Here is a 243,793-nt window from a genome sequence, read left to right on the forward strand (position 1 = left end):
AAATAGTAAAGATATTGGTGGTGGTTCATCATATCCGGCAACGACAAGAAACTTGTGTGGGAGAGTTTTTAAAAGTAGAAAAGCCGTTGCACTGGGGCAGTTTCACTCTCTCCAACTTTGAAGTCTGGATCCAATGATACAAGTAACCATCACAATATCTCAGTAAAGATATTACTTAAAAATTTACAGACTTAGTTTTTACCAGATGGAACAAATGTGTAGCAGTCATTTTAACTTAATGCTTTCATGAATAATGTCTCATTTTTGTCAAAATATAGGCAAAGGCAAATTAAAGCCCAATCAAAATCTGACGAATTAGATCTCATGAGATGGTGCACGCAACTTTGTAGGAAAATATTTTAAATAAAAGATTAACGTAATAACAAAAGAAAAAAATCTTATCCTGGAGGATTTTTTAAAATTTATTAAGTATTTCCAGGCAGCCCCAATAATTTCATTGAAGGGAAAAAACATTTTGGAATGCATAGAACAATTTAAGTTATTTTAATGAAGTCAGCTATTTCAGGAGTGCAAACTAAAGACTGGAGCACTGCACGCTCATCGATTCCACTTCACCATGTTTGAGGCATTCCAGAGCACGATATCAACAAACCCAAGAGCTGATAACAGCCTCATGTTAAGAGCTAATGAACACCTGCATACTGTCCAGGCAAAATCTCTTAAATAAAGGCTTCTAACACAGGCTTGGGTTTCCTTTTATAGATTAAATTACATGTAGATTTTGCAATGAGTTGATACTGTGAACACAAAGAGATTAAAGGAACTCGTGTAGGATGTAGTTACAGTAACGCTAATGATTCTTAATTAGAACAGCAGTAACCAAGATGCCTTCCACTCAAGTTCCAGTGTTCATATAGCATTGGATATCTATGTCCACCTGACAGAACACAGGAGCTCTATCTTCAACTAGTGTGGGACACTTCCAAAAGAAAAATAGATTATTTACTTGCCATACAATCTGCACTTAAACCCATTACCACTCTGAATTGTTCAAACTGAATTGTTTCCTAACTCACACATTCCACTGGAAAAATATGGGTAACCAAACACAGTGGCCACTTTATTATATACAGGAGTGGAACCCGGTGTGGTCTTACGGCGTTACAGCCCATCCACTTCAAGATTTGACATGCTGTGCACTGAGTGTTTGATAGACTTTATTGAGTGAGGTTTTTTTTGAAAAGGGGTTCTATTGCGTTTCTTTGTTTTGTGGCTGCAAGAAGATGAATCTCAAGGTAATATACAGTAACACACATTGATAATAAAAGCTCTTTGAATCCTTTGAGACGATCTTCTGCACACCACTGTCGTAACACATGGTTATTTGAATTTCTGTCACCTTCCTGTTAGCTTGAGCCAATCTGGCCATTCTCCTCTGACATCTCTTATTAACAAGGCATTTCCACTCATAGAATTGCCACTCACTGCATGTTTTTTGTTTCTCATGCCACTCTTGTAAACTCTAAGAACAGTTGTGTGCAAAAATCAAGGAGATCAACAGATCCTGAGATACTGAAACCACCCCGTCTGGCACCAACAATCATTCCATGGTCAAAGTCACTTAGATCACATTTCTTCCGCATTCTGTTTGGGTTGAACAAGTGAACCTCTTGACCACGTCTGAATGCTTTTATGCACTGAGTTGCTGCCACATGATTACCTGATTAGATATCTGCATTAACAAGCAGGTGTGCAAATGTGCCTAATGTGAAGTGGCCTCCGAGTGTCATTCATTTATTATGTGCCATGTCATATTACATGGCTGATCATGGTCTTGACCGTGACTGCTCTTGGCAAATGTTTCCACAGAAGTGGTTTGCCATTGCCTTCTTCTAGGTAGTGTCTCTACCAAACGGGTGACCCCAGCCATTATCAATAGTCTTCAGAGACTGTCTGTCTGTTGTCAGTGGTCGCATAACCAGGACTTGTGATATGTACCAGCTGCTCATACGACCATCCACTACCTACACTCATCGCTTCACCTGACCTTGATCTGCAGGCTAAGCAGGTGCTACGCCTTACCCAAGGGTGACCTGCAGGCTAGCAGAGGGAAGGAGCACCTAACAACTCCTTTGGTAACTCGGCCACCCAAACTGCCACTGAGCTTGTAATAGGCTTTGAAGAGAAAAGCTGATCAAACTCTGTCGTTCACTAGCATCTGCAAATGCATGTGACCTCATTCACCTCTCGAAATATTTTAATTCAGTTCAATATATAGTTACCAGCTGAACGAACACCAGATCCATATCCCCCTGGCTGTGGAGCTCCATATGCCAGTCCTCCATATGGACCACCTGGTGCAGGATTTCCATAGGGAGCACCTGGTGCTGAAGGCCCATATCCACCTCCCTGTCCAGGGTCTCCATAGTACCCTCCAGGTGACGGGGCTCCATATGGGGCTCCTGGCACTTGGTTTCCATATTGCCCACCTGTCCCATAAGGTGCACTTGGTTGTGGGCCTCCATAAGGACTGCCTGGTGGTGGCCCACCAAATTGGCCCCCAGAATGGGTACCATACTGACCCCCAGGTTGGTGTGGCCTTGAAAAGTAGCTTCCTGGTGGAGCTCCTGGTGCAGGCCCAGGTGACCCACGGTAATTCTGCAAGGAAGAAAGCAAAAAAAAAGCTAATAAACCAAATAGATATTAATGTTAATACAATTTATTGCAAAACTGAAACCTAAGAGTTGAGCCCACATTTAATTATTTTCAGCGAATGAACTCTATCACTAAAGTTTTTAAAACTAGATGTTACATAGAGGCACACAATACACTGGTGAAACCCCAAGTAACATGAGCAACAGTGCCATCAATCTTATTAGGTGCAATCTGAAAATAGTTAAAGTACATGTTTTGAATTATTCATAACGCAAAATTATGGAGTTTCGGTGTTACCTGGTGATTTCAAAATTCTTATTTTTATGGTAGGAAATATATTTCCCCATTACAAAACGGTAAAAAGTATTTGGTCAGAGTATAGTGCCCGGGAATACAAGCTTGGTTTCTTGTCACCATTATAAAGTGCTGGCAGATGAGACCAAGATGAAATTTCATGATTTTAGTTCATGAACATTTGTTTTCTCTTCCCAGTGCCACTGGCCTGGCTGCTACTGCTGTGCCCTGATGGGTCATCCCCCCCACCCCAGCAGTGTCCAAAGGGGTATACTTGCTGCTAAGGGTAATGGTCACAGGGAAACCCTGCAATGACTGCTTACTCCCCTTACTTTCCTAGTGGTCACCCATCTTGCATCTGAAGTAAAAGGTGACCACCTCAGTAAAAGTTTCATCTATGAGGTCTAGATAGCTTGTGTTAGCTGGCCCAGAGGAAACGTTCCAACTACAGGTTCTAATTCCACCATTATGTGCTTTGCAGCTTAACATGACAATAAGAACACTAGAAGTAGCAGGCCATCTAGCTGGCTCCTCCATTTACTGTCACAGCTGATATTTTACTGAACAATCACTTTCCTTATATACCCTATATTCCTAATTCCCTTAATGTCAAAGAATCTTTGAACATACACAGAAATTGAAACTCCCCGGTCCTCTTAGAATAAGAATTCTTTGAATCAGCAAGTGAGAGAGCAACATCATTGTAGAGTGGGAGCCATTTAAAAAACAAGTCCCATTGGGAGTGAGTTTTATTTGAGCCAATAAAAAGGGAGGTTTAAGCAGAGTGGCTATTTTGGGAGTGGACCAGTGTTAGAGTGGCCAGGCTTTGGCTCAAAAGGCTTCAGTGACAACGGGCAGAAGCTAAAGGTGCCAAGAGTCATTTCTTATCATTTGTTTTGTTTACAGAATACGCGCTTCAGATGTTGGAGTTAGAGGTACAACAGGAGAGAAGAGACTGAGTAAGTGACCTACGTAGGTGAGTGCAAATCTCAAAGGTTTCAGAGAGAATGTACAGGTAAGAGCAAGTAAGTTTTTTTTAATTATCTGTAAATCCTTACTCCTTAGCTCAGTGTAAGCAGGATGGTTAAGGCGGCAGATTGCTCTTCCTGTGCTATGTGGGTTTTCAGGACACCAAACAGTCTCCCTGATGATATCTGCAAGAATCTGATTTCAGCTCCCAACAAGGTCAAGGAACTGGACCACCCAGGAAACTTTTAATGAGATGGTCACACGCATGGTGCAGGCTTCAGATGATAGATGGGTGACCACCAGGAGCACTAAGGGGAGTAAGCAGTCAGTGCAGGGTTCCCCTGTGACTATTCCCCACAACAACAAGTAAACCCATTTGGATACTGTTAGTGGGGGTGGTGGGGGAATGAAGACCTATCAGGGCACAGCAGTAGCAGACAGGCCAGCGACACCAAGGCCAGCTCTGAGGTTCAGCAAGGAAAGGTAAAGTCAGTGAAGAACGGATATGAGATTCTGTGGCTGAGAAAGCGAAGTGAGGATAGTGTATTGCCTCCAGGTGCTAAGGTCCAGGATGTCTCGGAAGATCCTCAAGAGGGAGGGTGAGCAATCAGAGGTCATGGTGTACATTGACACCAACAACGCAGGTAGAAAGGGGAAGAGGTCCTGCACAGTGAGTATAGGGAGTTAGGGAAGAAGCTGAAGAGCAGGATCTCCAAGGCAGTAATCTCTGGATTACTCCCAGTGCCTTGTGCTAATTAGGGCAGGAATAGGATGATAGTACAGATCATAAAACCAAGAAATTCTACAGATGCTGGAAATTCAAAGCAACACACACAAAATGTTGCAGGAACTCAGCAGGTCACGCAGCATCAATGGAAATTAATAAACTGTCAAAGTTTCAGGCCAAGACACTTCTTCAGGACTAAAAAGGAATGGTAAAGACACCAGAACAATAAGTGGCTGAGGAACTGGGGCAGGGGGGAAGGTTTCAGATCCTTAAGATTATTGAGATCACTCCTGGGGCAGTGGTGCCCTGTACCAGAGAGACGGGTTGCACCTGAACGGGAGGGGAACCAATATCCTGGCTGGGAGGTTCACTAGCGCTACTTGGGAGGGTTTAAACTTGCTTGGCAGGAGGATGGAAACCAGAGTACCATGGCAGGAAGTGCAGGATTGCAGAGGAAAGTGGAAATCAGAGCCAGTAACAACAGGCAGGAGCAAAGTAATAGATATGATAGGATGCATGATGCACAATTTGAAGTGTGTATGTTTTAATACTAGGGGTATTGTGTGCCAAGGTAATGAACTTAAAGCAAGGATTAGGGCATGGAACTGCGGCGCTGTGGCAATTACAGACACTTGATTGAGAGAAGTGCAGAAATGGTTGCTTAATGTCCCAGAGTTTTGATGTTTTATAATAGAGAGGTAAAAGAGGAGACAGCAGTTGCACTACTAATCAGGGTCAATATCGCAGCTACACTCAGAGGGGACATAACGGAGGGCTTGTTCACTGAGTCTATATGGGTAGAACTCAAAAACAGGAAAGGTACAATCACTCTGATAGGATTATACTAAAGACCCACCCCAATAACCACCAGGACATTGAGGAACAGATGTGCAGGTAGATTAAGGAAAGGTGTAAACACATTGGGGTTGTTGTCATTGAGGACTTTAGCTTCTCCAATATAAACTGGGACCTTCTCAGTGCAAGAGGATAAGATGGGGCAGAATTTGCTAGATGCATCTGGGAGGATTTCTTAAGCCAATATGTAGATAGTCCAATAAGAGGAGGGGCAGTACTGGATTTGGAGTTGGGTAATGAGCCTGGCCAGGTGAGGAGTTAGGGAACAGTGGATGCAAAGGATGTGGCTGAGGTCCTTAATGAGTTCTTTAAATCAGTATTTACCAAAGAGAAGGATGTGCAGGATAGGGAGATAAGTGCTCAGAGGATTAATACATAAGGGCATTTCAAAGTACAGTGGGGGTAGTGTTGGGTCTTTTAAAGAGCATTGAAGAGGATAAGCCCCCAAAACCTGATAGATATACCCTAGGTTAATGAGAGAGGGAGAGATTGCTAGGGCCTTGACGAACCTCTGTATCCTCTCTAGCCACCGTCAAAGTCCTGGAAGACTGGCAAGACTGGCAGTGGACTGGCAAGTTCCACTGTTCAAGAAGAGAACCAGGTATAGCCCTGGAAACTATAGACCGTGAGTCTCACATCAGTAGCAGGGAAGTTACTGAGGAGAATTCTTAGGGATAGGATTTATGAGCATTTGGAAAACCATGACCTAATTAGGGAGAGCCGGCACAACTTTCCAGAGGGCAAGTTGTACTTGACCCAGTTCTTTGACAATGTAACGAGGACGATTCTTGAAGTTAAACCTGAGAATGTTGTATACAAAGATTTCAGAAAGGCATTTGACAAGGTCCCACATGGGATGCTCATCTAGAAGACTAAGATGCATGGGGTCAATGGCGTATTTTGGTTTCAGAACTGGCTTACCTATAGAAGGCAGAGGGTGGTGGTCAAAGTGACCGGAGGTCTGTTATTAGTGACATTCCACAGGGATCTATACTGGGACTTCTGCTGTTTGTGACATACATAAATGACTTGAATGAAAATTAAGATAAGTGAGTAAGTAAGTTTGCAGATGTCTGGTGAACATCTCAAAGGCGAAATGTTTAAGAGGAACATGAGGGGAAATGTTTTCACTCAGAGGGTTGTGAGTGTGGAACGAGACGACAGCACAAGTGGTGGATGTAATTTTGATTTCAACGTTTTAAGAGAAATTTGAATAGACACATGGATGAGAGGGGTATGGTCTGGGTGCATGTTGATGGAATTAGGAAGTTTAATGGGTTGGCGTGGACTACTTGGGGCCGAGGGGAGTGATTCTGTGAGGACTATGATACAAACACTGGTGGTGTTGTAGATGGTATAGATGACTGACAAAGAATACCGTGGAATATAAACCAGTTGCAGATTTGCTTGGGCTGTGTTCACTGGAGTGGTGGAGGCTGATGGGAGATATAATAGTGGTTTACAGAATTATGAAAGGCACAGATAGACAGATCTTCTTTTCCCAGGGTTGAAATGTCTATTACCATTTAAGGTGAGGGGAGCAATTTTAAAGGAGCTATAATGGGCAAGTGTTTTTTTAAATAGAGCAGTCAGTCCCTAGAATGCTCTGTCTGGGTGGTGGTAAAAACAGATACATTTAGCCAGGTACAGAAACGTGAGGGAAATGGAGGAATATTGACAATGTGTAGGCAGAAGAGATTAATTTGGCATTTGATTGGCTCAGCACAACATTGTTGTGGGGTCCAGGACCTGAGCTACAAGGAAAGATTGAATAAATTAGGACTTTATTCCTGGAACGTAGAAGATTGAGAGGAGATTTAATAGAGGTATACAAAATTACGAGAGGTATAGATAGAGTAAATGCAAGCAGGCTTTATCCACTGAGGTTGGGTGGGACCACAACCAGAGGTCATGGGTTAAGGGTGAAAGGTGAAAAGTTTAAGCAGAATTTTTCCATCCAAGGGGTCAGTGTGGACATAGTGGAGGATTACAAATACCTGGGGATATGAATGGCCAATAAACTGGACTGGTCAAAGAACACTGAGGCTGTCTACAAGAAGGGTCAGAGCTGTCTCTATTTCCTGAGGAGACTGAGGTCCTTTAACATCTGCCGAACGATGCTGAGGATGTTCTACGAGTCTGTGGTGGCCAGTGCTATTACGTTTGCTGTTGTGTGCTGGGGCAGCAGGCTGAGGGTAGCAGACACCAACAGAATCAACAAACTCATTCGTAAGGCCAGTGATGTTGTGGGGGTGGAACTGGACTCTCTGACGGTAGTGTCTGAAAAGAGGATGCTGGCCAAGTTGCATGCCATCTTGGACAATGACTCCCATCCACTCCATAATGTACTGGTTAGGCACAGGAGTACATTCAGCTAGAGACTCATTCCACCGAGATGTAACACTGAGCATCATAGGAAGTCATTCCTGCCTGTGGCCATCAAACTTTACAACTCCTCCCTCAGAGTGTCAGACACCCCGAGCCGATAGGCTGGTCCTGGACTTATTTCCACTTGGCATGATTAACTTATTAATTAATTATTTATGATTTTATATTGCTATATTTCTTCACTATTCTTGGTTGGTGCGGCTGTAATGAAACCCAATTTCCCTCAGGATCAAAAAAGTATGTCTGTCTGCCTGGAACATGAGGAAAATTCTTCACTCAGAGGGTCGAGAGAGTGTGGAACGAGCCGGCGGCACAAGTGGTGCATGAGAACTTGATTTCAACATTTGAGAGAAGTTTGGATAGGTACATGAATGGTAGGGGTATGGAGGGGAGTAGACAGTTTAAATAGTTTGGCACAGACTAGATGTTTCTATGTTCTAATACAAAACGCTCACCCAGGTGAAAGAAATTTCCATTGAAATTGGTCCTAAACACCAATCCATTATTTTCTGTCTGTGACCCAAGGTCTAGAAACACCCAACACACACGCACCTGTTTTAGCTCTATTACTAGCATGAACTCAGCAGGCCGAGCAGCATCTGCTGGGGGTAGATTCCGTCACGAGGGTGTGTGAATAGTCCAGGAAGGCGGAAGTTTCGGATCAAAGGCTGATTCCAGCCCCACACATAGAATGGAGGGAGGTATGGGGTAGTAGAAGGGCAGCTCACGGGTCGAAATTGCGGCAGGCCGAGCACACTGCCTGGCAGCGGGGCATCGCCGCCCCCACGCCCACACTCGGCGGGCCCGCGTCTGAACCACACCCCCCAACTTCCAGCGAACTCCACCTAACGGGTATAGGGCTGCCGACCCGCGGGCACTAACCCTCCCCATCCCCGGCCACGTTAACGCTCTCGCACCCCCGCCGTCCACTCACCGGATCGTAAGGAAAGCTGGCCATTGCCTCAACCGCCGGCGCGCAACTACCCGCGTCTCCCGCCACCTGATTGGTTCCTTCTTCCGACGGAGCCCCGCCGTCGAGGTTTCTGATTGCGCAATGCAGCCGTCAATCAAACCGTGCCTATTGGAAAAGTCGTGGCGTCACGCTCCCTCTATGAGTCGTAACCTGCTTGTGTGTTGGGAAGTTCACTTTGTGTGAATACTGCGTAGAACAAGATCAGACCACGTCCCGGCACTAATACTGAAGACGTGAGCAGAAATATCTCTGCTATTACAATACAGGCACCTATTGGACAATGTGGAGGACTGCCCAGAGATGTGAGTTATACACAAAAAACAAAATCATTAATTGCTGGTGAACAAGTCTACTTTCAATCATCAGAAAGTTGATAGAATATATATTTCTGCAGCTCTATTCACTCTCACCTATGGCCAGTTTTGTTTTTGCCAGACACCATCACAGCCTTAGTTCAGAATCAGGTTTAATATCAAAGGCATATGTCGTAAAACTTAATGTTTTGCAGCAGTAGTAGATTGCAATACATAATTTAAAGAGTATAAATCACAACAATAAATAAACAAGTATCATATATATCATGGGTTGTACAGATGGACTGCTTTTCAAAGATTCTTAATCTTATGTTTTCAATATCTATTGCTTATTTGTTTTTCAATGTCTTCTTTCTCTTTTGTATTTGCACAGTTTGTTATCCTATGCACATTGGTTGTTTGTCCGCCCTGTTGGGTGCGGTCTTTCATTGATTCTATTGTGTTTCTTGGAATTAGTGTGCACGCCTGCAAGAAAATGAATTTTTGGGTTACAAATGGTGACTTTGATGATAAATGTACTTTGAAAAGAGAGCAAAAAAAAAGAAAATAGTGAGGTAGTGTACACAGATTCATTGTCCATTTGGAAATCTGATGGTTGGTTGTTCCTAAAAAATTGAGTGTGTGTCTTCGCATGTTAGAAAATGTAGAGGAGCTTGACCCAAATGAAGAACAGCAGAGATAATTCAGAGGTAGTGATCACTTTAATAATAAACTGCAAAATACCAAGCCACAAGGAACCACAAAGCAAGAGAGAATGGATAATTAACACCATGAGGCAACAAGTTAACTGAAAGCTAAGACAAGTGAGGGTGCGCAAAGATCAGAAACAAATATCACTGTGATGATTTTATGCTCTAGTACCAATTGTTTGGTGACAATAAAGTACAAGTGGTTAAGGCTGCCTGGTTTGATGGGTAAACGAGTACTGTGGAATGAGAGCTGGGTTTAAATAGGCTGCAGGTGATGTGTTGGAAACAAGTGGCAGGTGACTTCTGTTAGCCTGGTGGAGACTGGAAGGTTCTTGCCTGTGCAGGCCTGACAGGACCCCCTCCCCACTTCCCCCACTACAGCCAGCACCCTATGCTCAGGATGATCCAAATAGGTCCGGTGGAACTCTTCAGTAAGCAATGGATCCAAGATGAAACTGGGCCTCTAGACCGTACCCTTCTCAGTTGACCAAGAACTGCACACCTCATCCATGATGGCATGAATCTACCAACCAGTAAACCGTGTGCACTGGATCACCTGGGTTCGGGAGGAGCTGGCTGAGGTAGATTGAGTGGACAGTGGGCTTGAAGCAGTTCATGTGAAAGGCTCAGTGCTGTGCAAAAGCCTTAGGCACATACAGCACTATGACAAAGTCCTGGGCACATATATATCGCTAAGGTGCCTAAGACTTTTGCACAGAACCGTACTTGTCAACGTTGAGCAGAGAGTAAGTTTGTAAACGTGGCAGGATCAAAGGATGTTGGGAATGGTGAGGGTGGAGTGGTGTGGGACAGGTGGCAGAGAAGGAGTGCCGGGGGCAGGAAATGGGGCTGGATGTGTCTGCCTCAGTATTCTGCATTCCAAGGATTGTAAATACATGCTGATATTTAATTATGTACTTTATTCCACTTCCATTCTTTAACCTAAAACTTTTTTGGCTTTTTTTGAAAATATGTAATGTATATGGCAAATAAAGTTGATCCTTGATCCTGGGGTGCAGAGAGATCTGAATGTCCTATTGCATAATTCACAAAAGGCTATTGGGCAGGCACCACAATTAATTAGTATAGCTAATTACACAACAGAATGCTAATACTTATTGCTAGTGGACTTTAAAATAAATGTAGTGATGTTTTACTTCAATTATTATTGGTGAGACCACAGCCAAAGTATTGCCTTCTTTATGTAAGGTAATGTACTCAGTAGCCACTTCATTAGGTGCCTCCTCTACCTAATAAAATGGCCTCTGAGTGTATTTGGGTGGCGGGATGGAGATGTGTCTCTATAAAAGGAGGTGTAAGGCACTTTTTCCCTCCGCTAGCCAGCAGGTCACCCTTGGGCAAGGTATAGTACTGCTTATTCCAACGATCAGGGTCCCATGAAGCCACTGGAGCAGTTGGTGCACATCACAAGTCCTGTTTATATGACCACTGACGCCAGGCAGACAATCTGTGAAGAGTATTGATAATGGCTGGGGTCACCCATCTTGTAAAGACACTGCCCAGAAGAAGGCAATGGCAAACCACTTCTGTAGAAACATTTGCCTAGTGTAATCAAGTCATGGATAGACCATGATCGCTTATGTCATACAACACGGCACATAATGATGATGTTGACTGTGTGTATGTTCATGGTCTTCTGCTGCTGTAGCCCATCTACATCAAAGAGTGATGCATTGTGCATTCAGAGATGCTTTCCAGCACACCATTGTTGTAACACGTGGTTATTTGATTACTGTTGTCTTTCTGTCGGTCTGAACCAGTTTGGTTATTCTCCTCTGAACACTCTCGTTAACAAGGCGTTTTTGTTCACAAAGCTGCCGCTCACTGGATTTTTTTTTTGTTTTTTTGCACCATCCTCTGTAAACTTTAGAGGATGTTGTGCATAAAATTCCCAGCAGGTCAGCAGTTTCCAAAATACTCAAACCACCCCATCTGGCACCAACAGTCATTCCACAGTCAAGTCACTTAGATCATATTTCTTGCCTATTCTGACATTTAGTATGAACAACAACTGAATCCCTTGGCTATGTTTGCATGTGTTTATGCATTTTATGCTGCCACATGATTGGCTGATTACATATTTGCATTAATGAGTAGGTGTGTCAAATAGTGACCTCTGAGTGTACATTAACACATCGAAAGCAGTTCTGAGGTTTTTCAATTGATACCTGGAATGGGCAAGTTGTCCTGAGGAAAACCTGATAAACTAGGCTTGTATCTGGTGGAATTTGAAGAAAGGAAACTTGATTAAAACAAATCTGGAGGGGTCTGAACAGGCAGACATGTACAGGATGATTCTTGTGTGAAAATCTAGAACGAGGGACCTCTTTTTTTAAAAAAATAAGGGATTATGGCTCTTTAAAACTCTCTTTCTCAAAGTCCAGGGAGACATAGAAAATTGAAAAACAGGAGGGCGAACAGTTAACTGAGGATACAATCATGATTTTATTTAGTGTGGAGTTTAATAGACTGAGCAGACTATTCCAACTTCTTGATTCAAATGCTTGTACATTCATTTCTATTGAAAGTTCCTACTGCTAACTACTCCACATATATGACAGTCCTTTTCTAAATTGCATTGAAACTGCTCAATCAGGTTATTATTTTCTAAGTACCTCGATATTACAATATGTGTTATTACTTTCATGTTATATAATTCTGCACATTCCTAACTGCTAATGTAAAGCCAATGCGTCAGTAATTTTTACTTTTCTTTTTCCCCTGTTTTCTAAAACTTTGAGGTCATTATTACTGTCTTTCAATCTGCAGAAACCTTTACAAAGTTCCTTGATTCGGGGGTGAGGGTAGCAAATGTTGGAAAGTGTTTATTGGAGTATCTAATTATACAATTATCCCCATGAAAACTCTGGGACATAGATCATCAGGCTCATAAGTATTTCCTACAATATCCTTCTATCGCCTTCTATAAATGTGCTTTGGAGAGTATATCTCCTTTACTTTATTGTCACCAATTGATACTAGAGCGTACAGTCATCACAGTGATATTTGTTTCTGCGCTTCGTGCTCCCTGAAGTACAAATCAAAGTAAATATAATAAAAATTTAAATTATAAATCATAATTAGAAAATAGAAAAGGGAAAGTAAGGTAGTGCAAATCAGATCCAGATATTTGGAAGGTACGGCCCAGATCCAGGTCAGGATCTGTTCAGCAGTCTTATCACAGTTGGAAAGAAGCTGTTCCCAAATCTGGCCGTACGAATCTTCATGCTCCTGAACCTTCTGGAGGGAAGTGGGACAAAAAGTGTGTTGGTTGGGTGGGTCTTGTTCTTGATTATCCTTCTAAGGATGTGTGGTGGAGAGTATATCTCCTGTAGGTGAGTGGTGGAGGATATATTGACTACCTGCATCACAACTTGGAGTGGAAACATCTTGAATGGAAAATCCTACAAAAAAAGTAGTGGGAATGGTCCAGTCCATCACGGCTAAAACCCTCCCCACCATTGAGTACATCCACATGATACGCTGTCGTAGGAAAGCACCATCCATCATCAGGGATCCCCACCACCTCTCTCATTGCTGCCATTAGGAAGAAGGTATGGGAGTCTTAGGACTCACACCAGCAGGTTCAGGAACAGGCTCTTGACCCTCAACCATCAGGCTCTTGAACCAAAGGGGATAACTTCACTCAACTTCATTTGCCCCATCATTGAAATGTTCCCACAACTTATGGACTTTCAATGATTTTTCATCTCATATTCTCAATATTTATTATTTTCTTTTTTTTGTATACTTGCACAGTTTGTTGTCCTTTGCACACTGGTTGAACGCTCAAGTTGGTCGGTCTTTCATTGATTCTGTTATGGTTATTATTCTATGGATTTATCGAGTATGCCCGCTAGACAGTGGATCTCAGGATTGTATTTGGTGACATATATGTACATTGATAACAAGTTAATTTTGTACTTTCTTTTACACTGTGTACTAAATGTTTGATTCTGTGGTATTTCTAAGAGTTTTTTGTGCCATTTTCAACACAGAAGTATTTGTTTATTTTTATGGCCATCTCCTTTACCCCACCATGTAAATTCTACTTTTTGTAAAACAAGGATTTACATTTACCCTTGCTAATCTTTTCCTTATTTGGGCCATTATTTATTTATCTCTCAATTTGCACCACTCAAATAACTTAACTGCCCATTTATTACTGGGACCTTGTATGCTAATTATCTACTGCAGTTTTCCTATATAGCAAAGATGTCTACATTGTAAGCATCAACAATTCCTTTCTCCCCACAGATGCTGTGTGACCTGCTGAGTTACTCCAGGTGATTGTTGTAAAAATAGATCATTGATGATGAATGCTCTGTGTTGTGAATTGCCCCAAAAAATGTATTTTCCCATTCTTAAAATCTTTTGTTTCCATTATTAACCATTTCCTCTGAGAAAATTGTGGTTTAATTACATAAGATAAATATTGGTTCAATTTTGGATTGAATCCCATAAGGAGAGATAACATCCTGTTCACAATCTTAATAACATTAAGATTAGTCCTGATGAGAGGTCTCAGCCCAAAACACCAACTGTTTATTTTGTCTCCATAGGTGCTGCCTGACCTGCTGAGTTCCTCCAGCATTTTGTGAGTTTTACACTGGATTTTCAGCATTTGTACAATCTTTTGCACTTACAGTAGCAGTGCCTCATCTCCTGTGAATGCATGGAGTGCAGTGAGTAGAATGACCGGGGGCAGAACAAACCAGAAATCTGTAAACAGAATGATCATTCAAATTACTGGGGGAAGTGAAGGTATTGGCACGTTTGGTGGTGAAATCTTGCTGAAGCACATGAAAATTGTTCAGATTTGTGGAAGGCAGGGACCAAGGCAGCACTCTCCATCTATCCAAAAAGGGTTAGAGAGCAGAAGGGAGAGAAATTAATTATTTTTTAAAAAGGTGCTTTGTCAACAATGATAGAGGGAACGAAGTTCAGGAAGGAAAGTATGCCTGCAGCACCTCTGTAGAATATGACAAAGGAGCTAGAAAAATAATGTGGAGCTCCTTCAAGAGGCAGGGTAGAAGTATTGTTGAGAAAGCTATGGGAGTCCACAGGCTGTTATGGATGCTTGCCACTAATTTAACCCCAGGGGAGGTATATGCAGAATTTGAGATGGACTGTGCAAACATAAGTGCAGGACAGAAGTTGCTGCAGTGCAGTAGTCAACATATCAGAGTTCAAGAGGAGGCTGAACATCATTGAAATAAAGAATATTCCACATTTTCCACAATTTGGGTGTGGCTTAGTGTCCATCCAGGTTATCAGTTACATCTTTAATCTGCAGAAAATGAGTGAAATTGAAGTAACATTTCTTCAGTGTGAAATCAAGTTCTACCAAATGAATAACTGTATAAGGAAGGAAAATAGGTTGGGGCTTCTGTTCCGGTTAGCAGGAGGCCATCAGATTATCCTGGTAGGGGTTGGTTACTGAAGGACTGCAGCTCATTGCAAAGATGAACTGATTGGGAACAGGGAATTTGGAACTTAAAATGGGTGAGGCTACCAGAGATGTTAGGAATGTGGGTGGGAAAGAACTGGACAAAGGGAAAAACAATCTAATCAAGATACAAATGCAGCACTGCTCGAAATCTTGGGCAGGAGTTAAATAGGGAATGTATGGACTTCAAAGTTAAAATGCTGTTTATTCTCTTAATGGAAATTGGCATTTTAATTAACTTAACATTGCTTCTTTTTTCATTTTGCATTAATACAACTATCATTTCCCTTCGACCAGGCTGAAAATTTCTCAAGAGATTTGGTTTGATGCTAAAATCTTATGTCAGTTTTAACAAACTGACAAATTGACCAAGTTAAACAGATTTAAAATGTTTACAACTTTATGTCGGACCACAGAACCATTGATGTTAAGTCAATACAAAGATTTGGAAAAGATAGGACGTAGGCATATGAAATAAGGTCAAAATTAAGATTAAGCAATATTGCTGCATTTTGTCCAATTGTCACTTTTTCTGATTACTAAATCTAATTATTAAAGCAAATATTAAATATATTTTTATAAATCATTTTCACTAAATCAAGTATTAAAGAGGGACTGAAGAATTTGAGCAAGCACAGAAAAAAATGTCATTTTCAGAGCACAGGTTATACACCCCTTATCCAAAATCCCATTTTTTGAAATTAATTTTTATTTTTGACATGTCACAGTTTGAAAATTCACAATGCGCTGGGAAGGTTCCCACGTGATGTGCAGAACTCTACACACAGTTCTGAGAAGTCACCTCACATATGCACTGAGCAGAAGTTAATGAAAAATAGAGAAACTGCATAAATCGATATTCAGTATGAGTGGATTTATCAGCGGAGTTGGAATACAGACTGCTTAATGGTATGCTGATCATGAAACAAGCAAAGATCTATCACGACAAACTGAAAATTTAAGGTAATTGTGAACATTCAGGCTGGTTGTAGATATTTAAGAAATGGCACGGCATTAAATTTTTAAAGATCTGTGGTGATAAAATGTCTACTAATAACAAAGCAGAAATAGGTGTAGAAATTTTTGATGCCAAAATAACAAGTTATAGATCAATTGGCGATATTTCTGGGTTACATTCCTTGCCTGGATAGAGAGGGAATATATTAAGGCAAATCATATATTCATAAAGGATGGCAATACAAAAGCAAAATCTACATTTAATAATTGTGAAAGATTAACATTTTCAAGAATCAAAACAATGAAACAGAAAATCAGATCAGTTTGTGAAGAATGTTTTATTTGCATCGCATATTACTTTCAGTTACCAGCTTCAAACTTTAAAAACAAAATAGGGTAAATCCTTCATTAAAATTTTACATACATATAATTGTATATTAAAATACAGCACAGTGCTGGATTAAATACTGCCAATATTTCCACAATGACAAAACGACTGTCAAACCTGACATAGCATAGGTCCCTTCAAGTTATCAGTACTCAATTTGTTTTGTCAGTTTTCACCTCCCAAACATTTAATAGTAGAAAATAACAGCACATTCAAGATCTTGAATTGAATCAATAAGAAAACAAATTATTCCTTAAAACAAAGGGCACAGAGTATCTAACACTGCGTGAGCCAATAAGAAATATACCAAACTACTGTAAGCTACAGGAAATGGTTCAGTCAACATTTTGCAATTTTAACAAAACACTGCAGAATTTGACAGTCAGGTATTCTGTACCAACAGTAATTGTTTCTTTCATTCACCTAGCTGAAATCAGATTTCTTTCTTACATTATTCTGATCTAGTCTATCCTCTCTGTCCTACAAGGGTCAAGTTTTCACTAGTGGACAAATCTAAAAGACAGGCAACAGACTTGGTAGAATTGAATGCAAAAAGGTTTTGGCTGGTTTAAGCACTGGAATGGAAATGAATTAACCTATACATTTAGGATTATAAGCCCCCACTATTACCAGGAAGTAGGGTTGGAGTTAGAATTCTATTTCATTTGATATTTGCTTTAGAGATACCGCTTTTAACAAATGTTTCCCCCTACTTCAATTCTTCACTACCGCAATTCCTCCCCAAACTAATCCCTCCCAACAAAAACAAGACTAGTAGCTGCCATGCAATTTCCTTTCAGTAGGAATGAAAAGCAGTACAAAATTTTACCATAATGGGATTCCAACAAGGCATCTGAATAATACAGAAAACTTGATGAGTTCAGAGCAATAGAAGCTCTAGGACTTGAACCTGGATCAGCCAGTTCAGAACCCAAAATGTAAAATGCTAGATTACCAAACAGCTCCAAAAATGTTTTTTTAATAAATATTGATTCACCTTCAGAACCATGACACTCAAAACTGAAAGTACAATTTCTTTGGGTAAAAATGTGCTTACGTATGGCATACACCATTTGATGTATGTCAAAGTATGCACAAATTAAATCCAAACTATAAGCAATGGCTTGTGGTCACAAATAAAAAGTGATTCTCAAACACTTTTCATTGTGTTATGGATCTTTATTATTGTTTTACTCTCCACTCATTAAGCATAGCTGCTCTTGGCAATCATGGCAATCCTTTGTAAACCAAAAAGGACCTATGTCAACTTATTCACAACTGCGCAGCAAATTTAATCTCTGCTGTTTGTGTAGCCAGTGCTCAAATGCACACTACAAAGTCAGAACAATTAGCAAAAGAAAGCTAAGGAATGGCATTTGTTCCAAGCTGAAGATTTTCATAGGCTAAATTGTAGCATTCACATGTGCATCTATTCAATATTGGTGAATTGAGAAATTCCTTTTCTGGAATTGTCAGTGGAACACTAAGAAATGAAGACATGTAAAAGAGGATATCAGGTCCCTCTGTGCAGTTAGTTCTCTCCCCCTTCTCCACCATCTGCATCATCTGCTGCATTATCTGAAGTCCATAACTGCAAGAGAAAAATGTTAAATGTTTCAGCTTGCATTAAAACTTTTACATTGTACTATATTCTCACACAATTTTGGTAATCAAACTTCTTCCCTGTTCCAGGTCTCTAGCTCCGAATAAAATTGTGTTTTTTCCGCTTAGAATTTGTGTGTGGGGGGGGAGGGGGGGTGGGAGAGAGGAGAAAGAATCTGCAAGACACAAAGTGAATTCATAGCCCCTGTAGGAGCCAAGTATTCTGTACTCTGTGTTTACGGTGTGTATATTAGTGGGCTAGTGTTTATTAAGATATATTAGTCATATTAGTAGGGATATGATCAAAGCTAAGGGAATAAGTTTCATATTCTTGCTTATTTCATGGCAGTCTGTGGCTTGGGACTGCAAAGGTCATATCTTTGCTGACTACTTAATATCACTACAAGATTGTAAGTTTGCTAATAAAGGATTGAATAAAACACTCGACCCGTTAGAATAATTATTTTATTGGAGCTGAGGGCGAGTCCTGCAAGTTTAACAACTCCGTATGAGTTCACATGCTGTCAGCAATTGTTTTGTTTTGATTTTGGATTAATTTTTTTTGCTGCTACAGCCCCCAAGGAATACAGGTAAAATCAGTTTTAATATTTTATTATGAGTCTTGTGCTATATCCTAATTTCATTCTGCTCATACTAGAAAAAAAGTTAAAGGGTATATTCTATCCCAATACTTACTCAAAAAATCTTAGTAATGTGTATTCCTATTACAGACTGCATTCTACAATACCAATAACAGAGCATGTTCTCAAAGTGCTTTAGGGGAAATGATTAAGGTGATAACTAAAGATTAAATGATGAGAGCTTGGGCCAGATTTTCGATTATACAAGACAGGAGATGAAGTTTGGATCAAACAGAAAGCCAAATTTCATGCAATCTATTCCAATGCCCACAAGCTGTTAGGAGTAAGAAGCATGGATGCAGAGTTTTGAAATGAGAGGCTAATTTCTTCAAGTTATTCAAAGTGCAACAAACAAATTGAAGCATATTTTCAGAAATTATCCAATGTTCAAAATTGATGTAATTAGTTAAGTTTGTCATTCCTTTTGAGATTTTCCCATTTCTTATGAATTTTTAAACCACTCAGAATTCTTAGACAATTTTTCAATATAATTGAATATCAGCTTGCTTTAAGTTTGATTTCATATGCCTCATTCTTCTTCATTAATAACTATGTTTTAAAATATAGCTGCTTTATTGCACAACTTTACTCACCGTCAGGTTATCCCTGAGTAATTGCATTATCAGTGTACTGTCTTTGTAGGAATCTTCATTCAATGAATCCAGCTCTGCAATGGCTTCATCAAATGCCTGAAAATAACATAGTACAAAAAAAAAACAAAAATTGTTTTAAGTTAATGCATCTTTGCAAAAATGTTTGAAATTATGACTCATTAGGTGAAAAAATAAACCATTTAGAGTGAAATGCCATTACACTAGATAGCATAGGACATCCACATTTAAATTACTTCAAGGAATTCCAGCAGGAATGGCAAAATCATATGATGTATGGTACCAATAACAAAAGGAAAATGGTTTTAAGGTCCTAACCTTTAACCAGGCCTCAAAGTCTCTTTCTAGTGTTATAAAGTAACTTAACTAAACAATTTAATGTAATGTAATAAATTGCATGAGAAGGAAGTGGGGGACCACTCACAGAATCTTTCCTCCAAGACAACCACTTGAAAATTTTAAAAAAGTGGTCGCCGAGGCTCTGGCAGAGTATGGCACACAAAAAAGATAAATTGCAAGAGGAATTATGCAGAAAGCAAGGCAGTAGGATGGGTCAAAGGTCCTCATTTCACTTTAAAGGCTTTAAACTTCTGGCAGTCCATTGAGCATTGGAAAGAGTCATCACTGAATAAGCTGCATGGAGGGACAATATCTCAAGCTACAGAATACTCAAGAAGGGGAAAAGGGTGAAGGTGTATATTGATTGGCATCGCTGATCAAAGGATTTATTAGAGTTCAGGAGATGACTGAGCAGTCACGGACAGAATAGTTTGAAAAATTGAATAATAGAGGAACTATGGAATGTGCAAAGGTCTACGCCACCCTAAGCTTTTTAAATCTAATTTTATTTTAGATGTTTAGTTTTGTCTTTTGTACTAGTGTGTCAGTACAAAAGAGCAAAATTTTGATTTCCAACATTCATTTTTCAAAAAATTAAATGTTACAGGTAATCTTTTTGTATTTTGTGAGACGAGTGTAGAAGTAAACAAATTGGGTGAGGGACAACCAAACAAAAAGGTCAAGATGTGGCAGATGAAACAATTTAACCTTCAAATTATCAATGTTTACATCATGGCGAGAGTGAGCATAGCAACAAGACACAAAGTGATCCTCCTGCATCAATGAGGTCTTTCCCAAGTAGAAATTTTGCGACAGACAGGAGTTTCAAGATGCATTGTCCAAGCTCTTCTAAAGATGCACAAAGAACCAAGCAAAGGACCAGAAATGCAGTGGATGGCCATGGAAACTAAGTGCAGCAGATAAGAAATACTTCAAACTGATGTCCCTTCTAAATTGGAGTAATGGCACGCACTGCTATCAGCTCTGAACCACTGGAACTCATGTACATCCCTCTGCTGTTCTGACAAGTCTTCATTGAAGAGATGCTGCCAAAAATCCATTCCTCCAAAGTGGACACAAAGCCAAACATTTACCAATACACAGAAACACAATGTCTGGGGTGCTGAACAATGGCAGCGTGCTTGAGACTAAGGAGTCAAAGCTTGAAAATTTTCGCACAAGCAGGAGGCGGTTTATTAATGGAAGAGCTGGGGAGTGCTGCATAGATGAGTGCCGGCAGCTAACAGTGAAGCACAGCAGAGGCCTACAGAAACCCTACAGGTTTGGAGCAGCATTTCTATAAATGGAGTTGATGGTCTGGTCAGAATTAATGGTACCCTCAATGCTGAGCAGTACAAGCAGAATCTCATCCATTACACAAAACCATCTGATCAGTCCCAACTTTATTCTATAGCAGGACAATGAACCAAAACACAATGTCAGGGTCATAAAGAACTATCTTCAGCAACAAGAACAAAGAACTCTGCCACAGATGGTATTGCCTCTACAGAGCCCTGATCTCAACATCAGTTAGGCTGTTTGGGATTACCCGGAAAGACAGAAGCAAGAGAGACAGGTGTGACTTCACCAGTTCCCAGCATTATCACTCTGCTCTTAAATTCAACTCTTCAGATTGAAGCCAATGTGCCGCTTGTCTTCCTGAGAACCTGCTGTACCTAAAAATCAACCTTCTCTATCCATGCATAAGCACTCCCAAGTCCCTCTGCACAACAGCATGCTGCAATTCTTCACAACTAATCTAATCTTTCACTTTTCCTTCCAAAGAGGATGTCCTCTCATTTACCAAAACTATAATGCATCTGCCATACCCTTGCCCACTCACTTAAGCTCCCTCTCTCTGCAAACTCTCCAATTCCTCTACGCAAGTTGCTTTTCCATTCAATTTAGTGTCATCAGTAAACTTAGATATGCTAGACTCAATCCCATCTTCCAAATCATTAGTATATATCGTCAACCGTTGTGGGCCAGCAACAACACCTGTAGCCCTCTACTCATCACTGATTAGCATTCAGAGGAATACCCATTTATCCCAACTCTGCTTACTATTGGTTAACCAATCCTCTGCCTTTTCTTTTGGTGATAATAACCATTATAACAACAGTTTGGCATTGAAAGAATGGATGGGCTCTGAAGCTCGAGTAAGAGAATTTTCTTGATCTGTGTGTTCCAGCTCTACAAGAAGTTTCGGATCTAGCTCCAAAGAATGAAACAGGGATGAAACTTATTTCAAGTTGCAATCTGGAGAGCAATGATCCTAACAGTCTTGAACGAATCGAAGGTGGAGAGCATGATATACTTAAGCAAGTTTCAAGAGATAATTTGTTTAGGCAGATCAGAAAAACAAGATTGATAAGCAGAGGAGAGGTGAACATTGAAAGCATACAAATGTAATGATTCCAGTGTAGAGGAGACAAGTTATCATAAGGATTGTGAATGCACCCAAAACTAAAACTCCCGAGTTAAAGATTAAGGTGAAAAAAATATACCCAATGAAAATTGTGTTTTTTTTTGTTTTTCTGTGGAGGAGCAAAATACATTACAGACCTATAAAAGGGTATCTATATACAAGGACAAATTAACACAAGGGACCCAAGATTTTCATTAGTGTAAATAGCCAAAGTATTAAAAAATTTGGATGGACCAAATAGAGGATCCCATAGAGACATGAATATTCTTAATGAAGGGAAGAGGATTCAGTTAGCATAGCATATACAAGGGAGATATCTTTTCTACTTCAAGTCCCAATGTATGCTTGATTACCATGGAAAGGAGAGTACAAATATAATGAGCTCCAACTACAATTCTTATCTTCCTTAGATGTGGCAATGGTAGAAGTGGACCGCTAATGGTTGACCATTTCAAATTGTAGTAGAGGAGGAACAGGAGAAGACAGGAAGATAAAGCTAGCAATATAACTTATTTAACACTAATGCTAAAGTTTTTTTTTGAAAATAATACCAAAGAAAATTAACTGGCTCATATATAGCCTGATAAATGATATTAAAAGGGAAACTGATCAAAGTTCCCAGCTGAAGCAATACGAGAGTAGTATAGTTAATATCGTGTTCCAGGATTTCCAAAAAGCAAAGAATAAAGCACTGAAAAACAGGCACTGGAAAAGGAGAGGTATGATTAAATATTGCCAAGGCGCAGGAGATAAAAGTGAACAGCTGCTTCTCAGATTGGATGGAATGATCTCCCAAATCCAATTGTGATCACAGCTCCTTTAATTATTTGGGCAAGTGTACAAGAATCATTTCAAAAATTTACAGCAGGAAACATAAGCAGGAAATTAACTGCTTTTGCAGAGCCATATTAGACACAATTATATGTATATTTGGGGTTCTAACGTTTTTCTGCCTTTCATTCTTTGAGGTTTTTTCTGTTCTGTAGAGTACAGAACAGTACAAATCAGCTAAGAGTACAAATTCCAAGTTGTATACTGTATGCATTCTGATATTAAATGGAACCATTGACCCTTTGAACATTTCCAATTGGTAGTGAAATTGTATATCGTGTACCATTTTAAGTTGACAACAATGCTAAAGAAGTCTTCTCCAAAATTAGTCCAGCTTTGATGTAACTTTTTTAAAAATCAAATACTCACCTAACAAGAAATACTACATGCAAGTTGCATTAAAAAAACAAAGACTATTTAAGAAAACAAGTCCTTTGTTTACTGTTTACCGTTTTTGCAAGTGCACATGCTTGCTCTGGAGAGTTGAGAATTTCATAATAGAATACTGAGAAATTCAGGGCAAGTCCTAATCGGATGGGTTGTGTTGGTTGCATGTCTGTCTTACTAATTTCAAATGCTGCTTGGTACGATGCCTGGGAGTTCTCAACAGTTTCTGAAACAAGACAGAAGTCGGAAATTAGCAACTCTGAGCATCTGCGGCATTATCTGTAATAAATAAAAATTTTATTAGTTTGTTCCTATTGCAGTTGATAAGTTTTCCTCACAACCCACTTTCTGAATCCAAAGTTGACTTTATTCATCATTTGTTTTAACATAAGAATGTACTTTCTAGTGAAAGTCTCATCCACAATCATCCATGTTAATGCATGAGTTAAAACTCCTTAAAGTACACAATATTTGATTTTTCACCAACAACCAGAGTTCCACACTCAGCATGTAAGCAAATCATAGAATTATGTTGTTCTACCATTTTGCAGATGATATGCAGTGAATTCTAGTTAGTTGGGTCATTGGTTAATCAGGTAGCTGCTTATTTGGGACAGGAGACAGTCAGTCATGTTCATTTATGTGGCTGTCAGACACTACAGCGAGCTTTGAGCGCCCAGTTGTATATGCTTGTGTTATGTTATCCACTTGGGCTGACAGATAACAGTTCAAGAAGCAATGATTTTTGCCAAGTTTTTATGACTTTAAAAAAACTTTTCAGACCCTTGGCATGAAAAGATTTGACACTAGCCAGAAACGCTACCCTACTGGACTAAATTAAAAGCCATCACCTAAATACTACTCATCGTCAGCTAGCAGAGATAACTGGAGTGCTGAAATCTACAACTGCATGCTTGATACGTCAGCAAGATAAACTGTGAGAAGAATGGGCAGTATGTGAGGGACAACATGGGACATCCCAAAAACAAAAGTGTGAGTCCAGATGTTGAAGAGGTCCTCGGTCAATGGTTTTCTATTGTAACTGGACAAGGTAAACGTGTCAGCGAACCAATGTTAAAAAACAAGTCAGAGAGCTAGCTAAGAAACTGGGTCACAAAGATTTTAAAGCAACAGATGGTAGGCTGTCTCAATGGAAATGTAAAAACCCACATTAAATTCAAGAAAGCACACAGTGAGAAATGTACTGTTGATGCTCTAAGTGCAGAAACATGGAAATCCACAAAACTCTCAGACTTGCTTCAGAATTTTGGTGCAGATGATATCTACAACATGTTTCGTTTTTGATCATGCCATGCTGGACAGTTCCCTTGGCTATAAATATGCAATACTATCAGGTTCAAAGAAAGCAATGGATCGCATAACTGTGTTGTGTTGCTCAAGTATGTCAGGAATAGATAAAAAGAAATTGTTGGTTATTGGGAAAAGCGTTAAACCTCAATGCTTTAAGGAGCTTAAGAATGCATAGTTTACCTGTCAATGACTAGCCAGAGTACACTAGATGAATTCCTTTATCAGAAACTATTACGAACTAATGCACAATTTTATAGTACTTTAGTAATATTGGTACTGTTCTAATTTGTTCTGTATTTCATTTAAATATATTATTTAGAACATAATGTTGTGCCGGCCATGTAACCTACTCTAGAAATCTCCTAGAATTACCCCACTGCACAGCCCTCTATTTTTCTAAGCTCCATTAAAAGACCCTAATGTATCCACCTCTACCGCCTTTGCTGACAGTACATTCCACGCACTCACCACTCTCTATGTGAGGAACTTACCTTTGACATCCCATTGTACCTACTTCTAAACACCTTAAAACCGTGCCCCCTCGTATTAGTTATTTCAGCCCCGGGAAAAAGCCTCTGGCTACCCACACAATCAATGCTTCCACCATCTTATACAACTCTATCAGGTCACCTCTCATCCTTCATCGCTCCAAGGAGAAAAGGCCAAGTTCACTCAGCCTATTCTCATAATGCATGCTCTCCAATCTAGTTATTTGTTACTCAGTTAAACAACAGTTTGTGTTTGTTATGCATTTTTAACTATTTCCAAGAAACTTTAGATAATGGAGCAGCTGTTTAATTGGACCAACACATATTAGTCCTGATGTGTCCCAATTAACAGTAATTAATTAATTTATTATTTTGTGAAACAGTTTTTAAAATGGAAAAGCAACTGCACTAGGACAGTTCCTCTCTCCTGACCTCAGAAGTCTGGGTCCAGTGGTACAGGTAATCCTCACTTGGTTGCAGTGGACAACCATGACTTCTGTGCCTTATTATGCCCTTCACTCTCAAAGTGTTGCAAAACCACCTTTTTGGCAGTTGGATCTGATACACCCAGTCCGCTGGAGCTGACTTCACATGCTAAGACAGGCATGTTCCTATTTCACCACAGTACAAAGCCTGCCAGCTACCTTTACCTAGTTTAGCTTGCCTGTCGAAGCAGTGTACTGGGGTGTGGCCACTGTCACATAAAAGCAGCTACTTAGAGCCACAAGTGAGAACATATGTGAGTGCGCTGCCCTAAAACAGACACAAGCCCCTTCACCAGAGGTACTACCCTTCCTTGAACATTCCATAAACGGCACGTATATCAGATGAATTCCTCCATCAATTACTTTGTTTTATAGTATTGCCATAGTATTAGTTCATAACTTGGTTATTTGGAAATATAATTTCATAATACAGAATTTGGTACATAAATTGGTAGCTTGTCATTTTAATACCTTTTTAAATATTTCTATAAAATTTCAGCTAACTGGGGCAGCCCCTTAATTGGGCCAAAATGTACTGCCCCAATGAGTCCCAATTAACCGTAATCCACTGTATACCAAAAACAGGAAACTTACGTTTTTTGTTTTCTGCTACTGCTACTTCTGCAAGATATCGGTAATAATCTCCCTTCATCTTAAGGTAGAAGACTTTGCTCTCTGAATTGGTGGAATTTGGTATTAGATATTTATCCAGTAAACCCTGCAAGAAATAAAAGTGGTTTGAGTTGTATTAAGTTGTTTTTCCCAACACTAAAAAAAATGGAAGAATTGAAACAACAATAAATTTCTGAACCAATATAGTATACTGATACAAAATTTAAATACATTGATGAGGAACTTATGTATATATACAAACAATTCTTTACTACGTAAAACATTTTACCTACAATATAAATGACAGATTAATCTTAAGAATATCAAGGTTATATCTGATAAATAGTTAAAAGTCAGACATCAATTTTAAACAAACTTTGCTGTTAATCTTCTGAAAGTCATAAGATTTTTAAATGGTTTATTTACAAAACACAATATATCAAGATGCGTGTATGGAAAAAAAAGGATACTTTAAAAGGAGTGTTTTAAAATATCTCATAACAATGTATGAAGTATTCCATATCACTAGTGGTACTCAGCTATGCTAGAAAGGGAAAAAATTTCCCAGCATAAACTGTTTAAAAACAGCATATTATGTCATCCCATCATGTGCTTGCAACCTTCCCTTCCAAATCACTTCAGGTTTTCAGAAAGGTGGAGTAACTGCCATAACCAATTCTGGTTTCTAGATATACTTTTCCACAACCTATTTCCCAAGGAAATTTAGTTTTGTTAGAAATCATAAAACCATAAACCTTAAAACTTTTGTTGTTGTACTCAAGGGCATGATCTGATAAATCCTGTTGTTATAAACTTCAGCTTTCTATTAGAATAAGGAGGGGGAGACATACAAGGCATCAAAAGAATAGCAACTATATCTATATGAATGTACTTACTATTCACTTGATAATCTTTCTAATAGTTGCCATGATCACCAACAAGCAACAGTCTACTAACACTGAAAAGGTCAAACTGTTAGCATCAAAAAGATAACAGTGGGCAGAACCCTTCACATTTTGAGCCTGTTATTCAATTTCTACTCTTGAACAGGAGACTTAGTTACTAAATTAGGGGTGGTTATTTAAAATTGAAGACCGAATCACTGGATTTATCTACCTAGAGGATTATGGAGGGAAGATCAATGGAGGTGTTTAAAGAGTGGGTAGGTACGTTTTTGAAAGATCAGGAAATTGAAAGCTATGAGAAACCAGCAGAAGAAAATGAGGCTGGGACAAACCAGTGTGCTCACATTCAATGGACTGAAGGACCAAGTGGCTACTTCTGTTTCCTTATATTCGTTATTACATTTGCTGGTTCTTTTGCCAATTACCTTCACTCTAAGTCCTCCAGTTTTTGATCCCTCAATCAACGGAAACAATTTTTCTTGTTCTGTATTATCACATCATGATTTAATACTCCAAGATCCTCTTGTAACCTTCTCTATTCCAAGGAATACAATTCCTCCTCCAGTCTATTCACACAGATCCTTCATAACAGGAATCTTTCCCAGCCTCTAAGGTCTTCATTGCCCAGAAACTGACAAAATACTCCAGGTTATAAACCTGCATTTTATTAAGCTTCATTATGACTTCCTTGCTCTTGTATGCATCGAAGTACAGTATTTCTAAAGCCTGGTATTCAATATCCTTTTCTCACTGCTTTTTCAACCTATCAATTACTTTGAACAGTACATGCTATTATATCCCAGAATCATTTTCATGCAGCTCATTTCTGGAGCATCTGAGCAGTAGACACCCATGTTACAGTTCACTGACTACAGCTCCACCTTCAATTACAGAAAGATAGAGATCTGTGATATGGTGTCACAATTTTTCCTTCGATATCAGCAAAACATTGACTTCAGGAAAGTGCTCCTGTTACACTAACCGTGCTAAGATGGAGGATGGAGAATTTCAAGTTCCTAGAGAACTTGGAGTCAATATCACCAATAGCCTGTCCTGGTCCAATCACCACAGCCAAGAAAGCTCACCTGAGCCTCTATTTCCTCAGGAGTTTAAAAAAGTTGGCTTATCTTTTGACCTTATTAATTTTTACTGTGCACCATAGAAAACATTCTATTCAGATACATCAGTTTGGTGTAGCAACTGCTCTGCTCATGGCCACAAGAAAATGCAGAGTTGTGGGCACAGCTGAGTATATCATGTACACCTGCCTTCACCAATGGATTCTGTCTTCACTTCTTGCTGTGTCAGTAAAGTATCCAGCAAAGTCAAAGATCCCACCTACGTTGTTGCTTCTCTCCCCTCCCATTGGACAGAAGATGCAAAAACCTGAAAGCATGTACCAGCAGGCTTAAGGTTAGCTTCTATCCCGCTGTTCTAAGATTACTGAATGTTTCCCTAATACGATAAGATAGAGCCTTGACCTCACAATCTAGATCTTTGTGACTTTATACTTTACTGTCTACCTGCACTGCAATTTCTCTGCACTGTAACACTTTACTCTGCAATCTGTTTTATCCGGTACTACCTCAATGCACTGTTGTAATGAATTGATCTGTACGGATAGTATGCAAGTGAAGATTTTTGGTTTATGTAGCAATTTATTCACCAATTTCTAATACAGGTAATCAAATTTCATAGGAGCACCGATAGTCAACAGTGGCAGTCTTTCCAATCAGAGAACAAAACTGATCATGGTCTTGATAGTAACATGTATGACTATGACAATGACTCAACGTCTATGAAGAAGCATTTGAGCTAACTCAGCAATTCTCAAAATTAAATCTGGATCCGCATAGCATCAGAGGCTAAAACAAAACTACTCACTTCTAAGTTTATGCAATGTCAAATAAAACATCAAATCTTGGCAAGGGCAAGAGTAATACTGGCATTGAAGAAAGGGTTTTCAAATTTACAACGATCATTGAATTCTGAATGCAAACACAAAAACTGATATATTTAGAGGATTCCATAAGCATAATACGTAGGACTAGTATCGGGTCATTCAACCTATCAGATCTGCTCCAATATTCCACAGCAACATTTAAAGAATATCACCTACAGGTATACTTGATTTTCATACCCTCTGGAACCAGAGTCAACGATGAAGAAATGAGTTGTTCTACAAACATCTGTGTCTATGGACATTATGTCAACATCTTTATTAGTATGTTTTATTTGGCATTGCTAAAAGATACTAGGTACCTCTGAGTGTACATTCATGGTCTTCTGCTGCTGTAGCCCAACCACTTCAAGGATTAACATGATGTACTTTCAGAGACACTCCTCTGCACACCACTGTTTAATGCATGGTAATTTGAGTTACTGTCTCCTTCCTGTCAGCTTGAACCAGTCTGGCCATTCTCCTCTGAACTCTCTCATTAACAAGGTCTTTTCACCCACAGAAATGCCACTCACTGGATTGTTTTTCCCTGTTTTTCATGCCATTCTCTGTAAACTCGACATGGTTGTGCATGAAAATCCCAGATCAGCAATTTCTGAGATAAGGCATTCCGACTGGCACCAACAATCATTCTGCAGTCAAAGCAGTTAGATCACATTTTACCCCCATTCTGATGTTTGGTCTGAATCTCTTGATAATGACTGCATGCTTTTATGCATTGATTTGCTGCCACGATTAGCTGATTGGCATCAACGAGCAAATGCACAGGTATAACTAATAAAGAGTATTTGTTTTACATATCTTTATAGATATCTGTTACATGGACCTTAATTATAACTTAAATTAATTATGGAGATATTAAATTGAAATGTGCTGACGAATTCAAGGTACTCTAAAATTAAAAGTGCTAAACTGTTCAATAGATGAATCCAGTTTCAAGTGAGGCAATAAGCCAAGTAGATTAGGAAGTTCTGAGCACAGAATCTGATGTATTGGCTTGTGGTAGTAGCACTGTAAGGATTAAATGAATATTTTCCTGCATCCACAAGAGATGTAACCGAGAAAAAAAACAAGTCTCCCCACCTCCCCCTCTAATAATGATGTCTTACTGATGATAAACAAAATGCCCGCGATGAAACAGCTGAAAATGACTAATGAAAGATTGCATTACTTGTCAGGCAGTATCTATGAAGTAAGGTAGAGGAAGACCATAGAGGCCACAGATACTATGATACACAATAAAAACAGAACACTGGAATATTTAAGTAAACTAGGCAGCATCTGATTTAGTACAAGTTCCTTCATCCAAGACTCTGCAGAATGAAGCAGGAACAGTATAGTTCATAATTCCACGATAGCGGGGGGAGGGAAGGAACTGGTAGGTAATAGGTGCAGCCAGATGGGGAGGAGCTAATGGACAGATGGAACCAAGTATGGGAAGATGTTGATGGTTGGGGGAAGCATGATCTGAACAATGCAGTCAAAACGCTTACCCAAGTTTTGCTTAGTTCCATGAATGTAGAACAATAGAGTAAGTCATATTGAAGACACTAAATAGAGTGTACAGGTTCGAAAACGTGCAGGTAAGTATCTGCCTCATCCATAAAGGTCATTTAGGTCCCTGAAAAGCAAGAGTGGTGGTGGTGGTGGTGGGATGGAGTAGGTGAGGTGAAGGATAGTTTTATGCCTTCTTTTTCAGGGGACAGGGAAGATTGAGCAGATAAGGAAAACCAAAAAAGAGTTCCTCATTGAAAACAGATGGAGGAAGAATAAGATGGGACTGGTGGGCTAATATTGGATGGAGCTGCTGGAAAATTGTGTACAGAAGATGGTGGGTGAAAGGCAAAGACCAAGGGAACTCAATAGCTATTCTGCCTCAGGAAAAGGAAGTGGGGGGGGGGGGGGTCACAGCAGAAATGCAAGAAATAGGGAGGGTTCCATCAACTATGGAGTTGAGTAAACTCTAAAGCAAAAGGTGTCATCTTTGAGACATTAGGAGGAGCAAAAGCAAATAGTTAGGTTCATGTTCCTTCCTCCCTTGGCAAACCTTTCTTCTCTAGCAGAGGAACAGAAAGGATGTAACGTAAAACTACATCCCAAAAGGATCAACTGCTCCAGGAAAGGAAGTGAAGAGGAACAGAAAAGCAGAACATCCAGGAAATTAAACAAAAAATATCATTAGCTCTCTTACAGGTATTCCATCTTCCTTCACAATCACCACTGAAGTACTTCTCTTTAGGTACATTTCAAATCTAAAGTTAAGTCATTCTTAAGAGCAGTTCATTAGAAATGCTGGAGTAGAAAAATAGGCAAATGGCATGTGCAGTAACTTGGAATTTAAATGGAGCTCATGCATCAATACCAGTCTTGATAATATTATTCAAGATTCATTCGTAATGTACTGTGTCACGACTTGGGAGATCAGTTACCATGATCGTTCTTGACAATTTTTTCTACAGAAGTGGTCTGCCATTGCCTTCTTCTGGGCAGTGCCTTTACAAGAAGGGTGACTCCAGCCAGTGTCAATACTCTTCAGAGCTTCCTTGGCATCAGTGATCGCATAACCAGGACCTGTGATATGCATCAGCTGCTCATTTGACCACCTACTACCTGCTCCCGTGACTTCATGTGACCCTGATCTGCGGGCTAAGCAGGTGCTACACCATGCCTGGGGTGACCTGCAGGCTAGCAGAGGGAAGAAGCGCCTTACACCTCCTTTGACAGAGGTGTACTTATCTCCATCCTGCCACACTATTCAAGATTGGGCCCTCTATAATTTTATAATTTTCAACTGCAGATGTTTAAACTACTGTGCTTAACCTTTTTTGACCCTGCATATGGGAATCAAGAAACTAGTCTTCAGGTGAAATAGGTTTAAATGATAAGATTATTAAATAGGATATAATATCCATAGACACTTAACTGGTATTTCAATTTTTACTGCAGCAAAAACATCAGGAACATTCGGGTGGCTGACATATCAAGAATAATCTGCTAGAAGTACAGTTGAGGCAAATGCACATCGCAAGGAACTGTCAAAAATAACCTAATAAGCATTAATAAATATGACATATTCCGATGTACTCAAATCCATAAGTGTGGTGAGAGTGCATTAGTGTTTGAGTGTCGCTTTCACTAGAGCTAGATAAGGAGCAGTTCCTGGCTTCATTAAGCCAAAACCAATTATGTTTGGTATTGCAGACATTCAGAACTGCATTTGTGATTTGAGGAGCTGAGCAAGTCATTTGAAAAGGCAAGCAAAATACATTTGAAAACAGATTTAAAGGGTAAATACAAGTAGTTGATTGGTAGTAGTTACATTGACTGAGAAAGCCATGCAGCTTAGTATTACTAGCATAACGCCAAGAACAAAAGAGGCTTTTTTTTAATGTTCAGGTGTCAAAAAGCATAATCTGATCCTCAGCACATGATTATTGCAGATTTAGGAGTAGGGTCCATCTCACCTTTATACTAGAAATGAACAACACTGCTCTTAGTTTCCCTAGTCTGCTCTCTACTAAACTATGGCTGAAAAAGCAGTACTACAGCCTTGATCTGTTAATCAATCCAGTTAGCTTTGCATTATATTATTGTACATCAGACCTATCTTTTAAAGCCCATATTTGAACAGGCCTCAAGTACATAACATTTCTAATAATTTCCAAAATCTGTCACCCTATCTTGTTGAAATACTGTGTGCAGAAAGAAAATCCACCATTAAGCAAAACTCTTCTTCCCAATGTCTCACCATTGAGGCATTATACATCTTATAAAGAAAAGGAATTTATTTGTTTTTTGTTTATTTACATTTAATCGAATACCTTAAAATACGAACCTGTAATTAAATCTGTTTCATTAATAAAAACTAAATTTTATTGTTTTCAAAAGATATTTAATCTTCAAAAAGAGTAAATTTAGTCTTTATCAATGAAACTGATTTAATTCAAACATCAAAAAGTTAAGTTCAGTAAATTGGTAAGAAAAGGTTCAGAGCGGATATATATGCAGATGACAAGATACTTAAAACTTTGTTAATGAACTGTAGTACAAATGCTTCATAATGCAGTGCTACTGCGATTTTGGTAATCAAATGCTTCACTTTCTCCCGGCAAATCAGCATTTTGTTCCAGAACCAACCCGATCAACCAATATACGTTTCAACTACAAAAGCACATAGGTCATAGTCCATTACATAATCAATATTAAAAGGGATAAAGTAAAGATTAATCTTACATAACATCTTAGAACAAGTTGAATAATTAAATATGTGTGCTGATGTCCACCTTTTGGAAACCAGTACCATGCTAATCAACATGTACAAACAAACTGGATGAACTCAGCAGGTCGGGCAGCATCCGTTGAGACAAAGCGTTCTTTTCAGAGCACAGAACACTGTCTCAACGGATACTGCCCGACCTGCTGAGTTCATCCAGCTTGTTTGTACGTGTTGATTTGACCACAGCATCTGCAGTGTGCTTTGTGAGTACCATGCTAAGATTTAAACTCTTGAGTTTGGTGTGATGGTCCAGCTAATGCAAACTGCTGATAAATTTAAAAAAAAATAGCCCTGAAGATGTCTATGCTTGTTGCCAACATTGCCACCAATAATACAGGGCTTGTGGAAACAAAACAGAGGAATAGCCTAAAATGGCAGCAAAACAGTACTTCTGGGCTCTGGAGTACAGTATTTTAAGGATCCACAAATTCTAAATTCATCAAGAAAGGTGCTAGAACCAACTGACTTTCTTTAAGAATTAACATTAAAAATTAACAAATGTTGGTGAAATTCCAAATTCAGTGTCTGATTCAGACTGGATAGCAGAAGGGGAGTTACAACTGGCCTCAAATCCTCGCCTCTTAACACTACCTGCACAGCGCAAAAACAGAACCTAGAAAATTCATAATGTTTTTCTCATTTGCTGACACAGATAGAGAGGTGTTCCCTAATGCCAAGGTAATTTATTCCCTGCATTGAGAATGGATGAACATTTTTTTTCTACCCTTCTTTTTGTAATACATATTCTAATTCTATATAGGAAAGACACATCCAACATTTCAGATACCTTTCAAGGTAATCATGTTGAAGTTTTCACCTCCCGACTTTCTCAATCCATCCTCCATACTGCTTTACCACCTCCAAAAAAGCCTAGTAAAATTAATCCAATCCGACTGATCTTTTGAAACTTTTCGTTAATTTACCCATCATTGCCATTTCAACTTCCTCAAATTCCTCCCTGTGTTGTCTCCTCCAATCCTGCACAATACCAAGTTCCCTACTGTAACTGCTCTGCCAGTTAACTCCACAGACTTCGGCCAGATTTTAAATTCTGCAACTTCTTTCCTGGGAACTTTTATCATATCTCTCCCAGCCTTCATTCCCCCACACCCCACCTGTAAATCTTAATAGTGGTTAATAATCTCCTACCAAATTTAATCTAAAGCCAAGTACAAACTGTTGTGCCTGCTACACTTAGCTGTTATTAATTATTGACATTTTATATATGCTTTATCTAGAAATCATGCATACAGCATTTTTAAGATTCTCACAATAGGAGCATCTCAAATGGTTATATAAGTGCAAAATGAATTTAAATTTGCTATGTAAAGCTACAAAATGTGTTCAACAAATTCAAGATTTTCATATCTTCAAAAAGCAAATCTAGGCAAAGCATTCAAAGTAGTAAGGTAGAAGCAGAAAATACTAGGAATAAACTACAGCTCAGGCAGCATTTGTAAAAGAGACAGTATCTTAGGTGAAAGAATTTTCTGCAGAATATCCATTTGAAGATATTAATTTCATCTCTGTCACCACAGATATTGACTGACTAGTTAAGAATTGTCAGCATTTTCTGTTTCTCTTTTAGACTCCCAATGACCGCAATTTTTTTGCTCATTAAATATGCTGTTAGTTTAATTTAATGATACAATGTGAAATGAACTATATACATGATGAAAACTTTATAATTCAACAATCATAGTCTTGGTTATTTCAGTACATTAAATAGATAAAATGCAAATTAGTTTTACCAAGGGGCTATATATGACATTCAATAAGGTACTATGTATACACAGCTATTTCTAACAATCAGATGGCAGATGGAATCTCTATTGCACATGGATAGGTGGAAATTTAACAGACAAGTGCAAAGAGATATTTTGAGAAGTTAAACAACAGCAGATCATGCACAGTGAAATGTGGGGTTGTGGGAAGAGCTACTGAACAGATATCTTACGGTCCAAGCACATGGTTCCCCAAAAGTGGCAAGACAAGAAATTTAGGGCGGTGCTAGAAGGCATATAGCATGCATGTATTGTGAGCTGAGGCACTGAGTACAAGTGTCGGAACATCACATTACAGTTAGAAGAAACATTGGTTAGATTGTACTTGGAGCAAGATGCACACTTCTGGTTGCCACAGTACAGGAAAGATGTCGTGAAGCTCAGAGGGTGCTGTCTGGAATAGAGGCCTTGAGTATAAAGAGATATGAGCTAGGTTAGGTCTGTATCCTCTGGAGCAAAGGAGATTGAGAGGAGACATAAAGTAGGTAAATAAAATTATGACATAGGTAGGTTACTAGTCAGAATCTGCTTCCCAAAGCAGGGATGTCTAAATCTAGAGGGCATTGGTTTAAGGTGAGGGAGGAGGTATAAAGCAGAATCTGAGGGGCAATTTTTTTCTACAGAGCTGCCAGAGGAAGTGGTGGAGGTAGAACAGTACCTGCAATTAAGAGGCATTAGACAGTTACTTGAATAAGCGAGGTATAGGTGTTCCCAACCTTGGTTATGCCATGGATCAATACCATTAAGGGGTCCATGGACCCCAGGTTGGGAACCCCTGGTATGCAGGCAAGCGGGATTAGTTTAGATACATACATACATACATACGAGGCTTGCAAGCCTGGAAGAGATCATAAAGATAAAGGGTACAAAGTCATGGTGAGATTTGAAGAAAAGGTTAAAAATTCTCAATCTGAGACAACATTTGACCAGCAGCTCATAATGTAGGTCAGCAAATACAAGAATGTCGGGTAAAATAAATGTACGTTAGGACACAAACGTCTCCATTTTGGACGACCGCAGGTTTAAAAAAAAACAATAGTTAAAAAAAGGACCAGCCAAGGTAGCATTAGAACAATCAAGTTGGAAGTAACAAAATTGTGGATTCGTTTCATCTGCAGATGAGCTCAGGGAGGAACTGAGTTAGGTAACATTACAATGTCTTAAATAGGGTCAATTAAGATACATGACCCAGAATTCACTTCAGGGTTAAATACAACACCCAGAAAGAAAAAACCCTCAATCAATTTAAATAGAAAGGGGTGGAGATGGTGGCTAGGAAATAAGATGTGAAAATGACTGAAGACAATGACTTCAGATTTTCCAATAATCAGTTGGAAATTTCTTGCATTATTAAACACCATTCGCTTATCGCAGTATACGCTCTCCTGCAAAAGCAACAGTATAACAACTGCAAGCGTTTGGAAAGCTCAGATCAACCAGCAAAAGAGAAAGAAATGGTTAATGTTTCAAATTTTAAAAATCAGCTATATTTCTTAACTGCTTATGACTTTAATAAGTGAAGACCATTTCCCAGAAATACTGATATTTAATGAAATAGCAATTCACCTTCAGCCCCACTTTTCTACACCACCTGCTACTGACCTCTGTACAGGTCACCTACATACATTGATTGCCAGAATTTACAAGGAAATGTTCATTTGCTCGTCGTTCTTAAAACCAACAGAACTGGCTCCAAGCCATTCCCACAAAGGTGTTCTTTTCCACCTAAGAAAAACGACATCTAATTAAATTCTAAAGATCATCCTCCAAAATTGCATTTTTTAATCATGTAGATCAGACACAAAGGAACAGGCTGCAATTTTATGCATTTAAATATGATGGAAATCCTACGCTTGAAGAAAAGACAACTGAAATAACATCTAATTTCACATAAATGACATCTAGGTGCATCCTTGGCAATGATAAACGTGTAATTTATTTTTCTCTCTTTTGGAAACCGAGGTGAATGCATAAGGTGATTTTCTTTTGCTTGGTGTACGCTGCCTTTAATTAACCGCCCACCCCGCCCGATACCCGCAGCTCAATGCAGAGAAGAGGTTGTCCTCCTCCATTTTCTTACAGGTTCCTCATGTCTGATACCCAGAGATGATGGCGAGGAGCCGCTTTAATGCGGCAGATGGGTATCGCACAGCTTAAGCTTCGGTGCATGTCAGTGACAAGCAAGCTACAGTTCATTTTAGTTTTTTAAAAAAAATGATGCAGAGGTAGCGGAAGTGATTGGGAACTGCATTAATTTAATCAGCCTGTAAACCAGCCCCCTTTTTTTTCCTCACCAGCACATCATTGCAGATCTCCCTGAGCTCAGCCTCCACCTTCTCTCGGTACTCCTTCACCATGTGCAACTTCTTCTCGCTGCCGCCGCCCTCGCCGGTCTTCTGCTCGATACTGGAGATGACCCTCCATGCCGAGCGGCGGGCCCCCACCACGTTCTTGTAGGCGACCGAGAGCAGGTTGCGCTCCTCGTTTGACAGCTCCTCGCCCCACTCCGTTACCGCCTTCATGGCAGCCGCCATGTCCTCATAGCGCTCCGCTTGCTCCGACAGCTTGGCTTTCTGCACCAGCTCGTTCTTATCCATGGCCCCTCCTTTCTCTTTTTCTGCCTCCCTTTCTTCCCAGTTGAAGCGCACGGGACGTTTGGTTCAGGCGTTCGACGGTCCGTCGAGAGCGAAGCACTCCGCCGCTTTCTTTCCCTCCGTCTCCGTCCTCGAAACCAAATGGCGGTTGAGATCTTTCCCCCCACTGGAGACTCGGTCCGCGCATGCGCTGCCGCCGCTCGCCCCGCCCTCGCGATGACGTCACAAGTGACCAGGTCTGCAAAGCACTGACCTGACTCATCCTAGTCGGTCGTGATTTTGTGCCTTCGATGTTCTGACAGAGTAGCTCGATGTTTTGCGTACGAGTCCGACATGGCAAAACGTCGTGGGGCGAGGCTCTACCTATCGCAGTTAATGTGAGGAAAGGCTGAACAAGGTTTCAGCCAATTCTTGCAAACATTTTCTACCATAACCAGCAGAAGGGGAAAGGGGCAGTGGGTGGTATTCAGGCAGACCAGGTCCTCCCTCTATTCATTATTCATTTTTTGCTGTCAAGAGATGATTGAAGATTACAACAGAATGCGACCTGAACGGAACAAAATCAGGCGCACCACAACCAAACAGCTGGTTTTAAGTCTCTTGTCATAGAGAGCTTTTGATAGTAGCAGCACAATACAATGAAAGCAATTTAACAAACTTAACAGATTAAATAAAAACCTGAAATGCTGGTAGAACTCAGCAGGCCAGACAGCATCTATGGGAGGAGGTAATAACAACGTTTCGGGCCCAAACCCTTCATCAGGAGTGAAATAAATAACAGATTATTTGTACTAAAGGTGCATCTTTCATAGATGTGAATTGTTATATTTGTTAAGTACTGCATAAACCTCCTTTGTACTATGTTTTCATGATTTAAATAAACAATAATATTGCTGAGAAAAAAGATTATACATAACTTGTGCAAATTATACATAACGTGCAAATTAAACAAAATAAACGATACTGGTGCATGATAGAGACAAAAACCTATATAGTCTAAGTTAGTAGTAAGATATTTCAGGTCAATTCAAGAACTTGCTGGCAGTATGGGGAAGAAGCTGTTGAACCTTTTTGAGATGTGGGCCTTCAGGCTTGGATAATTCCTGTATAATGATGGGGTTCCTTGCATATCTGAGACACTATCTTTTGATGCCCTCAGTGGTGGAGAAAGCTGTTCCTGTTTTAAAACTTGATCCATCCACTTTCTCTAACCTCCATATTAGGAGTTTGAAGAGATTTGGCATGTCAATACACTCAAACTTCTGTATTTGTACCATGGAGAGCATTCTGACAGGCTGCATCACTGTCTGGTATGGAGGGGCTACTGCACAGGACTGAAAGAAACTGAACGTTGTAAATCTAGTCAGCCCTATCTTGGGCACTAGCCTACAAAGTACCCAGGACATCTTGAGGGAGCAGTGTCTCAGAAAGGCAGCATCCATTATTAAGGATCTCCAACACCCAGAGCATGCCCTTTTCTCACTGTTACCATCAAGTAGGAGGTACAGAAGCCTGAAGGCACACTCAGTGATTCAGGAACAGCCTCTTCCTCTCTGCTATCCGATTCCTAAATGGACATTGAAGCTTTGGACACTAACTCATTTTTTAAAAAAATATACAGTATGTATTTGTTTTTTCCCCCACATTTTTAAAACCTATTCAATACATAATTGATTTACTTGTTTATTGTTTTATTATATTATTTTTTCTCTGCTAGATCATGTTTTACATTGAACTGCTGCTAAGTTAACAAATTTCATGCCACATGCCAGTGATAATAAACTTGATTCTGAGCATTGGAGTTTCCTTACAAGGTAATGATGCAACCAATCTTTTCACTATACAACTTTAGAAGTTTGTTAGTTTCCTATGACACATCAGAACTCAAACATCTAAGAAAGCAGAGACAGAGACATGCCTTCATCATTGCACCTATATGCTGGGTTCAGAATAAAGTCCTCTGAGATATTGACACTAAGGGACTTGAAGCTTTTCAACTGAACCATACACTAATCCTGACTTGTATAAAGCTGGAAGGTTATTCTGTTAATAACATCATTTTACATTATTTTAGACTGAACCTTTGCATCATTGTTTTGCACATGTCATATTATTCCCAAAAGTGCATTCAAAACTTTCTCCTCTTGCTTATAACTCAAGAGATCAGTTTAAAACATTGTTACATTCAATTAAAAAATGTCTTTGGTCATTTTGGTTTTAATCTTGAAAATACAAAATTCAAAGTAAATATATTATCAGAGCACATATTCATCACCACTTTAACCCTGAGATTCATTTTCTAGTGGGTATTCTCAAATCTATAGAATAACTAACAGAATCCATGAAAGACTGCCCAACTAGGGCATTCAATCAGTCTGCAGCAAACTGTGCAAACATAAATAATAATACATAAACAATATTGACAACATGAGATAGAGTTCTTGAAATAAGTCCATTGGTTGTGGTAGCATTTCAATGATGTGGGGAAATGAAGAGCCTGATGGTCGAGGAGATGGTTGAACTGATCATGAACCTGGAGGTGTGAGCCCTGAGGCTGCAGTACCTTGCTGGTGCCATCAAGGAGGAAGAGAGCATCATTTACTTTCATAACTAATAATGGATAGTCCAGCAGGCTGTTTTCCAAAAGGCCATAAAACTAATAATTTGGATGATAAATTTATACAGACCCATTATATCAAATATAAATAATTTTTAAGTGGAAATGAGGTCAGGCAGCTGTGGGAAGAGAAACAGTTAACATTTCAGGTTGAAGACCCTTCTGAACTCTTCATAGAATGCCTGACCTACTGAACATTTACACTGGTATTACAATTATGAGTATCTATCTAGCAAGCAATATGCTGCCAGTGGAAGTGATAGAAGCAGATATAATAGCAATGTTCATTGTTTGCACCATTTGTCTTTTGCACATTGTCAGTTACAGTTTTTCATAAATTCCATTGTATTTCATTATTTTCCCATGCATGGCTGCAAGAAATTGAATCTCAAGGTGACATACACACTTTGATAATAAATCAACTCTGGGTTTGGTTTAAATTTAGAATTGTTCAGAGCTTCAGCATGACTTGCAAGTTTCTCCACTTGCCCTTGTTTCCAACTTATAAATTCAGATACATACACTCACACATTTAAATCAATGTCACATTCATATGCAAATTCCAATACATTCCTAGCTCTTGAAACTTTAGTACCAAAATGCTAGAACTTTAAATTATTTTGAAAATTAGTTTGGAAGAGAATTTCATGAGGAAGGCTCCAGGAGTAAACTCAAGGAAAAATCTGGAGCTGGAGTCCCAAGGCGGTCCTACATTGAATTGACTGTTGACTAGCAACTCTTGCAACACCGCTGATACCAGATTTTAATCAGTCTCTGCCCTTCCTTCGGTTCATCAGATGCATGGAGCGGGAGAGCTTGCTCTCCATATTGTACTGTCCAGGCTTGTGCATCCAGACAGCTAGGACGCAATATCCATGGTCAACTCTATCTGAAGGAGGCCCTCGCCTCACCTAGACATGGTGAGGAGAGATGAAATACAGAAAGTGCTACAAGAATTTACTTTAATTCAAAATTGATCATTTGAGGTTCTGCAGATCCTACCAGAATTTAAGCATTACTCAGCATTCATTTGGCTTTGACTTCAGACATTTCAATTAATAATGGATCAATTACTGGAAGCCTGTATATGCAGTACAATTATATACTATCTTAAAGTCTTGGAAAAGAACTAAATGCTGATGCATAAATAATGGGTTTTGTGAATATTTCAGTTAATAACATTTAAAAAATCAGTAAGATAGAATTAAATTGATTTATCTTGTAACTGTAGCTCTAAACTTATTACATACGTGATTAAATGTAAAGAATGCTCAGTTATTGAGTATAATCAAGGCAGAAATTGAATTGTAGAATCCAGTGAATACAATTGATACTAGTTGTGGTGTGGAAGGTATGGCGAATTGGAAGAAAAGTTGAAGGATGGCCACTTATCTTTATAAGTGACAGCTGTCAGTTGCTCATATCTTGTGATAAGGTCCTTCACAAGTTCTGACAAATAAAATCACATTGAAAGAGCCCTCTTAACACGAATGACTTCATTTGTTGTTGGATTCAGTACATCCAAGTGTCTTGTATTTTCAAATCACATCCTTCAATAAATTTAATTAGAAAAGAACTTAGTGATACTTAAGCTTTAAGATATGTCAACAATACTTCAGTCAATTAAAAAATGCATTCAAATAGACTAACTGCCCATAATGACATTTCTTTTGTGATAAACTATTGGGGCTGTGATTACCTGTATTATGGCATTAAATTTGAAGATCTAGACTTTCATAGCCGAGAGCACAAAATTTCAAGAACTAAATAAAGTCACTCCATAATTTTAATTATTCTCATCATTCTGTACTTCTAGAATCTAAGGAATCCTGTGATATCTTGTACTTTAATTTGAGAGTGATTTACACATTTTCAAACGAATAAACGGTATTAAGTTTAATAAAGAAGCAGCTAGCTGTTCCTAACATCGCAGTCCAACTGATCACTTAGAAGACTTTTTCAGGGAATACATTTCCTTTTATTGTGAAAGTAAACCACTGTCTGAAACAAGGAATGCAGGCAAAAGGCAACAGTGCATTTTGTCAAAACTCAGCAAGATGAAACAAATTTTTGTTAAGCATTTGGCATTTAAGGAAATGGAATAATATTATTCAAAAAGGTACATTTTGAAAAGTGCAATTGGAAAATTGAAAAACAGTCAGTGTTTTGGGTCAGGCCTTTCACCAGGACTGGAAAGGGAGGAGGAGAAAAGAAAACAGAAAATAAGATGGGAGAGAAGAGGCAGGAGTGCTTCCTCTTCTGCCATGATGAGGCCAATCTCAGGTTGGAGAAACAATATCTCATTCCATCTAAGTAGCCTCCAACCTGATGGCATGAAATCAATGTCTCCGATTTGCAGTCATTTCTTTCCCCTACCCCTTCCAACTTCAATCCCCCACTCTGGCCTCTTACTTCTTCTTACCTGCCTACTCTTCAGTCCACTTTTCTGATTCCTCCTTCTCCAGTCCTTTACCTTTCCCACTGATTTTTAACTCATCCTCACAGCTTAACTAATCCCTATTCCCAAACTACCTGGTTTCAATCTATCATCTTCTAGTTTATCATCCTTTGCCTCCACCCACCCCCCCCCCACCCTCCTTATTCTGGCATCTTTCCACCTTCTTTCCAGTCCTGAAGGATTTTGGCCTGAAATGTCAACTTATTTTTTTCCATTTCCGTAGATGCTACCTTGACCTGCTGACTTCCTCCAACACTGTTGTCAAAAATATAGTTTAGAATTTCAGTAACATATCTAACACATTATAAAGACGAGGAAGTCTGCAGGTGGCGGAAATCCAAAGCAACATAAAATGCTGGAAGAATCAGGTTAGGCAGCATCTATGGAAATGAATAAGCAATTGACATTTCAAGCAGAGACCCTTCCACTGGGCTTTTAAAAACCCTCAATAGGTACAAGCAATTGTGGCTAAACTTCTAGTGGTTTTTGAAAATTGGATGATCAGATACCATATTGAAGGCCAGTTTTGACCAAGACAGAATTGATAATAATGATTTGAATGCAAACACCAGCAGAAAAGATAAAAAAAAAAACCTCTAACTGTAATTTCAGTCTGTATGGTTACAGGGCAATCTTTTTACCCAATTTGTTTTATAACTCGTCTGACCTGGAGTTCTTGCACTGAACCTGCCGTATTAGTTGTGTTGAATGTATTAATAGTGTTCTGAAAAAATATTTCATTTCTTAATAGCTGCAACTTAAGACAGTGACCAAATCTGGAAAAATATTTCATTTCTTATTAGCTGCAATTCAAGACATTGATCAAAAATTACAATCTTTAAAGACTACTGAATTCACAGCACGTAATTATCAATGGAAATACGCTTTCGTTTCAATGTCCTTAGTATACCCAATATTTCCAATCAAAGCAATTATATGAGACTCAAATGCTATACTGCAGCTCAGAGTAGAAGTTTAGTTTAATACAGAAAAACTATTAAGACCATGATCAAGGGCTGCATGTGATAAACAATACAATGAGTCTAGCATAGCCACAAATAACATTTAAACATTAAAATAAAGGAATTCTGAGACATTTTAGAAGAAAATGTGCTTTTGATATTTATTGAAATCACATTGAGCTCCAGATAAATCACAAAATACTGCATGTATGATTAGGCAAGATTCTGGGTGAAATAAAAGCTATTGCAATCTTAAATATTGTAGTTTGAAACAGGAATTTCAGTCAGCGATAATTGGTTTATCTCTATATAGAGGAATCCCTTAAAATTTCATTCATGAAATTATAACTAGTTAATAGATTAATTATCAAACTAATTCCAAAAATTATAGCTACAAAACTATCTGTAAAGCTCTGAATAAGCACGCAAGTTTCAAGAGACTGTGTTCCTTCAAAAGTATCCAACATCTGTATGATAAATAGGTGTGGGGAATCTATTGATTCATGGAGCTGATCAAAAGATATTTTTGGGAAATCAAACAGAACAGTAAATGCTTAAAATTAGAAAGGGAGATCAAAAGAATAAATTGTCCTGCAATCACTTGGAAACATCCAGTGCGATAAACCCGATTATTTTTATGGATTGATCACAACTTACTGTTTGCAACAGGGATACAATTTTTAATATATTGCAACATCCCTTCTACAAAGAAGGTACTGAAGACAAGCTGAACAAAGAATACATATGCTAATATGGCTGACTGAGCTGCACTCAGGGAGGTCAAGAAATTTTTAGTCATAATCTAGGAATATGGTATCCAAAGTGGTTCTCACATAAACCACGACAGCTTTAAGCCACAGAATCAAACTCCCGTATATTTGTAACAGACTCCAGCAGTACTAATATCACAATGATGCCAGTGCTTAAAAGTAGTGAAGAAACAATATTAGTACTAATCTATCACAAGATCTGTACCACTTTTCCCACTTAGCCCACTTGAAGAATTGGCACCTTTGTAATGCCCAAACAAAAAAAAATCTTCAATGTTTCCTTGTCCCAAAACATGAAAAGATTAAATATATCAAAGTTCAGTAGTAAGTAGAAATTGAAAAGTTTGAAGAATCAAATGCTCTTCATCTTTTCCAGGCCTTATGTAGTAGGTTTCAGTGCACCGTGTCAGCAAAAATCCAAGTCTGAAAACAAGCACAATGTAACTTTTCAAAACTTGTCACATTAAAAACACGCTGAATATTAAGCTATTCTTCAGATACTACTAGTCGTCCAAATCAATTAGAATATCCCACTTACAGAAAGGAAGTAGAAATAAAAACAAGTGTAGACATGAATAATACAAAACTTTGATTCAAAACATTTTTATAGTAACACAATACTAGAACCAATAAAGTCTAAAGAAACAGATTGTTCAGAAGTCATTTTTTAAAATGAATAATTATTCTTAAACTCAACCAATGAAAGGGCAACCTTCCCATTACCCTAGGCCTGTTAGCTAGCTTTCCAAAAGCAACACATTGCCAAAGGCTGGTACTCTGGTATTGAATGATCACATTTCAAATAAAATCCTCTTCCAGAAGGACAACATGGTCTCAGTTTGAATGTTGAGACGAGTACAGATGGTTGAAAGCATTAAAATGATTGCATCTCAAAATGGATTATTTCATTAGAAATTCAATTATTCTAGAACTGGAATAGCATTTGAACACTACTTTTAGTGGTGTGGCTCTTTAATCCATATAGTGCAGGACATTAAGTAGCAAGCCTAAGATCAAAACAAGTCTGGCAAGCTGTACTTCAGTAAGTTGTCCCTGGGTGAAAAGTTGTATTTGTCATTGAGATATTATCTGAAAACTACGTTTAAAATGAACAGGTCAGTCAGTATCCCTGATTTCTAAGCACAAGCTTTTCTATCTAAAACTGTTAGAAGAGTATTTATTCCCAGATTGGAGCAATCCCATTCTCCCAATTTATGCTCCTGCAGTTATTCTTACATATTTGTCCATTGGTAAATTTAACCACCCTCACCCTCTCATGGATCTCCCACCAACCAATTATACAAGGGGAGATTTACAGTAGGCATTTAGCATGTCTTTGTGATGTGGGAAGGAACTGCAGGAGTTGGGGAAAGCCACGCAACTCAGGGAAAACAATAAATTCTACAGTTAGCACAGGAGATCAGATGCAATCCCTGGCCAGTTACTCTATCCGCATTGTCACCACACCAGTTTCAAAACATCCCATGGGATTTGGGTGACAAGATTCTCAGCTTTATTGAAAGATGCTTAATTGTTGCTGATTCTGGGCACCCTGTTTATAAACGATGAAAACTGGCTTGTGCAGACTTGTGCTAAATTTTTTTAGTCTGGTGACAAATTGTATAGCTGACCACTTCCTATTGGAGGAATGTATTCACGTGGTTTTGTGATGTATTAACAGGATGTGCTTGGGAGAAAGTCACCTTCAGCACCCTAATCAGGTTGCATAGAAGGAGATTCAAACAACACAATCATAGATTGATAAAATGTAAGATGACAGCTGATTTCTAAAGTTTTAAAGTAAGAAATTTTAAAGCAGTTCACAGGTTTAATCTATTTGTTTTAGATCAATATTAAAATCTGTACTAAAACATGGGTTCAATATCAGAACCAATTAACCCAAATAAACAGATTCATGTCTCAATTTTATGACCGAAAACAATTCAATTGCACAAATTCTTGGAAGAACTTCATCTAATTATGCAAAATTAGCAAAGACTTATTAGCACATAATGAAATAAGATTCTCCATCTTCCAAATTTGGTTTATGACTTCTGTCACCAGATTATTAATGCAAACCCCTGAAAACTGCAATAAATTAATCATTGTGCTGCCTCCTCATAATGAGTAATCTCAGGCATTCTGAAACCAAAATGCCAGACAGATTCCTTCTTCTTAGAGTAACTTTGGAAAAACTTCTCACCCATATCCAAGTTGTGCTTTTATTTATGCCTGTACATCTACCAGCTCAGGGGGCAAAGGAGACTTGGGATGTTTACTCTCAAAATGCTGTTTGAAGGTTTTAGGATCTGGCATCTGTGTCTGGGAAAAAAAAACAGAAAATAGACAGTAAATACTATGTAATTCAATTATCTCAATGTCCAGTAAAACTGAAGTCCAACAAAATGCTACAGTTACACATACTCTTGATAAGGCCACATTTGAAATATCGTGTCGTAGCTATGTTTACCATATCTCATTGACCTTGGAAGAAGTGCAACACATTCAAATGAAATTACAGATTCAGACTAAATTATAAATGCATTAAAATTATAGTTCAAAACTAATTAAAAGTTCAAAGTAAATTATAAAAGCACATAAAATCACTATATAAACCACGAGGAAATCTGCAGATGCTGGAAATTCAAACAACGCACACAAAATGCTGGTGGAACACAGCAGGCCAGGCAGCACCTAGAAGGAGAAGCACTGTCAACGTTTCGGGCCAAGACCCTTCATCAGGACTAACTGAAAGGTGAGATACTAAGAGATTTGAAAGTAGTGGGGAGAGGGGAAATGCGAAATGGTATAAGACCAGAGGGGGTGGGATGAAGCTAAGAGCTGGAAAGGTGATTGGCAAAAGTGATACAGAGCTGGAGAAGGGAAAGGATCATGGGACGGGAGGCCTCGGGAGAAAGAAGGGGGGGAAGCACCAGAGGGAGGTGGACAGGCAGAGTGATGGGCAGAGAGAGAGAGAAAAACAACTAAATATGTCAGGGATGGGATAAGAAGGGGAGGGGGGCATTAATGGAAATTAGAGAAATTAAGGGGCTTCCCTTCTTCCACCATCAACTCTGCTCTCAAACGCATCTCTCCCATTTCCCACACATCTGCCCTCACCCCATCTGCCCGCCATCTCACTCAGGATAGGGTTCCCCTTGTCCTCACCTACCACCCCACCAGCCCCCAGGTCCAACGTATAATTCTCCGTAACTTCCGCCACCTCCAACGGGATCACACTACCCAGCACATCTTTCCCTCCCCCCCCCTTCTGCTTTCCACAGGGATCGCTCCCTACGCAACTCCCTCATCCACTCGTCCCCCGATCCCTTCCCACCGACCCCCTTATGACACATCCTTGTAAACGGAACAAGTGCTACACCTGCCCTTACACTTCCTCCCTCACCACCATTCAGGGCTCCAGACAGTCCTTCCAGGTGAGGTGACAGTTCACCTGTGAGTCGGCTGGTGTGGCATACTGCGTCCAGTGCTCCTGGTGTGGCCTTTTATATATTGGCGAGACCCAACACAGACTGGGAGACCGTTTTGCTGAACACCTATGCTCGGTCCACCAGAGAAAGCAGGATCTCCCAGTGGCCACACATTTTAATTCCACGTCCCATTCCCATTCTGATATGTCTATCCATGGCCTCCTATACTGTCAAAATGAATCCAAACTCATGTTGGAGGAACAACACCTCATATACCGGCTAGGTAGCCTCCAACTTGATGGTATGAACATTGTCTTCTCTAATTTCCGTTAATGCCCCTCCTCCCCTTCTTACCCCACCCCTGACATATTTAGTAGTTGTTTTTTTCTCTCTCTCTGCCCATCACTCTGCCTGTTCTCCATCTCCCTCTGGTGCTTCCCCCCCCCCCCCTTTCTTTCTCCCAAGGCCTCCTGTCCCATGATCCTTTCCCTTCTCCAGCTCTGTATCACTTTTGCCAATCACCTTTCCAGCTCTTAGCTTCATCCCACTCCCTCCGGTCTTCTCCTATCATTTTGCATTTCCCCCTCCCCCCACTACTTTCAAATCTCTTAGTATCTCTCCTTTCAGTTAGTCCTGACAAAGGGTCTCGGCCCGAAATGTCGACAGTGCTTCTCCTTATAGATGCTGCCTGGCCTGCTGTGTTCCACCAGGATTTTGTGTGTGTTATATAAACCATGAGATTTTTTTTGACAATACTCAATAAATCCTTAATAGACTAAACATAATAGAATCAATGAAAGATTGCACCAATTGGGCGTTCAACCAGTGTGCAAAAGACACTGTGTGAATACTAAAAGAAATAATAATCAATGAGCAATAAATATCAAAAAGAGATGGAGTCCTTGAAAGTGAATCCATAGGTTGTGGGAACATTTCAGTGAGACAAGTGAAGTTATCCCCTTGGGTTCAAGAGGCCAATTTAAATGTAAAATATGATAACTGATGTTGATAGGGAAAATAGCGCCATACATCTCAGACTAGGAAACATTATAGCAGAACCCTTTCAGAAGTTAAGTACAATGGATTCCGGTTAATTAGAACACATTGGGACCAGTATATTTTGGCCCAATTAGCTGAAGTTTCATGGAATAGTTAAAAAGTTTAAAAAAGAAACTACCATTTAACTGAGTAACACATTATGTATTTGAATGAAATACAGAACAAGTTAGAACACCATCAATACTATTACAGTACTATAAAACTATTAGTTCTAATAGTTATTGACAGGAATAATGCAGTGCACTCTGCCGTTGTTTTGAATGACTGTAAATGAACAAAATCAGCGCAGACACCTAGACAATGGACTGCATTCATACAATGTTATTGACAATTGCAATCTCCAAATCTTTTTTTCATTATAACATTCCAGATGATTATTGATACCTTCAAATTCTTTGCAGTTCCTAACTTAAAGTACTGAAATTGTTTCGATTTTACTCCTGGCTGTTTCTGGCATCTCCAACCCTCAAAACTTGAAATCGCAGTGAGCAAAACAGATCTGATTTCTCATTTCTTACTGCTCATTTCTCATCAACCAGTGAGAAAAATCAATTCTTTTTGAATACAAGCATGCATAACTGATCCTACTTAAGCACAGTGCAGGATCTAATGGCCACACAAGTGCACTCGTCTGACGTTAGCTAGAAACTGTCCGACAACAGTCTCCCAGCCCAATTAAACAGCATAGTTGTTATTCTTTAGTTGTCCCAAATCATGGCAGCAGCTTATTAACTGATGGCCCAATTAACCAGAATCCAGTACTTATATTGAAAGATAGTTGGAGATTCTCATATCAAATGTTAATCTTTCTTTCTCAATCTTTTTATTGAATTTTTCAAAGACAAATACATAGCAGTCATAATAGTACAAAGGGAGTGGGAGTACATTGTTGGCAATTAACATGTGAGTAGAAACTCTAGGTAACACCAACATAATTGACCTCCCAAACTCTTAATATAGACAAGATACAAGGAAATAAAAAGATGGAAAAAACCCCAAATTGAAAAATCAAAAACAAAGTAAACTAAACAGAACTAAAACTAAACAAAGCTGGGCTATTCTTGGGAAAACCATTGAGATGTAGTTGGATGATTCATCTCTTTACAATTCAATAATGTTAATTCTAAATTGAAAAATAGTAAGCAAAGGTACGAATAGAAATGAGTTAAAATACGACATATAGAGTTAGATCATATCAGCCAATTTTATTGAGCAACAAAGGTGGCAGAAGGTGAGTAAATGGTAATGACAGAAGAACAACAATGCCTTTACAAGTTTGGATGGAGTGCAACTTGGCCAGGAACATGCAGTGAATGCCCTTATCCTTTTTGCAGATGTCACAGATTTGGGAGGTAGATGAACACGCTGCAACCACTTACTGCTTGTAGCCAAGGGCATAAACATTTATTGCAATGGATTGGTCATCATTAGCACCAACTACATCATCATGGATGGTGGAAAGATTCTAAGACAGGGTTCCCAACTTGGGGTCCATGGACGCCTCAGTTAATGGTAGGGGTCCCAAGTTGAAAACCCTTGCTCTAGGGTGTGAAGAGAAGAGGCATTCATCATAGCATACCCAGTCTCCAATCTGATCTTACAGCCACATTATTTGGCTGGTGCAGCTGTGGTCTTTAGCAGAACAATTACATGGGAGACTTGACAAGGGGTAACACCACTAATTAAGAGGCAAAGGCTAGACTCACTTGTGCAATTTGTGAATATAACCAATTAATCAGGTTGGTTTTTATTAAGCTTACACTCTTGAAATTAGTCAGGCAACTTTATTTTAAAATCAAAACTCATCATAATTTCAACACAAAACCATGAGTACTGCAGTTATTAAATACAAACACAAAACGCTGGCAGAACTCAGCAGGCCAGACAGCATCTATGGGAGGAGGTAGTGATGACGTTTCGGGCTGAAACCCTTCATCAGGAGGGTTACTGCAGTTATGTTCCTCTCAAAGACATTTTAAGCACAACTTAAATCGTTTTGTGAACCTGTTCTTCCCTACCTTGCAGACTGGACATGTGTGCACAAGTGCTGCCTTTGCTGCTGCCTTCTGATCAGATCCCCCTTTCTTCTTTTCAGCTTGTCTCTTGGCATTCTTCTGCTGGGCCTGGATCTTCTGCTGTCCACGAGCCATGATGAAATTCTGGAAATCTACTAAAAAGTAAAGCTTCAGTTACTCTTCATACTAGTGCAACAAGAGATACAGCAGAAACTAGAAAAATATTTATATTCCACTATTTAAAAAAAAAATTAAAATAGAAAAATCCCAAACTAAGCAAAATCACAAACATACCATGCAAATCAAAGGCACACTTTCACAGACAGTTCCCAATAAACAAGGTCCAATAGAAAGAAAAAAAATGACAAAATAACTTTAGGAATGAAAAACATGTGCATCGTAGATTACAAATGCAAAACTGAATAAGTTGTTAGTGCAAGCAGCAATTTTTAAAATGAAATTCATATAACCCTTGCGACACAACATCTTCAGTCAATATATGCCAAGCCTCTGCACAGAAGGGTTTTAAATAACATTTGACACCAAACCACAAGAAAATAATAAGTAACAAAAGAAAAACTTGATCATCGAGTTCAATTTTTAAAGGAGCATTTAATGCAGTTAGATTGTTTAAGGAAGGTGAGATTCCAGAGTTAGAAACTGAACATATTATGATGCTGGAGAAATGAAATTCAAATATTACTAAAAACCAAAATTGGTGAATAGCAAATCTAATGATTGTCGGTCAGGGAAAAAAATCGTAATAGGAAGAAAATAATCATCAAATCATAAACACTCTTATATAAGAGGATTTTTGTACATTGAAACAAAACTTGAGTTTTGTAATTACCTCCAGTAATTATACACACACACAACCCCAACAGGTACACAACACAGCAGGCCCTTCAACCCATCTTGTCCATACCGAACTATTTAAACTGCCTCCATGCCCGTACCATCCACACTACTTAAATGTTGAGGTAACAAAGAGGTCTGGATAAATGTTTCAGCAAATGATCTGAATGAGGGTCACAATCTATTTCAGCAAATTGGAAATAGGCATGCAGAAGATTCTTATTTATCATCACATGATCAAATATGACATCATGGATGGAATAAAAGGTTTAATATAAGTGGTATGGTGGCATAGAGGCAGAGCAATTAATGCTGCTGGTCCACAGCTCCAGCACCATGAATTTGATTTTGGTCACAAATATTGTTAGTGTGGGATTAATATTCTCCTTACGGCTACCAGGGTTTCTTCCAGGTGCTCTAGTTTCCTTCCACAGCCCTATTGATAAGTTACAAAACCACTGTATGTAGAAGTCAAAGTACATTATCAAAGTATACTTTATACAGTTTTATATATTACATGTAAATCACTGAGTTGGTCAAAAGGTTGGACTGCAATTCACACAATAAATGAACAGTCATCTACTTTATTTATTTATTGAGATACATGGAATAGGCCCTTCCTGCCCTTTGAGCTGTGCCACCCAGCAACACAATTTAACCCTAGCCTAATTACAGTTACTTGCCTCCAAATCAAAAGACTCCTTGAAAATTATGCAACATCACCACTGACCTCAAATTTTCGCTAGGGACTGCCCAAATTGTGCTAATTTTACTTTAAGGATGAGTACGTCAAACCCCTGCTTCAATAGCAGAAACAACCCAATGAGCATACTTAGCCCCAACTATGAATGAATCTGTCTTTCCCACACGAACATCTCAGAACTGTAATGGAAGTACGCCAGTCAATCTTCAGTTAATGCCCAATAAATAAAGTTATGGCTGTAATACAGATCTCAGTGGATGTGGGAAAACAGGACCAAGAAAACTAGCCAGCTGAAAGCAGTTTAAAAAAAAGAGCCAAGATAAGAGTTGATTTTTATCGTGTAAAGTCCTGTGACCTTAAACCACAATAAACAAGTCCACTCTGCTAAAAAATACATACAGTGCTTTATTTTTATTATCAGTATTTTGTCAGTGCAGCTCTGAGTCCAACCCTCCGTCTGCATCATGAGGGGTGGAAACAACAGGACTCTGGTGAAGCTGTATAGGCCAGTCCCCTGTAGAGTGGATGCAATGGATTACAGAAACACTGAATTCCAACCATACCATCGACTTTGGACAACGGAGACGGGAGGCCTATTCTCCAATGAGATAGCAGGGTCCAAGAAGAGAAGGCAACTTTGTGTGTGCTTCAGAATCACGCCAGAGTAAAGCACAATATACCCTCATCGTATCAACAGCCCTCACACACATAATCTTTCCAAATTAACAGAAAAAGCAGCAAACTATAAACTTGTGGACAGTGTGAGGACTTAGGAAGCACTTTGTGGTATTAGTCAAGACAGAAGCCCGTAGATTCAATACAGTCCAGATACAGGCTCATAACTTAGGGTCATTTTAGTGTAGCACTACATCATCCTTTCGCATCAGAAAGCATAGAAGAACAGAAAAGGCTATTACAAAAATAATGGACGATGCTCTCTTACCGAGTATTCCCTGCATTTATTTTAAAATTTCAACCTTCTGTTTAGAAAACAAAGCCAAAATCATCATGAACCTATTTAACTTCGTTTCACACACACTATAACTGCGCGGGGAATCTGAAAGCGAGCTTCATAAGGAAACAAAATAAACTAACAACATCCGCTCCAGTGTGGCAAGCTACTTTCCGAAAGGTGTATTAGTACCCTCTTAATTCAACCATAACAAAAGACAATGCTCCTCTCCTGTGGTACTAACATTCAAGAACCGGCAGCTCTCCAGAGACTGCGAATCGGCTCCCGAACAACGAGCGTGAAAGGCATCAAGCAACGCCAACGTGAAGCCGGATTACCGGGTGCACAGGCCGAGGCGCGGCGTGTGGCCTGCAACAGGGCTACAGCCCACCCTCCCTCACTAAAGGCACAGCGCTCACCCCGCCCCCGCGACTCGCAGCAAAACAACCCCGAGCTTCAAGCCCAAGAACTGACTGACCAAGTGGCCGAGACTCACCGGCAGACACCACAGCCCGCTAACGGCGCTTGCCCGTACTCGGTCAGCAGAGGCGGGGTCCAACGGCTCCGGAAGTGACGACATTAAGCCCAAGCCCCGGGAGGTGAAAAAAATGCGGGCACTCGCGCCGAGGATCACGTGGGCATTAAAGGCTGCGGAAAAGATACAACCAAAATTCATGGCAATATTTTGTCTTCTTATCCAATCGTATTCTTCACGTCTAATAAAATCACACCGAGAGATTCCAAAGCAATAAACTGGTTTAACGTCACTTTTATTGTTGCTGTACCGAAGTCTACATTTTTAACCTTTGGAAATTACGCTCCGAGACGTTCAACGCATGTTTTCATCAATGGTATTTGTCCAGAGCCCTGCCGCAGTACAATCAGTCGGAAAACATTTAGGAAGCGCCTTTTAAATCTGTATCCTTCTCAAACACTTTGAAAAGAAAGTGACGAAATCATTTCAAGGATAATTCTTCGGGTGCCACTGTAAGGAAGCTAGATCGGGAAATGTTGGTTGAGCATTATCGCAATACAAAAGCCGCACATGGATATTACATGTGAAAAACAAAATGTGCATTTAACATGTGATGTTATAGTATTGAAGGGCGAACAGGCGCCATTTATAAATAATACGGTAACAGATTGGGCTCCCTATTATTAGTTTTCTCTGGTTCGGACTGCCAACGACTGCGTGGTAAACAGTTTAAAGAGGCCATCCAATGTATTGGTTATATGGGGTTTTTTTTCACTTTTCTTCGCCCCGAAAACATCTACCTCCCCACCCACGAGAGATGCTGTCACCTCCCCCATTTAGTCTGCAGATAGACTGTAAGCTGATGAAAAAGAAATCTGTCATTACAGAGGAAACTGGGGGTGTGGGGGGAGTTAAAGGAGGGAGGAAGGGGAGTGGAGTTTAGGGGAAGCAAGTTCATGTTCACAAGCTGCGGACTTGCGTGAAAGCAAGTATTTCTTGTGCCACCTCTAATTGTCCTCCAAACATTCTGTCATGAAGTTTGCTCTATTATCGCTGTATCTTTCAAAAATCAGGCTCTCTTCCTGTCAAACAATATTCCTTGAGGATAACATTTGTCTGGGACACATTACCTCATCGGAGATTAACCTTGGGAAGTGGTCTGAGTTAAACCTGCAGGATTAAGGGACACTTTGACATCAGGGGAGTTGGGAATGTGGTTAAAAGTCCTGTTTATTGTCCTGTTTATATACATGTATACTGTCAAACGAGACAACGTTTCTCCGAACCAGGGAGTAAAGTACAGTAGTACACATAACACAATAACATAGCAAAGGAAGAATTAAATCTACAGTTGAATTATGCACAGATAAAGTGCATACATTAAACATTATGAGATACAGTACAAATTATCTGTTGACACATCAAATGTGATATAGAAGGGAATTCAGAAGCCTGAGGGAAGAAATGGTTTCCCATCCCAACCGTTCTTGTCTTTATGCAATGGAGTCTCCTGCTTGATGGTAGAAAGTCAGAGAGGATGCTGGGATCCTTAATAATACTAAGGGCCCTGCAAACACAGCACTCCTGATAAATGTCCCTGATAGATGGTAGGGAGACCCCTATGATCCTCTTGGCCTTTCTCATGGAAGGAAGGAGAACAAGAATTCAGAAAGTTAGAGTCCACATGGAGGTTCTCAACCTGATATGGCAACTGTCCATTTTCCTCCAGGAAACTGGGTTCGGATGGGTGGATATAACGTGGTTGGCATAGACACATTGGGCCAAAGGACCTTTTCTCATTTCTTGATTTCTCCTGGTATTTTTTCTCTTTTTTTTCTTTTCTCCTACCCCTTCCTTCTTCTTCCACTCCTCACTCAGGCCTCTTACATCTTTTCCTCACCTGTCTATCATCTCCCCTTAGTGCCCCTTCTTCTTCCCTTTCTCCTTTGGTCCACTCTCCTCTCCTATCAGATTCCTTTACCTCTCCTGCCAACCTGGCTTCACTTATCATCTTCCAGCTATCCTCCTTCTCCTCCCACCGCCTTTATTCCAGTGCCATCCCTTTTCCAATCCGGATGAAGGGTCTTGGCCTGGAAAGTCAACTATTTATTAATTTCCATAGAGGCTGCCTGACCTGCTGAGTTCCTCCAGCATTTTGTGTGTGTGTTGCTCTGTACCCTTCCTCTTGGTTTATAACCTGCTGCGTTTCTCTATTGGTTTTCCTTCTGGTGTGAGCTTGAAATAAGGACTGGGGAACAGGGTTGGTGCATTTGCCAAGAATATATCAAAGTTCAAAGTGAATTTATTATCAAAGTGTGTATATGTCACCATACAGAACCGTGAGATTGATCTTCTTTTGGGCATACTCAATAAATCCAAGAACCATTATAGAAACAATGGAGATTGTACCCAACAGGACGCACAAACAACCACAAACTGTGCAAATACAAAAGGAAAAAAAGAAATAATAATAATAAATATACAATAAATATCAAGAACATGAGATGAAGAGTTGTTGAAGGTGAGCCCATAGGTGATGCGAACAGTTCAATGATGGGGTAAGAGTACAAAATTATGAGGGGTATAGATAAGGTAGCTTTTTCCACTGAGGTTGGCTGAGATTACATCTGGGGATCATGGGTGAAGGGTGAAATGTTTAAGGGGAACATGAAGGGAAGCTTATTAACTCAGAGGGTGAATGAGAGTGTGGAATGAGGGGCAAGCACAAGTGATGGGTATGGTTTTGATTTCAACGATTAAGAAAAGTTTGGATAGGTGCATGGATGGGAGGGTGTATGGAGGACTGTGGTCGATGGAACTAGGCAGCTTAAATGGTTTGGCACAGACTAGATGGGCCAGAGGGCCTGTTTCTGTCCTGTAGTTTTCTATGATACTATGAGTCTAAGTGAATTTGAGTGAAGTTATCTCCACTGGTTCAAGAGCCTGATGGTTGAGGGGTAGTAATTGTTCCCGAACCTGGTGGTGTGAGTCCTGAGACTCTTGTACCTTTTCCTGATGGCACCAGTGAGAAGAGAGCATGACATGGGTGGTGGGGGTCCCTGATGATGGATGCTGCTTTCCTGCAACAGATTGATAATGCATTTCAGAGGCAGTGTACTAGGAGTGGAGCAGTGGATGTTAAATCCAGAATCAGGATCAGAATCAGATTTAGTATCACTGGCATATGTCGTGAAATTTGTTGTTTTTGTAGCAGCAGTACAATGCAATACATAATAGAAACACTGTGAATTACAGTAAGTAAATATATATATTAAATAGTTCATTTAAATAAGTAGTGCAAAAATAGAAATAAAGAAGTAGTGAGGTAGTGTTCATGGGTTCAAAGTCCATCCAGAAATCAGATGGCAGAGGGGAAGGAGCTGTTCCTGAATCATTGAGTGTGAGCCTTCAGGTTTCTGTACCTCCTCCCTGACTTGACTTGGGTGATGAGGGTTCTTAATGATAGACACCACCTTTTTGAGTCATCGCTCCTTGAAGATACCCTAGATACTACAAAGGCCAGTGCCCATGATGGAGCTGACTGAGTTTACAACTTTCTGCAGCTTACTTCGATCCTGTGCAGTAACTCTCTCCCCCCCCCCCCCACCCCCAATACCAGATGGTGTTGCAATCAGTTTGAATGCTCTCCTTGGTACATCTGTTGAAATTTGTGAGTCTTTGGTGACATACCAAATTTCCTCAAATTCCCAGTGAAGTATATCCACTGGCAGAACGTAGCATGGTGTTCGATTCTTATAGCAGCTGAACGCCTCTGAATGAGTACTAACCCCAGAGCATTTTGAGTGATAGAATTTGTCATCAGAACCCATCCAGGTCTATCAGACAATCCGCTTTGTACCTTAATCTTGTAAGATAGATTGACTTATCTCATGCCAAGGGTAATGCCAGAATTGTTAATAGTGAAGGATTCTACATTCATGATCGGAAAATATTTAAGTTTTATGTTGGCAAAATGGTCACATTGTCTGACACTACTGTCATTTCCCATTTGTTACAACATCAAATAAATTGAGTAAAACTGAATTTGAGCAGTTTATCCCTGTCTTGGGTGGCGGGGTAGAGCTACGTCTCTACCAAAGGAGGTGTAAGGTTCTCCTTCCCTCTACTAGCCTGCAGGTCACCCTTGGGCAAGGTGTAGCATCCGATCAGGGTGGCATGAAGCCACAGGAGCAGGTGGTGGATGGTCTATGAGCAACTGGTACATATCACAAGTCCTGCTTGTGCAAACACTGATGCCGGGCAGACAATCTCTGAAGAGTATTGATAATGGCTGGGGTCATTTGTCTTGTAAGGACACTGCCCAGAGGAAGGCAAAGGCAAACCACCTCTGTAGAAAAATTTGCCAAGAACAATCATGGTCATGGGTCCATGATCGCCCACGTGACATGGGACATACTGGTGATGATGTTGACTCCTGTCTTGGGCAGAACAATACTAGATACAGACTTGGTTTTCTGCGAAATTCTGAGTTAATTATCCAAACCACAAAACAGTCATAAAACTACTTAAAATTCTCCATTATTCTTTCTGGAACTCTTAATGTTCAAAATGTATGAATAGTAATTTAATACAAAATATTGTGTTCTTGAGTTACATTTATGCTATAAATATAATCTTTATATTTATAAATATAATCTCTTCATTACAAGCTTTATTTATATTACCGATTGAAAGAATATTTGATGTGCATGTACTAAAGAAGTCAAAGCAAGTCTAGAGGGAAGGTCTTTGCAGTATGGAGTAATATCTCACGGGGAAGGTAGATGGTTGTGGTTGTTTGACATCAATCACCTCAACTCCTGTATGTTGCTGCAGAGGTTTCAAAATCAGGTTTAATATCACCAGCATATGCCATGAAATCTGTTATTTTGTGGCAGCAGTACATTGTAATGCATATTAATAAAAGCCATAATTTACAATTTTATATATATATAAAATTAAATTAAATTTAAGAGGTAATACAAAAAGAGAGCAAAAAAAAGTGATGTAACATTCATGGGTTTGTGTTCATTCAGAATTCTGATGGCGGAGGGGAGGAAATGAAACGTGTGTGTGTCTTCTTGCTCCTGTACTTCCTCCCTGAGAAGAGGGCATGTAATGGGGGTCCTTAATGATGGATGCCTTCGTAGTCAGTGTGAAGCAATACGTAAATAATATGCTAAATGTGCATAGCCTGACAAATAGTAAGTAATATTACCTTCTCCACAAATGCAAAGCAATGATCATCTCCCCCCCTTCAATATTGCTGAGTTCCCATTCTGGCGTCACCAATAATCAGAAAGTTAATGGGGCAGGCCAGCGTTCAGCTCGCTGTTCAGCAAGGTTTACTCGTCTCTGCACTGAACTGAGGCTGTGGCCTGCAGCTAAGCGGCTCCTGGAATGGCAGCTGTGATGAACTGGCCTCGTGGCTGTGAGCTCACTTTCATGAACTTTAGTTCTGAGTGTTTACTTTTTATTGTTCGCACAATTTCTTCTTTTTGTTCGCACCTTGGATGTTTGAAGGTCTTTGTTAATGTGTTTTTATCGGGCTTATTAGTTTTCGTGGCTGCCTGTAGGAAGATGAATTTCAAGATTGTATATTGTATACATACTTTGATAATAAATGTACTTTGAACTTTGAACGGACCATAAACTGAGTATTCAAGATTCAAAAACTTTATTGTCATTCTAACCATACATCAGCTCTGCAGGGCTGAATGAGACAGCGTTTCCCAGGAGCAGTGCAATCATAACGTAACAAACGCAACACTAAATAATAAACATAACAATAAATAGTAAAACACAACAGCCACATGTCAGTTAAAAACAAGTTATAAGTGTCCAGTGCAAGTTAAAAGTGTCCAAAGCAGAGTCAGGTAGAGCAGCTATTTAGCAGTCTGACTGCCTGTGGGAGGAAGCTGTTTAGTAGCCTTGTGGTTTTAGTTTTGATGCTCCTGTAACGTTTACCTGATGGCAGAAGAACAAACAGTTCATGGATAGGGTGTGAGGGGTCTTTAATGATGTACCGTGTCTTCTGGAGGCATCAACTCTGAAAGAGGTCTTGGATAGAAGGTAGGGAGACCCCAATAACCTTCTCTGCTCACTCACCACCCACTGCAAGGCTTTTTTGTCGGCAGCACTGCAGCTGGAGTACCAGGTTGTGATGCAAAAGGTCAGCACACTCTCAACCACGCCTCTGTAGAATGTAGTTAAGACGTTAGTGGGGAGTGATGCTTGTTTAAGCTTCCTCAGAAAGTGCAAACTCTGCTGGGCTCGTTTCACAATCCCAGTGGTGTTCCTGGACCAGGTCAGATTGTCCAAGATCTGCATCCCAAGGAACTTGATGTTTTCCACTCTCTCCACTGTGGAGCCGCTGATGCTGAGGGGTGTGTGCTCAGGCTGACACTGTCTGAAATCAACGATCATCTCCTTGGTTTTGGTGACATTAAGCATCAAGTTTTTGTCACTGCACCAGCTCTCTAGGTGTTTGACCTCCTCCTTGTACATTGCTTCATCATTTTTGCTGATGAGCCCCACCACTGTGGTATCATCAGCAAATTTAATGATCAGGCTCTCCTTGAATCTGGCTGCACAGTCATGTGTTAGCAGTGTAAAGCACACAGCCTTGTGGGGATCCAGTGCTCAGTGTGATGGAGTCAGAGATGTTCCTGCCAACACGGACTGACTGTGGTCTCTCTGTCAAGAAATCCAGAATCCAGTGACACATGGCAGTGTTAACGCCAAGCAGTGACAGTTTCTCCACTAGTCTCTGTGGGATGATGGTATTGAACGCTGAACTGAAATCAATGTACAGGATTCTGGCATAAGTGTCTTTGTTGTCCAAGTGAGAGAGAACTGTGTGCAGTGTGGTGGATATTGCGTCCTCCGTAGAGCAATTTGTACGATAAGCAAACTGTAGAGGATCCAGCCATGAGGGAAGGCTGGCTGTGATATGAGGCTTGACAAGCCGTTCAAAACATTTCATCACTACGGGGGTCAGGGCAACGGGACGGTAATCATTCAGACAGGCTACAACTGATGTCTTTGCTACAGGGACGATTGGGGCAGTTTTGAAGCATCTGGGGACAATGACTTGACTAAGGGAGATGTTAAAAATGTCTGTCAGGACATCTGCTAATACATCAGCACATTCCTTGAGCACACGTCCAGGGATGTTGTCGGAACCTCCCGCTTTTTGTGGATTAACCCAGGCAAGGGTCTTCTGAGTTTGCTCTGAATCAATGATTGGAGCCGGCTGGTCAGATGGTAAGAAGGGACTGGCTCTCCCCCTTGCTGTAGTGTTTGATGCTTCGAAGCGTGCAAAGAATTTGTTAAGCCTGTTAGGAAGAGAGGCGTCACTGTCATCAGTTTTCTGCCTGATCTTGTAGTCTGTCAGAGCTTTAATTCCCTGCCACATCCGTCTGGTGTCACCTGTGTCACAGAAGTGTCCATGTATTTTGCCCGCGTAGGCCCTTTTTGTTTTCCTGATCCCTAGTGAAAGCGTAGACCTGGCTGCGCGAAGTTACAGAAGTTACAGTTCTGCAGTGAGTTACACATATGTGGATTTGTTTGATTTTTTTCCAGGATTTGTAAGGCATGAGTCAAGAGCTTTGTGGCTATGGCCTGCAATCGTCATTGTGGCTATCCCTCGAGGTCGAGGATGATGGTCTTGGTTCTGTTGATCTATTTATGGGCTCTCAAGTGGCTTATGAGTCCAATCTTAGCTTTGAAAGTTCTTCTGTATTCAGGACAGGTAGTTCCAGATGGCAGATCGGGCTTTGGTTGTTGCTGCCTCTCTTTCCATTTTCTTTTCTTCTAATTCTGCACATCTGTTGGCTTTGAAGTAGCTGCTCCTTCTCGGATGATGGCTTGCCAGAGTTTCCTGTCCTTGGCATTGGTTTCCCAATTGTTGTTGTCGATGTTACATTTCTTCATGTTGGCTTTTAAGACGTCTTTGGATCTCTTCTGTTGCCTTTTACGTTTGCCTTCTTTAAGCTGGGAGTAGAAGATTGTTTTGGCAGATGTTCGTCTTTCATCCGAACAACATGACCGCTCCACCTTAGTTGGTTCTTGATGACGTAGGCTTCAATGCTTGTTGTTTTTGCTTCATTTAGCACACTGACGTTGTTCTTCTATCTTCCCAGCTGATATTTAAGATGTTTTGAAGACAGTGTTGATGAAACTTTTCAAGTGCCTTCAGATGTCGTCGGTATCAGGCTCCTGGACCTGCTGAAGCACTGAACTCTCTTTGTGGCTATGAACTCACTTCCAGGGACCCTGCAATTCATGCTGTGTGTATTATTTGTTTACTTACTTTTATCTTATTTCTTCTTCTTTTGTCCATACTTTAGGTGTTTGATGGTCTTTGTTGTGTGGGTTTTCTTATTGGGTTCTTAGTGTGTTTTTTTTTGTTTTGTGACTGCCTGCAAGAAGGTGAATCTCAAGGTTGCATATGGTAACATACTCTCAGAGCGGCATGGCAGTGTACGGTTTAGCACAATGTTGTACTGTATCAGTGACCCAGGTTCAAATCACGCTGCTGACCATAAGGGAGTTTGTATGTTCTCCCCACAACTGAGTGGGTTTCTCCCACAGTCCAAAGAAGTACTGGTTGGCAGGGTAATCGGTCATTGCAGATTGTCCCGTGATTAGGCTAGGGTTAAATTGGGAGTTGCTAGACCCCTCAGCTTGAGGGGCTGGAAGGGCCTATTCTGCACTGTATCTCAGTAAGTAAATAAATAAATACTCTGAACTTTGAAGAGTGTGACAGAAACTATTCACTTGGTTGAACGAATGTGGCTCCAACAACATTCGAGAGCAACCACAATTATGCAGTCTTGAATTTCACTCATTCTCAACTCCAAATATTTACTCATACCACGCCAGAGCAACGTGACTATGGTGTCTATCAGGTACAAACTGCACTCTGGTTACTCACAAGGGCTATTTTGAAAGTAGATCCCAAACACTAAAAGGAATACACGGATCAGGAGACTGCTGGTGCTGGGATTGACAGCAAAAACAAAGTACTGGAGGAAGTCAATGGGTTGAACTGTATCTGAGGAGGCAAAATGATAGTTGTCATTTTCGTCTAGACTCTGTATCAGGAGTCAGGGGCACAACCAGAAATGTCAACTATCCCTCTACCACCACAGATGCTGCTCAACCCACTGAGTTATTCCAGCAGTGTTTTTTTTGTCACAACCTGCAGGTTCCTCTCTAAGTCACAGCCCATCCTGACTTGGAAGTGTATCACCTTTCCTTAAATATATTATTTTCCCCACACCTTCTACTCTGACTCCTCATCTTTCTTCTTTCTCCAATCCCGATGAAGGGTCTTGGCCTGAAACATTGACAATACTCTTTTCCATAAGACGCTGCCAGGCCTGCTGAGCTCCTCCAGCATTTTGTGTGTGTTGCTCAACCACAAACCACAAACTGTTCCAGCTGCTACCATCTGGGAAATGGTACCGCAGCATAAAAGCCAGGACCAACAGGTTCTGGGACAGCTTCTCCCACCTGGCCATCAGACTGATTAATTCATGCTGGCACTACTGTATTTCTATGTTATATTGACTATCCGTTGTACATTATTTATTATAAATTATAATAAATTGCACTTGCACATTTAGACAGAGACATATTGTAAAGATTTTGACTCCTCATGTATATGAAAGATGTAAGTAATAAAGTAAATTCAATACAATTCATTCTTTAGGGTTTCTTGTTAAGTGGATATCTGTGAAGAGCACGAAGTTCAGGCTGTACACTGTATACACTTTAAACTGTTTAAACACCCGATGACCCCAGGTTACATCTCTGATGATGTGTCTCAGCACATCGTTCTATAAATGTATTCAAAACTGTTTTAGGGGAAATAATAGTGAGGACTAGTAACTAGTAAACAGTGATGTGGTTTGTGCCAATGTAGTAACAGGGAACCACAGACAAAGCCCAGATGTAGAGATGTGAAATACAGTAGTGATGATGTCCAAGTTTAAGGAGTTTCATTAATTATGTTGGAACATGCACCTGTTTTTTTTAAAAATAGAATATTGGATTTACTGTTAGACCTGAGGACAATCATATTACTTTCTAATTAGGACCTAGTCTGTTACTTAATTAAGTCTCCCAAGACACTTCCTGTAGCCACCATTCCGCTATCAAAATGTAGTTTTACTGGTAATCTCATCGACTGGGAATGTAAAAGCTATACCAAATTTATGCTCAGGCTGGTCAGCTTTGGCTGTTCTCCTGCTGCACACTAGTTTTTTATAAACACACGCAAATCTGCAGAAGCTGGAAATCCAAAGCAACACACACAAAAAATGCTGGAGGAACTCAGCAGGCCACCAAGGGTAAAGAGTCGACGTTTTGGGCCGTCCCTTCATCGAAACTGGAAAGGAAGGGAAGTCAGAGTAAGAAGGTGAGCGGTGGGGGCGGGAAAGGAAGTGGAGGAAGATGTACAATCTGGTAGGTGAGAGGGGTGAAGAAAAGAGCTGAGAAGTCAAGTGGTGAAAGAGATAAAGGGCTGGAGAAGGGGGAATCTGATTGGAGATGATCGAAGAACATGGAAGAAAGGGAACAGGGAGGAGCCCCAAACAGGGCAGGTAATGAGAGAGAGTTTTTAATAAATTGCCATTATTTTGAACACCAACTCTGTGTGATCTTTCAGTTTGTTCCTACAACATATCTTTGTGTATGGCTTGAGTTGGACCTGAAGTGATGGTCCTATTATGTTAACTCAAGGCAACATCTGTAACAAAGTTAAACTTTCAGTTTTACATTTTTTGGCAGAACTTGGAACAAGAGAAAACATAAAATGAGAAATTCTGCAGGTGCTGGAAATCCAAAGCTCAGGAACTCAGCAGTTCAGGCAGCATCTGTGGAAATGAATAAACAGTCGGCGTTGCAGAACGAGATTCTTCTTTAAGACAAAAAAGGAAGAGGGATGATGCCAGAATAAAAAAACTGGGGAGACGGGAATGAGGACTAGCTGGAAGGTGATAGGTGAGGCCAGGTGGGTGGGAAAGGTAAAAGGCTGGAGAGGAAGGAATCTGATAGGAGAGGAGAGTGGACCATTCGACTTCCAGCTCTTTATTTCACCCCCTCCTCTTCTCCTGGTTTCACCTATCATCTACAACCTTGCAGTTCTTCCTCTCCTCTCCCCACCTTCTTACTGACTGCAAATCTCTTTTCTCCAGTCCTGATGAAGGGTCTCAGCAGAAAACGTTGACTGTTTAATCTTTTCCATAGGTGCTGCCTGGCCTGCTCAGTTCCTCCAGCACTTTGTGTGTATTGCCTTGATTTCCAACATCTGCAGATTTTCTCCTGTTCACAATTTTAGTATTCCCATTTATCATAAAAACTATTCATACTCCGAAATATTATGTTTTGATCTTTTTTCTTGTGCGGGGAGGTGGGATTTGGGGCTTGATGTTTGTGCTTTCTTTTCTTTCTTGGTTTAATGGTTACCCGGAGAACTGAAGAATTTCAGAGTTGTATACTTCGTTAACAGGTAAATCCTTTGAAGCCTTTGAAAACTCCTGTGATTCAGTCACTGTTGTTGTTGCACCCTCCAGCCAGTGGTGGCGCTGTATTTCCTCCAACGGACGAGAGGGCGCAAATGCAGCTCAGCAAGTTCACATTAATAATTTCCCACTATAACTTTCAACATCGAAATTCGTGATCGAGAGGCTGACAGCGAGGGGGATTTTTAAAACAAGATCTCATAACGGAAAATACTTACACATGTAGAATTTTTAGAATGAGATGCACAATCGAAAAGCCCTGGAGGATGCGTATGCATTGTAATCGGTGTCAAAGCGTTAACAGCCGGATCAATTTTAATCAGCGACTCAGACTCGGGAGCCGTCGGCGTTCGGGCTCTGAGGTATTTTAAATGAGGCGGTGACATCAATGAGCGCGCGGCTGCGGGCCAGACGCGCGACCGGGCCTCGCGTGGGCGCGCGGGGGGTGGGGGGGAGGAGGAGGAGGAGGAGGGGCAGAGACTGTGAGCGAGGAGGAGGAGGAGGAGGAGTGGGGGAGGTGAGAGGTCAGAGGTGAGAGCTCCTCACGATCTGTCATGGCGAATGATGGAGCAGGCGGTCGGGCTTTCGTGTGACTCGGAGCTCTGGCCGTAAGGAACGGATCGCCGGGCTCCAGGCAGCAGGACACCGGTGAGTTCCAACCCAAACTGCAGGATCCGGGCTGGGGGGGTGGAGGAGGAGGAGGCTTCTTGACCGATAGCTCTTCCGACATGGGAGTTCTTTTTAATGACGGGAGCCACGTTATTTGCAGTGTTTTGGTCGCTAGTTTTCAGGATAACAATTCTCTGTATGGAAACCAAAGGGATTCCCCTGCGCGGAGTTTACAAGCACTTTAAACGTAAGTAGATCTTTTGTGTAATGTTGGGATATTTTTCCTCACTGTACACTATTGTGTACTGAACTGTAATAAAACAATCTTTGTACAGTAAGAACCTAGATCCTCTGCTCGCTTGACGATTTATAGTGTCCCTGTCTTGTTTACAGTTTTCATCCTTTCAACATCTGGCTCTTTCAATCGCTTTTTAAAATTATTTTGCTTAACTATTTTTATTCCTGAAATCATATTCGCCATCAACAGAATACAGGGCAGAGTAAAAGTTAAATATCTCGATGTCTTGTGCGGAGTTGCGATTTTTCTGAATATTCCGCACAACCATGCTAAAGCATACCCGAAAGGTTACATGGTCTGTTGCATATTTTTAATTAACATTTGGCTCCGTTTCAAGAGATTACACGTTTGAAGCAAAATGGGTGATGGGACACGAAATGAATGAAGCTAGATTAAAATACAAAGTGTTGAAATCCATTGTGGTCGATAGGGTATCCTTCCCCCTTCCCTCATAAATGGTGAAAGCTGTAACAGAGTTTCAGATCTTTGAGATGCAATTCTTTAGATCTGCAGTGTGCGATATTTGAGTAGGTTGGTTCTATCACTCGTATAAAATCACTGTGTTGTTTCAGACCATTTTAAAAGCAATCATGAATACTCATTAAAGTTAGCTCTTGAGTACACAAAAGCATCTTTAATTTAAACACTTCGATTTCTTTCATATTACTGAAGTTTAATAACTGCTTTCACCATTATTTCTACAATGTTACTAATCCATTTAAAGCCAGTTGCCATCTCAATTACAATAATTAAGTAATTATACAAATTCTGATTTGGAGACTGTCATCTAAGGACTTCAGTTAACTTTATATTACATAAAATAAGTTGCTTTTAGTTTTTCTCCTTGAGTTTTGTTAGAATGTTCAAACCTTTCATTCATAAGTAGGTTGAGATTGGGTCTTATTGTTTTGCAATAAAACAGTACATTGAATTGGACTAGATATCAACTAAATCTAATCGTTTATACTCAAAATGAAATTAGAATATTTAAACAATAAAACACAATAAAGTCTCCTTCAGTATATTTGAAGGAAAATAAATATTTTAGTAGTTCTCAAATAACTAGAGATGGGAGAGAATTGTAGCTTTATGTTAAGTTAAACGATTACAGTATGGATTCTGTTTGGAAAGAGCAAAAGGGAAGTTAATATTAAGGTGTCAAAACTTTGTGTTTAATGTTGATAACCTGCAGGAATGTGCAGAAAAGAGAACAAATGTGAGTGCTTTTATAATCAGGCTACCAAAGATAATTAACTAATTTGAAATTAATAATAACTCCTTTTTGCCTACTGTACGGGGTCATTGATGTGGAGTGGTCTGGATCGGGTGACAGGGTTTGGACGTATTGCACCATGGAGTCACAGATGTCAAAAGTTAATGCATAAAAATATACATAAATTAGACACGAGATTCTGCAGATGCTGGAAATCCAGAGTGAGAAATGCAAAATGCTGGAGGAGCGCAGCAGGGCAGACAGCATCTACGCAAAGATGACATTTTGGGCTGAGGCACTTCATCAGGACTCATGAAAGGTCTCGAACATAATCCTTAAATTGTATTTGACCAATGTGAATTTTAACTTATGATTTTCAATATACTTACTGTAATTTAAGCAGAATTCTGGACAAACAAACTGTGCTGGAGTTGGTTGCTCAGATGTTGTACCCTGTACAATGAATAGCACAGTTTAAAACACATATGTAAGGGCATTGATTAGTATTTTGTTGGAAGATAGCCAAAATTCAAAATAAGTTTATTATCAGAGTACATGTATGTCACTATATACAACCTTGAAATTCATATTCTTATGAGCATACTCAATAAATCCAATAACCATAAAAGAATCAATACTTCCATTTAATATCAGAGAATGTATACAATATACAACCTGAAATTCTTGTTCAGGCATGCACAAAAACAGAAGAGTGCCCCAGAGAATGAGTGATAGTAAAAACGTTAAAGTTCAAAGCTCCCTACTGCCCCCTCCCATGCAGAAGCAGCAGCAAAGCAACGACCCCCCCCCACCTACTTATTTCAGCTAAAAAAGCATCAGCACCTACCAATCAAGCAATAGCAAAGCTCTCGAGAAAAAAACCATGATCATTCATACCATGAATGAAAAAACTAATCATTCACCCAACAATTCAACATACTACAGGCTCTCCTGAATAAAGGGACAGACAGGTGTCACACAGTAAGAGGGAAGACCAACAAGACAAAAAAAAAGTTATTGGATTTATTGAGTAGCCACAAGAAAATGAATTAGTCAAGTCTAATGAGTATATATAATTGTCAAATTGCTAACATTTGGCTCATAAGATTACTGGAAAAAGTTCTGGAATTAATTTCTTAAATACCTCCTCTACAACTGTCTCCTCAAAATATTCCTCTTTCAGATGACTTTTGGTCATCTATCTTAGTATTTCTTTAAGCCTTAGGATTTTTGTTTGATTAATATTACAGAACTGTTAATGGGATGTTTTACTCTGTTAGAAATGCCATTATGTAGAAGTTGCTATGTTTTATCAGCAAAATATCAGGTGTTTTTGATGAGTCAGAGGCAAACGAAGAAGTCGTAGTTTTGGGCTGGAACTTTTGCACACAGGGAGTTCCTGGTTTGTTCCTTTCTGTCAGAAATAGCATTGAATAATGATATGGAAATTGCTTTAAATAGTTTTGCTGTGAAAATCAGAAAATATCTGCCAGTTTTTCTGTGCAGTTGCATTTAGTGAGTGAAATATATCTCTTTTTTAGATAGTGTTCTGTTGGAAAAGTTGGGTTCTATTCCTGGTAATAAGTTAGCATTTGGGGATATGAAAGTGGATTCTTCAGGACAAAAAACCCTTTGGAAAGTTTTAAGAGACAATTTAATTCATTGGTATCTTTCTCCTGATTAAAGTAATTTGCAAACAAGTATACTGTGGATTCTGGTTAATTGGGCTATCAGTTAATCGGGGCAGCTGCTTATTTGGGACAACACTTAAAGATCAAAATCTAATTGAGAAAATGGCTGGTACCAGTGGATATAGGTAGGTCACTGTTTGCGGATGATGGGGCCTTGTGGAAAAGAGGCAGGAACATGGAGCATATAATCAGGAAACTACAAGGAGCAATTGATGAAGTGGTAGAGTGGGGTTATGATTGGGGATGTAGATTTTCAGTGAAAAAAACAAACTGTATTTTTCACTAGGAAAAGAATTGAAGTAGGGAAGAAGTTAAGGATGTATGGGATTGGATCATTTAAATTTCTGGGAGTTATATTTGATTCACGATTAACATGGGCAGACCATATCAGGAAAGTTGAGGAGAAATGTAAAAAAGTAATAAATGTGATGAGATGTTTGACTGGTAGGGAATGGGGAGCAAGTTGTTCAGCATTAAAGAGAATGTATGTGGCTTTAGTAAGATCTGTGTTGGATTATGGAAGTGTAGTATATGGATCAGCAGCCAAGTCTCTTATAAGGAAACTGGATGTGATTCAGGCTCAGGTTTTGAGAGTGTGCAGTGGGGCTTTTAAAACATCACCAGTATCAGCCCTGCAGGTAGAAATGGGACTAATGCCTTTGGAATTAAGAAGGATGCAATTGATGGCAAACTACTGGGTTAATTTGCAGGGACACAATGATTCTCACCCTGCTAAAGGAGTGTTGCAGGAGTCCTGGAAAAATGGGAGGTTTCAGAGGGAAAACTTTAGTCGGGTAGGGAATGATATTGCTAGATCATGTGGAGTGTTTGATCTAAGGATAAGTCCTTCAGTAGTTTATCCGATTGTAGCTCCATGGAAGCTGGTATGGCCTGACATAGACTGGCATTTGTAAAGGAAAGTATAAAACTGATTTGGTAAGTGCATTTAACTGTCATGTGATGGAAAAGTATAGTGATTATACTCAGGTCTATACAGATGGTGCTAAGGAACCTGAGACAGGAGTGACAGGGTTTGGGGTGGCTATACCAGCAAAAGCAATTGCAGTCAGCAGAAGAACATCGGATGTTAGCGGTGTATACAGTGGAGATGATGGCAGTGTTGGTTGCATTGCGTTGGGTGGAGAAAACTAAACTAGTCAAAGCGTTGATATGCTCAGATTCATCTTCAGTACTAGCAAGTTTAAGGTCTTCTCACTCAAACAGCCAGTAAGATGTACTTCATGAAGTCCTTCAGTCAGTCACAAGAGTTGCAAATCAGGGATGTCAGGTTAAATTTCTATGGGTTCCAGCTCATGTTGGGGTGAAGGGCAATGAAAGGGTGGATGTGTTGGCAAAGAGGGCAATAAAGAAAGAAAATCTAGAAATGCACATTAGTATCAGTAAAGCAGAGGTTAAGTGTGTAATCTGGGGAAAAAATTAACCAAATGTGGCAAGAAAGATAGGACAGGGAGGGGAAAGGGAGGCACTTGTATCAAATACAAAAAAGTGTTGCAGGTACTAGGGTAGGAAGTAGATACAGAAGAGAGGAAATTGTGTGAACTAGGTTAAGGCTGGGGCACTGTGCACTAAACCAAACATTGAAATTGATAGGGAAATACCAGACAGGATTGTGTGCGGAATGTCAGGAAGAAGAGTCAGTAGAACATGTAGTTCTGAGTTGCAGGAAGTATGGGATACAGAGAGAGGTGATGAGAATTAATCTAAGGGAATTGGGGGTGCAGGAATTCACATTAAAAGGGTTGCTGGGCATGGGTGAGAGAACACAGGTCAGGGTATTTTTTGCTTTCTTAAGGGGTACAGGGGTTTTTTTATAGGATATGATGGATAAACAGAAATAGGGTACTAGGATGGGGAGGATAAAGTGTAGGTTAGGGTATGTGTATGTGTGCAATTGGGTGCAGGGATTTAGAATGTGAGTCCATCGCATACTCCGGAACAGAAGGAGGCGGTAATGCACCATTAAGTTGGGGGGGGGGGGGGGGTGGAAGAGGAGAGGGAGAGAGGGAGGGAGAGAGAGCCTTCATTTATGTAGAGCATTATGAAACTTAATTGGGGCAGGAGGCTGTTGCCGAACAGTTTCTAACTAGTATTAGTCGGGTGCAGTTGTATGGCTGTTAGACACAATTACTGTGCTTTGACCAAACAGTTTTAAAATTGCATCAGTTGTGTGTGTTTGTGTTCAAAATACAGTGACTTTTGTCACTGGTAATTGGCGAGAAATAAGCAGCAAGACATTTCAGAACTGCTTTACTCACTGCGGTTTCAAGCATTCAGGCTTGGAGATGCCAGAAATGGCTGGGGTGAAAATGAAGTAATTTCACTACTTCATTACATGTTAGAAACTATGAAGAATTTGAAGGATGTGGTTGTTGACAATATTGTATGAAGGCAGTCCATTAGCTTTAATAGATGTCTATGCTGATTTTATTAATTTACAGTTAAAAGAAGACAATGTGGATGAATTCCTCTGTCCATAAGTATTAGGAACTAATACACAATGTTATAGTACTGCAGTATTATTACTAGTGTTCTAATTTGTTCTGTAATTTATTTACATACACAATTTCTTACTCAGTTTGACTTTTTTTCAATACCTCTTTAACTATTTTCCAGAAACTTCAGCTAATTGGGGCAACTTCCTAATTGGGTCAAAATGTTCTAGTCCTGAGGTGTCCCAATAAACTGGAACCCACTGTTTATGTAAAAGAATGTATGTATGGATGCTCAGTACAGACTATACAGGTTAAGCATCAGAGCTACTTTATGAAGGAGAAACAAATGTGGTGTGAATAAAGTAGTTACAAGGAAATTGGCCTATTTTTGTGTTCAAAGACTCTTCTTGTAGTTTTGCAGTGTGTTTAAGTTTGGAAAGTTGCAGTCTCTGGTCTGGCAGTGTCAGCCTCGTTGTATCTGTTAGCACAATAATGCAGTTTAGTTTGGGATTTGTTACTGATTTGGTCTATGCAAGGAAGTGCAGACCTCTGCTAATGTCAAGCATTGATTTTCTGATTATTTCATTTTGGTTTAGCACACTTTATGTGTGAAAATTGCTGCCTTTTTTTTCTCCCCCATTTTACATTCAAAGTAGTCACTATTGTCATTTATTTGTTGTGGAATACCTGTCTTGAAGTTTGGATAACAAATACAATTTTTTACAATTTCTGCTGTCTACATTTTTTAATATAAGAAATAAGAGCATTGAGCCTGCTCTGCTCTCTCTGGGTAAAGCATTTTCTCCTGTAATTGGAGGCTGTGTCCCCTGTTCTAGTCTCACCTACCAGTGGAAACAACTTTCCTGCCTCTGTCTCATCTATTCCTTTCATAATTTTATGTCTTTCTGTAAGAAACCCATTCATTCTGAATTACAGTGAGTATGGGCCCAGATAACTCAATCTCTCCTCATCGGCTTTGCCCCCTCCTCTGCAGAATCAACCTTCTGAACCTCCTCTGCACTGCCCCCGAGGCTTCTGTCTTTCCTCAAGTAAGGAGACAGGAACTCATGCAGCACTTGAGGTGAGTCGTCACCCATGCATTGTACAGTTGCAATGTAACCTCCCTCCTCTTAAATTCAGTCCCTGTGTATCATTGTGGCAGTTGTAAATACAAATATGGGTGATCATGCTTTTAATGTTTTTAATCTCCATAAAGTTTATTATATTGCAGCATCTCAGAAAGTGAAATGCTAAGATTTTGATGCTTTATTACCCAGATTTAACTCATTAAAATGTCACCTATTGCATTCATTAAATGACCTGCTATCACATTGTTCCTTTGGATATTCCCTGCTGCCTGATAAATGGATGTAATTCTGTGGTTAATTTTGGGTATCAGGATAATTTTGAGGTGAATACTGAACACCCACAATGAAGTTTGACCTACTTATTGTTTCTTTCCATCGGCTCTTCTCACTTTGCAAAATATAAATGATCATATACTGTTAGTGTTGCAAATGAAACCCACAAAAGTGCCACAACAATTACTGTAAAGACATTTGACCAAGTAAGTGGCAACTGATTTCTGAATGGATTTTGAACCGATGAATACTAGCTTATTACTTTTAATTATTATTTCTGCACTACTTATTTAACTTAACTATTTAATATATATTCTGTAATTCATGTTTCTTTTCTATTATTATATATTGTGTTGTACTGCTGCCACAAAGACAACAAATTTCATGACACATGCTACTGATAGTAAACCTTTTTCTGATTCTGAATAGCAACTACAAATGCAGAAATAGCTTAAAATATTGGTACACTATTTCAGCTGGGCTTATAAAATCTAAATTTGAACCTACAAAATTTCCAGCTGAACTATTAGGTAATTAATGTATCGTTTTTGTATCGTTGGATCAAAATTCCACCTAGTCCATATCTTGAAATGTACAAAAATATACAAAGGATCAAAAATGCAACATGAGATATTGCCTCTTCCTCTGGAAGTTACACCCAACTATTGATAACCAATTGACAAGCTTCTGGCTTGTATTGTTAAGTGACAATTAGATGCTTCCTAACTATTATTCTTGAAGGCCATTTAGGTCAAGAACCTGGAAGGGAAGTGTTGAACATCCTGCTTCAGAATGCTAACTCGTTTTAAAGTAATGATGTTTGTTTTAAACTCTTGAAAAATCTTAAAAGTTCCTTTCCTCAGGCAGTTAATCTGATCAGCCATTCTAACGTATTAACTTGGTCACTGTAAACACTTTAAAATACCTTCTACAGTACTGCTAATATTGTAAATGCATGTTGGTATTTATGCACATTTTATTCCATATCCATTCTATAACCAAAACCTATATATAAAGAAAATCTTTCTAATTGTTGAATTTTTTTTGTTGCATGTTGTGCCAACACACCGCACCAAGTTCCCAAAATATGTAAATGTATACGGTAAGTAAGGTTGATCCTTGGAGTTGAAGCAGACTGAGTATATACAGCTTATCCTGAATTGTAGAGGTACAATGTTTCAGATCTGTGTATGGTAGACTGTGAGTGGGAGAGTGATGGAGGTTTAGAAAGCAGATAGAAAGAAGAACGCCTTTCATGATACACCAATCATTTTGAATATAGTGCAGACTTGATGGGTCAGTTCTTGCTTTATTATCAAAGTATTGTGAGCAGTTTTGGGCCCCTTATCTTAGAAAGGATGTGCTGAAACTGGAGAGGGTTCAAAGAAGGTTATTGAAAATGATTCGGAGATTGAAAGGCTTGTCACATGAGGAGCATTTGGCCCTGAACTTCTACTCACTGCAATTTAGAAGGATGAGGGGTGATGTCATTGAAACCTATTGAATGTTGAAAGGCTTCAATAGAGTGGATGTGGACAGGGTGTTTCCTATGGTCAGGGAGACTAAGACCAGAGGACACAGCCTCAGAATGGAGATGAAGAGGAAGTTCTTTAGCCAGAGGGTGGTGAGTCTGTGGAATTTGTTGACGTAGGCAGCTGCGGAGGCCAAGTCTTTGGGTATACTTAAAGCAGAAGTTGATGGATTCTTGATGAGTTGTTGCATGAAGGGATATGGGGAGAAAGTAAGAGATTGGGACTGAGAAGATGATAGATCAGCGATGATGAAATGGTGGAGCAGTTTTGATTGGCCAAATGGCCAAATGGCCTAATTCTGCTCCTATATCTTATGGATATTTATTTAATAGACACATTCTTTGGACAGTAACAGGTTGCTATGGATACTGAAAATCTGAAATAAAAGTAGAAAATACTGGGAAAATACCAGAAGGTAAGGTGGGATCTGTGAAGTCAGAAATAATGTTAACATTTCAAATCAATGGCTTTTCATCAGAAATGCTGCAAAATGTGTTTCCCTATCCTTTTAATCCATTAAAAAGCATGGAAAGTAGAGGCAGGGGTAGCGCATTCATTATTTAATACAATTGTGGCTAATTCTCTATCTCAATACCACACTGCTCTCTTTCTAAACTTTTGTGTTCTGTATTTGAAAATGTATCTTAAATGTATTCAGTGTCTTGGCTTCTGTGGCCCTATATGGTAGATCTCTTCGCCTCAGTACTCAATGACTTAGCATTTTTCCTGTTCTGGACTCCTCAGTCAGGGGAAATCTCCTGCTTGTACCTGTCCGGATGAGTCCTGTCAGAATTTTGTATGTTTCATGTAAACAGTACAGCACAAAGGAGGCTATTTGGCCCTGCAGGAACCATGTACTTGTTCTCTGTCTGCATTGTATTCTGTGATGCACATTTATTGTGGTAACTAATCACATTAGTGTGGGTGTGGTTAAAGCAAAGGGAATAAGTTGCGTATTCTTGCTTATTTGTAGCTTGGGACTGGCGGAGCTCATATCCTTGCTGACCTCTTAATATTGCTGAATAATGCTGAGTTTACATTTAGGTTTGCTTAACTTCATTGTTTCAAGATTGTATATTTGTTAATTACTAATAAAGGATCAAAATAAAGTATTTGTTTGGAACAATCATTTCATTGGAGCTGAGAGTGCATGATGCAAGTTTAACAACCCTTTGGTGGTCGCAGGCTCGAGTAATTGTTGTCATTTTGGATTAGTTTTGCTGCTTACAGGCCCATTGTGTCCATATAGGTTCTCTATAGAGCAACTTTGTAGTTCCCAGCAACTTCATCGTAACTGTGCACATTATTCACTTCTGTTTTGAAATAATAGTGTTTGTGTTAGATCTGTAACCTCTTGTATTTATTTTCATCAGGGGTTTGTGATCTTTTTTATGCCATGGATCCTTGCCATTAGCCGATCTACATTATGCTGTTTACTGATCTACATGGGTCTTTACACCATTTATTTGTCCACTCACATAACTTTACTAAATTACTTTGAAGTCTCTTTTATCCTCCTCACAATTTCCAATTTATTTAAGTTTCATATCATTGTCTTAGAGAAAAAAAACATACTTGATTTCTTCATCCAAATTCTTGATATATATTGCTATCAGCTGGGGCTCACCAAATTCTGATTTCTTCTGTAGTACCCTCGAGTCACTGAGAAAGCCTCACTTATTACTTCTGTTTCCTGTCATTTATCCCTAGTTACATGTGTTTTAAATTTTGCATGCTAATTTCTTCTGTGATATTTTATCAAAATCCTAATGCAAAATTGTGGGATTGAAAGGCTAGTCATAAGAGGAGCATTTGATGGTTCTGGGCTTTTGCTCACTAGAATTCAGAAGGATGAGGGGTGATCTCATTGAAACCTATCGAATGTTGAAAGGCCTCAACAGAGTGGATGTGGAGAGGATGTTTCCTGTGGTGGGAGAGTCTAAGACCAGAGGACATAGTCTCAGCGTAGAAGGGCGTCCTTCCAGAACGGACATGAGGAATGTTTTAGCCATAGAGTGCTGTATCTGTGGAATTTGTTCCCACAGGCAGTTGTGGAGGCCTGGTCATTGGGTATATTTAAGGCAGAGGTTGATAGATTCTTGATTAGTCAGGGTATGAAGCGATATGGGGAGAAGGCAGGAGAATGAGGCTGAGAGGGTAAGTGGATCAGCCATGATGTAATGATACAGCAGACTCGACTCAGAATCAGAATCAGGTTTATTATCACTGGCATGTGACATCTGGCATGTGCAGCAGCAGTTCAAAAAAAAACATAATAAATAAACAAGTAAATCAATTGTGTATTGAATAGATTTTAAAAATGTGTAAGAACAGAAATACTGTATATTTTTTTTAAAAAAATGTGAGGTAGTGTCCAAGGATTCAATGTCTAATTTAGGAATCGGATGGCAGAGAGGAAGAAGCTGTTCCTGAATTGCTGAGTGTGTGCCTTCAGGCTTCTGTACCTCCTTCCTGATGGTAACAGTGAGAAAAGGGCATGTCCTGGGTGCTGGAGGTCCTTAATAATGGACACTGCCTTACTGAGACACTGCTCCTTAAAGATGTCCTGGGTACTTTGTAGGCTAGTGTCCAAGATTGGTAGCCCGCCCCCCCCCCCCCCCCCCCCCGATACCAGACAGTGATGCAGCCTGTCAGAATGCTTTCCACGGTACAACTATAGAAGTTTTTGTAGGAAACTTCTGTAGGAAAAATTTACCAAGAATAGTCATGGTCTTGGAAAGGCAACAGTCACCCACGTCATTTGACGCGGCGCATAACGAGCGAACGGGGTATTGACTGAAATTAAGATAATGATCATGACAGCATCAGCAGTAAGGACAATGAGAGATTGAGAACAAGACCAGTTTATGCAAAAACAATGGATCATGTATTATAAAATTCATTTTTTATTAATTAACATAAACATTTAAAATGTAAGTATCAGCATAAACTAATACATTTCAGAGTGACAGTGTATTTATTGAGAGTATCCTTGGGGCAAGAATCAATGTATCTACAGTGCAGTGTAGGGAAGTGTATGGTCGTGCACTGTCGTAGAAGGAATAAAGGTGTAGACTATTTTCTGAATGGGAGCAAATTCAGAAATCAGAGTTGAGAAGGACTTTGGAAGTGGGGGATCTCATTGAAACGTAGAGTGAACGTGAGAGGATGTTTCCAATAGTGGGAGAGTGTAGGACCAGAGGGCACAATCTCACAATAGATGAGCGTCCCTTGAAAACAGAAATGAGTAGGAAATATTTTTATCCAGAGGATGGAGAGTCTGTGGAATTCCTTGGCAGAGACGACTGTGTTTGTTGGCCAAGTCATTGAGTATATTTAAAGAGGAGGTCAAATGTTACGGGCAGAAGGCAGGAAAATGGGGTTGTGAGGGATAATAAATCAGCCTTGGTGAAATTGTGGAGCAAAATTGAAGGGCCAAATGGCTTCATTCTGTTCTTATATCTTATGGTCTTAAGTTAGCCAAGGGTGCAGTTAAACATGTGAATAACAGCAATGTTTTGAATTGACATTATGAGATGGCACCTTACCATAAAGTCAAACTTGATCTTCTAATTTATAGTTGAGCCGTCATTGTGGATTTTATACAAGGAATCCTTGCTGTAGAAACCACAAATTATTAAACACTAAACAAAGATGATCCATTCACTTTTAATATTATACCTGTTAGCTTTCAAATTTACGTTAGATTGAAAATAGAGCCTTTAATCTCCTTGGTATGAGCACGGGTGAATTTTAAATTCCCACTGTAGAAAAGCAGGACAACTGATGCCTTTGAATCAATAAGATCAGGAGCTCACTAACATAAAGGTTTATTTTAACAGTGAGAAGAACTAAGCCTTTTGATTACTATCATTGACTAAGTAACTTTCTGTGGACTAGCGCAGTTATTTAGCTGGTGCGGACCAAAGGAATTAGTTCAGAGGCAGAAATGTTCCTACGTCAATGAAGTGGGAAGATCCAGGTTAATCTCACAACCTCCTGTGTGAAAATTTTATCAGAAGCAAACTGTGTCCCTACAGCATAGAAAGATAGTACATCTTTCTTAAAAGGAATTTGTTTGGTGATTGAGATGATGTTGAGGAGCTTTGCTCCAATGAAAGCAGTAAATAAAATCAGTACTTGGCACACCAAAATTGGAAGTTTGATCTGAGCTTGGATTTCTTTAATGTAGTAAAATGCCCAAAGTTGTATAGGAGGGATTTTAGTTTGAAAAAAGTTGAAAGTTTAACTTGAATGTAAACTAACTGGTTCATCAGACAGTGAATATATATACTGTTGCAAGAATAAGTTTGTGAACCCTTTGCAATTACCTGATTTTCTGCATTAATTACTCATAAAATGTGAATGCTGCCTGACCTGCTGAGTTCCTCCAGCTCTTTGTGTTTATTACAAGTTCGAAACTGTTTGGCAACAGTCTCCTGCCCCAATTAAGCGATCATAGGGTCCCAAATAAACAAAGAGGATCCTGGCTATTTTATTGATCAGTTTTTGTTCTTTAAGAGTTGTCCCAAATAAGTGGCTACACCAATTAACTGATGGAGCAAACTAACTGGAATCCACTGCATTGTCATATGAAATTCAGTCCAAGCCCTACTTTGTGTTGTTAACCTGTGCTTCAATATTTCATTGAATTAAAAAAATGTATTTTTCTTGTATGCGTTTTTAAAACTAAAAATTGATACTAAAGAAAAGGTACATATTGGTCATGTGATCTGGATACTGATGAAAGACTATTTCATTAAACTGGAAATGTGTATAGTTGGTATCTTTTTACCTCACAACTGCAATATTAATTATATCAGATTAAAGGTAAAATATAAAATATATTTACATCAATGAGTTGTTTACAACACCAGTACCCCTGTAATATCACAAGAAAACAGGAAGAACATGAAAACCACTAGGTAGTTGGTATAAAATTTTACTGAATATATTTTTCTGCATAATTTTAATGCAATAATTTCTTCATTGGGACTCTATTAATAAGTTGTGCATATGTTATATTCTTGGTAAACTACCAGAGACGTTCAAGGTTAAATTATTATCAAAGTACACGTTACTCACTTATTGTCCGTCCTGCCGCTGGTGCTTAAGGCAGCAATGAAGGTCCTCCATTTTCATTGCTGCTTCTGTAACAATTTTCTTTTGACCAGCCAGGGTTGTGAGCCCTGAGCTGAACCCCTGAACCTGGAGGACAGGTAGACCCTCTTAGTCTGGCCTCTACCTTTTGATCTGCTTGGCATGGGTGACCCTACCAAGAATCAAAGCACAAGGCCCTGACTCTAGCCAACATAGCTCCTAGGTCATTGAGGCATGCAAGCCTCCAAACCTTATGACAAGGTTATGGTCCTCTTAGAGAAAAGTACTATATGTCACCATATATATCCCTGAGATTTGTTTGCTTGCAGGCATACTCATTAAATCCAAGAAATCAATACAATCAATGGAAGACTACACCCAACAGGATGGAAAAACAACCAATGTACAAAAGACACCAAACTATGCAAATAGAAAAGTAATAATAAATAAGCAATAAAAATAAGGAACATGAAATGAAGACTCCTTGAAAGTGAGTCCAAAGGTTGTCGGAACAGTTCAGTGATGGAGCAAGTGAAATTGAATGAAATTATTTAAGTTCAAGTTTAATTGTCATTCAACCATACATGAACACAGCCAAACGAAGTCACGTTATTGTTATCCCCACTGGTTCAAGAGCCTGATGGTTGAGGGGTAATATCGGTTCCTGAAGCTGGTGGTGTGAGTTCTGAGGCTCCTGTACTTCCTTCCTGATGGTGGCAGCAAGAAGAGAGCATGTCCTGGATGGTGGAGGTCCTTTACCCGTGAAGGACTGAGCTGTATTTGCTGCTACTTGTAGGATTTTTTTCTACAAATCCTTTCAGAGTCCTGTTTATTTCATTACTTTTAATTAATATTTTGTATTTATGAAAATATTGCATGATATTCAGTGGCAGCTTGATCCTTGAAAACTGCCTGTAATATGCAATGCATTATAGCACTTAATGGCCTATAAAATTAGTTTTCAGTTTTGTTCCTTGACCACAAAGACAGTGGACGTGGTGGAATAGGGAGGACACAAGCCACTCTCTAGAGTCACAAAAGTGTGTTTCAAAGGGTGTATTGCCTGACAGGACATGTCCATGAGACTGGAAAGCATTAGAATCCAGTGTTATGGTCCAATAATATAAGAAATAAATTAACAAAAGGATTTAGCTGAGAGAGTTTAAGGAGCCAAGGTCTAAGTTAACAAGCTGAAGAACAATGGTGGTAATGCCTGTATTTTGACCGGAAATGTTTGTAAATTGCTAGGGTGTCACACAGATGGGAGAGTTGTACTTGTGGCTCAAAGTGTAGTGTGGAAGTAAGCTGTTTTGATTCAAGGGACACTTGGACCAGTACTGGGAAAAGGAGCTGTTTCTTTTGGACAGGCTCACTTGAATTGTACTGGTTAGCCTAGTAATTAAACAATTTTGTCCTGAAGTTTCTGGATGATGAGACCAAATATCATTCAATAATTTTTAATTAAATTTTGTGTAACCTATTCTGTTGTATTTTTAAGGCAATTATTGACAATGGGAACTTCTGCAGAGGAGTTAGCAGTTCAGTAATTGAACATGTGACAGTTTGTTTTGTACCATACTGTCTCCAAAACTAAACTTCTTTCAGGGCAATTTTTAAAAATGCATTTAAAGAATAAATCTCACACAAACTGGGCTAAAAACCTATTAACAAACACTAAAATAAAACACTTTTTGAACATGCAGTTAATCCGTTGTAGAGTAATATTGTCTCAGCATCTGTTAGGAAACTTATTTCTTTAAAATGCAATGTGATTTTTTTTTTTTCTCTGCACATTGGGTGTACGACTGTCTTTTTCTATGGTTTCCTGTCTGTATATTGGGCATTTGGATTTTTTTTATATATGGGTTCTTCTAGGTTTCTTCATTTTGTGGCTGCCTGTTAGGAGCGATCTCAAGGTTTTATAGTGAATACATACTTTGATAATAAATATACTTCGAGCTTTGCATTTTCATTCTTCTGGCACTCTTTTTGCAGTGCAAAACTGCTGCCAAATTATTATCAAAAGGTGTGCAATATGTGAAGTTCTTCTGCAGTGAGTTTTAATATTGAAAAACAGCAGCTCCTCTTCACTGGCTGAATACTCAACAATGTCCAAAGTGCAGCTATACGGGGAAAACCAGTGATGTTGTTACGTGAGCATCACAATGGTAGCATTGTGGTTAGCGCAGCACTGTTACAGCTCGGGGCATTGCAGCTTTGAAACTTCAATTCCAGTGCCATTTGTAACGAGTTTGTGCATTCTTCCCATGAACCATGTCAGTCAATTGGTCATTGTGATTGTCCCGTGATTAGGCAAGAGTTAAGTAGGTGGGTTGCTGGGCAGAACAGCTCACTGGGCCACAAGGGCCTGTTCCACGTTGTATCTCTGAATAAATAAGAAGGGGCACCATGGCAGTGTAGCTGTTAGTGTGATGCTATTGCAGTTTGGCCAGTCAGAGTTCTGAATTCAATTCTGGCATCCTCCATAAGAGGATGCGTGTTTCCTCTGGGAGCTTTGGTTTCTTCCCACAGTCCAAAGATGTACTGGTAATTAAGTTAAATGGTCATTGTAATTTATCCTCTGATTGGGCAATCGTTAAGTAATTCTGAATAAAGAGTTGGGTTGCTGGGCAGCCAGGCTTGTTGGGCTGGAGGGGGTTTGTTTCACACTGTATCTCCATGTAAATAAAATAAAATAGTATGTCTCATCTGCTGTTGTTACTCTTTGTGCAACTTTAAGAAGCAGTGTTACAATAATGATCATCGGGGTCTCTCTCGCACCCATCAGATATATTTATCAGGAGTGCTGCCTCTGCAGGGCCCTTAGCATCCCATCCTTCCAACAATCTTTCACCCCCCCCCCCCCACCCACGTTATCGGGCCGGAAGTACTGTAGCATTAGGACATGAACTGTTACGATAGGAAACAGCTTCTTCCCTTAGACCGTGCGACTACTCCACCCAGACCTCATCATGTTTGAAGTGCTACTAGTCTTACACTGTTTATTTTCTAATTAGTATTGTACAGGCACTTTGTGTTAAATGTACTGTGTTGTGCACCTTGATCCGGAGAAAAGTTGTCTCGTTTGGTGTTATAAATGTATACGGTTGAATGAGAATAAATTTGAACTTGTTTTAGGCCAAAAAAAGTGGCGTGGAGCTTTTGTGTATGTTTAGGGTAATTCACATTAGACATTAAAATATCTTTGCCAAGTTGAAACAGAAGGTTTTAGGCAAACGTTTAGAGTGACTTTCCTTCAGTCGTTCGATCCCAGTGAATTTTCTGTTGTAATTTTGCAGCATTCTGTTGGGTATAATAGATTTGGATGACAAAAGATTATTGAATCCCACAGATTTGGATTACTTTCTCCATTGTAATTCTGTGGTTGTTAGATTGGATTATAATGAGGTCGGACTTGAATTCTGGTGTTGCAGCATACATTGGCCACATCCTCAAATGGAAAGCTAATCCACAATATCTTCTCAGTTTCATTATATCGATGTCAGCTGTTACTATCTTTTTCCAATTACTGTTCTCGTGGTTAGTTAAAATTAGTGGTTACAAGAGGTGTTTTAAGTTCTTTACCTGTTCATTGTTTTTCTTTTTCTGACTCTTGAAAGGTTCGGGCATTGTTGGTATTCTCGACCACTACACAGGTGCTCATTCATGTTTGAGTCTAGACAGAAAGTGCACTATCCACAAAATGCTTGAGGAACTCGGCAGGCCAGGCAGCATCATGGAAAAGAGTAAATGTCGACTGTTATCCTTTTACATTGAGGCTGCCTGACCTGCTAAGTTCCTCCGGTGTTTCGTGTGTGTTGCTTTGGATTTCCAGCATTTGCAGATGTTCTTGTGTTGAGAAAATGCACTATGACTAGTATGGTTATCACAGCCAGAATAGACTCCATCCTCAAGTTAGTCAGATTTTTTTCCATGGTTTCTTGCCCACATTGCTCTTCAGGGTCTGGTAGCTTGTGTGTATCTTCATCAGAATGCAGTTTTGTAGACCTGGTCAGGCTCATAATAGTGCTGAAAAAGATCATTTGATCCATATAGTCCAACACCATGAATTTAGTGAATGTACTTAATTTGATAAAATTTAAAGGTTTGCCTTTACAATTTAGCCGTAACTTTATTTATATTTAAATTTTATTTAGAGATACAGTGCAGAATAGGCCCTTCTGGACCTTCAAGCCACACCAGCCAGCAAATCCAGATTTAATCCTAGACCAGACATTCCCAACCTGGGATCCACGACCCTCTCGGTTAACGATAGGCTCTATGACATTTTAAAAAAAAAAGATTGGGAACCCCTGCCCTAGCCTAATTAAGAAACAATTTACAATAACCGATTAACATACTAACCAGTGCACCTTCAGACTGTGAAAGGAAGTCAAAGGATCCGGAAAAAAAATACACATTTCCCAGGGAGGACGTACAAACTCCTTACAGGTGACTTCGGAATTGAACTCTGAACCCCAATCCCCGAGTTGTAAAAGTGTCGCAACTTCTAGCTTTATTTACCGTGTTAGTTATTTACAAGCAGCCTGCCAGTTGTGGGTTCAATGTCAGCTAGGAGTCCGCTCAGATTGGTTGTTTGAAAATTACATTCAGCAGAGGCCGAATCACTACTGGTGAATTTGGGAGTATGTAAGTGAATAGTTTTACTGACTATACTGTGTTGTTTTCCCAGACTGCAGCTTCATCTGAATACAATATGTACGAGGTGAGGTCATTTGGTGAGCATAAGAACTTGGGGAATGAGTTTTTAGAATTGAAACAAAAAAGAAACTAGCTCGAAATTAGCAGGAAAATTTTGACTTAAACCAAAATTACATGAGGTTAAAAGTGTAAAATTTATGTTCATAATTTGAACAAAATTATTAATCAATTTTAAGAACTATAAATGGATAATTGAGTAATAATACTTAATAACATATCAAAACAACATCAATCAGTTAAGTAAGGAAAATAATGATTTTAAAAATAAGAAAGAGATGGCCAGTAATGTGCTCTGTCTATAGCGGACAGGAGATTATACAGCAACACACCAGTCCTGCTGAAGGGATTTGGCCTGAAATGTTGACTGTACTCTTTTCGATTAGATGCTGCTTGGCCTGCTGAGTTTCTCCAGCATTTTATGTGTGTTTGGATTTCCAGCATCTGCAGATTTTCTCTTGTTTGGGAGATTGTGGCAGGGGATTCTCCCCCCTTCCTTTTCGGTCCTGAAGAAGGGTCTCGGCCTCAAACGTCGACTATTCATTTCCATAGATGCTGCCTGACCTGCTGAGTTCCTCCAGCTTTTTGTGTGTGTTGCTTTGGATTTCCAGCATCTGCAGACTTCCTTGTGTTGATGATTATGGAGACATTTGAGTTTCTCAGCAACCACAATTGCAGCAGTGTCTACAGACCTGAGGAACCTTAGCTCAGAGTTTGTGAACAGATGTCCAAGCTTCAGATATTGTCACGCATTAGGGAGGAGAGGAAGTTAACAGAATATAGGTGTGGCTTGGGTTATGAATGACCTGACTTACTAAAATCAGACTTTATGCAAAATTTCTTTTGTATTTTAAAAATATTTTTCAAGTTAGCAATACTAATAATAAACTATTTCATGGTACTGATTTACAACTGAATACAGTTTGTATTCCATTAGTCGAGGATAGTGTTTGTGTGATTACACTAGACAACAAATTTTGTCGAAAGTGTTGCTTCCTCAGAAATATTCTGTGTATAATAGAACATGAAGTTGAACATAAATATAACTTCAGACTACTTGTATGATGTCAGAATTTGGAGAAACAAGAAATTTAACTTTTATTGAATATAATGCATTTAATTGCATAACAGTGCAATAGTTCAACTAAGCTAAAAATGTTTTGTTGGTGATCTTCATTTGTACTCGGTGTCTGAGGCTTCTTGCTTAAGTGTCCAACAATAATCAGCCAGCATTGATGGATTTCAGTTGCCCTGATACCATTTTTCCATGACCACAATGTCCTGGTGAAACCTTTCATCGTGCATGTCACTCATGGTGCCATGATTTGCAGGGAAGAAGTTTAAATGGTTTGTATGATTGAAGCATGTTGTCAACCAGCTGCACATAGTTTGGTGCTCTATAGTTGCCAAGAAAATTTTCAACAATGCCTTCCATGTGATTTTTCTCTAGTCCCACTAGAAGTTCTTTGAATTGCCTGTCATTGATCACCTTTTTGATTTGTGGGCCAACAAAAATGCCTTCCTTAATCTTGGCATCAATTATTTTGACTTGAATTATGAATTGAAATAACAAGTATAGGTATTTCCAAAAAAAAGGTGCATGATAGGGAAATTTCATGGTGATTTTCATGACCAGCTGCCCAAAATCCATAAGGTACACTCAAAAGTATTCAGGAAGCAAAATCTTTGTTTTCCACTGTTATCCAATGAAACAAAAGATCTCTAGCAAGTGTGTATCAAATATTAGAATAGAAAGTTAACATGTCTGACTTGCAGAGAAATTTGGCTTGTAGACAGTTGTTGGGAACAGAACTCTCTTGTAACCTGGGCACTGCATGTACTTTGTTTAAGGAGGCAGTCATAACTGAGGTACGTTAGATTTGGTTAATGGTCAGGAACAGAAGGGTGTATCTGGTTTTCCATTGTTGACTTTGAAAATGCTTAAAAAATGAAATGGAAGTTAATTATTGAATATCATTCTTAATTCTGACTTTAGTAAGGCTTTCTCACAATTTTTTAGTAATACACCAGGAGTGTCTCAAATGTTTCATACTGAAATGCCCAGAACAATAGTGTGATCTTGGAAGTGTACCAACTACGATAATGACCTAAGTGCTGGAGTGACCTTCAACTACTTCTGAAAAGTCCACTATTGTGTTCATGAGTGCTGAATTTCTCCTCTACCTTCTGCCACTGTAACTGGCTTCTTTAAGATAGTACTTCTCAAACTTTTGTTCAACTGACCCACTTTACCCAAGTGGTTCACTCATATGACCCAATAGTAGGTTATCTGACCGTTGTGAATGTTAAGGAGCAGAGATAGTGACCTATATTTTTAGCATTGTGGTCACAGCTTTGAAAACAAATGCTTTAAGGTGCAGTTGTTATCCCCCCCCCACACACAGTGTTACTGCCATATTACTTCACCCACATGCCTTTAGAAGTGATAACCTTGGGATTTCTTCAACGCATTTTACAAATTCAAGTTGAAAACCGCAAGCAGAAAATTGTGAAGTTGTTTGACGACCTACAAAATGCACCATCTGTGACAAATTTATGACTTTGTAGCTTATTTAGAAAGTAAAGTTGATGTATTTCATACATTCTTGAGGTCAATTCTTCTCTTATTTTGTGTAAAACTGAAAGAAAATGGCATGCAAGGCAGAAAGAAATTGGCATGCATGATATAAAGTTAGTAAGAACCTGTTTGTAAAATGACAAGAAAGTTAATGAAGGGAGGCTGTTTGGTCAATCAGGTCCATATTCTTTTCAAACAAGAGAAATCCAATATTCCCTTTTCCTGTTGTCTCTCCATAACTTGATAACATTTCCCCCCCAATGCTAGTAGAATACTGTGCCGTGTTTAAATCTGTCTCACAACCCTTCTCTATTAGCACCACACCTCCACCACTAGTGTTTTCCAGATCATTTTGCAAAAAAAATTTTAAGAAGAAGGGTCTCTGTCAAAAATGTACTTTTTGTGTTTTGCTTTGGATTTTCAGCATCTGCAGGATTTCTTATGTTTAAGTTACTTTTGATACTTTTGCCATTCACCTTTGTTTGGTTCTTGGTAACAGGAAAAGTTACCCTACATCTGAAGCCCTTTCAACATACTCGTTCTAAGAAGAACTATTTTGCCTTTAGTCTACACACAAATCAAAGATCCTTATCCCTGGAATCATTCTAAATCCTTGTTTTTCCTAAAACATGGTGCTAAGAAATAGATGCATCCTCCCAGCTGAGGCCAACCCAATTTTTTTTTTAAACAAAGGTTTGTCTTGATCTTGTCTCTAAATTTGTTTATTTTATGTTATAGTGGCAATGAGTGCCACATTTAATACAGATAAAAATTAGAAAGCTACTTCTGTTTAGTCACAATGGTATCAACAACTATAATGAACAATAATCACCATACTCTCTTTTATTAGTGTATAGAGATTATATTGTAGATCTAATGAAATGATTTTTCCCACAACAGCAATAGAAGGAATGTAAACCTGTAACTCTCGAAGTTATTTGCATTGGTCTGCTGCCTGAAATTTGGTCACGTTTCAAAGCTACTGACTGGTGTCAAGGAGAGAATACTTCGGGTTTGTGACTAGGGCTCCGTTATTTGGATTTGTGAACTGGTCGAGAAAATGTTAGTAAGATTGAATTTGTTTTCTTCCTTTTTATTGATTTCCACGCGGCACAAGAAGGAGCAAGAAGACTGAAGCAGTTTAACATTGAAGGAGGCCCAATGTGGAGAGCTGTAGTGACTGGACCTCCTGCACTTCAGGTTAGTTATCCATTTTCAGTTCTAAGCAGAACCATCTGCAATGGTTGGTGACCAAGCAAGGGCTGCTGTGTGGTTTCTTCACTTGTACTGTACCTTGTGAGAATGTAATAACACTAACATGATGTTGCTTGGAAAGCCACTTCCTCTGTAATAGACCGCTGCAGCGTAGAACAGTGGCTACAATACTGACTGAACAAAGTTTTCACCTGTTGGTATAGTCACAGATACCTGAAATTCTGACATGACAGTCATTTCAAGCTCATCTTTTTAAAAGCATTATGGTTTTATAATTTAGAGTTAAAATGGCAGTTTCCACTGAAGTTGGGTGGGACTACAACCAGAGGTCATGGGTTATGGATGAAAGGTGAAATGTTTAAGGGAAAACTTCGTCACTCTGATGGTGGTGGGAGTGCGGAATGAGCCTCCACAACAAGTGGGAAATGTAGGTTTGATTTCAACACAAGAGAAATTTGAATAGGTACATGGATAGGAGGGATATGGAGGACTATGGACCGAGTGCAGCTTGATGGGGCTAAGTAGTTTATACAGTTTGGCATGAACTAGATGGGCTAAAGGGCCTGTTTTTGACTCTTGTTATATTTTAGAGTAAGAAAGAGTACAATCAATAGTTCAAGTTAGTTCTGCAGGTGACACATGTCACTTAAGTTCCTTGTCTCTGGTCACTTGTGCAATTCACTTAGAATTTGAAAAAGTAAAGTAAGTTTAAAAAGCTGGATTTAACTGTACTTCTCTGGATTTACTAAATTGCAGATAACACCTCTTTCAAACTTGTTTTTCTCTGCAAGGTGGATCATTCACAGGTGGAATAAATTACTTTCACCTTTGACTTTTATACAACCCAAATACTAATTGAAACATTTTTTTAATGAATAGGGAAAAACTTTAAAATAATTGGGGCAACAATTTTGAGTATAAAACCATTAAAATCACGACATGTGAACTTGCTAAGAAAGTCAATTTAGGGGGAATGTGGTCAAGTAGTATTCTGCTGATCAGTTAGTCACTGTGATTTGTTCTTTCTCCCATCTCATTTCCTGATTCAGTATTTATGGCTCCTTAGATGTGTGCCAGTAATTGCATCCTCGTTGATGCACGCTTGGAGTACTGCAGTGAAGCACAAAGCTTGTCTGTTTGTTTATTTATTTATTTTTAATTAGAGATACAGCAAGGTAACAAGTCCTTCTGGCCCAACAAACCTGATTACACCCATTTGATCTATTTGCCCACAAATTTGTGTCTCTTTGGAATGTGGAAGGAAACTGGATCTGTTAGAATACTCTTGAACAGACCTCTTGTGCAAAGAATCAGAATCAGACTTTAATCACCAAGTACCTGTGCACATACAAGGAATTTACTTCTGGCAGATGTTGTCTCTCTGCTCATAACAATAATAATGATAAATATAAATGAAAATATAGATTATACATACAAGTAGTGCAATCCAAGTAATAGTTAGCCGACAGTTAACTGTTCAGCAAAGTGATCGCAGTAGGGAAAAAACTTCTCCAGTGCCTATTAGTCTTAGTCTGGAGGCACCTGAAGCGCCTACCAGACGGAAGCAGTTCAAACAGTCCGTGCACAGGATGGAAGGAGTCCTTTATGATGTTCCCTGCTCTCTTCTTCAACCTGGAAGAGTACAGGTCCACAATAGAGGGCAGGGAGGCTCCAATGATGCGCTCGGCAGACCTCACTGTGCGCTGTAGTCTTGTTCTATCCTGCTTGGTGGCGGCTCCAAACCACACAGTGTTGGAGGTGCACAGGACAGACTCAATGACTGCAGTATAGAACTGCAGCAGCAATTCCTGAGGCAGACCTTATTTCATCAAGAACCGCAGGAAGTACATCCACTGCTGGGCCTTTTTCAGGATGGAGCTGATGTTCTGCTCCCACTTCAGATCCTGAGAGATGGTGGTTCCCAGGAACCTGAAGTTCTCCACGGTGGACACAGGGCTGCCGAGGACTGTGAGGGGAGACATAACGGGGGGGATGTCTCCTGAAATCCACTATCATCTCCTTTGTCTTGAGCGTGTTCAGCTCCAGATTGTTCCAATTGCACCAGAGCGCCAGTTGGTCCACCTGCTGTCGATATGCAGACTCATCACTGTTCTGGATGAGTCCGATAACGGTGGTGTCGTCTGCAAACTTCAAAAGCTTCACTTAAGGGTTGGAGGAGGTGCAGTCATTGGTGTAGAGGGAGAACAGCAGTGGAGAGAGAACACACCCCTGGGGGTCGCCGGTGTTGGTGATTCGAGTATCTGAGGTGATCTGTCCCATCCTTACCTGCTGACTTCTGTTCGTCAGAAAAAGACCCCTTCATCTCTCAGCCTTGTTGTGGTCCTTGTACCTTTCTGTCTCGGTGCACTTTGCCTTCTCTGAAACTAGCAGCATACTTTCATATCTTCTGCAAACTGCCTATAAATGCCAACGTACAAAGAATTGGGAAACTACCCAAATATTTCCTGTTGTGTTGGCTGATCAGTCAGAGAGATCAGCTGCTAACTCTACTGGTCTTGTCGCAGATGCTGAAGGCTTCCAGCATTTTCTGTTTTAATTTAGAATTGCAACATCCACAGTATCTGCTTGAAGGAACATGAAGCCAACAAACTTGAAGTAAACATCCATCTCTGCATTGAATTTTGGCTGGGCAAAGCAAAATTTCTGTACTCTCATTCACATACAAGAGTCATTAAGCTGAAGAGCTGATGGCATAATTGGCTGTTTTCCAATGTTTTGAGTTAAATTGTACAGAGTGTGATAGAGGTCAGCAATTTAAGAAACAGCAAAGCTAAAATTAATGAAAATGCTTGGTTAGAAGTCTGAATATAATACAGTTTACGGACAGACCCAGACTTGTTGTCTACTGAGCACCGATCTGAGACACGATAGAAGTGTTCAGAATCATTCGGGGTACAAGTAAGGTGGATGCCAGCTGCTACTTCAGAATTGATCTGCCAACAAGGACTCAGGGCCATAGGTGGCGACTGGTTAAGTGGAGATTTCAGACTCCCATCAGGAAGCATTTCTTTACATGGCGAGTTGTGGACACATGCAACCCAGTTGTGTAGTTGAGAGTAGTACCTTAGAAACTTTCAAATCTAAACTTGATAGTTATTTTAGCACACTTTAAAAGTAAGAATTTAGCAAGCTTTGTTGGGCCAAATGGCCTTTTCTTGTCAAAAACATTTTAATGTTCTAATTGCATTTTTCTTTGTAGATGACATCATGTCTTACTACAATGACGAGCCTCGATACACCATTGAACAAATTGATCTCCTCCAACGCCTGCGCCGATCAGGAATGACTAAACATGAAATAATTCATGCACTTGAAACGATGGAGCGGCTTGACCAGGAACAAAGTGAAAAGTTTGTTAGGCGGCCGAACTACAGTAGTAACTACGGAAACAATGTTTCTGCATCCTCTTCGACTGCTTCTGCTGCTACACAGACTCAAAGTATTGCGCAATCTCCCTCGCCTAGTAATAGCTATGACACATCACCTCCACCCTACAATACAAGCCACACTGGACGGGAAAGCATAGCAAGTGAGAGGCTTGTTGCCAGTGGAACACTATCTCCGCGGTACCAGAACAGTGGCAGTCAGAGGTCTTATAGTTTTGACACAGGAGATGACGATGCAGACTTGGAAGAGAAGGTGGAGGAGTACATGAGGTAATGTGGTTAAATAATTGTTGCAAGTGATGACAATCTCATAATACCCCAGATGCCAACAGATCGTGGATAGGGTTGTATCCATCGATCTTAGTCTGAGTTTTATTATTTCTTGGCTAGCCTGTTTTAGAGAAATTGCAATGCAGAAAGAGGTGTTTCCATTTTAGGGAGAGAGAAAAGGAGATGTCGTCTGCAATGCACCACTTGTTGGCCAGTGAAGGGGCAGCGTTGATGGTAGCAGTGTATTAAATGGAAGCCATGACCAGAATTGGCTTGTTTGCCAGCTGCAAGGAACCAGGTGGGGATGAGCTGTCTTAAATGGGGAGTGGGGTGGGGGGGGGCCTACTTCCTGGAATGATAGGAGATAAAGAAACATGCTTTTGTTTTTAAAGTTTATTTTTTTTTCCAGAAGAGACAGCAATGCAGTAAAAGAAGAAATCAAAGCATTTTTAGCCAATCGGAGGATTTCTCAGGCTGTAGTTGGGCAAGTCACAGGTAAGACAGAAAGTGCTAATGAAATGAGTTATTTTGAAGAGTTTTATATTATTTGCGATTATACTCCTCTGGAAGTGGGCTTAACACTAAAATAAAATAAGTAAACTGCATGTCATGGGAGTGAGGTATTTTACCACGTGTTAATAGAGTACTACTATACTGAGCATTACACTGTATTAATAGAATACTATCCTGAACATTAATGAAATACTATACTGAGCATTCTTTCTTTTTTCCTTTTGCCAAAAAGATATAAGATAGTGTTATATTAGCGTGGCTTCACAGAACATTTCCCTACCATTTTTTTTGCTCAGTAAGTGAGAAAATCTTGTTTGTTGGGAAGTCTGTTAGAAGTTCAGATGGTTCAATTTAATGTCCCAGAATGTATACAATATGCAGCCTGAAATTCTTACTCTTCACCGAGACATCCACGAAACAAGAAACCCCAAAGAATGAATGATAGTAACTTCAGAAACCCAAAGCCCCTCTCCCCATTCCATGCACACACAGCAGCAGAATCATCGACCCTCCCCCTCCCCTCCACCCATCTGCAGAAGCCCCCAATCCCCACCACCATGCAAGCAATAACATAAGCCCGAAAGAGACCTTGATCCAGGGTCCATCAAAACTACAGTCCATAACCCAGCACTTCGATATCTCAGACAGGCTCCTTCTGACCAGAGAGGGAAAGAGAGGTTGCCCCTGCAGTGAGAGTGGGAGGTCAGTTCTTGCTGTTCTGATTTTACAAACTTCTGCATTGCTTCTGCAAGTGCCCCGACTCAGCGACGGACAATGCACTAATTGGTGATGTCGTTTTCCTGTAGCTAACCAGCTTCTCAACAAAACTCACTCAGATGTAACGCCCTAATTGTCCCTGTGCAACATCCATTAAATGGTCCTTCCTGCTCTCCTTGCTCTGTTGATAATTATTTAATCTGTTCATATGTTCACATTTATTTGATTATTGACATTTGGCCATGTGTCCATTCTGTCTAAGTTGCATGCCATCTTGGACAATGTCTCCCATCCACTCCATACTGTACTGGTTAGGCACAGGAGTACATTCAGCCAGAGACTCATTCCACCGAGTTGCAACACATATCGTCATAGGAAGTCATTCCTGCCTGTGGCCATCAAACTTTACAACTCCTCCTTCGGAGTGTCAGACACCCTGAGCCAATAGGCTGGTCCTGGACTTATTTCCACTTGGCATAATTTACCTATTATTTAATTATTTATGGCTTTATATTGTTATTTCTACATTATTCTTGTTGTTGCGACTGTAACAAAATCCAATTTCCCTCGGGATCAATAAACTATGTCTGTCTGTCTGTCATTCTGCTAATTGTTGATTAGAGTCATAGAAAAGTACAGCGCAGGAATAGGCCCCTTGGCCCTGTCTGGGTTGTGCCAAATCGTTTAAACTGCCTACTCCCATTTACCAGCACTGGGACCACAGCCCTCCATACCCCTACTGTCCATGTACTGCACCTACCTGAACATCTCTTAAATGTTGAAAACATGCGTCACTTGCACTGGCAGCTTGTTCCACACTCTCATGAACCTCTGAGTGAAGAAATTTCCCCTCATGTTCCCCTTAAACTTTTCCCCTTTTACCCTTAACCCATGACCTCTAGTTGTAGTCCCACCCAACCTCAGTGGAAAAAGCCTGCTTGCATTTACTCTATCTATACCCCTCATAATTTTGTATACCTCTATCAAACCTCCCCTCAATCTTCTACGTTCCAAGGAAAGAAGTCCTAACTTATCAATCTTTCTTTATAACTCAGGTCCTCCAGTCTTGGCAACACCCTTGTAAATTTTCTTTGTACTCTTTCAAATTTATTTACATCTTTCCTGTCGGTACGTGGCCGAAACTGCACACAATACTCCAAATTAGACCTCACCAATGTCTTATACAATTTCAACATAACATCCCATCTCCTGTACTCGATATTTTGATTTATGAAGGCCAATATGCTAAAAGCTTTTTTACGACCTTATCTACCTGTGACACCACTTTGAATGGATTATGGATCTGTATTCCCAGATCCCTTTGTTCTACCACACTCCCCAGTGCCCTACTGTTCACTATGTAAGACCTACCCTAGATGTTTGCACTATTGTCGTGTAAATTGTTGGAATTTATTGTATCGTCTTAGGGTAGTCTCCTGTATTTTATGTTTGGCAGCAAACCACAATCAATTCTGATGTTTCACATACTGGCAATAAAGTGATTCTGATACAGCTTGGATTTCTAAGAGTTCCTCCTTACTTCCACTTCATGATCACCTCTTGCTTCTTTCCAGCCCATTGTTTTCACTGTCTTTCCTGGTTCTCTTTGCCTCCCTTTGCCCTATAATTTTATAGTGCTCCTGGCACTTTTCCCTTGTTTACTACACTGAACTCATAGTTTTGGTGATTCCTAGAATTATTACAAATCTGGGTTTAAAAAATGCAGCAAAATAATTGCAGTCAATATTGGATACAAGTTTAAAAAGTCTGGGTGACAACTTTGGAAAAAGTAATAGTGTGACAATTTTCAGCACTTGTTTGGAATCCGAAGCTTTTAATAATTTAGGACATGAGTGAGTTGTTGACTGATGAGATAGAATTTGTACTGAAAAAATTTCCAAAGACTAAAAGAACACACAAAATGATGGAGGAACTCAGCAGGTCAGGCAGCATCTGTGGAAATGAAGGCATTGCTCCTCCACTCTGAGAGTGGCCTCATCTTGGCACAAGAGGAGGCCATGGACCAACATATCGGAACAGGAACGGGAATTGAATTAAAATATTTGGCCACCAGGAAGTTCCACTTTTGGCAGATGCAGCAGAGATGCTCAATGAAATGGACCCCAGTTTACGATGGATCTCACTAATGTAAAGGAGACTGCATCAGGAGCATCGGACACAATAGACAACCCCTGCAGATTCTCAGGTGAAGTGTTGCCTCACCTAGAAAGACTGCTTGGGGCCCTGAAAAGAGGTTGGGGAGAAGGTGAATGGACAAGGGAATCAGATAGGAAGTGATCCCTGTGGAAAGCGATTGGGTGGGTGGAAGTAGAGATACGTTTGGTGGTAGGATCCCTTTGGAGATGGCGGAAGTTGTAGAGAGTGACGTGTTGGATGGTGGGGTGGTAAGTGAGGACAAGAGGAAGTAAGACTTAGCTTTTGCTCTTGTACGTAAAGACACAGAAATATAAACACAAGAGATTCTGCTGATGTTGGAAATCCAGAGCAACAGACAAAAAATGCTGGAGGAACTTAGCAGGTCTGGTAGCATCTATGGAGAGAAATAAGCAGTCGAACCTTTGGCCCAAGACCCTACATTAGGTCACGTAGGTGCTTCCTAACCTGTTGATTTCCTCTGGAGTTTTTGTGTGTTGAACAGAAATAAAAAGCATTTATTTCTAAATCTCTAATAATTGTGTTTTTGGTTTTTTTTGCAGGTATTAGCCAAAGTTATATATCTCAGTGGCTATTACAGCAGGGTCTTGATATGAGTGAGCCCAAGAAGAGAGCATTTTATCGGTGGTATCTTCTAGAAAAAAATAGTCCAGGTGGGTTATATTCAGACTGAGGATTCTTTGAATTTGTTGCTGTAATGGTTAAGTAATGTAAAAGAAAATCAGTCAGATTTTCCCAATTTTTTTTCCTTTTGGGCTTTGAATACAAGATGTGAGATGATACAATGTCAGGTGGGATTTTAGAGTAGGGATGAGGATATAAAGAAACTTCAAAGGATGCATTTATGCTGGGCAAATATGAAAGAATATGCAGGAGGAGTAAAACGTAGAATAAAAGTAAGATTTTTTTTGGACAGCAAGAAACTGGGCAAAGTTGATGCTTAAAGTTCAAAGTAAACTGTCAGTCCAGGAAAGGGGTAAGCTAAAATATATAAACTAATTAAACCAAAGTTCTAAGTAAATTTATTATCAAAGTACGTGCATGTCACCATTTGCAACCGTCAGATGCATTTTCTTGCGGGCAAGCTCAGTAAATCCAAGAAACATAATAGAATCAGTGAAAGGCAGCACCCAATGTGATGGATAAGCAACCAATGTTTAAAAGGCAACAAACTGCAAATACAGAAAAAAAATTATAATAAATAAATAAGCAATAAATATTGAGAATATGAGGTGAAGAGTCCTAAAAAGTCCAGAGGTTGCAGGAACTTCAATGATGGGGCAAGTGAAGTTGAGTGGTTATCTCCCTTGGTTCAGGAGCCTAGTGGTTGAGGGGTAATAACTGTTCCTGAACCTGGTGGTGAGGGTCCTGAGGCTTCTGTACTTTCGATGGAGATCTAGATTTGCTTGTATACAATTCATTGAAGCAATCAGAGGATGCTAGTAAGTGTAAGGTGCTACATTTTGGTAGGAATAATCCAAATAGGACATACATGGTAAATGGTAGGGCATTGAGGAAAGCAGTAGAACAGAGTGATCTAGGAATAATGGTGCATAGTTCCCTGAAGGTGGAATCTCATGTGGATAGGGTGGTGAAGAAAGCTTTTGGTATGCTGGCCTTTATAAATCAGAGCATTGAGTATAGGAGTTGGGATGTAATGCTAAAATTGTACAAGACATTGGTGAGGCCAAATCTGGAGTATTGTGTACAGTTCTGGTCACCGAATTATAGGAAAGATGTCAACAATTTAGAGAGTGTACAGAGGAGATTTACTAGAATGTTACCTGGGTTTCAGCACCTTAAGTTACAGAGAAAGGTTGAACAAGTTGACAATAAGTACTCATGTTTGAGTACTGTTGGGGGGGGGGGGGGAACAGCCTACCTGGTGGAAGTGACAGTGGCCGGGTCTCCGGCACAGAGGACAGCCCTGTAGCTCAGAAGGGTAGGGATAGAAGAAAGAGGACCATAGTAATAGGGGACTCGATAGTCAGGGGTTCAGACAGGCGGTTCTGTGGAGGTGATCGGGAGTCCCAGATGGTAATTTGCCTCCCTGGTGCCAGGGTTCGGGACGTTTCTGATCGCGTCCAAGATATCCTGAAGTGGGAGGGTGAGGAGCCAGAGGTCATGGTACATGTAGGTACCAATGACATCAGTAGGAAAGGGGAAGAGGTCCTGAAAAGAGAGTATAGGGAGTTAGGAAGGCAGTTAAGAAGAAGGACCGCAAAGGTAGTAATCTCGGGATTACTGCCTGTGCCACGCGACAGTGAGAGTAGGAATGGAATTAGGTGGAGGATGAATGCGTGGCTGTGGGATTGGAGCAGGGGGCAGGGATTCAAGTTTCTGGATCATTGGGACCTCTTCTGGGGCAGGTGTGACCTGTTCAAGAAGGACGGGTTACACTTGAATCCTGGGGGGACCAATATCCTAGCGGGGAGGTTTGCTAGGGCTACAGGGCAGACTTTAAACTAGTAAGATGGGGGGGCGGGAATCAATTTGAGGAAACTATGGGAGAGGAGGTTAGTTCACCAGTAGAGCAAGTAAATAGACAGTGTGTGAGGGAGGAAAGGCAGGTGATGGAGAAGGGATGCGCTCAGCCCGAAGATGTAGGGGAGAAGAAAGAAAAGGATAATAAATTTGAATGCATTGTTAGGGATGAAAAGAGAGGAGGAGGTGGAGAGTACCTTAAATGTATCTATTTTAATGCTGGGAGCATTGTAAGAAAGGTGGATGAGCTTAAAGCGTGGATTGATACCTGGAATTATGATGTTGTAGCTATTAGTGAAACATGGTTGCAGGAAGGGTGTGATTGGCAACTAAATATTCCTGGATTTAGTTGCTTCAGGTGTGATAGAGTAGGAGGGGCCAGAGGAGGAGGTGTTGCATTGCTTGTCCGAGAAAATCTTATGGCGGTGCTTTGGAAGGATAGATTAGAGAGCTCCTCTAGGGAGGCTATTTGGGTGGAATTGAGGAATGGGAAAGGTGTAGTAACACTGATAGGAGTGTATTATAGGCCACCTAATGGGGAGCGTGAGTTGGAAGAGCAAATGTGTAAGGAGATAGCAGATATTTGTAGTAAACACAAGGTGGTGATTGTGGGAGATTTTAATTTTCCACACGTAGACTGGTAAGCTCATTCTGTAAAAGGGCTGGATGGTTTAGAGTTTGTGAAATGTGTGCAGGATAGTTTTTTGCAACAATACATAGAAGTACTGAATAGAGATGGGGCAGTGTTGGATCTCCTGTTAGGGAATGTGATAGGTCAGCTGACAGATGTATGTGTTGGGGAGCACTTCGGGTCCAGTGATCACAATAGCATTAGCTTCAATATAATTATGGAGAAGGACAGGACAGGACCTAGAGTTGAGATTTTTGATTGGAGAAAGGCTAACTTTGAGGAGATGCGAAGGGATTTAGAGAGTGTGGATTGGGTCAAGTTGTTTTATGGGAAGGATGTAATAGAGAAATGGAGGTCATTAAGGGTGAAATTATGAGGATACAGAATCTTTATGTTCCTGTTAGGTTGAAAGGAAAGGTTAAAGGTTTGAAAGCACCATGGTTTTCAAGGGATATTCGAAATTTGGTTCGGAAAAAGAGGGATGTCTACAATAGATATAGACAGCATGGAGTAAAGGAATTGCTCGAGGAATATTAAGAATGTGAAAGGAATCTTAAAGAGATTAGAAAAGCTAAAAGAAGATACGAGGTTGGTTTGGCAAATAAGGTGAAAGTAAATCCGAACGGTTTCTACAGTTATATTAAAAGCAAGAGGATAGTGAGGGATAAAATTGGCCCCTTAGAGAATCAGAGTGGTCAGCTATGTGTGGCCGATGGAGATGGGAGAGATTTTGAACGATTCCTTCTCTTCGGTATTCACTAAGGAGAAGGATATTGAATTGTGTAAGGTGTGGGAAACAAGTAAGGAAGTTATGGAACCTATGACAATTAAAGAGGTGGAAGTACTGGCGCTTTTAAGAAATTTAAAAGTGGATAAATCTCCGGGTCCTGACAGGATATTCCCCAGGACCTTGAGGGAAGTTTGTGTAGAAATAGCAGGAGCTCTGACGGAGATCTTTTAAGATGTCATTGGAAACGGGGATTGTGCCGGAGGATTGGCGTATTGCTCATGTGGTTCCATTGTTTAAAAAGGGTTCTAGAAGTAAGCCTAGCAGTTATAGACCTGTCAGTTTGACATCAGTGGTGGGTAAATTAATGGAAAGTATTCTTAGAGATAGTATTAATAATTATCTGGATAGACAGGATCTGATTAGGAGTAGCCAGCATGGATTTGTGCGTGGAAGGTCATGTTTGACAAACCTTATTGAATTTTTTGAAGAAGTAACGAGGAATGTTGACGAGGGTAAGGCAGTGGATGTAGTCGATATGGACTTCAGCAAAGCCTTTGACAAAGTTCCACATGGATGGTTAGTTAAGAAGGTTCAGTCGTTAGATATTAATGCTGGAGTAATAAAATGGATTCAACAGTGGCTAGATGGGAGATGCCAGAGAGTAGTGGTGGATAATTGTTTATCGGGATGGAGGCCAGTGACTAGCGGGGTGCCTCAGGGATCTGTTTTGGGCCCAATGTTGTTTGTAATATACATAAATGATCTGGATGATGGGGTGGTAAATTCGATTAGTAAGTATGCTGATGATACTAAGGTAGGAGGTGTTGTGGATAATGAGGTGGATTTTCAAAGCTTGCAGGGAAATTTATGCCGGTTAGAAGAATGGGCTGAACGTTGGCAGATGGAGTTTAATGCTGAGAAGTGTGAGGTTCTACATTTTGGCAGGAATCATCCAAATAGAACGTATAGGGTAAATGGTAGGGAATTGAGGAATGCAGAGGAACAGAGAGATCTAGGAATAACAGTGCATAGTTCCCTGAAAGTGGAGTCTCATGTAGATAGGGTGGTGAAGAAGGCTTTTGGAACGCTGGCCTTTATAAATCAAAGCATTGAGTACAGAAGTTGGGATGTTTTAAAATTTTAATTTTAATTTTAACTTTAACATTTTAAAATTGTACAAGGCATTGGTAAGGCTAAATTTGGAATATTGTGTACAGTTCTGGTCACCGAATTATAGGAAAGATATCAATAAATTAGAGAGAGTGCAGAGATGATTTACTAGGATGTTACCTGGGTTTCAGCACTTAAGTTACAGAGAAAGGTTGAACAAGTTAGGTCTCTATTCATTGGAGCGTAGAAGGTTGAGGGGGGATTTGATCGAGGTATTTAAAATTTTGAGAGGGATAGATAGAGTTGATGTGAATAGGCTGTTTCCATTGAGAGTAGGGGAGATTCAAATGAGAGGACATGATTTGAGAGTTAGGGGGCAGAAGTTTAAGGGAAACACGAGGGGGTATTTCTTTACTCGGAGTGGTAGCTGTGTGGAATGAGCTTCCTGTAGAAGTAGTAGAGGCCAGTTCAGTTGTGTCATTTAAGGTAAAATTGGATAGGTATATGGACAGGAAAGGAGTAGGGGGTTATGGGCTGAGTGCGGGTAGGTGGGACTAGGTGAGATTAAGAGTTCGGCACGGACTAGGAGGGCCGAGATGGCCTGTTTCCGTGCTGTGATTGTTATGTGGTTATATATGGTTAAGTTAGGTCTTTATTCTTTGGAGTGTAGAAGGTTGAGAGGGGACTTGTTAGAGGTATTTGAAATTATGAGGGGAATAGACAGAGTTGACATGGATAGGTTTTTTCCATTGAGAGTAGGGGAGTTTCAAATGAGGACGTGAGTTGAGAGTTAAGGGGCAAAAGTTTAGGGGTAACACAAGGGGGAACTACTTTACTCAGAGAGTGGTAGCTGTGTGGAACAAGCTTCCAGTAGAAGAGGTAGAGGCAGGTTTGATTTTGTCATTTAAAAAAATATTTTAGGTTATATAGACAGGAAAGGAATGGAGGGTTATGGGCTGAGTGCAGGTAGGTGGGACTATGTGAGGGTAAGCGTTTGACATGGACTAGAAGGGCTGAGATGGCCTGTTTCCATGCTGTAATTGTTAAATGGTTATATGATTTGTGTATAGTAGTAAAGAAATTTGTGCAGTTATGTAGGATGGGTGTGGCAATAGCTGGAAATCTGTGTGTGTCTTTGTCAGCTTATCTAAATATAAGGACTTTCAATGGAGGGAGTGCAGTGAAGATTCCTTAGACTGGTTCCAGGGAGCAGGTTTGGTATCCGAGGATAAATTGCAGCAATCAGACTTGTATTCATCGAGGAAACTTCATTGGGTGAGAGGGTGGGAAACTGGAACTTGGGACAGAGGATGGTAAATCTTGGAATTCCTTATCCTGGAGAGCTTTGGAGACTCAATAATTGAGTTTATTCCAAGCGAGTTTCTGAACATAAAGGGAAGTGAGCAAACTGGGAATAATGCAGGAAAGTGGTAGTGATGTAGATCAGCCACAAATTTGTTGAAGGAAAAAATGCTTCTGTTTCTTCTTTTCCTATTGTAATTAATTAATAGACTGGAAGAATAAAGGAACTTGTGCTCATTTGGGAAGTAAGTTTAGAAGATTACCATTGAGAAGGAGAGCATTTGACCCACTGTGCCTGTACAGGTTGAAAGAGCAGTCCTCTTTTCCGGCACCAGGGCAGTAAGTGGCCATGAGTGCCACAACTTTTCAGCTGTACGCCACACTGGTTGGATGAGGCTTTCTGCATCTACTGCCTGTTTTGCCACTGATTTTCAGATTCCTCCTGCCTCTGAGTGAAAATACTATTCATCTCCCCTCTAATTTTCTCAGCGGCTGGTGTGCTTCTGTAACAGAGCCAACATCAGGGTAATGCTATGAGAACTTCTAGGCCAGGGGTTCCCAACCTGAGGTCAAAGGAACCCTTGCTTAATGGTATGGCATGGGAAGCCCTGCTCAAGGCTGTCATTGAGGATTATGGCAGAAATCCTGACCAAACTTTGGGACAATTCTGATGGATCTCTTGGGCTGGAATTGGGACAATGCTGATGGAGCTGTTGGACCACCGGCAGAGTAGCTGGATATAGCTAGAAACTGGGTATTAACTTTCTCATTAATACTAGACAGCCTGGGGATGATATTGATATTCATCTTTTCTATTATAGACTTGACTTCTTTCCTCACTTTAATAATTCTGTGCTCTATGTTAGAGGAAAATACTTGCATTAAATCATGAGAATAATGCAACTACTTACTAAATTCCGACAGGGAGGGATCGGAGAATTGGAGTTATTTCTGACTCCATGTCCTTCAAGCTACTTTATTTTGACTGCATATGTGCAGAAGTAACCCATTTACTGTGTGTGTAGCACTAGATTCCAGGCCCCCTGGTGGTCAGCGTTCCCTTTAGACTATTAGAATACAGTAACAGCGAAACCTGGAACAGCCATATACAGCTATAGATCGTGTTGCCTTCCATTACAATACAAATAGATGTAAACATAGTCATATCATGCTTCACAGTGTAAGACAGTATTTTAATAAATAAAAGAAAACTGTCAGAGACAAACATTTCATCAATGACTTGTTTCTCTATAACCATAGTTTGTTAGAATCTGAATCAGCATTTAAATCAGATTTAATTTCGCTGGAGTGTGTTGTGAAATTTGTTTGCAGCAGCAGCACATTGCAATACATAATAAAAACTATAAATTACAGTAAGTGTGTATATATATAATATAAAAATGCAAAAAAGGAGAGGGGGAAAAATACTGAGTTAGTGTTCATGAGCTCATTGTCCATTCATAAATCTGATGGGACAGCTGTTCCTGAAACATTAAGTGTGTGTTGTCAGGCTCCTGTACCTCCTCCTTAATGGCAGCAATGAGAAAAGGGTGATGGGGGTATTGCCTTTTGAAGGTGTCCTGGTTGCTGGGTAGTGCCCTTGATGGAGCTGACTGAGTTTACAACTTCCTGCAGCTTTTCTGAATCTGTGCAATGGCCCCTCCATACCAAACAGTGATGCAACCAGTTAAAATGCTCCCCATGGTACATCTGTAGAAACTAGCGAGTGACTTTGTTAACACACCTAATCTCCTCAAACTCCTAATGGAATATCGCTGCTGTCATGTCTTCTTTGTAACTGCATCAATATATTGGGCTCAGGATAGATTATCAGAGATGTTGATGCCCAGTAATTTGAAACTGCTCACCCTTTCTACTTCTACTCCGTCAAGTAGGTCATGTGTGCTCCCTCAACTTCTCCTTCCTGAAGACCACAATTAATTCCTTGATCCTACTGACATTGAGTGCAAGGTTGTGGCTGCGACACCAGTCAACCAGATGATGTATCTCGTTCCTGTCCACCTCCTCGTCAACATCTGAAATTCTGCCAACAATAAATGTGTCATCGGCAAATTTATAGATGGCGTTTGAGACGTGCCTAGCCACATAGTCGTGGGTATAGAGAGAGCAGATAGTTAATGCTTTACGTCTTCCTCTGTGGCAGGTTTTCCACGGGCCGTTTGCTTAATAGTATCGGTCCAGGCATTAAAAAAAAAAGGCTGGGAACCCCTCCTTTTCGTGCTTTGTCAATTTTTCCCTATTATATGGAACTCAACTATTTTCCGTCATTAGGACAATGTTTGAAATAATTTAATAAAATCAACATAAATATAACCCTCAGTCAATGCTGTTTCTTTTTCTCCACTAAGGTGCTACTTTAAGTATGAGGCCAGTTTCAACCACAACAACAGAAGATCCTGAGTGGCGATCAAACGTCAGTCCAGTGACCGGAAACTTTCGTCTCAGAAGAGGAAGTAGATTTACCTGGCGTAAAGAGTGCCTGTCTGTCATGGAAAGGTTGGTAGGAGGAAGGGCAGCAGTTATTTTGGATTCGTTTTCCTATAGTTGGATGAAGAATAATAAGTTTCCAGCTGCTGGCCAGCGAGTCATGTGTGTAAGGTGATAAAGGTTGGTTGTGTTTACAGATTTTCATAAGAAGAGCAAAAGATGAATGATATTAATGGGTTTGCTCCATTTATGATATTGTGCAACGAGAGAGCAGAGCTAAGCAGTTTAAAAATACAAGGAGAAATTACAACTTGTCACATTAATGTGATTGCTAATTACCAATGCAATAGCTTAATTTTCCTTGTGTCTCAATAGCATGAAATCTTGGAAACTTGTAGCTTAAAATGAGGCAATTCATACCAGTCATGTCTATGCCACCTGAAAAATAGATCTTAGAGACATTTAAGAGATGGATAGGGACCTGGATGAAAGATAAATGGAGGGTTATGTGGGAGGGAAGGGTTAGACTGATCTTGGAGTGGGTTAAAGGGTTGGTGCAACATTGTGACCCAAAGGGCCTGTACTGCTATAATGTTCTATGCTGGAGGAACTCAGCAGGTCGGGCAGCTTCTATGGAAAAGACCCCCAAAAAGTTGACTGTTTACTCTTTTCCATAAATGCTGCCTGACCTGTTGAGTTCCTCCAGCATTTTGTGTGTGTTGCTTTGAATTTCCAGCATCTGTAGATTTTCTCTTGTTTAGAAACATAGCAGCATAGAAAACCTGCAGCACAATACAGGCCCTTTGGCCCACAAAGTTGTGCTGAACATGTCCCTACCTCAGAACTTACTAGGCTTACCTATAGCCTTCTATTTTTCTAAGCTCTATGTACCAAGTGCAGTGCAGAGAGTTTACTGCAGTTCATTATGATGTTCCAAGGGAAAACAGTCGAATTTCACACAATACTGTTGACACAAAGTAAGAAGATACTCCCCTCTTCAACAGAGAGGTGCACTGATCTTGGACTGTGTCAGTGGACAACTCCTGTCCGGCAGTCACATTCTTGGCTCTATTTCGGGTATTTCCACTTACTGACTTCCGATCTGTAGTTTTGTAAATTGTGTCAACGTAAGACAACTCAAATCTATTTGTGAAAGTGTGGTAATGATTTCCTCCTTTACTATCCTTTCAAGTACCCACCATCCTAGGTGAAAAATAATTTCCTTAAATTCTTTGCAATCTTTCAAGGTAAAATCTAATGACGTTGTCCTCTAGAAATTACTATTCTGGATAAGAAAATTAGGGCCTCCTTGATCACTGCCTCTTAATTTTATAGACATCAATTAAATGTGCTGTCAGCTGCCGTTGTTCCAAAGTGTAGACAGTGATAATGACATGTTAATAATACTGGTGTTTTGCTTTGTAGACGAGTTAGATTCTTTTTATTTGTATTTAAACATAAATGATCAGAGTGCTGCTTGTGAAACACTAAAGCTTATTTATACAAGATGAGAATTTAAAAAAAAAACACAGATATTGGAAATCTGAAACAAAAACAGAAATTACTGGAATCACTCGGCGTGCCAGAAAGCTTCTGTTGAGAGAAATGGAGCCAGTGCTTTCAGGTTTGATGCCTTTCATCAGATCACTGCATTATTTACAGAAAAGCATGAAGTACTGCTTCCTGGATGACGGCTGGGCAGAATGACCGGACTGACTCTGAGCTGGTGACACGACAGAGCTCAGTCAACTGTGAACTAACTTTATGCAATGATTTCTAGTCACGCTGTGCATACCAGATTGTTGACTAGTTGTGTGTCGATCATGTGCTTTTGGTCAAAGTGTCATGGCTGCCTCTGACAGTGCAGAATTAGTGCCTCAGAATTCTCACTTACCAGAGAAAAAAAACACTTGAGAACTCAATTTACTTCGCAGTTGGAGACTCACTGAACCTAGTTTGAGCTTTATCCAGCAGGGACATGTTTACAGATACTGCATAACCAATTTTGCATAAGAGTCACAAAGCATTTCAATATTCCTCTGATTTAATTACAGTGGTCTATACATCATAATTAAAATACTCCTGCTTCAAGAAGTGCATCATTGTACTTTTTCATTTCAATGCTTTACAGTTATTTTGGTGAAAATCAGTATCCTGATGAGGCAAAGCGTGAGGAAATTGCAAACGCTTGCAATACAGTCATACAGAAACCAGGTAAGCAGCATCTGCAGCCATTCATCATTTGCTGTTATTTTGAAAAAGCAAGAAATCGGTGAGAAAAATTCATGAAGTGCCTAGTTTAATTTACGAGGTGTTGCAAATGTCATTAAAATACACAGCAGTAAGCCTTACTTATGAAAATTTGATTAGTGGTATGGTACTTATGTTGAACACTTTGGAAATTACCTATATAATATTTAAAGTTCATATGTTGTACATTTCCAAATTAATTATTGTTTGTGGAAAGATTTATATAATCAGTATATGGAGAAAATGTTATAACAGTGATGTATTAACATTTCTGGAAGATATTATGTAATGCTATAATATATAGGAGCAAAATTAGGCTACTTGGCCCATTGAGTCTGCTCCACCATTTTATCATGGCTGATCCAATTTCCCCCTCAGCCCCAATCTCCTGCCTTCTCCCTTTACCTTTCATGCTCTGATCAGTCAAGAATATATCAACCTCTGCCTTAACTATACATAAGGTCCTGGCCTCCACAGCCACCTGTGGCAAAGAATTCCACAGATTCACCACTCTCTGGCTAAAGAAATTCCTCTGCATCTCTGTTCTAAAAGGACGCCCTGCTATTCTGAGGTATGTCCTCTGATCTTTGACTCTCCCACCATCATCTCATCCACTCTATCAAGACCTTTCACCATTTGATAGGTTTCATTGAGGTCACCCCTCATTCTTTTAAATTTTAACAAATACAGGCCCAGAGCCAGCAGATGCTTTTCATATGACAAGCTATTAAATCCTGGAATCATTTTCATGAACCTCCTTTGAACTGTCTCCAGTTTCAGCACAACCTTTCTAAGATAAGGGGCCCAAAACTGCTCACAGTACTCCAAGTGAGGCCTCACCAGTGCTTTATAAAATCTGAACATTATATCCTTGCTTTTATATTCTAGTCCTCTTGAAATGAATGCTACCATTGCATTTGCCTTCCTCACCACTGACTCAAATTGCAGGTTAATCTTTAAGGAATCATGCATAAGGACTCCCAAGTCCCTTTACACCTCAGGTTTTTTTTAATATTTTCTCTCCATTCAGGAAATGGTAAACCCTTTCATTTATTTCACCAAAGTGCATGACCATACACTTCCTGACACTGTATTCCACCTGCCATTTCTTTGCCCATTCTCTTAATCAGATGTCTAAGTCCTTTTGTAGCCTACTCCTCAAAACTACCTGCCCCTCCACCTATCTTCATATTGTCTACAAACTTTGCAACAAAGCCATCAATTCCATCATCCAAATCTTTGACGTATAACGTAAAAAGGATCTGTCCCAACATAGATCCCTGTGGAACACCACTTGTCACCAGCACCCGACCAGAAAAGGCTCCCTTTATTTCCACTCTTTCCCTCCTGCCAATCAGCCACTGCTTTATCCATGCTAGAATTTTTCCTGTAATACAATGGGCTCGTAGCTTGTTAAGCAGCTTCGTGTGACACCTTGTCAAAGGCCTTCTGAAAATCCAAGTACACAACATCAACCAATTCTCCTTTGTCTATCCTGCTTGTTACTACTTAAATGAATTCCATCAGATTTGTCGGGCAAGAGTTTCCCTTGAGGAAACTATGCTAACTATGTCCTATTTTATGATCTGCCTCCAAGTATCCCGAAACCACATCCTTAACAATCGACTCCAACATCTTCCCAATCACTGAAGTCAGACTAACTGTCCATAGTTTCCTTTCTTCTTCTTGAAGAGTGGAGTGACATTTGCAATTTTCCAGTCTTCTGGAACCATTCCAGAATCTAGAGATTTTTGAAAGATCATTACCAATAATCTCTTCAGCCACCACTTTCAGAACTCTTTGGTGTATATCATCTGGTCCAGGTGGCTTATCTACGTTCAGACCTTTCAGTTTCCCAAGAACCTTCTCTCTATTAATGGTAACTTCACACATTTCATGCCCCCTAACACCTGGAGCTTCCACCATATTGCTAGTGTCTTCCACAGTGAAGACTGATGCAAAATGCTTTTTCAGTCATCTGCAATTCATTGTCCCCTATTGTTCCTTCTTCAGCATCGATTCCCTGCAGTCCGATATCCACTCTTGTCTCTCTTTTACACCATATGTAACTGAATTAGATATACTTTATGTATCTATAAATTATAGTTATATAAAACTTTGACATAATTTTTAAAAAATTATTGAGATAACAGCATAGAATAGGTCCTTGTAGTCTTTCAAGCTGTACCATCGTAGCCTAATCATAGGATAGTTTATAATGACCAATTAACCTACCAACTGGAACATCTTTGGACTGTGGGGGGGGAAACAGGAGCACGTGGAGGAAACCCACGCAGTCATGGGGAGAACGTACAAGCTCCTTATGGGCAGCGACAGGAAATGATCCTGATCACTGCTACTGTAAAGCATTGTGCAAGCCACTACTCTACCATGATGCTGTGAACTCCCAGCACAAAAGCTGCATTTAAATTTCTGTAACTAAATGTTTTTTTTTAATAATACTCCAAAAAATGTACATTATCACAAAGGATTATGGATTTAATGTGGGCAAACATCTACAGTCTGCTATCTTGGGTGCTAAGAACTGGAAAGATTAGCTGACGATTTCAATAACACTGCTATCTTCAGTTCAGTAATATGATATAAAGGAGAAGCCCCTTTATGATTGATTTGATAGTTAATCTAAATTAATGCAAATTCTCCAATATATTTTGAAAAATCTTTCTTAGTCTAATAGAAATAAAATATTTTGTCGTATTCATTAATGATAAGATACAGTTTGTATTCCATTAGTTTAATTATGGTAAGTCTAAGGCTGATTATTCAATAAACTAAAAGAGCAATACAATATGGGTTAGAATAGAAAATGGACAGTTAGCTTATGGATTCTCCTTAGCAACAGAACCCTAGTGTAGCCTGGGGACTGCCTTATGTTAAATTATAGTTTATAGAAGAATGAAGATTTTATGTACAGTAATCATAAACAGAATAAAGTAACAAGATGAAAGATTAAATTCGATCTACTTGCTAATGTGCACTTAAGTTTCCTAAAATATTCATGACAAAGTTCCTTTGAGTTCTGATGTGCAAACATACTTTGGATTAAACAAAAAGATACATATCTGTCAGTGTTCTAGTTTTAGTCGAGCTTTTGCTGGTGCAGCAAACAGGGATATTCAGGACACAAACGGGAGCTAGGAGAAATTTTTAGATGGTTTGTGGTTTCAGAGTGGGTTCCTTTATACACTTAACGGATGAGGAGCAACACACACAGAATGCTGGAGGAGCTCAGCAGGTCAAGCAGCACGTATGGAAATTAATAGATAGTTTCAGGCCAAGAGCTTTCTTCAGGACTGGAAAGGAGGAAGACGACAGAATAAAAAGGTTGGGGGGGGGGGGAGGAAAGAAGCTAGCTGGAAGTTGATAGGTGAAGCCAGGTATGTGGGAAAGGTTGGGGGCTGGAGAAGAAGGAATCTGAGAGGAGAGTGGACCTTAGGAGAAAGGGAAGGAGGAGGGGACCCCGGGGGAAGTGATAGGCAGGTGAGAAAAAATAAAAGGTCAGAGTGGGGAATAGAACAGAGGGGCGGGGAAATTTGTTTGCCAGGAGAAATCAATATTCATGCCATCAGGTTGGAGGCTACCCAGATGGAACACAAGGTAATGCTCCTCCACCTTATGGACTGAAATGGGCATCAGAATTAAAATGTTTGGCCACCGAGATGTCCTGCTTGTGGCAGTTGGAGTGGAGGTCCTCAACAAAGTGGTTCCCCAATTTATGACAAGCCTCACCAACGTAGAAGAGGTTGTATTGGGAGTACCCGACGCAATAGACGACCTCCGTAGATTCACAAGTGAAGTATTGCTTCACCTGGAAGGACTGTTTGGTGCACACCAGCATTAAGCTAGGATAAATTTTAGATGATTCGTGGTTCCAGTGTGGGTTCCTTTATATACTTAATGGATGAGGAGCCTTAGAATAATCATTGAGTCTATTCTCACCTTCAAGTTCGATTCATCAGAAACAAAATAGAGAGCTGATGACAATGGATAATTGCAGTACTAAATTTGTACATTTATTCTGTGATTTTTGTTTTAATAGCTGTCTTTCTCTGTATTCTTTACTCAGGTAAAAAACTTTCAGAATTTGAACGAGTTACTCCTCTGAAAGTGTATAACTGGTTTGCCAATCGTCGGAAGGAGATGAAGAGAAGAGCAAACATAGGTAATGCAATTAGCAAACAGTCTTAAAGACAAATGATTATAAATACTTCTTGTAATGGTTGAAACCTCAACCAGAGTATTATTTGAAAACTACTGTGATAGGATACTTGTTTCACACCTACATTTGTGGATTTGAATGTCTGAGTAGGTATTCAGTTTTTGATCTCGTATACAGCACTGAACAAAAGTCATAGGCACCCTAGGTGTTTTTTTTCTATATGGTTTCAGAGGGTCTGGCATCTATAGAACCCTGATCTTAATATCATCAAGGCTGTCTAGAAGCAAACGAGACTGCTAAAAGTCTGCAGAAGAACTGTGGCAAGTTCTCCAAGGTATTTGGAACAATCTACCAGGCAATTTTCTTATAAAACTGCACAACAATGAACCTAAGAGAATTGATGCAGTTTTAAAGGCAAACGATGGACACACCAAATATTGTTTTTTTTTTTACTGTTTTCTGCTCTTTATAGTAATTTTTTTGATATTTTGAAACTTTTAATATCGTTACTTTTGAAAGCATCTTCACTTTACAGATTTTTTTTTTACATGTGCCTAAGCCTTTTGCACAGCACTGTAGTTTCGGCAGTTCTCCACTGATGTTCAGGTGAAGTATAGGCTGTGACATTACAAAATCAGACAGAGGTTCAATTCGGTGCTGAAATTAAAACTGCACCAATGAGATGTGAAGTGAGACTTGCCATTCTGGTGAGAACCGACTCCATTGTTAAAAATGGCTGCTTGGTAGCAACAGCTTCTTGGTGAAAGTTATATTTTCTTTAAAAATTAAACAAGCTGTAGACAAAAGCTTGAGGTAGGCAATAACTCAGTTGATAAAAAGAATCTTAAGTAGATAATCATAAGTTCCAAGTTCAGTCTGCACTGATGCACTTTCTTTTAGCCAAGGTGATAAAAGAGCCAAATTGTTGGTCTCTGAACCTCTAGGGCTCTATTTATCACTTGTATGAAATCAGAAAAGCTATTTTAACAGATTCAGAATTTGATTTTATTTTTAAAGGGTACTTATAGTTGTCTTTGTTTCAAAAGTTAAGTTTCGTTTCTGATCAATCTTCTTTCCAAAGAAGCAGCAATCCTGGAGAGTCACGGGATTGACGTGCAGAGTCCTGGTGGACATTCCAATAGTGATGACATTGAAGTCAACGACTACTGTGAGCAAGTGAGTCACGACTATTAGAGGTTAGAACGACAAAAGTTACTTCTTTAAATCTTTTTTTGAAACCAGGAATGTTGAATAAATATGTTATAATTAATTTATTATCAATGTTCACTCAATGCCATTTATCTGCCTTTTGTATAATGACAGACTAAAGTGTTTGATTAGATCTAATTTAAAGGTTAAGATGAAATCACTCATTCCTTGGTTCACAAGAATTCTGTGACTCTTCTCACTGTTCTTGGTTAACTGTTACTGTTACTTTATGATTTTGCACATAGCTTATGTTATTGCAGATCAGAGAAGATGCACTAAGTTAAATACTGGAATAGGCAAGTTATCCTGTAAGGAAAGGTTGGGCATTGTTGTCACAGGCAGACTTAGAGGTCAAGTCATTGGGTATATTTAAGGCAGAGATTGATAGATTCTTGATTAGACAGGGCTTGAAGGGATATGATGAGAGGGCAGGAGATTGAGGCTGAGGGAAACTGGATCAGCCATGATGAAATGGCTGACTCGATGGGCCAAATAGCCTAATTCTGCTGCTATATCTTTAAGTCTTATGGCTTGTATGTGCTGGTGTTTAGAAGAATGAAATGGCTCTTGTTTCAAATATACACAGTCTTGTGGGGTTTAGATATGTTTCATGTGTAAGAATATAGAAATGAGATTGCAAGGGGTTGACCACTTAAAGCAAAGATGTTTTTTTCTCCAAAGTGAGTCTTGGAACCTTCCTCAAAGGGTGGTGGATAGGAGAGTATTGAATAGTTCCAAGGTGGAGATTCAGATAGATTCTGATAAGCTGGGGATAAAAGATGACTAAATGTAGATTGGAATCTGGAGTGGAGTTTGCAGTCACATTGGTGGTGCAGCCTTGCTGACTGAGTAGATGACACCTCTTCCAGTTCATGTTTGTAACCACTTCAGTTCAAGGAGTTTCTGGCATTCATGGTACTTGAAGGGTAATTAGAGGAGAAAATAAAATAATTTATTTTTTTTATTGCAAACCTTTGAAATAACTTGGGTAAGGTGGAAATGTATATTTTAACCAGTAAAGATACAGCAAGGTACAATTTTAAAATCTTAAGACACACACTGGTATGATGTCAATTTTCGGAGCTGAGTGTATCTGCAGACCAGTGACTTTTGGTTTTGAGGTGATGTTGAGTTAAATAAGAAATCTGAGAGAATGTATTTTTAATGAAAATGGTGAAGAAGTTCTTGTAGTTGGTGTCATATGTTAACATCTTCAAAAACATGTTGGATTGGAAATGGCAACTGATATTTGGGCCAAAGAAGCACAAGGTTGTCGTTTTTGATCTTGACACAGTGAATAATGGTTAAAAAAAAATAGAAGCAGGGTCTGGAGGAATGTGTCGCCTTTCACGGTTTAAAAAAAGTTGATGTTCATGCATAATTGTTGAACATTCCGGAAGGTTGGGTGGGTCTACAACTAGAGGTCATGGGTTAAGGGTGAAAGGTGAAAAGTTTAAGGGGAGCATGAGGGGAAACTTCTTCACTCAGAGGGTCGTGAGAGTGTGGAATGAGCTGCCAGCACAAGTGGAGCATTCAAGCTCAATTTCAACATTTAAGGGAAGTTTGGATAGGTACATGGACGGTAGGGGTATGAAGGTCTGTGGTCCTGGTGTAGGCCAATGAGAGTAGGCTGTTTAAACAGTTCAGCATGCATTAGATGGGCCGAAGGGCCCATTTCTGAGTGGTACTTTCCTATGACTGACTGTGATGTACTGTATGCTCCTCCAGAAATGGAGATTATGAAATTCAATTTGATGGACACAAGTAAAAATGTGGTGAAAGTTATTGGATTATTCAAAAAATGCAAAAGCTTTGTTGATATTCCTGGAAGAGTGGAATTTGCTGTTTCTGTTCGTTTTTGCTTGCATATGTTCAATAATGGTCCTTGTGAAATAATAAGAGGTTGCAGATACTCTTCACAATCTGGTCCTGTAGGCTGGTACTTTTAAACCAAAAATAGTACTCAATTTGGAGGACCATTTAGATCCTGACCTCTTATGGAATACAATTCAAATACATTGCACCACTTCCTTGGCCAATGACATTTTAAATTACTTCCATCAGATGATGTTTTGGGAAACTAGTTTAGCAGCTGGCCTGACACAGTGGAGCAGAATTTCACCGGGCCATGCTGCTTCTTCCAGCATAGCTCAGTTGTCAGCTCTTAGCACTTCAATGTGGTGGTGTGAAGCATAGGGAGTCTCTTAGCACGTGTAGCTGGTTTTGACAATCACGGAACAGTGAGGTCTTGCCCTCAACCTCACCTGTCGTCAAAGCTGAGACTTCTATTGAACATGAAAAATCTCTAAAACACAATGGGAAAGTGTTTAAGAAATTAAAACTTATTTAAAGCATTCAAATTAAATTAAAACATCATGCACAACCTCCCATTAGCTGATGGGATTACTGTAATTGCACACGGTTAAACATGAGAGTTGGGAAGTTATGGATGTTTTTTGCTGTCCCTCTGGACTTTGAGGATTTCACTGGCACAAGCGGTGTGTGGAAAGTGCAACTGAGTTGCTGACAACACCCATGGAATAATATGGGTGTGCACAGATGTTGCTGCAAATGCTGAATGGAAAGATTCACCCATTGATTGGTTCAATGTTAATAGATCAAAATATGCTGTAATTTACAGAATAAGATTAGAACCTGTAAACCTCAGCAGGCCACGGCCTAACTAATCACTTCCTGCATAGCTGCAACATTTGCCACCATTGGGCAATGTGCATTGTGGCGCAGGTATGTCCAGTCATTATCAGGCCCAGTTGATTGTAGAATGCTTTCATGCCACCGTTAGTCATCAACTTGATGAATGATTTTAAATATATATTTTAATATGCAAGTCCTCATTAATGACATGCAATCTCTGCTGCAAATTGTCAAGAATTCTCAAAGAAACTGGAATAAAAGATTGAACGTAATCACTTTTTCTATAATCCCTACTACTCTGGACAGAGATTCTTTTGAACATTTTACTCTTTTGTGCTAGGAAGTTTGTATGCTAAAGCACTATTCAAGTACAGCTCCACTGTCATATTTAGGTTTACTGACGACACCACTGTCATTGGCCAAATCAAAGATGGTGATGAATCAGCATTAAGCAGGGAGATTGAAAATCTGACACATCAACAATCTCTCACTCACTGTCACAAGATCGAGGAATTGACTATAGGAGGGGGAAACCGGAGGTCCATGAGCCAGAGGCGGAGAGGTTCGGCACCTTCAAATTCCTCAGTGTATTACAAAGAAAGCAGGGCATTGCCTGTACCTCCTTAGAAACTTGTGAAGATTCGGCACATCATCTAAAACTTTGACAGGTGCGGTGGAGAGTATGTTGGCTGGTTGTATGATGGCCTGATGTGAAAAACCAATGCCCTTGAATGGAACAGCCTCCAAGATCATGAATAAACCCCTCCCGATCATTGGGCACATCTACATTTCGCAGAAAAGCAGCATCTAACATCAGAGACCCCACCATCAAAGACATGCTCTCTCCTCACTGCTGCCATCAGGAAGGAAGTATAGGAGCCTCAGGACCCATACCACCAGGTTCAGGAACAGTTCTTACCCCTCATCCATCAGGCTCTTGAATCAGAGGGTATAACTTCACTCTCCCCAACACTGAACTGTTTCCACAACCTATGGACTCACTTACAAGGTCTCTTCATCTCATGTTCTCAATATTTATTGCTTATTTATTTATTATTATTATTTTGCTTGGTTTTCTTTCTTTGTATTTACTGTGAATGCCCACAAGAAAACAAATCTCAGGGTTGCATATGGTGACATAAATGTACTTTGATAATAAAGTTTACTTAGAAATTTGAATTATGTCAATATCTCCTTTTGGTTAATAATCATGTAAACTGATTTTGTCCAAGTTTGAAGTCTGCTTCTTCAGCAGATAATCAGTCACGAATCAATTGTATTCAGTCTGTGTAGTTGAATCACGAACACCTTATTTGATTACTCCTTCGCTGAGATCTATATTTAATATTTGCAGTTTTGAGAAGTGGGGAGTTGCTAATTGAGTGATTAACAGCTTTGACTGATATTTTTATTTCTTTAATCACGCTAGTATGTCATATTCTGCATTTTTTGTATCACATTTCACACTTCAGCTTCTCAATCATGATCTTTTGAACAGTTTAGCTAACATAGATCATTAATTTGATATCAATTTGTCCACATGGTATGAATAATTATTTTAATGATTTAGTCAAATATTTTGTTTAATGACATTGACTAATTTGTTAAATGCAACTTGGTGTTAAGTTTCACTTAGAAAATAAGTCAAAACCGGCAGCTCCTGAATCCTTGAAACTTTTATCAACATGTGGACACCACTGTCATATCAGTTTGGCTTTAATAACAGTTGCTTGTATCACAAAGCCCACAGCACGGTTGTGGAGAGAATTAGAAAGATTCATTGTCCTGTTGGTGGGTAGAGGGGTGGGGTGTTGTGAGGGCCATGGGATTGTGAAAGGCTGACTCCCTTATTTTGAGGTTGCAATCCTCACTAAAGATATCCATACAAAGGGAAGGAATTATTTTGACACAACTTAAAATTGGGCAACTATGCTTAATTATTCCTTGTATCTTGTTGGAAAACAACACTGAGTTGTGTAGCTTTTGTCATCATTATGAAACAGTTGAACATACACTATTACAATGTGAAATGTGTAAGGTTGAAAGAAATCAAATACAGGCTTCATTACAATCCTGGGGGGGGGGAGGGTTGATGGTTTTTATTTTAAAATTTTGTTAAATTATAGGAGTCTTTGATTCACAACATCTTTTTTTTTAACTTAAAATCTACAGTGCTTTTGGGGGTAATTTAGTTTTGATTTGAAAGAGAAGTAGCAAGGGTTTTTTTCCACAATTCCAGCTGGTGGTGGTAATGCATCTTTAAGCTGGGCTACCAACCTCCATTAAAAGTCAAAAGAAAAAGAAGAAAGACATTTAATGAAAATATTGTCCTTGCATCTACCCAGGCAAATTTCAACTGACCTTTGGTTCAATAAGAGCGCTTGTCATGCACTCTGTAGTGCATGTCCAATCTGCTTAATCTTGCCTTGTAGGGTGAATTTGCCATTCCCAACAACACACACTCTCAGCCAAAGAACAAATCTTTATACTCTCTGTCATAAGAATATCACACATTAGGGAGGGAGAATGGGATATTCAAGGACTCTACAGGGTAGGAGTAAGACATCTTGAAATAAACCATTTGCTCACTTAATTGCAGTGTCTCTCATTGATTTTCAGTAATTCCCCCAGGCAACACCACCATTGTAAACAAAATAGTATTCCTATTTCACTTATCTGTGTGGGAGAACTCGCATTTTTCCACATCATATTCCATCTTTCACATCACTGCCCATTCACTTAACCTAGCCCTATCATCTGAAACCTCTCGGCATCCTCCCATTTCACAACTTTCAACGCTCAGCTTTGTAGCATTGACTTGATCTCCATATATCCAGCCCAGAGTCTGTATTTCTTCCTTTTTGTATTTGCAGAGTTTGTTGTCTTTTGTACACTGGTTGAACGCCCAAGTCGGGCTGGTCTTTCATTGATCTTATTATGGTAATTGTTCTTTTCTGGGTTTGTTGAAAATGAATCTCAGGGTTGTATATGGTGACATATATGTACTTTGGTAATAAATTTACTTAGAACTTTTGAACTTTAAATGTACAAATCATTGATGCGGATGGTGCTCCAGCTCTGATCCCTCCAGCAGCCGACTACTCACTGCTTCTCAAAACAAAAGTGACTCATTGAAGCCATGTTTTGTGTTTTCTGATGATTAGAGAACTGTCAATCCATAACTGTATGTTACCCCAATCCCATGTGTCTAATTTTGTTTCACAACAACTTATGTGGCATTTTCAAGTTCAAGTTTAATTATGATTCAATCATACATGAATATAGTCAAACAATACAGTGTTCCTCCAGGCCAAGGAGCAACACACATTACCAACAGCATAGAGCACACACTGTAGCACAAATATTATATATGGTTACGATTTCAGAAAAACATACCGTCAGAAAGCAAAAAAAAATCAAAGGCCTTCAGAAAGTCATGATCCACATCTTTAGGATCTCCATTATGTAATCTGCTGGTTACAGTCATAACAGTCTCAAGCAGATTTACTAAACATGATTTTCCATTCATAAATTTCTGTTGATGTAGCCAAAGCCTATTATAGTAGATTGGAGTTCGGAACCATACTGGAATGAAAATCAATCTAGATTGATTTTTTTGCACTATTTATTTAATTAAACTATTTAGTATATATGTTCATATTGCAATTCAGTTTTTTTCTTCTATTATTATGTATTTCATTGTACCGCTGCGGCAAAGTTAATAAATTCACGACATATGCTGGTAGTTTCAAACCTGATTCTGATTAGAGACTTGAAGGTGCACTGTTTGAAAACTTGTCTTTTTACAAATTATTAGAAATTTATGAATATGATTTCTAATAGAGTAAATGTCATAAAGCAGTGCCAACAATAGACATTAGTATTTGTGTTGCATGAAATCAATATGTAATGCTTTTGGTAGTTTAAGGCGCCAGGCAAGCATTATTATAAAAAATGGAAGCTGTGATGGTTTCACCATAGTATGTATTATCAAATCTGTAAAACTTGTTTACAAACTTAACATCCACTCCTGGGTACTCGCCAGAAACCAATCTTCATGTTACTTGGTTTCAAGGAATCGAATTGGCCATCAATGAAAATATTTGCACAAGGATACCTGAAAACTTATATTACATATTAAAAAAAAACATATTTTAAGTTTGGTTGGCATTCTTAAGTAAGATTCTTTGTTTCCCATAACATGTAATTATTAACATAGAAAACTAATTTTCAGGTGTCTTTCAGTTGATTCCATTCCTGAGTGGATACCTGAATTAGATATTTATTTATTCATTTGCTTGTTCATTCAGTCATTCATTCGTTGACATGCAGTGTGGAATAGGCCCTTACGGCTCTTTGAGCCAAACTGTCCAGTAACCTCTGATTTACTCCCAGCCTAATCATTGGGACAATTTACAATGATTAATTAACATACTAATCAGTACATCCTTGGACTGTGGGGGGGTGGGGGAACCAGAGCACCCGGAGGAAACCCACGCAGTCACAGGGAGAACGTACAAACTCATTGCTGGCATGGTGGGTCACTGGAACTGTAAAGCATTGTGCTAGAATGCTATGCTACCTGCCGCCCCACGGTATTATTTCATTTATAAGAACACTGTTGGCTTATTATTTTTCTTTTACTTTTAAAACAACACATTCATTGATTTAACCACAAAACATTACAAAGCACCCAGAGAATATTTTTGATAAGCCAGATTTTTAATATTTAAAATTTCTTTATTCAGCTAGCAATTGGTGGTATTTATATATTCAGGATCAGATAGTATATATATTTGTGACTTGGTACTATTAATATTTATATATTAGGTATTTAATACATTGGTGGTATTTATATTTGTGTTAAAGAATTTTGAGAATTCACAGCCAAAGTTATCCTCAAAAATGACAAGAAGTGATATGAACACAGAACAGTGCAGCACAGTATAGGCCCTTAGGCCCATAATGTTGAGCCGACCTGTCCGTCTACTCCAGATAAAGCTAAGGCTTCCCACCTGCACGGCCTTCTACTTTTCTTTCATTAATGAGCCTATCAAAGAGTTGTATATATGTCCCTAATGTATCTGCTTCTGTCTTCTGCAAACTTACTGACTCATCCTTTCACTTACTCATCCAGGTCATTATAAAAATCACAAAATGCAGGGGTCCCAGACCAGATCCATGCCGAACACCACTGGTCACCAACCTCCAGACAGACTATACTCCATTTATTACCCTCTGCCTTCCGTGCACAAACCAATTCCAAATCCACACAGCCAAGTTTCCCTTGATCTCATTCCTCCTGACTTTCTAAATGAGCCTATCTTGAGGAAGCCTCACTAAAATCCATACACACCACATCCACTGCTCGACCTTCATCAATTTGTTTTGTCACTTCCTTGAAGAATTCAACCAGGCTCATGAGGCATGACCTGACTCTCATAAAGCCATGTTGACTATCCCTGTTGAGACTATGCTTCTCTAAATGCTCATAAATCCTGTCTCTAAGTATCCTCTCCAATAGCTGCCCACCACAGATGTGAGGTTCACTGGTCTATTATCCCTAACACGTACCTTTTTCGAACAAAGAAATAGCATTTGCTGCGCTCCAATATGCTGATACTGCTTCCATGGCCAGTGAGGACACAAAGATCATGCAAACAGCACAACAATCTCTTCCCTCACTTTCCACAGTTACCTGGATTAAACCTAGGGACATGACTATTCTAATGTTTTTCAAAAGTTACAGCACATCCTCTTTCTTGACATCATCGAATTGTTCCAGTATATTTAGCATGCTTCACACTGTCCTCACAAATCTCAAGGTCCCTCTCACTGGTGAATACTGAATCAAAGTATTCACTAAGGACCTCCCCTACCTCCAGCATGCTTATCCCTGATCAGACTTATCCTCACTCTAGTAATCCTTCTCTTCTTCACATATGTGTAGAGTACATTGGGCTTTTCCTTAATCCTACTCACCAAGGCATTCTCCTGCCCTCCTCCTAGCTTTCCTAACTCCATTCTTAAGCTCCTTCCTGGCTAGCTTGTAACTCTCTAGAGCCCTGTATGATCTTTGCTTCCCAAACCTTATGTACGGTCCTTTCTTCCTCGTCACTAGCTATTGCTCACCCTACCATCCGTTCCATGGGACAAACCCATTCAGAACCCTCAAAACAACAACCATATTTCCATAATGCAGTTCCCTGAGTACATCTGTTCCCAATTTATGCTCCCAAATTCCTGCCTAATAGCATTATAATTCTCTCTTCCTCAATTAAATACTTTACCATAGCCTTGGAGAGGGACAGGAGCAGACAACATGGGAAAAGTCAGGGAACTTCAGTCACTGTCTTTGAAATGTTCACTAACCGAGAGATCTGACACAGGAACCAAACACCAGATCCTGTCTGGCCACTCCTCCAGTCAGCCTGTCAGGAAGCCTTTCTGGTCACACCTAACAATTCCACCCCTTCGAAATCTTTTGCATTAAGAAGGTGCCAATCAATATTAGTAAGTTGACCCATGACAACAGCCCTGTTATTTTGCGCCTTTCTGAAAATCTGCCTCCCAATCTGCTTCTCGGTGCTTTTGCTGCTCTTGGGTGGGAGGGTGTGTAGAATACTTTCAAAAGACCGATTGCTCCCTCCCTGTTTCTGCCTTCCACTCACGCTGACTCAGCAGTCAATCTCTCCATATCTTCCCTTTCTGCAGCTGTGATATTATCCCTGACTAGCAATGCCACTCTCCCACCTCTTTTGCCTTCCTCCCTGTCCCTTGTTAAGCATTTGACCCTGGAATATCCTGCATCCATTCCTGCTCTTCTGACAGCCAAGACCCAGTAATGGCCACAACACTGTAGTTCCATGTACTGATCTACGCTCTAAGTTCGTCATCCTAATACTGGGGTGCGACAAAGAGTGGCTTGTGTGCTTGAGTGACAAGTCACGAGTCATCACTCGGCCAGCTGCCAGTGTGCCTTGAGAAGTGGTAGTAACGTTTGTCCCAAGCACACTCCAGTCTCCAGCTGCCCGAGTCGAGAGAGACGTAAACTCACTCCAGTCTCCCGCTGCCCAGTCGAGAGACGTAAACTTACTCCAGTCTCCCGCTGCCTGAGTCAGCGTTGAGGATTCTCATCAGTGTTACCTGGGAGTTACACCTCAGAGTTGAAGAGTCTCATCAATTTGCTGTTTACAATTTTTTCTGAATAAATTAAAATCTAATTGCTCAATTCATATTTGCATTTTATGCACTGAGTTAAAAGCTTATTTTTTTAAGTTCAATTTGTTCACCTGCAGTATTGTATGTGGTTCAATAATTAGAAATTGGACTTCTTCATCTTCAAATGTGATATTACTTTTGTAGGGGGTGCGAACATTAATTAAACATTTCCTAGGGGTGTGGGGCATAGAAAAGTTTGGGAACCACTGTCCTAATACATTGCACATTAAACCCATCCGGCCCACTGCATTTCCCTATCCTTTGCCTATCCTTCCTCTTTGTATCTGTCTTTACACCAATTGCTCCGCCCTCTGACCTATCAAATTTAGTTTCTAGTTCAAATTCTGCCCAACAGCTTTCACAAACCTGCCCGCAAGGATATTGGTCCCCCTTGAGTTCAGATGTACCCTGTCCCTTTTGTACAGGCCATACCTTCTCCAAAAGAGAACCCAATGATTCAGAATTCTGAAATCCTGCCCTCTGCATCAATTCTTCAGCCACACATTCATCTGCCACATCAGGCTATTCTTGCCCTCACTGTTGCATAGCAGTATAAGTGAGGTCCTACTTTTCAGCTCTTGACCTAGCTCCCTTTATTCACTTTTCAGGACCTCATCTCTTTTCCTACTGTGTACCATCACCTTCTGCTGCTCACACTCCTACTTTTGAATGTGGTGGGTCTGATCTGAGACATCCCTGACCCTAGCACCTGGGAGATAACATACCACCCGGGAATCCCTTTCACATTCTCAAAATCTCCTCTCTGTTCCCCTAAATCCCATATCACTACTGCTCCTCCCCCACTTCCATCTGGGCCATAGAACCAAAATCAGTGCCAGAGACCTCTGCAGCTTTCCCCTGCTAGGACGTTCACCCCCCCCCCCCCCCACCCTACCCAACAGTAGTAGCGACTACTTTCCTGTAGCTCCTACCTATGACCTCCTTATTCTCCCGTATGAGCCAAAGATCATCTACCTTTGGCTCCAGTTCCAGGAGCTGCACCCAGATGCACTTCACACATATGTAGCAATACTGGAGGTCTCCTAGATAGTGGTACTGGAGATGTGCTGGAGGTCTCCCAGATTGCGGCACTGGAGATGTGCTGGAGGTCTCCCAGATTGCGGCACTGGAGATGTGCTGGAGGTCTCCCAGATTGCGGCACTGGAGATGTGCTGGAGGTCTCCCAGATAGTGGCACTGGAGATGTGCTGGAGGTCTCCCAGATAGTGGCACTGGAGATGTGCTGGAGGTCTCCCAGATAGCGGTACTGGAGATGTGCTGGAGGTCTCCCAGATAGCGGTACTGGAGATGTGCTGGAGGTCTCCCAGATAGCGGTACTGGAGATGTGCTGGAGGTCTCCCAGATAGCGGTGCTGGAGGTCTCCCAGCTCTCCCACATTTTGCACATCTTGCAAGAGCTTGTATAAAAAAAGATGAAATGCTTGTAAAATAATTTGGGGAAAAGCACTTAGTTTGTGCGTATTTTAGACAGATTGTGTAGTACCTGGGTCATTCAGATTGCTGATGAGAGGATAATCGGTACTTCCTTGTGTAATATAGACAGCCAACGTACCTTAATTCTTAGCTGTAGCATTGTGTGTTTATTTTTGTATTTGTTCCTGTGCTACTTATATGGCAGTTTGTGTTTTCCCTCTCAGGATGAAAATACTTGTCATAGTGACCATCAGCAAGATCCCATCTCATTGGCTGTCGAAATGGCAGCTGTCAATCATTCAGTCCTAGCTTTGGCCGGCCAGGGTGGAAGCGAGATCAAGACAGAAGCAATCGACGATGATTGAACGTAAGGCTGAAGGCAATCAGGATTATATAATGTTATAGACTATAGCCACCTTCTTCCCTGTTATATGTACTGTTCTGCAACAGACTATTAGATGTATATTTATCATTTGTTTGTCGCTGTCTGTTAAATTGAAAGAAAAGTTCTCATTTTTTATAGCTGCCAATGTGATCATCTCATATTAACATATCAGTGACTAGAAGTTGTCAGGTGTGACTAGAGCTAAGGTTTGCTGACGGCTGACTGTGAATTCAAAAAGGAAACTTTTTTAATGTATTACTGCACATTACTCAATACAGTTGAAACTATTAGCTGAAGGCAAAATAAAAGCATTTTCTATTTTCTAAATTTTACATAGCTAGTTTTTTATTAGGGAGGTACGAACAAAAAGTCAAACCAGACTAAACTGGCCTGCAGTCAGAAGTTGTAAGGGCCCAGAACACACACGGAGTGCAGTTTCTTCGAGGCTCCAGTTCCTGGAAACCGAGAAACATACGGCTCCATATGTTCCCATTCTGGATTTTAAACCTGGTGTTTCAGATTGGTCATTGTTCGTTGGCCCCTACTTTTCAGCCTGTTTTTAAAATAAGACAAGTGCTATATATCCATTCCTTGGTCAAATAATTTCCTTTTTGTTCTGTTTTCATTTTGAACGAAAGTTCACTTAACTGTAGAAGGTTTGGTTGTACTTCAGCTTGCAGGCATCCTTTGGATAAGCTTTCAACCGCCTCTTCATATCTATTTGTGCACACAATTAAATGATCATTTTTATAGTAACTAAATGTTACATTTTGGAATTTGCATCAGAACTTAGAGGAACAAAATGTTTGGATCTGACAGATCTAAAAGAGACAACTTTGCCAATTTCCACTTCCCCAGAAGTAAGGTTCTAATTAATGCCAATTAAAAGATATTTACTCTTGCGGTGATCTCAGATCTAATAGTCATTTTCCTTATAATTAGTTACCATCACTGCAGTACCATTTTAAAGCATTTTTCTGTTTATAGATGGTTATAAACTTTAATCCAGTATCAAATTTGTTGCAAAGAAATGTTATGTTGCTTTATTATCACTGTTTTGCTTAAGCAATGAGTTCACAGCCTATTTGCTGAACGTCTCCCTCCAAGATAGAAGATTTTTCTCAGTGCTCTAGAGGTTTTGTTATATCTAATACTAGGGCACTGTCCAACAAGACTATGTAAAATAGCATTGCTTTTTTTAAAACCTTAGACTTCTGGCTTTTTGGAAATTGGTGTTCATTAAATGACAGCTGCAGGCACGCGGGATTGCCAAGTATAATAGGATTGTTCACTGTGCGGACTGAGTGTACCTTCTGTTGCATTGACTGAGGCACGCTAACCAAGAAATGGAGGTTCCCAGTGACACTACTGTACTCAGATGGACAATGGTGTAAGAAGGTTAACAGCAAATGGGGTGGGTAGGTGGCTGAATACTGATTGTCAGATTCAAACTTCGTGCTCGTTTGTAATCTAGTTGCCCACAGAACTAGCAACCCGAGTGACTTTGTGACTAGTTCTTTAATGTGTTGTAAAACATGATTAACCAGATACAGTGGATTCCAGTTATTTGCGGCACATCGGAACCAGTACGTTTTGGCCCAGTTAGACAAGTTTCATGGAAGTTACATATTTAAATGAAATACAGAACAAATTAGATCTCTACCATTACTACCACAGTACTATAAAACTGTGCATTAGTTCGTAGTAGTTTATCGACAGGGGAATTCATCCAGTGTATGCAATAAACAAAATCAGTGCAGACAATGGACTGCCTTCATACAATGCTTTCAACAATTACATCCTCTAAATCTTCATTTTCATTGGAGCATTCAATATGATTGTCAATATCTTCAAGTTCTTTGTAGCTTCTAACATGTTGGAGCAGTGAAATCATCTCATTTTCACTTCTGCATTTCTGGCATCTCCAAGCCTGAATGCTTGAAACCACAGTGAGCAAAACAGTTCTGAATTGTCTTGCTGCTTATTTCTCACCAACTATTAGTGACAAAAATCACTGCTTTTTGAACAGAAACACATGCAACTAACATAATTTTATAACTATTCAGTCTAAGCTGAGTGTAGCATCTAATGGCCACAGAAATGTACATGACTGATGCTAGTTAGAACCTGTTCGACTAATCTCCTGTCCCAATTAAGTGGCATCATGTCCCAAAGGAATGAAGGGAAAGCGGGCTATTTTTTTAATTAGTTTTTGTTCTTAAAGAATAGGCAGCTGCCTTGATTAACTGACAGCCTAATTAACCGGAATCCACTGTATTTAGTTTGTAATGGTTTTCCACATCTCCCAAAGTTGAAATTGAGGGAAATTTTGTTTCTTTTTTTATCATTTTGTGAATGTTTCCTTACCTCAAGTTCAGTACTCTTAATGTTACCCCCACGGGATAACTGCTATCCACTTTCAGCTTCTGTTGCTGAGGAAGGCTTCCAAAAAATGAAGCAGATATTTAAAAAAATGCGTATCATAGCCATGGATTCAATTCTAGATGCTAACTAAACAAATCCTGCTTCCTGTGAAGTGGTTCAGTAAAAATTATTATCTCCTTGGGTTTGCTAAGTTAGCGTGGAATCTCAAAACAAGCTGGTCTAGTCCCAGTCTATAATGATGCTGGTTTGCTAAGCTAACATAGCCTGTGTTGCTGCTAGGATAATGGCGTCAGTGTTGCATAAATTAATTTGCTTGGTTGTTATCCCTACAACACTAGAAAAGAAGTGTTATTTTGATTATTACCAGAGTCAGTATTCTAGATATTCTGCCCTTTTGGAATAATGCTGAACAAAGCTTCAGCTAATTTTAACCACGTAGACAATCTGTTATGGTGGCCCTTCTCAGTTTCAGATATTTATTGCAGTTAACGGATTGTCTCAACTTTGTTTACTGTTTGCCATGGGTTAATTTAGTTATCACCTAGTTATGTTGCTTTTACCATGTTCTAACTAATACTTTAGAGTTGAAGCACAAATCGACTTTAACAGTGACAGGAAATGTTGGATCTACATATCAGAGAGCATTGCAAGAGAGAAATTGATTCATATTGATGACCTTCCATTAGAACTGGGAGAAGTTTGTGAACAACTATTTTTGAGCTGCAGGAGAAAGGTTTTCTGAATCAGTTCTCCCTCTACAATTACTCCCTGACTAAACCAGTAATTCCAGTATTTTCTGGGTATATTCCAAATTTCCAGCATCTGCAGTTTTTTTTTGTTTTTCAAGCAAACTCTCAATGATTTTTGCCCATATTATAATAGAAACAATGCCTTCAAATAGTGTTCTTTTGCATGAAGTTTTAAAGGAGCTTCTAGCTCATGTCTTAATGGATTAAGATGTCAGATACATGTCATACATATGTTAATACGGGTCTTCACAGCTTACAGCAGGGTTCTGTTCCTGAGAATTGTTCGGCTTTCGAACAGTTCACAAGCTGGCAAATGAAGTACCTACATGGTGAAGATGCCAATGGAGGTGGGGTGCCCCTTCAGAATAGATAGTCCAGAGAAGCATTTTAAATCTCACTTAATAAAGTTGGTACTAACCCCAGCCTCTCTTGGGCTAATAATGATACCCTTTTAAAAGAATTTACTGCAGCCAAGCTTTTCTAACTCACTAACAGTTTTTAAAAAAAAATTACATTGTTGCTGGCCTGGGCGTTGTGTCTCGAGATAAGATTCACAAAATGGACATCAGTGTATTGACGCTAGAATGTATTTTTCATGGGTTCGATGTGGCAAAATTCAAGCTACTGTCAGGACGTCACCCAAAGCACCAGGTGAGCTGGAAAATCCATTCTGCTGGTCTACGGGCTCTTCATAAGTTGGGTGTTGGTAAGCTGAGAGAACCTGTAATTGTATTTTGTATCTTCAGGGACACTAAATTTTGAAGTCACCTTAAATAGACTTGAAAAGAAAAATGTTTGAAAACAGAATCCTACACATTAGTCGGTGGGATGTGACTTACACAATGTGATTGGGTGATTTGTAACTTCTGACTGTGCAGTTCATAAGGTACAAATTCACTTATGGAGCTTAATGAAAATTGCAATTTGTAATTGGAGCAGTTGACTTCTCTATAACTTCAAAAGCATTAATAACTAATTGACAGCAATGTCCAGAGTTAAAATATAACATGAATTATATTTTGTAGACTGGAAGCATGTACCTTGGGATATGAACAGCATTAAGATCAGAGTTAAATCTAAATGTTCATTATAGTTCTTTGAATTAAAAACTAGAACATGTATATTTTCATCAAAATATCTTAGGATTATTGCATTGTTTAATGTGATAAAATCATAAGTATTAACTCTAAATCTAGATGGTGATTACAGTCAGTATTTTTAGCTGCAAATGGTATTTCCAGTTTGAAAGATTTATCAACAAAAACCTGCAATAATCAGCTCCACATCTCCTATCAAACCATGACCGGTATCCGGTGAGAGATGATTTATGAACAAAATTGACTTTTTAACTAACTACAGTAACTTACAATTAATTTTTAATTTTATTGAAGTTTTGGTTTAAAATTAAGTGAACCACTAAATTAAGCAATAATGCATTTTGATCACCAAGTGAATTCAGACATAATTTGCTATTTATTCTGTGGGACCTTGTAATTCAAGCAGTTGACCACCTGAATGGTTGTCTTCATTAACAGTTCTCTTGATCGAATCAGAATTATCAGTCATCTATATCGGCTGTAATTTTGTATTTCCAACAAGCCACATCAAAATAGCTGGAAGGGTAAAAAATATCTGGCTCATCGTTAAAATATACAAGTAGTTTTATAAGGTTATTTCTGGATTAACTACTCAAGTTATTTTTGTAGTGCTCATTAATACACAAACCTCCAGACAGCACACAGAATAAATCTGTTCGTTCCTCCGATTTAGGACAAAATACCGTTCTTATTTAAGGCATTATACTGAGCAGAATTGCACCTTGTAGAATATGTTTTTGAATGCAGAGTACTGAACAAAGTATTCTTTAATTAAGTGCTGCTACAAGCCATGTGCCTGGCACTAATACAGATCTCATTATTGATGACCCACTGATGGAATTCTTTTCCTCTCACCTGTCACTGTTTGTTCCCAGCATTCAAAAACAGGAAGGGACTTCAAGATCATGAGCTACTTGACACTAATGCACAAAAATCAACAAATCACTAATAATGCTTCCGTAACTTTCCAATGAGCAGCCGTGTAGTAGTTGCACAGAACTTGACAATGGTGCATTCATTTTCTTTTCAACTTTCTCAAAAGGCAGACAAAACAACAAAATCATTCAAGATTATCAGCTTTATGCCACTGAAACCTGCTTAGAGGTATCACCTTTCTGGCTGAGCACAAGAAAGTTAAAGATTGCCTCTAATGGCTGAGGGTGGAGAATTAAGTGGACTTAGAGTATTTGGTCTTGAGAAGGTCCAAGTATGTTTAAACAAAAATGTGACCTGGACATATCTGTAAAGGTGCCATATTCACGTGGGGCCCTGAAGTCATTTGGGTTCTGATTATCTAGTATTTCAAAAATAAAGTTGGTACCTTTAACTGAAAGAAGTGCTTGCTAGGGAATGTCATATAAAATTAGAATTAGATTTGATTGTGTAAAATTCCATATTTAGGAATATAGGAATATTTAAATTGGCCAATATTTAGGAATGGTTGCTGGAGGATTTATTGGAGCTAAAAATGCCTTTTTAAAAAATTTGTCACCTATTAGAGCAGAAGTTCCCAGCATTTGTTATGCCATGGACTCCTACCATTAACCGAGGGGTCTGCAGACCCCAGATTGGGAACCCCTGCATTGGAGTTAGTCCGGGACCAATGGGACAGCAGGCTGTTAGAGTGAAATGCAGTATTATAAACTAATAAATACAATACGTATGTTGAGAATGAAAAATAAATTATTTCCAGACATAGCGACTGCAGTAATAAAATCAGGAAATAATTGAGGGCAGGAACTTAGGAAACAGAAACAGCAGTAATAGCTTTATATCAAAACTATTATTTTGTTTCTGGCATCTGTTATAAATGACAAAACAAATCAAACTGTTGTATTGAGGAGCTGCAAGTGACTGGATGCTGTACTCTGCAGGCAAAACCAAACTGCTACAGGAACCCAGCGGGTCAGGCACCAGAGGAATGCTCGATGTTTCTTGCTCAGGAGGTTGTGTTGGCCTGGCCTGTCCTAGTGTGTTGCGGTGACTATTAGCCATCACAGTAGCGTGACAGTTAGTACAACTCGGGGCATTGGAGTTCAGTTCCTGCACCCTCTATAAGGAGTTTGTGCGAACTCCCCAAGGAAAGCATGAGTTTCTTCCCACAGTCCAAAGACGTACCAGTTAGTAGGTAATTGGTCATTGTCAATTGTCCTGTGATTAGGCTAAGGTTGAATTGGGGGTCGCTGGGTGGCTCGGCTCGACGGGCCGGAGAAGCCAATTCCATGCGGTATTTCAATCAATAAATAAATAAATAAACTGCAATCACAATTGTATAGTAAGTAAAAACATAAGATTTGTGCAAAGATCCCATAGGCGACAGTAAATGAATGGCCAGTTTATCTGTTGTTAATGGTGTTGACTGGGGGAGGGATGTTGTTCAGGACACCAGGATAACACCACTTTCTTCCTTGAAATACCCTGGTAAGTTGCTCTTTCATATGAGCTGGCAGGGCATTCAGGACAGGATTGGTTTAAAGGCTCTCAGACGGTACTTTGAAGTGAGAGACTATGGTGACGTTTGAGGGAGAGTGAAAGAGTTACTGCTGAGCCAGGTAGATAATAATTGCACTGATATAGATAGGTGTATGACAGTACACAATAATGCACCACACTCAACTTTAGCACTGATTTTGTCAAGCTTTGCATCTTCTACAAGAGGGTTGCACATAACAGTACAGCACTGGACAGGCCATTCAGCAATCGCATTGTGCCAATCTTGAAGCCAGATTATACTGAGTATCTCCTGTGTTGCATTCATAGCCTTATAATCTTTTTACATTCATCTGCCTATCCAAAAGCCTCTTGAACTCCTCCAAACTGCCCCTTTTAACCCAGTCAGGGCATCTACCACTCTACACAAAACTCCTCCCCTCTAACCTTAAAAGATGTCCCCTGGTGTTTGACATTTCTGCCGTGGGGAAAAGATTCTGACTGTCCACCCTATCTTTGCCTCTCAAAATGCTTTTAAAAAAAAAAACACCATCAGGTTGCCTCTAAACCACTGCTGTTCCAGAGCAGGGGTTCCCGAACTTTTTTATGCCGTGGGCCAATACCGTTAAGCATCGGGTACGTGGACCCCAGGTTGGGAACCCCTGCTCTAGAGAGAACAACCCACGTTTGTCCAAACTTTTAGCTCAAACCCTCTAATCCAGGCAGCATCCTGGCAAACCTCTTCTTTCCAGTGAAGAAATGTGTTGGAACAGCAGCACTCCCTGGTACTTTGAATCTGTTCTGCAGGTACATGTATAATCATCCTTTTGGGTGGATTCTTTCACCTTGCAATTGTGTTATGTTTCTTAATGGAGCTACTTTATAGCACCTTTATAGAAAACTTTTAAACAACCATGTGTATTATCTAACACTGATGACTAATTGTTGGATCTATGCCAGAGCATTGAAACTAATCTTCCCATTTCCCCACTTCCTGATTCTTTCCTTCTTTTAAAAAACACACACACACAGTGCTATCTTCTTTAGTCATTCCTAGGGGAAAGTATCAAGTTGGAGGTCTTCGTCTCATTTAGATCAGCAAACTATTACTTCAGTATCTTCACAGAGTCGTAATGGCACAGAAGCAGGTGCTTTCGCCAACCCTGTTCATGCTGACACATTGCTACTAATCCCAAACCACACGCACAAAATGCTGGAGGAACTTAGCAGGCCAGGCAGCATCTACGGAAAAGAATAAATGGACGACGTCCTGAGGAAGGGTCTCGGCCTGAAATGTTGACAGTTTTCTCTTTTGTGTAGATGCTGCCTGGCCTGCTGAGTTCCTTCTGCACTCCATGTGTGTTGCTTTGGATTTCCAATGTCTGCAGGTTTTCTCATGTTATACTAATCGCAATCTTTGGTTGCATACCCTGTGAAAGTGACAGTTCCACGAGGTGCACTGCCTGAGATATCAGTGTTTTAGAGCCTTAGCTTGCAAAGGAAAGTGAACTGTTTAAATCAGTATACGTTTTACAGACGGTGGTAAGTCCTTTCCAAAACACTGCCAGCCGTTATCACTGTTGAAGTAGAAAAATGACACAGTAATCTGATAATTTTAACATTGCCCTCTACACATTTTCTGAAATTAATAGGATTCTGTATGCGTCAGTGAAATGCCATTTAAATGATTAAAATGATAACCATTTAGATGCACAATCAGAACCATGAAAACTTAACTGAATTACGTTTGTATAGTGTTTCTGTTCATAAGTAGCACTTTTTTGTTAAAAAGTGAAGTTAATTAGTTAAAACAGAAATAGTTTATGTACAATTAATTGATTTCATATGGGGTACCAGTAGGTTTGGTAGAAGTAGGCTAAAGGCTTGTACCAACAAGAGTAAGTTGTAAGCAACACACACAAAATGCCGGAGGAACTCAGCAGGCCAGGCAGCGTCTATGGAAAAGAGTGAACGGTCGACGTTTCAGGCCGAGACCCTTCACCAGTCCTGAAGAAGGGTCTTGGCCCAAGACGTTGACTATTTATTCATTTTTATAGATGCTGCCTGACCACTGAGTTCTTCCAGTATTTTGTGTGGGTTGCTTTGTATTTCCAGCATCTGCCAATTGTTTTTTTGTGTTTGCAAGATATAGATACTTGCTTCTGCTTGCTATGCAATGTATTATTAGCAAGCACTAAGAGAAAGCTTAGCAGCTCCAACAAGATGAAAAATGATAAGTGGAAAATAAATTTAACACAGAATAATTTTGAAAATAACTATAAAATTTTCAGTGTCTTGCTCTTTTTGATTAAGGTTGGATAGATATTCAAGAAAAAAATCTTGAAAATACAGGGAAGATTAGGGAGGCTGTGACTGTTCTGTTGGGTTTAATTCTCTAAGAAGTTCTCAGCACTCTTAACTTCAAGTTTGAAAATGCCTCTTTTTAGAAGATGGAAAGCTGTGAAACTACTGTGCACTTCAACTATCATTCACCAAACAGTTCAGCTTTGTGCACTTTATTTTATTGGGATAAATACACTGTATACCAGAATCACACTTTGTGAATTGTAGGGGAAGAGTGCAAAACAATTTTAACAACTCAGTTTTATTCTATTTATCACTTAAGAAAAAAATTCAAATGTACTTTTTCCATTCCCAAATGTTTCCTTTCTGAGTGTTGACGACATTAGGGTAGGTGAAATAATATCTCTGTACCAGTGTGGGAAATCTGCTTGCTAATACGTCCATTGTGCACAGCTGCCACCTTGCCCTCTCAAATAAAAACACTTCTCTGGATCTTTAGGCTCTTCAGCAGCACAGACTCAACATTTGGCTCAAAATAGTCACCTATGAGCAAATGCACCACAGTGGTCTTTTCATTTAGTTAAATGTGCCCAGATGACTTGTATCAGACTTACATCAGTGTGATGTTTCTGCTCCACTTCTGGCACAAGTGTGGACAACAATAAAAATATCCTTCCAGGACAAACCAGCTTTCATCTCAACCTATCCAGTCTACTGATTCTATTAGACGAGCATTCTTCCGAATTGGTACTTAGAATTATAGAAACAGGCCCTTTGGCCCTTCTAGTTTGTGCCAAACCATTTGAATTGCCTACTCCCATCAGCCTCTTGAGTGAAGAAGATTCCCTTCATGTTTCCTTTAAACTTTTCACCTATCACACTTAACCCATGACTTCTGGTTGTAGTCCCGCCCAACCTCAGTGGAAAAAGCCTGCTTGCATTTTTACCCTGTCTGTACCCCTCATAATTTTGTATACCTCTGTACTTCTGATGGATCAACTGGGGAGGCCCTAGTTGTTGCATTTAAGTAATCATAAATGTTTTAAAGGGTCTCAGGGTCCCCTATTTGTAGTTGATATGTACTTTGTATTAATTTCTATAAACTTCCTGCAAATCCTGGCCCATTGTTCCAAAACGCTTATATTCACAGAAGTATACAGATTACAGCTGCTGCCATCTTGTTCTCTATGGCTAGGTGACCAGACAAATGCATATTATTGTAGTGAGTGGGTGAGTCTTAACTGCTCCGTTGGGTTCATTTTGATAACACCTACCCTCTCAAAAACTCCATAAGTTTGTGAATTGCTTATTGATTTTCACAGATAAAATAATCAAGTTTTGAATCGCCTTTATGGGTAGAATCTTAAAAATGAGAACATGCATTTTCCACTAGAAGTGCCTCCTTTATTCTCGTAAGCTCACTTTAGAGAGCAAGTGCTTCATTTACACACTGGATCTCTTAGCCAGTTGACCACGGTGATTGTCAGTCTATCAAGTTGCAGTTGTTCTCATTCTTCAGTTCGGTTACAATCAACCAGTTTTGGAGTTCAAGAAACATTTTTCAAATGTAACTTATTCTTTGTAGAAATATACCTGTATATAGTAGATGGTGGCAGTAATCCATTTAAAACTCTGATCAATTGGAAAGAGGAGGGGAGTGTGACTGGATGACTTGACTTCACTTTGGGAGTCTTCACAGTACGTCCATTTCATATCATCACATCAGAGATTCAGAATGGGACTGTAGGAAAAGTGGGGCCAGGTTAACTGTCTAAACTACTACTTGGATTCAAAGTACTTCGGGATTTACTGAGATTGTGAAAGACTGTCTTAGGTAAAGTGTTTGTTTTGAGATCTGGGATACAGTGGTTTGAAGATGACATTTATGTTTCTTGAAAGGTGGGCTTAAAGTTTTAAGCCAGGAATACCATTTATTTAAGAGACATACTCATTACCATTCATCGGAATAGCTTTTTATATTGTTAATACATTAGTTATCCAGTCGTTGTGGAATGACTGCATTGACGTGCATTCAATGTTCATGATCATGATAAAACTTAACATTTCAAATTCATGAGCAAGTTGTATCTACAACAGAAGTTGTGGTTTACAAATGTAAACCAAGACTTAGATCTACCTGTATTAATTAACAAAGTATGCTTTGGAGTAGAAGTTGTGGACACCAAAATGTGTTCTTTATCCGAACTCGTGTAACCAGTCCTAATAAATCAAGAGCTTTCATGCTGTGAATGGTTAAGTAAAATTACTACCAACGATGTAGATCGAGGCAATTGTTTGTAGTGCTCTGTCAATGTGGATGTATTTAAAGAAATTGTGGATGGTGGTGAAATTTTAATGCTAGTCATCTAAATTTTTCTCAGTTTAAATTGCTTCATTATTTTGTTTCTTAATGTATGATATGAGTTTTTAATTTTAGGTGAAATTTTTACAAATAATTACCATATTCATTTCTTTGTCCTGCCTAATTGAGATGGATGATAGTGTATTACAATAGAACCCACATCAAAATTTGATAATTTATTACAGATGTGGAGATAAAAACCAATTAAGAAAAATCTAACGGAGTCGTTGAACCATGATTTTTTTTTTAATTGCACTATTGGTCAATAGAAAAGGTACAGTATTATTCTATCCAATCTACCAGATTGCAAGAGAACTCATTGTACTGTGAGCAGTGTTTTGCACGTGACTTTGTATCCTATTTCACTGTCTAGTTATTTAAAAGACAAACTTGGGTTGCTCCCAGCAAGTAATTTCTGTGAAAGACTTCAGTTAAATGTATAACAAAGACAGGTTTAAATTCTATAGTTTAGCAAGATAAATATGTATATACACATACAAACTCAGTGCTGCCCACATCATTTTCTTGGTCTGAGGAGTTGATTCACCAGTTAGCCAGTGTAAATGTCATATTTCTAAAGGTGTATAAAAATGGTCCAAGTACATCTAATTATTGTAAATATTTTTTAAAGCACTTTTTAAAAAGAAATTACTTTTTGTACTCCAGTATGTTTAGTGTATAAAACTAGCTCGGTTGCATATTTAAGAGAATTATACAAAGGATGTAATTACACTGCCCACAGCACAATTAGCAATGTCCTCGGAGACCTCCTCATTGACTGGGTTAGACCAGCTTCTCAGTGCAGCTTGAAGCAAAACAGAAAATGTATAATTGTGGCTTCTGTGAAAATGTCTAGGGGAGCATTTTTTTTTCTGCATAGTTTACAAGCATTATATGTAATTTTGATGTAAGTTACTTTTAAGTAACTTTTTGAAATACTGTACACTGTAATATCATTACTGTTAAAAATAATTTTTATGCACTGTATTTAAGTAACTTTTCCTTTATCTAGTTCCAAGGAAATACAGGACATCTTGTATCTGTTTAACTAAACGTAAGATTCTACAAAAAAAACTCTAATTATAGACCTAGTAGTATCCATTAAACTAATGTAGCAAAACATGTTTGGAAACTTTTTTCTGTTAAGCTTGTACTAAAATTCAGCAATGCCAACTATGAATGTGTATTTACTAATTTGTTGACAAATCTACTGCCATATTAGTTAAAAGTTCAGGTTATTTTTCACTTAAGGGCACTTCGTAGTGTCAATATTATGTCCAGAGGTTAACTGTATCTACATATGTACAAAAATATGCAACAAAAAATTGACCTACTGAACTATCAGCTATTGATGTGACTATATATTGTGGAATTTATAAAAGTAATCATGTTCTGTTTCCTACTTTTTTTTCAAAATACACTCCCCAACCCTGTAAATTGTTCTTTTACCTCCTTCAGTTGGAAACGTAGGTTGGCCAACAGCAGGTTTCTATGATGATGCCTATGCTTCTCTCTACTTGGCCATCAGGTGTACTTTTTGGGCATGGTTGAAATAGTAGGGTTGGCCGGCACCAGTTTAATTACCTTTTGTTAATGTAACTGTAAAGCATTGCACCTAGTGGTTGAGATGAGAACTGAAGTTGGTCATCAGAGGCTTGGCTGTGGATTTGACTGCAAGCTGAGCACTTGAACTTAAACCGAAGATGAAAGATCAAAACCACAGAACTATAAACCAAGCATCTGACACTACAGGGACAGGATCACAGTGCTGATCATGCAGTGCATGGTGGCACAGCAGTGGAGTCAAATGCCTTTCCATATAGTCTGTCCCAGGAAAGTGACGAGAAATAAGAGGAAAAGGGAAAAGTAAAAGAAATTGGTTTATCTGTATCTGTGCTTGTGTATCCCATCCTTTATTGTGTTCATACATATGCTTCCATATGTATATAATTTGTAGTTAATGGTCTGGATTAGTGCCTTTTGACAGTAGACTGTTATAGAACCCAATTTATAGTTTTTGTATATTTTCATTATTGAATTTTTGGTTAGCTCAAATTTTCTTTACCCCAATAAAGCAATAAATATGTTCAAATGGAGTTCCTCTTTTTCTTTGGAAAGAAATTCTTAATTATGTATGTACAGTTAATTTCACTGACTTTATCAAAAAGACTTGATAAAGAAATTACAACTAGTTTTCCATATGCTTATTTTGATACAATGGATGATTTAGAATGGAGGACAATTCTTTCATGGACAATCAGAAATGTGCTTAATGTTTAAATCTAGTTACATGTGATTCTGGAATGTTCAAATGTAGAATTCTGTTGTAAAAAGGTCTGCTGTGGCAAAAGCTTTTAAATCTCCAATTAATGAGAAATGTGGCCCTGATAGTTTTTACACAGAATGAGAAAACATGAACAATTTTCATTGTCTCTGCAAAGAGAAAGCTGTATTTTTTAAAAAAATTAATTTATTATGAATGTTGATATATATTTACAATAATTTTTCACATTTGCAGTGAAAACGGGAACACTGAAATCTGCAGAAACTAACACCCACTGCCATCACACGTATTCTCCACAGTCTGAAATTATCACTTTCTGTTTAGGCTTTCCATCCTTTGTACCTTGAGCCTGGAAATAACAACACACCAGTTAGAGATATTTCAGGAAAAACAATCTTGAACTAAACATTATTAACAAACTAAATTGTTCATTCAAATATTTTCACCTTAAAGAAAAATTACATTAATTTTGATCCTTTTAAAGTGTCCACAAAATTAACAAAATTTGCTGCAGCCAAACTGATGATTGTAAATCAATACATTGAATACTTTTTCCATTCATGTAAATAAATTTCAGTTCCTCCCAACATTTCACTTCTGCCGAATTATATTTAAGTTCTCAAAACAATTACCCTTTTAAAAATGTGGTCACTGTGGTTTTTCCACCCACCACCAAAACAACTGTAAAAATTAAAATCATTCCACATATGGTTAACCCATAACCTCAAACATCTCATTCTTCCAGATTTCACTTTTATGAGCTTTCCTTTTGGTTTAGTTTCAGCTGTTTGCCAAACCTGGCTCTTGGTTCACATTTTCTCCAGTCTGTCTTTGTTAAAGTACATTCCAATGACCATTCTTCCCTCCCTCTCTCTTCCCCCCCCCCTCCAATGACAAGTCTCTATTTTCCTGACTTCTACAAAAAGTGTTTTGTGTTCGTTCACATCGCTGCTGTGCCAGTACCTTCTTGTTCCACTGTCTTAGAATTCTAAGTGGTGCTATTTTCCAGATTTTCCCCACCACCAATTAATGCCTCTCTCTCCCTTTTATTGTGTCATTCAATTATTGGCGGGAACTATGAGGTTATTCAATAGTTTCAATATCAAGTGAATGATTAAATTTCCTTAAAATAATTCAAAATCATAGAAACCAGAATCTGTTAATTTTATAAATATATTTATAAAATGCACAAAATCAACTACTTGATACATCTTAAGTAATACAATTACTCATTGTTATAACTTATTCAATTCTCACTGAGAAGGAATACAATCCCTTAAAGCTTAATTTTTTTTAAATGGCATTTTTAAGTTTTCTTTCCATCTACAGGGCCAACATTTCTCACTTGCTCGGTGAACATGCGCACCTCACGCAACCCTAGATACACTACTATCACTGCAGCAAAAGAAGTTACTGGGAATATCAGCACTGTTCACCTATATATGCAATTCGACTGACTGTACTGGAGAAAACAACAGCTAACGTGTTAGAACAGGGGTTCCCAATCAAAGGTTTGCAGACCCCTTGCTTAATGGTATTGGTCCACGGCAGAAATGAAGGTTAGAAGGAGATCAGAAAGACGAGGGATTATGAAATGAGAAAAATAAAAAGTAGAATTACGCTGGGATTGAATACTCACTTCCATCTGTTTGACAATATCTATTCCTTCCAGAACTTCACCAAAAACTACGTGCTTTCCATCCAGCCAATCTGTCTTTTCGAGGGTAATGAAAAACTGAGATCCATTTGTATTTACTCCTGAGTTTGCCATTGAGAGTAAACCTAAACCAAATGCAGGGATCATGAGCTCAACTAAAGAGTAAGAAATTCAGTGGTTTTGACCCAGTAAAGCAGGATCCTATTATTCCTAAGCTGCTTAAGTACTGTTACATGATTCTTGCAGCTGCCAAGCCAATGTCCTTCAAGAAATTAAACCAGCATGCAAAACATTAAATTAAATATCCCTGATTTAGCACTATCCTAACCACAGGAGAATTTACAATGACCATTGAAGCTTCTAAACAGCAAAGTTCTTGGACTGTGGAGGTAGCCAGAGCATCCGGGGATTCTTTGATTCAAGTTACTCAGTGGGAATAAAGGTGGAAGCTACAAGTGACTGCAGTGTTCACTGAAATTAGGGAACGAAAAAAAAGACCGCTCTTCTCTTGAATCCAGTTGGTACTGGAAGAATTAGCTTCTGGTGTGATGCCTACACCTGCCCGCCAAGGTTCCTCATCTAAAATTAACTACGATTCTATCCAAACGGGCACAGCAAAGGAACCAAAGGAATCCAGCTGCAGCTTAGACAAAGTTTGTGTGCAGAACACAACCCTGAGGCTCATCTTTCCCACAGACGGCCACAAAACAAAGAACTATGGAACCCGTTCTAAGAAAGACATCAACCCCCCCCCCCCCCACTTCCCCATGTGCAAAAAAAAATTGCGCATGCAGCAGCAAACAAAAAATACGGGCGAAAAACACATAATATAAAACACAAAAATCAAAAGCGTCCAGGCATATTCAGTTTAGCTCAGTGTTCGTTATCTGTAGGCCGCCCCAATCTAAAATCGCCCAAAATAAATAGCAACAATGGAGCAGCCAGAAGCACATTGTATCATTAACCACAGAGTCCAAACCACAAGCCCCGTCAATTAAATGAGTTCATTTTTTATTACTTTTATTCTTCAGCAGCAAAAGCCTCTTAGTTCACCAGTAAAACTGGCCAAGAAATTAAAGACAAAACTACAGCAAATGTCAGACGTTCAGTCTTTACATCAATCACTTTGAACGCTAACAGAATTAGCTATGCTTTTTCAAAAATAAAGCAGAAATCACACCACATTACCTGCCCCAGAGTGTTTCAGAATAAAGTTTTCATCATCAAACTTCCTGCCGTAGATAGATTTCCCTCCTGTGCCATTGTGATTAGTGAAGTCACCAGCTTGACACATGAACTGGGGGATAATCCGATGGAAACTGCTGCCCTTGAATCCAAATCCTTTCTCGTGTGTACAGAGGCAACGGAAATTCTCTGGGAGAAATGTTTTATTTAAATATTTACACAAGGACAATCTGTGAGATCTTACTATATTAATTATGCTAGTCATTTACAAAATCAGATTCCTAAGCATCCCATTGTGTACACTTTGTGATCACTGCAAGCGATAAAAATCAGTCTTTTGGAGAAAGGCCAAATCCAATGTGACGAGAAGAGATTTAGCTAAAGAACACTGGGACTAAACTTGGCATGCACAACCATAACTGAACAACTGGAAACCTTTAAGTTAGAGATGTCTCAGCTATAATCTAAGTATATTCTCCTCACGGCAGGGAAATTAACACAGACCTCTAAATGACGGGGAAAAAACGAGCTAAGTAATGCAGCAAGAGAAAGCATATGACAGATACCAGTCTAATGACAAGAGTAAATCTGGCTCATTTAACAGGGACCTGAGGGGCAACTTCTTCTATGCAGAGAGTGGCGTATTTATGGGATGAACTGCCAGAGGACGTGCAGGTGCAATAACAACATGTAAAAGACATTTAGACAGGTACAGTAGGTGGACCAGAAAATATTAGAGCAGAGTTTCCAACCTTTTTTATACCAGGGACAAATACTATTAACCGAGGGTGTGTGGACTCCAAGTTGGGAACCCTTGGCCTAGAGGGATATGGACCAGATGCAGACAATGGGGCTAACTTAGATGGACACCTTGAATGGTTCAATTAGTGTGGATAACTGGGGCTGAAGGGCCTCTCTCCATACTGTATTAACTCTATGAGAGAGAACTTTTAGTTATGTAGAGAAGCTTGGACTGTCCTCTGCAGGAGCCGAGAGGTTGTAAGTTGACCCAATGGTTTTAGTTCATTGTTAAGCGAGGGAAACTGTTCCCATTGATGGAGTGGTTAAGAACCACAGGATGCAGAATAAAGGTGATTAGCAAATCAGCAAGAAAAGAAAAAACTCTTTACAGCCTCCACAAGATTGATGGATGCTTCAGGCCATGATGTCCAATGCTTTATGTCAACTGGGCTGTTTTACTTAACTTATGAAAGACTTGTGTAGATAAAAACTCATTAGTCCACATTACATCCAACTGATAAGCCAGTTAGAATAATCTAGATTAGATAAATAGAAATTTGAACTAATTCTATGGATTCACAACGTTAGATAGGGATTGCAGGACAGGTGATGTGTTGTAACTGCAACACCTGGGCTTTGCTGGAGATCTGATTTCTAGCAAACGCTTCTGTATCTTGAAAAACTTCAACCCAAGAGGTGTTGAGTGGAACTGCCAACTGCAAACATTACATTACACGAGGAGTTCCCGACCTGGGGTCCACGGACCCCTCGGTTAATGGTAGGAGGACCATGGCATAAAAAGGACTGGGAACCCCTGGTTTACGTTAGGGAAGGGTGATATGGGTGGTTTGATCCAGGAGGCAGGTGAGGGAGCGGCCTGGAGCTGGACAGCAGTTCAGCAGGGACGAGGACCCAGGTTGCAGGAGCCTTAGCTTGTCACTTTATCCAACAGGTCCAAGGGATTTGTAGGCTCAACAGCTGCTCTGACTCAGGTGGACAGGAGCGGCTGCAAGACACAACCGAGAATCAGGTAATCTACATCTGTTTGAATTAATTGAGTTAATTCCAGTATTTTGTGTTTTCTAGTATGCTATGTGTTTTATTTGTTTTCTCTCTCTTCGTTAACCTTTAACAATAACAGACATTTTAAACTCAATGGTCGCTAGATCAGCCTTGGCTATGACCTCACCAGTCAGACGACAAAGGTGCCCCTGGAGCTTTTATTCAATATCGGTGCTGACTTTGTGACTCAGGGCTTCCGGAAAATTCCAAGCCAGTTTTGCAGAAAACTATCCTACATCCTGTTAAGAAACTCACTCTCTCTTGCCCTCTCTGGTACAAGCTGGTCTGTTTATTATTTATGTAGTTAAAATCCATGAGTAACATCGCAGAGTTTTTGCCAACTCATCATCATCACCATTGGCCATATTGTGTAACATGGGGGATCATGATCTTTCCATGACCGTGATTGTTCTTGGCAAACTTTTTTTTACAGAAGTGGTTTGCCATTGCCTTCTGCTGGGCAGTGTCTTTACAAGATGGGTGACCTCAGCCATTATCAATACTCTCCAGAGATTGTCTGCCTGGTGTCAGTGGTCGCAAACCCAGGACTTGTGATGTGCACAGGCTGCTCGTACGACCGTCCACTACCTACACCCATCGCTTCACGTGACCCTGATTGGGGGGGTAAGCAGAAAAAGTGGTAGAGGCAGGTTCGGTATTGTCATTTAAAGTAAAATTAGATTGGTATATGGACAGGAAAGGAATGGAGGGTTATGGGCTGAGTGCGGGTCAGCGGGACTACGTGAGAGTAAGCGTTCAGCACGGACTAGAAGGGCCGAGATGGCATGTTTCCGTGCTGTAATTGTTGATGGTTAAGCAGGTCCTGCACCTTGCCCAAGAGTGACCTGCCGACTAGCAGAGGGACGAAGTGTCTTACACCTCCTTTGCCAACTACTTCTATCCTTTTCATCAATTCACTCCTCTTATAGGAAAAAGAGCCCAGAAGCCAAACTGCTGAGGCTTCAGTCTTTGTAGGCTCATTTGGCAGAAATCAGACGATTCACGTGTAAAACCTGAATATACAGAACGTTTGCTTTGCCTCAAGCTGTGCACATTCACAGATCTCGGCAACTTCAGTTCCGATTTTTATACAATAGAAAGCAAATCCCCAAAACCATGGCATTTCAAAAAGGGCAATTCAAGAGAGTATCTACTATGAGCATAAATATAACGTTAGCAGAAATGGCCCATGGCCTGTAGTCTGGGCAGACAGCCTCGGGTGACTCAGATACAAGGTGGGTGAAAGGAAATAAGTGTAACTAACAAGGTGGTTATAAATAATAAGGACACACTTGTGTGTGGGTGTGAGTGAGTGTGCGTCTGTGTGTTACATAATTGCTTACCTACAGTCATTGGAACAACATCAGCTCGCAATAAAAACCGTATTCTACCAACAGGCTTATTGCCTATCTTGATGTCCATGTAGACTTGAGGATTGGCTCTTGATTTTTTGGCTGGCGGCTCACCCTTAAGAAATAATTATTTTTAATGATTAAAATAATTATGAACAAAAAAGGAACTTTCAAATAATAAAGTGCTGACATCCATTAATATAAAATAATACAATCAAAAATTATTTTCCCAATATCAATGTTATCTGCATATTTTCACTAAGAAATCATGGATTTCTACTTTCTGGTGTCTTAGCAGCATTCCATGATTTTTAAGAAAAAGGCAGTTAACGCTTGGATTTCATACCATACGAGAGGTACATTTGATATAGATGTTTGTGAATTACTGAGCTGGTTAAACAACACAATAAGACAGACTTCATTGTCATTTATCACAGTCCAGCATCCATCTCACTCTCCAGATACCACTTCAGCCTTTGCCAAATTTTGTATTAGGGCATTCCAGAACTAAAATAACCTGTTAAATGGTGCTCGTCCAACTGCACTGCCTTCCTATGTGGAATTATTTTCCCAAAGTGTTTCACAGTGATTCAAGAGAAAAAGCCTCACTTCCTGCGTTTGTGTTTCTCCACTGTCTCTTCCACGCTCATCGCTTTCAGTTTCCTCCAGGGTCTTTCCAGCAAATTTCTTTAACCAATCATCGTCCGACCACACTAGGTTGAAAGAAATATCACTTATATTTCAGTTACAAATAGCAACAATTACATTAATGCCACTAGTTCAGCGAGGCTTTATAAGGAATTATTCCGTTTGCAGTTTGCATGGTGAGCAGTTCTGGCTCTTTATCTCAGAAAGGACCATCCAAGAGGACCACAGTCTTGTCATCAGATTTGGAGGCTTGTGTTCCTCAGTGACCCAGAGAGCTATGTTGGGTGGAGTTAGGGCTTTATGCTTTGGGTCTTGGCAGGGTCACCCATGCCAAACAGGTCAGGCTGGCATGACTGACTGTCATAAGAACTGAGCTACTGACGCAGTGAGGGAAGCCCTGGGCACCACCGGAGAGGGAGGACCTTCACTGCTGCCGTAAACACCAGCGGCAGAATGGGCGGTAGATAGCAGATGACTCATCAAGTCTGCTCTACCATTCCATCGTGGCTGATTTATTGTCCCTTTTAATTCCCTTCTCCTGCTTTCTCCTCATAACCTTTGATCCTCTTACTAATCAAGAACTCATCCACTTCTGCTTTAAATATACCCAATGCCTCCACAGCAGTCTCAGGCAATGAATTCTACAGATTTATTGCCCCCTGACTAAAGATATTCCTCCCCTTTTCTTTTCTAAAAAGACATCCCTGTATTCTGAGACTGTGCCCTCTGGTCCTAGATTTCCCCCACTACTGGAAACTCCTCAACCTCCACTCTATCAAGACCAAGGGCTCCCAACCTTTTTTTAATGCCATGTACCCCTACCATTAACTGAGGGGTCTGTGGAGCCCAGGCTGGGAACCCCTGATCTAAGCCTTTCAATATCTGGTAGGTTTCAATGACATCCCCTCATTCTTCTAACCTCCAGCAAGTAAGGCTCAGAACCATCAAATGCTCCTCACAAATTAACCCTTTCGTTCCTGGGATCATCCTTGTGAACCTCCTCTGGACTCTCTACAATGCCAGCATATCCTTTCTTTGACCGCCTACTACCCATTATGTCGCTGAAATTTAGGGCAGCAATGAAGGTCCTTCATCTCTATCAGTGTTCAGGGCTTCTTTCATCATGTCAGTAGCTTCCTCTCGGTTTTCACCACTATTGGTTATGGAAGTTGCCGGTGGAGACTCAAGAATACTGTCACACTCAGATGAAGGAGGATTCTTCATTGCTGTTTCCATAACAATTTTGTTTTATCAGTCAGGGTTGTTAGCTTGGAGCCAAACCCTCGAACCTTGGAGGACCAGTGGGTCACTCTTCGTCTGGCCTCTACCCTTTGACCTGTTTGGCATGGGTGACCCTACCTTGAGCCAAAGCATAAAGCCCTGACCCCAGCCAACATAGCTCTCTGGGTCAATGAGGCACACCAGCCTCCAAACCCTACGACAAGGTTGTGGTCCTCTTGGAGGACTCGATAAGCCAAACGGCCTAATTCTGCTCCTATGTCTTATGGTCAAATTTTCTTCTCTGAGGGTTGAAAGTCTGGAGCTTAAAGACTCAAAAGGCAGTGGAAGCAGAGTATTTGCATATTTTCGAGGCAGAAGTGGATAGATTCTAAAGAGTTGGGGGTTGAAAGGTTATCACAGGGAGCCTGGATGCAGAGTTGAGGTTACAATGGGATAAAGCACCAACTTACTGAAGGACAGAAGATGCTCAATGGGAAGAGTGGCCTCCCCAGCTGCTAACTGACAATTCATAGGCTCTACCAAAGTTACTTCCAAATCTCTCCCCATCTAGCCTGTAAGCTGCTGCTTGAACCTCTCCCATCTGTTTTCCTGGCTGCTCTCAACATCAAAATGATCTTGAGCAAGGTCATGAATGATGACTGATGTCACTGCGTTAAACGGCACATTACTGACTCTGAATCTCTTCAGCCTTTGCATTTCAGCACTGCCCCCTGGACAGCTCAGCAGCGCAGAAACACACGAGATTCTTCAATGCTGGAAATCCTAACAACACACACAAAACACTGCAGGAACTCAGCAAGGCAGGCAGCGTCCAGGAGAGGAATAAACAGTCAACGTTTCGGGTTGAGGCCTGATTGACCACTGCCTTTGAAGACAAGCACATGCAACTGATTCTATTTAAAGACTGTTTGCTCTAAGTACAGTGTAGTGTCTAATGCCACATAAGGGTATGCTAGTTAGAAGCTGTTTGGCAACAGCCTCCTGCCCCAATTACAATGAATGTCCTAAATAAATGAAAGGAATCCCAGCTATTTTTGCAAATAGTTTCTGTTCTGTAAGGGTTGTCCCAAATAAGCAGCTGCCCCAATTAATAGGTGACCTAATTAACCAGAATCCACTGTATATCCTGTAGTAGCTATTTAAGTTCTGTCAATGAGGAAAATACTTATTCTATGAGTTTTACTCCTCACCTGCTCTTGAGGATCCCTCTTTAATTCGCATAGGTTTTGCCAGATTTACTCGGATTGTCCTTCCAAAAAGTTCAGACTCATTCTGGTAGATGGCATGAAAATAAAGACAATTAGACAATTATGTAGGGTGCTTTTAGATAACCTTCACTTTCAGACAGATCCCTCACCCACTGTTACTTGGAACTTCAATGGGTATCAGTTCTCAACCATTTTACATTATTAACTGTAGGAGCTATATATCTATGTTCTGTCTGTCTGAATTCTATTTTGCGTACACGTTTTATGGGTTATGGTAATTTGTCACATGGGTTGGGGTGTGCTAGAAGCAAATAAGAATAGTTATGTATTCACACTTTGTCCTAGTTAGTTAGCTTAGTTAGAGGCAGCCAGGGTTATGGATGATATTTTCTGTTGACCACTAATTAGAACACTAATTACTCTTACTCTCTTTATTTTGTAATTTTGCTAATTTTGGTTATGCTAATTTCTAATATCGCTATAATATTGTTTGGTTTTGCTGGTTTAATAACAAAGGATCGGATGTATTTTCTTTTGACCTGGAGCTCAGTTATTTGGAATCGCGTCACACAGTGTTGAGCCCCTCGATCAGTCTCTAAAGGGTTTGGGTTTGTTTTCAAGTAATCGCTACATTAATGATGATTTTAAAATGTTGCTCTCTATAATAAAAGAATGTGAAGAAGGCATACCATTTGCCACCTACCATGTTATCAATGGCAGCTGCAGCGTCCTAGAAAAATAAGTGAAAAGTTGTAAGCTATCAATAAGCAGCATTCCAAACCTATTTTTAACTGAACATTATATTTCAGCAGTGCATTGGAGGGAGAAGATTTTATTGACCATAACATCGGTGGATGAAATAAATGCCTTAAATATACAACTAAATGTGAGGCGATAGATGGTAAGGCACTAGACCATTTCACAGTTTACAGACATTTTCAGAAATATAAAAAGACTTTCTCTTCCTGAATCAAGAGTGCTTGTGTTACAGATGGATCAAATGACTTTGGGAGTGGGGTGGCACAACCATGTCTTCATTCACAATCCACACTTTACACCTGTTCCCGCTGGTAACAATATCACACAGGAGTAAAAGACAAATTGTGGGAGGAACTCAGCAGGTCAAGCAGAATCTAGGGGGATGCAGGGTGCCGACCTGAATAGTCTCCCATTTTTATGCCTCTGCAGAGGCTGCTTGACCTGATGAGTTCTCCCAGGTTATCTTTCTGCTCTAGATTCCAGAATCTGCAATCTTTTGTATCTATATTATCAAGCAGGTGTCCTTGGAACATCAAACTAGAAACCAGAGATCATCTTTATTCCAGATATCCAGTACCTCCTGCCATTGCACCTCCCTCCCATTGTTATCTTAGCATTATTCATACTTCCTTATACTCAGAACTTTTGCACAAGTCTCACCATTCAACACACCTGCAGATGAAAATTAGAGGGAAAACATGCACAAATATTACCCAGTTTAAACAAACAGTAAGCGCATTTTTTATGCTGAGACAACAAATGCTGGAAATCTACAACACAAAATGCTGGAGGAACTCTGCAGGTCAGGTAGCATCTACGGGGGGAGATGTCCAGTCAATGTTTCAGACTGAGACCCTTCATCAGGACTGGAAATAAGTACGGGAGATAGTCAGTACAAAAAGATTGGGGTGGTGGGGGGCGGCAAGGGGGAGGGGGGGAAGAAAGAACCGGCAGGTGGTAGATGGGTTCTCATGAGAGAGTGGATAGTCTCTAAGCTGGTGATAGGTGGAAATGACAAAAGGATGAAGAAGATGGAATCTGACCGGGGAAGATAGTAGACCATGCAATAAAGGTGGGTGACGGGCAGATTGAGAGCATGGAAGTGGAAAAAGAGTTAATTTATATAATTTGCTCAAAAAATATTTGCTAGCTGAAATGCATAGCTTTCACCCATGGAATATCAATAATATTTCTAGTTGGACACTTAGAAAATAAAATACTGAGTGGTCTTCAAATTAGTTTCTAGTATGCATATACTGATGACTGACAGACTAGTTTAATTTTGGTTATTAGAAATATAACAAAAACTAACTCACCTCGGCATTCTCAAATTCAATAAATGCAAAACCTCTGTGTTTCTCTAAACAGGAATAACATAATTTAGATTGTTTAACTATTTTACAATCTTTATTACCAGATTTACCAATATAAAACACCAGGAATGACAGAAAACAGCTGTCACCATACATACTGTACGATGTAAAATCTAGAACTAATTTATTTTTACAAATTTTAAATTTAGATCTTTATATATTTAAAATTAAATTTAGAGGTTTAAGTATTAGGACAAGAATTTTGGAACATCAGAACTCATTCATTAGGAGCGTTCGAGTTTTCATACAATGTGTACCAAAAAAAAATTCTAAATCACAAAGGAAGCAATACTTATTAAATTTGTTGCATTTCTGATCCTGACCAGAGCTCAGTGAGGTGAATCTATCAGCATTTACCTGTCTCATAATCCAGCGGAATCTGAATGTCCATGACATCCCCGAATGGAATGAACGCAGCATGAAGCACCTTCTCGTCCACCTCTTCAGCAAGGCCACCTAGTTAAATTGATAAACATACCTCAGCTTCTTGCCAGATGCAATTAGGAGAATGCAAACACACAAGAGGTTCTGCAGATGCTGAAAATCCAGAGCAACACACAAACACACACACACACACACACACAAAATGCTGGAGGAACTCAGCAGGTCAGGCAGCGTCTACAGAAAAGAATAAACGGTTGACGTTTTAGGCCAAGACCCTTTCTCATGACTGAAAATCTTCCCTCCTTTTGTGGAAATGCCTCAGATTCCTCCGGGATGCATGTGACAGCCCATTGGTAGTTCAAAAGGCAAGGAAAAACATTGCTAATAACACCTGGCTGAAGTAAAATGTGTAAACTATCACCGCAAATAATGATGAAGCAAGCCGAGGCGAAGCCAATTCAAAGGATGGGCCGTGCGGGTCATCACAAAGCTGAGAAGCAACGTGCTCAAGACGGGGGTCGCGGGCGCCACTGGAGTGAGCGATCTGGAGCGGAGTCGATGTGGAAGAGTTCCAATGCCTGTCCACCTAACCCAGATACGAGGTTATAAAAATCCATGCGCCGAGCCAGTTTGGGGAGATCGAGATCGGCTTCAGGTTGTGCGGACCAAGAGTGTCCGGGTCCTAGAGTGAGGCACTACCTCGGTCAATTTAAATAGCGGCACAGACAGGCGGGAAGCACCGAGACTGTGAACTGCTCCCACTTCTGTCGTCTCTGCCAGTTTTGTGGCATTTTTGCCCCACTAATATGATGAACTGAGATTGAGGCTTGGGCCTACTCCGGGAAGCGGGAAGCGGATCTGGTTATTGTCTTTCTTAAATCGGGTTATTCGGGTTTCTCACTTTGTGGCTGCCTGTAAGCAGACAAATCTCAAGGTATATAATTTATACATTATTTGATAGTACATATATTTTGAACCTCGACTCCTAACGGTCTAAAGCCAAATGCTCAGACTAAAGAACAAACCTACATTACATCTCTCTATAACAAGATGTCCAGTTAAAAAGTTTGTAATCCATTCACAAAGTCACCGAGACCCACAGTCTCCAGAGTTTCAAACGTCACAGCAGTACAGTGATGCTGCTGTATGATGGTATTAAGATTATGGTCAAAGCATCATCCATTAAAACTAGGCAGAGAGACCTTGTCAGGGTAGATATTCTATTATCTGGATGCACTTTGATAATCATTACAGTAATAATTACAAGTTATGGATGACTTTGGGGGGCACAGCAGTGCAATTAATCAAGCCGTTTCCTCACATCACCACTGACCTGGATACACTGGTGCTACTTGCATGGAGTTTGCACACTCACCCTGGGAATGTGAGGATTCTTGCTTTGTCCCACATTGCCATTAAGTCACGGAGTCACAAACAGCACTGAAACGGACCCCCCCAGCCCCCTGACTTACATGCATACCCCTCTCAGGTCCCTCACTAGCTGCATCACAGCCTGGTATGGAAACACCAATGCCCCGGGATGAAAAACCCTACAAGAAGACGTGGATATGGCCCAGTCCATCACGGGTAAAGCCCCAACCACCACTGAGCATATCTACATGAAACGCATCCATTGTCAGGGACCCCCACCACCCAGGTCATGCTCTCTCCTCACTGCTGCCACCAGGAAGAAGGCACAGGAGCCTCAGGACTCTCACCACCAGGTTCAGGAACAGGGCCCTCAACCATCAGTCTCTGAAACCAGTGGGGATAACTTCACTCACCCAACACCGAACTGTTCCCACAACCTATGGACTCACTTTCACGGCCTCTTCACCTCGTGTTCTCGATATTTATTGTTTATTTATTTGTTTGTTTTTGCTGTTTATTGTCTTTTGCACAACAATTGTGTGGCTGTTCCATTGGGTGCAGTCCTTTATTGATTCTATTGTGTTTCTTGTATTTACTGAGAATGTCCGCAAGATGAATCTCAGAGTTGTATACGGTGACATACATGTCCTTTGGTAATAAATTTACTTTGAACTCCCCCAGAATCCACGACATAGCCGCACGTGAGAAATATTCATTCAGCTTTGCAATGTGGGATGTAACTGGAGCCCCTGGACGGACGCCATGTGGGAACACACCAAGTCTGAACAGACAGGAATAAAGTCAGAACTGAGCTCGGGTTGCTGGGGCTGTGAAGTAACAACGTGTACCACTGGGTCAGCTGGCGAAGTGGCCAGTGTAAATCACCATGAGGTTTCCTATCATGAAGTGAGGTTTGTTGTGCAAAGACACAAGAGGTACTGCACATGCTGGGAATCTGGAGCAATACACACAACGTGCCGGGGGAGCTCAGCATCTATGGTTGGGAATAAACAATCGACGTTTCAGGCCGAGACCTTTCGTCAGGAAATGCAGAGACATAACATTAAATTACAAAATAAATAAATAGTGCAAAATAATTAAGTAGCCTTCATGGACCATTCAGAAATCTGATGGCGGAGGAGTTGTTCCTGTTTTATTAAGGATGGATCATCTGGCCTCTCATCCGCCTTCCCGATGGTCGTCACGAGAAGAGTGCATGTACTGGATGGTGAGGGTCCTTAATGATGGATGCTGCCTTCTTGGGATATCACCTCTTGAAGATGTCCTTGATGTTGGTTAGGATTGTACCTGCGATACAGCAGGCGGTCTACAGCTCCCTGCAGTCTCTTGCGATCCTATTTGTGTGGTAGATTCTGAAATGACTTGATGATAATGTCAGGGAGAGGGAAAATGGGGATCGAGTAGCATTGGTGTAAATGAATGCTTGGTGGACAGCACGGATTCTTTGGGCTGAGAGACCTGCTTCCATTTGCCTGACTCTGACTTTTCTCAACTTGTTTGATCTCCAAGTAAATATTATATATATGAGAGGGGGAGAGGGGGAGAGGGGGAGAGGGGGAGAGGGGGAGAGGGGGAGAGGGGGAGAGGGGGAGAGGGGGAGAGGGGGAGAGGGGGAGAGGGGGAGAGGGGGAGAGGGGGAGAGGGGAGAGAGGGGAGGGAGAGGGGGAGGGAGAGAGAAAGAGAAAGAGATATGGTTTTGTACAACTATACATAATTGCTGTCACATCAAATGGAAGGTTATGGACCTGAAATGTTTGTTCGTACCACTGCTGGTGCCTGACTTCCTGACCGCTTCCAGCATTTTGGTTACGATCTCCTACTGTGTACGACCCAGAAAGTTTTAACTGGATGTGCTCAGTGCCAAAGCTTCAGAAAGTGTCCAAAACTGATTAACGAACAGCACAGGTCAGTATAACCCCAGGTTCAGTCAGACTGAGAAAGTCATATAGCATCAAAATGAGTCATTCAGCCCAACTGATCCATGCTGACCGAAGCTAGCTCCCTCTACTGCCAGCTGCACTCAGCATATTCCTGGGTGTGTTGGTTGTTAACATAATCAATGCATTTCACTGTTACGTTTCAATATACATGTGATTTAGAAAAAGCAATTTGTATTGTAAGTAATAGAATCCAGGGAGCTTTGATGGGAATGGGGTAGTTACAAACTTTGATTAGTGTAAATCTGACTTTTCATTAATGCAACAATTGACAACCAGCATTCACTCAATCCTTTCCCCAGAACCAGAGGGCATATGTTTACGGTCAGAAGGAAAAGATATAATCAAAACTTCGGGGCAACTTTTTTATTATTATTAAAGTTCAAAGTAAATTTATAATCGAAGAACATACACGTCACCATATACAACCCTGAGATTCATTTTCTTGTGGGCATACTCAATAAATCCATAATAGAATAATAATCATAACAGAATCAATGAAATACCACACCAACTTGAGCGTTCCACAAGTATGCAAAAGAAAACCCACCTTGCAAATAAAAAGGAAAGAAATAAATAAACAATCAAGCAAGCAAGCAATAAATATAGAGAACGTGAGATGAAGAGTCCTTGAAAGTGAGTCCATTGGTTGTGGGAACAGGACACTGATGGGGCAAGTGATGTTGAGTGAAGTTATCCACAAAGGGGATAAGGGCCTGATGGTTGAGGGGTAGTAACTGTTCCTGAACCTGGTGGTGTGAGTCCTGAGGCTCCTGTATCTCCTTCCTGGGGACAGCAGTGAAAAGAGAGCATGACCTGGGTGGTGGGGGTCCCTGATGATGTAGATGAGTTCAGTGCTGGGGAGGGCATGATGGACTGGACCATATCCACTACTTTTTGTAGGCTTTTCCATTCAAGGGCATTGGCGTTCCACACCAGGCTGTGATGCCACTAGTCAATTTACTCTCCACCACTCATCTATAGAAGTTTGTCAAAGTTTTAAATGTCATGCTGAATCTTCACAAACTCCTAAGTAGAAGTGCTGCTGTGCTTTCTTTGTAATTGCACTTAGGTGCTGGGCCCAGGATAAATCCTCTGAAATTATGACACCAAGGGACTTAAAGTTGCTGACCCTCCCCAGCTCTGATCTGGACTAGCTTATGGACCTCTGATTTCCTCCTCCGAAGCACTGTCGACGTTTCGGGCCGAGATCCTTCGTCAGGACCCTTCAGGGCTCTCGGCCCGAAACGTCGACACTGCTTCTCCTTATAGATGCTGCCTGGCCTGCTGTGTTCCACCAGCATTTTGTGTGTGTTGTTGTTTGAATTTCCAGCATCTGCAGATTTCCTCGTGTTTGCTCAACAACCAGTTCCTTGGCCTTGCTGACATTGAATGAGAGGTTGCTGTTGTGGCCCAGGGGTTGAGAGGGGTAAGAAATCGGCCATTATGGAATCGCGAACAGACTCGATGGGCCAAGTGGCCTAATTCTGCTCCCATGTCTTATGGTTTTATAGGTATATGGATAGGAAAGGGTTATTCGGCATATGGGCCAAACGCGGATAAATGTGACTGGCTTAGACGGGCATCTTGGTCGGCGTAGACAAGTTAGGCCGAACTCTCTGTCCGTCTGAAAGGTCTCAGCCCGAAATACCGACCGACTGCTTCCCTCCATAGACGTTGCTCCAGATCTCCCGCGTCCGCAACAGGAATCCCTCCGTCGGGAACCGACCCCTCACGCCCCATTTAAACGCTCACCAGGTTAAACCCCCTACCCCTACCGCCGCTCCTTCACCCCGAAGGGGCAGCTTCGGCCTCTTTTCACTCACCCACGTACAGCACCCGCTTGGTCGACGCCATTTTGGGGTCGAACTTCCCCTCTGAACTTTAACCTCCGGCCTGGGGCGGTGCCAAAGTGAGAGCGAGATCGCCGATTGGCTCCTTCACTTGTCCAAAGGATTCCTAAACAACCCACAAAGCTGATTGTAAATGACATCTATCAAGCTCCTTCTCTCACATTCTTGCAGTGATCAGCAGCTCCGGTGTAGCGAATCCGGGTTTTCTCTGGGTAAGCCACGAGGCTTTTCTCTAACATCACCCCAATGGTATTGCACGCTTCTCTTACAGCATATAGATTATAAAAGGCTGTCAACTTGCATTGTAACTGTTTCTCTCAAAGTCCAAATTTATTATCACATATAGGTCGCCGTATACGACCTTGGGATTTATTTTCTTGTGGGCGTTCACAGTAGATACAAAAACACCCAACATAATCATTGAAAAATTACATGCAAAGACAGACAATTCTGCAAGTTAACAAAAAGAAAATATCGAACACAAGCGTGGTAGAGTAATTGAAAGTGAGTCCAAAGGTTGCATTGTGCTGTAGGTTTTCTATGTTTTTTTTAAAAAATCGATGTTGTGGATTAAGTTTATTGCTGAGGGGAGTGACGTTGTCCACACTGGTTCAGGCGCCTGATGAAGAGCAAGAACTGTTCCTGAACCCGATGGTTTGGGACCAAAGGCACCCGTACCTGCCTCCCGCTGGCAGTGGCGTACAGAGATCATGGCCTGGATGCTGGGGGTCCTTGATGGTGGATGCAGAGCTTCTTGCAGATGTGCTCTCCACAAATACTGCTGGGCGTTTTATCCATGACATGTTCGTTCAGTATTCTTCCACCACCACCAATCCTTCCCTTGTACACATCATTCAGTGAAACTACAGATTTTGCAACTTCTCACCTTGTGCTGTTCAGGGCTCCATTTGCCCCCAGCTAAACAAATTAATTTTGCGTACTATATTCACTGCATACAAGGTGACTGAATACAGACCGGGTGACCAGCTGTTCTCACTGCTCCAAAAGTGTCACCCAAACTTCTGATCTCTTACCAGTTCAATTCTCTTGTTTCATCCCCTTTCTGAATGCCATCTTTTGTTTCCTACATTATTCCAGTATAGCTCAACAACACTACTAAAAGTAAACACTCGTCTTCAACAAGACACTTTATAGTTTTTAGGACTCACCAACTAATTTTACAATTGTATTTATTTATTGAGATTCAGAGTGGAATAGGTCCTTTGAGCCAAGCTGCCAACCCCCAGCAATCCCCCAATTTAATCCTAAACCAATCAAGGGACAATTTACAATTTACCAAACTTGTGTCATGGGGAGATTGTACAAACTCCTTACAGGCAGCGGTGGTAATTGAACCCGGGTTGCCTGTACTGTGAAGCGTTGTGCTAACCACTGCACCACCGTGTTGGACTTTTTGCACAGCACCATCATCTCTTTTGGTACTCAAACTCCCCTGCTTCCTACACCATCACACACCCTTGATTTTTTTCCTTCCTGCTCCCCTCCTCCATCGCATTTTCTCTCTTGTTTGGTTATGGCAGATTATTTCCCTGAAACATTACTTCTGTTTCCAATTTTCACTAATTCTGTTTTGACTTGCTGTGTATTTCCAATTAATATTTATTAATCCCAGTATCTGCAGTGATTTGTTTCTGTAGTTCAGGATAGCATTGATGAGTGTGGGGAGATTGTTTCCTTCAGTTATTCAAAAGATCTCAAAATTTGCATTATATAATGAAGACATTATAAGGCTGTGGGCATTGATGGCAAAGCCAGCACTTCTACTAATTGCCCTTTAGAAAATACCTTGAACTGCTGTTATCTGTTTGAAGTACTCATAGGATAACGATGATGTAGAGGGGAATTTGCAACTGGTGCCACTCGGACTAATCTGTTGCCTTCGTTCTTCATTGCTCTACAGGTTCGAGGTTTGCCAAATGCTGCAGTATTTTGTAGATGGACACTCTTCGATCACAATGATTCTCAGGAGGAATGGGTGTTGAATGAAACATCAGGCAAGTGGACTGAATGGATAAGTACATGGATGGGAGCAGTATGGAGGATCAAAGGGACGAAGCAGAATAGTATGGACTAAATGGGCCGAAGGGCTCGGCCCAAAAGGTCGATTGTTTCCTCTTTTCCATAGATGCTGCCTAGCCTGCTGAGTTCCTCCAGCATTTTTTGCCTATTACTTTGATTTCCAGCATCTGTATATTTTCTCTCATTTATAGAATAATTGGCTCAGCCAAGGTAAAGAAAGTACTCAATAATGTAAAATCAAATCTGCAGATGCTGGAAATCCAAAGCAACACATACAAAATGCTGGAGGAACTCAGCAGGTCAGGCAGCATCTCCGAAAAAGAGTAAACAGTCGATGTTTCAGGCCCAGCATCTCGGCCTGATAATGTCAGCTATTTGCTCTTCTTCATGGATGCTGCATTCCTCCAGCGTTTTTGTGTAAGATATCTTTGAAAGTTCTACAGTTGCAATTCTCTGTCTGTGCTGCCTACCAAGAGATAACTAAATTAAAGAGCATAAACACTGTTCTGAACCTCTCTCGGGGACTTCTCATGCATGTCTTAACAAGCCAGCTAATAGCAGCATGCTGAAAAGCACACTGAAAATCTGACAGTGATTTGGTTCCGATCATGTGCCAAAAGACAACAGTGTAAACTTTTTTTTAACTCGAACCAGCAAGGAAGAAACTTATCAAAAGTAACAGACATCTTTTTCACTTTATCTTTCCTGCTGCCATCAGGAAGTTCACCTCTTCTGCTAAATCAAATACCATCTCCCACGGCACAGGCTGATGACACCAGATGAATCTCTGCCGAAGTTTATTCTCTCGACCGTTCCCAGGGTGTGCAGTTATTCAAGTAATAATTACTTCTGTTGAGCAAGCCTTCAATCTTCCTTGAGGCACAAAATCAGAACTGGCCTCTCTGGACATTGTTTTTGAAGCATCAGCTTCAAACATTTGCAGGATATTTCATGAAATGATTTGGAGAAGTTTTAATTAAAATAAATTTCTAGTTGTGAATGAAATAGCAATTTTGCAAGGGAAAATGAATTAAGACTTATATTATTGGGGTGGTACCCTAGAGTTCATAATTGGAATCCACTGCCATTAAAATGCAAAGCAATGAAGCAGTCAAATGCCAAGACAATGTCAGCACCTAACGACAACATAATGTTCTTTTTTCAATTATGCAATTTGCTTTTTCACTATGGATCTACTCTCAAAATTTAAGATTCAGTTCATCCCTGCATAAAGGCAAAAACTGAAAAGGGTAAAGCCCACAAATAAAGTTGTAAAAATATAGTCAGATAAATCCTCAGAGATGCTTTGACACCACTGATTGGTTGAAAGGTTCATTTTATCATCAAAGTACATATGCAGAATTAGTATATTATATCAATATGTAGAAAAAGTGAAATAATGGACTATTTGGAAGATGTCGCCTGAGGAATTGGTGGTATCATGACCAAAGAATCTTTAGAACTAGTAGCTACAGCACTGGTGGATACCATTTCAGCCTTTGTGAAGATACCTGCATCCTCAATAAAACCATCACCAAGTTTCAGCAAGGATAAACCTTGTTTCAACACAAGAGTTTAAATGGCTGCACCTGGAGGAGTGGAGATAAAGGGGAATTCAGAAGACCAAGTACAATGTGGGGAAGTCAATCAGAGCTGCCAAATACCAATATTCAGACAAATTGGAGAACCAGTTTTCTGCAATGGACAGTCCTTCAGTCTAGAAAGGCCTTCAGTCCATTACTAACTTCTCTGCCCTGATGACTCACTTCTCCCAATTTGGATGAGTTTTACTGAGATTAGACTCACAGATCACACTTCAAAGATCTACCCTCCCCATGCCCATTCAGCTTGAACACCACCAATGTCCCACACACTTTGCTGTCAAGGAAGCGAAAGCAAGGTAGTTGTTCAGGAAGCAATATATCAAAATGGCTACCAGCCCTGACTCCATTGCCCCTGCCATCCTTAAGCACTGCAATAACCAGTTCTCTGCAGTCTTTTTAACAGAAATTATTACTCAGTCTTTTAAATTATGTACTGTTCCAGATTTCAAGAAATCTGTTGTTTTTTCAGTCCCCCCCAAAAAATAATCACTGGACTCAATGACTACACGCCAGTTGCACTCACATCAGTCATAATGAAGACTTTTGAAAGGTGGATCTCGTCATTTCTCAAATCCACAACAAATTTTCTACACCACTTCAGTTTGTCTACAGAACTGACGGATCGGTAGATGATTCAGTTAACATTGATCTGAACTTCATACTGCAGCACCTGGACTCCCCGGTACACATGTCAGGGTTCCCTTTATTGATTTCATTTCGGATTTCAGCACCATCACCACTGAGCTTCTGCAAGAGAAACTATCCAAACTTAAAAAAGTACCAGGTCCCATTGGCAGGTGGATCACAAAGGTCCTCTCTGACAGGAGACAGTATGTGAGACTAGGCAAGCACATCTCCACATCCCGTTCAGTCAGCACTGATGAGTTGGTCTCTCTTGCCTTTCCTATTTTCTCTGTGCACCAGTGATCCATCTGTTAAACTAGTAAAGTCTACAGATGACACTAACCCCCAGAGGTGATGAATCCAAGCACTATCAGCAAAGGAATCAAGCTACTGTCCTGGTGCAATCACATCAATTTAGAACTGTGGAGTGGCATGTTGACTTCAGGAGAAACGTGTCTCCTCATACAACTCTACAGTTAAAATTCCAAGTTCCTGGGCATCTTTATTTCACAGGAACTCATGTGGGAGGACCGTATCTCCCTCATTAACAAAAAGACTCAAAAGTGCACTTCTTGCAGTAGTTGGTTAATTTCCATCCTACACAGAACATACTGGTGCAATTCTACACACCCATCTTCACATCAGCCATTACTCTCGGGCTGGTGCAGCATCCTCTCACAATATAGGAAAACTACAGTCAGCTGGAAAAGCCATTAGCTGTAGTGGGCCATCATTGTGGAGTGTGTCCGGGACTAAGAAGCAGACAGGAAAGATCATTGCGGGCACTACCCACCCGCAAAGTGCTTTTGGGCTAGTAAAACAAAAAGAACTTTGCCATCTGAAAATTTTCTTCCCCCAGGCAGTTGATCAATCATTCTAGTTAGTCACCCCTACCTCCCTCTTACCTACTTAACTCTTCTTAAATACTTCTTTAACATTTCCATCATAAATATTTGGTATTTATGCACATTTTATTCCACACATAATTTAAGATTTCTTTTCATATAATTCTTTATTCTTACAATTGTTGAATGTTGTTTTTCTTGCACTTCACACCAACGCACCACAGCAAATTCCTCAATGTATGTGGCGAATAAAGTTAATCCTTCATAATTAAAGTTTGATATACTCTCATAACTTAATAAATTAAATTCCAAAACTATACTCCAAAATAAATCAAGACAACTGACACATTTTAGACAAAGCATTTTTATTTTTTTCTTTCCCAATCAGAAACACACTTCCAGATTTGGGCAAAACTTGAGTTTTAAAATGAAAACACACCTCAACTGATAAAATATAACTGCAAAGTTAAAATCTAGCTCCATTCTTTCTAGTACCTTTCACTTTGTCTTTTGAAAAGAAGGAAAAAATATAAATAATTCCAAATTATAGGTCATCGACCCAAAACTCTAATGCTGTTTCTCCCTTTGCAGATGCTGCTGGACTTGAACATTTCTGTCTTTTTCGGTTTATTTCACATGTTCAGCATCCACTATATTTGGTTTTATGAATAAATCTATCCTGGCCACAGATATTCATATTTAAAACAAAGCAAGCTATAAATCAGTGTTGCTCTGCTTTGTAATATTATAGTTTGATCTATCAAAATATATTTCTTTTAAATACTTAAAGTACATTAAAATCTTTTGGAATCTGGTTATTTGAAATTTTGCAATGTTTTTTGTGTTTTTTTCCCCTTAAAGCTAAGCACTATCCACGCATCCAGTCTGAATATATCTGAACCAAATTTGTGGATTTGTTGTTTCTTGGCAATCTGCAAAGAAAAGATAAAATAACTTGAATCTTTTTTTTCAAATTCATGTGCTATAACTATTTACTTTGAATTCTGAATGGTATACTTGAGTTACACTTCAATCATAACCAAAAGCATATTCTCTTTATTTCTCGTCCATTCGTTATGTGTCATGTCATGTGACGTGGGTGATCATCGTCTTGCTCTGATCATGATTGTTCTTGGCAAGAAGTGGTTTGCCATTGCTTTCTTCTGGGCAGTAAATTTACAAGACGGGTGATCCCAGCCATTACCAATACTCTTCAAGGTTTGCCCGCTTGGTGTCAGTGGTTGCATAAGCAGGTCTTGTAATATGCACCAGCTGCTCATATGACCATCCACTACCTGCTCCCGTGGCCTCACATAACCCACTTGTGGGTGGGGTGCTAAGGAGGTGTTATTCCTTGCCCAAAGCTTGACCTGAAATCTAGTGGAGGGAAGGAGTGCCTTATACCTCCTTTGGTAGAGACCTATCTCCACCCTAACACTATTAAAAACAATATTTTTCTTAACATTATTAAAATCTCATCAACACCCTTAACACAGATATCATCTGTGAAACTGCGGACATTTTTCTCACAATGACAAGTTTCATTTATTGTAACTCTTAACTGCAAACATACAGAACCTTGTCAGTCACTGGTTACCAAAAGAAATTAGTAGTACAAGAACATACACAAGGAAGGCACGCCAGAGGCTCTACTTCATTAAGAGTTTGAGGAGACTTGGCATGTCACCAAAGACACTTGCAAATTTCCAGAGATGTACGGTTGAGAGCATTGTGGTTGGTTACATCACAGCCTGGTGTGCAAGAGGCTGCAGAGGCTTGTAGACTCAGCAAGTTCCATCATGGTTCAACTCTCCCTGTGACTGTGGACATCTTCCAGGAGGTGGTGCCTCAAAAGGCAGTATCTGTCCTTAAAGACCCGCACCATCCATAACAAGCCTTTTTTGCATTACTACCATCAGAGAGGTGCTACAGGACCCATACTTCATGTTTTAAGAACAATTTCTTCCATTCAGCCCTCACGTTTCTGACCTGTATACTATTTTATTTTGTAAAGTACAATTTGTATCTTGCATTGCAAAACAAATTGCACAACATATGACAGTGATAATAAGCATGATTCTCAGTGTAATCAATTCCCTACTGAATCCAAGATTAGATCATGAAACACACATACCTTGTTAAATGTTCCTTGAAAATTCACAAATATCTCATCAACCTACCTTTAATTATCATGCTTAAAAATTGCACAGTAAATCCAACCAGATTAAAAAGATATGATGTTCTTTTCAGGAAGCTGTAGTGAGCTTTCAGTAACCCTTCCCCTAAGCTGGAAGTCAAACCAGGGATCAATAATGAGCCTTTCTAGGAACTGCAATGGAAGCCAATTTCTTATTATCAAAGTACAATTATTTGTTCAAGTTTGTATAACTATGAATAACACAGTTACACAATTTTTAGTCCTGCCCACCCCCCACTAGTCCCTATTCTGATATTCATTGAAAATGAAAATAAAAATATAGCCAAAAGGGTTCGCTTTAAAGCTTCCTTTAAAGTAAACTCAATAATTCTGTTAACCTCCAGCATCTAACTAGTACACTGGCTTCACCACAGAATGGGAAGCACTACACTATTCTATTCTAATGAACGATCGACAAAGCTATTACCTCAGTATTAGTAGGAAAAGCTTAATTATGCTTGTGTTTATATAATATTAATTGAACTTGAGTACCAATTGCAAATAGCAGCAGTTGAACTCGGACAGCAATTTCTTACTGGGTCAATTTGGATAATCAAACAATGGTTCCATTGCCGTAATTGAACCCAGTTAATATTACGAAAGAAGTGAGTGAATTCTACATCATCCAAATATATCAATGCTCACCGTTACACATCTTTCTCCTGCTTTAGGATGTAGCTACAACCACAACTGCCTTCTGGGCAGCCTCCTTCTTGGCCTGATGAGCTTGCAACACAGCCACAGCCTCTTCAACCTACAGATTTCAACATGAACCAAAAATGTATGTAATAAGCACTGTATTGGTCTCAACACCATATTTATCAAAATTGATTGTTTTTTTCTGTTGAACTACTGGAAGCCACAAATCATTAGAAGCCAAGTCATTAGAAGTCAAACTAGTTAATACTGTTGTGTATTTAGCAGGTTGATTATTTTCAAACCCAGTTAATCCCAAGCAAGAATGCAAACTTTGGCATGTTTTGACCCTCTTCTAACATGAGCATAATTGTGTCCAGCTGCCAGGGCTCTACATGATTGACAATATTTTGTCAAACTCCTTCAAGAATTTGCAGATGACAGCACTGTTGTTGGTAAAAATCACAGAGGGTGACAAGGAGATAGGCATTAAATGAACATGTTGAGTCAGCATACCTTTGACCGTAGTGATTCTGGAGACTCCAACATATGTAGCAACTCAGAATTATCTATCTCAAGAAGCATTCCGGTGATTTTTCCAGCTAGGGAAGGATGCATACTCTGGATCAAAGGAAAAAGGCGTTCACCTGAAAAAAAAAACAGGAAAAGGTTTCATGATAGAGGGAACAGTGGGTGAGAAGTTAAATATTACTTTCTATATACACAACTGGTTCTATGTCTACAATTTCCAACAAAAGTATATACTTGCAAATTCATTGCCATTGTAACTCGGGGCGTCAGAGTTCGGAGTTACATTCCTTCCCTGGAACGCATGGGTTTCCTCCCACAATACAAAGCTGTGTCAGTTAGTAGGTTAATTGGTCATTGTAAATTGTCCCGTGATTTGGCTGGGGTTAAATCAGTAGGTTGCTGGAGGTGCTACTCAAAAGGCAGGATCTCTAAATAAAAAAGAATTAACAAGTACTTTTTCATTCACGTACCTAGCATCTGCTTCTGTTCCTGAGGAGGAGCTGCAGCAAGCATGGAGGCAGTCAGGGGTTCTTGTCCTTGCACGAGCACTGCTGACTGTGAAGGCTTTAAGAGAAAATGCAGGAAAATTATGGTCACAAGTTAACTAAAGTGACTGTCTTCTTTACCTTTCAGCAACAATCATCCCCAAAAGTCTGACAATGGTTAATGGCGAGGAGAAAGATGTAGGTTACAGGATTGTATTAAAAGACTGGTCCAGTGGCACAATAAAGAAAGTGGAGTTCAGATCACAGTTTGTTACTGAGGAATAGAGGGATTGTGAAGAGCATGTTCATAAATCCCTGAAGGTAGGTGACATATCTGGGTTTTAAATAATATGAAGAGTATTGAGGTCATGCTAGAATTGTATAAAACACTAATTGGGTTGTACTACAGTGCTATGTACAATTTTGTTCACCGCATTATAGGGACAGCATTAATATATAGAGCAGGGGATGTTATGCCATGGACCAGCACCAATAAGCGAGGGGTCCATGGATCCCAAGCTGGTAACCCCTAATAGAGGATACTTATGAATTGGAACATTTTAGTTATACTCAATAATTAGTTAAGTGGGAGTTATTTTCTTCGGAATATAAAATGATCAAAGACCTCCAAAGGGTGAGCAGGAAAGACCAATGTCATTTAGCAAAAAGATCAATAAAATATGGAACATAGATTGAAGTACTTGGCAGAATGATTAGTGGAATGTTGAGTTAAATCTTTTTGCCCAGACAGGTAATGAAAGGATCCATCTACCTGAAAGGATGGTTAAGACAGAAACCTTCAACAAATTGGAAAGATACTTGGATGAGCGATGAATGTGCCATAACTTGACAAAGATACACATCAAGACCAGGAAAGTGGGATTAGGCTGGGCTACTCTCATTCAGCTGGCTAAGACAAGGAGGACTCTTTCTTTACCAGATACTTTTCTGACACTACAAGCAATCAAACAGCTGTATTGGGTCTGGTTTCTTAGATGTCCTTCAATAAGGTAAAACCAACATCTAATTCTGAATTTAGATCTTTTCATATTTAAGACAAAAATCACTGAATTTAATGAAAACAGAAAGATAATTAGCTTTTTCTATAACTAAAATGGTGAAATATATTACAGTGACTAATGTACAAAAGTTTAGATTAGCCAAATTCCTATTGCATTAATTCATTGTCCATATCGATATTTATCATCATATTCACTGTCAATATTTGAATGGATACATTATGAACTTCTTGTACCTGCTGTACACCCATTTGAGCTTGCACGACAGACTGCTGTGGGTTCCGGACTGTGGAGGCATACTTGTAAGGTGGAACTGCCCTTGGTGTTGGGCCAGCTATTCCAGGGCGATGTGCCGCCAGATTCTGAGTTGCAGATAATCCTGAAATCACAAAACCATTTACAACTCATAAACTTGGAACAAAAGATCAGCTTCTATTGTGAATTGTCCATTTCACTTCCTAAAGGCAAGCTACGTCCATAATGGATAATTCCTTGGCTTTTCTTAGCACACTCTAAGCCTAAGTAAGAATTGGCAAAAGGTTTGTAAAAAGTTCAATTAAACAAACTTGTTATTTCAAGATTTAATTTAAGGTTTTCTTTAAAATGGAGAAAGCAAAAAGTACTCAGTGATGCAAAAACAAGCTGATTAGTACATGTAATGTTTGGAAACTTCTCTTTGTTAATTTTCTCTCAGAACAAATCCTCAGAGCTACATGTCTGGGAGATAGTTATCCTAAAATTAGGAAGGCTGCTCGACAGTACACTGCTAAAGTGCCTGATACTATTCTCAGTAATACACAAATGAAAATTTCAACAGGGGAAGAGAAAATGATCAGAACCAAATTCTCTGACACTATCAAGTAATTACGGAGTCACCATGGGAATTTTGGAAATTCTAGCTCAGTAATTAAATCAGTAGTTCACCACACGTAATTGGAAAGTAAACAGTAAAATTACCTTATGCACTGTTAGACTAATGGAAGCCGCACAACGATTACAGTGTATTTTAAAAAATGTTTAAACTCACCCATTCTTTGTGCACCAGGAATACCTCGAGAACCCTGAGCATTTGCTGTTGGGGTAAGATGACGAAGAGAAGGCCTAGGACCTCCCTGACGAAGGGTATTTGGCATGGCTTGAAACCCTGTTTAAGAAAAGAACCGACAATGAAAACAATCGAACTAACATTCCAAGAATATATACACTTAGTGCTTCTGAAGCTCAGCACAGCACCATCTGGAACATGCACAAAAGAGGAAGATTAGAATTTACAGAAAACTACTCATGTCCTTTAATAAAATTTTAAGCTTGTGATTTTGGCAGGAAATGAGGTTATTCATTCTCCTTTCCCACACTCACTTGTCCAACAGTCTCCTCCTATGCTTTAATGACACCATCAACACTTCTCTCACATTCGCAAATAAAATTCTTCTTGCCCATCACTTCACACAACATCAAACTATGCATTCCCATTTACTTTAGAAGCATTTACCTATTTTAAGAAGTTATATCTCTCCCTACCAAAACTGATTTTCTTCAAATTAGTTCTTCAAATTCAAGTTCCGGTACATCTCTTCTTTCAGCCTTCTCCATTATCAACGGCCGAGCCAACAACCTTAACGGCCCTACTCTTTACAACTCCATGTCTCATCTGCCTCACCCTGCTGCATACAGAAGTATATTCAAGCTTAGTTTCAACCATGATTTCAATCATTTCTTCTATTACTGTTTTGTAAGCCATCTCTCTTCACACAACAGGTAACCTACACTATTAATGATGCCAGCTAACTAATTTGTTAATAAATTCACAGATTAGATATTAAAATTTGTTGGGTGCCTATAATGTTGAATCTGTAGAAATAGATATTAACTGATTGATTTATTAGCCTACAGCCTTGGCAATTGTACCAGTATAAATTTATACTTATGACTTACACTTAACCATTGTACTTGTGCACAAGTCACATCTCCAGGTTTGCAAGTCAAAAACCTACGTGAACATGCAACAATATTACTGACTGTTGTCAGGACTCAGATGTTTTCCAATAAATTGGAAAAATGAAGTAAAACATATCTCCACCTTGCATGTTGCAGAGATAATATTCACAAGTTCATATTCTGCTCACAATCTATTGCTGTGCCAAAACCAGATTACAATTCAACCAGCCTAATCCATTATTCAAGTGGATATTTTACTGAACACCAGCAATTATGAATTATATTCAGAAAATTTCCATGACTTCAAACTAAAGGTATATAATTGGAACTCAACTGATTGTAAAACAAAATGTCAGGGAAGTGCACGATTCATTGTATATGCCATTTATTAATAACTGGGGTAGGCCAATGATTTAACTGTGAATATAAGGAATTTGTATTTCTTTCCATCTCCTCTCAGACTTAATCACTCTCAGGGAAGCTACATAGAATAAATACTTGAAATACTCCAATTTGAGACAGACCATGTCAATAAGCAATACAACCTTTTTAACTAGTTATGCTACCAGTAATCTATTAACACCATGCACAGATACTAGAAATACTTCTGTTTTAAAAAGCTAGAACACAAGCCTTTACATCTAAAGGTTAGAACACAAGAGAGTAAAAATTATTTAATAGCTACACAAAGAAATGATTTTAAACCACCTGCACCACTGTGAGAAGAGTTTGGATGATACCCACATTTTAAGGTTAAAATACAAAAAATAATTGCACAAACCACAATTATATTCCCTTAGAATAGAATTACAGAAAAGTTTGCTGCACAAAAGTAAGCTGCATGAACCATTGTGTCTGTGTTGGCCGAAGAGCAATCTTGCTTAAACCCACCTACCAGTACTTTTCAGTAGTCTAGCAGGTCATGAATTTACAAATACAAATTCAGGTATTCCTCCATGTGCGATATGTGCTTCTGCTATTTTATGGATGGAAAATACTGAATTTTCCTCATTTACCTTCTAGTTATTTTATTAATTACTTTAAATCTACCCCTCAGAAAGATGTACAGTAGGTCCTTCTCTTTTGCATGGTGGCCAGAATTCTGTTGTCTAATCTAATTATCTAATGTTGTGTATGTAGTTCTAGAATGAATTCCATAGACCTGCATTATTTACCTCATTAATAAGAAAGAACATCCTATTAGTTTTTTAAAAAAAATTACCTTAATAACCTATACACATCAAGGTACAAGGTTTCTTGCTCCTCACATCTCTCAAAATCCTTATTTACTTACCTTGTAACATTTCTCCACATGCATGACCTTACATCTGGATAAAATTCCAAATGCCACTTTCTACCCAACTGACTAGCCACCTGTGTCTTTCAGAGACTGAAGCTCTCCTCTCCTTCTCAATGAGATACCCTACTTATCTATGTACATCTATACTATTTCCCCTCCTGTTGAGCCAATTATAGAAGCTCAAAGGAGATTCTTAGGTCACAAAAATACCAAATAACTCTTTCCTTCTAGCCAATGAGACTGTTTGGGATCTACTTTTGCCACTCTTAAGACTTCATGTACATTTTTTGACAAGCCTGCCTGATGGAAACGAGTCAAAAGCCTTGCAGAAATACACGTAGACGACATCAAAGGCGCTATCCTCCTCGACTTTTCTGATTTAACTTTTCAAGCGTCTGCCATTTTTCTTTCATACTGCTTGGCTGAGGAGATATTTCATTCGAAACATTCCTATCAGTACTTGTAATTTTAGAGTTGTAAACAATATCTTTTATTACATAAACCGCATCCTTTTAAGTTAAAGTTTAAGGCATTTAACTATATAATGACGAGACCTACCTTGGGGCCTGGTTTGTTGCTGTTGCCAACGAGTACTGGGTCTCATCTGAGCCATCTGATTTGGTGCATAATAGGTAGTTCTGTTTTGTGCCTAGAATGAAACAAAGATTATTTTAGCCTTTGCAATCTCTAATGCAACATATTCCTTTCAAAGATAACTATTAACAAATTGAATCCTATAATTGTTTTTACTTTTAATTACTGTACATGTTATTCCAACAATTGCTCAGTTACTGAATCTGTGCAACACTTTCAATCAATGTGCTGACCTGCAACATAAACCTACTAAAATAATCTTGCAGTCACACAGTGGTAGGGAAAAGAATAATATCCTTTCACCCATGTGTCCATCTATATTCATGCTAATCCCATTTCCCAATACTTGGCTCATTTCCCTCTACATTCCTATCATTCATATACCTGTCCACATACTTCTTGAAGTATGCAGGCTCCATGCTCCATGCTCCAATATCTTAGTCTTAAATACATCTAATGTACCTATTTCAATCTGGCAGTTAGTTCCGGCTACAGGATGCCCCTCAGGTTCTTATCAAACTTTTCATCTCTCTAACTTTAAGATTATGTCCTTTAGTTTCAATTTACACACTGTTTGACAAGTTTGTGTAATTTGACAGATGGAATGCTAAAAGAAATATATGAAAAACGTTCCTTCTCAGAAGGCATAAAATATAAAATGTATCCTGAATATAAATTAACTCTGCAATACATGTGTAACATGCTTAAGTGTTCTTATGCTCTTAAATATGGGGAATGACAATGTCTTAGTCGTGGAGATGAGTGCTGAGGATGAAAGGAGTTAGGAAAGAAGTACTTAAATGCTCAAGGGCAACACATATTGCATCTGTCTCACAAGCCCAGTGACTCAAGCCAATTCTGTCCTCCATAACTGGTCACTGGAGTTGTGAGATAGCTGCAAATTCTCTCTGTGAATGAGTAGATTCCTCCCCCCACCCCCAAGTGTTTTAGTTTCATTCCACATGCTAAAGGCATGCTGGCTGTTAGGTTAGTTGGCTACAGTAAATTACCTGTTATGCAGGTGGCTGTTGGAAGAACTGAGGGGAATGGATTTAACTGGGTTGCTCTGAGAGTCAGCATAGACCAATAAACCACAATCAATATCATTCAGAAAAATGGAAAATAAGCAATGCACTGTTGCATTGTTCCTGCTATGAACCATTCATAACAACTAAAACTATTTAGCAAGTGCTGCAAGGAATGGCTGATCAAGCTTTAATAAGACATGTACTAAAATAAAAATGTTTTACTGAAGCAATTTCCAATAATTTGATTAAGTCACAAATGAAATATGAGTACTGTTGGCAAGGTAAGCAAATGTCCGTTCTTAATATACTTTGAGAAGATGAAGGTAAAACATCTTTATGAATAGCTGTAATCCATGTGGTGCGAGAACACCAAAAGAACTCGATAGCTGTTCTGTTAATGGAATACCAGGGCTAGTTACACAAAAACCCTGATCAATCATTACCTTCAGAGGCAGGTAACATGACTAAATAATTACAGTTCAATTTGTGTTTTGTTGTGATAGTTCAAACAAATCTAACATGGAATCCACCCTGCGATGTTGTATCTTCTTTGTTTTGTCAGCGAAGTGGGTACCTGAATCAGGACTTTTACATTTCTAATCCTTACCTATAATCTGTGTTCAGCTACTTTCTTTCAGTTTGAGGTAGCTACAGAGCATTTGAATGCATGTATTTGTCCACTTAAAGGCTGATAGTTTATTATTCTATTGATCTACCCAAGCACTAATAATTGCTATTAGAGTTTACCCCCTGACCCTTCCTTATGTGTCGGTTCCTGAGCAGCTCTGCAAAACATCACTCCTTCCAATGAATGACTGTATTAGGAGAAATTTCAATGTTAGCAATGAACAACAATTAAGAAGAACTCTTCTTTTCCTTTCTTCTGCTTATCCAGATATCCCACCTGTGACAACTGGATGCCTGCAGGGCTCAGGTACCAATAATGTTTTTCCTGCTTTGTGTCAGAATGGTTTCTGTTCAACCGTCTAAGAACAACACTCTTGAATTGGTTTACTAGCCATTTTAACCCTTTTTAATCCAGATTACGTAAATTTACATGCAATACTGTGTGTATTATAATTATTAAATCAACTTGCCATCTTCAATATTTGAGAGCTGGTAGGTAGGGAGCTCTTCGGAGAGCAGCAGGTGGCACAGCTTCTAAGCGCCAACAATTCTGGTTGAATCCTGACCTCAGTGCTGAGTGTGTGAGGCCTGCATGCTCTCTTTGTGACGCGTTAAGATTCCTTGTGTCCTAATTTCCTCACACATCCCCAAAGCAAGTAGGGGAATTAACTGGTACTACAAATTTCTCTTAGTGTGTAATTGAATAGTAAGATATGGGTGAGTATAATGGGAATGCAGAGCGAACAAGCTAGAGAAAATTGTGAGGGATTGGGATAGTTCTATGAGCCAACAAACTGAATGGGCTGAATAGCCTTTTCTATGTTGTAAGGGAATGTGACCCAGGCTTGAAGGAATGCTAATGTATATTTCCAAGTCATTATAGTTTGCAACATAGGCGAAAACTTGTATGAACCTGGTCCTAACATCCTTACAGATAGGCTGGGAAGTGTTGTTAAAACATCTTAACAATTGACAATGGAAAAAACTCTGCATGAAAGGTCAATTGTGTGAATGCTTTCACTGGGTATCAATGAAAATGGTTTGTTTCATCCAAAACAGTTAAATGTTGTTGGACTATGTTCATCCAGATGTATGTGGCTCTTGACAGTGACGGTAGTGGGTGTGACAACAGACAATAGACAGTAGGTGCAGGAGTGGGCCATTCAGCCCTTCTAGCCAGCACCGCCATTCACTGTGATCATGGCTGATCGTACACAATCAGAACCCCTTTCCTGCCCTCTCCCCATATCCCTTGTGATGGATCAAGTGACATAGAGGGCCACGGGGGTGAAGATGATAGAGTAAAAATCAAATTTAAAGCTTATGTTAATGTCAATGGTTTCTAAGTTAATTCAATTTCAGTTGGTTGTAATGGATTCTAAACCTTGATCTAGTAAGATAAATAGGGGGATGAGGCTAATAAAGAAAGAGGTTTTTACGGCTGTTTTGACATGGGTTGAGGATCAGGGGTGGTTGAGGGGTATTATGGATGAGATTAAAGGGTATAGGAGGATTAGGAAGATTAATAAGAATGATGTGTTGAAGATAAATGAGTTCATAGCTTTAGCTTGGAGTTGCACTGAGTTTTTGGTTCCTAAGACCAATTGATAACTATTATCTTTCTAAAGCTTCAAGAAAACCATGGATTTGAACCATGGGTGGGGGAAATTAGCAGTTTCCCTTGTCCCAGACCTTTCTTGGGTAATTAAAAAGAATTTAACTTTTATTTTTAGAATAACAATCTAATGTTTTTACTGAACTATAATTACAGGATGTTCAACTTAGGACTAGTTCTGGTTTAGAGAAAAGGAGGAGTGTTGGGATCAGGTGGAGGTATATTAATAGGTGTTCTTGTGTGTGGGAAGGATTTATATGGGCAATGTGAGGGGGAAGAGGTCCTCGTTGTGTTATAATAAATATGTATAGGGAATAGGAAGCGGTTAATAGGACATCTAGTCTGGTAATAATAGTTCATTGAGATCACTTAAAAAGGGAAGAGATGATGAGAAGTTCACCTATTAGGTTTGCTAAGTTGGCAAGGAATCATGAAGTTGCTATTAGTGGAAAAATGATTTGTATACCTCAGGTGAGAAGGAGGGTTCGGGTGTGTGTTCGTTCGTAGTTGGTGTTGGCTAAGCAGAGAAGGGTGGACAAGGTAAGGCTGTGGGCGATTATTAGGGTGGTTGCTCCTGCGAAACTTCATGGTGTTTGAATGAGAAAGGCTGCCGCTACAAGGCCTATGTGACTTACTGATGAGTAAGCGATTAGGGATTTGAGGTCGACGTAAACAGGTGGCGCTCGTTATAATAATTCCTCAGAGGGCTAAAATTAGGAATGGAAAGGCTATTTCTTTTGTTAGGGGGTTGAGGATGGGGATGATTCGTATTATCCCATATCCTCCTAGTTTTAGTAGGACTGCAGCTAGAATTATAGAGCCAGCAATGGGGGCTTCTATGTGGGCTTTAGGTAGTCAGAGGTGTGCTCCGTAAAGGGGTATTTTTACTAGGAAGGCGATTAGGCAAGCGGCTCATCAGAATTTGTTTGCCCATGAGTTAAGGTTCAGATGTTGGGGGAATTGAAGGATTAATATTGAGAGTGAGCAGAGGTCATTTTGTAGGATGAGGAGAGCAATTAAAAGGGGCAGGGAGCCTACAAGTGTGTAGAATAAGAAGTAAGTTCCTGCACTTAGTCGTTCAGCTTGATTGCCTCAACGAGTAATGATAATAAGTGTTGGGATGAGAGTTGCTTCAAATATGATGTAAAATAGGATTATTTCGGTAGCACTGAAGGCTTTGATTAGGAGGAGTTGGAGGGTAATAAGGAGGTTGATGTAAATGCGTCGTGGGTTGTGTGGTTCATTGCTGAGGTGGTTTTGGCTGGTGATTATCATCAGTGGGAGGAGTCAGCAAGTTAATACGAGTAGTGGAGATGATAAGGGGTCAACTCCTGTGGAAGTTGGAAAAATCTCAGCCAATTTCTATGTTTCATTTGAATCAGTATAGGCTAGTGAATGCGATGAGAAGGCTGTGGGTGATGGAGGTGGTTCAAAGTCATTTTTTAGGGGTAAGTCATGAGATTGGGTAGAGTATGATTGTAGGCATGATGATTTTTAACATTGCAGAAGGTTGAGGTTTTTTAATGTGTCTGAGCCGTGGATGCGAGCGGTAGCTACTAGTAAGGCTAGGCCTGAGCTTGCTTCACAAGCTGAAAATGTTAGTAAGATTATGGGTGAGAGGGAGCAAGTGGGGGAAGCTATTGTTATTGATCAAAGAGAAATAGCAATAAACAAAGATAATATACCTTTGAGGCAAATAAGAGCTGATAAAATATGAGAGCGGTTTAGGGCTAGGCCTATAAGGCTTAGAGCAAAGGCAGAGGAGAAGAAGAAGTGGATGGGGGACAAGATACTTACGGGTTTTCACCATAATTAATTGAGCCGAAATCAATGGTCTTAATTTTGGATTAAGTATCTATTCTGCTTATTCTAAGCCCCCTTGAAGTCATTCGTAGATTAGGCCTAAGGTTAGGAGTAGTAAGATGGTTGTTGCCCATAAAGAAGTAATGAGGGGGGAAATTGAGTTGATCTTCTCAAGGTAATGGTAAGAGGAGGGCAATTTCTAGGTCAAATAGAAGGAAGAGGATGGCGACTAGGAAAAAGCGGAGTGAGAAGGGAAAGCATGCGGTTCCTAGCAGGTCAAAGCCACATTCGTATGGGGATATTTTTTTGTTGTCGGGGTTGAGAGTGGGTAGTCAGAAGGCTAATATTGCCAAGATTAGGGAAATGAGGGCTGTAAGGGTGACAATAAATGTGATGAGGTTCATTACTTTTCCTTGGATTTTAATTAAGATTAAATGATTGGAAGTCACTTGTACTAGTCTTTATACTAGAAAAGTAATTACTATGAACCTCATCATTAGATTGAAACGTAAAGGAATTGTCAAACTATGTCGATGAAATGTCAGTATCATGCAGCGGCTTCGAAGCCAAAATGGTGTTGGGATGTGAAGTGGTATTGGATTTGTCGTAGGAGGCAGATTAATAGGAATGAAGAACCAATAATTACATGGAGGCCATGGAAGCCTCTGGCGACGAAGAAAGTGGTTCTGTAGATACCATCGGCAATAGTGAAGGAGGCTCCGTAGTATTCCATAGCTTGGAGTGCAGTGAAATAAAGTCCCAAAATAATTGTAAGAGTAAGAGCTTGGATGGCTTCTTTTCGGTTGAAATAGGCTCGTGTATCTACGTCTATTCCTACTGTAAACATATGATGGGCTCAAACAATAAAGCCAAGAAGACCAATTGCCATTATTGCTCAGACCATTCCCATACAACCAAAAGGTTCTTTTGTTCCTGAGTAATAGGCTACAACATGAGAGATCATACCGAAGCCTGGTAGAATAAAAATATAGACTTCTGGATGACCAAAGAATCAAAAGAGGTGTTGATAAAGAATGGGGTCCCCTCCACCCACTGGATCAAAAAAGGTTGTGTTGAGATTATGATCTGTGAGAAGTATAGTAATGCCTGCTGCTAGGACGGGGAGAGATAGTAAAAGAAGGACAGCTGTGATAAGAATAGATCAAACAAAGAGGGGTGTTTGATACTGGGAGATTGCAGGTAGTTACACATTAATAGTTGTTGTGATGAAGTTAATGGATGCTAGAATAGAGGAAACACCAGCTAGATGTAGGGAGAAGATGGTAAGGTCTACAGAAGCTCCGGCATGTGCTAGGTTACCAGTTACTGGGGGGTAAACTGTTCATCCTGTGCCAGCTCCAGCTTCTACTCCTGCTGGGGCTAGTAGTAAAAGAAAAGATGGGGGAGGAGTCAAAAACTTATGTTATTTATTCGTGGAGAACCCATGTCTGGGGCGCCGATCATTAAGGGAACCAGTCAATTACCAAACCCTCCGATCATGATTGGCATTACTATGAAGAAAATCATTATGAAGGCGTGGGCAGTGACGATTACATTGTAGATCTGGTCATCGCCCAGCAATGCACCTGGTTGGCTTAGCTCTGTTCCAATTAGCAGACCGAGGCCAGTACCCACTATCCCCGCCCAAGCACCAAAGATTAAATAAAGGGTGCCAATGTCTTTGTGATTATTACAGAATAATCAACGATTAATTATTGCCACAGGTAAGATGGCTGAGGTTTAAGTGGTGGATTGTAGCTCCGTAAAGAGAGGTTCAAGTCCTCTTCTTATCAAACATCAGCTCTGTAGTATAAAGATACATGGGACTGCAAATCCCAAGAAGGAGAATAGGCTCTCCTGGGGCTTCTCCCGCCTCTCTGCCGCTAAACGGCGGGAGAAGCCTAGATAACAGTTCGCTGGATTGAACGCTTAGCTGTTAACTAAGACTTTATAGGATCGAGGCCTATTTATCTAGTAAGGCTTTAGCTTAATATAAGTGCTTGAGTTGCATTCAGGAGATGTGAGATAGAATCTTGCAAGTCTTAACAGAAATTAAGAGATTTTCACTCTTCTTTAAAGCTTTGAAGGCTTTTGGTTTGTTTAAACCTAAATTTCTTATGTGGTTAGTGAGAGGATTGTGGGGGTGAGTGAAAGGAGAAGGAGGGAGAGTGATGTTGTTAAGGCTAGAACTAGGTTTGGTTGGGAGGTTTTTGTTCGTCACCAATTTTTAGTGCTAGGGAAATGGAGAGGAGCGTGGCAGAGGTTGGATTAATAATCTCGGGAATGCTTCATTGACCTGTGAGTCAAGCATTTGTGGCCCCAGCAAATAGGAGGAGGGCAGAGGCAGTGGCCTACGTAAGTAAATATTTTGTGGTTGCTTCTGTTGCTCGTGGATGGTGTTGATAAATTATAAGAGGGATAATGGCTATTGTATTGATTTCTAATCCAACTCAAATTAATAGTCAGTGTGAGGCAAAAGATGTTATTGCGGTGCCTAATCCTAAATTAAGGATTGTGATGGAGAGGACTAAGGGGTTCATTAGTAGAGGAAGGATTTTAACCAACATGTTTGGGGTATGGGCCCAAAAGCTTGAAATTAGCTGACTTTACTTAGGAAATAGTATAATTGGAAGTACTAAGAGTTTTGATCTCTTAGGTATAGGTTCGAATCCTGTTTTTCTAACATAAGGAAGAGGAATGGCTTTAATATTCATTATCCACTCTATCAAAATGGCCCTTTAATTCAGGCACTTTTTCTTTTAGGAAGTTATTGGTGGGAGGCTAGCTGTGGCAACGGGTAAGGTGATATGTCATAGGAGTATTGCTAGTGTTATTGGTAGGAAGTTTTTTCAGACGAGGTGTATGAGTTGGTCGTATCAAAACCGTAGATAAGAGGCTCGAATTCATAGGGATAATAGGGTTAGTACAGTTGCTTTAAGTATAAGGTTGAGGTTAGTAAGTTGTGGAAGATGGGGATTATAAGATGTTCCTAAGAATAAAATAACGGAAAGGGTGTTTATCAATAAAATATTAGAGTACTCAGCTAGGAAGAAGAGGGCAAAGGATAATCAATGTTAAATCCTGAGACTAGTTTGGATTCACCTTCTGTGAGGTCAAAAGGGGCTCGGTTGGTGTCTTCTAGCGTTGAGATGTATCATATAAGGGTCATGCGGGGACATTAATCAGATGGTTTCTTGGCTTGAGTTGAATGTGTGGAGTGTAAAACCCCCTGCAAAGATAATTAGGGCTAGGAGGTTTAAGGCCAGTGTTACTTCATAGCAGATGGTTTGTGCAACTGAGGGCATATTTGGAGTTTGAGGCCCAACCTGAGCCTAGGATGGTGTAGACTGTTAAACTTGAGATGGCTAAGATAAAAAGTAGACCTAGGTTCAGGTTGAAGATTGAATGTGGAAGGGGTAAGGATATTCATAGCAATAGGGCCAGGGTCAGGGCGATGGTGAGGGTAATTAGGAAGAGGAATTGGGAGGAGAAGGATGGCCGTACTGGTTCTTTGGTAAATAGTTTAAGTCCATCGGCAATAGGTTGTAGAAGACCGTATGGGCCTAAGCTTGGGCCTTTGCGGAATTGTATGTAGCCTAAAATTTTTCGTTCGACTAGGGTAAGAAAGGCTGTGGCTAAGAGGATGGGGATAATGAAGGCTAGTGGGTTGATAATGTTGAGGAGAATAAGATCTAGCACTAGTTAAGGAGAGGAGTTGAACCTCTGAATCAAAGAGCTTAGGTCTTTTGCATTTGCCAGGCTCTGCCACCTTAACAAATCATTATCTTTGGTTTAAGGGTGGCAGCCTTTACCTGTTTGAGTTGGTTTCAACAGGTTGGGTTGAAGCATACCTAAGGCATAGGCTTCATTTTTCCAGTCCTTTCGTACTGGGAAAAATGTCATCATAGATAGAAACTGACCTGGATTACTCCGGTCTGAACTCAGATCACGTTGGACTGTTAATCGTTCAACAAACGAACCGTTAATAGTGGCTACACCATTAGGATGTCCTGATCCAACATCGAGGTTGTAAACCCTTTCGGCGATGGGGACTCTAAGAAAGGATTGCGCTGTTATCCCTAGGGTAACTTGGTTCATTGATCAGGAGCAAGGTTCCTGGGTCATTGTTCATTAGATTTTCTATTAATTAGAACGGGGTTTTGTTTTTCCCCTCGGTCGCCCCAACCAAAAACAAGTTAGAAGATTATTTTTTATTTTATACCCGAAGGAAGGAGATTTTTAATATTTTAAAATAACTTTAAGTGTTTAAAGCTCCATAGGGTCTTCTCATCTTAAGTTTTTATTCTCGCTTCTGCACGAGAGAATCAATTTCATTGATTAGAAAATAAAGACATCTCGTGATGCCTTTCATACGGGTCTTCAATTAAAAGACAAGTGATTATGCTACCTTCGCACAGTCAAGATACCGCGGCCATTAAAAAAATCACAGGGCAGGCGGGACCTCTTATACATGTGAGAGCAAGAGGCGATGTTTTTGGTAAACAGGCTGTGTTTGTGTTTGCCGAGTTCCTTTACTTTCTTTTAATCTTTCCCAGGGTCATTCCTGTGTAGGGTTAATGATGGTTTGGATGGGTTTTTCTTGCTGTATTGTTTATATCATAAGGGCCTCAAGTTTGGCATCGGTTAATTGTCAGTGATTTAATTCTTTCTGACTTACACTGGTGTTGTGGGAGGGAGTTGATCCCCTATTACTCATTTTAGCATAATTTCTTTTATATAAATTGAAATAAAATAATCCAATAGGTTTAAAGGGGTTGTGAGTTTGGTATAAGGATTTGTTGATGTGCTGTAGGCTTGAGCTGTGACACTTTCTTTACAGGTGGCTGCTTTTGGGCCCACTGAGGAGTGATCCTTTAGAGATTATAATCATTACCCTCCTATTAAAGTTGTTTCTTAATTCAAAAAAGCTGTACCTTTTTTGAATAACTATTAATTTTTACAATTGGGCTTGCTGAAAGGGTTTTTGTTTACCAAGTTGAAAAATTAATGCAGAATTTAAGTTCTTTTTTTGGATAACCAGCTATCACCAAACGCGGTAGGCTTGTCACTGCTACTTGGGAGTCTTCCCCCTCTTTTGCCACAGAGGTGGGCTGGCTCTGGTATGCTGCTCCAAAGTAGCTCGTTTGGTTTCGGGAAGTTAGACTAAAAAGCTTTTTGTCTAGTTGTTCTTGCTAAATCATGATGCAAAAGGTACGAGGGTGAGTCTTTGCTTTTTTGTACTTTAATGGTTTATTTCATTTCTTTTTCAGCTTTCCCTTGCGGTACTGTCTCTATAGCTCAAGGGTTCTGTTCTATCCCCTATACTAAGAAGGATAAAATGTTTTAAAATAGGTGATTGGGGGGGGTCTATACTAGGTTAATAGTGAGAGGTGTGTAAATTTGTTTTGGCTAGCTTTGGGGTTCAAAATGACTCGGGTGTCTCCTCGGTGTAAGGGAGGTGCTTTACTATTTTAGCGACATTTTGGTTAATCCAAGTGCACTTTCCAGTACACTTACCATGTTATGACTTGCCTCCTCTTGTTGAAAAGTTTTAAAATAAAATTTATGGTGATTTTTCATGGGGAGTGACGGGCAGTGTGTGCACGCTCCAGAGCCGGTTTCAGTATAATGTTCTGAAGTTTACTTACTGCTAAATCCACCTTTAGGAAGTTTTTCATGCTTCCGTTCATGTACTCTATAAAGAGAATGTAGCCCATTTCTTCCCACTTCATTCGCTACACATTGACCTGACGTATTGAGGGTAAAGGTCATTATGCTTACTGTTCTGCCTTCACAGGGTGAGCTGACGATGGCAGTATATAGGCGGAAAGGGCAAGAAGTGGTGAGGCTAAACGCGGATTATCGGTTATAGAACAGGCTCCTCTAGGTAGGTTTGGAGCACCGCCAAGTCCTTTGGATTGTAAGCTAGCGCTTGTAGTATGCAGGCGGTGTATTCAGGTAGGTTTATTTATAACGATGTTTATGGTTAAGCATAGTAGGGTATCTAATCCTAGTTTGGGTCTTAACTGTCGTGAGGTCAAAAATTCTGTTTGTATAAAGTTACTTTCGTGAATGATGTTTCCAAACATAAGAGCGCATGACAGCTTAATGGAGTCTTAACTTTATTTTGGATGAGATATTTCTAATCACCCTTAACGCCGTGGGATATTAATTTGTGTCACTTGTATAACCGCGGTGGCTGGCACGAGATTGACCAACTCTTTGTAACTTTAACTGGCTCAAGCTTGCGCTTATGGAACAATGTTTATCACTGCTGAGTTCCCTTGTGGGTGTGGCTGAGCGAGGTGTCATGGGCTATTTTGAAATGTGCCTGATACCAGCTCCTAATCAAATTTATGGTTGGTTAGGGCATTCTCACCAGAATGCTAAGACTTGCATGTGTAAGTCAAGTTATAACTAATATTGAGGCCAGGACCAAACCTTTATGCCTGTGAAAAAGGTTAATTTTTATCTTAGCATCTTCAGTGCTATGCTTTGAGTTAAACTACACTAGTGGCTCATAGTGGAGGAAATTGGGATAATATCAGGTTATGGAGGCATTTAATATGTGTGTTGTGTTGTTTGGTGATGCATGATGTTTGATGTGGTGGTGTGGTGTGGTGCACATACACATGTGCACACTATTGATACACTATGTAAGCCCACACATCACACTGGTGATTTGTTCAAATATCATAGGTATATCAGGGCTAAAAGTAGTTTTTTACATAAAAATTAAAATAATGTCCTGGAGAAGGTAACATTTTTGTCAGTTTTTTTTTATAAAATATTTGATCCGCATACATGCCTAACATTTTTTTTGTCCCATGATTGTTAAGATTGCAAAAAAGTTTTAATGAAAGATTTTTTTTTGCTGTTTTACATATGAAAAGTACACTTTGGCCCTCGTTTTTGGGGTTTTTCGAGGAAAATCCAGGGGTGCATATTGGGGGGGGGGGGGGGTTTCCATGAAAATTTTTCTAATCACTTTTTAAAATTATCTCCCTCTTCGAATCAGCCTGGACAACATCTTAAGTTTATCAAATTCCACTTTATTACACTTTTGTCGAAGTTTAGTTCTTTGTGAAAAATTTTATTATGTCTTTTTTAAACCAAATGTTAAATTCTTCGAAAGGATATCAATTTAAAGGTTTGATTAATAACCTGACTTTGACTTTCTCGGGTAGTCCTTGAATGTGTCCAGTGAATATAAGAGTAGCTGATTAGTGACTAGGTGTCGAGTTCATTAACACCTTATCAGAGAGTGCCGAATGCAAGAGATGTGGATGCTTGATATGGATCCCAGAATGGGGCCCCCTTCCTAAAATCCAAAAAGGTTGAGGAATGACAGTATCTCCCCCGGTCCGTCGTGTAGCATAGGATCGGGGTTAAGAGTTTTCAGATTTCTGTTCGCAGAACGCGATCTGATCCGTCAACACGGAACAGGAGCCGGTTAAGGGTGAGATGCCTTACAAGGGTGCCTAATGCCACTGGGACAGTCACTGAGTCGGCAATCAAAGCCTGGGAGGTGAGACAAAGTGACGCTTTGGCAGGGAGAAGGTGATGACAATGTTGGATTACCTGTACTCGGTAGCTTCCTCAGAGTGGCAAGTAGAAGGTAGCTGAACACTGGGTATAGAAAGTGAAAGACCAGTTGCCTGGCAACTGAACAAACAAACTGACACTTCACTAAATGTTGTCCAAATCTCTATTAAATGTGGTCATTATCTGAGGATGTGTAGCTGGAATTGAACATTGTGCATCTTATCTTCTGATGGGACAGAATTTATAGATGAACATTAAAGGTGGCTGGGCACAGAGCAAGTCTTATGATCTGGTTACTGACTGCCTACAATCAGTCATTTTCCTTTGATCTGCATACGAATCCAACAGCTGTTTCCCATTGACTTCAGTTTTAAAAGATTCCTCGATGTCACACAATGACAATTTTTTAAAATGCATCCATTCATTTTCTGGATCTGGTAATCAGATATGGCTTACACATGGAAATCAACGACCTAACCTGCTTCAGTACACAGTGTTTGAACACCAGCAATTCCCATCTGAACCCTTGACAAAACTCAGGATGAGCTGGTCTATAAAATAACAGCAAACTAGTAAACAGTGATTTTAGTGGAACAAAAATGAACACAATACTCATGAAGCCCAAGTACCAGCTGAAAAAAACCATTAGTTTCCTTTGCTGTTAGGCCAGCATCACTTGTCAAGGTCGCCTGTCCAAATAGACATACTGACGTTGCTGTTCCTTACTGCACCTTGTGGCACATAAAGTGGCAACCCTGCCATTTCTTTGGCATTTTTGGCTGTTTTTTTACAAGGACGAGTTGCTACCTCAATGTTCAACCCAGCACAGATGTAAAATGTGCAAGGAGCCAGGCGGATTCGAACCCGGGACCACTCACCTTGAAGTCTGGTGTGGATGCCACAACTCTAGTAGCTGGCTGCTCCGCTTGATAGGACTGGAAAATGACCTGATACCTTTCTTATATTGTTAACGAATTTGCTTTTAGTTGGAATTTCTGATATTCAATCCAGATCAGAAAGTGATATACAACCTGGCTCAAAAGCTGCAAGAATCTGACAGAACTTATTTCCTTCTAATTTATCAAGCTCTTCTTTAAAGCTCCTGTAACTTTTCACTGCTTCTGGGATGCACAGACAAATGACAAAGAACATCAAGAACTCACCTGAGGCACCGCTGGCATAAAGTAGCCTCCAGCAGCTGGCTGAAACTGGTTGATGATTGTATTGGCCGGCATGGCACGCATCCCTGCAATACGCTGCATATATTGATTAGTTAAGTGAGCTTTGCGCTCCTCTTTTCTCTGAGCAAGGGCTACATATAGCGGCTTGGAACCAACAATACGCCCATTCATTTCTGTTACAGCTTTCGTGGCTTCTTCAGGAGAGGAGAAGCAGACAAAACCAAAACCTTTGCTTCGGCCATCCTCCAGCATTACCTTTAAACAAGACAAATTATCACAAATTTAAGTCACTTAAAGTTTGCAAATAAGTAGGCCATCTGGGCTCACAAGCTTGCTCCAGCATTCAATAATATTAAGGCCAATCTTTTACCATAGTCATTTTCCTGCACTGTATCTACAGTATATTCCTCAATTAACCACAATATATAAAAAATTATTCTCTATCTCAAATATACTAAGCATCTGAACCTCCAGAGCTCTCTTGGCAGTCCAAAGAATTACCATCCTCTGACTCTAGATACATCAGCCAGGGAAAATATCACTTTGCATTTACCCTGTCGAGTACCTGAATGGATCATCTCTAGTGGGATCTAGTGGGAATGGCTTATTTAAGGTTATCGACCTTTCATAAAATCCTGGATTTTATGAAAGTATGGCTTCTTAAAAACAAAAATGATAAAGTTAAAAGGCAATTACTCCATTTATTTTTTTAACCAACCGAATCCATTGACAAAACCTTGTTAATGAACATACCTTGGCACTGGTGATTGAACCAAATGGAGCAAACTCCTTTCTCAGCTTTTCATCATCGATAGTGTCATCCAAGTTTTTGATGTATAGATTCACACCCTAAAATCATTTTAATAATTGTCAGTACTGCTCTTTACAAATTCATGTTCTCAAAATTGACAGATGTCATCTAATTACCAAATGTACCAATATAAATGATGCATAATTCCAAACTAATCCAATATCGTAGTTGCAGAAAGCACTAACTAAAAGCAATTTCCAATTCAAAGGTGCTCTACAAATAAATGGGACGCTCTTATCGTGCAAGATGCTGAACTTAACAATATGACAGATCTAATGTTAAAATCTGCATTAAATATGAGCCACAAGTAGGCAATAACCAAATATTATTTTTATATGCATTTAATCAAAATTAAATACACTTGCAATGAAGGTTTGTGAACTCTTTACAATTATCTGCTTTACTGCATTAATTACTGAGAGAATGTGGTCTGATCTTCATCTAATTCACAATAGATAAATGTAATCTACCCAAACTAATAACAAACAATTGTACTTTTCATGTCTTTATTGAACCCATCGTTTAATCATTCACAATCCAGGCTGGAAAAAATATATGAATCCTTGTAACTGGTTACACCTCCTTTAGCAGCAATAACCTCCACCAAATGTTCCCTGTAGCTGCTGATCAGACTTGCACAACAGTGAGGAGGAATTTTAGACCATTCCTCCATACAAAACTGTTTCAGTTCATCAATATATCTGGGACATGAATTTTCTTCTTTTAAAACCGTTCTGCTGTTGATTTACCTTTATTTCAGATCATTGTCTTGTTACATCAACCAACTTCCATTGAGCTTCAGGACCACTACCCAGACATTCTCACGTAAAATGTCCTCGATACAATTTTGATTTCACTGTTTCCTCAACGATTGCAAGCTCTCCACAGGCAGCACCATGCTTCACTGTTGGGATGAGGTTTTGGTGTTGATGTCCAGTGCCCTTTCTCCTTCAAACATAGCGGTGTGAATTTCTGCTAAAAAGTTCAACTTTTGTCTCATCTGTCCAGACGATTGTCCCAGAAACACTGTGGAACAAACAGGTGTTCTTTTGCAAACTTGAGATGTGCAGCAATCTCTTTTGCTGTCACCCTTGGGTTCTTTTTCACCTCCTTCAGCATGTTGTGCTCTTGGTGTGATCTTTGCAGGACACCCACTCAGAGTGAGAGTAACAATAATACTGAATTTCATCCATTTGTAGAAAATTTCTCTTACTGTGGACTGATGAACACTCAGGTCCTTAGAAATGCTTTTGTAGTCTTCCAGCTTCATGCATCTCAACAATTCTTCTGAGGACCTCTGAAAGTTGTTTTCATTGAGGCATGGTGCACATAAACACATCTTTCTTGAGAAGCGCAGGCTCTGATCAGTAACCTGACTTCGTGCATTTTTTTATAAAGGGCCAGGTACCTCTACAACACACACCTCCAATCTCAGCTGATTGATTGGAACACCTGACTCCAAATAGCTTTTGTAGAAGGCATTATTCCAAGGGTCACAGACTTTTTTGAACCTAGACTGTGATTGTTTAAATGGTGTACTCAGTATTGATGAGAAGTAGTACAATTTTTTTACAGGTTATTAGTTCAGGTAGATTGTGTTTGTCTATTATTGTGACTTAAATGAAGATCAGACCACATTTTGTGAGTAATTAATGCAGAAAAATAGGGTAACTGCAAAGGATTCACAAACTTTTTCTTGCAACTGTATATTTATTCCTTAAACTGACATTTACTTTTTGTAGTTATCTGGCATTAATTGGCATTGTTTAAATACAGAAAGAGTTGCCGGTCCCACTAAATGAAATCATGAAATGAATTTCACTGTTTTAGTCCTGAGTTCAGTACATTCCTGAATACATTACATTTTTCACCTGTTTTTGAAATGAGTGTTATCTATTCAGGTGAAAATTCAGGAAACTTATTTAAAAGTTGATAAAACTTTCTTTCAAGAGACACTCATGTTGAGTGCTTACAGCATATCTCCTGGTACGATTTGCAGATAAGGACAAAGCAATCCACAACAGATCAAAAGTGTAGAATATCCCACATATCAAGGGCATCCACCTAACGATGCTGCTTCAGGATTGCATGGAGCCCAACAATTATGTTAATCAATAAGAGGAGAAAAATAACTTAAAGACTATTTAAAAGTAATGTTGCAAAGTTGTAGAGATAAGCCTCAATTTAGAGGAGACACATCTGGATTTACTCAGCATTGTTTTGGCACAACAGCTCCACCTGAGTCTGCACTGCAAAATCAGACTGGTTATCGGAACTAGGTGCTAAATTGCATAAAGACTAACATACACAGTACTAGATGCTAGCAGATTTGCTTTGTGCCCTCATTCTTGTTGCCCTTTCTTTGATGCTACGATAATGAGATCCATTTCCTTTAGCTGCAATTATCCAAAATACAGGTAACAGACAGGTAAACTGTACAGAGTATCATGTAAATCCCTGTTGGTTCATGTCTATCTGTAACCAGCGATTCTTTGGAAAAACATTAGTGATGGGCAATCTGGGGTACATCTTGGCATGAATTACTGCACAAATGGATATATATAGTGCCTTGAAAAAAGTATTTAGACCCACAACTATTTTCACATTTTACTGCTACATTTTCAAAATTTAAAATACACTGAAGGATTTTTTGAGCTAAAATACAAAACATTTATATTTCTATATTTCTTCACTATTCTTGGTTGGTGTGGCTGTAACGAAACCCAATTTCCCTGGGGATCAATAAAATATGACTGTCTGTCTGGAACCTTGGTATGAACCAGGTTTCTGTCTTGCTCGATATTAATCAATAATAAAACCACTGTAGTAGAAAATATTTTATAGAAAGTAATTATGCATTTCCAGGACTAAGCAAAGTAGTTTTATATCCACCTGGTATCTGCTGATTCGTTCCTGTTTTAACTGTTCAAATTTTCTTTTAAGTTCAGCCTGCCGTTCCACTTTCTTTTGGGCACGGCCAACGAAGAGCATCTTTCCATTCAGTTCCTTCCCATTCATTTCCTCCACAGCCTAGATATAAACATGCACAAACATGGTCACATTGAAGATGACGTAAAATGGGTTATCACAGATGACATTGACACGTAAGATAGGATTATTCATATGGTCATATGCCACAAAATGGCATATCAGCTCTCTGGAGGCATAGAATAACTGAACATCTACAATCTTTCAGTGTGCAACAAAATATTATCATTCTTAAAAAATAACTTATTTATTCCTAGCAATTATATCTGTGTGAGAAAAAAAAACTATCAAAACTAAAAATATTATTCAAAGAGCAATCATTGGAGTTCTTTTCAGAAATGTACTTCCATACAATCACAGATCTTGGTGACATTGAAGGGATTTAATGTCATTAACTTTCTGCTTTCTTCTCACTAAAATGTTGGTACAGTAGTGCTGGACAGTTTGTGAACCCTGTAGAATTCTCTTTTGCTGCATAAATATGACCTAAAATGTGATCAGATCTTCATGCAAGTCCTAAAACTAGATAAAGAGAACCCAATTAAATAAATAACACAAAAAAAAATTACTAACAGGAGAAAATCTGCAGATGCTGGAAATCCAAGCAACACACACAAAACGCTGCAGGAACTCAGCATGTCAGGCAGCATCTATGAAAAAAGTACAGTCAACATTTCGGGCTGAACCCCTTCAGCAATTATACTTGCTCATTTATTTATTGAGAAAAATGATCCAATGTTATATGTATTTGTTGGAAAAAGTATGTGAACCTCTGGGGTAATGCCTTCTACAAAAGCTATTTGGAGTCAGGTGTTCCAATCAATGAGATGAGATTGGAGGTGTGAGTTGTAGAGTTGCCCTGCCCTATAAAAATCACACACAAAAGTCAGGCTACTGACAGATCTAAGAACGAGCTCTTATGTGCACCATGCCTCAATCAAAACAACTTTCAGAGGACCTTAGAAGAATTGTAGAGATACATGAAGCTGGTAAAGGCTACAAAAGATTTCTAAAGATCTGAGTGTTCATCAGTTCACAGTAAGAGAAATTGTCTACAAATGGAAGAAACTCAGTACTGTTGCTTATCACCCTAGGAGTGGGCATCCTGCAAAGATCACACCAAGAGCACAACAGGCAATGCTGAGGGAAAAGACCTGCAGATATCTCCAATTTGCTAAAGTCTCTCTCATGTCCTCGATAAGAAAAACACCAAACAAGAATGGTTTCATGGAAGAATTGTTTCATTCACTCTAAAGCAAACATTGCTGCACACCTCATGTTTGCTAAATAACACCTGCATAATCTACAATGCTTCAGGGACAATGTTCTGTGGACAGATGACACATATGTTTGGAGGAAAAAGGGCACAGAACACCAACATCAAAACCTCATCCCAGGTGTGAAGCGTGGTAGAGGCAGCATCATGGTTTGGGGCTGCTTTGCTGCCTCAGGGCCAGGACAGCTTGAAATTGTCAAGGGAACAATAAATTTAAAATGGTATCAAGACATTTAACAGGAGAATGTAAAGACTGAAGTCTGTTACCAGAAGCTTAATAGAAGTTGGATTATAAAACAAGACAATGATCGGAAAGACAAGAGTAAATCAACAGATTAGTTTAAGAATAAGAATTTTTGTGTTTTAGAATTGCCAAGACAAAGCCCTGACCGTAATCCTGTAGAAATGTTATGAAAGGACCTGAAGCAAGCAGTTCACACCAGCATCCCCGAGTTGAAGCAGTTTTGTGAGGAATGGCCTAAAATTCCTCCAATCTGATGTGCAGGACTGATCAACAGATGCTGGAAATATTTGGTTGATGTTATTGCTATTCAAGGGTTCACAGCAGTTACTGAAAGCAAAGGTTCACCAAACTTTTTCCAACAAATACACGTAATATTGAATCATATTTCCTCAATAAATAAGTGAGTATAATTTTTGGGTTATTTATTTAATTGGGTTCTCTATCTAGTTTTATGACTTGCGTGAAGATCTGTCTGATGACATTTTAGGTCAGTTTATGCCGAAATAGAGAAAAGTCTACAGGATTCACAAACTTTCTAGCACCATCATATATCAGCAGTGGAATTAATGTGAAGGGCAATTAATCAACCATTGTTAGTTGTAACACTTGTAATAGTGAGATCACCAGTTAAGCTTCATCACCAGAAATATGAGAAACATAATCTTGTATGGCACATCAGTGCAAAATCTCTGACAGGTAAGTAGTCTTTCAGATTAAAAGAATCCAAGAATCTACCTACCACTTGAAAAGGTCCTCCAGCACTATTTGAGCAATAGCTAGGAAGTTTACCTGGTGTTTTAAGTGTCAACTTAACCACTAATCAAAACACTGACTTTTATTTTGTTCTAACTCCATACGTTGCAATGTTATAGTGTTTAACGAACATGTCATTTCTAGAGAAAAAAAAGTTACGATTATTATTCTCTGGATACTAACTAAAATTACTACATTATGCAGATCACGCCAAGCAATTTCACCAAGTTGATAACATAAACCACTTGAAGGCAAGTTCAAGACCACCTGGCAGAAAGAACTTCAACAGCAATTGGTCAATCAATGGAAAAGGTTTTGTATGAAATGAAAGGGGTATTGATTTATTATAAAATCTGAATTACACAGGATATCCCTCAGAAAATTAGCACCTTGGGTGCACATTGTTGGAATGGGAAACTTCTTAAGTTTTCTTCTAATTTTGTAACTTATTAATGATTCAAACAGCCTTGTATTATGCGACTACCAAAAATTTACTTGGATTCCGATTATTTTGAGTCCGTCATTTCTTAATTTCTATGACTGTACACCAACAGCTGCATTAGCAATACAATGCTTGGAGACATCAGGTGGTTAAAAAAAAATTTCATCATGTCATCATTCTACTTGCACCTTATCCAGCTCAATAATCGCAGATCTTGTTACTGTGTCTACTGACATTTAAAATATGTTAATGCACACAAACAAAAAAAAGTTTTTTAATGATAAATCAATCTTTAAGGAAGAAGATGTATATAGTTTAGGTTTGGGTTGGGTTACAAACTGTTAATGGAAGTACTTGAAAAATCACCCGGGTTGCTAAAGGAAGGGGAAAAATCATAAAGATTCTGCCACAATTCTCAACTGCACAATTAATTGGAAAATTGCAAATATTACATTTTTGTTTATAAATTAAAAGACATGTGAGGCTAAACCAAGTAACTACAGGTCAATCAGTTTAACCTTGGTTGGGGGAAGTTCAAGAAACAATATCAGGGACAAAATAACCAGTCACTATGATTACTGTGGGATAAAGCTAACATGGTTTTGTTTAAAGCAAATCTAGTCTAAGGTAACTTGACAGAGTAGGAGAAATCTCAGGTTTACAGAAGATCAACTTTGGGTGAAGAAGAGAGACATGAAGGGAGCAGGGAATGCAGGAAGTACTTAGTGTGCATTAAAATAGCCAGAATAATACTTTTAGTTTAATAGCCATATGAGCTTATCACAAACCATACACTGCCTCCCACCTTCATTGCAAAAGCAGAACACTCAATCAGAACAGTATACAGTGATAGTAAGATTTTGCAGAAAAGTGCTATAGGTTTTAAAGAAAAAAAATACTGAACCAAAGAAAAAAAAATCATTGTGAAAATGACAAAAAAAAACACAAATAAAAGTTCACTATATATGTTCTAAAATTTTCTCATTCATCTGTATCATAAAATATTTAATTCAAAAATAGAATTAATATACTTAATAAACTTTGAGAATTTGTGATAATCAATTTCTGTGTATGAGTAATTTAATTTTTGATTTAAATTGATTTCTAAATAACTACACATTAAATGCACGTCAAAAAAGTTTGTATCCATGTCGGAACAAAACGTGAAATGTTTCTGTGAACCACTATACACACCTTGGAGGCATCTTCATGTTTTTCATAGCTAACAAAGCCAAAACCCTTGCACTTTCCGTTTGGATCTGTCATGACTTTGACACTGAGAGTTTTGCCTAAGAGGGCAAAGAGAAAACAGAGACAGGACAGTTGAGCATTAGCAGATATAAAAATTAAGCAGCAAATAGAAATAGTGTTCCTTTACAGAAGCATACAAGTGCTTCCTTAAGGGCTAGGAAGAAACTTGCTCTGCTCACCCTTTCTAGTTTGCAGGATTATTTTTCTTATGATGTAGGAGTGCAGAAAGTTTGTACTCCTTACAAAGAACATTTAATTTTTTTGAAATGCTCAAAAAAAAGGGCAGCATGAATTTCTATCATCTTAAAAAATTGAATGTGTTATCAAATGTAGGATACCTCTGTTATGGCAGATATAAATGGTCTCTATTCATTTCAGTTAATATATATAGAACACTTTTATAGTCATGACAACATAGAAAACAGAAGGAGCAGACTATTTGAAACATAATTGCCAATCTTTCACCCCAACACCATTTCCCTGCACCAATCCATACATCTCAATTCTCTGAATACAGGTTTCCCCTGCAATCCATAGGTAAAGCGTTCCTATTAAACTGTTTGTAATCCGAAATGTCATAAAGCGAAGAAGCAATTACCATTAATTTATATTTTGAGCATTCCCAGACCCAAGATGATAACCTATCAAATCAAAGCAAATAACAAATAAAACCTAAAATAACACTAACATATAGTAAAAGCAGGAATGATATGATAAATATACACCCTATATAAAGCAGAAATATTGTAGGTTTCACTTATCAAACTCAGGAAGGCAGCGAGCCAAACTCGATTTGGAGAAAAAAATTGGCACGCACACGCATACATACGCACATGCGTACACACGTACACTTGTGCACAAACAACTGCCCGCACAAGGCTTCACCGTCATTGTAGTCTTTCTCGGGGTAAACACGAGTATAAAGCAGGCATCTTTTTTTCGTAAAAGCGAAAATCCTCTTTGGTTAGCGAAAACAGGTACTAATGTAAGTCTTTCGTAACAGCAAGTTGTCGTAAATCGAACATTCGAAAAGCGGGGTCACCTGTACTTCAAAATTTATCAACCACTGTGTGAAGATAGACAATCAATATAATTGCTTTGATGGTAATAACATGATTGTGAAAGTCAACTGCTTTAATATTTCAAAGTACACCAAAAAGCTGTAATATAATTACATTTAAATTATATTTTTAAAAAGATTTTAAAAATCTGCCTTCGCTTCTTTTTCAAGATTTGAATAGTAAGAATGCCATAAAAAGAGAAAAGTAAAGAAAATATTTGAACTGAAAGGCAATCATATTTCACACTTCAATTTTGGAGCTATTACAGATATAAATAGAACAATTATTTGCTTTTCTCGCCATTTCAAGGAAAACTTACCATTTTCATTAAATTGTGGAAAGCGTGGTTCCTGTGGTGGGGAAGTCTAAGATCAAGAGACACAGCCTCAGAATAGAAGGGCGTACTTTTAGAACAGAGATGAGGTGGCATTTCTTAAGCCAATGAGTTGTGAATCTGTAGAATTTGTGGCCTTAGGCTGCTGTGGCGGCCAAGTCATTGGGTACATTCAAGGCAGAGGTTGACAAATTCTTGATAAATCAGGGCACGAAGGGATACAGGGAGAAGGCAGAAAATTGGGACTGAGAGGAAAAATGGATTAGCCATGATGAAATGGCAGAGCATGAAAGAATAGGCAAGTACTATACTGAAATCTTTACGTTTAAAGGAAATATGAACATTGTACCCACAATACAAATATCACAGAATGCTGTTCCCAGTATTATCCCTCTCATACCATAGAAAAGTATACTTTGAGCCACAGATCTGTCAGATTCCACTCACCAAATTTGTCAAACATTTCTTTGAGTCGTTCATCATCCATATCATCTCCAAAGTTCTTTATGTAAACATTAGTAAATTCTTTAGCCTTTGCCCCCAGTTCAGCCTCTCTCTCTTTACGAGACTTAAAACGGCCAACAAATCTAAATAAACAGTTACAGTGTTTAGTGACCCTCAAACATCATGCAAGTTCTATGATCCATTAAAAGTTAATATGAAGTCACACTTTTGCTTTAAAAGTATTTATGTAATAATTATTAAGAATTTAGTATGCAATGTTTTAATAGGTTAAGTCTCAACAGAACTTTGTAAATACTTCTCATTCTCCATGATAAAACACTTTTACATGTTTTTTCATGTAATCTATGAACTTTAATAACAACACTAAACAGAGTCAGAAACAGTCAAGATTAAAAATAAACGAGAGGCTAATAGAATAGACACTTATACTTTCAGTTCCTTAGAGTTGCCTATCTTTACAGTGGCATGCAAAAGTTTGAGCACCCCTGGTCAAAATTTCTGTTACTGTGAATAGCTAAGCAAGTAAAAGATGAGCTGATTTCCAAAAGGCATAAAGTTAAAGATGACACATTTCTTTAATATTTTAAGCAAGATTACTTTTTTATTTCCATCTTTTACAGTTTCAAAATAACAAAAAAGGAAAAGGGCCCGAAGCAAAAGTTTGGGCACTCTGCATGGTTAGTACTTAGTAACATCCCCTTTAGCAAGTATCACAGCTTGTAAACGCTTTCTGTAGCCAGCTAAGAGTCTTTCAATTCTTGTTTGGGGGATTTTCACCCATTCTTCCTTGCAAGAGGCTTCTAGTTCTGTGAGATTCTTGGGCTGTCTTGCATGCAGTGCTCTTTTGAGGTCTATCCACAGATTTTCAATGATGTTTACGTCGGGCGACTGTGAGGGCCATGGGAAAACCTTCGGCTTGCATCTCTTGAGGTAGTCCATTGTGAATTTTGAGGTGTGTTTAAGATCATTATCCTGTTGTAGAAGCCACCCACTTTTCATCTTCAGCTTTTGTTTTTACAGACGATGTGATGTTTGCTTCCCGAATTTGCTGGTATTTACAGGTTTCCCCCACTATCTGAAGGTAGAGAGTTCCTATGAAATGGTTCGTAAGTCGTTATGTCACAAAGTGAAGATACAATTACCATTTACTTATATGGGAAAAATTTGTGAGCGTTCGCAGACCCAAAAAATAACTTACGAAATCATGCCAAATAACATATAAAACCTAAAAAACATATAGTAAAAGCAGGAATGATAAATACACAGCCCATATAAAGTAAAAAAAACTTCTCTGCCATCATTGCAGCACTGTCCACCGTAACGAAAATCTCACGCAAGCGATCTCAACAACACTCTCTCCGGTAACCGGTAAGCTCCGGTAAGCTGCCAAGACAGACCAAATAACACAAAAAAATACACAGCCTATATAAAGTAGAAATAGTGTATGTACAGTGTAGTTTCACTCACTGGAATCGGGAAAACAGCGAGCACACTGATGATGGTGTGTTAGGCTGGGTTGTTGGAGGTTGGGGTGGGGGAGACTGGGATGTCATCTCATCGTCGTCTGTTTCCATCAGGGCAGGCAGGTCACCTTCGTCTATGTCTGCCTGCCTCGATGTCGAAGGTCAAGGTTCGTCGTCTGCTGTGGCTGATGTGGAAGGCTTGAAAAATGACAGTATGCTTGACTGCTTAGCCTCATGCACTTTTCTATCATACAGTCTTTGTAAGCACTCAAACCATCCTGCAAATATGCCCTAAACCTATGTACCCTTTCAAAATTAAAATCATACTTTTCTGCAATCATTGCAGCGTTGTCAATCGCAGCAAAAATCTCACACAATTGCTTCATGTTCAGTTCCTGGATGACTTCACTTTTGGGCCATTCGCTACTGAGTTTGGTTTTGATTATTATCCTTTCTTCTTGCAATTGCATCAGCTCTTCACCTGTCCGTTCCTGGTCATGGGATGCCAAAACCTCTTCAACATCATCTTCCACAAACCCAGCCTCCTTAGCCAAACTCACTATGTCCTTATTTCATTCACCACGATCAAAACTCTTTTATGCAAAGGCTTTTCCAATACTTTAGAACTCATCTTGCTAACGGATGCACAAAATAAATCAACATAAAGCACAGATGCTCATGGGCACGTATTTAAGCAATGCCGGCTAGAATGCAGTTCCAGTTCCAGAGGAGGAGCTTGGCTGCTCAGGGCGCACTCTGCCTTTTTTCCAAACAGTGAAAACACCTTCTGTTAGCTAAAAAAGGTAATTAATGTAGGTCTTTCGTAATAGCGAGGTGTTGTAAAACAAACATTTGAAAAATGGGGGGCATCTGTAATTGAATTCATTCCTCCCTCTACCAGTGAAATGTTTCCCGTGCCACTGGCTGCAACACAAGCCCAAAGCATGATCGATCCACCCCCGTGCTTAACAGTTGGAAAGGTGTTCTTTTCATGAAATTCTGCAATCTTTTTTCTCCAAACATACCTTTGCTCATTGCAACCAAAAAGTTCTATTTTAACTTCATCATTCCACAGGATCTGTTTCCAAAATGCATCAGGCTTGTTTAGACGTTCCTTTGCAAACGTCTGACGCTGAATTTTGTGGTGAGAAAGCAGAAAAGGTTTTCTTGTGATGACTCTTCCATGAAGGTCATATTTGTGAAGGTGTCGCTGCACAGTAGAACAGTGCACCACCACTCCAGAGTCTGCTAAATCTTCCTGAAGGTCTTTTGCAGTCAAACGGGGGTTTTGATTTGCCTTTCTAGCAATCCTACGAGCAGTTCTCTCGGGAAGTTTTCTTGGTCTTCCAGACCTCAACTTGACCTCCACCATTCCTGTTAACTGCAATTTCTTAATTATATTACGAACTGAGGAAACGGCGACCTGAAAACGCTTTGCTATCTTCTTATAGCCTTCTCCTGCTTTGTGGGCATAATTTATTTTAATTTTCAAAGTGCTAGGCAGCTGCTTAGAAGAGCCCCTGGCTGCTGATTGTTGGGACAAGGTTTGAGCAGTCAGGGTATTTATAAAGCTTTAAAATTTGCATCACCTGGCCTTTCCTAACAATGACTGTGAACAAGCCATAGCCCTAGCAAGCTAATTAAGGTCTGAGACCTTGGTAAAAGTTATCTGAGAGCTCAAAAATCTTGCTTAAAATGTTTAAAATAATGTTTCATCTTTAACTTTATGACTTTCGGAAATCAGTTCATCTTCTACTTACTTAACTATTCACAGTAACAGAAATTTTAACCAGGGGTGCCCAAACTTTTGCATGCCACTGAACAACAGACAATTCAATATTAACAAACTACACATCAAAACAATGAAGAATCTTACTGGTGATAAGGGCAAAATAAGGAGAATTTTTTTTTACATCTCTAACTTGTACCCCAAAAATAAATCCTACATGGCATGAATGGCTAGCTTTCTCGCAACAGCTTAGCAGACTCATGTATCACACATGGAATATTGATATTTATGTCCCTAAAGCTGATCAGATGATCTTAACTCAATTTCTTAATAAAATTATAATTTAAAAGCTTACTTGATTCTTCAGGTAATGCAAAGCAGCATGAAACACCAACACCTAGGTCTTGTCTGCAATCCCTCCAAAACATTCCAATACAACACTTAATGTTGCAAGAAAGTTGTGAACACTTTGCAATTACTTGGTTTTCTGCAACAATTACTCATAAAATATGGTTTGATCTTCATCTAAGTCACAACAGTAGACAAACACAATCTGCCTAAACTAATAACGCACAAACAATTGGACTACTTCTATTCAATACCAAATACACCATTTAAACAATCACAGTGCAGGTTCATAAACATATGTGAACCTCTGGGGTAATGCCTTCTACATAGCTGTTTGGAGTCAGGCGTTCCAATCAATGAGATGAGATTGGAGGTGTAGGTTGTAGAGGTGCCCTGCCCTATATAAAAAAAGGACGCACAAGGTCAGGTTACTGACAGAGCCTGCACTTCTCAAGAAAGATCTGTTAATGTGCACAATGCCTTGATCAAAACAACTTTCAGAAAACCTTAGGCGAATTGTAGAGATGCATGAAGCTGGAAAAGGCTAGAGCATTTCATAAGACCTAATGTTCATCAGTCCACAGTTCATTGCCTACGAATGGAGGAAAATCAGTACTGTTACTGCTCTCCCTCGCGAGTGGGAGACCCTAATGCGAGTGGGCATCCTGCTAAGATCACACCAAGAGCACAACGCGCAATGCTGAAGGAGGTGAAAAAGGACCCAAGGGTAACAGCAAAAGACCTGCAGAAATCTCCACAGGTTGCTAAAGTCTCCATTCATGTGTGCACCACATGAAAAATACAGAACAAAAATGGTTTTCATGGAAGGACACCACAGACAAAACCTCTGTTCTCCAAAGTAAACATTACTGCGTGTCTCAAATTTGCAAAAGACCACCTGGATGTTTCACAATGCTTCAGGGACAAATGAGAGAAAAGTTGAATATTTTGGCAGAAATGCACACCGCTATGTTTGGAGGGAAAGGGGCACTGAAAACACCAACACCAAAACCTCATCCCAATAATCAAGCATGGTGTAAGGTGCATTATGGTTTGCAGCTGCATTGATGCCTCAGGGCCAGGACAGCTTGCAATCGCTGAGAGAACAATGAATTCAAAATTGTATCAAAACAATTTAGAGGAGAATGTCAGGGTAGCAGTCCGTCATCTGAAGTTTAATAGAAGTTGGATAACTCAAGACAATGATCCGAAACGAGAAAATTAACAACAAAACGGTTTAAAAAGAAAATTCATGTTTTGGTATGGCCAAATCAGATTCCAGGCTTTAACCCAATTCAGATACAGTGGCATGACCTGAAGAGGGGCTGTTCACACGACATACCCAAGAAATATTGATGAACGGAAACAGTTTTGTATGGAGGAATGGTCTAAAATTCCTCCTCGCTGTTGTGCAAGTCCGATCAGCAGCTACAGGAAATGTTTGGTGGAGGTTATTGCTGCTAAAGGAGGTTCTAACAGTTACTAAATATTAAGGGTTCACATACTTTTTCCAGCCTAGTTTGCAAATGATTAAATAATGTGTTCAATAAAGACATGAAAGGTACAATTGTTTGTGTGTTATTAGTTTAAGAAGATTGTGGTGGTCTATTATTGTGACATAGATAAAGATCAGACCATATTTCATGAGTAACTAATGCAGAAAACCAGGTTCACAAACTTATTCTTGCAAATGTATTTCTACTTTTAAGCCTTGGATGGACAAAAATATTATTTGATGATGACTTTTTAACTTATCCCAGTTTACAAAATGCTAGACACAATTATCAAATAGGTACTAAGATCTAAGAGAATACCTTAAGCTGGGAAAAAAAACTAAAAAAGTAGTGGAATTTAAAAAATTACGGTAGGGAAGAACAGAAGGAAAGAAAACAACAAATAAACACTGAATGGACCAAATCAACACATTAAAATACTACAATGTTTTTCAATTAATATTCCAATTTTTGTTTGTCTAGATAGGAAAACTATTAATTAACCTTTTAATGTTAAGATGTCAGCTTGCATGCATATTAACGCCTACAGGTTTAGGGTACTCACACTTTTCGATCATTTAGCAACATGCCATTCATTTTCTCAATTGCTCGATCTGCAGCATCCTGAGTTTCAAAGTGAACAAAAGCATATCCCTTGGAGCCATTTTCATCACATACCACCTGAAAAGACAAAATACCAATGCCAAACACAAGAAATTCTGCCAATGCTAAAAATCCAAAGCAACACATGCTAAATGTCCTTTGGCTTACTAGAGGTTCTGTCCTTAATTGATGTGTTAAGTGCTTTGATGAAGTTTATCTGCTTTTGATGAATGAAAATTTTTCTTGCCAAGAATTATATGACATAGTGTGGATTTGTAGATTGATGTTTTCCCCACAGATTTCTTCTCATATTTAATTGACTTGAACACCAAATAACAGGGATCTGGAAAAATATTGGTACTAAGATATAGTGCCTTGGGTATTCCAGGGCAAAATTCTTCTAGACTGGTGAGGTTTCCTCACAATGTCATTAATCTTCTAAACAGACAAAGATGCAAGGTTTTGAATCAGGGACGGATAAGATAGCAACAGATTTCAAATTACATTTTATTGTCATGCTAGCCTACCCACCTTACAAGACAAGATGTTTCCAAATGCAGAGAAGGTGTCATACAGAGCCTTGTTGTCAATGGACTTGTCCAGATTTTTGATGAATACATTGCCAACTCCTGATTTTCTCAGTGATGGGTCACGCTGTGACCACATGATGCGGATTGGCCTCCCCTTGATGACATCAAAGTTCATGGTATCCAAGGCACGTTCAGCTACAACAGGAAGAACACCTCAATAGTTTCCCAATCAAAGTTAAATTTAGCAGGGTCTCTTTTAAAATAGAAACTGGTTACACTGCTTAATAAAATGCTGTGCTGCTCCCTCCACGACAAACTCCTTTCTCTTGATGGCTGAATGATCCTGCCCAGTAAATGTATTTAAAGCATCTTACTGATAAGCTACTATATTTCAATTGTGAAAGTCTTTCCTTCCCAGTAACTTTGAACAACATACTCGCTATACAAGGGTACAAAAAACAGTAATATTTAGTCATGATCTTACAGGGTTCTCGGGCAGACTAGTAACACTGAATGGTCCAAATTAAAATAATACGAAGAAGTGTAAGATTTTATCTTTTTATGGTACAAGATTGCTTGACAAAGCCAGTACAGACATGGTAAGCAGAATAGCCTTACTTAATGCCATAACGATTCAATGAATCCCATCCTTCAGTCTTTATTCTTATTCTTGAAAATATCTACAGAAGGGATGGAATTACTGTTTAGACAAGAACTGATAATTATGATGAGTAATAAAGTAGAAATCAGAAGTTTCTTATTCTGTAACATACAGACCTTCTGCCTTTGTCAAATTAGATGTCACATGAAATCTAAGAGAATGTTTAGAGAACATTATTAAAATGCAGAATATGTTAAGTTTCATGAATATAAAACATTCATGATATTTGTCTTTCCTATACCATTTCACACCTAAAAATCAATATGAAAAGAAAAAAAATTAAAAGCCACATGGTGTAGGTCTGGTTCTACTATTCCATTGTAGAGTAAAATTTCAAAAGGAATCAGAACATTACATATTCCAAAAATATTTCATATAAATCACTTCATTGCTAATATTCATCTATGTTATTTGCAATATGTATGGCTGTTCCTTCAATCATTCAGCAGAAGAAATATTTCCACACTTTGCTCAGCACAGTGGGGTAGCTCACTGAGCAGATGCCTCAGTGTCAGAGACCTGGGCCCAATCCTGCCTTTCGGTGCTATTTCAACATTCTCCATGCGAATGCACAGGCGTTTCCTCCCAGGTGCTCCAGTGTCTTGTCCTGTGAATAAACAGCCACTGTAAATTGCCCATCATGTGCAGACGAGTGGTAGAAATTTTAATGGGGATGGGGAGGGATGAGTAGAGTTGACGAGAATGTGGGGAAAATTTAAAAATTAAAAAGAAGATTAGTGTAAACACGTTGTAAATGGACACATTGGGCAAAACTGTTTTTGTCTATGACACTATTATCCCAATATTCAGTAGAAGCCTCACAAATAAAGCTTAACGTGTATAAAAGCACATATGTAAAAGCCCTTTCTCTTTTTGTACCATATATTTTATTTATTTATATATACACACACACACACACACACACACACTTCTTACTGTAATTTAGTTTTTATGTATTGCAATGTACTGCTGGCACATAACAATAAATTTCATAACTATGCTAGTGGTATTAAATCTGATTTTAATTTTAGTATTTATCAGCAATACCTAATAAAATTTCAATCAGTTCAGTGGAAAGCAGAATTAATAAAATTACACTGGGAAATTTAATAATGTTTCAGAATCAGAATCAGGTTCATTATCACCGGCATGTGTCGTGAAATTTGTTAGCACAGTATAATGCAATACATGATAAAGAAAAAAAGAAAATAAGTCAATCAATTACAGTAAGTATATATATGCATATTGACTAGATTAAAATAGTGCAAAAACAGAAAGAATATACATTAAAAGGTGAAGTGGTGTTCATGGCTTTAATGTTCACTTAGGAATCATATAGCAGAGAGGAAGAAGCTGTTCCTGAATCACTGTTTATGTCTGTCTTCAAGCTTCTATACAGGTTGACCTTCTATAATCCGGCACCATTGGGACCTGAGGGGTGCTGGATTAGTGAAAATGCTGAATTACAGAAGGATCACATTAAGCAATAGCTAACTGCCTCATTATACCTTTAAAATATCATGTAAATCAGTACAAGTGATATAATTAAACAAATATTAAATGAGTAACAAGTGAAATTGTAACAAAGTAATATACTGTACAGGCACAGATAAAATAAAGGGTACAGGTAAATGTACAGGAATTAACTTATACAGAACAGTTAAGCACTTCCACTTCTAAAGTGAGACGTTTAATATACCTTCAGGCAAAGTTACATGTCTGCAAGTGTGAGGTTGTCAGGATCATCAACATCTTCATCTTGAGAACTGAGTGAAGCATCAGGAACTGGTGCTGAAACTGGCACAACAGTTTCTTCAAACACTGTTGATGTTGGTGGCAGCACATCTGGATGAGCAGAAGCAGAAGTTGGAGAAAGGAGGTCTATACACCACATCTCACACGACCGCCAGGCAGCCAGGGATTCAGCACTGGGCTCTTCCCTCTTCACTCACAGTTACTGAGGGAATCCTTGTTAGTTTCTTTTCCTCTGCCTAGTAATATGCTTAAGTTCAGCGGGTCGCCATGTCTGATCTGAGGTCCTAGGCAGAAGAGAACGGAGCGCCGGCTGGGCGATGCTGGAGGGCAGTGAGCGACTGCTGACAGGCGGGCAAGAAGGTAGACTCAGCGTGCACCAGCTCCCCTGCTGCTGGTGGGTGAGATGGGAGGGTACTGGGCAGCCATGCCTTATGCAAAAGATATTAATAAATGTAGGAAATCAAGCAGGAATCGCCTGTCTGTGCTTACAAGAGCGTGCCAACACAAGAACAGATCTGGCGCAAACAAAACAATGCACAGCAGATTGGTACAGTGGCCGGGAAATTTGAAATTACAGTTGCACAGAAAATTTGAAATCAGTGCTGGATTATTGAAGGAACCGGATTACAGGTAGTTGGATTAGTGAAGGTCGACTGTACCTCCTTCCTGACAGTAACAATGAGAAGAGAGCATGCCGTGAGTGATGGCAGTCCCCAGTAAAGGATGTTGCTTTCTGAGGCACCGCTCCTTAAAGATGTCTTTGATAGTACAGAGGCTGGTACCCAAGATGGAGTTGACTAATTTTACAACTTCCTGTAGCTTCTTTCGGTCCTGTGCAGTAGCATCCCCCTCCATACCTGATAGTGATGCAGCTTGCCAGAATGCTCTCCATGATATATCTGTAGAATTCTGTGTTTCAGTTGACAAATTTTTCTCTTTAAACTCCTAATGAAATTTAGCCTCTGTCTTGCATCCTTTATAGCTGCATCGATGTTGGGCTCAGATTAGATCCTTAAGAGATCTTGACACAGGAACTTGAAGCTGCTCACTCTCTCTACTTCTAATCTCTCTATGAGGATTGGTTCATGTTTCCTTGTCTTACCCTTCCTGAAGTCCATAAACAGCTCTTTTGTCTTACTGACATTGCAAGGTTGTTGTTGCAACACTCAACTAACAGATACATCTCACTCCTGTACACCCTCTCATCTCCATCTGAGATTCTCCCAACAATGGCTGTATCATTAGCAAATTTATAGATGCCATTTGAGCTATACCTAGCCACACAGCCATAGGCACAGAGGGAGTAGAGCAGTGAGCTAAGTACACACACCTAGTGTTGGTCATCAGCGAGGAGATACTATCACCAATTGACTGTGACCTTATGGCTAGGATGTTAAGGATTTAATTGCAGAGGAAGGTAAAGCCCCAGGTTCTGTAGCTTATCAATCAGGACTGTGGGAATGATGGTGTTAAATGCAGAGCTATAGTCAATGAACAGCATTCTGACGTAGGTGTTTGGATTGTCCAGGTGATCTAAGGCTGTGTGAAGAGCCATTGAGATTGTTTCAGCCATAGAACCTATTGTGGCGATAGGCAAATTGCAGCTAGTTCAGGTCCTTGCTGAGGCAGGAGTTCATTCTAGCCATGACCAACCTCTCAAAGCATTTCTTCACCGTAGATGTGGGTGCTACTGAGCAGTAGTCACTAAGGCAACTCACATTACTCTTTCTGGACTGGTATAATTGCGGCCTTTTTAAAGCATCTTTTGAACTTTTCAACCACAGCAGCGTGAGGTTGAAAATGTCCTTGAATACTCCCACCAGTTGGTTGGCACAGATTTTCAGAGCCTTACCAAGTACTCCATCGGGGCTGCTATCCCAAAAAAACTACTAGTTTTTTGGGAATAGCAGCCTTCAAAGCAGGGTAAATAGAGCTGGTTTACATTTAATCATTCAAATCATGTTTGTACATTGCTGCTCCCAGAAGCTCAGAGAAATGTTGTTGAGATTCATTGCCAGAGTGATCTTGCCATGGTGCCCCACAATCAAAAGCAACCATAGAGTCACAAATACAGTAATACTCTAATAATCTGTAGAGTGACAGCAAATACATTGCACTCTCACTCTTTTCAGATGGTTAGGTAGAAACCAGTCAACTAATTTATACCATCATATCTAATCTGAAACACCGTTCTGTAAAGATTTCTAATTGAATAGGATTAGGTCACCAACTGGGAATTGATGTAATATTGCAAATGAATTGGCAACATAAGGAAACAGATGAGCCTTGACAATTTAAGATTGCAATGAAAATACATTTCAGATTTGTTACAAGATCTATTAATTACAATGAAGAACAATCTAAGCAGATGAAAAATCATCTCTTCTAATCAAGTTCATTTATTGCTATCGTTGGTAACCACATCAATTTCAGCTTAATAACTTTTAGATTTCCATGAAAATTTGCTTGTCATTAGCAAGAGAGAGGCAGAGATAAAGGAGGCTTCCACTCCTTGAAAACACTTCATACAATCAGACCCAGATGTCTTGCTTCCCTTCAACAAAAAACAGAAAAAAAATCTCCTCGTTCATTTATGCAAGTGTGAGACGTAATAGTGATTATGCATTAGAATCTATATTCACAACTTTGTTTCACTAAAGTCAGTGCAACCTAATCTTGAAATCAAAAGCACAGTGCTGCTATAAATTTTATGAGTAGCACAAGCAATCAAGATGAATTTCTACTCAAATTTTGAATTCAAGTTTTTGACCCCTGAAATTTCTACACCTTGCCATTCTCATATTTAATATCTACTAAATAAGCAGGTACATAATTTTCCTGCATGATCTCAGTATAATCAGTGCTATCCATCCTAAATGTTTATTCCTATTTGTGTGCATACCTCCCAAAACTTTCAGTTTCAGATAGCAACTTTCCATATTGTAGGAATTATCAGTCTTGTAACTTAGCAGATTTTCTGAAAGTTTTAGGGATATCTAAAGTTTACGCAGTATTTACACACAAATAAAAGCCAGTGAAAACTACAATGCCACATTACAGGATGATACACAGGCATTTTACAAAAGCACCATCAATAGGGCACATAACTTCTTTTGTACTTCATTGCCGGCTATTTTTAGCAAGTAGTCTTTTAAAGGCATGTGCTGGCTATAAAGCTGAATCAACATTACACAAGCCACATGGCATGAGCCTATCTCCTTTCCTGGGGTTTAACCAAAATAAATTCTCAATGGACAGATGACCAGTTCAGTAACTGGCTTTGAATCAGGGACACTTGGACATTTTGGCCTTTACAAGAGGTATTTACCTAAAGAAAATGACACTTTTTTTCTTAATGATTACAATATGTGGCTTTTAATTCCATTCAATTTTTAAAATCCCTGCACACATTGAGGTTTTTTTTAAAGTGCCTATTAAAATTGTTACTTTTAATCAGTTTCTGACTTTCAAATTCAGTACACTAATTTATTTTTCTGGCATTTTGCCAATTTTTGAAACATTCTAAATTTGCACTTCCATTTTTAATGGTTCTGCACAGGGAAACATATCAATCTTCTGAGATTCAAATCCACCCTCAATCTTTTTAACATTTTGCCTCAAAGATTTAAAGTTTATCACAACCATATTGTCAGAAAATGTTAGCTTACAGTTAAAATCAAATTGTGAACAGAAACACTTTAAATCACTTCAAAGCCCAAGAACAACAGGTACATGGACATATTACAACCTGCAAACTTCCTTCCAAGTCACACACCACCCTTACTTTATGAAAAATGCACTGCCCATCACTTGTTTTATAATTCTGAAACACTTGACCTGATGACATTACAGGAATACTTCACTGAGGATCGTAGCAATTCAAGTTGCTGGCTAATTGTTACTTTCTCAGGAATAATTGGGAATTATGATTATCATTCCCAAGAATGAAGTATAAAATGGATTTAAATATATTTCAGAGAAAAAGGTCATCTTATGAAACAGACCAGAAGTCATCTTACAGTGAATAAGAATTTACAATAATCACAACCCACCTGAACAAAAAAAAAATGACTGGCATATTTTATTTAACTAAATTTCTGATAATTACACTGTTTTCTGCTGCTTTCTGCATATTCTTCTACTCCATGATTAATTTTTTCTCATTTATGCATAAAGCCCAGATCCAGTTTCAACTACTCACTACTGTATATATTTAAACATTTTAATGCCAATGGGTCAAACTTATTTTTAATACCTACATAGCATAGTTTCATTTTACTGTAGTATGCCTAAATAGAAATGGCTTAACGATATTGAAAAGAACAAAGCAGGCTAACTTGAAGTGATGGTACAAAGTCATAACCAAAGTTAACAATTAACTTTCTAATCCATCAATAACATACCACATGAACCACAGTAAAAAGCTGGAGAACTTGTCAGTAATTATAACTTGTGTAAAGGGACAAATTTTAAAATTATCCTTTAGGTGTCCTTCAGTTTTATGACGAGTTGCTTGTTTGTAATAAATTGAGAGCAAGCATGTGCAACAATTGGGAAAAAGAGTGAGGCTAAAGTGATCAGATCAATGTTTAAACTGTTGTAATTCACCAACCCTACCTCATTTGATTCTTATATGCATTGCTGTCACTATCGCATAAATGCAACCGTGACTTTAAAAATCTGTACAGTGGCACTTTAAAAATATTGGAAATATGATCTTCAATAATGTTAATAAAAATAGTGGTAAATGGCTTCCAAGCACACAATATTCTGCTGAATATCCGTGATGGCAACAGCATTCCCTTAAATAGCACTTGTCAGAAACAAACCATAAAAAAATACCTTGCATAATAAAGTGACAAGAAAGTCTTCACTACAGGGGAAAAAAATTACGTGATATCAGAAGACTGAGCTTGAGCATATTAGAAAAGTGCTTCATACTTCATTATGGAAAATGTGTAAATGTTCGAGTTGCTTCTTACCATGCGTGTAGATTGCTGGTGGTTGAACATTTAATTCTGATTAAGATAAAGGAGGATTCCGATTGGCTGAGAACTGTGGTTAAGCCCACGACAGTTGCACAGTTTCGCTCAGCATCAGAACCTTTCATTGTTTTGTGTTAGAGCTGGTGCTGTGATGTCAGGAGGATCACAGAACAACAACTGAAAAAGATTTTTTAAACATTTTAACAAACATTTAAACAAATAATCTGAGTGCAACAATGAAATCAGAAGGATATAGTTATCCACATTTCACCATAGTGGTCATTATTGTGTTGAAATTTGTAATTTTGGATTAGATCAAGTTTAGGATCTTCTTTTATCCTATTATGTGGACTAAACCTCAGTATCATTTAGATTTTCTTGCGGATGGAGGCCGATTCCTTCATAATTCACTATCAGGAAATAAGGTAGAATATGAAATGGCTGAATGTCACACTCCCTAAAATAAATGTTAAATACAATACACAAAACATGACTCACTCAGGAAAAAGGACACATTTAAAGCAGATCACAGAATTAGTTTTTTTTAAAAGATATCAAAGAATAATATACTACAATCAATGTTATAGTATGGACTGTTTATGTCACCAAAGGTCAAAATGTCTCCAGAGCATTTAATGCAATATGGATAACCTGAAATGATTAACTAAACAACCAGTAAATTTGAGGATGCTATAATTAATCTCAATCTTATTTATGGGAGTTTAAACTTCTGATTGAAAAATGCACTAGAGATCTGCAAGCTTAATATCACAACAGTAACTGGTCAGATATTCTTCCCTTCCCTAACCCCAATGTTCATCAGCAACAAATCAAATTAACACTGTTGCTTCTCAAGTCTAAACCTATGTCCTCATTGTGAGGGGTGGATATGAGCAAAGCCAGCCATCAAGGGCTCTGGTGAAGCTGTATAGAAAGTTGAAGTTTGGTGAACTCCAACTGTACCATCAACTTTGGACAATGGAGAAAGGAGATCATCAATGACCCAAGTTCAAGTTCCATTAATATTGTCAAAAGATGGTCATTGTCATGGCAAAGAGACAAGAGAGTGAAGGGGGAGGAATAATGGTTCATGTAAACGAGGAGGTATCAAAATAAGAGATTAAAAAATGGGATAAGCAGTTAAGAGGAGAGAATGAGATTGTTGGCTGGTCAGGGAGACAAAGCATCACATGGGGATTTGAGCGAGCTGCTGGAATAGGGAATGGGGGGTTGGGGGGACCTACAGGACAACACAGCAAAAGGGAAGAGAGCAGAAAGAACACACCAGGAGGGGAGAATGGGGAATGCAGTGAGAATTCAATGTCAGGGTTGGGCATGGTGAGATTGTGCAGGAATGAGGCTAGAATATGGGTGGGTATAAAGAAAATGCAACCAAAACTCGGGCAAGCAGAGGTGGATTGCTGCATGGGCAATAAAAGATGGCGTTAGCAGTCAAAAACAACATGGTCTGGAGACAATGAACAGAAAGCAGAAAGGTCAAATAGTGACTGGTTGCACTAAATGGACTGGTGGGAGCGAAGAAGTGCCGCGGGGTGAAGGTGTTTAGACGATTAACAAATATGGGGGTTGGATGAGGAAGCAGTGACAACATATGAAAATCCTAGGTTCATGACCAGTCCTAAGTGTGAATGGTGAGGTGTTGAGGCAGCATGGTCATGTAGCTGTCAGCACAACGCTTTACAGTACCAGCGACCCAGGTTCCATTACCACTGTTGTAAATAATTTGTATGTTCTCCCTGTGACCACATGGGTTTCCTCTGGGTGCTCCGGTTTCATTCCACAGTCCAAAGATGTACTGTTTAGTAGGTTAATTGGTCAATGTAAATTTTCCAATGATAAGGCTAGGATTAAGATGGGGGATTTATTCCAAGGGCCTATACTGTGCTGATTCTTAATAAAGAAATACCAGATTTTACAAATGCTTATTTGTTGAACACTATTGATCAACACAATGCTCATGTGAAGCTGCGGGAGGCATGTGGTACCTACCCAATTTATTAATTTGATTGATCAAATAGCATAACTGATGGTGCAACCTTCTAGTGATCCCTGGGACAGCTCTACATTTCAATGAGGCCATCCAAAAGATTGCTACGTGTTTCTGCACCCACTAAATATTAACTGCTGGCTTGCCTCTGTGCACTTTTATCAGAATATCTTCTAAAATACTATCAATTCACTTATCACATTGAAAAGCTAGATCAATATTAATGTTCATACAGGGATCTTCAAGGTCATCAGATTCCTACTCCTTCAACAGACTTGACTGATCTATTTTCTAAATTGTGATCTATTCTACAGCAACGTTACTGCCTTCCATTGGATAATTATTGCATCGCAGAAATTAGGACGGTGAGACACCACAGAGGAATTTTGTGTTTTTTAAAACCGTAGCTGGCAAGGGTGGAAAGTTACCGTGAATCGATATATTTGTTTAAAAAAATCCCATGTTTGCGAGAGAGCACTGATCTGGTTATTGATCCGTGATCAACTCCTCACCAGGTTGATGAAGGCCTCCGTTTATTTAAAGAGACACCGGTACTCAGCCTCTGTTATTTAAAACCAATTGAGTTACTGGCCTGCGGAGGGGTTTAAATAAAAGGGGCTCACCATCGGCCGGTTGCTGGAAGTTGACATAGGCGTAGCCGAGCGACCTCCTGGTGATCATGTCTCTGCACACCCTGATGGAGAGCACGGGCCCGGCCGGGCTGAACTTCTCGTACAACATGGCCTCCGTTACATCTGGGTGGAGGTCACCGACGTACAGCGAGGCCATGGGGTAGCTGGCACCGGTCTGATTCATCTTTCGAACCCGACAGCTGTCAAACACGGGCAGGGTTCTCTCACCAACGGCTTCCCGACAATGGTCGCACCGACTGAGGCGCTTTTTCCTCCCCCAGCTATCAGACGCTTAAACTTGTCAACTAGGTGGGATTCTAGGTTTCTTTTTTTTAAAAAAACAACCGTTTCGAATACTTATGTTCCAGAAACTTCGGAGGGTCTGTCCCGAATCAAATCCCGGAGCGTGGCTGAGGCCTGGCTAGAGCTGTTTCTTTTTTCTAAAAAATGAAATTAATGTATCCTCTTCTGAAACTTGGTTGCACTCTTTTTTTATTGTTTGTTGGTTTTTATTTTTTTTTACGCTTTTTGAAGCATGAGTGTGCGCCGCTCCAGCTTTCTCACACTCACACTTACTTAAAGTCTGTGGCCAGGAGACGGAGGCAGAAGGGGGACGGCGGCGGCCTTTTATACCTGGCGTGGGCTCCCGTCGTCATTTCCGGTAGCGTGACCGGAAGCCGCTCGCGCTCACCGGCCAATCAAAGCCGAAGCAAAACCCTGCAGCCGCTGGGCGTCCGAAACAAAGACGGAGAAGTCCTGCAAAGCCAAAGATGGTAAATGTTCAGAGCATTAGTGCTGTGGAAAGAGAAAAATCTGCGAAAACGGAGGGGTGCCAGTTAGTTTTCGCTAGGAAAACCAGAAACATAAGAGATTCTGCAGATGCTGGAGGAACTCAGCAGGTCAGGCAGCATCTATGGAGATAGGTTCCTCCAGCATTTTGTATCTGTTTTCAGTAAAATAAAATAGGACAGGAATAATTAGAACAAAGCCTGAGAAGGTGAGTCAAAATGCCCTTAATAAGGTCTAGGAGCAGAATTAGGCCATTCGAGTCTCTGCCATTTCATCATGACTGATCCATTTCCCTCTCAGCCCCAATCTCCTGCCTTCTCCCCAAATCCCCTCAGGTCCTGATTAATCTAGCAACCTCTGCCTCAAACCTACCCAATGACTTGACCTCCACAGCCACCTCTAGCAGCAAATTCCAGATTCACCACTTCTTGGCTAGAGAAATTTCTCCTCATCTCCGTTCTAAACAAATGTCTCTCTATTCTGAGGTTGACGTCCTCTGGTCTTAAACACTCTCACCACAAGGACATCCTCTCCACATCCACTCTATCGAGGCCTTTCAACATTTGATAGGTTTCAATGAAGATCCCCCGTCATTCTTCTGAATTCCAGTGGAATGAAAGCCCAGAGCTTTCAAACACTCACCTGATAAGCCCAGAAAGATCATGATTGCCCTTGTCATACGACATGACACATAATGAACAAATGAAGCCTTTTAAATAAACTTGACTATTCTTCCCATCATTCCATCATATTGTCTTTTACTCTGGGGTTTAAATTCTTGTGCTTTAAGTAATTACATTTGCACATAGACTACACTACACTATTTCCCAAGCACTGCTCCCTATCCTTGTTGAATCATCCTGAGGCACATATATTAATCACACTTCATTCAACCTAGATTTAATCATTGCCAAGATATTGTATCAAATATTTCATCATAAACATTAATGTTTTAAACTCCAACAACAGACAAGAGTGTGTTTAAAATCCTTAAGTACTGCAGCTGTGATGCACCATCAATAACTCTGAGACGTGGGTTAAGGTAGGCTTTTATTGGCTGGAAGAAAGCACAAGCAGCAAGTGACCACCACACAACATCCTGGAGACTGAGGAAGGAGCTGTGCCTCCAATCACCTTTATACCGGGGTCTGTGGAAGGAGCCACAGAAGCAGTCAGCGGGGGGGGGGGGGGGGGGGAGGTGTGTGTCCAGACAGGTATATGTAGTTCACCACAAGCTGTTAACATAGATATTATTTCTGTTCAAATTTCTGAAGTGGGTCTTGAATCCAATCTCTGATTCAAAGGCACAAATGTTCTTTGGAGTTACAGTTGTAGCAATACTCTCGAAACATGAATTGGACCATGGCAGAAGTGTTTCTCCTTTGAGGAGCAAAAGGACATCCGGTCAGTCTCTTCAGATCATTTATTAGAATGTGCTCATAATGAATTTAATTGAATTGACTTTATTTCTTCCATCCTTCCTATACACAAGGAGTAAAAATCTTTATGTTATGTCTCTGTCTAAATGTGCAATGTGCAGTTTATAGTGATTTGTAATAAATAAGATGTACAACAGGACAGTCAATATAATAATATAACATAATATAACATATAACAATTGTATCAGCATGAATTAATCAGACTGATGGCCTGGTGGAAGAAGCTGTCCTGGAGCTGCTCTTGGCTTTTATGCTGTTTCCGGGATGGTAACAGCTGGAACATTTTGTGGTTGGGGTGACTCAGGTCCCCAATGATCCTTTGGGCCCCTTTTTACACACCTGCCTTTTTAAGTGTCCTGAATAGTGGGAAGTTCACATCTACAGATGCGCTGGGCTGTCCACACCACTCTCTGCGGAGTCCTACATTTGAGGGAAGTACAGTTCCCATACCAGACAGTGATACAGCCAGTCAGGATGCTCTCAGTTGTGCCCCTGTAGAAAATTATTAGGATTTGGGGGCCTATGCCAAACTTCTTCAACTGTCTGAGGTGAAAGAGATGCTGTGGTACTATCTTCACCACACGGCCAGTATGTACAGACCACGTGAGATTCTTGGTGATGTTTATGCCAGGGAACATAAAGCTGTACACCCTCTCAACACCAGATCCATTGATGTCTATGGGGGTTAGCCTGTCACCATTCCCCCTGTAGTCCACAACATTGTGACATTGAGGGAGAGTTTGTTTTCTTGACAACACTGTGTCAGAGTGATGATTTCTTCTCTATAGGTTGCCTTGTTTTTATTTGAGATTAGGCCAATCAATGTACTATCAGCAGCAAATTTAATTAGCAGATTGGAGCTGTGGGTGGCGACACAAACATGACTGTACAGAGAGTAAAGGAGGGGGCTTAGGACACAGCCCTGAGGAGCACCTATGTTGAGGGTCAGAAGGGCCAAAGAAAATATAATTATCAAAATACTAAAACAATGAAATAGAGCTTAAAATTCTAAAGCAGATAATGATGAGGAGAGTGGAGAAATATTGCACTTAATCAGAATGTATTCATAAGCAGAAACTCCACAAATGACAATTTTACATATTGAGAATTATATGACTGCCAATGTGATCAGATCTATCCAATCCCCCTGTGGATAGAGTGTTGGCAAAGAATGTTCTTTCCATGTTTTTCCTCCTTATTTCAGGACAAAATTTCAGTTAATGTAAGCTGCAGTCTAATGTCTTGATTTACCAATAGGAAGAAGTCCCTGTAAGAATTAATACTTATTATAAGTATTAGGAAGAAGCCCCTGAAAGTATTCCCATTGATTTCCCATTTTGTAAGGATTCCCTGTAAATATTAATACTTATCCCCAGTATGTATATTGGACAAAAAACCCAACCACATTAAAGAATCATTAGCCCTCCTCCCAAACACAAGATCAAATCCTACAAATTAAAGACATTAAGTTAAAGTGAGGCACACTTTATAGCTGAAGTTCATAATAGAATATCAAAACATTAAATATAACATGCAGAATCAGTCTAAAACAGGAATGAAAGCAAAAGAATGGATAGTATCAATTAAAGGGACTCTGCAAACACCCTACTATCTTTCAGTAATCATTAAAGCTCAAAGAATTTTATTAAAAGTTCGTATATGCCAAGTACATATACAGAACGTAAAGTACACGTAAGTTCAAGTTTATTAAAAGGACTAAAGCAATCTGAAAGAGACAGGGTACATAGCTAAGCTTCGGAGTACATTTGGATTGGAGAGGATGCTGTCACCATGGTAAGAAACTAGAGTGATATTGGATGCAATTAAGTTGGCAAGAAACACTTAAGGGGCTGGCAGTGCTTAAAGCATAAAAATCACACAGCATGAAGTCATACATTGCAGAGGCTGATCTCAACCTATGTACCCAAACCTTTGAAAGTGGCAAGGTAACTGCTTTATAAAGGGACTCTTTGGCTTTAATATAACTATAAATCTTCAAATGTCTTCCTTGTACAACAGCCGGTGGTGTGACGCAGTTAAAACGTGTCAATGATTATGTGTCATTATTTGTGAAGATGTGAACTTTGGCGAATGCCAATCTATTAGCTAACATGCATACCCTTTGGTTTCAGTTCCACGAGTATTAGCAAAAATATGCCAATTCCAAATCTTCAGCATGCCACAAAGATTCTCCATTATTAAGTGTACTGTGCATTTGTCACAAGCTTAGATTCTAATATAGAAAAACTTAAAATGTTCTATTCTTGAAAACTAAATCAAAATCCATCATTTTAACCATCAGTTTTGCGCCACCACATTCAATTTGCAATTTCAGATTTTTTATGAAATCCAGTATTGTGTACAAGATGGTGCTAATTATAAAAGGCACCAATGTGTGCAGAAGATCCCACATTAGGACTAAAGATTGTGTGTTGGTAATTATTTCTTCTTCAATAATTAAATGGATGTCATCTGTGTTGATTGTGCAACTATGTAACACGTTAAGAGCAAATAAAAATAATTTAACTATAACAAGAGGACAGTTAGTATGTTATGTTTCTATTTTCTTCCAAGAGGACTGCAACCTTGTTGTAGGGTTTGGAGGCTTGAATGCCTCAGTGACTCAGAGAGCTATGCTGGCTGGAGTCAGGGCCTTGTGTTTTGGCCCTTAGTAGGGTAACCCATGCCAAACAGGTCAAAGGGTAGAGGCCAGACCTAGGTCATGGTCCACTGGTCCTCCAGGTTCAGCTCAGGGATAATAACCCTGACTAGTCAAACAAAAATTGTTACGGAAACAGCAATGAAGAATCCTATGTGACAATATGGACATTAGAGATGGGGAGGCTGTCATAGGAAGCAGTCAGTAAATATTACTTTAAAATTGGTAGTTTCTAATCGATTAGGACTTGAGAGTTTTGTGCCGCAGGTGAGAATGCTGTCAGAGGTTCGTGGGAACTCAATGCAAGGTGAATCTTTAATTTAGTGCTTGTACTTCCCCAGGAAACAAAAGGGCAGATGGTGTCACACCAATGCAGTAAAAGCTACTGTTCTACTGGTAGAAAAGAGCCCAGTCATTGGGGTCAATAATATTACTTAAGAGCTTTATGCTTACATTAATTGCCATAATTGGAAGCAGTTCCATTTCCCACATTCAATTTGGGATTTCAAATTTTTTTTATGACATCCAGTATTGCATACAAAGTAGTGCTGGTTGTAAAAGGCACCAATGTGTGCACGTTAGGGCTAAAGATTGTGTGTTGGTAATAATTTCTTCTTAAAGGATATTTAAATAGATGCTATCTCTTGATTGTGCAACTGTCAGATTAAGAGCAACTAAAAATAATTACATTTTAACAGGAAAATGTTATTTCTATAACAATTACAAAATTTACAGATGGCCAAAGCAAAAAAAAAAAATTTGTTGGAGATCAAAAGTTCATATTGCAAAAGGCCAATGACGGCAAGGTTTCCAAAAACTCAACTGATTGACAAGGCAGCCTTGACTTGAGGAACTTGTCCATTTATCAGTATTTTTATATCATAATCTGGCCCAGTATGTGCATCCAACATAAACACAACAGGTTCAGCAGATGCTGGGAAATCTTCAGCAACACATATGGCGCTGGATGAACTCAGCAAATCAGACAACATCTACGGAGGAGAATAGACAATGTTTCAGGCCAATACCCTTCACCAGGATATTGTTTTGGGCTCAGTCTTGATTAAGGGTTTTGGCTTGGAACATCAGCTCTTTATTCCACTCCATAGGTGCTGCCTGATTTTGTCGAGTTCCTCCAGCATTTTGTGTTAATATATAGTACTGTATTAAATGAACTGAGAAGCATTTTTTTTTTAAAAACAAAATAGAACAAAGTAGTCTAGCTAAAGAAAATAATTACTTTATTAAGAGGAAATAGCTGAAGCCTACAATTCTTTCCCCACCAGGAAGCATCAATGTTAATAATACATCTGGTTTTAGTTTACGTGCAATTTAAAGAAATGTAAATTTTCAAGTAAATACAATTGTTTCAGAAAAGATGTTTTTGGAACTAACAGAAATGTTCAAAGATATCTCCACCCAATTGTTATTGTAAGCTGTAGATTCCTCTTCTTTTAAGGTCTTGATTGTCAGTAACACCAATGTCAATCTCAACAGCATCTCCATACGGCAAGCGCATCCTTATTATATAAATGTGCTACTGAGTTAATTATCTACTGCCATCATTTGCAATTTTTGAACAGTTGAAAGCTGCAGGCTAGAAATGGGGCTTCTGCTCCAGTACCCATGTGAAATGAGACACAATGTAAAAAAAATTATTTATATTCATTATATTGTGTTGAATGTTAAAGGTCTAACTCTCCCATGATTATCCTTAAAATTAGGAACCTATTGTAATATTTAAATTGATTAACCCCAAGTAACCTGCAATGCAGTTTGTACTTTTGCAAAAACTGCAGACATCAGTATTGTCTAATGAGGCAAGGCAGACCACAGGTCCATAAACTTGAGTTCAGTCACTATCTTGAACGGTTCAAGTTTGCATGTTCTCCCCATGACTGTGGGTCTGTGTCAGATACTAACAGTTTTATCACAAAGGTGAGCTGGTAGGTTAACTGGTTTTTACAAATCTCCAAGTATAAATGAGTGACAAAGGATCTAAGGGGAGTTGAAGGACAGAGAGAACAAATTACAGGGATAAGGAGAAGGATGAGGGCCTATTAGTAGCCTCCTGTTTCATATTAAGCAGACACATTTCAAAGACAGGTATTATTTTGGTCTTTATCTTGGGAACTTGTAGTAAACAATTTATGCACATTAACCTTTCTTTAATGCAGATCAATACAAAAAAAATTTTAAGTTCTAACTGAATCAAGGTCAGTCTTCTGTCAATGCCACACACAGACGCTCACCTAACACCATGAAGTGTAATTTCTCAAAATCAAAACAGAAAATAGATTTCCATAATTAATTTTGAAAACAATGAAAGTTAGTGCTAGTTAATGACAAATATTCCACAAATTCAATGACTGGATATCAAAGCAAATCCTGTGGCAATTATTCTGGACAAGGATTAAAATTACTTGTAGTTTAGCAAGAGGACCAAATGTATCAGGAACAAAGCAAGTCGTCTTAGTGTGTTCCAAAGGAGATACGAACCTCTAGAATGCAACATTAATAAAAATAACCATACTTCCATTACTACCAAACCTGTTTCAAAGAGCTGAAACATAGATTTATTTTGTGAATTCCATCCTAAACAAAATGTATCATCAATGCAAAATTCCAAAGTTCCAGACGCTTACTCCCAATTAATGGCTAAATCACCAAGATCTTACTTGTCCTTTGTAGGACAGATCACTTTCTTTGGAACAAGAACTGTTCAAATACATGCAGGGATGTCAAAAATACATTATGCAGGTTTGCACCACATCCCACCCACTAGAAGAGACTTGAGAAACCATTTAAATAGTGAAATGTAACAATGTACAGTAAATGGCAACCTGTCTGATCTATTAAATCAGTTTATGTAAAAATTTGAAACATAACATTCAATCTTTTTTTTTTAGAAAAATCCAGTGAAACTTATTTACAGGTTACAGTAGAAATACATAAAGCCAGAAAGATGAAATAAGGCTTTGGTGCAGACAGATGATCAGTCCAATGCTTCAGATAAAGGGTACTGTCTGCCATGCCATTAGTTCACAGCTCGTCCTTGTCAAACTCGTCAAGATCTACATCACTTAAATCAATGTCTTCTTCGACTGGCAACTGTGGAAGATTAAATGCATTCTTAGGGTTTGAGATTACTTCAGATTCCATTTCTTCCAATTTTCCAATAAAAGCCATAACTCTTTAACACCAGTTCCAAAGGACCCTTCCAAACCATGCCTAGGCAAATCATTCTTGTACAGCTGAAGAATAACAAGCCATTTAACTTTGTCCCAAAAAACATTGCATCTCCTACTTGTGCACTTTTCAGCATTCAGGAACTTCAATGAACTTTTACTCAACACATATGAAAGTTTGGGGGGGGGGGGGGGGAGAGAAGTTAAGTTTGCTTCCTACAAGGACAACATGTAATATGCACTCACAATTTTAAACCCATGGACTAGAAAGAGAATTAAATACTCTATTATCTAAGATCGTTCCTTATTCAAGATATTAATGGAGAATTTAAACTTTTTAAATCTACTCTGCTCACAAACAATGCAATAATCCCAATAAACCAGTCGGATCCCTTCTCACAGAATTACAACCCCACTACCCCCGCAAGGTGAAATCATGACTGCTATGCCATCATATTCTCATACAAATTCCATTTGAAAAACACAGGATCTTTGATGGAATATGTCATTATCCCAGAGGGAAAGATGGGAAAACAAAATCTCAGCTGGGGAGGAAACACTGGGTTAAAAAGACTATCTACAGTTTAATGCTGTCTTATAAAACTTTGTTTTGCAATGGTACACAAAGATTTTTCGCTCTTCTGTGTTATTTGTTTGTAAAGCACTCAAAGCCCCTTACTCGTGTGCAGCATATGCTTTTAAACCTGTAAACATAAGAGCACAAGCAATTAAACAAACTTACATCAAAAGCAGTTTGCCAAGTTATCAACTTACCTGACCATCTTTACCATCCCAGGGATCTACATTGTAAATTTTGGGGAATGCAGCTCCTTTGACAAGAGAGGTTGAACCTCTCCCAACTGACAACTCCCTGATGAAAAAGGAAAGGTTGAAACAGATGCTGTTTGATTTAAAAAATAATATTTAAAAAAAGTATTTTAAGAATGATCAGATTTAGAGCTTTAGAGAATTATCCAAGAACTAGCACATATTAGGTAACACTTCCCTACTAACATGGATTATTAGGAAAATCACAAGAAATACAATTCCAATATTTAAATACAAAAATAATGAACATTTCTGAAGGAATCTTGATTTGGAAGGGAAGGGAAGGGGGTTTGTATAAAATGTGACAGAAATCTGGCACAAGTGCAAGTGATCACCTTTTATCAAAGCCTTCCCGCTTAGACTGGCAAATTAATAGTTAAAACCTTCTGTAAACCTTAGTTCAGGTCAACACACACATGGAATTTCTTGACTTTCATTATGGTTTTAGCCATTATAAACATTTACCTCAAAAACTCATTGATGCCCTGTTCACTAAAGGAGCCTTTCAGCAGAGCGAATTTCATTTTTCTGGCATTAATCGCAGCCATAGCTGGATAACCAAATCCACCGATACCCAAAGAATCTTCAAGCTCTGCCTGCGCACCTGCTTCAGTCCATAGCCAACTGAATAAAACAGGAATTTAATTATGAAAAAATCATTATAGTATTCAAGTGTTCAGTGTAACAATTCATATAGCTTTGTCACATGTACATCAAAACATTTTTAAAATGTTTTATTTATTGAGATACAGCATGGAATAGGCTTTCCAGCCCTTCGAGCAAAGCCACCCAGCAATCCCCAATTTAACCCTAGTGCAATGACGGGACATTTACAATGACCAAGTAACCTACCAACCGGGTTGTCTTCTGCCTGTGGGAGGAAGCTGGAGCACCCAATGGAAACATACTAACACCTTAAAGGCAACATCAGGAACTGTACGGTAAAGCAGTGCGCTAACCATTATGCTACCCTGCCGCCAGTGAAGTGCATCGTTTGCATCAACAACAGTGCAAATATAATCTGGGGCCAGCCTGCCAAGTGACGTCATGCTTCTGGGACCAACATTGCAAGCCACAACACACCAACCCTCCCTAGTGCGTACATATTTGAAATGTGGAAGGAAATCAGAACACCCAGAGGAAACTGAAGTGGGGACGGGGAGCTTGTGTGACAGACAGTGGTGGGCACTGAACCCTTATCACTACATTATGTTACCATGCCAACCTACACAATACCAATGCATTCATTATCTAGATAGTATTGGAGTATAAAAGTTGCATTGTTTGCTGTGTAACCAAAACTATGTAGTCAGCTTTGAACTTGCTATTTGCTATGCATGTATCCAATTTAGTAGGAGAATGAAATCTTAAGAATGTAGAAGATAATGGTGTGTTAATGAGAGGCAGCTAAGAGATGTAGATTAGAACATGATTAAGTCAATGGGTAAAAACAATAGTGGCAGATGTACTTGTGATACGCAACTATAGACCGATTGGATATGCTAGTGCAACTAAACCAGGAGATTGCTATAAAAAATGCTATGTAAAAGGATCGGTGGGCAATCAGCGACTAGCTCAATGACTGTCTCAGCTTTGATTTGCAAATTAAAGTTTAACCCTTCTTGAAGACTTTTCTGCGTCTCCTGGTCGTTTGTGGGGCACGAGAAACCACGACAAAATTGGTGACCGCGGCAGGACCAGAAAGAGACCCGCAGAAAGGAAATGGCAGATTGGGGACGCTTCCCAGTCCTCTAGGGATTCCCACAAGGCTAACAGAATTAAGGGTGCACCCAAACAAAAGGTAAGCGCTTTTTGTGACAATTTGGACAAAGAATTCAGTTGGTTTTGGGGAGGTCTTGGAGTCTCAGAAGTGTGGAACCACTGCTGAAGGGTCTCTCTGGTCCAAAGAATCTGGCAGAATTGGGGGTTAACAGGAAGTTCAGAGGATTGATCAAGAACACTGCAGTGAGGGTAAGTACAAATAAGTTAATAAGAAGTTAAGTAAAGAAAAATTCCACGTGGTGTTGGTAAGTCCCTGTGGATACCACTTCGTATAAAACGAAGGTCTGAACAGGCAGGGAAAGGGAAAATAGAGAAAATCCTCGTGGATACCGCCTTAAGAGATAAGGATCTGAATAGACGAGGTGCATAGAGAAAATCCCTGTGGATACCGCTTTGTATGAAACGAGGGTCTGAACGGGCAGGGAAAGGAAAATAAGAGAAAATCCTCGTGGATACCGCCTTAAGAGATAAGGGTCTGAATAGACAAGGTGCAAAGAGAAAGTTCTGTGGATACCACTCTGAATAGAGGTCTGTACGGGCAGAACAGAATAGGAAACAAGGATAGTCCAATATATAGTTTAAAGCGCTGGTAGATGGACGATAGACTAGGCATAGAATTAGAGTAAATAATATTATCCAGTAAACAAACTGATCTCTGAAATACCTTAAAAAGAGAGAACAACATGACAGGTAAAGGAACGACAGTAGAGATTCTGAGCAAAAAAATCCCGGTAAATAAATATGAGATCACAAAAACTTAAGAAAAATGGAAAAAGAGAACCAAAAACCTGGTCACAAAATGGCCAAGATAAGGAACGTTTGATGTAAGTTTGTGCGAAGAAATGGAGGCACTAATTAAAAATTACAAACCAAAAGATAAATCTAAGAGGGCAAAAAGAACGAGAAATGGAAGTGCTAAAACTCTTCAGAACAGAAGGAGAAAGGCTGAGAAGGACAGGTAGAATATTGATTACAAGCGAGGAAGACACTAAGGTGCTGGAGAAACAGCCTGTTAAGAGAGAGGAAGGTACAGTGAGAAGCTGGCTTCAGCCCCGTACCCGGATGTGAAAGAAACAGTAAAGCCCCCTCCCTATAATGAGGAAGGAACCCCTAAGCAGTGCCCCCCTGCTGACGGGAACAGTAAACATGCAGGGAGAAGTACAAGTTTGGGATAATGAGGAAAAAAGACAGTACGAGAAGGAAAAAACGGCGATATGGAAAGAGATACAGGCAGAAAGGATAAAGGTGCAACAGGCAAAGAGAGAAATGAAAGAAGAGATTGAACGGATGAAATACTTGAGAGAGGAAAAGGAGTATGAGGAGTATCGGTTATACCATAGAAATAAACAGACTAGAAAAGAAAGTGGCTCATCAGGGCAGGAAGAAATGAGGCATTCAAGAGGAAGTGGAAAAAAGATAGGAGATGAGAGTCTTGGAGAAACACAAGAGAGAAGGGAATCAAGTACGAGTAAGGATCATGAGGAGTCCCTGCCACAGGTGTACAGACAGACAGGAAGAAAGAGAAGAAGAGGTAGGAGGCAGAAGCCTAGAAGAGCAGAAGGAGGCGGTAGGGAAGTGACTTGCGGAAGTAGAGAGAGAGCTAGATAAGTTACTGAGGGGGGTTGCCATAAATGCGAAAAATACTCCAGGGACCAACCAAGTATTGAATCAGGACAGAAAGGAAGGACTCCTAAGGAAGACCGAGGGAAGAAGAGGACCCCGGAGAAATTTGCGTGGGAGGCAGTAAAGACATACCCTGAGACAGATGGGGAGTCAGGCGAGGAGGGGAGCCAGGGCAGATGGGAAGAAGGAGGAAGAATGATGCCGTTGTTAGTTAAAGGATCAGGACAAGTGCAGTATATCCCTTGGGGATCCCAGGACCTAGAAGGGCTGAAAAACACTCTGCCCAAACTACATGAAGGAGTAGGGAAATGGATTAGAGCCTTTGAAGAAGAAACGGCGGGACAATTATTGGCTCTGGGAGATTTGAAGGCAATATTGATAAGGTTGATGGGAACCTCCAAATTTAACGAACTAATGGAAATGGCTGGCATAGTAAACTCAAAACGACCTGAGAACTGATGGAGACGGGTTTGACAGAGTGAGGCAGAGGGTACGGCAGGCCCTCAGAAAGCTTTATCTACCCAAAGTGGACCCCAAAGCCTTAAAGGGGGATCCACTGGGAGACACTGAAAACCCAGCAGCCTATGTAGAAAACCAGTTGAAAAGATGGAGACTGAGCAAGAGGTGGAAAATAGCTTATTTATCACCACACTGTTCCAACATAGCATTTTGGATGCAGTGCCTCTGCAAGTAAAATCCAAACTGGAGGAAGTGGTTGGGCTGACGTCAATGACCCCACAAGAATTTAGAGACCACGTAGTCCATGCAGTTGAGAAATACCGGAAAGACAAACGAAGGTTGGCTGAGCAGCAGGAAGAGGTGCAAAGAAAGTTAATACAAATGCAGCTCGAAGAACTCAAAAAGGAAAAAGAGAACAGCAAAAAGATGCTGCCAGCAACCACCGGTCCGAGTACAGCCATCAAACTGGATGAAGCACCGCTAAATGGAGGAACCGATCATACTGTAAGACAAGGGCCAGAAAACCCCATGCCAATAATCAATGTCTTTGGAGGAGCATTCACACAAATGCCCTATCAGGAACAGCCGAAATTCAAACAGCCCAGACAGGACTGGAAGTCCCAAGGAGGGGGACACAGGAGCTATGGGCAGAGGGGACCAGTGAGGAAACAGGGGGAAAGAGAGGTAGAGAGATTGTGCTGGGGATGTAATCAGCCAGGTCACATGAGATTGTCCATTTATACCATGGCCTGTCACATACCAGCAGGAACCGATAAGAAGGGAACTAAAGTTTAGCCAAGAACCAGCCCTCACAGGCCCAAATGGACCTGTGAACTCCTATGCGAGGTATTAGGGGTGCCCCGAGAACTCGAGTGGGAAGGGACATTACCCAACGATAACAAGGGAGGCAGACGAGGAACCCATTGTTCAGGTTAAGTTAGAAGGGCAACTGACACCAATGATGATAGATACTGGAGCCACATACACTTGTGTACAGCCACAGTATGCCCTTCACCTTCCCATGTCAGGAAAGTTTATTAAGACGGTAGGGTTCTTGGGGAAAACACCACAGTGCACGGCTCCAATGCAGTTCAGAATGGGAAATAAAGGAATTGTTTTGCCGGTGCTAGTATCTAAAGGAACTCCGATTAATTTGTTAGGCAAAGATGCCTTATTGAAACTGGAATTAAAATTAGAATGCACCAGAAATGGGCTGAGTGTGGAAAGAGCAGGGGCTCAATTGATAGTGCGAGAAGACAAGAAGGCTAATGTCTTTTGGATAGGAGACATTGCAGATCAGATTCAGGAAACCTGGGAAAAATGGAAAAAGGGCGTGCAGGCTATATTACCCAGGGCGGTAATGCCCAAATCTGAGCTACATTGTACAGTGATTTTTGACGAGACTCAGAACAGGGAGTTAGAGGAGAAATGGCACCTGGAGGCATGTACCCAACAGCACCTGGAAGGGGAGGCTGTGATAATTGGAAAGCAAGGGGCAGCTTTACAAGTTAAGTGGAACACCTTTTTAGAAAAATGGTACAGGATACCGGAGGCTGCGCCCCACGTAACATTGTTGGTAAACAAGGGATATCAGTCTAAAGACTTAGGACCCTTAGTTAAGAGTGCTGAAACCATAACAGTGTGGATGAAAATCACGCCAGAGGTTTGGATATCAAAGACAACAATTGCATTAAAATAATGGTAAGTGTAGATATGGTAGGGACAGTGAGAGAGGTCGAAATAACTCCCCAACCACACATGCCATTGCTGGGAAAGGAAAGAGGCCAGCAGAAAGATAGGTTAGATGAGTTGCCATCTATTCTGTGGTCACAGCATGACACGGATGTAGGGAAAATAAAAACAGCTAGTCCGGTGGAAATAAGGCTGAAAAGGGGAGCAATTCCACCCAGGAGACCACAATACCCTCCAAGACCAGAAGCAGAAGAGGGATTAACATCGACAATGCAGGGGCTGCTTAAAATAAGAGTGCTTAAAAGAATAAACAGTCCATGCAATACCCCGTTGCTGCCGGTCTTAAAAGCAGAAAAATCTAAGTGGAGATTGGTGCATGATTTGTGAGCAGTAAATGATGTGGTAGAGGACTGGCCAGCGGTAGTCCCCAACCCACACACGCTTTTGACTAATGTTCCACCAGAAGCAGGTTACTTTTCAGTGATTGATTTGTGTTCGGCTTTCTTCAGCATCCCTCTAGCCGACCAGTGTCAGTATCTGTTTGCATTTACTTACAGAGATGCTCAGTATACCTATACCAGAATGCCACAAGGGTTTAAACATTCACCACATGTTTTTAATCAGGTGTTGAAGGCGGACCTAGAGGGCATACCATTGGAAAGTACATTGTTACAGTATGTGGATGACCTGTTGATTTGCTCCCACAGTAAGGAACAGTGTGAGCAGGACACTATAACTCTGTTAGAGAATGCAATTTTGCACGCAGCAAGTGGAATACTTAGGCAGGGTAATATCCAAGGGAGTGAAGGCGATAGCACCAGATCAGATTGAGGCAATAACTAAGGCCCCAAAACCCCAGACTGTAGGGCAGATGATGACGTTTTTGCAAATGGCAGGGTACAGCTCAGATTGGATAGGAGAATATGCTGAGATTGTGGCACCTTTGAGAAAGATAATGAAAGAAGCAGGACATACAAATTTGAAGAACGGCTTACAGTGGAATGGAGAGGCGGAGATAGCTTTCAATACTATTAAGCAGGAATTGCAGTAGGCACCAGCATTAGCTTTGCCTGACTACGAGAAGGTTTTTCATTTGTATGTATCCAACCGACAGGGGGGTTATGTCACAGCGGTTCTAACACAAGAGACAGGCACAGGAAAAGCAAAGCAGCCGATAGCATATTACAGTACGAGACTAGATGAAGTGGCTCAGGGGTATCCACCCTGTTATCAGGGATTGGCGGCACTGTACTATGCATATGAAAAGGCATCATCTGTAACCCTGGGCTATCCTGTGACTCTGTACACACACCACAAAGTAGCAGAATTGCTGGAAAGAGGGAAAGTTGTGCTGACGCCAGCCAGGATAGCAGCGTATCAGATGCTATAGACATTTCCAGACATAACTATACAGAGATGCACTACCAGTAATATAACCGATTTTGTCCCTTTAGGCTATGAAGGAGAACCCCATGATTGTGTAGGGAAGACGATGGCATTTGCCAAATTGAGAGCAGATTTACGGTCAGAACCACTAGAGGATGCAAATAAAATGTTCTGTTCGTAGATGGCTCTTGTTATAGGGATTATGATGGAAATCATGCAGGGTTCTCAGTAGTGCAGCAGGATCAGTCGAGCTATAAGATTATTAGGATGGAGTCCTGTCCCCACCCGTATTCCGCCCAACTAGCGGAAATCAAAGCCCTGACAGCTGCGTGTGAAATGATGGAAGGTGAGAAAGTAGACATCTATACTGATTTGGTATATGCTCACGAAGTATGCCATTTGTTCGGGGCAGTGTGGAAACAGACAGGGTTTAAAAAAAATAGTGGAGATCCCATACAACATTGTCAGCGAATTATAGACTTAATAAATGCCATGATGAAACCTAAAGCATTGGCTATAATAAAATGCCAGGCACATAAAAAGGGAATAACAAAGGGAAATCAAGCTGCGGACCAGGCAGCCAGAAAAGCGTCTGGATGTACATCAGCTGTCATTGTCCCCCAGGTAAGCCTAGCTCCAGAACCTGTGGTAGAGGACCTATTTGAAATACTAGGTAAGGCAACTTTGGCAGTACAGACAATGTGGAGACGAAAGGGGGCCAAGCAGAACCCAGAAGGCTTGTGGAGCATGGAAAACGGTTTGTTGGTAGCGCCCACCCCTCTACTGACGATTCTGATTTCAGAAGCGCATGGGATTGACCATTGTGCAAGGGGGGAAGTGATAAAGAAAATAAAGAAGGATGGGGAGCATGGCTGACTAAAATGGCAATAACTGTCAGTATTGTATTGTTGAGCTGTGCGCTTGTGCTGTGCTGTTTTCTTCCTTGTCTCAAGTCTCTTGTAGTGCTGCAACCAAACAATTTCCGATGCTCATGGCAATTACTGAAGCAAGCTTAGTGGAGAAAGAAACACTGAAAATGTATCGTTACAGCCTATAACACCTGCAGGATGAACAAGAGCAAAACGACAGTGTGGGAGTAGATTCTAAGGGCTTCTGAGTTTTTTTCCCTGTCTCAGGTACAAAGGAACAGGTTTTTGGCTCAGCAGCCCAGGGTAACAGGAAGAGAATACTTTGAGGTCTTGGCGCAGAAAATTATAGTTTAACCCGAGATTTGGGAATAAGTGCTTGAGTTTATTGGGGGTTTTGTGCGCAGACTCTTAAGTCTTCTTTCTCTGTGTGAAATCCTATGGATCTCAAAGGGGGAATATATTGGAGTATAAAAGTTGCATTGTTTGCTGTGTAACCAAGATTATGTAGTCAGCTTTGAGTTTGCTATTTGCTATGCATGTATCCAATTTAGTAGTGGAATGAAATCTTAAGAATGTAGAAGATAATAGGGTATAATGAGAGGTAGCTAAGAGATGTAGACTAACATGATTAGGTCAATGGGTAGAAACAATAGTGGCGGATGTACTTGTGATACGCAACTGTAGACCGATTGGATATGCTAATACAACTAAACCAGGAGACTGCTATAAAAAATGCTGTGTACAAGGATCGGTGGGCAATCAGCGACTAGCTCAATGACTGTCTCAGCTTTGATTTTGCAAATTAAAGTTTAATACTTCTTGAAGAATCTTCTGCGTCTCCTGGTCGTTTGTGGGGCACGAGAAACCACGACAATAGCTGCTGCACAATTCAAACATACCCCCAGAACTTCTTCTTGTATTTGTTGCCCATAGCCTTCATTACGTCCAAATAATCATTTCTCCCAGAAGCCCCTGTGAACAGATAAAACAAAAATTAGTCAAATACAAAACAATTACTGGACTCAAACGTCGCAATGTTTTATAAAGGGTGAAAGGTTCTTTTTAAATGAATAGACGGATGATAAATGGTAGAGGTAAAGAGTATTAGACAATAAACAGATCTCAATATGATTTAAGGATAAACATAGGCTCGTATATCAGGCCAATTCCCCTGCTCTTTGAAAATGCTATATAACAATTACAGCACAGAAACAGGCCATCTTGGCCCTTCTAGTCCGTGCCGAACGCTTACTCCCACCTTGTCCCACTGACACACACTCAGCCCATAACCCTCCATTCCTTTCCTGTCCATATATCTATCCAATTTTACTTTTTGCTATGAAGTCTTAACTTTTCAAATGAATATTGGCACTTAAGCAGTTGCTCAATATGGAACCATCAAGCTAGTTTTTAAAGGCTTAACGTGAACACAAAATCTTCTGATACAGGGAATAGGGAGCTACTCACCAGTAATGTATCCGCTTTGGCTGGCACTCAAGTGCCTAAATCGCAATATGACAGAGCGACTAACCAGCTCTACTCTTTCCCCCCACCCTTCATGAAAGGTAGAATAAGTTAAAGACTTTATTCCTTGGAATGTAGAAGAGGAGGGGAGATTTAAAGAGGTATACAAAATTATGAATGGTATAGACAGGATAAATGCAAGCAGACTTTTTCCACTGAGGCTGGGTGGGACAACCAGTGGTCATCAGTTAAGGGTGAAAAGTTTAAGGGGAACACGAGGGAAAACTTCACTCAGAGGGTTGTGAGAGTGTGGAATGAGCTGCCAGCACAAGTGGAGCATGAGAGCTCAATTTCAACATTTAAAAGTTTGGATAGGTACACGGATGGTAGGGGTATGTAGGGCTACGATCCCGGTGCAGGTCAATGGGAGTAGCCAGTTTAAATGGCTCAGCACATGGGCTGAAGGACAGTTTCTGAGCTGTACTTTTGCATGACTCCATGAACTAGTATAATTATGTCAAGCTCACCAGTGTCCAAGATGTGTGGCAATACAGCAACAATGCAGAGTTGATGGTCATCACATGTCTTCTTCAGTACATCCTCATTAGTAATCTATTTTAAAACAAGTAGAAAATTCACTGTTGTACATGAATTTATTTCAACATGATTTTATCCTCGCCTAACTTATGACTAGGAAATAATTGTGGAAAAAAAGGGAACACTTGCAAAATTGCTTGTTCCAAGAATATCTTGGTTGTTATTAATGGTGAATATAAAAGTTTGTGACAAAAAGGAAGTGTTTTCGTCATCAAGGGCACCATGGTAACGTAGCGGTTAGTATAACACTATTACAGCACAGGGTGCTCAAGAGTTCAATTCTGGCACCATCCCGTAAGGAATCTCAGTACATCCTCCCAATGGAATGTGTGGGTTTTCCCTCCGGTGCGCCAGTTTCCTCCCACAGTGCAAAAGACTTGCTGGGTAGGTTAACTGGGTTTGTTGGGACAGCATAGCTCAAAAGGACCAGAAGGGCCCATTCTGTGCTGTATCACTAATTCTGAGATCTAATTTCCACCAGTGCAATAAGTACTTGGACGAACAACACCTTATATTCCATCTGGGTAGCCTCCAACGTGATGGCATGAACACTGAAACTTCCAGTATTTGTCTATCCCCTCCCCCCCCCACCATTCCACATACCCATTTCCCCCTCTCACCCTATCTCCTACCTGTTCATCACCTCCATCTGCTGCTCCTCACCTTTTCTTTCTTCCATGGCCTTCTGTATTCTATCAGAATCCCCATTCTCCTGCCCTTTACCTCTTTCACCAAACAACTTCCCAGACTTTACTTCACCACCCCCCAGCTTCACCTGTCACCTTATGTTCCTTCCTCCCCTCCCTCCACCTTCTTACCCGATCTGCTCATCTTTTTTTTCCTCCAGCCCTGATGAAGGGTCTCAGCCCGAAACATCGACTCTACTCTTTTCCATAGATGCTGCCGGGCCTGCTGAGTTACTCCAGCATTTTGTGCGTGTTGCTTGGATTTCTAGCATCTGCAGATTTTCTCTTGTTTGTGGAAGTACTTAGATTACTTTTTTTTTTAAAAAGCAAGTTTTGCTTAATGCACTGGAAATTGTTGACTCTTGCTGTCATTTTGCTTAGTTCTGCAATTTATCCAACTTTGGTTGTACCAGAAAGACAACCAAATTGAATTGATAAGCAAAATTCCACTTTCAATTTCAGGGCATGTTATTTCATCTTGTAGCCATGTCGTAACTCAAATTATTTAGCAGCATGAGCCTATAAAAATGAACATTAGCACTTTTGATCAGAGCCCTGCCTCTGGAGATAGTTTTTTTTTAAATTTGCTCTTCAAAAGAGTGAACAATTGCTGCCATTTTGTTCTGACCACTTAACTTTAACATTCAAGTTAGAAAAATATCTACTGTTCCTTCATATCCATTCTTAATTCAAGTCACAAACATGAGAAAGTCTGCTGATGCACAAAACCCAAAGCAACACACAGAATACGCTGGAGGAATTCAGCGCGTCAGGCAGCATCCATGGAAAAGAGCAACCAGTTGGCGCTTTGGGCCAACTTCTTCAGGACTGAGAAGGAAAGGGGAAGATGCTAGATATTACCAATAGTGGATCAAGGTGAAAAGGTGCAAAGGATGGTTATACTTACTTTCCCATCCACTCCTTACCTCTTTCATTTCTGGAGCGGGGGCATTTTCAGCAAACAACTCAAGAGCACGAGCAACAATATCACTTTTAGATCTTCCACCATCATAGTCAATAGGATTATCTTCATCTTTGTGAAATATTTTGATGGTGGGATATCCACGAATCTGCAGGCAGAAGTCAAAAGATTTTCCGCTGCATGGCATTTCTTACAAGTATTTATTGCTTTAGATTTAAGTCAACATGTTGAGCATAAATGATTAGAAAGCCATTTGAATTAGACATATTTATGAGAATTTACAAAGTCCACACATTTGTGCAAACTATAACACTAATGAAATTCGTGTACTCATGGGTATTTATGTATGGCTGAATGACAATTATACTTGAAATATGAATAATACTAAATATGATTAATATGAATAATAACAAATAGCAGCTGATTACTTATTTTCAATTACATAGTACACAGGAATACATATATATCAGTAGACATTTAAAAAAATTAAAACAATAAAATTTTAACACCCATAATTTTATTTGTAAGTATATTACAGCTTGTAAACCCAAAGCTTCTAACCACTTACCCCATACCGACCGGCCAATGCCTGACTAGTTGTGGCATCCACTGCAGCCAATTTGACCTTTCCACCTGTCTGCTCTTTGACCTCAGTGGCTGCTTCTGCCCACTCTGGTTCTAACCTTAGAAATTCAAAATACATATTGTTAATTATTCACTAATATGCCATGAGCAGAATGGATATGCAAGGTAGTAATTCAAATAAGTAACATTGAATTTAAAATTAGTGATAAGGTGTTAATTATGCCATTCAGTGAGCATCTTTCAGAAATTAACATACATCTATTTCACTATTGTACATTCAAAGTTGACTAAATATGCACATGAAATATTGCACTCGTCCATTCGTGCCTTCTACCCCATTTCACTTTCCCTTTATTCTTTTCTTTCTATCCTCTTTCCGCATCTCAAAACTTGTTTATCCAAGCTTTTCCCCAATTCTGATAAACAGATATTAATCCACAACAACACACACAATGTGCTGGAGAAACTCAGCAGGACAGGCAGCAACTATGGAAATGAATAAACAGACGATATTTTGGCCTGAGATCTTTTTTCAGGACTGAGAAAGGAAAGGGGAAGATGGGTTCTAAGTCCTGAAGAAGGGTCTCAGCCCAAAACATCGATTATCAATTCATTTCCACAGATACTACCCAACCTGCTGAATTCCTCCAGCATTTTGTGTGTGTTGCTTTAGATTTCCAGCATCTGCAGACTTTCTCATATCTATTAATCCAGCACATTGTTTCTCTCACAAAATGCCATCTGACCTCTTTAAATTTAAAAACTTAAAAATTATGGTGGCTGAACTTTGTTCATTATGGTCGCTAACTGTTTTCAAAACAAAAACGATCTTTGATCCTGCAATACTTCCGACATTTCACCAATCACTTTGAGTCAGTATATTGATTCTTTGTTGAAGCCTAGTTTTATAGACACAAGTTGTTCTGTAGTAATTAACCTGTGGATATTTTTTGGGATAAAAATCTTGTATGAAGGTTGTTCAGTTGCAAGGAGGATTAAAAAGGCTACCTTCAATAGATTTACAAAATATTATGTAGAAATCAGTAACAACTTCTGGAGAATTTTGTCCAGCAATACTGTTGTCATCTGCAGATCTCCTCAGCAACTGGCACAGAACTCCTGTGCAATCTTAGGATACATCCTAGGATGCGCTGGGATAATCAGTGAGGTAACCTGGGGTCATTGGGTGTTTCGGGTCTTTCAACATCAGACACTCGTGCCCATTCAGGGCTTGGCTTGTGTCCCAGCAGCACTGGTCCACGGGACATGCCTCTTGATCCACAACCATTCGGAGACTCGCTCAGCAGCTTCTGGGACAGTCCTCACGGCTCTTTTCTTCGTAGCCCCCGTAAGGCCAAGGAGTCAGTTCTACACAGTGAGCCGCCAATAAAGCCACACATGACTCACATCGTGCCCTCCACCCATCTCTGTTCTCCCAGCTCCTGGTATTTGGCTTTCTTATGCTCAACGCCTCCTCAATCCTGTCTTCTCAAGAAACTAAATACAAAAAATTCCACAATAGTTCGACCTTGAAAATAATATGTAATGATGCAACAGTTGCCCATGTTATTAATAAAAGCCTCACATAACCTAAAATAATTAAATCTTAAAATATACTATTTACTGATTTCATTTTAATATCACCTTCAACCAACTCTAAATGATCAAAATTGACATGGCTTTAAGGTGAGGGGAGGGAAGTTCAAAGGGGATATTAGAGGAGGGTTTTTCACTCAAAGAGTGGTTGGTGCGTGGAATGCACTGCCTGAGTCAGTGGTGGAGGCAGATACACTAGTGAAGTTTAAGAGACTACTAGACAGGTATATGGAGGAATTTAAGGTGGGGGGTTATATGGAAGGCAGGGTTTGAGGGTCGGCACAACATTGTGGGCCGAAGGGCCTGTAACGTGCTGTACTATTCTATGTTCTAAAAACAAATCTAGCTCCTGAACACAAATTCCATTAAATCTCACTGATTCAGTATTCAAAGCTGTGAGTACATTAAGTGCATTTCTTCCAAGTGTATCGTGGCTGTTGAGTTACCTCTTACAGTGCCCACACCATGGTGCATAGAACTCCACCATCCAAATGTCGCTGCTCCCGATCACATTTTCATCAAAGTTATCATCCGTCAATGTAATCACATCCTTTTTACCAGATTTACTATCACCGCTCTGTAACCAAAGAATAATTAAAACTGATAAATGCAAAAACTTGATATTGAGTGCTCTCTTTCACCCATTAGAGATATTTATCCAGAGTCCCGTGTACGCTGGGCGCTTAGTGTTGTCAGTGATCCCTCCCATCCATTCAACAATCTCTTTGACCCTCTACCATCAGGTAGAAGGTATTGTGGCATTAGGACAAGAACTGTTAGCTTCTTCTCCCAGGTCTTAAAACTACTGAACTCCCTACCAGCTACTACCCAGGTCTCATCTCACATGAAGCACCAGCAGCATTATATATACACAATTTACTTTTTAACCTTGTGTAAATGCAGATCATTACTTGTAGCAATATTATTTTGTGTGTTATGTGTGTGAGTTATATGCATTGTGTTGTGCACTTTGGTTCTGAGACACATTCTCCCATTTGGCAGTAATCACGTTGAACGATAGTAAATTTGAATTTGAAAAACCTGGAGGGCTCAAAGGGACCATAAAATGCCTTTGGCAAGTAGGGAGAGAGCAAGGACGAAGAAAATTTATGCCTGAAACCAGAAGCTGACAAGATACGGAGTGACTACTCCATATCAGTATTCACCAAGAAGACAGACATGGAAGATAGGAAGATTTAATTGTGTGTATGGAGGGGTGATGTGGAAGAAAGGAGGTTTTCTGATATGCTGATACTCTATGACACCCTGATATCAAGAAGGTGTCCATGTTGAGACTCCCGAAGAGCATTAAGGTGGTTAAGGCCCCTGGGCCTAATGGAATCTATCCCAGGTTATTGAGTGAGGTAAGAGATTGCCAGGACCTTGACAAAGATCTTTGTATTCACTTTCATTGCAGCTGAAGTCCTAGAGGACTGGAAAATAGCCAATTGTCTCTTTAAGAAGAATAGACAAACCAGGAATTATAGAACATTGGGCTTTTCATCAATTGCAAGAAAATTGTTAAAGGTTTTTAGGTATAGAATTCACTTTCTTCTGCAGACTTACTAGGGATAGTTATCATGGAGGCCACATCTCACAAACTTGGAGCTTCCTGACGCTCCCCCGGGAAGTGATGAAGATGATTACTGAGGCTAGGGCAATGGATTTCATACCCATGGACATTACTAAAACTTTTGACAAAGTCCTTCATGTTGGGCTGATCCATGGAGACCTGAAATCAAAACTGGCTCATCAAGAGATGAGTAGTAGTGATGGGATTCAATTCCAACTGGAGGTCTATAACCAGATATGTTCTTCAAGGATCAGCGTCAGTACCAATATATGGATAAAATTGTAGGTATTCTGATTAGAAAGTCTGTAAAAGATATAAAACGGTAGTCGATGACAGCGAGGAAGCTTGTCAAAGGATTCATCAAGATACAGATCAGTTTCATCTGGACAAGTGAGATGCACTTTGGTAGGTGAAACGCAACTGAAAAGTATCCAGTAAACAGCAAGACCATAACGAGCATTGATCTATAGAGGGGTCTTTGTGTGCAGGTTCATAGTGCTCTGGAAGTGATAGCGTGGTAAAGGCAGAATACTGTTTGCTATGCTTGCCTTCATTGGGTGAATATATAGATCAGGAAGTCACATTGCAGCCATGCAAAACTTTGTATGCCACTTTTAGAGTATTGTGTGCAGTTCTGTTTTAGTTAACAAAACGTTTAAGTCAGAACATTTTCCAGTTTCTTTTGTGACATTGTACATCTTAAGATTAAAATTCACACCAGACACAGCATTTTTTTGCAAATAGTAATTGCTCAACATATTTTTATTAGTTTCATCCAAATCCACAAGTTTCTATACTGATATGGTACCAAAACTCAATTATGATTGATTAATACACTCATCCAAGACAATTACTTTATAGTTAATTGCAAAAGATCATTCTCCCCCTTTCATGCCACATTATTTTGAAAATACCTGGAGAAGGAACAGGGTATAAAACACAAAGATGTATTGTATCTTCTCAGTGAAGGACTAAGCTTTCTTGCATGACCAAGAGGGGGTTATTTTTGTTACTGTAAATGCCCTATTAACAATCTATTCCTATAGCTACTGCCCCCTAACCTGCTAGATACTCTTTTATTCATTAGCATCTTCCCACTTCTCTACAATTTAAATCTTTCTCTATCCTTGTTCTGTCAATGGGTTTTTGACTTGAAGCAAAACAAACTTCAACAGAAGTTGATTTGCATGTGTTTATTGCTTGTGTAGGGCAACTGCATGCATGACACTGATGCTCATTCTATAGTTATCACAGCACTACATCTGCCCTGCCTTTCAAAATACATTATCGCCTCACATGCCAAATCAAACAAACAATGCTTGTCAATTGGTCCACTGATAGTTGATAGACCAGGTCATATTTGTATTGGTCTAGCTACTAGTTCTCAATTTCTATCTTGCGACCATTTCTAAGAGTGAAAGGTTTTACCTTTTTGCCAGAACTTGAGCCACTCTTGCCTCCGAGTCTATCCCGGACAATTGACCTCAAAGTGTTAAGTGCTGCATCAGTGATACCTTGGGCAGACCTAGCACCTGCACATAATGAGAGTATATGAAAAAAAAAGATATTCTTAGATCTGAAATTCCAGTTCACCAAAGGGATTTTAATTTTATGCCTCTGTAACGTCTTTTGCAAATTTCCCACTGACTAAATCACAGAAAATGTCAAATCAATTATACTCATCAAATCACTTAAAAAAATCAAATGTTAATTTTAATGTCTTTTTAATTATAAACTATTTACTTTGGTTATAGCTGTAAATTTTACAGTAAAGGTGGACTATTCAACAGAGAAGTACATCCACAAACCCATTTCTGCATCATTTTATTGACAATAGGATTTTGCTTCAATCTTTCCATATGCAGACAACCCCTCAGATTCTGACAGGATTCCATTCCTGCTAACTTTTTGTAATCTAAACTGTTTGTAGATCAAAAATGAATGAAAACAGGAAGAGGTTCACAGAACAGCTTTGATGGGATAGTGACCAGATACTGAAAAAAGGCCTCACTAGTTCAGTGAACAATGGACAACCCCCACCCCAGTCTGACTGGTGAGGTTGAGGGTGTCCTTAAGGGAGAAAAGCCATGCAGAAATGCCCCATGCCAACCCAGAGCAACTAACAAGTCCATTTTCATCCATAGTGCTGGTCTCCAAGTAGCTGCTGGTATGTGTGGTCCTACATCGTATGTTCAACTTCAAAGTTCAAAGAAACTTTATTATCAAAGTAAGTACATGTTACCACATACCACACTGAGATTTGTTTTCTTGCAGACAATTACAGGGAAAATACATAGAATCTATGACAACTAGGGGACTTCCCCATGACTTACCATTATAATCATCAGGTTTGTTTTTGTTTAATCCAAAGATCTTTATTGTTGGAAATCCTTGAACACCATACTGCCCACCGAGAGACTGATGCTTGTCTGCATCTACTCCTCCAACTTTTACTATTCCCTGCAGTAAAGCAAAGATATGTTTCCTTTTTCCACTCCCCATTATGGATGCAGTTAAAAATCCAAACTGCAGTGCAAAAAAGATCCTTACTCAAAGTACTCATCATTTGCAACTACATGATGAGCTAATCAGGAGAAAAACACAGCTTTGTGTCAATGAATGACAAAATATAATAAATCTCAGTAAGCACCACAAAATGATGGTCACAACACAACAGCATACTGAATCAATTTTATTTCATCTCCCGAGATGCAACACATTCTCCCGATACTCATCGAGTGAATGGAGTACAGAAGAAATAAACTAGAGCATTCACAAATACTTAATATTTAGCACACTACTGGGACTCATGCACGATCTTAGAGGCAGTAATTGGGGATAGAAAATAAGCTTACTTTAGCAAAGTCAAGCTAAAGCTACTCAAATTTATTAACTTCTAATGTTGAATTATATGTACAATTACTCAAAAAAGTCAAATATGCAGTGGTGTTTTTTAAAGAAAGATAAAATAGCATTTATCTTTAATTAGAAAAACTCAGTGAAAAGTATTTTATATAAAGAATAAAATAAGTAAAGTTGAATTAAAAATATAACCTTCAAGGCTGATGCAGCTTTTTTCCACTCTGGGGCCAAACTCTGACAATGCCCGCACCTGAAAAAGAGAGTAGTCTTTAAGAATTTTGTTACATACATACAGATGCAGAATATACAGGTACTACAATAGTCAAAAAGGACACCTAAACGCAACATCCGAGGACTTCCTGACACAATGTGAATGTATCCATCCTAATGTATAAAGGTTGACACACTTTTGACAGAAAAGAGATGTTCAGAAAAAATTAATATGAACTTACTGCATTCTTTATCCTGTACATTTTCCAGCAACTATGTACCAGTAGGAATAACTATATTTAGCTTTTGGTTTGAATGTTCCGAGTATACATCAGCAGTTCCTACACACATCCAAGTGAAACAAGACCCAGAACATCCAATACAGCAGCCCCAGAGCTGTGTACTAAGTCCCCTCCTTTACTCCCTGTATACCCATGACTGTGTCGCCACCCACAGCTGCAATCTGCTAATTAAATTTGCTGACAACACTACATTGATTGGCCCAATCTTAAGCAATAACGAGGTGGCCTACAGGGAAGAAGTCATCTCTCTGACACAGTGATGTCAAGAAAACAACCTCTCCCTCAATGTCGCAAAAACAAAGAAGCTGGTTGTGGATTACAGGAGGAACGGAGATTGGGCTAACCTCTATTGACATCAATGGATCTGGGTTTGAGAGAGTAAACAGCTTTATGTTCCTCAACATACACATCACCCCTTCATATGCTCTGTGCACACCAGCTGTGTGGTGAAAAAGGCACAACAGCACCTCTCACCTCAGACAGTTGAGAAGTTTGGTATGAGCCCCCAAATATGAAGAACTTTCTACAGAGACACAATTGAAAGCATCCTGACTGGCTGCATCACTGCCTGGTATTGGAACTGTACCTCCTTTAATCACAGGACTCTGCAGAGTGGCGCGGACAGCCCAGCACATCTGTAGTTGTAAACTTCCCATGATTCAGGACGTTCACAAAGACAGGTGTGTGAAATGGGTCTGTAGGATCATTGGGAACCTGAGTGACCCCAATCACAATCTATTCCAGCTGCTACCATCCAGGAAATGGCATAAAACCCAGGACCAATAGGCTCGGATAGCTTCTTGCACCAGGCCATCAGACTGATTAACTCACACTGATGTGAGTGTATTTCGATGTTACATTGACTGCTCTATTTATCATAAATTACTATGATTGCACATTTAGACTGAGACATAACAAAGATTTTTACTCCTCATGTATGTGAAGGATGTAAGAAATAAACTCAATTCAAATTCAACATCGACAAGTCTTGAATTTACCAAGTTTTGTCACAATGAATCAATTTCCTTTGGCACAAGGAGTCCAATAAATGGAATGGGATCTTGTTCAGATTCACTAACACTAAAGCAGAGGTATTAAGTGGGAAAGTGATGAAAGCTAATACTAGATCAGTCAGTCCTACTGAACAAAACAGTTTTGATGATACCTGTTCTCCTAAAATAATCACAGGCTTGAGCAGATTTCTGTATGCTCTTCATTGTATGTAACCCTTACACCAGGGGTTCCCAACCTTTTTTATGCCATGGATTCCTACTATTAACCGAGGGGTCCGTGGGTCCCATTAGACCCAAGCTCATAAACATCACATAAATCCTTTGCAGATCAAATGTGGAAGTACAAGATCTGCAGATATTCATCCTCCAAGATAAAAACCACACGGCCAGCAATGATGAACATCCTAGTAAAAACTTATTCCGTGTAAACAAAGTATCTGAAGTATTCCCTTTGTCATTAAGATGTTAAATATACATGAGCATTAATGAAATGACAGGAATCATGAATAATAGGCCTTCTAAAGAGCACAGTGGCTTGTTAAAGTGAAAATAGTTTTAACAAACTATAAATTTGCATAACAGCATACAGTGGCTGCAGACAAGATTACAGATGCAGCTACTACAGCAATAAACAATATGCTGGAAGAATTCAGTGGGTGAAGAAGCCATGAGAGGAGAAGTATTGTCAACATTTCAGGTTAAACACCGCATTAAATAAAATACAATTATCTGAAAGACAGCACAAAATAGGCCCTTCCAGCTGTGCCGACGAGCAATCCTAAATTTAATCCTAGCCTAATCATGGGACAATTTACAATAACCAATTAACCTACCAACCAGTAGGTCTTTAGAGCACCCAGAGGAAACCCACACATTCCACAGTACAGACTCCTTAGAGATTGTCAGAATTGAACTCCAACACCTTGAGTTATAATAATCTCACACTAACCACTCTGCTACTGTGGTGTTGCTACATCTAGAATTAGTGTGAACAATCCATTTCTGATTTAAAAATATTAACTAACAAGTATAATGTCTTTTTTTAAAAAAAAAGTTCCACATAGATCAAGATCATTGAGAACACATACTGAAATGAGGCTTGTAGACAGCCAAACAGGGCAAAAAATGAACTGGGCTTGAAGGTGATCAAAACATACACAAGAGTTGCAGTAACAGTGAAAGTTGGGTCAGGGTGAATGTTTTGCTATGATGGAAACAACCAGCCTTACTTCAAGAATGAAAATAATGCTGACATTATTAACCAAGATCAACCATGATCTTATTGAATGGCGGAGCAGGTTTGATGAGCCAGATGGCCTACTCCTGCTCCTATTTCTTATGAACTTTTGACATCGCAATATTTTCATTTGTCAGTATGCATCACAATTTAAGCAACGAGTTATCTGTATCTCATTTGCTCTTTTGATGCCATCTTTACATTAAACAAGTATTGCACGGTGCATCAATTTGGTAGTTTCCTCCCATTCTCAATTTACCCTGGTGTAGTAACTTTTTTTTTGTACAGCACCTTTCATACATTAAGATGCAGGCTCAAGGTGCTTTACAAAGACTGTAAGATAAATATAGTCATAAAAGTGCAAGACAAAAGACAAACATTACATAGAATAAAATGCAATTGAACATACTGAATTATGTATAAGTAATCAACATCAACAGACATTAAGTAATCCTATAAGTAGGCCATATTAAAAAAGTAGTTATTTTAAAAGTGTTTCGATGTGTTCCACGGTACTAGTCTGGTGTATTCTCCCCCCCCCCCCCCATCGGTGTGGTGGTGGTGGTGGTGGGGGGGGGGGTTGACGTTCTTGTTGCCATTTGCATAATTTACTTTTTTTGCATAGGGGGATTGATCTTGTTGCCATTTGTGCAATTTTTCTTTTGCGTGCCTGACGTTCTCTGAATGGGTTCCATGCATTTCGTGGTTGTCTGTGGAGAAGATGAATCTCAGGGTTGTAAACTGCATACATACTTTGATAATAAAAGTCTTCTCTGAACCCTTGTTTTTAGGAACACTACACAAACCAGTATTCATGGATCTAAGACTATGATTAAGGATGTAAGGGGATAGACATCTCAATATGTATGGAGAAGCTAGATTATTCAGAGCCTTATATACAATTAAGAGTATTTTAAAATTGATCCTAAAGGACACAGGCAGCCAGTGTAATGATGTCAAAGCTGATGAAATATGATCAGATTTTCTTTCTTTGGTTAAGATTCTTGCTCGTGCATTTTGTACAAACTGCAGGCGATTTATTATCGTTCTTATGCAGCCCTGGAAAGAGTGTATTGCAGCTGTCTAATCGGCTGAAAACAAAAGCACATCAATTTTTCTGCATCTGGAGATATTATAGGAAATCAACTCTTGCAATGTTCCTTAAAATGAAAGAATGCAGTTTTAACAATACAGTTAACGCATGCTTTGAAATTTAGCTCCAAATCAGTAATAATGACTAAATTCTTTACTTCTGGCTTGATTTAGATATTCCTTTTAGTTGTTCTCTTGCCTCTCCAAATGGATTAACTTCACTGATGCCACAGTTTCAGGTGGAACACCGCTGTCTTTCACATCCTATTAAAATATTAAGTTTGTTCTTATAATAACAAGCATGTTTCCTAGGTTTAAATGTTATTATACAGCTAAGATTTTAATCTCTTCATACAATTCTTAATGCAGCATTTCTGGGTTTTTGTAAAATGCAGCTGATGGCCTGACATGAAGAAACTTGGAACATTTTAAAGCCAACATTTTAAAATAGGTAACTATAAAGACAACTTGGAAAAAAATGTGGCTCATTTAAAAAGGCATTTTATTTGGGAAAAAAAATCAATGTCAAGTAGACTTGTATCGAGGGGCAGAGTGAAGTGATGATGGCGCTAAACAGCAGCTCCTTTGCTTGCATCTCCACTTCTATCTTTGATATCTTTATTTTCTTTTTCAAGGTTCTTTTGAAGACCCTGACCTGGAGTTACACGCTGATTTTGGTTCTTTGCAGGAAAGGGACCCGCTCTCAGAGCCTCACGATCGGCCGCTTTTTGATATCCCAAGGACATGGCCTGGAAGACTAGCATGCCTTCAGGGTACCGCATTTTCGTGGCTCTGGAGATGGTCTGCTTCTAGGCTAGTGCTCCTGACTGAGGTGTAGTGGAAAAACACAGAACATCGGAAGCAGCAGTTTAGCTGCCATGAGCTGTGTGTCCGGAGACCTAAGCTCTGGGGCGGACTCTCTGGGCACAGAGCTTGGAAAAAGCGACGCAACAGACTTTTAACATTACAAATCAGTGAGTTGTTTGTTTTGTCTCCCCTCTTGCTGTGAAACGAGGACCCCTCCTTTTGCTTTACTAGGGAGAGAGCGAGCCTGTGGTATGCCAAATTACCAGGTGAACGAGTAGTCTTTGGGGTACTGCAAGTCTGTGTCTTTATTGATGCTTTGCTGCACGCTTGAGTGCTCAGTGGAGGGCGCCGATGCTTTTTTGCTGGTGGGGAGGACTCTGGTATTCTAACGTTTAGCTGTCATTCTTTAGGGCACTCCTCTGTTTTCGTAGATGTTTGCAAAGAAAAAGAATGTATATTGTATCCATTCCTCTGGAGTTAAATGTATCTATTGAACTAAAATCCAAACAGATGGATTAACAATGAAATTACATAACTGAACTGCAAGCAATGAACCTCACCCATCCAGTTGCAGCAAAGCCCAGTTGTTAAGTCTGTTTTCTGAACTCACCATGGTGCATAGAACTCCACCAGCCACAGTTCATCGCTTTGAATAACTTCCCTATTGAAGTTACTTGGGGATAATTCCACAACATCATCACTCGCTGAGTAAAGAGCACTGACAGTGACTAACAACGTGCCGAAGACACCTGCAAAGGAAAATGGAATTTGCATAACTGAAATAAAAACCCTGTGTTCACTTCAAATGTTGGCAGTCAGAGTTAATTTTAATTCTCACACACATACACAAAATAAAAACATTTGCAATGGCTGACTGAGTGCTTGAAATACCTCGTCAGACAAGACCTATGGAGAGAGTTAACAATTTCCCCCATTGATCTAAAATATTAAATCTGTCCATAGATGCTGCATTTCTAACATTTTTTGTTTGAACCCATGGCATTCAGGGGTAAAAATAAATACTTTAAGGGGGAATCTGAGTCGTGGACTGTAGTTTTTGATGGACTCCAATTCAAGGTCTCTTTGGGAGATTTTGCTATTGCTTGCATGACAGGGGTCAATGCTTCTGTCGGCAAGCTGGGGGGGAAAGAAGAGGGTCAATGCTTCTGCATGTGGGAGGGGGCTTTGGAATTCTGATGTTTCTATCGTTGCATTCTATAGGGTCCATGTTTTGTGGCTGTCTGTGAAGAGTAGGAATGTCAGGTTGTATTCCCCCCCCCCCAACCCCACACACAGAATCTGAAATGTGCTACTCGAAGAGAGAGAGAGATACACTCACAACACTCAAGGAGCATCTGGGCAAGCATTTTAATCACCGAGGCATGGAAGACTCTAAATTTGTACACATGGGATTTCTAGATGAATGCAATGGTCTGTGTGGACTTAACGGGCCAGAGAATCTGTTTCCGTACCATGTAACCAGTTTTTTAATTCAGATTTCAAATAACTACAACATTTCCCTTTTGGATTACTGTACCAACTTTGCCAGAACACTGCTTTTGCTTTGCAAGTCACTGAACTGATGGCACACCTACAGCAGATTCTGGGGTACAGAAGGAAGTAGCTGTATTTAAATCTACAACTTATTACCAGATACTCTGTCTTTACAAATATTTTTAAAAAATCACCAGTTAAGAACGTACTTCATTAGAAATTGGTTTCAAAGCCACACAATATTGTACAAACAATACTGCCCTGATTTCTACTCAAACTGCCCACAATTTCAGGAAACTAAATCATTGTCACCTCCTTCAACTGAAAAAAATCATGCAACGTACAACCAAAATATATAATAATAAACACAAGAGAAAGTCTACAGATGCTGGAAATCCAAAGTAAGACACACACACACACACACACTGCTGGAGGAACTCAGCATCCATGGAAATGAACTGATAGTCAATGGTTCGGGCCGGGAGCTTTCTTCAGGACTCAAATACTTACTACTAGCCGGTTTTAACAGATCCGATAATTGGTAGCTTAACGTTTTGAAGGATTTACAAATAGCGAAAAGAGGGGATTTCTCCGTTAGTGTTCACAATACCCTGGGGGCCAAGGCACTGCAGGGAGGACGCTAAACCCATAATTATTTATCGCGATGCGTGGGGAAATCATTACCGTCTGAGGGGTTTCAAACGGGGCCGATGGGCCAGCGCACGGACTCACCAATCACACTCAACACCTCTGCCTTTTCACCGGTGGTTCTCATGTTAACAGCCGCAGCCGTACGTCGCCTTCACCGAGCTGAGGGAGGAAGCCCTGCGGTCTCAACGCCAACCGCGTGTCCGAGGCCGTGTCCGCTCCGCTCCGGCGCCGACACTCGGCTTCCCTCCGCCGCAGGACGAGAACACGCCCCGGCCCCGGCCCGACCCGTACCGTGGCCGCCACCGATTGGCTGCTTCCCGCCTGGTGACCTCAAGCCGAGTTCAGAGATCGAGGCAGCCAATCAGGAGACGGACACGTGTCAACAGCTGCGGGTGCCGCGACCACGTGGGGCCGAGCGGCGCAGCCGCAGACTCGCCGCCGAGGGCTCGGGATTTGTGCTTTCAGGGAGCGGTCTTCCATTTGATATTTATTTGTAGATCATGCCGCGTATATTGCATCTCCTTTCATCGCCCTACCGGAACACACAATTACTCAGCGGAAAGCTGTTTTCCTTGTTTACTTTTGTCCATTTTCTCAACTCGTCCTCTGCTTCTGAACATTTTACCCACTGGGAACAGCACCTCCCAATTTACTTTGAATACTTATATCAAATCTTTTTCTTAACTAGTCCTCTATTCCTGAACATTTTACCCACTGGGAACAGCACCTCCCAATTTACTTTGAATACTTATATCAAATCTTTTTCTTAACTAGTCCTCTATTCCTGAACATTTTACCCACTGGGAACAGCACCTCCCAATTTACTTTGAATACTTATATCAAATCTTTTTCTTAACTAGTCCTCTATTCCTGAACATTTTACCCATTGGGAACAGCATCTCCCAATTTACCTTGAATACTTATATCAAATCGCTTTCTTAATTCATCCTCTATTCCTGAACATTTCTACCCATTGGGAACAGCACCTCCCTATTTACATTGAATATTTATATCAAATCTTTTTCTTAACTAGTCCTCTATTCCTGAACATTTTACCCACTGGGAACAGCACCTCCCTATTTACTTTGAATACTTATATCAATTTTCTTTACTCGTCCTCTATTTGTGAACATTTTAACCCACTGGAAACAGCACCTCCCTATTTACTTCGAATACCGGTACTTCTATCAAATCGGAATCAGGGTTAAATCACCGTTATATGTCGTGAAATGTGTTAACTTTGCAGCAACAGTACAATGCAATACCTGATATAAATATAGGGAAAAAAACAATTACAGTAGCCATATATGTATATTAACTAGCTAAAATAAGTAGTGCAAAAACTAAAAATAGTGAGGCTGTGTTCATAGGTTCATTCAGAAATCTGCAGAGGGGAAGATGCTGTTCCTGATTCATTGAGTGTGTATTCACATTTCTGTACCTCCTTCCTGATGGTAACAATGAGAAGAGGGCTTGTCCTGGATGATGGGAGTTCTTGATGATGGATGCACCTCTCTGAGGCACCACTCCTTGGGGCAAGTTGTCTTAGTACAGAGGCTAGTACCCATGATGGAGCTGGTTAATTTTACCACTCTTTGCACTTTGATCCTATGCAGTAGCCACACCCACCTCCCCACCGTACCAGACACTGATGCAGCCAGTCAGAATGCTCTCCACAGTACTTCTGTAGAAGTTTTTGTGTGTTTTAGGTGACCAAACAAATCTCCTCAAACTCCTAATGAAGTATAGCCAGTGTCTTTCTTTACTTGTAGCTGCATCGATAAGTTAGGACCAGGTAAGATCCTCAGAGATACTGACACTCGGGAACTTGAAATTGCTCACCCTTTCCACTTCTGATTCCTGATGAAGACTGGTGTGTATTCCCTCGTCTTGCCCTTTCATAAGTCTATGATCAGCACTGTAGTTACTGACATTGAGTGCAAGATTGTTGGTGTGTCACCACTCAATTAAATCAGAATCAGGTTTATTATCACCGGCATGTGACATGAAATTTGTTAACTTAGCAGTAGCGATTCAATGCAATACATAATATAGAAGAGAAAAAATAGATAAAATTTAAAAATAAGAATAAACAACAAGTAAATCTATTATGGTACACATACACTGAACAGATAAAAAGGTGCAAAAAACAGAAATACTGTATATTAAAAAAAAATGAGGTAGCGTCCAAGGATTCAATGTCCATTTAGGAATTGGATGGCAGAGGGGAAGAAGCCACCCGCAAATCACTGAGAGTGTGTATTCGGGCTTCTGGACCTCCTACCTGGAGGTAACAGTGAGACAAGGAAAAACTGGTATATCTCGCTCCTGTACGCCTCTCATCTCCATCTCTTTCTTAACTTGTTATCCTCTGCTCCTGAACCTTTCTAGCACTGGGAACAGCCCCTCCCTATTTATGTTCAATATTTCTATCAAATCTCTTTGCAATCTTTGTGGAGATACTGGCTTTGGAGCTTGAAAACACAAAACGCAAGAGAAGCTCAGGAGTTCAGGCAATATTGCAGAACAG

The 243,793-nt window shown here is 39.7% G+C and overlaps 7 protein-coding genes and 1 pseudogene across 24 annotated transcripts in view; 1 reads left to right on the forward strand and 7 right to left on the reverse strand.

Moving 5' to 3' along the window:
- pef1 (penta-EF-hand domain containing 1) overlaps positions 1–8,936 on the reverse strand; it is a 20,531-nt gene extending 11,595 nt beyond the window's left edge. Inside the window, exons 1-2 of the mRNA XM_059954618.1 lie at positions 8,784–8,936; positions 2,244–2,619 (exon numbers count right to left, since the gene is read on the reverse strand). Of these exons, the coding sequence (XP_059810601.1) occupies positions 2,244–2,619; positions 8,784–8,807 (400 nt within the window). The 5' untranslated portion in view covers positions 8,808–8,936. The remainder of the gene's footprint in view (positions 1–2,243; positions 2,620–8,783) is intronic.
- A 7,635-nt stretch (positions 8,937–16,571) lies between these two features.
- On the reverse strand, positions 16,572–38,076 carry LOC132383526 (14-3-3 protein beta/alpha-A-like). The gene is made up of 5 exons (XM_059954619.1): positions 37,595–38,076; positions 26,358–26,481; positions 23,542–23,705; positions 19,477–19,572; positions 16,572–18,231 (listed from the first exon to the last, which is right to left on the reverse strand). Exons 1-5 carry the CDS (start codon positions 37,895–37,897, stop codon positions 18,172–18,174), a joined length of 747 nt encoding a protein of 248 aa, XP_059810602.1. The 5' UTR covers positions 37,898–38,076; the 3' UTR covers positions 16,572–18,171.
- Positions 38,077–44,065: 5,989 nt separating this feature from the next.
- Positions 44,066–54,364, reverse strand: zgc:91910 (Zinc finger protein 706-like). Of its 4 annotated transcripts, XM_059954637.1 has the most exons (5): positions 54,213–54,289; positions 52,453–52,497; positions 51,210–51,361; positions 46,905–47,023; positions 44,066–45,124 (listed from the first exon to the last, which is right to left on the reverse strand). In XM_059954637.1, exons 3-4 carry the CDS (start codon positions 51,339–51,341, stop codon positions 46,928–46,930), a joined length of 228 nt encoding a protein of 75 aa, XP_059810620.1. In that variant the 5' UTR covers positions 51,342–51,361; positions 52,453–52,497; positions 54,213–54,289; the 3' UTR covers positions 44,066–45,124; positions 46,905–46,927. The 4 variants fall into 4 exon arrangements, with proteins under 4 accessions (XP_059810620.1, XP_059810619.1, XP_059810622.1 ...); XM_059954636.1 differs by lacking the exon at positions 52,453–52,497 and having other exon boundaries at positions 54,213–54,364; XM_059954639.1 differs by lacking the exon at positions 52,453–52,497 and having other exon boundaries at positions 51,210–51,358; positions 54,213–54,359.
- An 11,601-nt stretch (positions 54,365–65,965) lies between these two features.
- LOC132383529 (homeobox-containing protein 1-like) lies at positions 65,966–137,029 on the forward strand. Of its 10 annotated transcripts, XM_059954628.1 has the most exons (11): positions 66,260–66,370; positions 72,981–73,067; positions 88,394–88,476; positions 91,712–92,168; positions 92,578–92,663; positions 96,116–96,226; positions 104,200–104,347; positions 106,410–106,492; positions 110,616–110,711; positions 111,790–111,884; positions 123,450–137,029. In XM_059954628.1, exons 4-11 carry the CDS (start codon positions 91,720–91,722, stop codon positions 123,588–123,590), a joined length of 1,209 nt encoding a protein of 402 aa, XP_059810611.1. In that variant the 5' UTR covers positions 66,260–66,370; positions 72,981–73,067; positions 88,394–88,476; positions 91,712–91,719; the 3' UTR covers positions 123,591–137,029. The 10 variants fall into 10 exon arrangements, with proteins under 10 accessions (XP_059810609.1, XP_059810612.1, XP_059810608.1 ...); XM_059954626.1 differs by lacking the exons at positions 66,260–66,370; positions 72,981–73,067 and adding an exon at positions 65,966–66,084; XM_059954629.1 differs by lacking the exons at positions 66,260–66,370; positions 72,981–73,067 and adding an exon at positions 65,998–66,084 and having other exon boundaries at positions 88,397–88,476.
- Positions 137,030–137,385: 356 nt separating this feature from the next.
- ppie (peptidylprolyl isomerase E (cyclophilin E)) lies at positions 137,386–154,109 on the reverse strand. Its single transcript, XM_059954635.1, has 10 exons — positions 153,988–154,109; positions 148,806–148,904; positions 148,392–148,435; positions 147,020–147,046; positions 146,299–146,380; positions 143,828–143,931; positions 143,210–143,333; positions 140,067–140,252; positions 138,861–139,003; positions 137,386–137,570 (listed from the first exon to the last, which is right to left on the reverse strand). The coding sequence occupies exons 1-10, from the start codon at positions 154,016–154,018 to the stop codon at positions 137,502–137,504; spliced, it is 909 nt and encodes a 302-aa protein (XP_059810618.1). The 5' UTR covers positions 154,019–154,109; the 3' UTR covers positions 137,386–137,501.
- A 5,366-nt stretch (positions 154,110–159,475) lies between these two features.
- Positions 159,476–208,065, reverse strand: pabpc4 (poly(A) binding protein, cytoplasmic 4 (inducible form)). 6 transcript variants are annotated; one of them, XM_059954623.1, is made up of 18 exons: positions 207,450–207,589; positions 204,816–204,995; positions 198,195–198,229; positions 198,036–198,097; positions 197,419–197,612; positions 196,850–196,965; positions 191,234–191,373; positions 189,335–189,429; positions 185,330–185,467; positions 182,380–182,475; positions 181,609–181,881; positions 167,792–167,882; positions 165,023–165,139; positions 164,232–164,374; positions 162,962–163,055; positions 162,477–162,607; positions 161,970–162,078; positions 159,476–160,059 (listed from the first exon to the last, which is right to left on the reverse strand). In XM_059954623.1, the coding sequence occupies exons 4-17, from the start codon at positions 198,043–198,045 to the stop codon at positions 161,992–161,994; spliced, it is 1,725 nt and encodes a 574-aa protein (XP_059810606.1). In that variant the 5' UTR covers positions 198,046–198,097; positions 198,195–198,229; positions 204,816–204,995; positions 207,450–207,589; the 3' UTR covers positions 159,476–160,059; positions 161,970–161,991. The 6 variants fall into 6 exon arrangements, 5 of the variants coding, with proteins under 5 accessions (XP_059810606.1, XP_059810605.1, XP_059810604.1 ...); XM_059954622.1 differs by having other exon boundaries at positions 198,195–198,685; XM_059954621.1 differs by lacking the exon at positions 198,195–198,229.
- On the reverse strand, positions 168,371–174,649 carry LOC132383530 (NADH-ubiquinone oxidoreductase chain 4-like; annotated as a pseudogene).
- Positions 208,066–213,563: 5,498 nt separating the features above from the next.
- On the reverse strand, positions 213,564–241,564 carry pdia6 (protein disulfide isomerase family A, member 6). The gene is made up of 13 exons (XM_059954641.1): positions 241,345–241,564; positions 239,729–239,867; positions 234,650–234,707; positions 233,929–234,055; positions 233,024–233,127; positions 230,469–230,599; positions 228,410–228,524; positions 227,846–227,989; positions 226,164–226,248; positions 225,072–225,144; positions 216,827–216,985; positions 216,308–216,404; positions 213,564–215,456 (listed from the first exon to the last, which is right to left on the reverse strand). Exons 1-13 carry the CDS (start codon positions 241,385–241,387, stop codon positions 215,388–215,390), a joined length of 1,344 nt encoding a protein of 447 aa, XP_059810624.1. The 5' UTR covers positions 241,388–241,564; the 3' UTR covers positions 213,564–215,387.
- Between the last annotated feature and the right edge of the window lie 2,229 nt (positions 241,565–243,793).

This window comes from Hypanus sabinus, chromosome 30 (genome assembly GCF_030144855.1).
Source record: "Hypanus sabinus isolate sHypSab1 chromosome 30, sHypSab1.hap1, whole genome shotgun sequence".
Classification (NCBI taxonomy): Eukaryota; Metazoa; Chordata; class Chondrichthyes; order Myliobatiformes; family Dasyatidae; genus Hypanus; species Hypanus sabinus.

Excerpts from the sequence above, each read along its gene's own strand:
- zgc:91910 (XM_059954636.1), bottom strand. The coding sequence starts at position 51,341 with ATGGCTCGTGGACAGCAGAAGATCCAGGCCCAGCAGAAGAATGCCAAG. Across the intron at positions 47,024-51,209 it reads ACACATGTCCAGTCTGCAAG|ACACAGATGCCAGATCCTAA; the intron begins GTAGGGAAGAAC and ends TTTTTTTCCCAG.
- LOC132383526 (XM_059954619.1), bottom strand. The coding sequence starts at position 37,897 with ATGGATAAGAACGAGCTGGTGCAGAAAGCCAAGCTGTCGGAGCAAGCG. Across the intron at positions 19,573-23,541 it reads CATGTGCACTTGCAAAAACG|GCATTTGATGAAGCCATTGC; the intron begins GTAAACAGTAAA and ends TGTTATTTTCAG. Across the intron at positions 18,232-19,476 it reads TACTCAGGGATAACCTGACG|TTATGGACTTCAGATAATGC; the intron begins GTGAGTAAAGTT and ends TTTCTCTTGCAG.
- LOC132383529 (XM_059954626.1), top strand. The coding sequence starts at position 91,720 with ATGTCTTACTACAATGACGAGCCTCGATACACCATTGAACAAATTGAT. Across the intron at positions 96,227-104,199 it reads TCTAGAAAAAAATAGTCCAG|GTGCTACTTTAAGTATGAGG; the intron begins GTGGGTTATATT and ends TTCTCCACTAAG. Across the intron at positions 111,885-123,449 it reads TCAACGACTACTGTGAGCAA|GATGAAAATACTTGTCATAG; the intron begins GTGAGTCACGAC and ends TTTCCCTCTCAG.
- ppie (XM_059954635.1), bottom strand. The coding sequence starts at position 154,018 with ATGGCGTCGACCAAGCGGGTGCTGTACGTGG. Across the intron at positions 147,047-148,391 it reads TTGAATTTGAGAATGCCGAG|GACGCTGCAGCTGCCATTGA; the intron begins GTGAGTTAGTTT and ends TTATTTTTCTAG. Across the intron at positions 137,571-138,860 it reads ATATTGTCAAACAGATGGAA|GCTCAAGGTACAAAGGATGG; the intron begins GTGAGTATTCAA and ends TGTTATTTCCAG.
- pdia6 (XM_059954641.1), bottom strand. The coding sequence starts at position 241,387 with ATGAGAACCACCGGTGAAAAGGCAGAGGTGTTGAGTGTGATTG. Across the intron at positions 227,990-228,409 it reads CATTGGCCGGTCGGTATGGG|ATTCGTGGATATCCCACCAT; the intron begins GTAAGTGGTTAG and ends TTCTGCCTGCAG. Across the intron at positions 225,145-226,163 it reads GCCACACATCTTGGACACTG|GGGCTTCTGGGAGAAATGAT; the intron begins GTGAGCTTGACA and ends ATCTGTTCACAG.
- pabpc4 (XM_059954620.1), bottom strand. The coding sequence starts at position 207,642 with ATGAATCAGACCGGTGCCAGCTACCCCATGGCCTCGCTGTACGTCGGT. Across the intron at positions 185,468-189,334 it reads AACATGAAGATGCCTCCAAG|GCTGTGGAGGAAATGAATGG; the intron begins GTGTGTATAGTG and ends GTTTATATCTAG. Across the intron at positions 162,608-162,961 it reads GGAACAGAAGCAGATGCTAG|GTGAACGCCTTTTTCCTTTG; the intron begins GTACGTGAATGA and ends TTTTTTTTTCAG.